The sequence below is a fragment of the Leptosomus discolor genome, chromosome 1 (assembly GCF_034619465.1).
Source record: "Leptosomus discolor isolate bLepDis1 chromosome 1, bLepDis1.hap2, whole genome shotgun sequence".
Lineage (NCBI taxonomy): Eukaryota > Metazoa > Chordata > Aves > Leptosomiformes > Leptosomidae > Leptosomus > Leptosomus discolor.
Genome location: NC_141391.1, coordinates 57738047 through 58011801, shown reverse-complemented (window position 1 = coordinate 58011801; position 273755 = coordinate 57738047). Strand labels below are relative to the sequence as shown.

Below are 273755 nucleotides of genomic sequence, written 5' to 3'. Positions count from 1 at the left end.
GGCTTATTACAGCTCTAAGTGGTGCACCGGTGTGCTAATGATTACACATTATATGTTATATATATATAACTGCGTGTGGTCCCTGCTACCCTGTTTTTTAGGCCCCGTGCTGAATTTTTTTTCACAGATACATGCATTTCAGTTCATAACAGCGGCACATTTAACTGCTTTTCCAGTTGTTTACACATAGAGTACTTTTTCCAATGGTCATCTTTTTTTTTTTTTTCTTTTTTTTTTTCTTTTTTTTTTTTTTTGAGGATGCCTCTGGATATGCTAAAGAAAACCCAAAGCAGGGAGCATAGCATGAAGACCTTTAGCTCTGCCAGTGTAATACCCTTCCTGAGACAGCAGAGTGGGGATGAGGAGAAGGGACCACATTCTGGAAAAGAGGGACTCATTTCCTCAGTGGATGCAAGGAGCAAAGCTGATAAGCTTGTGCTTCAGCTGATAGGGGGTGGTAGAAACTGGAGACAGCGGTTGAGATGACATGGTGCGAGGTGACTGGCGGGCATGGCAAATGCCCTGAAGGAGACAGAAATAAGCTGCGGGAGATCATGGGCAAGGGATGGTAATTTACACTTTGCTCTTTGTACCTAGCCCTGATTAGGTACCCACTAGCCCTCAACACAAATTTGTCCCAGTTTCCAGCTGGGAGGAATGGGAGACAGGTGAAGGTGAGGGTCTGATTTATGCCTTCCCAGCAGTATCTCTGTCTGCAGAGAGGCTCTTCCCCATGCCCTCCTCTGGTTCCTCACCCTGATTCCCCTAGCAGCCCCATATTTACTCAGAGAATGGCTGTGTCATAAAGAGGGTGTTGTGGTTTACCATCTCCGGCCCCACTGTTTATCAGGCACCAGTTTTCCCGGACAGCAGCATAGAAAGATTTCATTTAACTGAGAGCATGAAAACCACAACCTGGAGCAAAGCAGCTTCTGTTGTGTGACTTAATTTGAGAGCAAACGGTCTGGGATCAAAAAAGGTCATGGTGACAAAATGGAGTTAAAAGCTGACTTAGATCAACATGCTCAAGCAACTCAGAAACAAAGGGAGTAAGGAAATAATATGTGACTTTTTTTGGAGTGATACAGATCCAAAAAAAATGATAAACAGGTTGAAATTAATGTGCATTTGATATTTGATCCATCAGCAATACTGCTTCTTTTGATCCTACTGGTTTGATTTGGTTTCTGAAGTGGTATGTGTGTTTGAAATAGAAGGGATAGCCAAACTAATTTGACAGAAGTGGATAAAACCCTCTAGCGAAAAGGGGGGCTGCCTGAAAAAGCAGAAGCTCTTCGACAAAGAGGACAGATTTAAAATCAAATTTAAACTTGCTGAGCTTTAGGAACCACAAATAAAACTGACAGTAATGAGATCAGAGGAGAAAAAAACCCTTAAAAACATAGATGCCAATGGGAATGTGCATGTGCTGGGGTACATGGTCAGGTTCCCTCTGTCTTCCTGTCCTCTGAGAGCATTGCCTTGTCAAAAATTAAATGGATCAAATGTACTCGGAAGCTTTTTAGTGTACCAAGTACTGCTTCAGCTCATTTTGTGTGCGATTTGTGTGCGATTTGTGTGCAGCACGGGGTCTTCCTATTCCTTAGTGTGATGTTGTACACTTACGCTGACTCTCGAGAAAACAGTCTGCCAGTGTCTACTGCATGTAGCAAATGAAGCAGTATATTACCTAGGAGAAAATCCGTTTGGACTGCTTATTTTTGCTGGGTCACAGTCCAGAGTAGCCAACAAGACATTCACCAAGGGCAGGACACAATGTGCTCTGCCTGTTATGTTAATGCTTTCATGTTCCCATACTGAAAATATTTTTCTTTCATTACATTGCAGTAGCTCTACCTTGCCATTGCCCTTGTAAAGAAATCAAGCGTTTTCCACTGATAACAGAGATTCAGGTATGTACTGTTTTTCTGTTTTCCTCTTTGTTCAAGTGTCTTTTCTTAGCTGACTATTTATTTCAGTGTCTCATTTAAATGTTCATTCTAGCTTTTTAATTCATTTTAGCTGCAAGCCAGGTGGAGAAGGGCAGAATCACTTTTGAAAATTTAACATTAAAACTATGTAAAGTCTTTTTTCATGTCAGAAATGCATTTCAACTTTTAGAAAAGGAGAAATTCTTAAACACTTTTGACTTAAGATCAGTTTGTCAGGAAAGTGCAGATGCCTCATGCACACAGTCAATGTTTCTGATTTTAGTGGTAAGGCTTTCATGTGGATTTAAATGGCACTGTACTTTTTTTCAGTAAGAAAAGTTACAAAGTGGAAGAAAATGGGATAATGAAGCAATCTCTTTGTGCCAACTCTGAAAAAAATTAATTTCTTTTTCTTTCCTAGCATCTGTTATGTTTATCTTATGTGCTACGTGCGGGCAGGAATCAGAAAACCTTCCAACAGCAAATTCATAAATTTCAGAAGTCTCTGTGTGACAAGGTAGTGGCTTTTGATTGCAAATTGCTTGATAAATACCAACAAAATAAAAATGCCAGTGGATGCCAAACAGCTCATGAGGTTGGAGACACCCGTGCTTATTATACTGACTCCTCTTTGTTTGTCTACGGGATGGTGCACGATTGACAAAAATGACTTTCAGTGATGTCTGAGGATTAAGGGTTTATTTGGAAAGATGGCCTAGAGCATTTTTCATGTGGTATTCTGGGAAGTGTTAACTTTTCTATGTACATACGGGAAAAACCTGATTCGGTAAGAGAGAGTTAGGACATAACCTGGCATGCAAAAGCTACAGATTTGCTGCGTCCATTAAAGAATCTGATACAAATGTTAAAATTCAGATGGAGGAAGTGTTTGTGTTATTGCTGTATATACTGTTAATGCAAAATACTGTACTTTAGCATGAAATGCAAAACATAATAATGCATGAAATTCATTTCCCAGTCATAAATCCTGTCCTCCACCCTCCAGTCCCATCCAATACAGGGCATCTCTGGAAAATGTGCAGATTTATGAGAGGAATTTTCCTGCCTGTAAAGGAAACCTAGATGCACTACCTTAGGCATAGGCATCAGCTTATAGATGCCCGTGCGCAGGCTGGTCAGTGGCAAAGCACACTAGAGTCTTGTGGAGCTGCGGTCCTGTGCCAGCCATTGTCCTCGCTGGGCGCTTTCCGGTGACATGTCATATGCCCTGAGCTGTGAAAATATTGATTTTGGGATCACATGCCTGAACCAGTTTCAGTTTTCCTCCCATCCCAAACAGAAGCTAACCTCAAGCTGGGATCCTCGTCAAGCCAGTGTAATGCCCTGGAGGTTACTCCAAGCCTTTTTCCTGCCTGTGCTTTGCGGGGGGTTTTACCCACCTCCGGCACAGCTGTTTTCCAGCCCTGCCAGCACAAGCCCCAGCACCAGACACCTCCGCAGCCTGAGGTTTGCTTAAGCGTGACCCAAGGTGCAAGTCCGTCTTGCCTGCCTGGGGAATCTCTCTGTGGAGCCCCGTAATGGCTCTGTTTCAAGCCACTGCTTTTGAGGGTATGCTGGCCGAAGGTCACCAGCCTCAGGCAGGTGTTAGGCCCCAGCTCTATGCAGGGTGACCAGAGAAATGAAAGAAAGAAATTATGGGTTTTGAGGATTGAGTTTAAAGCATAGAAAGGAAAAGCCACAGTTAAAATAAAGGGAAATTGCAATCCTTCCCTGTGTTCAACAGAAGTTGTTTCTCTTCTTTTTCTAGCAAGCCTCACTCCTGGAGCGCTGACTAAGAAGCCGTCACTCACCCACTCCACCAGCCCAATATCGTCCTGGGCTCTTCCAGCCCTCCTACCTAACTGTACACATCAGCTGCCTGCTGTCATCCTGACGAGTCACAGCATGAGCAGCTCAGCAAGTGGGCATCCTCGTGTTTTGAGCCATCATCCCTCTGCCCCTCTCATGTCTCCAGTGGCTCCCATGGGCAAGCATCTTGTGCAAGCAGAAACTGCCCAGTTGCCCAGCGAACCTCCTGGGCGCTGGTGTGTTTCTTGGCTTTTGGCAGGGACCAACGGCATCCTTGGACACCCGCCTAGCAGCTGACAGGCTCTTTGCCCAACTGCATTTCAGTGATTAACCTGCTACCTCTGTCTCAGCTTAGGGGTTTCTACACCACACCAGAAAGACAGGAAAGTTAAAGATTTGCTTGAACAATCTAGAGCTGGAATGATGCCCCAAGGGTGGGCATCCGTCTGGATATTCAGCTAGATAGCTACCATGGGGTCAGAGCAATATGGACAGCTGTAAATAAAGGCCATTACAGCTCGTGTTGCAGACCTTGCTCTCCAAATGAGGCTTGGAGAAGCCAAGGGGCCGTGTTTTCCGAGGCAGGACTGTAAGAAGTCACTCTCCTGTTTGTGCTGCCCCTGAACTCAACCCCTCTTCTGCAAGACACTTCTCGGCATGCCGGTGTCTGTTGGCTTGTGAGGAGGGCCCCTGCCAAGTTTTTCAGGCGTGGAGTAGGTCATTCCCTTCTCATTTTTAAAGTGTCGTGGTTAATTTCTAATGAGAATTGCCTTTGAACTCGTGAACTTTAATCTTAGCAGAGGAAACCCTCCCTTGAGTACATCAAAGGCTGTAGCTGTGCTTAGGGGAACGATTCATGCCACACACTCACCATGCTGAGAAATTACCCCTAGTCCTTTATGTGGCACATGCATCATTGAATATATTAACATACATGAGTAAATAAAATTATGTCATTAGTCTAGGAATGAGCATCCCTGAGAGCAGAATTCTGCAGATTATGAAACAGACTGAAATACCAATCACTGATCTTTCACAAAGAAAATTTCTCACATCTTAGAACAAAGGAAACAAGCACACTCATATATATATATTTGTATATATTGAAAGAATGTGATACAAAGACTTTTTTATATCCCTGCCTTATATTATGTCTAAGAATAAGAAAGAGAGATCAGGCTCTTATCAAAACTGCTATTTCTTTGATACAGCAGAAAAATTATTAGCCAACAACCCCACCAACCACTTTTTCATCTTTTCTTAACAAAATTAAATGCATATACAGCTCAATAAGTAACAGCTCAATAAGTAAGCAGTACCACTACAAACCGATGAAGCCAATTTGTAAAATAGCAAAGAGAAAGAAAGATTTAGGGTAAGTAGAGGAGACTAGAGTAACCCAACCCTCCCTTTGCAGATTGAAATGTTCTTTCCCTCTCCTTACAGAAATCTACAGCTAGGGACCACAAATCATGTCTGATCACAGGGCTTCTCTTTAATCACAGAATTTCTTCTGCATTAGATATTCCTACATACTACTACCCACCTCTTATATATCCCTAGGATTTTTCATTACTGGAAGTGGTATGAGCATGTAATTATTACAGCAATTCATTAGCCTTATCAGGAATTATCTAGATTTACTAGCAAAACAGAAAGGTACTTCCTTTATAGTTTTGCCTTAAAAACTCCTGGGCTAAAAATGCCCATCGGGACATTAATTTCATTAGGATTTTGCTTTTCATACTTTTTTTTTGTCCCCCTTCTACACTATTTGTGTTCTTGCTTGTAAGAATGTGCTTTAACGTGTTTAATCCATTAGAGAAAATTTTCCAGATGAGCCAGTTGTGAATTGTAGGTTGCTATCTTTTGTCAGCTCCACTCAAACAGAGGTTACGATGAGGTATGACATTCTGCCTTGGTTTATTTGTGCAACAGATGGGATTTTTGTAGTGGGAAAATAAGGTACTTGAGTAAGCTACAATTTGTTTTCAATGGGTCTGCAGTAGCCTTGAACAGAGAGGTGTTTCTGAGGTTCTTTCCTTGTGGTTTTCCAGCATTCGATGCCGATTTAACTTTTTTCTTTTATGACAGCCATCATGCCTGGCTAGATAAGCTGTCTCAAGCCCATCTTGATACTCAGATGGGTAGTAAAGATAGTTTTCAGCATTTCTGTGGACATGCTCTGTACTGTTCCAGTGCAGTATTTTTCACTTTAGAGTTCCATCACCTTCAGTGACTTTACCTTTACTGTCCCAACATATTTGCAAGCTTGGAAGTACCCAGAGCTTTGATGATGGCTCTGTGTTATCATCCTCTCATGCATGTAATTTTGGAGTAATTTGTACTCATCAATGGAGCTTGCCAGATTCTTTATTAAAAGGATGAAGTTGCCAGGTTATATAAATTTGCTGTAGACCTACTCTGCTTAGAGTCTTCCTTTGCTGGTGGTTTGCACAATAATTTCTGCAGTGTGCATCCAGTGACTTATGGTCTTATTTGAACGATTTCTGCTCATGACCAACTCACTAAATTGTTCACATCCAAACCCAATTTCTAGTGGTTCTTTCTTCGTTATGAGCGTGATCTTTGTGGATTTTATTATTATTTTGGAAGCAGTGAAGAATCAACACCATAAGAAGCAAGTCAGAGAGGGATATACTTTGTTACTATACTAATATCAGAGTATTTTAATGTAAGCGTGAAACAGCTGTAAATGCTATTTCTCCAGGTCCCAGACCCTTTTCTGATGCCCATTTCAGGAAAGATCTCTAAATTGTGATAGTAAAGGTTCACCTTGCTTAATGTATTAGTATGCTCATGAATTTAGCTTGGACTTACTATATTGGATTTGTGTGGCAAGGTTTTGGTAATGGTAGGGCTACAGGGAGGACTTCTGTGAGAAGCTGTAGAAACTTCCCCTATGGCAAATAAAATTGGGTGGGAGTGTTGATCTGCTCGAGGGTAGGAAGGCTCTCCAGAGGGATCTGGACAGGCTGGATTGATGGGCTGAGGCCAATTGTAAGAGGTTTAACAAGGCCAAGTGCCTGGACCTGCACTGGGGTCACAACAACCCCATGCAGTGCTACAGGCTTGGGGATGAGTGGCTGGAAAGCTGCCTGGCAGAAAAGGACCTGGGGGTGCTGGTTGACAGCTGGCTGAACATGAGCCAGCAGTGTGCCCAGGTACTCAGCACTGGTGAGGCCATAGCTTGAGTACTGTGTGTGGTTTTGGGTCCCGCACTACAAGAAGGACATTGAGGTGCTGGAGTGTGTCCAGAGAAGGGCAACAAAGCTGGTGAAGGGTCTGGAGAACAGGTCTTGTGAGGAGCGGCTGAGGGAACTGGGGTTGTTTAGTCTGTAGAAGAGGAAGCTGAGAGGGGGAGATCTTGTTGCTCTCTACAACTACCTGAAAGGAGGTTGTAGTGAGGTGGGGATCGGTCTCTTCTCCCAGGGAACTAGCAATAGGATGAGAGGAAATGGCCTCAAGTTGTGCCAGGGGAGGTTTAGATTGGACATTAGGAAAAATTTCTTTAGTGAAAGAGTGGTCAAGCATTGGAACAGGCTGCCCAGGGAACTGGTGGAGTCACCATCCCTGGAGGTCTTCAAAAAATGTGTTGATGTAGCACTTGTAGCCATGGTTTAGTGGGCATGGTGGTGTTGGGTAGACAGTTGGACTTGATCTTAGACGTCTTTTCCAACCTTAATGATTCTATGATTCTATGATACAACCAATGCCAGCTGGCTCCAAGACGGACCAACCACTGGCCAAGGCTGAGCCAATCAGCAATGGTGATAATGTATTTAAGGAAGGGAAAAAGTTACTGCACAAGAGCATTTGCAGCCAGAGAGAGGAGTGAGAATATGTGAGAGAAACAACCCTGCAGACAGCAAGGTCAGTGAAGATGGAGGGGGAGGAGATGCTCCAGGCATCGGAGCAGAGATTCCCCTGCAACCTGTGGTGAAGACCATGGTGAGGCAGGCTGTCCACCTGCAGCCCATGGAGGTCCACAGTAGAGCAGATGACTGCCTGCATTACATGGAGGAATCCACATTGGAGCAGGTGGATGCCCGAAGGAGGCTGTGACCCCATGGGAAGCCTGTGCTGGAGCAGGCTCCTGGCAGGAGCTGTGGAGCTGTGGAGAGAGGAGCCTACGCTGGAGCAGGTTTGCTGGCAGGACTTGTGACCCTGTGGGGGACCCACATTAGAGCAGTCCATTCTTGAAGGACTACACCCCGTGGAAGAGACCCACGCTGGAGCAGTTCATGAAGAACTGTAGGCTGTGGGAAGGACTTACGTTGGAGAAGTTCATGGAGGACTGTCTCCCGTGGGAGGGACCCCATGCTGGAGCAGGGGAAGAGTGTGAGGAGTCCTCCCCCTGAGGAGGAAGGAGTGGCAGAAATAATGTGTGATGAACTGACCACAACCCCCATTCCCCATCCCCCTATGCCACTCGGGAGGAGGAGGCAGAGAAATCAGGAATAAAATTAAGCCCAGAAAGAAGGGAGGGGTGGGGGAAAGGTGTTTTAAGATTTGGTTTTATTTCTCATTACTCCACTCTGATTTGATTGGTAATAAATTAAACTAATTTCCCTGTCGAGTTTGTTTTACCCATGACAGTAATTGGTGAGTGATCTCTCCCTGCCCTTATCTCAACCCACAAGCCTGTCATTATATTTACTCTCCCTTGTCCAGTTGAGGAGGGGAGTAATAGAGTGGCTTTGGTGGGCACGAGGCATCCAGCCAGAGTCAACCCACCACACTTACTTTTTGCTGCTTCTTAAACTAATACATTACAGCTACATAATTGTTAGCTATCACTGTTTGCTGGGAGCAAGGGTGAGGTTAAAATGCATTTGTGCCTGGGAAGCAATCTTCAGATGGGAAACCCCAGAGAAATGCAAAGTTTTCCCCACCTTTGTAGGCTGAGACAACAGGAGGGCACACTGTGTAACCTCCCCATTTGGCTGGACCATGGCTAGAAACGTGACACTCACTTTGCACCTGAGTATGCTGAGACACCTTAACAGAAGTGGTTTTGTGTGATGACAGCTGTATATATGCTTAAGGGGCAGGGTTACATCTTTGAGCTGAAAGCAACTCTTTGTGAATACATAAATCACAGAAGGATTGTGTGTGAAGATTGTATCATATCCAGTGCAGGTGATACAATCTACACAGCATGTACATCTTTGAAATGAGTCATTATTTTGAGTAATGATCTGCGCTTATTATTTTCATGTGAACAGTTATGAGGAAGGCTTAGCAGGAAGGGCTTACTTCAAGCTTTCAACCCCTTCTCAAGATCTGCCAGTTTGTGAAGTTTAAAGAGCACTGACAAAGGCCATGTGAAATGGTAACAGGGATTGATGACACATGAATTAACAGAGTTATTGATCTGTGTGACAGCTGGTATAAGTAACAGTGTGGTCTAACCACAGTGATGCTGCTCTTCCTCTCCTCTCCCTTCATCATGACTTCTTTAGTGCCTCTGCAAGGGGCCCTTCATCCTGATCTCTATTGCAATGTTGATAACAGCCCCACAAACAAAGTAATCAGAACTTTCCATAAGTTCACTTAAATTTGCAAAGACTATGATGTAATATGACAACTGGTATTTGGCAATAAGCACAGTATGGGTAACCCTGTCCCACACTGTCACTGTAGAGCATTACCTGGCAAATGCAAGAGGTGGGATTCTTTCTAACTTAGATGTCCAAAATGCAGATGTCCACATCTGGGCTAGCCATTAGAGCTCCAGGCAATATAGTCAAAGGAGTCTGGAGAGCTACTCAGTTGATCAAATACAGGGTGAAATGGGACAAACTGCATCCCTGAAGTGTCTGTTTTGTTTTACTGACTGTAAAAAGAACCAAGATGGACAGATTCATATGTGGTCATCTATATTATAAATGTCACAGGATGGGATTTTTTACTATGTTTAATGACGCATCCTGTATTTACAAATGGAGACAGAAACAGTCTGAGAAGGTTTTGGCATTCACAAATACAGGCTGGCAGCAACGCAGTTCGTTTGTACAGCTGGAGATAAATGTTGCGCCCTCTTCTGGAAAAAATGTTTGGCACATTAATGTAATAAAATATTTAAAAAATATGTCTGTACAGTGAAGTCCTCTCCTCATTTTCCTACAGAAGGCTTGGCACAATGAACAACTCGTTAGATGCTGACTGTTCCTTCAGTTCTCATCACTTGCAAGTACTGCTACATACAGCTCCTGATTTCTGAATTTATCTGATGATGAAGTTAATAACCAGACTGTGATCTCTTGTGAAATATGACTTCCAAGTGAATATACCAAAGCTCAATGAAAACAAAGATTTTTTATTATTATTTTTTTTTTTTTTTTTTTTTTTTAAAGTCTATTGGTATCTGTTCACGTGGAAAATCCAGAGCAGGAAACAACCCAACAAGTCTGAATATGATCTCAACTATGGCAGTTTTACAGCAACATCACTTGATTAACACCTACACTCTTAAGATTTATGCAGCTCTGATTTCATAATCAGATCCTCTATCCAGTCACAGGAAAGCAAACAGCACTTATTATTGCACTTGTAAGAAGAAACGGCACTTTTCAGGGCTACATCACCCTGAAAAAGCTGAAATGTGGCAGACAGATAATGCAAGCAAAAGAAATAGTTGGACCTAGTGAGTCTGACCTCAGAAGAATGGTAATTTTAGCTATCAAAAAAGAGGGAGCTACCAGTTTGACCACTTATGTGGGAGGTTCATTGTCTGAAACTTGAAACAAGTATGAAAAGGGGCATGAGAAGAGTATGGACAACTTTTCAGGTGGGATCTGCACATTCCTGTCTCCGAGTGGTTTCATACAGTTCAGCTGAATGACACTTCTTCCAAACTTCTCATTTAAGCAGGATAAACCAAAATAGAGCGGGTAGTTAGTTACCAGACTACCCAGTCTGTGTGCTCTCAGCAGAAGTGTTTGCAGGGTATCTACTTTCCACTGATACTATGCAGTCACGTGTTGGAGATGTGTGATCACTCAGAAGCTTGCTGCATGCTGGCTAGGTATTAGCAAGCGAACAGCAAATAAACACTTATATCAACAGATGGATTTACTGTGTTAAAACTGCAAAGATCACAAACTGCTTTTTGTACTGCTGACAGACCAATAGTGTGTATTAAGCCTGGTCATGACATCTTTGGCAGAGTCTCAGTCAATGGTCTGAAAAGAGTGACTGGAATAATCAGTTCCCTCCAGTTATTTTGAGTGGCAGAAAGATGCGAAGCTGTGCTGGGGAGAAGAAGTGAGGTCTGCTTTGTGAAATCAGCTGTCCTTCAGGACAGTTCTCTTCTCCAATCCGGATAAGGCAGAATCAAGTCAGACACTGGCCTGACTGTTAGCTTTGCTTTGCTGAGCTGTTAGGTGTTAACTTTGCCAACTGTCCTTGAAAAGCGAGGAGCAATGGGGAAGCATATGGGTATGTAAAAATGTGGACCCACCACCTCTTTTGGGAGAAAGGACTAACGCTGGAGTGTATACAAAAATTTCGTGTTCAATCTTTTTGCCATTCCACAAAGAGCAGGCTGGGTCTGAAGCTGCTCTTACCCATGACTGCACAAAAATGGCTTGTTAGAAATGCTGTATTTTGCATCAGTAAAGGTCTGGGATCTTACAGTGCAGCTCCTGCTCAGTACTGGGCCTTGCAGCAACCACCAGCATTCCCTGTGTGGTGAGCAGAGTCATGTAGGGTTAGCAGAGCCCCAATGCCCACCACCATCCCCAGAACCGTCATCTGATCCCCTCAAATGGAGACTTTGCAGCTCTGGCCAAGCTCTGCGCCTAGGGAGCCTTGACTTCTCCCCACTCCCAGCCTTGCCTGTGCAAATTGGTGGTGGGTCCCACCTCCTGCAGACCTGAATGGCAGTTTGGCTTCCTGCACTCCAGCTGATCTTGGACCTGAACCCGTTTTGCTACCAGGACCTCGCAGTGACAGGGCACCTAGGCTTTCCAAGGATGGGAAAAATCTGTTCTTTAGGAACTGAATTTCCTGTGAGTTCCCAAACTCTGCACTGTGACAGGGGAACAGGTCTGTTCACACTTCAATACTTCCTAATAGCAACATGGGAGCATGGGGATGCAGAGGCTGCAACAGGAGTGGAAGGTGAAAAAAAGTGAAAAAGCAGAAGGAAGAAACTTCTGTGAGCCAGGAGACAGGGAAGTGTGTGGCACTTCAGAATATGCTGCCTGTGGGCAGGGAAAACAGAGGTATGAAAAGTAGGCGCAGGCTGAGTGGAAGGAAGAGAGAGGAAGAACCTCTCAGCACTTAGGAGTGTCTTGCCATGGAGCTAGGGAGGCACAGCAAAATTAGATACATGGTTGTTTTGTAAGAAAGACTTTATCTCCACAGAATAGAGCTATAAATATGCAGGAATCCGTGAGGAATCCATAATACATGAACCACATATCGCACTTCTGAGCCATGTGCCTGAGCCACCTACTCATTTTGAATGGATTTGTCTCTCTTAACTTAGCTGTCTAAAGTTTAGGATTTAGCCTAAGCCACTGACTCTAAGCTCTGTATTTAGTGGATGGGCACTTCCAGAGGGTGATCTAGCCCTTTGACTTCATACACCTTGCCCTCTGGGGATGCCTTTGCATTTTCACTTATTGCAAAAGGAGTTTAAGATGGTTACCTTAGATATCCCCTTTAGACTCTAAAATTAGTGAGGTGAGTCCCACCTTCTAAGAACTGCTCAACTCAAGAGGTAGTGCTGTTGAAATGAGTGACTGTCTTTGCGCCTCTGGAAGAGCAACTTTATGGACTGGTGATAAACTGCACATACTGCCCACACTTTGGCGCCTGTCTGTGGACAGACCCTGTGGTCACACTTGGGAAGGATTTCTCTCCTCTTAGATGATGCCTGCTCCAGCCATGGTTAGATGACCCTGGCCGTTAACCAAAAAAGCATAGATGCAACTAAAAAAATCTGCTTTCAGCATAACAAGTGGGTTGGCTTTTATGCATGTGGAAGGGTATGGCCTCAAATTATGCTGGAATCAAGGTATTGTACTGCGAATGGCTAGAACACAGCAAAAAGGTCACATCGGGAAAGGGGAAGGAATACACCTTTGTTCATTGTTTTCCCAGAAGCTGTCAGTATTCATACAATTCGCTGGCTGTGTGCACCCTGGCTGCCAGAGTACGCAGCTTTTGAAGTATCTTTCTTTACCCAGGCAGGCAGCAGGTGGGATCAGTGGGCAACGTGGTCATCCTCACAGCAGGAATCCCTCCGATCTGCCTTTCAGGGCTAAGGAGCAGGGATGCTACATTTCCTCCATGTCTGCTCCTTAGGGAAAAGGATGTCTCTGAGCAGTACCTTGGGAAATATGACATTCACATTTACTATGTTATTTATGATAGGGTGAAATTTCACACTGTGTTGCAAGTCATCTGGAATGTGTTTGCCTTGGCATGTCCTCTTACTGCCCTCAGTTGAATTACAGCCATCTCTTCTGATATCTATTCACGTAGATCTTGTTCATCAAGTCATTCACTACCTCTGTGAAGAAGCCATAGCAGGATGCTGCCGCTCCAGTCTCCGGTACTGGGTCCTTCTGGTGCTTGGTGGGCAGTGAGGGAGGGAGGCAAGCGAGCGCTTTACCACTCAGCACTTGCAGAACTGGGAGCTGATTAACATAGACCTCTAAGGTGCTCACTGGGAGTAGCTCTGGACCTTTCTTGCCACTTGTTACTCTACATTTTTTGGTGTGGAATGGGAGGAGTTGATGGGAGTTTTTTGAGACAAGAGTATTCTGTGCAAAGCGGAAATGTCTGGGTTTTTTTCTGTTCTTTGGCATTTGGTGGGGTTCTAGGGAAGCTCCAGTGTGAATGGTTTTGTCCTAAAATAATGCTTTTCCCAGGTAAGGTCTGCAGACTTTGCAGTGTGACTAGGCCTAAGCATTCATTGGTCAAACCATCATGATGCTCTTCAGTTAAGTTGTCCAATGGGTTTTTCATAAATTCGTTTGCACTTCACAGCATCTCTGTGGGGGAGGGAATGGCTTTTCACCTGCTTCATTTCCTGCCTGAAGTCCTTTGCTGTATTTTTGCTTTTCTGTCATCACTTTTGTTTTTCTTGCCTATTTATTTTTTTTCCCTTTCGCAGCCCTAAGTCTAGAATATGGATCACTCCTTCCCTCTGTACTGACTTGTTCAGCTTTACCCCACCTAGTTACTCTTTATTTTTCTCTTTCAGATGCCTCGGCTGTCTCTGTGTTGTGTTGAAGAGTTTCAAGTGTTACAGAGCAAATTATATGTCCCCCATGATAGTGTATCTTATATTTCAAGGAACATTATTTTCTGCTCTTGAGGATTCATGTGTCTCAGCTGCACCGTAGTTGTAAAATGACTGCAAGAGTTTCTGGATGCGGGGATTCATTCCCAATTTGATGAGAGAGAGGAACATAGGAACAAGCATGCTGGTAACAGCATAAAATGGCCATCGCCCCCCTTCTCACAAGGTCCCATAAAGCTGTCCGTCACTGTCACTTCTAAGGCAAGTTCCATTCACAGCAACAGTCGGTGGCACATTGCTTCCTGGGCAGGAGGTGTGCCTTCGCTCTTGCAGGGCAAAGCCCTGTGTATGTGGGAGATGTTCTGCTGCTTTTCCCCTGACATTATAGAAAGCTGAGCTGACATGGTATTGATTTGTTACCTCTGCTTATTTTCCTCTATATATTTGTCTGATCCTCTTGATGGCACTTTGTAAATGGTACTTTTATTATTGGGAATTGGCAAATGAGACAGCTTGACCTCCCAAGCATCAGTTTTCCAGATATTATTACATTTCATCCTTTCAGCAGAATTAAAAGTAAATCATAGTAAGTGACCTGGTCAGTGGTCCTTTTGAGCACACGAAAGCATTTGTTTTCATCATGCCATATAATTTTGTTTCTCACATCTGAGCCTTGCAGTATTTGAAACAAAATTCTGTATATTTTCTCAATGGCTTCTGTATTTATCTCTTTTTTGTGTGTGTGAGTAGATCTTTTAGTTGCTACAATATACAATATTTTCCCTTTCTAAAGCTTTTCCTAACTTTATCTAGGATATGACATCTTACAGACAATGCATAACAGGCTGAACTTGAAGATCTACAAGAACCCTGTGCTTGAACATCCCGGCACTAGTGCATGGAGCTGCTCCTGCCTCCTGCTCAGCCCTTCTAACGGGTGGTCTCCGAAGGCACCAGGGAGAACAAAGCAGAGTTGCAGAGCAATGCATGTGTTAAATGCCTGGAGTTCAAATCTTGAGCAGTTCACTGGGGCGCTCCTGTAAGGAACATTTAAACCTTTATATTTAAACTTTTTTCCCCAGGTGATGGAGGGGATCCCCACTAGTGGGACAATGTGTGTGGCCCTGCGCTATCTAAACGGCTTAGCCAAGGCAAGGGTCTTGGTGGCCCTGGCTTGGTAGTGCTTCAGCAGTTCTCAGTTGGGGCACTAACCGTGATGCTTTGGGTAACTGCTCTAGTACTGACTGCTGGTAAGATAAGGAAACTGTGCCGCTGTGAACTTCTCAAATTTACCAGACCTTTTCTTGGCTTGAATACAGGGCACTTTACCCACTGGAAACCTTTACTAAAATTAGGCTTTACAACTGCTTTGTATTCCATGCTTCTGAGATGCAAACTGTCTGGGAACATAACATACAGACTCTAATGCCAGTGCTTTCAGATTATGGAGATAAAATACCTGCACATACAGCTATGGAAGGCACACAGGTACCAAATGACCATTACAAATAGCACACACTGACCATCTGACAGTGTCACTGAAAGGTAACTAAGCCTCCCTTTCAAGAGCTGGTCATCCTGGCTCCAGGGTAAAGCACTGCTGAAGAAACTTGCACTGTTAAGGTGTGTCTCATCTAGCCCAGCTTGAGCAGACTAAAATTTCAGGGGGTAGTTTATGCCAACTGTCTAGACTTTGCCTATAGGCAAGACAGAGACAACAGAGTGGGAGTGACACCATATCAAAAAATAGTTGTCTGAGATAGGTGGGGTGAGTTGCCTCTTTCTCTTGACAGCAGGGAGAGCAGTAATTAGTTATTTAATTCTTATTGTCCTCTTTACATCCACTTTTTGGACATTACAGGATTTCCATCTTCACCTGTGACAACCTGATACCTCCAATCATACAGTATTTGAAAGAAGACAGTGTATTTTTCTTTATGTTTGCAGGCTAGTGATCCACCTGACTGGGAAGAGATAGGATTAGTTATTTGCACTTTCTGCACACTTAAATGGACAAGAAATCCCTGATCAGCTAATCTTCAGTGACCTTGAGGTCTGTCATATATCCTTGAGAACAGTTTTCTCCTAAGCCAGCCATACTCTGAATAGTGCTTTCTAATGAACCTAGTTACTAACCTGTTTATCTCCTTATTCCACTGCACTGAGCTACTGTTGTAGGCAGCTTTGGGTCTATAAGTGATAAAATCTTACTGGTTTTATGTAACTTCTTTCTATAAACAACGTCCTTGTAGAAGATTTATCTTACAACCTTTCCCGTTTTAACACCTCTTTGTGCCCCCATCACCTGTCGAAGAACATAATGTTTTCTGTAAATAATACTTACCTGTATTCAGGATATCTCATTTTACTGTATATTGTTCTCTGTTCTCACAGAGGTTTGGACTCTGCAGATACTCCGGACACAGTTCTTGCAAAACTGGTTATGTCTAATGTTTTGTAGCCGTTCCAAAGCACCTTTGGCAATATCTGCTCTCTCACCTATTTTAACAATTTCTCATTTATTAAGTTTGAATGTTCTATTGCTTGTATGAGCTTTGTATTTTTGGGCTGCCCTCAGAAAGTGCAAGGCATGTGGCAACACTCTCATTAGCAGCAGGAGTTAAGAGCAGAAGGGCGCAGAGTAAGCTGCATTGATGCAGAAAGCAAAGATGAGTAGTCTTAAGAAACACTGAAACTGGATTTAAGATCAGCTTGAAGAACAAAGGAGGTGCACCCTCATAAAATGATACAGTATCTCAGGATTCAGGTCCAGTTCAGAGTGCCTAAATCACCAAGGCGGCTTAATTTTGAATTTGTTCTGTCTGCTTTGAAGAGGGTAAAGATCTGCAGAAAATTTCCTTTGCAATACCTTTGTTACTAATACCTTTGGCAGGACGCCAGTAGCAATGGCTTTGCTATCAACTGGGAGAGTGTTGTTGTGAGCCACAGAGTCAGCTGGCCTGGCCACTGTGAACACCATGTTCATGCACAGGTTTGGTACCTTCTTTAAGGTGTAAGAATTAGGGCTGCCTCTGCATAGCTGAAGCCAGATAAAGGCACTCCTACGCATGAGGCAGTGCTCTTACACCAAATTTAAAGGCTTCCTCTTTTTTTCTTTTCCTAACCAAGCAGACAGAATGATCAACTTCCCAGCTTGCCACTCCAGCTTAGGCATGTCTTTATCCACTCAGTGCAGTAGGAGTCCAACGCTTCAGTTAAAGGTCTCGATTTCATGGGACATCTGAGCCTCTCAGCTGAAGGAGCAATTCACCTTTTGAGATAAGACACAGTCTGTCCAAACACTACTATACCAGAAAGTTCCTTACCTGGGATCATGTGAAACTGCAGCAATACTGCAGCTATGCCTGAGATGTCAACTGCCTCAGCATGTTTGGAGAGAATTACTTACTCCTCTGAGCACAGGGCTGGGAGCAAGAGTAGTCAGATCCTGGTTTCTGCCTGGGACAAGCCACTTCGCCTTTGTGGTTCATTTTACTGCGTAGCAAGGTACTACTTCAAAAGCATGCATGCTTCAGACTCTATTTTAGATAATTTTTATCATTAAAACCTCTGCTTGCTGATAAAATCTATGACCTTACTTAAATCTTATTTCTTTTAAGACCTCTTACAACAAGAAGCAACCCTTAAAGTATTTATTCCTCTCCTTCATAGAGCTCAAACACCTCTGCAGATAAGGAATGCATCTGGGAATTGATTTTGCATTGAGACTTGATTGATGTTCAGGGCAATACCATAATTCACTGAATGGCCTTTAGAGGGAAGCAGATCCAAAGAATCCATGGAGAGAGAGGCAAGCATTTTGCAAGAACAGACTGCCAGATCTTGGTAAACAAAATCTCAAGCTAAGACATTTGGCTTGTTCTCTTTGTCCCTGTGTAGTACTGGGTGAGATTTGAACGCTCCTCACGTTATCACAGTCTGAAAGCTCTCATAGAGCAAAGGGAGCTAGATCTAAGTTATCTTAATCTGCTAGTGTCAGGAGATCTCGATGCTTTGTCATCTGGGGAGTCTTCCTCTGGCCTTCAAAAACTCCCTTGAGAGTAGGATTTGGGGATGATAGAGAACCACACGAGCATCAAGGGCACTCATTAAGTCTGGAAAGAGGTACCTTCCTGTTCTACATTATAAGGCATGATTTGAAGTAAATCTGTGACCTGAAGCTTTCCGACTTCTGTCTGCTCTCCTGTAGGGGGATCAGGAAAAATGCTGTCTGAAAAATACCTAGATACAGACTTAGAGCCATAATCTTAAAGGGTGATTTTAAAATACTACATATTTGAAGGGTTGTGGTATGTGTGACGTAATTCTACCTGTTTGAAGCATTCTCTTTTTACACTAAAAAGTGTTTTAAAGACAGAAGATTACTTTAAAGATCTTTAAAGATTAGAAGCGGCAGCAAAATCTCTACGGGTAAAGAGGACTTTGCTATGTCCTCTTTATGTCTCAGCGGCATGTTGATGGGGCAGGAACTCCTCAGTAGACATTCAGCCAGGGCAGTGTGCCTATGTGCCACACTTCTGGCAGAGCAGAGCTGCTGTTTTATGGGGAGAAGGCAGATGTCCTATATATAGCCTGGAATGAGATAATGAGTTTGAAGCAGTCTTAGAGAAGGTCATGCAATCTTCAGTACATGCATACTTCTAGAGAAAGAAGGTCCAAGCAATGAGCTCTGGCGTTGGACTTCTGATTGCCAGTCGTACAACTTTATGGCTCAGTTAAACCAGGCCATCTGGCTCTCCCCCAAGACATATCTGCTCTGGAGTGTACCTTGAGCAATTGTGAACACCAGTCTGCCCTGTTTTATTTGGTGCCATAGGTGGAACCTTCACAGGCTCATGAAGGATTGTAAATGGCAGAAGCCTGAAAAAGGAAAAACAGGGCCAAACTTAAAAAAAAAAAGCAACTCCACATCAGAAACATCAAGGAATTAAAAATTCACACACCTAATGTCGATTGCTGGACTTTTTTGGAACAGTGAAATAAACTATTTGTAACTACCTGTAAGACAATGAAGAGATGCATAACAGCCAGTACAGATAAGTCATGTCAAACAAATCTAATTTCTTTCCTGATAGAGTAGAAGACCTTCTGAGTAGGAAGCTGTACTTAAATGTTATATACCTTGAGTTTTTTACACTCAATAAAAACAATATGAAGTTTGCTGAAATAACCATAAAACAGAGACCCCAAACACCTGCTGAATCATTGTGGCTTTCTGTCCATAATGCCCTCAGAAGGGATGTGCAGGGATCTGTGCCGAACGTGCTACATTTCAGTCCTTCGTTAGCATAGGTAGCAATTGGGAACTCTGTTATTGCCGGCCAAAAGACAATACGAGCTATTGAAGCTACATGCGTGTAAATTAAAGTATTCCTCATTTTTTTTTCCACATTATTTACAAGAATATTTTCAGACTTGCACCTAACTCCCTGGCAGCCCCTGCTTTCTCTGAGTGCAGGTGCCGCCCTAGATGACACAGGCCAAGACGCTCGCAGCTAAGGCTCCTCTGGAGTTCCCAGGCTTACAAAAGGAGGTACTAGCACCCTTTTAAATGAGATGTCATGGCTCCAGACTTACATAAACCCAGGTTAATTACCTCAGGTTTGGTGTATACCTTTTCACTGATATTGCTGAGGGAAGCTATAAGCAGATTAACGAGTGCTGGGTGTAAGTTTAAACTTGAATCATACATGTTAACATCCAAGGATTATGCAAGACAGCATTTCAAATGAAACATGTAAACAATGTTTGATCATGTTTTACATGTTGTGGAAACCTTACCAAGTTTGTATACTCTTATATGTCTTAGTCATAATTGGACTGAACATCCTAACAGAACGATTTTAGGTTTTTACTGATTAACTTTTGAATCTTTAGAAATAGGAGTTAAATTCATAGAAAAAAACCCAAAACTGGCAAACAAAAAGGTTCACATTCTTGACCATTTCAAGGACAAAAAGGATTATCCACTGTAAAACCTCTCCTCTTTCCAAGTAAATTCCAGTTGAACATGCCCACATAAAGAGCGAGAGGAACTGGAGAAAGAAGAAACACCTGTGCCTGGGTAATGTGACTCCTCTCCGTTTTGTCTGTAGATGAGAAATATCTGTTTTTCTGTGTGCACAGTGATTTGAGGATCCCAAAATCAAATTTTTAGACATTTATCCCAGAAGATCACATCAACATTTTTAATCCTGCCACCAAGACAGTTCTTGATGCATTTACATAAAGTTCTTCCCCTAATGGTTGTTTCTTGGTTGTTGGACCCCAGTTTCAGCTGTAACTGGCTATATAAGAGCTTTTGTCATATACATGTTAATGGACAGTGATAAATGAATTAGCACAAAAGCAAGAAGCAAACTCAAAGAAGTTATCTCTTTCTTCTTAGGTACAACACAGAAACTCAGATAACTCATTCCTGCTCAGATGGTTAGGACCAGACTGGTGTCTACACTGAAACCTACTTCCCGTGCTTGCACATTAATTTCTCCCAACACGTAAAAAAAGAAGAGCAGTGTGCAATATATGAACTGTACCAAAGGGGAAAATCCAAATTGTTTTATGGGATAAAGTCTTCAAATTATGCAATTAAGAGTACATTATTGATGACAACTACTATCTTATCTCTTCCTAGGTTGTATCAACTGACAATTTCCTGATCGTTTTGGTGGGACAGCATGAGGAATCTACACTACTGAGACTTTTTGCCTCCATGGTGGTTACTGAGAATCTGTATGATCAAGACGTCAGTCTCTATCCAAGTATATAAATGTTCCCTATACATATTCTTCTCAGCCTCAGATGTGTTTGAATAGAGTAAAACATTGGAACAGGCTGCCCAGGGGAGTGGTGGAGTCACCATCCCTGGAGGTGTTTAAGAGACAGGTAGATGTTGTACTTAGGGACATGGTTTAGTGGTGTTGATAGAGCTAGGACAAAGGCTGGACTTGATGATCTTGAAGGTCTGTTCCAACCAAAACTGTTCTATGATTGTATGATTCTAAAAGTTAGAGACATCTTTCTCCCAGGAGTTCTCTGTTGTCTTATGTACTCTCGTGAAGAAACTCTAATTATTTTAATCCAACTCCTCTCTTTAAAAGCACTATTCGTGTAAAAGACTGGCCTAAACATTCAAACTCTTTATGTGTTTAAATTATTTCTTCCTTGGAAAACAGATAAACCAATTTAAAATGTGACGTGTCTGAGGTGGTGAGTGGAGATATCATTTGAATCTTTCTTGTACTGACACCAGAAAAGTATTTTGATGCTATTTGCAACTCAGAAATCATTAAACAATTTGAGAGAGGGGCCATGGGGGTTCAGAGCTGAGATTCTATCTCTTTCATAATTAGTCCTTTTTTCACAAGCTTGTTCTCTAGCTCCAATGCCGATCAACAACCCAAACCCACCCTCTCATCATACAGACTGTGTTTTGCCCTAAGATATGCTCAGGCTTTGTGTGAAAATTCAGAGCTGGAGAGGACTGGATCCAGTTTCCCATGTCTAACGCTCTGCCGTTTGTGGATTGGTCACCTGCATGGCCCAGCAGAGGAAGGTGCCCTCCGCAGTCCTGCAGGTGCTGCAGAGCAGGTCACAGACACAGTTTCCTATCCAGCAGTTACGCTGCAGCAAATGATTCTGGCTCCTGTCTCATTTCTGGATGTGGTCTGACTGGATATTTTGATCCTTTTCTTCAAGACACCAGAGAACTATAAACTATAAAACATTTCAAAAGGAGGGCCGGAGCACTGTACCTTCTTGATTTTGCCAGAAATTATTCCAAGCTGGGACAGACAGCAGTGACTGGTGGAGTAACTCCCAGCACCCTGGCGGAACAGCCTGACCAAGAGTTTACAAACTCCCCCAATCCAAAGGACTTTTTCCTTTTGCTTTTTGTGAAGCAGCATGATCAAACAAGGCTCAATCTTCTCCTTCCACCTCCTTCTTCCTTCTCCTTTATGCCATAAACTTACTCGCTTCTTTTGAAGTTTACTCCCTAGATTATAAATGCTTTGGGACAGAGCTGTCCTTTGTTCTATGTTTGCACAGTGCCAATTACAAGATGTACCTCTAGGAGCCAATAATAATAATAATAATAAACATTTTTTTTCTGGTTTCGGTGGTTCCTGCTAAGTGCAAACAGAACACAATGCCTGTGTTTTGTTCCTTTGTGGAGCACTGCACGGGAGAGATGTAATCCCCAGAATATATGAATATAGCTGATCATCAGTTAAAATATCTCATGAAGCAGAACCAGATTCATATATGCCCTAAGCACCCTACGGAGCAATATTTTCTTTTTAGTCCTTGTCAGTTCTAAAATCTGTGGTTAATGGTAACAATGAAAGTGGCATAGCCTTTCCAATACAAATACACTGTTGACTTCAGTTTGATCCTTCAAGAGAAAGAATGCAACATTATTGCTGGAATTAAAATGTAGGTATGGAATTCAATAGTATACAAGTTACTGTAAAAGGGAAGTAATGTAAGCCAAACTTTAGCGCTACTGTTGTCCACATTGCCAAATCTCAACAAGGCTCCTACATTTCCATGAGGAAATGTGAAAGTTCTCTGCTTTGAGGATATTCCTCCAATGAACATACATCTGAAGCTTGCTCCATATTCTCTTTTCAGTGGAATTTGATGAGTGTGCACAGAGGTGATGCCCTGTCCTTTCTTGTATATGCATGTTGAACACAACATTAGTGAATAAATGTGACAAAGGCTGTTACTTTTCGGATGTGTCCTACTAAGAGACTTGGTAAGTGAGAAGCGTTTTCAGTTTTTGGGAGAGTTATCTCATGGAAACAAGTGCTCAGTAATGGAAAGGAGGGGAAAGCCTACCTCTGAGGGACCTTTCTGTACTGCTTCTATTAGGAATCCCATCATCAACCTGAGCTGAAATGCATTAATTGCTTTAATACTTGGGTATGAGTCATGCATACTCAAGCCATCCCCTTGCAGGTCTTCCTGCCTGAAGGACATGATCATCAGCTACACTTGGCATAGGGAGGATTGGAGTAGGACAGAGGTGGCCATGGCCGCACAGAAGGGAAGTGGCAGCACAGGCACAGGGAAGCAGGACCTGGGAGGACAGTGGGAGACTCATGTCAAAGCTGTAAAACTCAGTGTATCTAAATGCACTTCAGGTAAAGGAGAATCTGCCCCTGAACCCCTCCAGACTTGATTTCAGAGGCTGTGACAACTGAAGCCAGTAAGAACTGCATCCTCTATGCACAAGACCAGTTAATCTGCTTCCTTATCTGACATTAGGCACTCAAAGTGTAATATTTTGGGCTGAGATAGCAGCTATCAGGAAACAAACACTAACTAGATAAGAAAAGCTTCTTCACAACATTTTAAACTTCCTCAATCCATTTAAAAGCAGTGTTTCTTCCCTCCCACAACACTGCTACAACCAATGGTCTGTTTGTCATGCCCTACTTCTCCCCTCCCAGGACCTGGAGCCTTTGCCAGACTGACTGTCATCTCAAAGAGCAGGGTAAGGACACTGGTAAAAGAAGTAGCTTTTTAAAAGTATTTTATATGAAAATAATGATTAATATATGAGCTAAACATAAGGATAACTGGAATAATTATAAAGGTATCACTGTTATTGTTTCATCTGTATTTTGGGGCAACAAAAATTTAAAAGAGTTCAGATTGTTTATGCATTTTAGACCTAGTAAGGTAGATTACTTAAGGCAACATATTTGGGATAAAACAGTCATGTTGCCTTACCCCAGCTCATGTTGCCATGTGCTACACTCCCCCTCAAAAATTTTATTTTTGTTGTTGTAGAATGTGATTTCTAGAAATTTATCCTGACTTTTTCTTTTTAAAATATTTGAAAATACATTTTTGATAGAACTAAGCTCAGATGGCCTAATTCAGTCTAAGTCTGATGTAACTCCATCAAAATTTGTGGAGTTTCCCTGGCATCAAAACTGCAGTAATTTAGGAATGACTCAGGCTTTGAATTACTTGGATTTTGCCAGTAGGAACTTGGAACCAGCAATTCAAAAATTACTTTTAATCACATCCGGAGATCCCCATTTACTTTCAAAGATACAATCTGCATCGTCACATACTCTGGAACAGCACACTTGCATTCATGTTTAGAAGATTAATTATGCATCAATTACATGGGGGAATTTTAAATAAGATTTGCTGATCCTTTTGTTCCGTGGATTTGACTAAAACATTCAGTTTATTTTGGTATCACTCTTATAGCTGGCATGACTGATTTATCTGATGACTAATTTATTTGACTTCAGCCAGAGATATACTGCCAAAATTTCAACAAAGGGCTCCTTTGGAAAGGGTTTGTATTGTCTCAGTGCATTCTAACTATTAAACACTTTATGAAAATGTCCATTTATTCCTAAAAGCCGCCTGGCAACAATATAGCCTTAAACAACTAAGCTTAACCAGCCCTTCCTCTTGATTAGCCTTTTTGCCCACTGTAGCTACTTCTCCACCAGACTGGTATTAGTGAAACATCTTTCAAGAAGGATAGCGTTATTTCTGCACAAGGAAAGTGAGAGACAGCTTGACTTTGTGTGTGCATGTGTGCACAAAGAGCATGTTTTATGTAAAAGCTTGATCAAAAGAATAAATGGCAGACTTAACTTTTGAAATAGTTGGTGTTATCTCTTGCGTGAGTGAGTTCCCAGCTGTCAGTGAATGCGTATCAGAGACTTTTTGGTACTCATGCCCATCACTACACTATGGCTAGAGAAGAATGTGGATTCCATTGGGGCATCTAGGCTGCATGGAAAGTCGGGGTGGCAGGGCTTTGCACATCAAGGATAGTTTGAGTCCTGGTCAGCTAAAGGTCTATTTAATGAAGACTGAATAATGTGGGATGGAGATGGGCTCCTCAGTCCAAGGCGACATTTTAAGGGCTGCAGTGCTCTACCCCTGCAGCAGCTTTTGGTGAGAGTGTTGCTCCCTTTGGGCACAGATTGGGAGAGAGGAGAGACACGAAATATGGGAAAAGTAGCTGCAGGAGGAAAGAAAGAAATTGCTCTCTGTGTGCACTCTGGTTTGGCTTGAAAGTTGTGAGTATAAATTACATCCAGCTGATCTGAGGTAGGGTAGGATTCACCTGCAGGTATTTGCTGAGTCAAGGTGGGATTCAGTTCAATCCTGCCCGTTATGTCCGTACCTTCCCTAGTCATCCACCTGCTTTACTGTCAATTGGCATGTTTAGAATTCTCCTCTGACCTGGTGTAGGTGTCTCCTAGGGCTAAGATGGATCTTGTCCTAGAAGAGAACAGGTTCCCCTGTTCCTCTTGACTATAAGGTGATGACTAGCTCACACACAGCATTTTATGCCACAGATGTCTAAAGCGGTCTGGGATAAATCCTAAATCTATGCTTAAAATCTAGCGCAGCAATTTTAGCACTTAATCAGTACCCAAATTCAGGTGCCTGACGAAGCAGGACAACATCTCGTAGGTAGGAAGAAAGGAGAACTATAGGGCCCACACCATTAAAGATCACTAATGTGTGACTCTGTTCTGTACACAAGATTACGATCTCATGGCAAATCTCAGCTGTTACAGAGGACATGAAGCTTATTCAAAGCATTGCCTCTCCCTGCCAGCCTCGCTTGACTCCTCCCTGAGCTGTCCATTAACTGAATGGGTTTTGTTCAGATTGCAGTCTAAATGTTGTTTATATTTGATCAAGGAAGATAATACACAACTTGAGTACTCCAACCATTTTGGTCTATATTGCCTCCCCAACTCCTTCATTTTGGGCTGTTTCAGATATGTCAGGAGAATATTGCTTGGCAGTGAAAATAGCACAGAGAAGTAAAATAGGATAAATGTAAGTGCACTGCCTTTGCTCAGGGCTGCAGATCTCTCAGCAATATCTAGGCCGAATCATGGGCATCAAATGTGTTACAAAGAGATACATGCTTTACAAGCACAGAGCAAAATGTCCACTCCAAATTCAGACAAGTAGGAAATGTATATAAAAAAGCGCAAGCGGATTTAATACCAACCAATCGTTGCAGACCAGAAGTCCACTAAAAGACCTCCGTAGACCAAAGGCTACTAACAAGTGGACATTAGATACTTTATAAATTACACTTTCTGAATCACAGCTTTCTACCTAAGCAGGCTGCAAGGGGAAGTCTGAGAGAGGAGATGAGGGCTTCATGGGGCACATTTCCCTTCTGGCAGATGGAACTGACCACTAGGTATAGGCTGATTCAGGTAACCACAGAATAAAACAACAACAGAGTAACAAAATTAAGCTAAAGGTTAGAGGTAGGCTGTCCATAGACAGACAAAAAGGAACTGTTACTATTAGGGTAGAATGCTAAAACTGCTTTGTGGTAATCCAGGCTCATCATTTCCTGTAGTATTGCCACTGGACATAGGGAACTCATTATGCTCTTCCTCTTTGCAGGCACTTTTTACGTATTTGAAGGCTATTTTTGTGCTTACAGTTAGTCTACTCTTCTTTAGACTAAACAGTCTTAACTCTTCCAGTCTTTCCTCATAGGTCATGTTTCATAAACTTGAGGGATTCTAGTTGCTCTTATCTGTGTGCTCTTTCCAAATGCTCTACATCTTGCTTCCAGAGTAGTACCCAAACTGCATACAGCACTGCAGCAGAGGCTTCACTTGGGGCAAGCAGAAGCCATCTCACATCTTACAGACAAGTTCTTTTTTATCAAGACTTGGTTGTTGGGGATTTTTTTTTGCAACACAGTACAATCTATATGCCATGCATTGCCTGATCCCAGCTGAGAGGATCCTGGATATTGGATTGACCCCTGCTTGTCTATCTACACAGATCCAGTAGCTGACTAGAAACCTGTGGGAATTTTTTTCCATTGAGTTTCCAGTAAGTTATTTAGAAAGGAGAAGGTAGATATTTGGAGGCAAAGGAGGAGATATATTACAAAAACTTAACGTTACTTGAGCAACAGTACTGGGTCAGACATAGCACTGAACTAATTTATGATCCTGTCTCTGCTAGCGGCATGAAGGAGACAGTAAGGCTGCAAAAATGTTGAGAGAAAAGGGGAAAAAAAAGAAACAAATCCATTTAGAAAATATTGCTGTTGGCAGAATTGAGTGAAAGCAGATGTAACCCAGTGAACTTCAGACCTTGAAGTAATGTTATTTCTTTTGCTTACTGAGAAAAGTGAGCGGTGCCAGTGAAAAAATCTCTGGCTCTAAAAATCACTTTGTATGACTCATGCATAGTAGAAATGAGTCTTGTTTGGAAACAGACTTTTCCTCATCATGTCTTTTTCTTTTGAAGAGCTATTTAGGGTCTGTGTGCACCTAAAATGCATTTCTTTGCTTCCTAGTTCCTCTCTCTTGTTCAGCAGTGCTTTGCCTTCAGTATTATGAGCTACAACCATCTTGCTGCAAGACTGTGTGAGCAAGCGAGCACAACATGGAACTCTGTTGCTGGACACAGTTTTTTATTTGAAATGGTCCAAGTTGGTAAAATTGTAAAGAACCGGTGGTTGAAAGCACACAGATTCCTTGAATCAGAGCTTCCACTCATTCTTTTAATTAAAATGCTGGAAGTTTTTTTGAAATTATCTCATTTCTTCCAGTTGAGCGGTTAGCCTTCACTGAGATTGCAGAGAGCTTGGGCCTGGTCCCTCTTTTACTGAAAGCTGTGGCTAAATTGTCATCACCAGGTCAAGGCAGAGCCTTGCACCTCACAAGCTCACTTTGTGCTTTCCTAATGATCTGCTTCTGTCAAGCTGTCATGTATTTTAGGCGTTTGTGGCCTATGTGTTTTGTCAAGAGCTCTCTCCATGCCCTATGGCCCAGCGGTCATATACCAGAATCACTTTCCTTGGCTGCAAACTGTTCCCAGGAAAGAGGAGTGCAAGAGAAAGCCATTCCTGTCTTCCTGAGTCTCCTTTCACCTGGGCGCCTGAGTTTTGCACGCTTAGATCTTGCTGATTGAGTGCAAATACTATCATCTGGCCCAGAGAACTGGTCTGTCCTGGGCTTGTCCTTAGATCTCTGCAGTAATTGGAGCAATCTCCACACTGCAGCACAACTAGTGAGTGACCTTAAGAAGCACTCAAACATTTGCATATTATTGCAAACACAAAAATAAGAATAAAAATCTGTGGCATGTGGGGTGGTGTGGAGTATTCTTATCAACGGGCTCCACAAAAGTTCCTTCTTTTGTTTATAAGGAACTGCAGACCAGAGATGCCTGGATCTGCAGACAGGAAGGGTGAGGAGGGAAAACAGCCCCATTTGTTTTCTCCTTTGAGCAACAACATTTCTCTTAACCTTAACCAAAGAAGGTACTGAAGCCACTTGGCAAACAGACTTGTGTTAAGTACCTTGCCTGGAAATGTTTATGCTTTTTCCTGTTAACACACACAGCGCTCTGCTCCATGCATTCCCATGGATGCCATCCCCCTCCCAGCCCATTGCACCCCTATGCCGCGTGTCTGGGCAGGAATTTGCCCGCAGACAACAACTGCTGCCTGCAGGGAGGGTTGCTGACTCCAGCTGCTGGTCTCTCCTCCTGCCTCTCTCCCTAGCTGTGCCAAGCACAGCCTCTCAAGAGGGACTACCACCACCAGCCAGGGCAGGGGAGCTTCACCACATGGAAGAAAGTTAGCTGAGCGATGTGTTGGAGGTGTCTGCACCTGCAGTGAAGCCCAGGCCAAAGTATGGCTATGGCAGTGCAGGATGTCCTAGCCACAAAGGCCCAGCTGGCCATTTGCCCTCTGAGAGTGAGCCCTGTACCACAGTCTGGAAAGCGGCTGAGATGCACAGAACAGGAGAAGCACAACCCTTTTGCTCCCAGCTATATGCCTGCACTGAACCCCACCATCTCCAACCATGCTGTGTCTGATTTGCTTTAGGGGAAGGTGGCTCCACTGTATGTTGCTTCCTGCTCTGTCAGGGACACACATTTCTAGCCATAGATTATTCCTTTGCCTTTGACCATCCCACCTTCTACCTCAGCTGAGCTCCCTGCATCTCCCGGAAGGATGTACCCATCTCAAACACCTACACAGAGGCAGTGGTAATGTGATGGTCCCTCTGCAGCCTGTGCAGCCTGTCAGCCAGAAACACAAAAGGAGCCCTGTGGTGATCTCAGCTGGCCATGCCCTTGGGAGAAAAGGGCTGGGGGAGAAAAGCACAGAAGCTGAAGGCCGTGGGGTTGGCAGGATGTGCAGGATGGCCATGCCGTGTTCACAGTGCCACAGGCAGCGACCTCCCTAACAGAGCTTGGTGAGCAGTGCCAGCCCACGGTGCTTGCTCAGCCTCTGGGACCAGGGGGTGAGAAGGCCTGGCTGCTGTTAGCTGGCTCGGATGGCAGCGAGTCTTTCTGACTCAGCAGGAATTGACCTGAATCCCTGGCAGGGAGAACAACATATTTTCTGCCTTCCACTCATATCCTGTCCCTGGCTGCGGTGAGTGCCCTTGTTTTAAAAGTTGAGGTCCAGGGCTCTGACTAGGACACTGGGTGACTTCTCAGCTAGTGGGGCTTTTTGGTCAGGTCGCATCACCATTTCAACAAATCCCACCTCTGGGTATACCCAATGTGGACATTTTGTAGCCTAGCAAGATGGCACCCAGCTCATCAGGAAAGCTGAAGAAGCTTTGGCTTTTGCACTGAGAGGTTGTCTTTGCAGGGAGCTTCGATCTGAATGGGGGTGCACTCATAAGCATCGTAAACCCTGTTGGGTGCCAGCCCTGCAGCAAGCCAGGCAAACAGGTCTGCTTGAAGGGGACCTAAGCCTTGCTGCACACAGAGGCACAAGAGTCACTTACACTTAAAATGCTAAATTTCTGTGAAGAACTGAAGTAAACATGATATCGGAGGTTTTTGAAATAGCGCTTGATTAAAGCAAAACTACTTGCGGCATGAAGATGTTGAAAGGTGGTGTAAATTAAATTGCCTATCGGTTTTGCTGGAATATAATTGTATCATCTGTTTTGTAAGATGGAACATTTCCATTTAAAATATGCCATGGAAAAAACAGATGCCATTGACGATTATTTAGTTAATTAAATTACCTCTTTTCCCCACTTTGTGAGATAACTACTTCTGTTACTAACAAAAGGTGGCTGAGTCAGGGCCCAGTATGTGGTGTGATGCTTGCCTGGGGCAGAAGCTTGGGCTCGTGGTGGGCTTGCAGTGGAGAAGCTGTTTATACCTCTGGAGAGTCCTGTTCTTCTGGTCACTCAATTAAACACTGTACTGAGAGACGGTTAGTGAGCCACTTTCACTGTTTCTTAGTGGCTGGGGTTTGGTTTTTGCTTTTGCTGCTTACAGGATGAAATATCAATAGAAAGGCTTTTATGTGACATTCTGTGTTATTGTACAAATTCATTTGTGAAGAAGGAAAAGGCAGTCTCCAAATAACAGAAGATTTTGGCAGATTTCCATCTGCAGTGGAAATTTAGAACTTCTGAGCTCTCATTTCCTTTGGAAATAGGAATCAGTGTGCATTGCCCTGAATATGAGCCTGAGACACATCTTTGTGTCTGACTGATATCTGCAGAAGAGTAGCCTCACATCTCAGCTGGTTACAAAAATAATAGCAAGTATAAAAATCAGTAGAGTGGACTTGGTAGAAAAACAGTATATATAATTGTGAAAGCAAATTCATAAGAATCTTCAAGTATTCAGTTTTGCTTCTCATTTTGACTGTCAGGTTATGTAATTGGACTCTTTCAAATACCAGTAGTGTCTGTGTAATTGACTTTTGGGAAAATGTGGGGCTGAATGAGGGGAAATTTTGGAGTCTAACCTAAAATAATCTTATCAAATAAGATTAATGATGTATCCAGTTGATGGTGTACTGTATTAAAATGTACCACGTGGAAGTCTTGATTTATGGAAAACTGTTCAATAGTACAACATAAATCTTAGTGCAGGATGTGGAATTTAAAAATTCTATCTTTAAGCAGGTTAATCCTGACGACTTGTTTTACTAGAGCTTGGTTAATTACCTCTAGACTAACATATTTACTTCAGAAAAGTTAACACAGTAAAAAGGAAATGTAACTGTAAAATGATCACATCAGCAGACTGTTGGGCATGGTCTTTAGAAGTCTTCAATGTCTCTGATTTTTTAATGGTTTCAGATCCTTTTTTAGAAATGTAAAGGGCAAATGTCTGAATGACCAGTACAAGGTATTTGAGGCGAGAGATGAACGAAACATTCTCAGGAGACTTTGCATGTGCCTCAATTTCTATATGTACTTTGCTGAACTAAGATCATAAATGTTTAAGTTCTCTATTTTTTAATATTTGGGCAGGTAACAGTGTCTCCCAGCATCCCATAAAAGATCACTAGAGGGGCAGAACAAGAATCTGGCTTTCCAGCTTTCTCTCCAGGCCAGCACATTCACTCATCGCCTATCAGTCCTGCACCTGGCATGAAGCAGATATAAGGCCATCTTGTTCTATGGGTCCATCTTGTTCTTGAGTGACCTCAGCTAGCTAAATGCCAGTTTGTAGGGCCTATATGAACAGATTCTGGTAGATGTCTGCTCAGTGCTATTGGTTATTTGTGCCACGACATCAAACAACTCTTTTTAATGTCTCTTGTTCTGTTTCCTTTAACTCTGGTTGTCTGCCTTTCCGTTCATTTCTCTCCTACAGAAAGCACCCTTTGGAACAGACAGACTTTGCTGGTTTATTAACAGTGAAAGTAATGAAGGTTTGAATGTTTGGCTTTGTGACTTGAATTTTGTTTTGAATATGTGTGTGTTTTAAAAAAGAAAAATAATAAAATCCAGGAAGATTTTAGTGACACAAACCCATTATTAAATCCTGAATACCATCCAAAGGGAGGTGCTGCTTCTTCACTTCAACAGTGAAATGTCATCAGAAGTGCCCCTTTCCTTGCCAAGTACCCCACTGCCAGGCCTGTCCGTCTCATACATTCAGCCTGGGACCCTTCTCAGCTGCCCAGCTTCCAGGCCTCTGCCTTACCTCCTGCACCCCTGGCTGCTCATCCCCATGCTACGATTGTTTTGTCAGCAGGTCCATGAGCTGCTGCATGGCTGTGCTGGTCAAATGAGGCCACGGACTGAGAGGCATGGAGTGGGAAAAGAAAATACCCTTGCTTGTCGTATAAAGTCCTGCTTTAAGGCACAGCCATCTGAGCTGATGTTCTTTCTCCTGTGTTAGGAAATGCATCCCTGGAGAGGAAGGCCATGCAGGAGCCCTGGCCTTCAATCAGTGGAACGCCCAAGAGGGTACATCGATCAGTCTCTAAACGACCAGAGAGCCCCATGGCACCCACTCCAAGGAAGGCTTATAAGGATAATCAGACACTCTAGGGCTTGACGGGTGTGACATGGAAAGGAATCCCGTGTGCACAGCTCTATTAAAATGGCTGCACTCATCTGGCACCTTGCTTGACATTGCACAACTGTGTGTAAGTACCATGAAACATAGAATAACACCTGCATTGCGGGCTTTAATACCCCTATTGTCTGTGTAACAACTTGTTTTTTCTACCAACTTGACATTTAACTCACACTTGCCCAGCCAACTCCATATGGTATCCACAGAAGAGATTTTTATGTACATATATTTTTTCTCTACAATTTCTCATCTCACGACCATTGGCTGCACTCATTCCCCCATACCCATTTCCAAGCTATTTGCTGCTTAGCCTTTCTCCTCCCTCTTGCACCACTCCCTGAAAATGTTGTATGCACTAGAAGGCTAAAGATTTAAAATCTTAAATCTCAGCCGTGTGAATTCCAACATCGTCAGCTTTAATGATTTGTACTGCAGGCTCCTTCTCTCACCCATCTGTCTACCACAGCTGTTTTTTCCAGGTCTCCTCTCCCCTCCTGCTGCAGGGACTTGTAAAAATGAAACGGATTGTATCTCTGTAACTCTGAATGAAGCTCTGGCTCTAGCACAGCTGCTGAAATGGTTAGAATAGGTACATTGGCCTTAGGGTCCTCAGCGCATGCTACAGAGAAGTTCCTCTCACCCGCCTCAGTGCTCACAAGGCAGACCAGGGTACAAAACCTGCTTGAACAGAGGTATTTCAAGACATTGGCTGCATACCAATTACTGCTGAGTCCTATTCATTTTGCAGTACACTCTCTGCTGCTATGTAGGAGTAATCAAAGAAAGCTAAAAGCAAAGCATAGATAAGAATCTATCCTGGCGTGAGTATTAGAAGATGAAAGAGCTTTGTTATTAGTGTTCCAATAACAAGATTTACATTCCCAACCTTGCACCAGCTGCACAGGAACCACGCTAGCAAATAGCAGGACTTTGCACCTTCCAGATTTCTTCGCCAATTTTCTGCAAATGAAGACCACCTCTGGGGGACTGTCTGCCAGGCAAAAATCTGTAAGGATGACTGAAGAGAAGCACAAGCAGCTTTACTCTTGTCCAGGTCTTGACAAAAGTGAAAAAGATCTCAGCACCGAACCTCTGCTCTTGTACAGATGTGGGAAGACAGAAGGCTTATTGCATAAAAAGAGGATTGCAGAGATGCTGTCAAATTGCCAGGTATAAACAAGAGCTCAAAAGGAGGGTTTGTCTGCAATGCCTTATGTTTTCCTGGAATCCTGCAGATTTTAAAGCAGTGTCAGAATCCGCCCTTTGTAACCTGCCATCAGCTTCTCCTCCAAAACTGGCAGCTGTCTGTGAAAGCCTCCATCCTCAGTGTTTTCCAGCTGCCCCATGCAGTCTAGTCCTGTAGTTCTTGGACTCCCTTTGTGTATCCTTCTAGCTGCAGGTCCCCTAGCAGGCACACCTCTTTCCAGGCTTCCTCATAGCTCTGGACTATTCTTGTTCAAGTAATTGGCCAGAGCTAGACAGTCTTCATAGTAAATCTCAGTAAACAGTGATTCATTGTGGTTTAGAGTCACGCATTTTCAGAGCTTATAGATAAAAATCTTGGAAACCAAGAGCTCGAAGAGAAAACAAAATTTGGCAGCAGGATTCCTTGTGAACCACTTCAAAATCTCTAACCCATGTTTCAGCTCTGAGATCCAAAGATCCAGATTTCACAGAGTTGTCCTGCCTCTTGGGGTATTCCTGCCCTCTGAATGCTTCCTCTGGAACTTATCACCTCCATGGAAGCCCTGGGTTTTGCTCTGGATTTACTGCAAGGCTGTTGCTGGATCTCCCTTGGGGAAAACCACTTGTCTCCTTGGTAGTCAGCCCCCTCCTTCAGTTCATATCTATTCTGCGAGGGGCTGCTAGGTCAAACATGGCTCTCTGCTTCTTGAATGGCTCTGCTGTATATGAATCAATTCCTTCCCCTACTTGAAGCCACCCTAATAAGACCTGTCATGTCTCACACTAACTCCTACCTAAGCTGAAACTTTTAATTTACTTTCTCCTTTCACTTTTGCGGGAGAGGGTGGGCAATAATACACAATATGACAGATTCCAAAAACATTTGCTGTATATTGTCATGAGGTTTCATGACCTCTAGTGCACTCCCAGATTCCTTTAGGGACCAAACACATGTTTCAGGCTCTCTTGTTTGAGCAGAGAGCAGACCTAGTCATCTAATGTCAGCATGGAGGCCATAAGCTTGGAAAGGGGCTTGCTAAAATGGAGAAGCAAACTGTGAGAGTGGAGAACATTTTGTTATCAAGATTTAAGACCCTATTCTCTGCATACACAAAAGTCCCCATGCTGGAATCAGCATTTCGATCAGTCCAAGCAGTGACACTTCTGCCTGCTGAGAAATGGAGTGTACTTTGGAATTAAGCCATAAAACTCTGAGACGAATTCTGGCCTTGTCTTATGGTCACAATTCCCAAATTTGCACTATTGATCCTAGTGTATATTTCTTTTTATATTAATGCAACTTTCCCAATGCTGTTTTGGCTTTGGTTTTGTAAATCAGCAAACGCATATTGTACCCATTGGGCAGAAATACTTAACAGAGGGGTGGCTCAGTCTGTCGAGCACAAACCGACCATACCTTCCTTCAGTTAGCACTTTTCCTAGAAGGGTTTTCTTGCTACAGGGAATTTCTTAGACACAGTTATCCTCTGACCTCAATATCGGACCTCTGTGATTTGGCCCTTTGACTACCTGGCTCTGGGTACAGTTAAACCGCCCCTCTCCTCTGGCCACTCACCCAAGGGAAGCCGGGGGCGAGGTCCGCTGCCTTTCCAGGACGAGAAGCAGCTCGTTGCCCCGACCCGGCGGCTCGACAGCCGCCCCCCGGGCACGGCCGGCGCTTCCCCGGGGCCGCGCCTGCAGCACCATGGAGAGAGGAGCGCGCTCGCCTCCCGCGGGCGGGAGCGGGCAGGGGGCGGGCAGGGAGCGGGCGGGAGCGGGCAGGGAGCGGGCGGGAGCGGGCAGGGGGCGGGCAGGGAGCGGGCGGGAGCGGGCAGGGAGCGGGCAGGGGGCGGGCAGGGAGCGGGCAGGGAGCGGGCAGAGAGTGGACAGCGGACGGGCTGCGGGCAGGGCATGGGGTTCTGGCAGGCAGCAGGGAGCAGGAAGGCAGCAGGGAGCTGGAGAGCGTTCTCTGTCCCCAGCCCTCACTCAGCCTCACCCCCATGTAACCCCACTCGTGATGTGTACAGAGCAATGATGTTGGCCGTGGGGGGGGGATTTAGCACTAAGTTCCCTTCTCAATAGGCTCAGGAGAAGCCTGGCCCTGGTTGCCACGCAGATATCTGGCTGGCTCGTTGTGGACTGGCAGCAATCAAATGGATAGTCTGTTTTCCCTGGCAGTAAGTTTCTGTCTAGTGAGGGAAACTTTCATGTCAGTCCTTTCCTGCTCTAGGTTGAGCTCTCTGGGAAAGTTGCTAGTGTCACCCCAAAGCACAGCTGGAATTGCTCTCCACACCCCGATGAACACAAATGGTGTGTGACTATGCACAGCTGTTCTGGGTACAGTGCTGCAATAGTTGCTGCCTTGTTTCAGCTTCCTTCCATCCCTTAGCTGCATTGCAGCTCTCAGTCTGTCTGCCAATGCAACCCAGAATGCCTGGGCATTGCCCTTTCCCTATTGGCTACCATCAGGATAGCACTACTTGCCCCACCCGGCTCCATCAAACCAGGCACTAGCAAGACTAAAAGATGCCAGCAGAAGATCTGAGGCTCAAACAAATAAAGGTTCATGGAAGCACATTTCTTCTGCTTTCTGGTACACCTCCCTGCATGCATGGCATGGAAAACCAGAGAGCGCAGGTAAAACACGAAACAGCGCCGTAAGCTGGGCATGCCAAATGCTGAACTAATTGTTTGAAGAAGCCTAATAGCTGCCCTGACAGACCAGGGAAGTGTTGTAGGAAAGGGGTGTTGGGCACAATGCGGTTTGCTAGTTACACTTCTGTATTTTGTGCAACAGCTCTCTGTACCATCACCAAAAGCAAAATACCTAAATAAAGTGTCTAAGCAGTGCTAGACAACTAAAAGCTAGTTCTTGTCAGATCTGAATAATTCTCTGATTGTAAGAATTCAGGATGATGAGCACGAGAGGAATGAGAAGAGAGGTAACTACTGCCTGTGAAGCACTGGGGAGTCAGTAGGAGACAGGGAGGATGGAAACTCTGCTGTAAAAACTCAGTATCTTTCTAGAGTCCACAACAGCTCTGACTCCAGTGGAGTCAGGAGCTTTATTTCCTGGGCTCACCCTTTGAAGAGTCTTTGTGGGTCTTTCTTACTAATAAGGACTCAGAGGTTAATCAGGTTAGTGGTTTTTGTTAAACAATATTGTATCTCTGCGAGTTTTAATTTCTGGCCTTTATTGACTGTGTGAGTTTACGCCTGTGTGTAATGGTCCTTTGGTTTTGATGATAAAATTTCCATGAGTATATCTAGCGCACTGATAATCATAACCAAGTCAACTGAAGAGACAATGTTCCCAGATAAAATGTAGCTTGAAGCTTGCTGTATTTGTGTCAGATCTGATGAATGACTTTATTGCATACTTTTCCCAAAGCAGTTGATTTAATAAAAGATATTGCATCTTCCCACAAACATTGCCTTAAATGACTGCAGCTACAACACTATCGCTATCTGTACTGCACCAGGATCTTCCCTCTGAATGTTTCAGTCACTGCAGTAGAGCACATTGTGGCTGTACATGGGAATGTACATGTACATGTGGCAACAGCCCAGCTAGCTTGGACACTGTCAGCAGTGTGGCCGTGCTAACCCACACTTCCAGAAACAAGAACCGCTCAAGATCTGTAGGTGGGCTGGATAGCAGAAGCGGCGTTCTTATTGCCTTGGCGATGCTCCTATCAGCACAACTAGTCCTTTAGGTGACAGTCAGTTCTGGTAAATACCTACACACTGTCTATGACCACTGCTCAAAGAAATGCTTCTGGAGACTGTTTTTTGTTTACTGTGATTTAAATAGCAGAAAACACTTAAAACTTCATAGATCTTATGTAGAAGCCTCTCCTGCAAAATCCTCTGAAAAGAGCAATCAAAACTTTAATGATCAAATGGATCTTTGGAGTAGAAGTGACTTATATTATTTACTGCTAATACTTTCTGTGGGGTAACCTGAAGAATAGGTAGGAACAGAGTGAGGAGCTTGTGTAATCGAGTTATCTTTGGCTACAGGACAAATTGCAAAGAGATTCCATAAAATCATAAATGTGCATAAGAAAAAGCTATATTACCAGCCCACCCTGACGTCAGCATGCCAATAATGATGGTATATTGAAGCTCTGAGGAGAGAGATGGGAGTTCATTGCTTCTTTAATCTGCGCATTTTATTGTTTTACAATGTAGGAAGGAGTGAGAGTGCAAAGCTCTTTCCCTGTTTGAACTCTTGTTTTCCTTGGATTACCAGGAGTTTATGTTTAGCAGGTTTTCCAAACAAAATACCTCACTCTTTCCCAGTAGTGTTTATGCTACGTGTAACATTACCCTTTGCTGTTGCATGCACTGGCAGGTTAAAATTAGACTTCCTAAATGTCAGTACAGCAGCTTGCTACTCTCTTACTTTAACAAGAGCATGTTACTTTAATTTGTTGTGAATTTCTTGTCTATGGTACTCTAAACAGCAAATAAGCAAAATCTTACTCAGATGCTTAAGTATATGTTTAAAGGATAATGATGTGTATTTTGTTTATTCAAGTTTCAATCTGACAGTGATCAAAATAATAGCAACAATATGAAGTGGCAAATGGATTACAGATGATTATTCTGAAAGCAGTTTTTTTACTACTGCTAATAGCAATAATGGTAGTTTCTAGTTGCTGAAGTCCTTTACGTTGCTTTAAACAAATTTGATCATGTGTGCCTGAGAAGAGTTGTTTTTTTTTTTTCTTTAAATCTCAGCAGAAAGAATGCATAAATGGTTATTGGCAATGTACATGTGTGATTTTCTATGTCTTTTAAGCAATTTTTGATGAACGGCATTCTTTAAAAGAAGTAAAACTATTCTTATCCATTCACGTCCCTTACATGAGATTTGTGATGGTTTGCAACAGAGCATGAGAAAACGTGCACAAAAATTATGCTTAATTTTCTCAAAATCCTCTCTACGTGTAAGAGTCAAGCTTTATGACCCAGCACGCAGTCTGATGTGGCAGGGCATGAGAGGCAAGAAAAGGTATGGATCTGTAACATCCCTGTGTTTTCACGTTTCTACGTGTGTGTGAGGTGTGTGTGTGTGTATATGACTCTGTTTATGCAATGTGGTAACAACTGTGCAACAGTACATTTTATATCTCATTCAGCCCCTGGCTGTTAATATTGTAAAATTGTGCTTCTTTCTGGTCTCATAAAAGCTTCGGAAGAGTGGTTCTGTCTAGCCTTGATTCCTTTTCTGCTTCCCTAAATACCACTGTCTTGATCAGTTTTTTTCCACTCTAGCCTGACTCCATCTTGCTCATGTGCTGCCCACATCCAGGACAGAGCAGTTCCTCTGCCCCTGCCCTCGTGAGTGCTTACACACAGTTCCACTGAAAACATTATCTTGCCTATTGTCTTAAGTCATAACAGCAAACAGAAAACCAACCTCTTCATTTACTGCTTCGCACAGAGAACAAAGCAGGAAACACATTGCATAGCAAACTTTTAGTTAGTCCCTGTCTCTGAGAAAACCTGCTCCTGATACAAGGCAAGAAGACCCAGTTTGTTTTTACGCTTCGATAGATGGCTTCCAAACCCAATGTTTTCCATGAAAATGAACATTCCGAAACAGCACACCTTTGATCTTTAAAGTTAAAATATTAGCCTGTGATACAGCAAGTATATACACGCACTCTTAATTCCCAGCATATGAATATTTACATAGAATTCCTGGACACGGTTCTTTGCTATCTGATTTCCTTAGATATTAAAAAGAGCACCGATAGCTGTAACAGACCTTGCTGTCTTTCCTCCTCTCCCCATCCAGCAAGCAGGATGCTTATTTTTGCATGGAAATTAGAGCTGGAAGACAGTTTAGTCCATCTCTCTGCTAACAGAGGTTTGTTACTTATAGTGTATTTACTGGAACTCTGTCCAATATACTTATCGCGTATTACCAACCACAGAGTAGAGCTTACTGTCTTTTTTGGAATATGTCGTTCCTACAAAGTTGTTTCTGATATTCTGCCTATAACATCCTTTATTTATATTCATCACAATGCTTTAATCATAATCTCTTGCACAAGCCAAAATAATCTTTTTCTCCTCAGGCCCACATCTTGCAACACACATAGCTCTCCATATGTTCCAGTTAAATTACACTTACTTACCTTCTACTTTGAAGATAGTAAGGTGAGGTCTGCAGTGAAAAGCACCCAGTGCATTGCCAGCACAGTTCATCCAAAGACCCTGGAAAACCCAGGTTGCGGTGATAACAGATGATGCTCGGCTAGTGACTTTCCACTCATTCGAAGCAGTAGCAGCAATAGCAGCTCCCAGCCCACAGAAACAAAATATGAAAGCTATAATCTGTATTCCTAGCATGTTTCTCAGTAACCCAGGGACTTACTAATGCCACTGTGTGGAGAGAAAAGTACTTTAGTCATGTGAGTAAGCAAAAAGGCATAACATAAGCAAATTATACTTGAACAAGTTCAGTAACACTTGCTACAGAAAGTTAATGTGGCTGAAAGAAATTGTCATGCTTGAGTGATTTAAGAAAGGCCCTAGGCATTACAAATGTTTACAAAGAAAGTCGAGGCACAACTTTATGGGAGCTAATTAATAGTACTTACTTACTAATTTCTAATTGTAAAAATTAATTAAAATGTTTTCATATTTTTTTCAATTAAGGTGTTCCAGTTAATGCTTAATTTTTAGTTAATTGGAAACTTACAACCACTGCATCTAGCAAAATAAGTTCAGAGTCCAAACTGAACTTATTTACAGTGCTATTTAACAGATTACCATGACATTTTAGAATGATCACACAACACTTGAAAAATAATTTTTTAAAAGGCTGTGAAATTAATTCAGCCATAACTAGCCACCATATAAGGAGCTCTAAAACAGTAGTGTCTTGGAGACATTGTGTGTGGATGTATCTGTAGAATAGCAAAGAGAGAGCAACAACAGGAATAGCAAGTGGTCCCTCAGCAGTGATGCACCTGCAGTAGTCAGCAGAATGAACCTTGTGTAGTCCCCACTGAGACTTATTCTTTGCCCAGTGTAGAAAATTTACTGCTTCTTATGATATATCTGCTCTGCATGATGAACACAGTGCAGAAATCTGTCCCACTACTGACTGAGCTCCTGCAACCTCATGCCATGAAAAATGCTCAAAATGTCATCTTTAAAGCAGTAGGCACTGACAGCACCACACCGAAACAACTATCTAGTTCCAGTTCCTGAATATACTGTCAGTACTGATGTGGGACCTACACACGATTTTGCAGACATGTGTGGCCTTTGGTCTTTTAAGATGCCAGCTTCCATCTTTATTCATGCATCTCCTCATCCTCTGGTCCTTTTGGCCTCCTCTCTGAAGAAGGAACATGCGTCTCTTCTCTTCGGTGTTACTGTATGCCATTTGATGACACGAGATCACCTTGGATACTGAGCGTACACCATTGCTTTTGACAATAAGAGTAGTCTATTTTTTTTTTCTCTTTGGGTTCTTCTCGTGTTACTTCTCCCTGTAATGGCTAGGATAAACACCACACTGAAATTTGGCATTGGAGTTTTTCTGCAGACTTTTCAGAGCTCAAGGAGGGGTGACCAAGGATGATTAAATGTCATTGACATTCCATGTAAAGAGCAAGAGGAGTTCTACTAAGACTGTCCTGTTGAATCATCACCTGATACTTCCACTTTAACCAGCCTTTGGCTCAGTGCTGAGAAGCAGGACTCAAAAGTATGATTATACAGACCAGAGAATTACACCACAAGAAGGAACTTCTTTTCAGCGTAATTACTAGGCTCACATCCCACACATCAAGAGCAGATAGAAAGCTTTTTATTAACACAGCCAGCTTGAGAGACATGGAAAGTGGTTTTGCTACAGAGCGACTGTTACCAAAATATCAAATCAATAACTCTCTAAGACCAATTCGTAGGTATTAGAAAGCAAGGCATTCCTTTATTACAGCGCTGGGGGCACACGTGAATCATTTCGCAAAGGTGAGCTCACCTTTTTGGTCGCATGGTTACAGCCTTTATAGACCTTTCTCATTATACATTCATTATCTTTCCCCAAAAAGGCGGTGTTATTCTAATGATTTCCCAGAAATGTTTTACATAGGTTCCTTCCCACTTGCACATGCTCTATTAAGCAGAACTAAATGGATCAGTGGTCTTTCGAGGGTCTCTAGTGGTTGTCCGTAGTTTTCCTCACGATGTCCTCTAGTTGAATCCTCCTTCTTGAGCACAAGCCAGGGCCCCTTTTCTGATGCAACCACTTGTAACAATCAGTCGTGTAGATGTTTGCTAGGCGTCTCCTCGATGTCTCCTCGATGTCTCCTTAATGTCTGGTATGTATAGATAACTTTGAGGGAGCTCCTGATGTTCCTGGGTTCCTGCAGTTCATTCCTCTTTCATCAGCAAACAGGCTATGCAGAGTTTCATGACCCAAAGTTTCACATAGTTTCACGACCCCTAATTCAAATGTTAGCAAAACCAAAATTCATACAAAAGTAGAAAATTTCACTTCATCACGACACTATAATATAGCAGGTTGTTTTAATGAGGAGGACAATATTATAGACAGGAAGCAATTTTTCCTTGCTCTCATATAACACAGTAATACATTTTTCTTATGCCAAGGATTTTCATCTAATCCTTTGAACATCTTTTCACTAAATTTGAGACTATAGAGGAGAATACAGAAATGGGTCCATCTTTGAAGCACATTCCTGAGAACTAATATTATTTTTTGCTCTACCTTTGCCATACAAAATGGTGGGGGTGTTTGGGGCAGTGTTGGTTTGTCCGTTCATCAAAGGCTGTGTTAGTTCACAGAAGAGACTGAGAAGAGGTGTAATTAGATACCTTTTTGTTTTTTAAACCAGCCCAGTGACAGTGATGTTGGCTGAGTCCTCAGAGAGGCTCAAAGACATGTTTTACATCTGATGATAAATTCAGGCCTTGTTCTGGACTCTTCCTGAGTGTTCTCACTGATCCAGAAAAAAACTGAGAAGCTGCTCATTTTGCCTCAAAAAGCAAAGGTGAGTAGATGCAAACACTGTCCCATCCCTCTCTGCTCTGCTTTTTGCTATGCATAGCGCTGTGCCTTATCAACACAGCCCGTGAGGAGCTACTCAGGCTCAGCGGGACAGGGCTACCTGGTTGCTTCTTAGTGAGCTAGGCCAAAGGCAGTGGTGCCTCCTCAGTAAGACATTGTTCTTTCAAACCAGTGTCATGCTAGGAAGGGGCTCCACATTTCTGTTTCTAGATAAGCTGCAATACAAACTCCTAAGTAATTTCCCCTTTTCACTCTTAGATGATTGCAAAGGTCCTATCCAACACTCATTCACTCATGAGTGTCATCCTTGTGGGACACTGAAAGCCACTTATTTTAGTTGAAAGTGCCTGTAGGCACCACTTGAACTCTAGACTACACTTTGAGGGCTTAAGGAGGACCTAGTACTTTCTTGGCCTTTATCCCGATTCTGATCTAGTGCATGACTTTGTGGAATTCCTGGTTACAAGCACTTCACCCTGCATTGTTCCTAGGCAGTTAGTGTGTGAGTGATGAATAAATTAAACAGATACTTAAGTGATAAGAAAGAAGTAAGCAGTCCTGTTTACAACCCTCATTTCTTCTATAAACTGTCAGGAACTAAGTTAATCAGTCATTTAAGAAGTTCAAGGCAAAGTTGAAAGTTAACCTGTTAATGGCATTTTCCATTATATCAAAACTTCTTTTCTCTGTTACTGAACAGACAAAAGTTGGAAAAAAATCTAAGAGATTAAGGAGAGTTTATATACAGAGTTGGAAAAGGGAAAACATTGCTACAGGCCTTTGTTGAACCATTTTCCAAAAATTCCACAAATACACTTGCTGATCATGTGACATATCGGTGGCTCTGTTTAATTGCACACTGTACCAGCAATGGGTAATATTTCTTTTAGTACTGATACTCTCTTTTTAAATCAGTCAAATGCCAGTTTTTAAACACAGTTGACACCTTTGCAGCAGGGCAAGAATGTTTATACGGGTAAGCTGCAGCCTCCAATTTGCAATTTCTACTTCAGCCTACGTGAATTGTTGTAACCTACTAGCTGGAGGAGTTCCCAAGGCTGGTTTATTGTCTGATACAGATCTGACTGCTGACAATATATGTTTCCCTCATGAAGACATACACACTTAGCTAAACTGAATTAGTTGTGAGGAAAGGAGGACTAGTGAAAATGTGGGCCCTCTCTGGAAGGAAATGGGAGACCTGGTTACCTGGGATATGGAGAAGGCTGAGGAACTCTATAACTTTTTTCACAGAATCACAGAATGATAGGGGTAGGAAGGGACCTCAAAAGATCACCTAAGCCAACCCCCCTGCCAGAGCAAGTTCACCTGGAGCAAGTTGCACAGGACAGTGTCCAGGTGGGTTTTAAATGTCTCCAGGGACGGAGACTCCACAACCTCTCTGGGCAGCCTGTTCCAGTGCTCTGCCAATCTCAAAGTAAAGAAGTTCCTCCTATTGTTTAGATGGAACCTCCTATGTTCATGTTTGTGCACATTACCTCTTGTCCTGTCACTGGGCACCACTGAAAAATTACTGGCCCCATCATCCTGACACCCACCCTTTAAGTATTTATAAGCATTGATAAGATCCCACTCACTCTTCTCTCCTCTAGGCTAAAAAGTCCCAAGTCCCTCAGCCTCTCCTCATAAGAGAGAGGCCTCAGTCTTCACTGTCAAGTGCTCCAGCCACACCACCCAAGTCGCAGAAAGCAAAGCCAGAGACTGGCAGAATGAAGACCTGCCCACTATAGGAGATCAGGCTCAAGTTCACCTAAGGAACCTGAAGGTGCACAAGTCCACGGGACCTGATGAGATGCATCCGCAGGTCATGAGGGAACTGATGGATGAAGTGGCTAAGCCACTATCTGTCCTATTTAAGAAGTCATGGCAGTCCAGCAAAGTTCCCACTGACTGGAAAAGGGGGAACGTAATCCCCATTTTTAAAAAGGGAAAAAAAGGAAGACCCAGGGAAACATAGGCCAGTCAGTCTCACCTCTGTGCCTGGTAAGATCATGGAGCAGATCCTCCTGGAAACTATGCAAGGGCACATGAAAAATAAGGAGGTGATTTGTGACAGCTAACATGGCTTCACTAAGGGCAAATGGTGCCTGACAAATTTGGTGGCCTTCTACAATGGGGTTACAGCGTTGGAGGGTTGGGAAGAGCAACTGACTTCATCTGCCTGGACTTGTGCAAAGCATTCAACACTGTCTGGCACAACATCCTTGTCTCTAAACTGGAGAGACATGGACTTGACAGATGGGCCACTCAGTGGATCAGGAATTCGCTGTATGGTTGCACTCGAAGAGTCACAGTCAATGGATCAATGTCTGAGTCGAGACCAGGGATGAGTGGTGTTCCACAAGGGTGGTGTTGGGACTCGTGCTGTTTAACATTTTTGTTGGTGACATGGACAGTGGCATCAAGTGCACCCTCAGCAAGTTTGCCGACGACACCAAGCTGTGCAGTGTGGTTGACACGCTGGAGGGAAGGAAGGCCATCCAGAGGGACCTTAACAAGCTGGAGAGGTGGGCCCATGCAAGCCTCATGAAGTTCAACAAGGCCAAGTGCAAGGTCCTGCACCTGAGTCAGGGTGATCCCAAGCACAGACACAGGCTGGGCGATGAGTGGATTCAGAGCAGCCCTGCGGAGAAGGACTTAGGGGTGCTGGTAGATGAAAAACTGAGTATGAGCCAGCAATGACTCCATGCAGTTCAGAAGGCCAACCCTATCCTGAGCTGCATCAAAAGAAGTGTGGCCAGCAGGTCAAGGGAGGTGATTCTTTCCCTTTACTCTGCTCTGGTGACACCCCACCTGGAGTACTGTATTCAGCTCTGGGGTCCCCAGCATAAGAAAGACATGGACCTGCTCAAGCAAGTCCAGAAGAGGGCCATGAGGATGATCAGGGGTCTGAAGCACCTCCCTTATGAGGACAGGCTGAGAGAGTTGGGGTTGTTCAGCCTGGAGAAGAGGAGGCTCAGGGGAGACCTCATAGTGGTCTTCCAGTACTTAAAGGGGGCCTACAGGAAAGATGGGGAGGGACTCTTTATCAGGGAGGGTAGCCATAGGACGAGGAGTAACAGTTTCAAACTAAAAAAGTGGAGATTTAGATTAGATATTAGGAAGAAATTCTTTACTGTGAGGGTGGTGAGGCACTGGAATGGGTTGCCCAGAGAAGTTGTGGATGCCCCCTCCCTGGGAAGTGTTCAAGGCCAGGCTGGATGGGGCTTTGAGTAACCTGGTCTAGTGGAAGGTGTCCCTGCCCATGGCAGGGGGGTTGAAACTAGATGATCTTTAAGGTCCCTTCCAACCCAAACCATTCTGTGATTCTATGAAAATTATGGTAAAATTAAAAAAATAACTAAATGCAAATTAATCCTTGTGTTATCTAGATAAGAAAAAGGAGAGCTCTGCAGGGGAGTTAGTTAAGGTAACATGGAGGCATTGTGCCAGGTAAATAACTAGTAATGCCAAATATATCTCTCTGTAGAGTGTGTGGACAACGCATATTGATCCTAAGCTCTGTGGAGGAAGTTATGAGAGGCCTAAACAAGCAGGGAGAAGTTGGACAAGCAGTAAAACTAGAAGTTACAGAGACTGAATAAGTGATTCAAGCTGAAGAAGTAAAAACTATTGTGTAAAGCTGTGAAGAAATCAAAAAGCCTGGAGACATCATTACCCATCACAGGCAAGGGCTAAGCTGTACGGCAATGTGGCTGGTCCAATAACACAAATACAAAAAGGATTCCTGAAATATGGCAGTGAAGTATGAGATGATGTTGAAAGTAGGAAGGGTGCATTGCTATTGGCTGACAAACCTCTTCCAGACGCATGCACCCTTGCTGGGTAAACATGGTAGCAGGCAAAGGCTACCTAGAGAGTAATTTCAAAGAGCAATCAAATAACTGGAAATGGTAAAGAGGATGGAGAAGAAAATTTCACACTTTGCTATAGCACTAGGAAAACATCAGGTTACAGAGGTATGAAGCAGTTGCAGTTTGAGACTTGCTACTCACCTTGTTACTCATGAAATACTGGATGACATACACAGTTAGTGAAGGTAATCTCAGAGTCTTACGCTCTTTCCAAATTTGTTGCTTTTTATCGAGCACTGCAGTCACAATACAATAATATGATTATAATATTAGTGTGACATACTATAGTATAATCCTATTATTAATAGTACAGTTGTTTTATTGCTGTAGAACAGAAAGAGAAACTTCATATACTCATCACTGGGAGAATTGCTTTGAGAATATATGGACACAGCAGGTAACCCAGTTCGGGATTTACACAAACTTCATACAAGCTAGGTAATCATGTGTATTCATATAAGTATGTGTTTAATATCTATATAGATACAAGCTATGCTGTATTACATTTTTAAGCATTTTATATTAGTTGTTGAATGGGTAAACTACTTATTCAGGTACATTATTTACATGAGCACTTTTTGACTATTTGCCTAAGAATGGGTGGGACTTTGAACAACTGGCTCAAATCAGTGTTTGGTGGGAGAACAAAAATACACAGGATTAACCTTGTTTTTTTCATTATGCTCCTTAACTGGACATTAAGGCTAAGAGATGGATTTGAAAATGTTACTTTTGGATGATCTAGCATTAGACTCCTAAGTTTATGCTGCTGACACTAGCAAACATATTTGGATTAAAGGTGTTTGTTATCATTAAGCATGTCATTATTGTTGGCATACTCTGCCTAGACTTGCAGTAAGTGGCAGAAAGCCGAAAGGGTTGCATCTACATAAAACTACAAAATGCAAAACACTAAAACACAGTGAAGTTTAAAAGGTAGGACAAGTCATATGTTTGATCAGTGCTGAAAGCCAGGGTGAAATTCAAGGTCATTGTGCTTTGCTGAGAACTTCCGAACACATATTGATGAAGTGATGGGCTCGATGAAGACATCATGTTTCTTATAAAGCAAGCTCATCAAACCCAGCCACTATTAGAATCAGCCTGTGCTACAGTATGCTGGTAGCATTACTGGAAGCAGTAGTATTAGACACAAACAAGCACCAGCATGCCGTGAACAGAAGAGTTCAATGCTTTGAAAGATGGCAGATACAAAGTGAAATGATTGCAACACAGATGAAGAAGGAAGGAGTCTGGGAAAGAGGGTAGCCGCAGAAATAATGTAAGTGCTACAGATAAATATAAACACTGAAGAAAAACATCACAATCCTGAAAAAAAAAAACATTAGTCTGACATCCAAGTGAACCCAACCTTGAGAAAACCCATGTAAGGGCCCTGAGTGCATCCTCCCCTCCTGGAGGTTTGGCTGCTAGGGCTCAGGGCCAGCTTATAAACAGTGCAGGTGAGGGCAGCCCCCTTCCTGCTGGAGATGTGGAGAGAGGCTCCCAGCCAGTGTGGTGTTGCGGAAAAGCCACGACAGGCATCCCTCTCTGCCCTGTGGGATCTGCTTTTAAGCTGAGGCTCCAGAGTTGTGCCCTTGCCCTGGTGCTACAGCGCCCGCTGCCTGGCAGCCCAGCTTGTGCTGGGCCACGGATTGATGATCCGGAGCTGGACCCTGTCCCTGACCTGCTAACTTGACTTCCCAGCTTGACCTTGGACCTGCCTCATCACCATGGACCTGCCTGGTGATCACTGGGCTGTGTCTGACCCTGGTGGCTATCACCATGGACTGCTGCTCCCTGGGCTGCCCTGCTCCCTGGTGGTGGGACTGCCGGTGGCCGGTGAGGCACTGCCCTGCTGCCCACGTGGGGAGCCCCCACTGTGCCACAGCCAGACTGGGCCACACTGAGCTCTGCGCTGCATGCCATGGGGCCCGGCACCTGATGATCCTCCCTGGCTGAGATCTGCAGGCCTGCCCCAAGGCTCCCCACAATGTCCACTCTCCACATAGCCCCGAGCTCTCTGCAACCCCTGGCTTGGCCCTGGGTCCCGACCACCTTGGTTGCACCTGAACCCCTCTGCCCAGCTCTGAAGCCCCTCAGGGGCAGCCCCAACTCCTCCCATGCCCATAGAGCTCTTCAGGGGTGGCCTGATTCCCTTGCCCACCCTGGACCCTATAATGACTCAGCAGTAATATCAGCCCAGGCCTACTGGATGCTGGCGATGGATCTATCACCCACCCTGCTCCGAGCCAGGGAGCTGCACAGTCCCTGGAAATAGCTCCATGGGGACTCCTGACCCAGCCTGGGACACATCAGACATTGCCCAGGCCCCCTGCATGGCCAGGGCACCTCACACCTAACGTGTTGGACTCTGGGGTTGTGTGAGGTGTGAGGACACCCCTTGTTGGGGCCGGGGTAGCATGGCCAGAGCCCACCCTGTCCCACGGGAACTGCTCTGAAGCTGAGACTTTGGTTCTGGATCCTTAGCAGAGCCACAGACTATGCTGTGGTGCAGCCCAGCCTGTGCCTGGCCGTGGGCCCCACTGCTCCTGACCCAGACCCCCCCATCCATGGGCCAATGCCTGAGTCAGGCTTTAGCCTGTCCCCATCCCCAGGGAAGTGCCTGATGCCCAGGGCTGAGGCTTCACCAGTGCCCTCAGCTGCCCTGGTCCTTGTTGCGGGGTGGGATGGGCCCTAGCTGATGGGTCCTGCCCCAACACCCCCCAGGAAGCCATGCCCTTAGAAGCCATTATCCAAATGTCTGGGCATTAACAGCAGAAACCATGACAGAACTGAGGAATCACAAATCCTGTCTATGCACAGTTCACATTATCTGATTGTGTTAGTGGTTTTGAATGAGTATATTTAAAAGTACATGCAAACAACCTTTCCTGAGTACTGCGCCATGTTATTGACTATGGACACAGAGAGCAAAAAGCTTAACACAAAGAATATACCTAAAATAAAATTGTAAATTTTGAAGATAAGGTCCAACTGTGCCAAAGTAATCAAAATTGCACAAAATATTTTGACATAAAGTAACAATGTTATGAAAATTAATAATGAATATGAGCGACTGAATTACTTTCCTAATACTGTTTTGCTGATCAGAAAAGCTTTTTGTGCTTTCACAATATTCCATCTGATAATACAGCTCTTTAAAATTGCAAGACATAATCAGATTGCAAAACTCTCTCCAAATCTCTTTAGCCTATCTCATAAGGAGTGTGGCAAACTCATCCCTGCCTCTGTCAGCCTGCTGTGGCACCAGCCCTCTAGGATGCTATCACTTCATATCGGATTTAGGCAAGAAGGAAAAAAGTATCATTGCCTTCCTGCACCGGCTCACCTCCTCACCTCCTTCAGGAGGTTGCCTCCACCCAGACCACTTCCCATTCTGGTGTGGTGGGGAAGCAATCCCTTCTCTGAATTACTACATTCGTTGCGCATCTGCCAATGTGCAGCTCTAATGAGCAGCTATGCTGCTAATCATTCTTTCCCTAAAGCAAGTAGAAATGTATCTGCTCATAAGCACACATATGAACTCCTTTTGTCTTAAATAACTGAGATAGTGAACCTGACTTGCAAGTTCCTTTGAGCAACAGCAACCTCTCTTGCTTACATAAGCCTTTTAGTACCACCTTGTCTACTGACAAAGGCTAAGTGATTTCCCCTAACACTGATGCACAAACCACAGAACTATGCCTATATATCCAGGCATCGACTCCTGTGACCTGCTCGTATGATCCTGAAAGCAGAATTTGGTAGAGTTTAGCACTTTTATGTCATTGAGAAATCATCTTCAGTAGGGCTATTAACACATTTGCTTGTCACCACTGACATCCCACATGCCACATACACCTCGTCATCACTTTAACCAAGGTCTAATACCAGGATTTGGTTAGGTTCTTCTTGCAAATTCTTTGGATTGCTTCTGGGAGCAGCCCAAAGTGTTCCCTTTTTGCTCCAGCTGTGTTTGCCTCAGACCATTTCTTCTAGAGCAGGAAAAGACTCTTGTGGTTATATATTCCATTTTTCCTTCTTGAATCTTCATACTACTCCTTACCCTGACAGAAATCCCAAGCCTAGTGTTTCATACAACACATATGAAGTAGCTTTCAGATCCGGCTGGTGTCCAGTTTTCCCTTCAAAGGGAAGCTTGTTGCAACATTTAAGAAATCCGCCACCTCTTCAGTTTTCAGGTAGCAATGCATTTGACCAAGACATCATTGAGAGCAGCTGACACGGCCCAGAGCCCAAGCTAGTCAAACTGAAAAAAGCCAGTATTGTTCTGATAGCCTTTCTGAATGTCTCAGCCCACTGAGTCAATGCCATCAAGCTCACCAGGAGCAGTCAGGTGACTACACAGATCTGTCTCACACCTCCAAATGGACCAGGTGAAGAGCATACGCGATGACCTAAAGGTGCGGCACAGCTCTTTGTTTGCTAATGCGTTCCCAGCTTAACACCCAACTGGACTTAGACACAGCAGCTACAACCCTTTTCTTAAATCCAGCCTTGCTGCTAATCAAAAACATACTCAGGCAGCCCATCACCCAGGACTCACACACTTGAGGGAGAACTGCTAACCACATTAATGTCTTCCAAAATTGTCAGGAGCCTGTAAAGCATGATCACAGCCCTCCATGGGCTGAGCCAAACTTCACCTGTCTTGTAAAAAAGAGCAGATGAATGCAGTACTGAGAGTAGCGAGGAAGCTGTTCAGCGGGATCTGAGCCCTTCTCATCCCTCTGTTCATAGCAGGGCAAGCACTGAAGAGGAGGGGAATTGCAATGCTGCATCTTGCTCATCACTCACTAGCTGCCTCTCATATGGATTATTGACTCTTGGTATTGCAGCACCTTAAGGCAAGAAGGAACTCTTAAAATCATCACAGCATGGAACAGATTTCAACAATTTTGCCTTTTCACTGAGGCTAGTCTGACTAAACTCTATCCTTGGAGGAAGGCATTTGCTTCTGATTTAATGTATGAAGATGTTGACAGGAATGTATTACTGAGCAGTTTGCTCCAAGTGAAGTTTGTTCAATATCTTAAGTGCATCTTCATCATTCAGTCTCTTCTTTTACTTTATTAAACAGCCTTTTAATATTAACTCTTCTGGAAATGGACCAGATTGGACAAGATGATCTTTTGAAGTCACTTCCAACCTGGTGTGTTCTATGAAATATTGTTATACTGGAGTCAGTTTATAATTGACCCTCAATTACAGTTTTCATAAACTAAATACTCTAAGGTTTCAGAGTCTTGCGTTAAGTATTTCCAGACACTTTCCGGGTTTTTTTTTCTGCATCTTTTCCAATTTTCAGCATTCTTATCAAATTATGGGCACCAAAATGGAAAGTTATAATCTGGTATTTCCTGTTCCAGTGCCAACTCTATTTTTTATCTGAAATAATCTGATTAACTTTATTTCCCACAGTACTGCATTAGAAAGTCATATTCAGTTATGACTCTTGAGCACTTTCTAAAAGCATTATTTTCCAGAACTGAAAATTGAGTAATCTCCACGTGCTATTTTACAAATTACTCTGTTAAAAGAAAATAATATTTGATGCCACCTATGTCAAAGAAAGGCTTGCTCATTTACTGTCTTAAATGAAAGACAGGAATAAAATTTTTAAAAGTACAAAAAACATCTTGGTAAAACTAATAGTCCTTGGAAATTAAGAAACAAGGCAATCTTAGACAAATAGCCCTTGCACATGAACAGCTGGTTTGGCAGAGTAAAAGCAGTCCAGCTGGAAAACAAGTAGTTCAATGACATTTCAACATTAAAACATATTCCTCCTAAAGTTTTTAAACCCTGGAATCACGCCAGAGGTTGACAGATTTTTAGATTTACTGACCATCCTCTCCCATTTTGTGCTCTGCTTAATTCCACATAAGTAGCCAAACGTGTTGGATGCTGCTTGGAAAGCAAACCATTTTATGGTGTTACAGTTTATGATGGGAAATACATGACTGACCTACTCCAATTTTGTGGTGCCATCTACTTTGGCAACCAGAGCAAAATGCTTTTGGAAAACCAAGCTTTCTTGTAAACAGTGGCTTTTATGCTTCTGTATCTGTACTTGATCATGTCCCAGCCATGTCTGCATATTTGCCTGAGACATTCTCAGACAGACTGAAAAGCCAAACTCCAGAATACTTTAGGACAAGTATTAATGCAATTACTCCCGCAATTTCATGACAGAAGTGGTGATGTTTGAGGAAAAACTTTGCCATTTCTTATAGCAGTGTGGGGTCTGCAGGCTCAGATAATAAAGGAATTGAATTAGCAGTATGATGGTATTTATATGTGATTATACATTGGGCTAATGTTTGTAGTTTATCGCTATTATTTCATTTGGCTTGGGAAGGATGGGAGTAGGAATATCACTTGGAAGTTTTTACTGAAATAGTTGAGAACTGACAATTATGCTGCTCAGAAGCTGAGCTTTGGCAGGAATGAACATTTTGTATTCCCATGTGGAGCTGGCTTCTCAGGGGTCCAGAAGCAGAGTGCAAGTAAGAAGAGCTGCGTCTTCTCCCATCTGATCCTTGGCCCTGGGCTGAGGGAATTCTCCTTTTCCTCTCCCTCTTCTCCTTCCTGAAACAAGCCGATAACAGGGTAAGAAACAGAGCAGAGAGGGGAGGGAAAAGAAAAGGAGTGGAAGGAGGGAGAGGGGAGGTTAGGGTAGGGGAGGACTCTGCAATCAGTCACAGTCACAGGATAGTGTTGATCTATTCCTGAATACGGATGTGCATTGGTATGCTCAGTGGGACAACGTCTAGGGCTGAAGCCCATGCTTAACACATAGAGGGAATAACAGCTTGTCTTTATCTTTCAAAACATGGCCTGCATTTATTGTTCGTGGACATACTGAACCAAACCTTGATCCCACCCTGGGTGACGGAGCTAATCGGTGCTACAGTTTTGAGTCTGACAGAGCAGCATCATGGGGAAGAGCACTGAAAACTTTCATATTTTCTGAGTCAACATCACCGCCTCATCTCAATCATCTTTCATCTTGCAGGCATGAATTGTCCTTTTGTCTTTCTTCAATACTGAGTTATTTACTCACAGCCAAAAGATAATTCAATCTGGAAGCTTTTTCATTTTTGAGGAAGGACTTTAAAGAGTGTGTGAAAGAGACTGTGTACAGAGGTAATGCAAAAATAAGACTGTTGACATGGCTTTAGTGAGCACTTTTAGGACAAAAAATACTTTTTCATTTGGTCTGGCAACTACAATCTTCCTTAAAGTTCTGTACGTCCTTGGCACTGCCAAACCTGTTAGCTATCATTCACTTTTTGGAATTGTCCAAATTCCAAAAAACAAATTGTTCTCAGAGGTTTGAAAGGGACTAAGTGGAAACACCTTCTACAGGTATTTTACAGCCCTCTGAGTGATGCCATGCCAAGGCCTCTATCATGTTTCACATGCATTCCAAATGTTCCAGTGTTTCTCCCTGTGCCTTTCACCAGATTTGCAGTGGGCTGAGAAAATAAAGGAACTTGGTTTAGACAGCTGCAATCAGATGTCGGTACAATCTCTTGTTCCCTGTCAAAAGCATGTACAGTTCAGTAGTGATGAAAAATATGCTCTTTGCAAAGAAAATATTGTTTGATTTACCATTCTTTCCTGGTATTCATTATTGTTCCAATGCAATACAATTCGTTATGCTAATTCTTACAAGAAAATGCATTTATTGACAGGTATATATCCATTATCTGATTCCTGATTGATGATACATAATCTTCTTAAATCACTGGTCTGTTTGGGATTTGGTGGAAGCAAGACTTGCATGTTTACTGAGAAGGCCAATCGCAAGAGAAGAATGACAATCATCATTGAATTGCCACCTCCTCAGCTCTGGAAACTTACAAAATCTCATTCAGAGAAGAGAGACAAAACACATTTTAAAGTGTATAATTCTACCCACCGTGCTCAGCTGCGTTACACACATACTTTACAGATCTCTATCCAAAGTCCAGCTCCAAGAGCAGAGCCTCATTTGGCCATAGCTCCATTGAGGTCGGAAGAACTGCCCTTGGTGTTAACACCTTCCACAAAGCTGCCATTACTCACCTGTTTTGTTTTCCTTTCATATTTTCTACCCACCTCAGGTGGTTGAATGCTAACACTGCTTCTTGAACATAGGTAGGCAGATAATGTTTTGCAAGTCATGCTTACAAGATATATCCTTTATCTCCTTTAAATGAAAGCATGGAATTTGCATCTTTGCCATTGAGTACTTTCCTCTGATAAAACTAAGATAAGGATGTGACTACACATACAAACAATAAAACAGAAATTAAGAGTTAAATACTCATTTGAGGGGATATATCCTGCTCTAGAAAAAAAAATAAATGAAGGCAGTCCATATCACTAATGTGATAAGATTGCAAAAAATAAGGAAGGAAAATTTCGCTAAACAAGAAAGCATCTAGGTCAAAGTGCCTTAAAAGATGACCTGCTTGGGTAACCCTAGTAAAGACCACCTAATTCAATTTTGCAGAGGAACACAAACTTTGGCAATTTTATCTAAAAGGTAAATAGCTCTGATAATTTGGAATCACTGTGGTGGAATGTAACTTTTGGCTACCCAAAAAGGACATGATGCTTTGGCAACAAATTCCTTTGTGGTTTCTGTCTGTTCTTGATTTTGCTCCCTACCTCTGTTCTTTGTTGATCCTGTTGTGCCAGCTCTCCCTGTTTCTTGACCAGTCCTTTACTACATGTCCATTCTGTAGTGTAAAACCTTGGCAGACATAGATGTATGTGATCTCAAAACGTTAGCTACGTTAGAGAGTAGCGTAAGAGAAAGGGACCTGGGGGTCCTGGTGGACAGCAGGATGACCATGAGCCAGCAATGTGACCTCATGGCCAAGAAGGCCAATGGCATCCTGGGGTGTATTAGAAGGGATGTGGTTAGAAGGTCAAGAGAGGTTCTCCTCCCCCTCTACTCTGCCCTGGTGAGACCTCATCTGGAATATCGTGTCCAGTTCTGGGCCCCTCTGTTCAAGAAGGACAGGGAACTGCTTGAAAGAGTCCAGTGCAGAGCCACAAAGATGATTCAGGGGGTGGAACATCTCCCTTATGATGAAAGGCTGAGGGAGCTGGGTCTCTTTAGCTCACTGTCACTGACAAGTGACCTCATTAATGTTTATAAATACGTAAAGGGTGAGTGTCAGGAGGATGGAGCCAGGCTCTTCTCAGTGATGGCCGATGATAGAACAAGGGGCAATGGGTGCAAGCTGAAGCATTGGAGGTTCCATATTTACATAAGAAAAGACTTTTTCATGGTGAGGGTGACAGAGCACTGAAACAGGCTGCCCAGAGAGGTTGTAGAATCTCCTCCTCTGGAAACATTTAAAACCTGCCTGGACATGTTCCTGCGTGATCTATTCTAGGTGGTCCTGCTCTGGCAGGGAGCTTGGACTAGATGATCTTTTGAGGTCCCTTCCAACCCCTAACATTCTGTGATTCTGTGATTTCCTGTTACATTAGTAGCAGTAGAGCGTATTATTTCTGTCTGTGAGAAGGGACAGGTTTGTCTTGATTTTCGCTGGGATAGAGTTAATTTTCTTCCTAGTGGCTGGTACAGTGCTGTGTTCTGGATATAGTATGAGAATAATGTTGATAACACAATGATGTTTTAGTTGTTGCTAAGCAACACTTATTCTAAGCCAAGGACTTTTCAGTTTCCCATGCTCTGCCAGTGAGGAGATGCACAGCCAAGACAGCTGACCCAAACTAGCCAAAGGGATATGCCATGCCATAGGATGTCATGCTCAGTATATAAACTGGGGGGAGTTGCCTGGGAGGGGCTGATCGCTGCTTGGGCATCACAGAATCACAGAACGGTAGAAGTTGGAAGGAACCTCTGGGAGATCATCTAGTCCAAGGCCCCTGCTAAAGCAGGTTCACCCAGAGCAGGTTGCACAGGACCGTGTCCAGGTGGGTTTTGATTATCTCCAGAGAAGGAGACTCCACAGCCTCTCTGGGCAGCCTGTTCCAGTGCTCTGTCACCCTCAACAGAAAGACATTTTTCCTTGTGTTCAAGCAGAACTTCCTGTGCTCCAGTTTATTCCCATGCCTCTTGTCCTGTCACTGGGCACCACTGAAAAGAGTCTGGCCCCATCCTCTTGACAGCTGTCCTTTAAATATTTATAAGCATTGATAAGGTCCCCTCTCAGCCTTCTCTTCTCCAGGCTAAAGAGCCCCCAGGTCTCTCAGCCTTTCCTCCTAAGAGAGATGCTCCAGTCCCCTCATCATCTTAGTAGCTCTCCACTGGACTGTCTCCAGTAGTTCCCTGTCTCTCATGAACTGGGGAGCCCAGAACTGGACACAGTACTCCAGATGTGGCCTCACCAGGGCAGAGTAGAGGGGGAGAAGAACCTCCCTCGACCTGCTGATCACACTCTTCTTACTGGACCCCAGGATGCCATTGGCCTTCTTGGCCACAAGGGCACATTGCTGGCTCATGGTCAACTTGTCATCTACCAGAATACCCAGGTCCTTCTCTGCAGAGCTGCTCTCCAGCAGGTCAACTTCCAACCTGTACCAGTTCATGGGGTTATTCCTCCCCAGATGCAGGACCCTACACTTGCCCTTATTGAACCTCATTATTGAACCGGTTTCTCTCCGCCCAGCTCTCCAGCCTGTCCAGATCTCACTGAATGGCAGCCAGCCTTCTGGTGTGTCAGCTGCTCCTCCCAGTTTTATGTCATGAGCAAACTTGCTCAGGGTGCGCTCTGTCCCTTCATCCAGGTTGTTGACAAATATGTTGAACAAGACTGGACTCAGTACTGACCGCTGGAGAACACCACTAGCTGCAGGTCTCCAACTGGACTCAGCTCTACTGATCACAACCCTCTGAGCTCTGTCATTCAACCAGTTCTCAATCCACTTCACTGTCCACTCATCTATCCCACACTTCCTAAGTTTACCTATGAGGATGTCATGGGAGACAGTGTCAAAAGCCTTGCTGAAGTTGAGGTAGACAACATCCACTGCTCTCCCCTCATCTACCCAGCCAGTCATACCATCATAGAAGGCTATCAGATTGGTCAGGCATGATTTCCCCTTGGTGAATCCATGTTGACTCCTCCTGACAATCTTTTCCTCCACACGATTAGAGATGACATCCAGAATGAACTGTTTCATCACCTTTCCAGGAACAGAGATGAGGCTGACTGGTCTGTAATTTCCTGGGTCCCCCTCCTTGCCCTTTTTGAAGACTGGAGTGACACTGGCTTTCCTCCAGTCCTCAGGCACCTCTCCTGTCCTCCATGACCTGTCAAAGATGATGGAGAGCAGCTTAGCAATATCTGCCAGCTCCCTCAGCACTCATGAGTGCATCCCATCTGGGCCCATGGATCTGTGGGCATCCAGTTTGCCTAAACAATCTTTAACCCGATCCTCCTTGACCAAGGGGCAGTCTTCCTCTCTGCATACTTCCTCTCCTACCTCCAAGGTCTGGGATTCCCGAGGGCTAGTCTTAGCAGTAAAGGCTGAGGCAAAGAAGGTGTTCAGTAACTCTGCTTTCTCTGTATCCTCCTTCACCAGGGTACCCACCTCATTCAGCAGCGGACCAACATTTTCCCTAGTCTTTCTTTTGCTACTGATATACTTAAAGAAGCCCTTCTTGTTATCCTTGACATCCCTTGGCAGCTCTAATTCCAAGTGGGCCTTAGCCTTCCTCATTGCATCCCTGTATACTCTGACAACGTTCCTATATTCCTCCCAAGTCGCCAATCCCTTTCCCACATTCTGTAAACTCTCTTCTTCCAGTTGAGTTTTTCCAGAAGCTCCTTGCTCATCCAAGCAGGCCTTCTGCCTCCTTTGCTTGATTTCTTCCTTACAGGGATTCACCAATCTTGGGCTTGGAGGAAGTGGGGCTTGAATATTAACAAGCTCTCTTGGACCCCCCTACCTTCTAAAGCCCGAGCCCATGGGATTTCTCCAAGTAGGTCTTTGAAGATGCCAAAGTTAGCTCTCCTGAAGTCCAGGGTTGTAATCCTATCCTACTTATTGCCCTGCTTCTTTCATGCAGGATCCTGAACTCCACCATCTCACGGCTACTGTAGCCAAGGCTGCCCTTAGCCTTCACATCCCCAAACAGCCCTTCTTTGTTAGTACAAGGGCCAGCAGTGCACCTTTCCTCATTGGCTCCTCCACCACCTGTGTCAAAAAGTTATTATCAATGCTCTGCAGGAACCTACTGGTCTGTGCACGCCTGTGTTGTTTTTCCAGCAAATATCAGGGTGGCTGAAGTTCCCCACGAGAACCAGGGCCTGTGAATGCAAGGCTACTCCAGCTCTCTGTAGGTGGCCTCAGGGACTTTCGCTTCCTGACCCAGTGGCCTATAGTAAACATCCACAACAATGTCACCCATATTAGTTTGCCACTTGATTCTTACCCATAAGCTCTTGACTCATTCTTCATCCCCACCTAGGCAGAGCTCATTACATTCCAGATGCTCTCTCACATAAAAAGCAACTCCCCCACCTTGCCTTGCTGGCCTCTCTTTCCTAAAAAAGTACACAGCTATCCATGACAGCATTCCTGTCACGCAAGCCATCCCACCACATCTCTGTAACTGCAATGAGATCATGGCCCTGTGACTGCTCACAGATCACTAGTTCTGCCTGTTTATTCCCTGGGCTGCATGTGTTGGTGTAAAGGCATTTCAGAGAGGTAATTGAGCATGCAGGTGTCCCTGGAGGGGTGCAAGATGATCCACCATAGCCATACACACCTTTGAGGTGGTTGGGCTTCTGGTTCTCATCTTGGGAGGCAGCTAAGGAACATTTGTCACAGATCTGGTTGGCCTGGCTTACTCCTCAGTTGAACGCAATGGCATGAACATTGCGATTCTGGACCCCACCCCCAAGTCCTTCAGTTTAAAGCCCGCCTCACCAAGTTAGCCAGACTGCTGCCAAAGATTCCGTTGCCTCTTCTAGACAGGTGGATTCCATCTCTCCTTAGCAGGTTATATTCCTCAAAGAATGTCCCATTGTCATAAAAGCCAAAAACCTCGTGAAGGCACCAGCCACATAACCAGAAGTTGATGTGCATTATTCATCTGTTTCTGGCTGCCCCGCTTCCTCCAACTGGTAAAATGGAGGAAAAGATAACTTGGGCACCAATATTTCTCACTTGCACCCTCAGGGCTTTATAGTCTTCATTCTACCCAGGTTCTGACTTGCAGCATCATCCATGCCTACATGAAAGAGTACCAGTGGGTAGCAGTCTGTGCTCTTGACAGGTTATGGCACCCTCTCAGCAAGGTCTTGGATCTTAGCTCCCAGAAGGCAGCAAACCTGTCATGACTCCCTGTCAGGTTGGCAGATGGACACTGCAGTGCCTTTTAACAGTCACCCACTATGAGCACTTGTTTCTTTTTACAGTATCCACTGTATGCTACTGGTACAGTTTCTCTATGCAGACTTTGCTTATGGGTGTCTATAGCCATTAAAGCTTCATATCTGTTTTTTTGTTGTGATGCTGGAGGGTGGGGACTGAAGAAGAGTCCTGCTTTTGTGGGTCACCAGGATCCAAGGTGCCTCATTCTCAGTGGTGTCTGACAGAAGAACATGGTTGTGAAACCACCTATCTCTGCCTCGGACAGGGAGGGCTCACTCACCAGTTCTGCTCATGACCAAAAGACAGACTCAACTTGGGGATAACAACATACATTTAATACAAAACAACCACCACCATCAAAGAAAATGAGATATATAACCAGGTCTTCAATACAACACACCTTCCCCCCCACCCCTCCGGTCTTGTCGGGCTCAGCTCTGCTCCCTCTTCCCCCCCAGCAGCGCAGGGGGCAGGGAATGGGGGTTACAGTCCGTCCGGCACAAGGTGTCTCCGCGGCTCCTTCCCCCTCAGGGAGAGGGGCCCTCGCAGCCCTCCCCTGCCCCACCGCGGGGTCCCTCTCCCGGCAGACAGCCCTCCACCCACTGCCCCAACGGGAGTCCTTCCCGCGGGGCCGCAGCTCCCCAGAACCCCCCAGCGCGGGTCCCTCCCGGGGCTGCCGCCCTCCCACCGACGGGCGGCTCCAGCGCAGGCTGCCTCGGAGTCGCGGCTGCTCCGGGCCCGGTCCCTGCTCCTCCGGCCCGGGGCCCTCCGCAGGCTGCAGGCCAACCTCTGGGCCACCGCTGGGCTCCAGGGGCTGCAGGGGCTCAGCCGCCACCCCAGCGTGGGCCGCGGGGGAACCTCTGCTCCGGCACAGCTCCCCCTCTCCTTCCTCAGGGACCTGGCCATCGACATGGTTATCTCTCTCCCATCCCACTTCTCTCACCAACACAAACAGAACAAGGATACGCAATTAGTGACTTCTTTCACTCTTAAATAGTTAACCGCAGAGGCACCATTGGCCTGGCCTTGCCCAGGGGCGGGTCGGAAATTGGAGCCAGGGGAGCTTCTTGAAGCCTCTTACAGGAGCCACCTCTGTAGCCCCCTCCCCCACTACTGAAGCCGTGCCAAAACCCCATGTCCTGGGTTACAGTGTAAAATGTGCCAAAAGAAAAAATATATTCTATTACCATCTTCAGGAGCTGTTGAGACCAGGTGGGGCGGTGCTCCCTGCCTCCCCCCTCTGGACTATCTCCTGTCAATGGGCACAACAATGCCTTATCGCCTGACCCATCGGTAACTCGCTCCTGGGCTATCTCCTGTTAATGGCCCATCAAGGAACTGCCTCACGACTCCCCATCCCATTGTGAGATACTCCGCCCGGGGAGGGGGGGGGAAGGAGCCAAGCAGTCCATGCCAAATAAAAACGGAGATTTTGAACACCCTAGCCGCTTTTCTTCCACTGGATTCCCAGAGGAGCTTTTCCCCCCACTGGAGTTCCAGAGGACAAGAGCTACCTGCCGAACACTGGACCTTCGGAGGAAGACCAGACTCTTTTACCTGATCGCTGCTTCCACAGAACTACACTCATCACTTCAGGAGGACTGCAGCCAGCATCTTATCGGACTGCTACTGCCACCCTAACAGGGTGTCAGGTTGTATTCCTGACTCTTGTCAGTGTAAACTAGTGGGTTGTTTGTTTTTTCCCTGCCTTGTGTTATATACATATATATATTAGTAAAGAACTGTTATTCCTATTCCCCATATCTTTGCCTGAAGGCCCGTTAATTTCAAAATTATAATAGTTTGGAGGGAAGGGGGTTACACTCTCCATTTCAAGGGAGGCTCCTGCCTTCCTCCACAGACACCTGTCTTTTCAAACCAAGACAGATTTTGGCGCCCAACGTGGGGCTCGAGGGCATCGAGAGATAAAGGAATAACGGTTTTTGTGCATTGGATATAGATTCCTTGTTAAGTGGCATCATGTGGGCTAGTTTATCCCGGTTCGTGTGGCATGTGGTGGTGGCTGTATTTCTCCCATTTGCAGGCCCTTATCTAAACATGGGTCCTATAACTAAGGCTACCGTGACTGTTATCCAGTTTGTTTTATGGATTAATAAGGTGAGGAATTCATGGCTTATTAACTTCCTCTGGAAGGCGGGCACATGGATTCGGAGCTATCAAACACTAAATGTATGCTTTTGGGGTTACTTTAATAATGGTACCTACTGTGAGGAAATGACACCGGGAGAAACTTTCTCCCAACCCCTAACCCAGCTCTTTGGGTCTACTCCACCAGTTTTCGAAGGATTCAGAGCTTTCCTAAGTGCTAATGATATCATACAGTGGCTGGTGTTGCTGATAATCCTGTTTTATTCAGTATTCAGAGATCAGGGGAGATTGGCTTGGATAACTACCCTGACTAGGAATGCTGCTCCAGAATCTGACCCTGCCTCACAGCTCACATCAGAAATGAACCACTCGGATTGGGTGAAGGAGATACGTGAGATGGGCCAGATGCTGAAGGAGTGCATTCTCTCAGCTGCTGGGAATCCCTCCTCCTGCCTTGAAGAGGGAGAGTCTAATGGTGCAGCAGTAGAACCCACAGACGTTACAACCGTCCAGGTTCCAGCTGAAACGCAAGGGCAGTCAGAGCCAGCAGCAGTCGCCCCTGTGGAAACGAGGAAATCTAAGATGAAATCAGACCACTCAGTTAAGAAAGGAGGGCCCTCAGAACCTGCAGGCGAGCCAGTGGTTGAGATAATCACAGAGTCCCTGACGTACGACAGTCTCCGTAATCTGCACAAAGACATCGTACGGCGGGGGCGTGAGGCTTTTACAACCTGGTTACTTCGGGTCTGGGATCTTATGGGTACGGGTGTGCAACTGGATGGCAGTGAGGCAAGGAATTTGGGACCCTTGACTCAGGACTCAGGTGTCAATCTGGTATTTGTAAGGGAGCCAGGGACCCTTTCCCTCTGGGAGCGGCTTTTAATGAGTGTGAGAGAGAGGTTTGTCCACAGAGAGAGAATGCAGGAGCACCATCATAGAATGCGCTGGAAGACCCTTGAGGAAGGGATCCAGCAGCTGAGAGAAGTGGCAGTATTGGAGGTACTCTTTGGGAGGGATGGACAGCATGGTAATGACCCTGACAAAGTCAGGTGCACAGGGCAAATGTTGTGGAATCTGGCAAATCTAGGGCCATCCGAATACTCCACCTTCATTGCAATGATTAATGCAGATAACGACCGAGAGACAGTGGGTTCTGTCACGAGCAAGCTTAGAAATTTTGAAAGCATGATCAATGGCCCAATGCAGGCTAACGTTTCTGCTGTGATTAAGAGCCTACAAGAGGAGATGAGGGAAATAAAGCAGGAGGTGAGGAGGAGCAGTTCCCATTTGGCACCGGTACAAGTCACAGGCCCCAAAGTCGGAGCCCAACGTCCCCCAGCTAGAGGGAGAGGGTACACCCCACGAGCTGAGCTATGGTACTTCCTGCGCGACCATGGGGAAGACATGGGAAGGTGGGATGGGAAACCCACTTCTGTCCTGGCAGCACGGGTGCGTCAACTCAAGGAGGGAAACACTAACCGGGGGAGTAACACTAAAGTGAAGGTAGCCTCAACCTCCCAGGACCGAGCTGCCAGATATTACAGAAGGGAGGATGATCTGACAGATCCCCTTGAAGGAACCTCTAGTATGTATGTCCAGGAAGGGAATGGTAACCAGTGCTAGAGGGGCCCTGCCTCTAGCCAGGGAGAGGCACGGGAAAACCGGATATTTTGGACGGTGTGGATCCGATGGCCTGGCACGTCAGAGCCACAAAAATACAAAGCGTTAGTTGATACTGGTGCGCAGTGTACCCTAATGCCATCGGGACATGTGGGGGCAGAACCTGTTTCCATTGCCGGGGTAACGGGGGGATCGCAGCAATTGACTCTGTTGGAAGCCGAGGTGAGCCTTACTGGGAAGGAGTGGCAGAAACATCCGATTGTGACTGGCCCAGAGGCCCCGTGTATTCTGGGCATAGACTTCCTCCGGAACGGCTATTACAAGGACCCAAAAGGTCTCAGGTGGGCATTTGGGATAGCTGCTGTGGAGGCAGAGAGCATTAGGCAATTGAACACCTTGCCCGGACTATCAGAAAACCCATCTGCAGTAGGACTCTTGAAGGTGGAAGAGCAACAAGTGCCAATTGCCACCTCGACAGTGCACCGCCGGCAGTATCGGACGAATCGAGATGCCGTGATCCCCATCCACAAAATGATCCGCAAGCTGGAGAGTCAAGGGGTGGTCAGCAAGACCCACTCACCCTTCAACAGCCCCATTTGGCCTGTGCGCAAGTCTGACGGAGAATGGAGATTGACTGTGGACTATCGTGGCTTGAATGAAGTGACTCCACCGTTGAGCGCTGCCGTGCCGGACATGCTGGAACTCCAGTACGAGCTGGAGTCCAAGGCAGCAAAGTGGTATGCCACTATTGACATTGCCAATGCTTTTTTCTCCATTCCTCTGGCAGCAGAATGTAGGCCTCAGTTTGCCTTCACCTGGAGGGGCGTACAGTACACCTGGAACCGACTGCCCCAGGGGTGGAAGCACAGTCCCACCATCTGCCATGGACTGATCCAGGCTGCACTGGAAAAGGGTGAAGCTCCGGAACATCTGCAGTACATCGATGACATCATTGTGTGGGGGAACACAGCAAAGGAAGTATTTGGGAAAGGAGAGAAGATCATCCAGATTCTCCTGGAAGCTGGTTTTGCCATCAAGAAGAGCAAAGTCAAGGGACCTGCCCGAGAGATCCAGTTCCTGGGGGTAAAGTGGCAAGACGGACGGCGTCAGATCCCCACCGAGGTCATCAATAAGATCACTGCGATGTCTCCACCAACCAGCAAGAAGGAAACACAGGCTTTCCTAGGCGCCATAGGTTTTTGGAGAATGCACATTCCTGAGTACAGCCAGATCGTGAGCCCTCTGTACCTGGTTACCCGCAAGAAGAACGATTTCCACTGGGGCCCTGAACAGCAACAAGCTTTTGCCCAAATCAAGCGGGAGATCGCTCATGCGCTAGCCCTTGGCCCAGTCAGGACGGGACCAGAGGTGAGGAACGTGCTCTACTCTGCGGCCGGGAACAATGGTTTGTCCTGGAGCCTTTGGCAGAAGGTGCCTGGAGAGACTCGTGGCCGACCACTGGGATTCTGGAGTCGAAGTTATAGAGGGTCTGAGGCCAACTACACTCCCACAGAGAAGGAAATCCTAGCAGCCTATGAAGGAGTCCAAGCTGCCTCGGAAGTGATTGGCACCGAAGCACAACTCCTCCTGGCACCCCGACTACCGGTGCTGGGGTGGATGTTTAAAGGAAAGGTTCCCTCCACCCACCACGCCACTGACGCCACATGGAGCAAATGGATTGCCCTCATCACACAGCGCGCCCATATTGGAAACCCAAATCGCCCTGGGATTTTGGAGATAATTACGAACTGGCCGGAAGGTGAAGACTTTGGCCTCACTGACGAAGAGGAGCAGGAACAAGTGATGCGGGCTGAAGAAGCTCCACCGTACAACCAACTACCAGCAGAGGAAACACGATATGCTCTTTTCACTGACGGTTCCTGTCGCATCGTAGGGATGAACCGGAAGTGGAAAGCAGCCGTATGGAGCCCCACACGACAGGTCGCACAAGCTACTGAAGGAGAAGGTGGATCAAGTCAACTTGCTGAACTCAAAGCCGTTCAACTGGCCCTGGACATTGCTGAAAGAGAGAAGTGGCCAAAGCTCTACCTTTATACTGATTCATGGATGGTAGCCAATGCTCTGTGGGGCTGGCTGGAAAGGTGGAAAAAGGCCAACTGGCAGCGTAGGGGAAAACCAATTTGGGCTGCTGATGAGTGGAAAGATATTGCCACTCGGGTAAAGAAGCTACCTGTGAGGGTCCGTCATGTAGATGCTCATGTCCCCAGGAGTCGGGCTAACGAAGAACATCATAACAATGAACAGGTAGATCAGGCTGCAAAAATAGAGGTGTCCCAGATAGACTTAGATTGGCAACATAAAGGAGAGTTGTTCTTAGCTCGATGGGCCCATGATGCCTCAGGCCATCAAGGCAGAGAGGCCACTTATAAATGGGCACGGGACCGAGGGGTGGATCTAACCATGAACAGTATCTCCCAGGTTATCCAAGACTGTGAGACCTGCGCTGCAATCAAGCAGGCCAAGCGGGTGAAGCCTCTGTGGTACGGTGGACGATGGTCGAAGTACAGGTATGGGGAAGCCTGGCAAATTGACTACATCACTCTTCCCCAAACCCGTCAAGGCAAGCGCTACGTGCTGACCATGGTGGAAGCAACCACTGGGTGGCTGGAGACCTACCCTGTGCCTCATGCTACTGCCCGGAACACCATCTTGGGCCTGGAAAAGCAAGTTCTTTGGAGACATGGCACCCCTGAGAGAATCGAGTCAGACAACGGGACACATTTCAAGAACAGCCTCATAAGCACTTGGGCCAGAGAACATGGAATCGAATGGATATATCATATCCCTTATCATGCACCAGCTGCCGGGAAAGTTGAACGGTGCAACGGGCTACTTAAGACTACCCTAAAAGCACTTGGAGGGGGGACTTTCAAAAATTGGGAACTGAACTTAGCAAAGGCCACCTGGATGGTCAATACCCGAGGGTCCATCAATCGAGCTGGTCCCGCCCAGTCTGGACCCTTGCACACAGTGGACGGAGATAAAGTCCCTGTGGTACACACGAGAGGTATGTTAGGAAAGACTGTTTGGATTAATCCCACATCAGGCAAAGGCACACCCCTCCGTGGGGTTGTTTTTGCTCAAGGACCTGGTTACACTTGGTGGGTAATGCAGAAAAATGGGGAAACCCGTTGTGTACCACAAGGAGACCTAATTTTAAGTGAGAACTCTGTGTAAGGTTTCATTGTGTATATATGTATATATGTATCTGTAAGGGGGCATTGGGTTGGGTATGGTGTAGATGGTAATAGAATAAGGGGTGGATTATGTCCTGGGTTACAGTGTAAAATGTGCCAAAAGAAAAAATATATTCTATTACCATCTTCAGGAGCTGTTGAGACCAGGTGGGGCGGTGCTCCCTGCCTCCCCCCTCTGGACTATCTCCTGTCAATGGGCACAACAATGCCTTATCGCCTGACCCATCGGTAACTCGCTCCTGGGCTATCTCCTGTTAATGGCCCATCAAGGAACTGCCTCACGACTCCCCATCCCATTGTGAGATACTCCGCCCGGGGAGGGGGGGGGAAGGAGCCAAGCAGTCCATGCCAAATAAAAACGGAGATTTTGAACACCCTAGCCGCTTTTCTTCCACTGGATTCCCAGAGGAGCTTTTCCCCCCACTGGAGTTCCAGAGGACAAGAGCTACCTGCCGAACACTGGACCTTCGGAGGAAGACCAGACTCTTTTACCTGATCGCTGCTTCCACAGAACTACACTCATCACTTCAGGAGGACTGCAGCCAGCATCTTATCGGACTGCTACTGCCACCCTAACAGGGTGTCAGGTTGTATTCCTGACTCTTGTCAGTGTAAACTAGTGGGTTGTTTGTTTTTTCCCTGCCTTGTGTTATATACATATATATATTAGTAAAGAACTGTTATTCCTATTCCCCATATCTTTGCCTGAAGGCCCGTTAATTTCAAAATTATAATAGTTTGGAGGGAAGGGGGTTACACTCTCCATTTCAAGGGAGGCTCCTGCCTTCCTCCACAGACACCTGTCTTTTCAAACCAAGACACCCCACCAGACATCAAACCACCACACCTGTGCAGGTACTTACTTTTTCACCAGGGGAAGGGTCTGGGCACTCACTGCAACCTACCAGCTGTACTGAAGTCTCCGTCCTTCCTGGTTCCGTACGAGTAGAAATGTCAGACATCCCAGAGGCTTTCTCTGTAGGAACACTGGCTATAGCTCTGAGGTGAGTGCCCACCATTTTGGCTGAGACCTGGAGCACTTCCCCAGGCTGCGGGCCTACAAGCAGGGTGCAGGGACCTCCCTGCGCACCCTCTCGCGCAAGTAACTGTAGCACAAACTGCACCGCCCTGGTCGCTGCCCTTTAAATCTCCTGCAGTTGCTCCTGTCAACACCCAGGCTGCGTCAGCCTCTCTCGGGAGAGCTGCCGGCCCCTGGCAGGACTCTCTCTGCTATTCCCCAGGTGTCCCTGGCCCCGGGGACCCCCTGTCGACCTCCATCTAGCGCCCAGCCACAGCACTCACCATTACTGCTGCCACGTGCCATGCCCCATCGGTCAGCGGGTGGTGAGCAATTGGCATTGTGTGAGCATCGGGCATTACTTGCCTTTCTTGGGTTTTTGTTTCTCTCTTTTTTTGTTATCTTCTTTTTCATTACAATTACTATTATTATTATAGTATATTATATTTTGATTATTAAAGTGTTCTTACCTTGACCCACGAGGTTTATGTTTTTTTCCAGTTCTCCTCCCCATCCCACTGTGGGTGGGGAGGGAGAGAGCAAGTGGCTGCACGGTGCTTAGTTGCTGGCTGGGGTTAAACCACACGAGGTTCTTCTCCAAGTAGTAATTTAGACACCAGGAACTGATGTAATTTTAAACTTGATTTTGAAATGCGTACTTTATGGAAGATCTGGTTCTGGGGTAAAACTTTAAATTACGTGGTCACAAGATGATTCAATTGAAGATAATGGGAGAAATTAAGGTAGTTTTGCAACTAAGCTCCCTGATTTTGAAAGCAGAAGTCGTGCTAATTCGTTGGACTTATCAGTAAAATCAGCTGCATTAAGTTTAGGGACTTAAATGTAGAGGAAGTCAGTAACCTGCAACTATACCAAAGGGAAAAAACAGCTTCAAACCTACTGGATAAATAGAAAAAAGTGAGTACTAGAGACCATTTTAGTCTGCTAAACCAATGCAGTGGGATAACATTAGGAATGCCAAAAATCAAACTGACTCAAGGCTCACAGAGAACTTCAAAGTAAATGACAAAAGTTGTTGAGATGTACAGAGAATGAGACTGGTAGCACCAGAAGGCTGTAGAGCTAAGGCATATGTGAGACTAAGTAGAAAGTACCAAAGGCTGGTCTAAAATGCTGTCTCTCTCCTGGTTTTAAGGATCCTATTAAGGGCTACAGGAAGTGCCCCACTGAGGCCTGGATCAGTTCTGTGCTTAGTACATACATTATATATAGGGATGCAGATGACTGGCTCATGGCTTCCTTAGCAAAGACGGGGGAGAGGAATAAATGGAAAAAGGCAACAATCAATTCTGAAGAATAAGATAGTAATTAAAGCAGTCAGCAAAGAAGTGGAAGTCCCATTCCTTGACTTGTCTAAATCCAAACCTCTGGCTCCTAGCTAAATCCTACAGTCTATATGACCAGTGGATTACAGAGCAGGTAGGATGGAGACACACTTCAGCATCTGCCCTAGGTAGCCACACAGCTGCCAATGCCAGATTCATGATTTCAGAAAAGACATCAGACCTGACCCTGGGCCCAAGCAAGTAAGGAACATAGTTGAATAGGGATACACCTAACATCATCTCCTTTCAGTTCTTGTATATTTTATGTTATCCAGTGTAACAGGATAAAAAACTGAAATAGTTTTGGTGTGAGCAACCATCTAAACACAGGCTGATGAATAAAGTCTAGGCTTGTGTTATCTTTATCCCTCAAAATCAGTAAAGCAGAAAAGCTTCCATTTGGTTTGTTCTCCCCTCATAATTGGTATCAGCACTTAGTGGGACACAAGCTCCTTCTGCAGTCTGCAAAACTTTTTGAGATTCTTCAGGGCAACATTAAAGCAAAAATGACACAACATCTTTATAATTTCCACATGAGCGAGGAAATCAATACCTCCTGCCACACAGTGCAAAAGCAATCTGTGCAGGGTTCACTTTCTGGATGCAGATTTAGGCTCTTTCTCCTGTGACAATGCTTCAGTGCCTCTGCATCCTTCAGTTTCCAAAAGGTGCCTGCAGTGTGACCGTGCTGCTGGAAGTGTTTCTTTCTATCAAAGTCTTGAGGGAGTCATTGTCACAAGGCCAGTTTTACAAATTAAAAATTACTGCATCTCTAATGATGGGATCATCTGCAAAATCTTTTAATCTAATTTCCAAATGTTTCAAAGTAACAGAAGCCCCATTCTTTGCTGCAAAAAAAAAGGAACAGCAGGTCTACCAGCTCTCCCGTTTCTTGAATAGTTTGAATAGGAGCAGAACTTTTACCTTCCTCAGGAGACAGTCTTAAATCACCTCAGGGTTCAGATGGAGCAAACCCAACACGTTTGCTAATATGTTTGACCTGACCTGTATTTGGAAACTCAGGCTTGGGGTTCCTGTAGATGAAGTCTACTTTAAAATCTCTTTCTCATGCTTTCCATGCAGTTTCAAATGGATGGAGTGCTTTAAATGGATAGGCAGTAGTACTACCCTGTACTTAATATTCAAACCAAACAATGCCTTTAAAAAGCCCAGTTCTTCAAAACTCTGTTACAGTGATTTTGTTGAAAAATCTCTAATGGACTCAATTCAGGCGTGCTACAAATGTGCCACAGATTGGGCCTGTGGAGGATAACGCAATAGCACTTGCATCTCACAAAGCATCCTGTAGTCACTCATGAGGGTATGTATGAAGATCCTAATCCTGCAAGACCAAATTGTTGGGGGTTTTTTTGCAGTTGTTTTGCAGTGATATCCAGTGGGTTGCCTTAATGTGCAAGTATCGTCGATCATCACTGCTCATGTTTGCAAAGCCCACAGACTTAGTCATGCAGATACTTCATCTAAATTAATGTAGAGCCCAGGCACCTACATACCCCGGCCAGTCTCAAATCCAGGGACCACTGTCCTATTACAGCACTCCTGGAATGCCTTCAAGGACAAGGTGCTGTACAACCAAATGCAACAGGAAGAGTTAAACTTATTATCAACATGTTAATGTCACAAACAACAGCAGATAAAACAGAAAACAAAATTCTCCAGTTCATGAAGCAGAGTTGAGCAATGACCTCATGCTGCTCACCAGCTTGTTGGTGTGTGTTAGCTGCTGCCGTGAGGCTGATGTCACTTTTAATGCAACAATTACATTACATTCTTAGGTCTTCTGTCTGCCTGGACAGGGTCCACTTTCCCTTATTTCTTCAGCCAGTAGCAAGTGGGTCAGCATAGACACCACAGTACGCACCAGAACTGTCCAAAGCTGGTACACAGAAACATGAGAGAGAAAAGTCAAACATTCCCCATACTTCATGGTCTTTGCTGTCTCTTCCCACCCACCTCTAACCTGTATCTCAGAGGCCTCAAAGCTTGGCTCTGCCCTCACCTTCTCCAAAAACTGCATTGGTAACAGACTTCAGAGAGACAAGATGGCACAAGACGAGACAGCCACTCACTAGCTGTCTTACTCCTACCTAGTTTCTGGCTAGAATGGAAGAAGGAAACACCATTCAGTGTACTCTGTGTCACCTAGATAGCCTGAAATTGTGTCCCCAGCACTGCTTAGTTTACTAGTACAGAAGCAGTGTTGCTCTGTCAAAGGCACCCTCAGCAGAACAGCAATAGCAAACAAGGCTTTCAGTGTTGGCTGGGCATCCTGCCACTCCTCTGCAGAGATGCAGACACCCCCACAGTCTAGCCCCCTTGCCCTGGGGGCGGGAAAAATACTTTCCAGGACTCTTAGAAACGCAAGCAGCCTGCCAGAGCTGTCGATGTGGAAAGGCACCATCTCTGATAGAAAACAAACTTTACTCTCCATATCTGAGGAAGAAATCTTCCTGGGTTTGTCCTGGAAGAATACCAGAGCCTGGTTTTGGCAGGGGGCTGTACCTGCAACAGACCGTGAGCTCCTTCTGCAACGAGGGTGAAAAACAGGCACGGGCCTCGAGATGCTGCAGGGCGCTTACATAACTTGTTTTATCTTTGGGGCTTTCTCATTAGATACTTGCATGTTATTCTGACCACACTAGCTGGCTGAGTGGCCTGGGCTGAGTTGGCTGCAGCTAAAAGCTATAGGCAAGAAGCACATTTAATTCAGGACTCTTCTGTGAAAGGTATAGCCAGGAAAGTTTCATTTGACATTGCGGAGTCTTTCAGACCCCTGGCAGTCAAGGCCCACTATCCAAGGACAAATTTCTTGGTTTTCTATGGTGATCTGAGAGTGACAATCCCCATGTTATGCTGCCTTCAGAGGCCCGCAGTGAGCATGGGGTTGCCATTCTTTGGGTGCCAGTTGTAAGGATCTACATTTACCCATAGCCTTTATGAGCAGCATGAAAATGATCTATCCTGGATATCAGCAATGGTAACTGGCTTTTGTTCGGTTGCAAACACGTTCTTCAGATGGGCCTTACTGCCTGAAGTATCCCTTTCTCATGGCTTCACCTATGTCTCCCAAAAGTATGTGCCCTCTGCCCTCCTGTAGTCTGAGCTCTTCTGAATCTGGAGCACCCAAAAAGAGGTGAGCATCCAGGCAACCTTCCAAAAGCCACAGATGGAGGAAAGCACATGGCTCACTGTGGAATTGGGGCAGTGGAGCAGAAAGGTCATGCCCCATGCCAGCATTTGGGCAGGCTGTGCCTGAGGGAATGGGTTCAAGTCAGTGACCCCAGCAGGGCTGCCAGCTACACCCCAGCGATATCCTTGGGGGATAATATGGAAAGCTGTCAGCCTGAAGGGCTGTTTTTTGGTTTTTACCTCCCATTTTGCTATTAGACCCTGATGGATAAGGGCACAAGGCACTGTGTGACATGGTCAGCGGGTGTTATGTGGAGCACAAGGGGAGTGTGTGGGAGATGTAGGGATCGTGGTACAGGTATGATGCTCCACCTTTGGGCCCTGTCACCGTGAGAGCTTCTCACGGATGAGTGATTTAAGATGCTTAAAGGATGACCGTCGAAGCTATTAGCGAATAATTTTAATATGAATTTGTAAAAGTGCGACTTAACGAAGTTCAATGGCGAAGTTCATTCTATTACTTACTACTTGGAAGAGACTTACAAAAGGAAAATTGAGTTAGAACCAATTTAGAATGATATACACGGAGACGCAAAAGAGTAGGGGAGACTCCGCCCCCACTGAGAATTGTCACAAAAGCTGATTTAGAATCCTTCCGTCTATGCCAATTTGTCACAAAAGAGTGTTTCAGTATCCTGCTTGCTGTGCCAATTTGTAATGAAATGAGTGATTATGGATCCCACATAGCTTTGAGATAGCAGCAATTAAGATTTATTAACACTACTACGGTAAATCACAAGATTAGGTTAAATGATTTTTAACAATACTTAATCACCAGCCAATTATCAGAGTGATTTAATAAAGTTTGTTATAATCAACACAGCGACTTAGTTCAAGATTCAAAAATGGTAAGGTTCACTGGAGACTTTGATTTTCCTAAATCAAATCGCACGCGCACAACACACACACACACAGAACTTAACCTATGATCAAGATTTTTCTTTCTTTACAAGCTGTAATAAATTACTGGTACTAAATGATCTTTGAAACCTCATGAAATCCAATTGTAGTGATTTACTTGCTGTTCTCCTTCATCAGCATTTGTCAGCAGATGATCTTTGAACCCTTCTTCATCGGCATCTATCAGTGGACAATCTTGGAAATCCTCATGAAATTTAGTCTTTGAAATCCTTGTGAAATCTATTCTTCAAAGTCCTCATGAAATCTATCCTGAGAGGCGTCCCAACTCTGGGGGACATACTGGGCCACAGCCTGCTGCAGTCCTGGAGACCTCAAAGGGTCTCACTTACGATTGCTGTTTATAGGATCAGAAGATGATTGACTTTGGTCTTTTTTTTTTTTTTTTTTTTTTCATTTTGGCCACAATTCTTGTCAGGTATTTCTGGTTCCTTCCAGAGCTGACTACAATACAGGCAGCAGAAGTTTTAGATACAGTTCCCAGGAAACAAGAGTTTCAGGTATGGTTAGGGAGTGCCTAATCATTCCAACTCACTACTTTTGTAGCCAAGGCAAGAACCCAATCTTGGCTGGTCCTGACATCACGGCATGGCCCGGGGAGCAGGACTGTACCACCACAGAGCTCTGCAGCATACACAGTGCTCTCCTAGGGAAAACTGCCTAATTGAGTAGCTCTTCCTTGTTTAAAATGGTTGTTGGAGATCTTATTGGTGCTGCTCATCTTCTATACTATGGTTAAAGCACTTGTGCGTGAAGTGTGCATTCAATGTTCAAGGTGGCATAGCTAGGGAGAAACTATTCTTTTAAAGCACACCCCCATGGATGTACCTGTAACCATTAAAATTGGGCAGTTGGTAACAAAGTTCTACATGAGGGCATTACAGGGATAAGTGGCTTCTTATTTCTTTGTAATTTTCAAAAAGATACATTAGTGTTTAAATAGTTAAGATTTTTTTTTGGTCTGCTGTGATCTTTCATATGTCAGATCTGTTTCTGGGCAGGAGAGGAGACCAACTGGATGGAGACAGTTGTGTGTAGCTGTTTAGGGACGTGGCTCTGTCTATGATTGTATAAGTGTATGCTTTTGATCCTGATTGCATCCTCTGACTAATATAGAAAAGCATCTATGTAATCACAAAAATCGGCTTATAATAAAAATGAAAAGGTTAATTATTCCAGTGCCTATGCAGATGTTATTGATAATGCCTTTTATGTGAAACAACATGAACAAAGCAGACCTCTGACTTTCAAAGAGACAAAAGAAAGGAAAACCCCCAATACTGTGCCAGATTTTAAAAAGAGAAACCCTAAGGGAAAGAAAAATAGAAAGTTTGAGAGTGCAGAGTAAAAAAAGCAAGTATTAAAAACTATGAAAAAAATCTTGTCACTACCACATTTGTTAGAAAAATTCTATTCTGAGTACCCTTTGTAAAATGTCAAAGCTTTATATCCCAGCAACAAATAAGAAACATAAATGAAATCAGAAGGGTTGAATTACATTATATATTGCTTCAATTAAGTCTTAAGTTACTTGCATCCTCAGCCTATAAGTGCACTGATTCCAGGAGATAAAAATGCTCTTTTACAGGATCAGGAGAGTTGAAACCTTTAAACCAGATACTGCCTAAATCCAGTAATAAATATAACACCCTTGGTTTGAAAAGCCACCATCCTGTTCGACATTTTACCTTCTGTTTTCTCCATGGTTGCCCAGAGTCTGTCTATTTTGCTCATGGTCCTACTTAGGGCAGCAAGTAGCAGAAGGTTTCATGCAAGGAGAGGCATGAGCCTGGCAAGAGCTAGTGTCCCCTGGAGCTGGGGGGCAGGACCACTGTGTTATAGACCCAGCAGGGTAAGTCAGGGATATCTGCCATGCACCGTCCAATTTTAATTCAGAAAAAACCCGTATGCTGCATGTACCACGAGTTTTAGAAACGCTGGTTTGGAGTCAGTTTATAAAGAACACATGACCCTGCAGCCCTAGAGGAGCTGAGAAACGATGCCTCCTAGTCACAGAAAGGGGATGTTGATAAAAAGCCAACTAGGGATAAATTTAAATGTGGGCCCAGATAAATGAAATGCGGTGAGAGATTGCTTCAGGCCTAATACAGTCTAAATTAAAAATTTTGTGTCTAACAAATTCTGAACTTTGCTTTTTAGAAGGGATAGGTAGAGGAGCACCTGACTACCTGAGTCGTCATGAAAAGAAAGCCAGGGAAGGGGATACACAGAGATTAATGTATGCCAAATAGGAAAAAAAAAAAAAAAATTTCTGAACGTTCCTCAGATCATAGTTTTCTTGAAATACGTTGCAAAATGTTCAGTAGTCTTTTATGGAAAAAAGGTAATTATGGCAAGACAATTTGTTCTGGATTCACGGAACTTTGTCACAAAAATCCAAATTGAAAATAACAGTAAAAGCAAAGTAAAATACTGTTTTTATGTTAAATAAAATGTTTTGAGTCTTCTATTTGAAATTACTTGTTAAGTCTGGCATTTCTTTTAAGATTAAAAATGTAAAATGTTCGGATTGACAGGCTTAATAAAAAGCTTTCTTCAACCTGAAATTAAGCTTTTATGTGAAATTACCATCAAATAATTAAAAAAAAAAGTATCATTCACATAGGTTCATCCATCCATCTAGCCACCAAAAGAGCATCATTTTCCCGCTTCCCTTACTGCTTTGACTTTCTATCTTCTGTCATTTTTTATTATTTAATTGTGCTGCCATTCATCCAAGCAAGCCAGGGCTGAACTGTACTAGTTGCTGCATGATTAGGTAGCAAAACCTTTAAATTAACTGTTTCACTAAAGAAGCTTTTTAGATTAAAGACATAAATAAAAGGGTTTAATCGAATATTTATCCAGTGCAGTTAACCAAAAAAAAAAAAAAATGGTTGCCATGGCAGCTAAAATTTCCCTGTATGAGTGTTGGGAGCTGTGATAGTTCACTGGTCAAGCTACAAACTTGGGAGCCTCTGCTACTACAGATTTCTTCTTTGGCTGCAGGTATGTTGCATAGATCTCTGCTTTCTTCTTTACTTGTTCAGCTGCCACCAAATTTAGGTCTGGAGGGTTTTTAAGTTGCAATCTGCTAAAGAACACGTACTTTTTTGCCCTCTGTATTGGTCCTTTTTTGTCATTTGTACAAATCATGTCCACTCTAAACATGCTTTGGAAATGTTTTTAGCATCATGTCCCATCAGGGAGATAAGGATGTACTTAGCCTAGGCATTTTGCTTCATGTTCTGTAGTAGTTCTCAGACTGAAGTAAAACTCTAAACTTGTTTATCTGGCTGCTGTAAGGCGGCATTAGCAGAAATGCAGGCTTGTTTCAGTTAGGCGTTTATGGAATTAACCCACCACTGAGTTGATGTGTGATTTTTTTCCTTGTGGCAAAGACAATGAGAACTATATTTCCATGTTTCTTTTGTATCGTTGCCACACCTTTAGAGAAAAGTAAGTTGTCTGAAATGTTACATAGTTCACATAGAAGTGACAACGTGTGGCACTTTGCATCTGATCTGGACTCCCAGCAGCTTAAATCTTTCTAAATATTTAATAGCTGCAGGGATGCTTAGTGATGCATTTCGTATTTGGACTTAGCTGAGGGGTTGTACAAAGAATGGGAACAGGCTTTGGAGCTTACTGGGAGCTCACCAGGATGCTAGTTTTGTTTTCATTTCCAAAAGTCCTATTTATTCCTATTTACCTGTTTGGGTGCTCTCACTTTAATTTATGTGCAGATATGTTCAACAAAACAGCGGGGTGTACTGAGTCACTCTTGCTGGATAGAAACTCTGCAGGAAGAAGTGGAGAGCACTTACCCAGTTCACCTACTCACAAATGTTCCAGTGCAGAAATTACTACTACCATGGTTGTCTTATTCTGGGCGGGCCTTCTTCCTTCAAAGAATGACCTTCCTATGAGGAAATATCATTCTTACAAGATCACTAAAGGAAAATATTTTTAAAAATTTGGCAGGTTAAACGACTCATTCAAAGGGTCATTATTTAATGTATAGAACAAAAGCTGGCAAGATTATTCTTATTCTTTTTCTGTAATAATGTATCTCCTGGAAATCCTGCTCCCAAAGTAGAAGCACTGTACCGGTACTGGACAATTAAAGAACGAAAAGGATAGCCAATCCCCAAAGGAGCTCAGCATCAAAGTACGAAGACAGTGATTTATCCAATCCTCTTGAAAACTCTGTGTTACATAGGTTACCTGGTAGGAAAATGACTGTTAGAGATCACTAAGGTTTTTTACTCTCCATTTTCCTCTGTGGAGAAGAGCAGGAAGGAAGAGCCATCAGCACAGGTGCTATTTGGAGGGGGAATCAAAAAGATCCCATCTACGTTGTTAGCAGCATGGCAGGTTTGTGGAAAAATAATTCAGTCAGAGCCTCCTGTTGGGAAAGTGTAATAATGGTGCTGCCTGCACCTAGGAGGTGGGAAGCTTTTGTGTTTCCTTTTAGTTACTGCCAGAGAGAGGGGTGGTGCTTTTGTGCAATCCTCTGATGGCTGGTCACCTCCTCTGAAGATGGAGAAGAATGGAGCACACATGGTGGCACTGACTGTCTGTGTCAGGAGGGATGATGGTATAATGGTTTGCTGCTGTGAAGTGTATTTTGAAGGGTATGAAATGTATTTAGTTACAGAAACAACCACAGCTATGACTGCTGATACAACCTAAAGCTACCCCATGCACAGAGCTATAAGCCTGATATTATTTGTGTATAAATATACGCACAAATTTATCCCACCTATTCCTACCTGCCCCTGATCACAACTGAGGGGGTTTGTAAAAGAGTTTCCTCTCTGTCAGTTTAGTTTTCAGTTTCAGTTGTTGTCAGGACCTGATACATACACTTGGCTTGTTGGCCATATCCCCAAGGTAACACGCAGTACTATAAAAACCTATCTGTGGTCTGTTCCCTGCTTTGTCTTCCATGTACTATTGTTAAATGCAAGATGTCAGTTCTTGGCCTCCAAGTGCACTGTTGCTTGTTCTCAGAGAACTAAATAAATGCCTAAATGACCAAGGTAAACATCTTCCCACCACAGAGGATGTAGAATGTCCCTCTGTAAGAGCAAGCCTCCCTGTGTAGGAGACAAAATTTTCCAATTTGGTTTGTCTGAGGCTTACAGCATGGGAGCACTAAGAAAGACCTCACTGCCTTCTGCTCTGACAGCAATATGTATTGCTTCAACCTTTTTTTCTCTAACCTAAACACAGCTGTGGGCATATTAGCCTGAAGCTGCACTAAATCAAAACAGATTGAGAGCAAGAATAAACAACACTTGACATGTGTTAGTCATGGTACTTAATGTGTTGCTAGAAGATACCCAGATGCAACAGTGATTAAAATATTGTAAGAATCTACGCACAGAAAATCATTGGGTACGTAAATATCCTTGGTGCCTGTGAGTCAATATTTATAGGCATTTGAATCATAGAATCGTAGACTCATTTAGGTTGGAAAAGACTCTGAAGATCATTGAGTCCAACTGTAAACCTAACACTGCCAAGTCCACCACTAAACCATGTCACTAAGCACCACATCTACAGGTCTTTTAAATACCTACAGGGATGGTGACTCCACCACTTCCCTGGGCAGCCTGTTCCAGTGTTTGACAATCCTTTTGGTGAAGAAATTTTTCCTAATGTCCAATCTAAAGGTCCTGTAGCACAACTCGAGGCCATTTCCTCTTGTCCTATTGCTTATTACTTGGGAGAAGAGGCTGACACACACCTCGCTACAACCTCCTTTCAGGTAGTTGTAGAGAGCAAGAAGGTCTCCCCTCAGCCTTCTTTTCTCCAGGCTAAACAATTTGTAGTATCTGGGCTTTTAAAGTAAACCAAATAAATAAAGAATTTAGCACAAATATAGTGCAATAATTACATTACAAATCTTACAGCATAAAATTCTGACTCACAAAATGCATGTGATTCAGAAAAGCTTCCTATATTCTTGGTATGTAGTCCACCCTTGCTTGCAATAGCCTGGACAGGTAAGTGTCAGGCTGCCAAGAAAGAATTAAGGAAGAAGAGCCTTGTCTAGTTGCGCATGGTTAGGTGAGGAGGGTATGTAGCCCAAGGATATGTGGACCAAAAAAAATTGCCTTTTGGGAGCTCTGTGTTGGCAGGTAACTGGTGATCTGCTGAGAGCTGTGCCCAGAAGTGTCAGAGAACCTTCTGTTTCTTCTCAAACTGTGGGTGCCCCAGAAAAGATGGAAATTCTGTATGACCCAGCCAAAAAGTCAGGCTGGGCACCTACACGTGCTAGACCCTGGTGAAGCAGCCGAGAGCTAAGGAAGGCCAAGCGATAATAGTGTTGACAGACTGCATTAGCCAAGGCTGAGAGTAACTGTGTTTGCAGTCCTTTGACATTTTTTGTGTTCTGATTTGACTGTCTACACTTGATCTAAGTGCCTCATATCCAGGTCAGATGTGACACGTTTTGAAGACATCTCCGCTGGCCTTAGCTTATTTCTGTTAGGACAAATTTGCCTTTTCCCTTTTCCATCTGTCACTTCCAGAAAAGTATTAAAAACTGAGTAAACCATCCTATCCTTTCTCAGCAGAAAAATGAAGAATAATTGTAAAATTTTTATTTTTTTTTTAATTTTTAAAATTATTTTTATGTTTTTATTTTCCTGCTCTTAGCATCTTGCTAAAACGTGTTCTGTTATCTAAAGCTAATGGTCTATGCACGCACAGTTGTATTTGACTTTGCATTGTGAGATTCTTATTAAAGGCAGAAATCAAGTTCTCAGTGTGCAGTGTGTGTGTTTCATTTGCTGTTAAAACTTTTGTGAGTGCTTCATTTTGTGACCTGTAAATTTTATTTGACCTAGCAGTATTCTAGGTTTTTTCAATCTTCATCCAGGATGCTGGATGACATTAAGCTTTTGCTTAGTCCATTGATGGCAGCAAATACTATCAAGCTGTCTCAGAAAAAGTGAAAAAACAGATATATTTCTTAGGTTCATTGTTATTTGAAGAAAGTGTATAGAGTGAAGATCTCTGCTGGCACAATCTGCAGTTTCTATTTTGAGGTCAGAAGTACTGTCTTATAACAAGAGAAATTATTTTAGTTATGTCCAACACCCCATCATAGTTGGTAACCCCCAGTAGGGCAAAAGACACATTCTGCCACTCAATTTAAGCAAACTTTCCTGTGGCTTTGTGTTACAGAAGGAAAAAACTCAGATCTATATAGTGACTTGCAAATTTGTCTGTGTTGTCTTCTGTCCTCTTGCTATTGCCAAAAATAACTTTCTTAAACTTAAGTTTGGCAATGCCAAATGAAATACAGTCAGGATCCAGATGATCTTCATGGTGATATTTCTTTCTGAAAAGTGACTTATGTGCCTTTTCTTCTGGACCTTGTTGATTACTTTTGTTATTACTAGAGAGAAAGGAATTCTGTGAAGAAAGGCAGTTTTGTCTGACCATCTGTACAATGTCTATTTTTCTGATTTTAGCATGGAAGCAGAGTAGCCTCAAGAACAATCAGAAGTGTCTGGGCCATAATGGTGGACCTGCTGATTGGTTTGCTGTGTGGCTTGTAAATGCCTGAGTGCTCACCACCTGCTTTTTCCTTCCTTCTTTACTCCTTAGGCAAAGGAGAACTTCCATGCTGCCACTTTTGCTGTCTCTCCCCCTTGCCTATTTAGGTTGACACCAAATGAAAGAGATCGTGCAATGGGAACCATGTTCATGTAAATAAATGTGGAAAATGCAAGAGGATGCTGTAATCAAGAAAAGCCTTGAAAGAAGCAGAGGTTTTACTAACTCGAGTGGAAGAATGTTGTTTGTTGGTACTTTGTTACATGTCGTATTAGTCACTTTTGAAAACAGAGATTTCTTACCAAAGCCACTTGAATTCTGTGTTTTTAAGTTATATGTCCTAAATGTTGCTTTAGAAAATCAAGACAAAACTCATGCTCAAGATCCTCATCCATACAGCAAGAGAACAGTATCACTGGAATCGTGTGACTGACGCATGAACCGAAGTCAAGATCTCCCATTCACCTCCAGTCTCTGAGAAGAGGTTTTAAAAAATAATTTTACTCTTTGTTGTGTGGAAGTCATGGCAACACCCTGGAAATTTTGCCTAGTCAAATGAGTCCATGGACACTAGCATTCACAGAAAATGTGGATGTCAGGAGGTCAGCTAATCCACTTCCTATGCTTGGACTAGGTTACCTACGTTGAGCAAACATCACAACAGAGATTAATTTTACCTGGTTTTTTAAATGCCAGGGATGGGAAGTCTTTATTTCCCTAGGCCATCAGTCACAGTCTGCACAATACTTAAAGAAGTTTGTTTTCTGTTTGCTGACTCACCCTTGCCCTGAGCCTTGTTCAATTTAATCTTTCTGGTACTGTAATTCACTGTTGCTTGGAGATTATCCTGAGCTGTGTGGGCTAGTATTAAGCTAGAAAAGCAGATCAGGACAGTAAGAAGGCAAATAAAATGCAAGATTTTCTGCAATGTATCAGTTGATAGAGAATGTAAAGAAGGGCTTTGCTCTTCAGAAGCTGTATTATCAATATTAGAAATGTGGGTTAAAAGATGGAAGACTTGAAACTGTAATGAATATAAGCAGGAAGTTTAATGTCTGTTACCTGGTGAGACTAGAGCAGTGAAATAAGCTCTTAGCTGCTTAGGAATGGAGAAGAGAGGGCTATGTAGCTCAGGACAGCGATATTGTAAATACACATGAATCGGTGTTTCAACTAACAGCACAGGGAGCGGCTGATGAAGGCCTGCTGCAAGCTCATCCAAATCATCCTGCAGAAGTCTGTAAGTATTTGTGCACAAAGTACAGAGATGAAATTGGTAGGGGCCACTGAACAGAAGGAAGATGTGCCAATTTTAACTTTTAGTACAACCTTTTCTGTTACTTTTCCACTGCATCCAGTATTTAATTTAATAGAAAGTAACTGGTTTGAATCTTATCTTAGCAGATAATCAATAGAAACTATTTGTTATGGATAAATTATTTTAACGTAGTTTTATGTAAAGCAAATAAGTGGACATCCAAACATCAAAAGAATTAAACTATGAAAGTTTAGAGAAATATTCTGTGTGCATGTATGTGTGCCTGTGACTTTTAGATAGAAAAGCGTGAATGGGAATTAAAAGTTCTTTAGGAAGAATCATATTGGGCAAAATAACCTTAGTGTGGTAGTCAAAGATGGAGAGGACTCTGCCTTAAAACACAGACTGATTCAGTAGTGAAGATGGTAAGGGCGAGATTCAGTTGTCTAAACACAGGTGCCTACTGTCATTTATAAGGCACCAGAGACATCAGCATGGGACAGGCAGGTACAACACAATTAATGGAAGACCTGAAACCTTTTGGAGTGGTAACTTGTGGCTCAGTGGAATACCCTACGATCTCTAAAACCGGAGAAGGCACCTATGCTTAGGAACCTGAACTGCACCATAATTTAAGGAGAATTAATAAGTTAATTAGTGTTAATAATTCAGTTGGTATAAATAAGAAAATATGGCATGTAGAAAATTGATATGGGGATGTAGAAAAAGTTATAGGGAAAACAGACATGGCTAGTGGGCTAACAAGAAGAAATACGAAGAGCATCTGAGGAAGGCTGTTGGTATTACATACTGATGACCAGATCCAAATAGCAAAATTACGTACAGCTTGGTTCTGCAGCATTGACATTTCTGTTTTGCAGCTGAACAAGGACAGGCTGATATGTCTGTATTGCAGAAGGATGAGAAACTATTCTCCAGCGGATACGTCAGCAAGATGATGAGTCAGGCCACCGGATAGTGACAAGCTGGGCTGCCAGCCAGCTGGACAGCCTGCTTTCTTGCCCATGGCACGGCGGGAAACAAGGCTGCCGGTTTGTTTTGTCAGGCAGGCATACAGTGTGCCTTTCTGCCTGCCTTCAAGCAAAAACATTGAGCTCAAACAATGTATTGTTGCAAAGCCTTCGCATTCTGCTATCATAGCTTCTCTTTGGGAAACTACTCCCTCTGATGTATTTCAGACAGCTTTGAATCTGTCCCTAGTACTGCCTCAGAGATGCCACATGGTGCTCAGCAAATCTTTTATCTAGACTTTTCAGACACACTCATGCACATATCATCTTGGTTTTCTAGGTACCTGTTTTGAGGCCCTGGGGTATGATATGGAGAAACTGTTCAGCCCTGAAATCAATGGCCGCTTGCCTGAAAGGGAAAGGTTATAGAGCTACATCCTCTGAAAGACTAAGCTTTAGGCTCCTATTGCATAATAGGGATCAGAGGCTATAATTCACCTTAAGATCAACATGCTTTTATTCACCATCTGGAAATCAGTTGAAATTGCCCAATTATCTTCTAAGGGTTTTGAGGAAAGCAGATGCTTGTGAACTCCTCGTACTTCAGTGATAAGTTCCACAGAAAATGCACATGAAGAAACTTGTCAATCTGACTGTATTCAGAATGAGAAGAGAGCAGAGCAAAGAAGGCTTAAGGCCACACATCACACAGATGCTTATTTAGTAACTATTGTCTTTCTTGTGCACTGAATAAATAGGCAAACTTGCGTGTTTGCATGTTTATGACATCCTCTGCAATCATCGAATTGACTGCCCTAGCACAACGTATATGCATAACGGGTTTAATTCAGATGCCACTGCCTTAATTTGGCAATTACCCTATTTGAGTAGTTGGCTAACGGCTGATTTACTGAGTTGCACTTTGATTACTTTGTTATATATCTTGCTCTTTCCAGTGAATATACTGTTGCGATAGCAAAATATTTGATGGATAAATTGGCAGTTGCTTTTCTTTTCCCCTAAAATAGAAAGATTATTAATTTCATTACTGTGCTATCTTCCCTTCCCCTTCCTGTCCATGTGCGGTCTCAGATTTTCCTGAGCATCTCTGTTGGTAATTGCTTCACACTTCTTTATTACTGCATCAGTTTCTAAAGGTTACTTGTAGACTTGTCAGATATACTTACGGATTAATTTGTCATTCAGGATATTCTTTTTTTTGGTTGAATTTTATTTTCCCCTTCCCTTTTAGTTTTCACTTCTCCAAAACTTAGTAGAGTGTTGTGTTTTGGAACTAGAAGTAGACACTAGTATTTATTTTAAAATTAAGTAGCGTCAATATTTGTCACTGATAATGCTGGCAAAGGAAAAATGTACTTCCTAAGGTTTGTTCTTTGTCCTTTTCCTACCATTATAATAATATTGGAAAAAGTTACTTTAATATTTACTTTAAGGCTTTTAACTATATTCTTAAAGTAAATTACTTGTTCATGACCAGTATTCCACTTCCTTGCCCAAATTAAGAAACATTTGGACAATCTTTCATTGCACATCTACTTCACAAATGTAATGCTTCATGTATAAAAGTCAGGTTTAAGATTTACATCTTCCCTCACCCAAACTTTATTAACATTTTGGGACTTGCATTGGGCTGTCATACCTTTTAATTTTAATAATGAGTATCTAGTTAGACAAATTTGCTTCACAGAAGTCTAAACCTGACAGATTCTGCTGATGGGCAGAGCTTTTCTTCATATGTTTTGGGAGATTATTTAAACTAATTATTCACGTTCTGGAATGCATAAGCGCTGTTTTATCAAAGACTGTCCAAACCACTGCACCTTCTCTGTAAGTTTATTTCCTTGTTTTAATCTGGAAGGATCTACAGACGGCTGTTGACAAGTGTACTACTTACTGCTTGCAAAATTCTGTGGCACATCATTTATGCTCAAGCAACGCATGCTGTTGCCAGCCCTGTCACTGTTTGCTGACAGCAAGCTTAAGCTCGATTTGTCTGACTTACAGTTGTTATGACATTTTGCAAGCACGAATTGATGCTGTTTCTTTTATAATACAGCGTAGCCCAGACCCTATCACTCTTTCATCTCAACAACATGTCAACTCCAATGGCTATAATGAAAGTCAGATGTTAATTGTTTCACTGGCAATGCAGTTTAGTGGGAAGAGATGGGGCTGGCTGCTACTGGCAGCATGAGATGAATACACAGAACGTAAGGATGGTGCCTGTCTTGCAGCTGGCTCAGCAGGAGTAGGAAGAAGTCTAGGAGAGCTGGGTTGTGATTAGTTGTATGAAGTCCAGTTGGAGGTCAGTAAGTAGTGGTGTACATCAGGAGTCAACACTGGGTCCAAAACTGTCTGGCATCTTCATAAATGACCTGGGTGACGGGGCAGAGGGCAGCCTCAGCAAGTCTGCTGCTGATAAAGAACTGGGAGGAGAGGCTGATACACCAGAGCGTTGTGCTGCCATCCAGACAGAGCTCAACAGGCTGGAAAAACGGGGCATTGGGAACCTCATGAAGTTCAAAAAAGGGAAGTGCAAAGTCCTGCATCTGGGGAGGAACAACCCCAGGCACCAGTACAGGCTGGCAGCTGCCCAGCTGGAAAGCAGCTTGGCAGAAAAGGACCTAAGGGTCCTGGTGGACACAAAGTAGAACGTCAGGCAGCAATGTGCCCTTATGGCAAAGGTGGCTAACGATACCCCTGGCTGCATTAGGGGGAGTGTTGCCAGCAGGGAGAGGGAGGTGATTCTTCCACTCTACTCAGCACTGCAAGGCCACATGTGGAGTATTGTGTCCAGTTCTGGGCTCCCCAGTACAAGAGACACATGGACATACTGGAGAGAGCCCAGTGAAGGGCCACAAAAATGATGAAGGGACTGGAGTACCTGTCTATGAGGAAAGGCTGAGAGAGCTGGAACTGTTCAGCCTGGAAAAGAGAAGGCTCAAGAGGATCTCATCAGTGTGTACAGGGGGTGCGAAGAGAACAGAGCCAGGCTCTGCTCGGTGGTGATCAGTGACAGGACCAGAGGCAAAACTGAAATACAGGAGGTTCCCTCTGAACGTCAGGAAACGCTTTTCCATTGTGAGGGTGATTCAGCACTGGCACAGGTTGCCCAGAGAAGTTGTGAAGACCTTGGAGATCTTCAAAAACTGTCTGGACATGGTCCTGACAACTGTCTCTAGGCTGTCCTGCTTTAGCAGGGGGGTTGGACCAGCTGACTTTCAAAGGTCTCTTCCAACCTCAACCATTTTGTGGTTCTGAGACTGCAGAGAAATAACAGCATGGCATGGACCCATTCCATCAATTATTTTTTCATGAAGATTAATAGCTCTTTGGTTACTTCAGACACATGTCCCACATTCCTATTTTCTTAGGTCTCTTGCAGTTTCCTCTGCTCCTTTCAGTCACACTCCCTGCAGCAGGCCACGGTGATAATACTGAAGAGGAGTGCAGTGACCACTTACTGAATTTTCGAGAATTGCTTCACGGATTTCTGCAATGCACCATCTCCTGGAATTAAATACCTACCTTACTTTGTACCACCAAACTGTCCTAAACACTGTTAAACCACCAGGAGTCTCCCCCCCCCCCCCGAAGTATCTGCAGTATCTGGGAACGAGAGGTGACAGCGAGCGTTTCTGGTGGTGTTTAGTCCCATTAAGCCGGACTCGCCCCTGGCTCACGATGTGTTTTTCTGTCCGAAGAGGCGCGTGGACGCTTGGCTTGGCGCTGCGCTCACCGAGGGGATGCTTTCCATCAGTAAGAGCCACGCACAGGCGAGAAACCAGATGCAAAAGAGCACAGCACCCCCGGCCCCGGCGCCCGCTTCCCCCTGGTCGGAGGCTCGGCCCGCGCGGAGGTCCCCAGCAGTCCCCTGTGCCCCTCGGAGCGGGGCGGCCCTGCTCCCCTCCCGCGGGGAAATTGTCAGCACTGCGGGGGGGGGGGCGGCCCCTCGGCCCTCCCGAGGGAGGCGCGGTAGCGCCGCGGACAGGCTGAGGGGCGTCTCCCGCCCCAGCGCGGCCTCCGGGGCTGACCGGCGCCTCAGCCTCTGCGCTGGGGCGGGCGCCGCGGGGGAGCCGGGCCGACAGGAGGCGTCCTGCGGCGGGAGGGAGGGACGAGGCAGGGGGTGGCGGCCCTCCCGGAAACAGCGCGGGCCGGCGGTAAAGCGGCGGCGGCTGCCGCGGTGGGAGGTTGTCTCTGGTCCTGCGCCCTCGCCGCCGCCGGGCGGGCGGGTTGGCGCGGTGCGGCGCGGCATGGAAGCGGTGCCCCGCGAGGAAAAGCCCAACCCGCTGCAGGATGCCAACCTCTGCTCCCGGCTCTTCTTCTGGTGAGCGCCCGGGCTAGGGCGGCGGGGGGGGGGGGGGAGGGCAGCGCCGCCGCCGTGAGGTGCGGCCCCGGGGCGCTCGCCGGCGGGGAAGGCGCCGCCACACCGGGGCTTAGCGGTGCTCGGCTGGCCTGGCCTGGCCGCTCGGCTGCGGATCCTAGCCGGCGGCGGGAGGATGCTGAGCCCCGGCTAAGGGCCGCCCGGCTTGCACTTCAGCGCGGTTCTCGGGAGGGTCCGGGCGCTCCGGCGGGGGGCGGCGCGGGGGCGCTGCCCGCGCTCCTCCGTCGGCTGCCGGCAGTAACTCTGGTGCCGCGGCCCGGCTCCGACCTGCCGCCTGTCCCCGCGGGCCCGGCGTGTCAGCGCTGCCGGCTGGGGCAGCCCTCGCACGCAGGTGGCTGCGGGGAGCGTGGCGCGGCAAGGCGGGGCGGGGTCTCCTGGGGTGAAGCCGGCAGCCCGGGCCGGGCGGTAATCCCCGGCCGCCGTCTGCGTACAGCTCAGCCGGGGGCCTGCCCGCCTCGGGCAGGGCGGTCTCAACCGGGCGGGCGGTGCCGAGCACGGCCCCGTCGTCTCCTTCGAGCACATGTTTGATTTCCTCGGTTGCTGCGGGGAGGGGAGGGGAGGGGAGGGGAGGGGGAGGGGGGGGGGGGGGAGCTCCCCTGCCTCCTCGCCCGGGTCCCCAGGCCTGGGTGCGGGCGCAGGGCTGCTCCCTGGCATTGTTCTGCTTTCCCGCTGGCATAACGGATCGCGGCCAGGTATTGCTCATCTCGGCAGGGCTTGCTGATCTCGCTGTGGGCGTGGGGCTTTCCCCCTCCGTGGGTGAGGTGGTTTCTGAGCTGCATAGCTGCGGGGGAGTTTCCCGGTGTGAGGGAGGGCTGGGCAGCAGCCTGGCTGCTCTCATCCACGCTTCAGCTGCAGTCGGCTGCTTTTACTCTAGGGGGGCTTGCGGCGTCACCGAGCGAAGCCAGGGGGTGTTACGGTGTCGCCACGAACTTCTGTGGGACGGGGTGACTACTAGTCCAAAGTTACTGCTTGTTCTCTCATTGGTGGGGACCTTGGCGTGGGAATGTATAGTTACTCGAAGCAGTGAGGACTTACAGATCGTTTAGTTGCTTTGAAATATAATAGGAAAAGACGTGTGAAGTGAAATGGGAGAGCACCAAGTTTGTCTGCCTTAGCAGATCCCCTTTGGAAGAGTAGTTATGGAGGCAGCGCTTATTCTGTTTCATCTACTGTAGCCTGAGCCGGGGTGCACATGCTGTGTTATGTGGTGGAGGAGGGGGAAGGAAGAGAAGGCACGTGGGGCTCTCTTTTTGGAAGCCTCTGAAACACACAAAACTCTTTGATCCCATAAGCAACTCTGAGGAGATGCAGAAATCCCTTTTGGAAGGTAGGGTGATTTTAAAAACCATAAATTTTAGCTAAACAAATTTTCAAGGCTGTGTCCTCAGGTACTCTGTGCAAAAAGAAAGGAAAAAAAAAAAAAAAAGGAGGCTGTATGCTTGTGCAGAGCTCCCTGTGTTCAGCATTTTGACTTGTAGTATATTGTTTGACACCAGGCGTGCCCGTGTTGGAAACAGCTTTGCTAGGAAATCCAGACAGAATGGGACAAACCTCGGTTGGCCACATAACATTCCAGGGCTGCTTCTGGTCTGTTCCCTTTCCCTTGCTGGCATCTTCTGGTGTCACTGGTAGTTCTGCCAAAAACAACCCAGCTAGACTTGAAAAAGGAAGGGTGCAGTCCTCGTAGCTAGTTTTCTGACTGCTTCTGTCATCCTTTTGTTTTAGGCCTTTTGTATTTATATCCATGTATTGCAGCAAAGTGTTCAACAGCATCAATGAAGTACCTTAAATTTCCCAAGTTTTAGGCAAGCACCTGGAAGATTCTGTTTACCCCAAACGTGTTTGTAGGTTCTCACTGTGCAAAGGGAAGAGTAGTGGAAGACTGTGCTTGTGGGATGACAGCCCTGCTGAAAGTCCAGAGATCGATTGGAATGTCATGCTTTGAAGTCAGATGGTAGTGCACAACTGTAGGGCTTGTGCTTTGAAAAAGGGTTTAGTGGGGTATGGAAAGCTTTAGAAGTTGCCCAGGGTACTGTTTTTCAGGCTTTCATAGCAGTATAATTTCCAGCAGTGGAAATACCCTTTTAAAGTCTTCTCTTACCTGTGCTGCATGCGATCGTGAAAAATACCAGTATATCCTTGTTATTGACGAGTCAGAAAGCATTAATATTTTCTTAGTGAAAATTTCAACTGAAATGATGTCTGCAGTGGCTTAAATTGAGTAAGCAGGGACTGTCACTTTTCTCCTAGTTAATACTGTTTTACATAAAATCAAAGTGGTGTTACAACACCCTTCATTAGCTATAAAGCTAACTTTAAGGGTAGCTTTGAGAATTGTTCCTTTCTACAAAGCGTATAGCTTCTGACAGACAGCTGTGTGAGTACTCCTTTGGCACTGCTTCAGTTCAACTGCTGTTTCACACAGGATGTTCTGAGATGTTTTCAGCTGGAGAACTGAAAACCAGTGCTTGAGGAGGGTCATCCTGGGAGCAGTGGCGACCACCACCATGCGGTTGCTTGAGTGTGCCTGCTCCTCTCTCCAAATCCCAGGTGTTTGCTGCTTGTTGTCAGTGAGGTTAGAAAGCAGGGCATTGCAGGTAGCTGGGAAAGGGTCCTTCTTATTTTTATTTTATTTCTATTTTGCTCCAAAAGTGCAATTTGCCGTTGGAAGGCAGCACTCCCTCATTTGTTGCCAGTGGTGTGGAAGAAAAGCTAAAATTATTGCTTGTCAGAAACAGGATCAAACTCACAGGAGAAAAGAAGTGATGTTTTCATTGAATTATAAAACTAAGGTAATGAGTGTGTAGGCTGAAGACACATTCTTCTCCCATTGTTCAAAGCTTGCCTTCTTGCTTTTGGGTTGTGACTTTGACAAGTATGAGCTTGACGAACATTAAACACTCTAGTAGTACATTCATGGGAAAGAGGAGCATCTGGGTTGTGTGTGAATATTGTTATTTTTATAATGCATCCCTTACGTAATGTTACTCTGGATGTTACAAGAATAAAAACCTGCTTATGACAGAAGTATGAAGATCAGGGCAGTTGCAAAATATTCTTGTTTTCCATATTTCTCACTGAATTATCTATATTAACATAAGATTATCAAAGCCCAAATTGTTGTTCTGGGTGTTTCAGATATTACTGTAACTACTGACCTTCAGAGTCACAAGTTCCCATGCTCACCAAGCTTCTTTAAGCTCTGGCTGGTAGTTCAGTTACAGTTAGCAGCGCTCAGGTGTATTTCTAATGTACTTCACCTATGTTTTGTTGTTGTGATTTCTTTTTTTTTGGTCTTGGTTTGTTTTTTTTTTTTTTTTGTGTTGCTGGCTCAGCTTCCTGGTGAGAATGAGGTATTTGAAGGATGGGTAGCAGGATTTGCTTTCTTTTTTAGGTCTGTCAAAGAAAGAGAGAATTCAGTCTAATGTTTTTCATGTTTACACAGCTATTCCGCTGTAGAAAGTATTTGAGTTTAAAAAGCCTTATACTCCATACTTTATGCAGTTGAGAATAGCACTTTTCACATCTTTTTTTTCTGCTGTGGGAGGTGGGGATTATTAAATTAATAACCGCACACAGTAAGAATATTTCTGTTTTCTGTTAACCCATCTTTGAGCTTGTATGTTCATTAAGTGGCAGGTGTATTTTTATTTGCTTATAGCACTTGCTCCCTTGATTTAGCAAAGATGTTCTAGCTATACAGCAGTTGAATTTTTATGCACTCTGTTGTTCAGGCATTGAATCCCCTTCAGTGCAAAGTTACAAAACATGGGCTATGATTAAATTTTTAAAAGACTGGATAACTTTTGGCCCATTGAGAACATGAGAAGAAGGGCAAGCTGGAACACCCTGAAAAGGGTATCCAGTGTTTTTGTTCAGAGAAGTAAAAGAAATTAAAGTCCTTCTAGATTTAATGTATTTATCGTTTATTTTTAATAATGATAGTAATTACTTACCTGTCACAGACTAGGTGAGACCATGACAAGTTCTCAGCTCCTTTGGAGGACTGGACACTGTCATCCTAAGGCTGGGTGCCTTTTTACATCGTTACTTGACATGTGACAATTGCCATTACAATAACAGCATTAAAACGTGAACTGAAAACCTGCTTCAAGGCATCCACACAGTTATGATTCCAAGGAATAAACGATTGGTTTATCATTACCTGTTGGTGTTTGACAACATTGTTTTTGGCTTACTAAGCATGTGCTTTAGGGAAAATGACAAAACCAGTAAGTCTTCTTCATGGCTCTGACTTGGTGTGCAGTGGGAGAAGAGTAAAAAAAAAAACTTTACCTTTAGATTTAAGTGTGAACTGAAAGGGGTAAGCGATAAGCGCAGATATGCAAGTCCCAAGATTTTCAGTGACGACTGCGCAGTATGTAGCTGTTTGTTTGACCAAATGCAGTCATGTCACACACCTCTCTTGTAGCAGTGTAACTACATGCTTTCCTTCTCTTCTTCCTCCTCTCTCACCCAATAGCTTAGCATTGGAAGGGCCACTGACTGATTTGGTTTGGCTCTTGAGTAAGCCTAAAAGTATCACCTGCATTTTAGTCCTGTAACTTCACTCTCTTCAAAGGCATATCTTGCCTTGCATTGAAAGAAGTTGGGGGAAGAATTCGTTGCCATTCTTGGAAGTCCAGCAGTGCCACCATTAAAACTGATCCATGTTCCTCACTGTGTCAGAGAATAGATTTGCATGTGAGGATTTCACAGTTACTTCAGGTAACGAATGAAAATATCAAGCCGCATCAGGCTTTGTGATTTGCCTGGGATCTTGCCTGTTACCTACTGAATTCCCACTGGCAATGCCTGAAGTTGCCAATGCCACTTTATAAAGATCTCTGAGGTATCTAATTTTAGTTAATTTACTGACTTACTGGTGCAGGATGATTGTGGTACTGTAAGACACTCTAAAGAACTATGTAAGCATCTTCAGAACAAATAAACAGAAAACACATTTTCAATATCCAAAGAATGAAATTGCACTTGCTTCTTTTATTCTCCTCATTGAAAGAAGGCTGAGGATCATACATAAAAAGTTTTTTTTAAAGATAATGCCTTGTTTGTTAATCTATCAGATATTTAATATCCAGTAGTCAAATTTGAATCATTCAGTCTCTTGGACTGCTGCATTAATTTGTAAGTTTTGCCTGTTTTATTACAAGATAGCTGTATTATGCAGAAGAAAATACTGTTTGGAAAGCGTTGTTTATGAGCTAGTGAAGTTAAAATGTGTGGGTAAAGAGTGCTAAATAGATTATATTGACTATGGCAAGTGTGTATAAACTATCATAATGTTAGCATTTGCTATCTACAGTAAACATCTGTGCTTAGATACGCCATTAGATGAACTGTTTGAGTGTAATGAAGCACTGAGGCTATTTGCCTTTGGAATGCCCTACGAAAATCATACTGTATCATTTATGAGAGAAAATGTCCCTCATAAATCCTGCAAAACTTCAAAATTAGGTATGTGTTGTGCTGCTGTTTTTTTCTTTTTTTTTTTTTTGTTTGTTTTTTTTCTAAAAATGATTTTTTCCTTCCACTTCTAGAAGATTCTTCAAGGCCTTAAGTAGAGTTGAGGAGGGAGATAGCACAGTTAGATTTTGGGAGTGGAAGGTTAAAAAGACCAGTCATCTTTTTTTTTTTTTTTTTTTTTTTCCCTATCCCTGGCACCCAACCACTTGTAATACAAGTGTGAATTCACAGGTAATATGAATTCTTCCTATTCCCATTACTTGTGAGAAAGGAAGTTAATACAGAAATTGCTACCATTAGATTTCAGCATTTGCATTTGCTTTTGGAAATTGAAATCAGAGACTATTATGCTCACCTAGACTTTCTAGGTTTGAGCCTTTTTCTTTGTATTGTTGGTTACTTTCTTCTATTAAATGTTTATGTAAGCTATAACACAGTTTAGATGCATTTTTTCAAATGATGAAGAAACTGCTCCCTCCAAATAAGTTGTTTCAGTAGTAACTAGCCTGAGATTAGAAACTTGTTTGGATGACCCATTCTTTTCTGTGAAATTGAAAAGTGTTTTTTTTTTCCTCACACCTTCGCTGTATGTAATTACTTAGGCTTTACTTCAAGAAATAGCTTGTATTAAAATTTATTGGTATAAGGCATAATCTTCAGACCTTTGCATCAAAACTTTAGTATTTTGGATGTTCTTCTTGGAATGTGGGTGCTGGGTTTGGAATCAATATTTTAGTGATAGTCTTTGGAATGCCACAGGTACAGGTGATGCTGTCCCTCCATTCACTGCTTCCAGGCCTTGCAGAAAATGCTAGCTGCAGTATGCTTCCCCCCACCCTGCCGTTCCTCACCCTGTTTGTACTTCTTCTTGCCATCTGGAATATCAGGAAGTATGTTAGAGTAATTAGATATTTCATATCTGGCTGATGCGTTGTAGATGAACAGCATGAAAATATCCCGGAATAAGTGCAATCAAATACCAATTGGGTTACGATCAGCATCAGAAACTGGATGTTCAGCAGCTTAGCTGTGTATGCTGGGCTGTGAAAAAGCAACAGCTTGGAAGATGAGATGAAGCTGAGTATCAAAGGTTAATACAGTCTGGCATTGGAACTGGAAGCCTGAAGGGTGTTTCTGAGTTAATATGGCTTTGAAGTAATTTCATTGTATTCCTATTTTTTTTCCTGCTGTAAGCAATGAGAAAATCTACTGTTTAAGCCGCAGTAAGCCGGGGAGGGAAGTTGCAACCAAAACACCGGTTGAAAAGGATCTGAAGAAATACCAGAAATTATTCTGTTTACTTTATTAATTGTAGATGGCTGCCTTGGTAAGGGGAAATGGGAAAAGGCAGCTTACTGAAGAGAATGGGTGAGCATGTGAAATAGAGATGGGTTTTAAAAAAAATAAAAATCACAATAACTACAAACTGTCGCAGTAATATTTATGAATTCTTGCAAAGTAACAGTGGAGACTGTCGGTGTGTATGCGGTCTGTACATCCCATCCCATCCATGCTCCTCTGGACTGAGAGCAAGCATATAGCAGTGTTGGATTTGCACTGCTGGTGTATAACTTCAAGTCATGAAGGTGGGTAATGGCTAGTACAATGAAGCAGGTAGACAGATGAGGTAAGCCATGCAGGATAAGCAACGTGGATTTATAATCAAAAGGTCCAGTGAGGAAACCCCATTAATTTTACAAAAAAACCCAGCTGCAAAGTAGGTGATTAAAGAGAAAGAAATACGTGTTACTTTGCAGCTTAGCAGTTGAAGTAGTGCTTCCAAGCTGCTCAGGGAGATGAAATCCTAGTTTTATGGAAGAATTTGAGTAAACAAAGACTCTCCTGTGCAACTGTTGAAAAATAACTGGACATTGAGTGTAAACAGATGATGCTTGCAATGTAATGCACAAATAGGCTTAAGAGGAGTGGGGGAAATGCAGTTTGTAAACCACCTCCTTAAGGAATTAGTTGATGAGAGTACAGGATGTGGCTTTGACTGGGTGCTGTAAAATTACTGAGAAGTTAAACTTCTGCCTATAATTACAAATAAAGAAAAAAAAGAATTAGAAAAGTAGTCTGTGTAGTTTGATTTTTCTGACTTGGCCAGTGATAAAGGAAGGCCTTTGGTGAAACTGGTGAAACTAAAATTTCTCGCTTGTGCAGAGGAAATTACCATAATGTGTTAGTGACTGACTGTGCTGTAACTGTTGAGGGACTGGTCAGGGCAACTGAAGCCTGTGGGTGCGCCCAGGGTACTGACAGACACATCCTTTGATTTTTGGGATGTTTTTTATTTGTGTCAGCTTCGTAGTGTAATTGCAAATGCTTCTTGGCTGATGTTTTGTGACAGACTTTCTCAGTTCGTGAAGAATTTGCAGTATGTGCATGGGTTTCTGGAGGGCTCTGCAAGCCTGCTCTGCAGTGTGAGAATGGTACTTTTTTTGAGCATTGTCAAGCAGGACACGATATAAATCCAAAGGTACAGCAGGTCCCATCCCTGGGTTACTGAACCAGTTGAGCTGGACACTGCTATTAGTTTAGTATACCTGTCCGTAAGGTATTTCTTCCTTGACTGAAAGGCAACTCTTTTAGGATGCTAGCAAAGCTGATTTGAAAGCTTTCTCATTTAGGAAATTTTATTTCATGTGTGAAAGAGTAGCATGACTATTCTGACGGCATAATGACCCTGCCTTTTGAATAGCAGGGCCTGATTCTCTTACATGCTGTCTCTGTGAAGAAGGGGATGACTTGAGACCTCCCCTTGAAGTCTCACTTCTGTTATAAGGATAAGAAAATACTGCCTTCCTTAGCTTTTTCTGCACACCTTTCCAAAATCCTGGTGAAGCTGCTCTAATTACAGCTAGTAAAAATTGCACTTTCCTGAACAACTAAGTAAACTGTGGCTGGTTGACTGTGTTGTAATGTTACAGGGTGTGTAATGTCAGGGCCCAGGAGTAGCGAAATGCGGGAAGTAAGTGTTTATATTGTGGTCTTTGTGTATCTGCTGCTTCAGAAATGAATCACTTTCTTTTTTTATTAGTGCCCAAGGTACTGCTGTAGAGGTGGAAGCTTTTTGGGGTCAGAGCAGTGAGTTACTGTTTTGTAGTTGGCTATCTCTCAGGTTTGCACCAGGTTAAAGAGTGATTTTTTTAATTTTTTTTTTTGATCTTTATTCCTAGTGGCAACAGTATTCTAGCAGTAGCAGAGACTAATTCTGGGCTTCTTTCCAGACTGATGTCTTTGATCAGCTTATCACCTTGATAGGACAGAAGGTACTCGGGATTCTTCCAGATACTCACATTTTTATGTGTAGCTCATGCTAGCAAAAAATTGGGCTAAGCTCTTTGAAAGGCATCATGTAAGCCCTGTGTGTTGAAATAGTGACTAAAATGAGGTGATGTGTAAGAACCAAATAATTATCCAAAATTCTTAGCAAACAGGAAGGTATCTGGGGAAAGAGAAGACAATGACTAAGGGGTCCTATTTTTATTTAAGTCGAAGAGCTTCTTCAGAAGGAAATACAGAAATGTGGGGTTGAGGTGTGAGTCTTTCCTCCCCACCACATTGCTTCTCTCTTTCTTCAGGCAATAGATTGGTAGTGAGTCCATTTTATGTCCATCCTTAGGATAAAAGGAGTAGTTTGCATCACTGTCGGTATATTCCCTCCATTTCTCTAGGTCATCTTTAATTTTGTTTATTATTTTAGCATTTTTATTACAGAATAATGGAGCTTGCATGGTTTCTGTGTTCATAACAAGCTCTGCTTTTCTGTGGGCTTTTTTTTTATCCCCCCTTGAAGAGATCAGTGTTAGCTGATCTCTGTTTTGACAAAAGACATACAACTCGTAACTAGTAGTCTTCCTTTATGGCTAAGTTGAGGTTTCAGGGATGTTCTTTATGTAGGCTGTTGCCTTGTTTGCCAGCTTACTTTAGTAGTCCTCTTACAGCACTGTTTAACTTAACTGAGCCTTCAGGCAAGAGAAGGGCTTGGTTAGTTTGCTTGTTAGGAGTGTGTGACTTGAGTAACAGCAGGCTGTGTTAAATAGGTTGGTCTCAATTCTGCGCAGAGAATTCCACGGCGCATAATCTGCATGTGGCATCCTGGTGGAAATATTTACTTTAATGACTGAGTATGAACATCTGTTAAGTCTTCTGTCTGAAAGTAGACCTTCCAGCATGAAGTTCAGGATGCATCAGTGAGATGGTGAAACTTGAACTGTTCTTGCTCTACTGAGAATTTGCAGTGGACAAATAGAAGACCTCATTCTTGGGCTAAAAGCTTTTCAAGGACTAAGTGTAATGTGAAATTTGAAAAGAAAAATTTTTAACCTTCTTCTAAAGATCTTCAAGTATAGTCTACAGTAATGCAACATACTGTTAAGAGCTTTTGTACTCTTAAGACCTCCATAGTAGTAGCTCTTGAAGATCAGCATTTTGGGGGAGGGTAGTCAGAAAGCTCAACAATGGGTGGTTTTAAAATTTTTGTTTCTTTTTATGCATTTTTTTTTCATAACCCTACAGAAACATGTGGACTTGTGCTGAGTCCTTGCCATGTTGTCCATTATAATAAATGACTCACAAAATGAATTGCCACAGTTTTCTGTATACTCTGGGTTGGTTTTCCTTGCCTTCAATATAGAGTATGTAGTGCAACATATTTCTGTTTTCAAAATTATGGTTTTAACTGACAGAAAAATGTGAGAAGCCCTGAATTTGCGCTTGATCTCACTGAAACTAATAGTCTGAAAATCTTGAGATTTTTGGAAGTTTTTAGCCTGCACTGTTATCTCCGTCTGCTACTTAATTTGGAAATTCACTTTCATGGCACATACAGTGCTTGATTGGTGTGGAGATGGAGGGGACAGAAGGGATTTGCTACAAACCATAAGAACTCAGTGGGGGTGGTTGTATTATTAGTAAGGTTTTTTTGAGCGTTTAAGGCCAAACAATAAGCTAGATGGTTCTAGTGATCCTGTAGACTTGAGACCGTTGTCTTTCATCTGGTTACTTTGAAAGTGGACTACACTGTGCCATTGATCAATACTTCCTGCTGCTGTGGCTTGTAGTGCTGAATCAAACTCATGTGATAGAGCAGTCACCCTTAACAGAAGCATTCATAGAATCACAGAATGGTTTGGGTTGGAAGGGACCTTGAAGATCATCTAGTTCCAACCCCCCTGCCATGGGCAAGGACAACTTCCACTAGACCAGATTGCTTAAAGCCCCATCCAGCCTGGTCTTGAACACTTCCCAGGGAGGGGGCAGCCACAGCTTCTCTGGGCAACCCATTCCAGTGCCTCGCCACCCTCACAGTAAAGAATTTCTTCCTAATATCTAATCTAAATCTCCACTTTTTCGGTTTGAAACTGTTACCCCTCGTCCTATCGCTACCCTCCCTGATAAAGAGTCCCTCCCCATCTTTCCTGTAGGCCCCCTTTAAGTACTGGAAGACCACTATGAGGTCTCCCCCGAGCCTCCTCTTCTCCAGGCTGAACAACCCCAACTCTCTCAGCCTGTCCTCATAAGGGAGGTGCTTCAGACCCCTGATCATCCTCATGGCCCTCTTCTGGACTTGCTTGAGCAGGTCCATGTCTTTCTTATGCTGGGGGCCCCAGAGCTGGATGCAGTACTCCAGGTAGGGTGTCACCAGAGCAGAGTAAAGGGAGAGAATCACCTCCCTTGACCTGCTAGCCATGTTTCTTTTGATGCAGCCCAAGATAGGGTTGGCCTTCTGAACTGCAAGCACTTATTGCTGGCTCGTGTCCAGTTTTTCATCCACCAGTATCCCCAAGTCCTTCTCAGCAGGGCTGCCCTCAATCCACTCATCCCCTAGCCTGTATTGATACTGGGGGTTGCCCAAATCCAGGTGCAGGACCTTGCACTTGGCCTTGTTGAACTTCATGAGGTTTGCATGGGCCCACCCCTCCAGCCTGTCAAGGTCCCTCTGGATGGCCTCCCTTCCCTCCAGTGCGTCGGCTGCACCATGCAGCTTGGCGTCATCAGCAAACTTGCTGAGGGTACACTCAATCCCACTGTCCGTGTTGCTGAGAAATGTGTTAAAACAGTGCTGGTCTCAATACTGACCCCTGAGGAGCGCCACTCGTCACTGGTCTGTGCTCAGACATCGAGCCATTGACCACAACTCTGAGTGCTGCCATCTAGCCAATTCCTGATCCATCCATCTGTCAAATCCATGTCTCTCCATTTTAGAGACAAGAATGTCGTGCAGGACAGTGTTGGATGCTTTGCACAAGTCAAGGTAGATGATGTCAGTTGCTTTTCCCTTATCCACCAACGCTGTAACCCCACTGTAGAAGGCCACCAAATTTGTCAGGCACGATTTTCCCTTAGTGATGCCATGTTGGCTGTCCCCAATCACCTCCTTATTCTCCGTGTGCCCTTGCATAGTTTCCAGGAGAATCTGCTCCATGATCTTGCTGGGTGCAGAGGTGAGACTGACTGGCCTATGATTCCCCGGGTCTTCCTTTATTCCCTTTTTAAAAATGGGGGTTATGTTTCCTCTTTTCCAGTCAGTGGGAACTTCACCAGACTGACACGACTTCTCAAATATGATGAATAGTGGCTTAGCCATTTCATCTGCCAGTTCCCTTAGGACCCACAGATGAGTCTTATCAGGTCCCATGGGTTTGTGCACCTTCAGGTTCCTTAGATGGTCTCGAACCTGCGCCTCTTCTACAGTGGGTATTTCTTTGTTCTGCCAGCCCCTGCCGTTGTTCTTTTCTGTGGCCTGGTTGTGGTTTTCACTGTGTTTTGAAAAGTCTAAGAAAAAGGAATGGTGCTTGTGGTGGTTTGGTGTCTGCTAGGGTTTTGGTAGTGGGGGAGGGACCTACAGAGATGGCTCCTGTAAGAGACTTTGAGAAGCTCCCCCGGCTCAATTTCAGACCCGCCTCTGGCCAAGACCAGACCAATGGTGCCTCTGTTAAAAACTATTTGAGTGAAAGAAGCCCTTGATTGTGTCTCCCTTGTTCTGTCTGTTTGTGTTGGTGAGCAAAGCGGGGTGGGAGAGAGACAACTGTGCGGACACCCAGGTCCGTGAGGAAGGAGAGGGGAAGCTGTGCCGGAGCAGAGGTTCCCCTGCGGCGCACGGTGGGGTGGCGGCTGAGCCCCTGCAGCCCCTGGAGCCCAGCGGTGGCCCAGAGGTTGGCCTGCAGCCTGCGGAGGGCCCCGGGCCGGAGGAGCAGGGACCGGGCCCGGAGCAGCCGCGACTCCGAGGCAGCCCGCGCTGGAGCCGCCCGTCGGTGGGAAGGCGGCAGCCCCGGGAGGGACCCGCGCTGGGGGGTTCTGGGGAGCTGCGGCCCTGCGGGAAGGACTCCCGTTGGGGCAGTGGGTGGAGGGCTGTCTGCCGGGAGAGGGACCCCGTGGTGGGGCAGGGGAGGGCTGCGAGGGCCCCTCTCCGTGAGGAGGAAGGAGCAGCGGAGACACCTTGTGCCGGACGGACTGTGACCCCCATTCCCTGCCCCCTGCGCTGCTGGGGGGGGAGAGGGAGCAGAGCTGAGCCCGGGAAGACCAGAGGGGTGGGGGGAAGGTGCATTGTTTCTAAGACCTGGTTGTATCTCTCCTTATCCTTGATGGTGGTGGTTGTTCATTAAATGTATGTTATTCTCCACAAGTTGAGCCTGTCTTTTGCCCATGACCATAACTGGTGGGTGAGCCCTCCCTGTCCTTTGTCTCGAACCTCAAGCCCTTTTGGTTGCATTTTCTTCTCCGCATCCCCTGACAGGGTAGCGGTGAGCGAGTGGCTGCGTGGTGCTTTTGGAGCCAGCTGGGTAGGCTCAAACCATGACAGTGTTCTACAGAGTAACATTAAGACCATTGTTTTATTTTTTTGAAGTGTAAATTTAAGTATATTTTTGAATTGTCTTTTATTTTCCTCTGTGCATTCTGCTATATGCCAATAACAGACAGCACTATTCAGCACTGGTGAGGCGACAGCTGGAGTCTTGAGTCCAGTTCTGGGCTACCCACTACAAGAGAGACAAGGACATACTGGAGAGAGTCCAACAAAGGGCCACAAAGATGGTGCAGGGACTGCAGCACCTGTCCTATGAGGAAAGGCTGAGAGAGCTGGGATTGTTCAGCCTGGAGAAGAGAAGTCTCAGGGGGATCTCATCAATGTACATAAATACCTGAAGGGAGGGTGCAAGGTGGATGGAGCCAGGCTCTGCTCAGTGGTGCCTGGTGACAGGACCAGAGGCAATGGGCACAAAACTGAAATACAGGAGGTTCCCTCTGAACATCGGGAAACACTTCACTGTGAGGGTGACCGGGCACTGGCACATGTTGCCCAGGCAGGTTGTGGAGTCTCCCTCCTTGGAGATCTTCTGAAGCCATCTGGATATGGTTCTGGGCAACCAGCTCTGGGTTGTCCTGCTCGATAAGGGGTTTCGACCACATGACCTGCAGAGGCCCCTTCTAACCAGCCTCAGCCATACTGTGATTCTGTAATAAATATCCTATTTATGCTCCTTGTTAAATGTCAAAACAGTTTTTGTTTTCAGCACCTAGGCAGCAGGTCAGTAATGGAATCTCGTAACCTTTTCCATATACATGACAAGGATCGATCCCTGTGTTTTCCTGAAAGGGCTGCCTCATCCTGATTCTCATGCTAAAGGAGTTTGAGAAGATAACTTGTTCTCTATCCTTTTCTGTCAGAAAGGAGACCTGTGACTTGTTTATGGAGTACACTGTAGGCTAGTACTGATGTTGCAAGAGGAGGAATACTTGGTACTGGCCACATGAGTCAACCGAAGTCTACAGATCTTTACCATAGCTAACTGTCGTGGAGCGAATAGAGCCTCCAGTCTTGTCCAGCAGGCAGAAATTGTTTGAATGGCTTTGAGGTTATTTGCCTTGTGTCTGCTTTTTACGTATGGTCGACAGCAAGAACTGAGGCCGAAGAAGAAATGTTTCAATGGAGCAGATTCATTGTGTCAAACCTGGCAGAAGCTCTTCTGCTGGCCGGAGCAACTGATCTTTGATACATTTTGTCAGGAGCTGTAGGGAAATTGTGGCAGTGATTTGGGCCCTGGTGCTATTTGACCATACAGTCCAAGGAACAGACTTGTCTGACAAGTACTTTCTGCTTCTAGTTCTACCTTTAACGTACATTGAGGACTTAACAGCTCACATATACAGATCTTCAGTACTCACTCCAAGAGTTTAAAAAGGGCTGTTAGGCATCAAAGATGCTGCTCTAAGGATAAAGACTTAATCTGTGAATGAGTCACACAAACACTGTGCTAACATGCTAAGTAGTGATGGAAAAACACTATTAATCCCATTTGTTACATGCAGTTGTGCCATGGAGCCTGTAAAAAAGGTTTTTACAACTGTTCTGTCTTTGAAGAAACTCTGAGCCCCTGTTCTTGGGTTCAGTCTGTCCCTCCACCCTCTCTAAAACTGATCAACACACTTCTTATAAGCTAGTGTATACAAAATTTAATTGCAACATGCCCGAGCAAGAAATACAAAGCTAGCTGATGAGTCTTCATAACCACTGTTGTGGTTGTGAATAAATAAATGCCCTCATTGTAAACTATCCCAGTTTTGAATCCTCATGTGTAAGCCTTCCAGAAAATAATATACTTCACCTAGTGCACCAGGTGGTCTTTTAAAAAGTGTTTTGGTGAAGTCGGGGAATAATGAAGCAGCTGGGAACTTTCACAGACAATTCACAACAAACAAACACCTTGCTGTGAGTGCAAGAGTATTTTTTCCAACATGTCCATCCCTGACCTCTTGATTCTGATTGTGTTGCCCAACTGAGGAAGCACTTGTAGGAAACAAGCCTGAGAGCCAAAATCCATGTTTCTTCTGGAAGCCAAATATCATGGATTCAGTAGAGAGGCAAACTAAGGGGCAAACTGCAAATTACTTAACTCCCCTGTCCCACTAAGCCATGCCTGTTTCAAGTTGTCTTTTTCTTGCTTCATCTCATGTCAACTTGGTCACTTTTGTGCTTTCTGCCATGCATCTGTCTGCTCTGTGGAGTACAACTGAATCTGGACCTCCTTGACCTGCTTTTGAGGCTTGAGGGAGGATCTAGGTGCATAAAAGCTAGTTTTACTGTTCCATGTCAGTATTATTTCATCTAACAAAATACTACATTTTTCAACAAACTGACAGTAGCGCTATTAGAATTTGTTTTCACAATGCTCTCATAAAATACTGAGCTTTAAAAAGTCTGTCCACTAAGGAAACTGAGCTGTTAGACAATATTTTCTGGTTTTGAACCTACACACTGTGACAATGTGCTTTTTGTTTTTATTTCCAAACACTGGTAAGATCAGTTCTTATTAATAATCCATTATTTACCCATTTTTACATTGGAGTGGTTGTCTTTAACTTACTGACCTTTAATATGTCAAGAGGGCCATTGAACAGCAGTTTTTTCCTTATGTAAATGAATATCCACTTTAGTTACAAAAAGTGTCTTCTAGTATGTATTACACTTCTATGTACAACTGTCAATATTTTAATAGTTGGATTAAGTTCTGTTTTTTCCTAAATATTTAAAAGAATACTAATTTTCCTTAGTTCCTAGGAAACACTGTAAGAAAACAGTTGCCTTGAGGCCAAGAAGAGTTGTGATGGCTGTCTGGATGCCTGGTAGTAAGGTTCTATGGGGCATAAACAGCTTTAGGAAACAGGAAATGCTTTCCCGTTTGTAAAATGGGGGTGACTTAATTCTTAGGTAAGAGAAAAGTGCAGTAAAATGTGTGGAGATTGAGTGCCGCAGGAGAAGAGGAGGGAAGAAAGGGGTAAAAGGAGTAAAGAAATTACTCTTTTGGTCTGCTGATCAGTTTGTTAATAATTTGTATTTAAATAGGTGGTTGAATCCCTTATTTATTATTGGCCATAAACGGAAGCTTGAAGAAGATGATATGTATAAAGTGCTGCCAGAAGATTCCTCTGAGAAGCTTGGAGAGGAATTGCAATGGTAAGGAGGAAAATAATTGTTCTCTTTCACTGTATTTCTGCTGGTGAAGATGAGAGCCTTACTCCTATTCTAAAATTAAAAGAGGTTGTTGTAAAGTTTAGCAAGGTCTAGTGTTAAAAATGTGGAAGAACTGAGAGTAATATGTAGAACTTGTTTACCATGAAAGCATTTTAATTTTTTGAAGTTATACATAATGAGAAAGCATTAGAGTATTTCCATTATGTCATTTATAATTAATTTGACACTTTGCAGAATGCTTGGAAAAGAAGACTTTTCATCAACTATTACTGCAGTAATCCTTAATAAATGTTGTTACTGCAGCAATCCTTAATAAATCAGTCTGAGTCTTCTGGCCTGTGGTAGAACAGCTATGGGAACTTTCAAGTTTCTCTTTATAAAAGTGAGGAAAAAGTTTTAGGTTTTTTTCTTTGTTGTTTTTGGTTTTGAGCACAAACTGAATTAAGTGACAGCTGTCTCTCTATATGTGTATATAAATATATGTATGTTGAAAATAGACAACTCTGGTAAAGTGGATAAAATGCCTTGGACATCTAAAAGCTTGCATCTAGGAGGTTTTTTATCTTCTTATAAATACTCCTTCGTGGACTGTGTACCAATTCATGTTGTTATGGTCCCAGGAGGATCTGTCTTTTTCTTTAACAGGGAAGTATCTTCCAAGAATAACAGCTTATGTAAATTGTTTTGAACCTTGCAATAGAGAAGGTTTTTGTCTTCAAATAATCTTCTGTTAAATATAGAGGAAGAGGTGTCCCCTAGTGAAAGGTGGCCTCTGTATTCAGGAGGTGTGGCCTTGCTATTTCTTGCCTTTATGCTGAAGGTGCAGCAAGTCAACTTTCTTTCCTAATAGTTTGATTGAGATGAGAGACTCCTCAAGAAGTAAAAAGAATCCAGAAAGGATTATGTGCAGCTCTTATGTCATCCTGCTCTGGATGTGTCTTGAAGCAGTTCAGGGAGTTTGCTGTGGAGGAGGATGGACTGTTTCCAATGATTCTTACAGTAAAAGCATGCACTTTCCATGAGTCAGGAAATGGTAGAAATTACAGCATGCAAAAAAAAAAAAGTGGTATTTAATGCTTTCATGTACTTGGCCAAGAAGCAGAGAATATCATTCATAAATAGCCACTTAAGGAAGTAGCCTTTTCTCTTGGGCCAACAAACCCCACAGAAACTACACAGTTTCAAATCTGATTCTGAAGCATTTAGACAATAATTATAATACTTCTAACAACAAAAAAAAAAAAGGTAAACCGAAAAAGTTTTCTTATCCATACTGTATTCTTCAAAGTTTTGTACTTTGTTGCAAAATAATTTGGCTTTCATGCCTTAGACTCATTTCACCCCTCAAACTAGCAGGGTCAGAAGGTCTGGCAGAAAACGTTTAGCCTCCAGAAGCAAGGGGGTGTATCCTGTCTGACAACAGCGTGCTTTAAGAAGTCTGCTTAAATTCTGATACTTTCTTGTTAAAATCATGCTTGTTATTACTGCCTTTGATTTTAATGTGGGCAGATTGTGTCCTACTTGTGGGCAGACATGTGGTAATGCAAAGGTCTTTATCGCTCTGCTGCTGTAATCCTTGCCTTCAGAGAGACGTGTGGAATGTTAAGTGACAAAACTGCTGCAGACGGTTCCCTCTACTCTTGTGCCATGTCGGCTCATCCTCATCAAAGCACGTGGTGGAAAAAGGAAGAAAGGGCGAGATATGAGAAAGAGTTGTGCATCACAACCTTTCTAGGGAAGTGCAGAGCTTACAGGAACGAAGACACTCCATGCTGCCTCAGTTTAGTCAATAGTCAGGAGATCATATGATAATAGGCTATTAACTAAGGTGAGTGGCTGGCTGAATGGAGAGGAGAAGAAAGAAAGAATGGATTCCTCATTGGCAAATAGGTCAAAACTGATATCAGTCAACAGTGGTGAATTGTTTGTGGTTCTACAAAAGCAAATAGGCCTGTAATACTAAGTACTACATGTTTATGTGAATGAGAAAATATGACTGTTAACTTTTTGTTTTGTTTTGTTGTATGAAAGTGATCGTGGCTATCTGGCTGTAAGCCTGAAAGTATTTTATTCCAGGTAATTGCCTTGTGATTTTACTTCTATCCTCCAGCATGTTTGCGTTTTGTTTGTCAGGTACTGGGATAAAGAGGTGCAAAAAGCAAAAAAGAGAGGAAAAACGCCACGTTTAACAAAAGCCATTATTCTTTGTTACTGGAAATCATATTTAGTTTTTGGAATTTTCACGATGATTGAGGTAAGTGGTGTAAAATGTCATAGAACACACTTCCTAGCTAACAGCAGTGTAAACTTGGCCTCTTAGATGGTGTGATCCATACTGGTGACTTCATGCTGGGCTGTTCATGCTGCCTGTAATGTTCATGTGCACTCTCAGAAAAGTACAACAGAGCTATAGCCCCATAGAGACTGAAAAATTGAGTAGTTACTGTGGGATTATGGGTGTGGGACAGAGCTGATTTCAGTGTGGTATTTTTGAAACATTACAAGCCATTGACTTGCTTTGTAAGGCTTAGCTGTATTTTATGTATCTGAGGTGCCCAATAGAAAAAAAAATTTTGCTATATGTAAATGCCTGTAAAGAACATCTTTAAAAATGGAAGTCTAATATGTATTCTTGCAATTTTTATAACACCAAAGTTTTTACTGGTAATTTGGAGCATTCTTTTTAAAGATGCAGCTACATTTTAGTGTGGAACATATTTCTTTTGGATTATGTGTTGATAAAAATTGGCTTGACATTTTAGAACAGACTAGACAAAATAATATGGGATGTGACTTGCGGCAGTACTTGACTCTTGTTTGCCCAGTTACAAACTTGGGTAACATGGTATGATATGAAATTGTTAATACTTTTTTCCCTTCTTTTTCTTTCAGGAAACCCTCAAAATAATTCAGCCAATATTTTTGGGAAAAATAATTAGTTATTTTGAAAACTATGATTCCTCAGATGAGATAGCTTTGAATTTTGCATATTGCTACACAGCTGCTCTGTCTGTGTGCACACTTATTCTAGCTATAATGCACCACTTATACTTCTATCATGTACAGCGGGCTGGCATGAAGCTGAGGGTAGCTATGTGTCATATGATTTATCGGAAGGTAAGCAAACCTGTTTCCAGGTATATTTGGCATTTGACAGCTATTTCATTAGAGGAGTTTAAAAATAGTTATTTGTTATGTTCATGCTTGCAGTTCCATTGAAGTTACTTATTTGTAGAAATGTAATGCATGCTAATATGTATCAGACCTTAGTATGTGTGTGCTTTTGCACTCTCTTTGGTAATATGGTGTCTGAATGACGGCTTCAGTCCTCCTAGTGAAGGTGGTGAATTACATAGACAGAAACCCTAGGAGGAGCTGCTGATTTTCACCTGCTCATGCAGTCAGAGAGGAGCCCCTCCATTGCTGGTGGAAGGGTTGTGTGCTGGGGCCATAAGAGGCCGTCAGCATACAGCAGGAGAGGGGCAGAGCTCCCAGGGAATGTTGGCAGTTACTCAGCCCTGCAGTTTCATCCCAGAGGAGGGCATTATGCTTGGCTGTCACCATCTGCTTCAGCACTCTCAGTTGCCTGGGAATTGCATCACTGTTCAGTTCCTTCCCCACATGCCGCCCCCCCCCCCCCCCGTGGGATTTATTTATATTTTATTCCGGCAGTGCTGTAGAACTACTGAGTTGCCTCCTTTGTGGGTCAGAGAGGCTGCACCCTTCTCTTGAGGCACCCATCAGGTTAGCTCAGGGAGAGGTAGCAGTACAGCTGTACTGCTGCCCTCCGAGCTGGTGGGGATGCTAAGTGTGCGTCTTCATGGGCAAGTCCCTTCAGTATCCCTCCTACTTGGGAGGAGGAAGGAGAGGAGTGGGCACAGGAGACATAGTTCAGAATCAAGCTATATCCTGAAAGTAGGGTAGAGCTGTTTTTCAGTATCAATTACTGGTTGTACTGTGGGAGCACTGGAGTCCTTCATTAAAGCCAATGAAGTGTGGGAAGGGATGTACATTCGGTAAGCTGTGGTTTCTTTGCTGTCTGTGTGTCCTGATAAAGAAATAGCTGTCTTTGACTACAGATGGAGCCAAGACCACTGTCAGAGGAAAGTGGAACAAGATAAGTTACAGATATTACCAACAGGAAGGAGTTGAGTGACATCCAGGATGAAATGCTGGGGGTTGGACTAGATGACCTTTAAAGGTCCCTTCCAACCCAAACTATTCTATGATTCTATGAAATGCTGGCCTTAGTGTGCTCTGGGGAGCAAGCAACCCAATTGTAAGTGTCTGCTTCCCTCTTCTTAAGCTGTTGGCAAGACCCAAACCGTTGAGCCTGTCTCCACTTCCAAACAGGAAGTACCTGCTGGGGATGCTAGAAGGGAAAATGCCCTATCTTTTTAGCTTTAGTGCTGCTAGAATAGTGATCTGCCAGTTTTTACCTCAGCAATGAAGTTTAATTGAAGGATCAGGACTGTAAAGTTTCTTTAGTATGTAAAGAAATCCACTTTAACCATTGAACATAGGTACCGTGCACTTAAGGCAAACACTTGTACTACTGGTATAGGTCATGTGAAGGTTTTGGGCAAAGCAGTAAAGTGAGGAGAGTAAAAATGTCCACATTGTAAGTGGTGATTGGTTTTCATGCACATATTTATTCTCCTCCCTCTTCTGATACCTTGGAAATTATCCTCTGGGAACTCTGCTCTAACATGGCACACTGCTTTCTTGTACATAAACATCTCTCTAAGGTATTAATTTACTAAACTGATTATCATAACACAGTTTGAAATTCATGAAATATGTATATAGTGATGTTGTTTGTTGCTGTGTTGATATTAGCTTAGAAGCTTGGGAAAGAAATGTTCATAATGTGCACCCTTATTTATAGAGATGTGATTAAATGGAAGATTAATCTCCCTGCATCTCCTAAATGTTTACTCCTGAGGGTGACGGCTAAGGTCACAGTAGAGCATTGATAAACCTTTGTCATAATTTGCCTTCATTATCTGAGGCTTATAGATAGGTCATACTTTCTCTTTATCCTCATATAGGCTTTTGGCAGAATCTGAATGCTAATTTAACAGCACTTTCGTGGTGCTCATTAATTGCTGTAGTAAATAAAAACTTGGATTTACAAGGATGAATGGGCTCGATGAGAGAGCATCCTTAATAGAGAACTTCAAATGCTCGTAATTCTTGAGTTTTAGACCCTTTTTCATTTCCTGGAAAGTCAAGATCTCATTTGCAAACCCCCTGTATTCAAACTCCAAGATGTTTCGTGATCAATAAGAAGTATTAGTGATGCATGCAGGAAGCTTGTAACAAAACCCAAAATGGAATCTGTCTCATGACTCACAGTCTCATGTTTTAAAGCCAAAGGCTACTTATGGGAGGCTGATTATTTTTTTTGAAGACTTAACTTTTAGAAGTTCTTTGAGGTTGAGAATAAACACTAAAGCCGTTTAAGCTGTGAAGTAGTTGGTTGAGATAGAAATAAGCCAAAAAGGTGTCAGGAGTTATTTGACTGAACAGCTATGTTATTCCTTTCTATGGTCAGTTCTCCCTTTTTAATGTGCTTTTGAATTAACTATTTGGGGCAGGGAGCGATTTAAAACACTAAGATGGAAGGCAAAGAATGGTTGAAGAATTGAAATTGGGCCTGCGCATTTACATCTAGGGGAAAAAAAAACTTTAAGACATCAAGTGTACAAACTGCTCTCATTAGTTCATATCACTAAAATTTACTTTCCTTGCTGGTAACTACATCTGTACGGAAAATTTATAGTCCAAAAATTTAGCAGGTGTTTGTGCTGAAAACAGGCAGGTAATTGGCAAATGTAAAATATAATGTAAATTCAAACTGCTGTTGCTCTTTAAAAAGGTGTGTGGCTCTAGGTAATCTTCAGTAGTATTTCTTACCTTTGGAGTGAATTTATAAATGTTATTATCAAAGCAGGGTTTAAAACCACAGTGTACTGACTTTGGCTCAGAGTTAATTTTCTTCATAGCATCTAGTATCGTACTGTGTTTTGGATGTCATAGAAAGGGAAAGGACCCAAACAGGACTTTTTGGTAGAAACCGGTTATATGAGTAAAAGTGCTGCTTTTGTCCAGTGTTTCCATTTCCTTCTGTATACTTTGCAGTCCGGACAGGTCTATTCAGCCAGGAAAATGTAAGGTTTATTTCACTTTAAAAAAAACACCCCAAAACAATCAAAAACCAGTGCTACTTCAAAAGTAGTTTTGAAGCAGGAAGGGAAAAAAACCCCAAAATTGCATTGCCACTGCAATAGGAAGGGCTGTCTCTTCCCTGAGAAGACAAATCAGTAATAGACGAGCACCTTCCTTTTGGTTCAGATGCTTGCTGAGACTCAGTTTGTGCTGAGACTGTCTTGGTCAAAATGAACTGGGCTAGTACATTTTGAAACTGTTGCTGCCTGTGTCTGAAACAGCTAGGAAGAGGTCAGAAAGGTGACTCAGGTGGTGGGTCCGAGACAGACCCAGGCCATGGGCCACTAGCAAGACGCTAGCGCAATGTTCTCCTGGGTGGCTCTGGTGGACCTCAAATAGCAGATATGCCTGTGTCACGGAGGCATAAGTAGCAGTAGGTGCTGTAAACACACCCTGGTGGGCAACTTCTTCAACCACGTATCACTTGAACTGATATTATTATGGTCTACGGATATCTAACAGCTTTTCTAGGAGCTTACCAACCTTGGTCTGTGATGTGGAATAAACGTGATAGAAACGTGGATGTGCTGTGGGTGCATTACCTCCAGGCAGCTTCATGGGGGATTTCAGATGTATGATAGAGAAATGGCTTAAGGCAGGGAACAAAGCCATGATTTTCTCAAATAATTAGAGCTCATCTCTCATATACCCAGGATCTTAGATTTATTATTGGAATATCAGAGGAATTTCTTAGTGGACTTTCTCTCTGCTGTTTCTGGTTTCAGCGAAGTTAGAGTTGAGATTCTTTCTGTGACTAACATGTTTGTAACCCAACACTGAGGTGCAAGAAATGTAAGGCACTTCGTTTGAAATGATGCCTTGAATGGTACTTTGATGTCTGATGTTCTTGCACGTGATCTAAAATACTGGAACAATATTTTTGAAACAATTAGTGCTCTTCAGGATAGATTATTGATCAAAAAGCAATCCTAATAGTAACTGTTTGGAGAGGGAGAAGTAGATTTGCACAGCCTAAAAATGTGAAGTGTTTTTGAGGAGTGAACTATTCCTGTTATAGGAAAATGTGTAGCATGTTTTGTATGTTTTGTATATTTTTTTTGCTTGTGCTGCAAAGCTGTGTTTTCTTTTGTAGCAGGAGGAAGCAGGGTCTGTTATCTGCATCTTTGGGCTATTTCAGTTTGGATCTTTGCAGTAATGTTCAGACTGCATATTTCCAGATCTGATTTTGGGGGGTATTTTATAATTGCATATTATTTTCTACTGATAAACTTATTTATTAACCTATAAAGATATTTGGTATTTACTCTTGTTGCTTTTCATAGCATGGGCTAAACTTAATATAATGCAGAAATCTTATGGAAATACAAATTTGTAAAAGGGTATTCACTCTGATTTGCGAAGACAGAAAGCACAGTTTGCAGTGTTAGCAAAAACCGATTGTGTAAAGTGTTAGCAAAAACCGATTGTGTAAAGTGAATAACTTAGGTTTTTTGTCCTCTGTCAGGAATCTAATTAAAAATGGAATTCTTTCAATTGGTCAAACATTGTCCAGATTTTAATTTGGTCTTCAGGTGGAGTTTTCTGTTCCTGTTTTGAACAGATGTTCATAATGTGAGGGAGAGCAATGCAAATGAAAAGTTACAGGCTCTTTTGTTTAGTGCTAATAACTCGCTATGTTGGTATTTTCTCATTTTTAATCACTTCAGACATGAAGATAGTTATGGCACTTTTGTTCTTGCAGTCCTTCCCTAGACTTTTTTTTTTTTTTTAATACTCCTCTTCAGGCCTTTCTTCAGAATGTTTGACCTAACCCACATATTATCTAAGGTTCTTGAACTATGCCCAGATATTCTCAGGGAAAAGCTGAGATGTGCCTCAATTTGTGTATTGAGTCTTCTGTGTATAGGTGTACTGTGCTCTATAAGCTGTGACAAATTGAGACTGTTCTGACTTTTTTAGGCACTTCGTCTCAGTAATGTAGCTATGGCAAAAACTACCACTGGTCAAATAGTAAATCTTCTGTCCAATGATGTGAACAAATTTGATCAGGTAAGAAGTATTACAGATCTTTCCCAGGGGCTGAAGAAATTGTGGGGTTTCAGTTAAGAAGTTTCTGTTTACAACTGATGATTAAATGTTTCTTATGAACATTTCTTCTAGTTGTTTCTCGAGCATCATAGGAAGAGAAATATTCTCTTAAAATATGGGAGGAAAACATACTTTTCTTCCTCCTTAAATATTTTCCTGCTGTTTTCCTAAGCTTAGAGAAATGTTGGTGCATGAAGATAAAAACATCAATGTGGTAATTTGCTTACTTTCCGGAGGTTAGGCACCTCTGTGTACATTTAGATCTCTGAGTCTGGTGCAGAATTCTCACTGGATGCCTCAGTACCTGCCACAGGCAAAGGCACTTCCTCAACTTTGTGTTACTAGAGTTTAATTTTTTAGCTAAGAGTAAAGCTAATTTTTGTTTCCGAACTATTTGCCTAGGTAACGATTTTCTTGCACTTCTTGTGGGCTGGACCAATTCAAGCTGTAGCAGTAACAGTACTTCTCTGGATGGAGATAGGCCCATCATGTCTCGCGGGAATGGCAGTTCTGATTATTCTTCTTCCTGTCCAGACCTGCATTGGGAGGCTTTTTTCTTCCCTGAGGTAAGGTCGCACCTGTTGGGTTGTAGGTGTTTTCTGTCCTGGGTTTTAAAATGTGCATACTGGATGGAGGTGGAGTACTGCTCTGAGATCAGCTTCTGTCTGGTGAGGTTTTTGGCAGTCTTTTATGTTTGCCAATGTTTTTCATTGCTCATGTGAGACTTCTAAATTTAGGGACTTGAAGTGGTCTGTCTTCCAGACATGCTGAAAATACCTGCTACTTGTTAGCTGTCCAGTATATTAAAAGAGTTGGGCTACTTCTGTAGCTACCTTGCTGTAGATCTTGGCATAGGATTGTGCAACTCATTGAGCTTTGCCTTCCTGCATTGATGCTTAGGGAGTGGTTACTACAGAGGCAATACTGTCAGTCCTGCTGTAAGTTTGACTTACTGGGATGATAAAGGAGAAAGCTCTGAAAGTTTCTTTTTCAAAGATCTTGTGCTCTCTCCTCCAAGACAAAGATGGAGACAATAAAAAGGAGAATGAACTGAGAGAGAAAGGAAGAAAAAAGTTTTTATGATGGTTTTGATGCCAGCTATGAGGTTTCTAATTGTAAGGTTCTAGAAGGCTGTGGAGACATAAAATCAGTTTGCAGTAGTTTTCCATTATCAGACAAATTTAATTTGTTTTTCTGTGACTTCCTCATAAAAAAAAAGGCTTGCCTCAAGTGGCAATGTTGAATTATCTTCAATGTCCTTATTCCCAACTTTATTTTTCTTGCGTAATTAATCATGCTGTCCTTAGATCATGAGTTTTTAAATGGTCTTTGCATCTAAATGGGAATATTTTTGTGTTCCTTCACTGTGTATGCATATGCTTAGTAGTGTTATGCATCTTTGTTGCATGTGTGTTCAGGGTAAATGTGTTCCTTCTAGCTCTTTGGATAAATGAATCGGTTTTTAGTGTGTTACTGTTGTTTTCGAGTTGTATTTTAAGACAAGTGTCCCAGAGATTCTGAGACTAGCATTGTCATTGCATGGCTAGGTATGAAGAGAGAGCCTACTGTTAGAAGATGAGACCAACTTGTAGACTTCCTTCTATTCGTAACCACTGGGATAGTCTTCAGTAGTTATGCTCATGTGCTGTTTCTCAAATAATGAGCCACTCAGTGTTCTCTGTCAAATTCTTAGGGGTTTTTATGATAAAACCTATTTGTAGAACACTTCCAATATATTCTTACATGTGCATTTTCTCTGCATGTGTAATATGCATGTGTAAGTATCAAGCTACTTCACTGTTGAGTTGTTTGAGTTTTAAGTTTTTGAGGTTTTGAGCTTTGAGTCAATAGTTAAAATAATTAGCACTTAACTAGTGCCTTATCCATCGTGGTAAGCATTATTATCCCATTTTACAGATGGGAAACTGAGGCAAAAAGCGATTGAGGGAATTGTCCAGGGTCAGACAACAAAGTGACAAAAAGCTCTTCTTGAAGGTGTGTATTTTAAAAGTTCATCAGTGGCAACATAATATTGTTTGGGTTTTTCCCCTGTTACTTAACAGCCACTTGTTTGGATGCAGTGCAAGGGAAAGAATTTGTTTACTAGCAAAACTTTTGCTTGTTTACGTGTGCACAGATCTTTGTATTTGTGGATAGAAATGTGTAGTGAACAGCGGGAGTTAATGGAAAAACTGAAATGGATTCCAGCTCCATAACGATGCGTGTGTTCACGCAGCAATTGCTGGGAATATCCATGGATTTAAGGAAATCAGCCTATGAAGAAATAATTTAAGGATTAAAGCTTTTGCTAAAATCCAGGCACACTCAATGTGGCAGCTAATTTGTGCTATTATTCAGCATTGTACTTGTGACCCAGTCTTGTAAACACATACGTGCTCACCAGTGCTCACCAGTTTATGATGCAGGCGTCAGCTTCAGTGCTGTAGGAGTTTGCAGAAATGGTCTCAGTATCCTAGGGAATGGTATACATTGTATTGTGCAGTATTGCTTTTGCCTAGAAGTTTTGCAAAATACACATGACCTAATATATTATTTGAGAAACAGTTCAATTATTGGACTGAAGACAATTTTATGTATATTTATTCACAGGAGCTCAACCCTTTCACTACTTAGCCATGCAACTGTAATATTCTCATTTAAAGGCTTTTTTTTTAAAGAGAAAAACTATGTGGAACTATTGTGTCAGACATGATTAAAACCCACCAAATATGCCTCATGAAAGCAAAAAGGGATTCTGCAGCTTGCTTAATTTAGAATGGCTATTAGTGTCATAGAGGGGACTTCTCAGACTTGAAGAACTTTCAGGTCCTTTCCTTTCCTATTGTGCTCTTAAGCATGCTATGTGAGCATGTGTTTCTCACTCATCCTGATCTGGGTGTACTCTAAACTTCTTATTTTCAAAACTGGGGACACGTCTTCCTCTGCTGTAAATTGCTGTCAGTGCACTGGAAGTCTGTGTACTTTAAACTGTTATATAATATCTCTGAGCCTGTGGCTGCTGGTATGTACAAAATACGCTTTTTGCAGGGTAGAGGAGTGTAACTTCAAAAAAATTCAAAGAAAAATACACACACCCCCCCCCCACCCCCAACCTCTTGAGCATTTGAAAGCCATTTGAAAGCGGATGGTTGCTGTGGTAACATTTCAGCCGGAAAACGAAAAATAGTTTATAAGAACTGTAGCCTTTTTGATTCACACCGTTTGAGAATGAAACCCCCATTAGCTTTATTATTTTGAATCACCTTCAGCCTTCTGTTACCTGGAGACCAAGCCTGGAAGTTCTAAAAGGTGACTGTTTCAAAAGATTGCGGGTGAGAATTGTTTGCTGCTGCAGAGACATGAACAACAAGTGCTAAATTTTGCCTTTTGCAGTGGTGGTGTGTGTATGGGGAGGAAAGGATGAGCTCTCGCATTCTTTGAGGAATTCCTTTTTCTTTTACTGTTTCTTTTTGAGGACTTAGCAAAGATAATCTTGTTCCATGTCAGTACAAGAAGAGTTGATTGCATTAGGGCCAAGTTCCTCTATTTCTTTTGTCAATTTTGTTATATAAATATTTCTTAATACCCTGCTTCTGCGATCCCAAAACTTACGGAACATGGCTATTTCTTCCAGAGCATCAGAGAAATCTTACAGGGGGCAAGTCAAGCTAACAAAATCCTTCCACCCCTTCTAAAGAGCCTTTTTTTTTTTTTTTTTTGGTATATACAAAAATAAGTAGCAAGAAAAGGTATGTTTTATGAAAATAAGGCCTACCATATTTCACTATATATGAAGTATGTTTAGCTACATGAATGATTTCAGAATTATAATAGGCTTTATTAGCATGGTTTATGCATTTGTTACATGGCTTCTAACTTTCAATGCTTTTTTCCTAATTAAAACTGTGACTTTATTATTTAACTAACTATATTTTCCAGTTTGTTCATCAGTGCAAACATAATGTGGGACTAAAGTAGAAAAATTTACTTTAGTATTAATTACAATTAATGCTTGAATAGTATCTATTTATTAAACAAAACCATATTTAGTTTAGCTCTCCTAAATTATAGCTCTTGTACTGTTAGTAAGTGATCTTTGCTTCAACTAGAGTTAATCTTACAAAGGCACAAATGGAGGCCAGTTTCTTTAACAACATCAAAAGAGCCTTATGAGAAGGGTTGTTATTTTGGCGTTTCAAAACAATTTTTAAAAGATATTTTCTGGTTTTTGGTTTGGTTTTTTTTTTTAAATTTAAATAACTTTAAATTTTTTGTATTAATTTTTTTATTAAAAATAATTTAATGCTTGTAAATTTTTTTTATTTGAGGTTTTTTTGGTACACAAATACGTTGTTTAAGGAATACCATGTGTTTGCACAAGCTGACACATGAAACTGAATGTTGAATTGACTCACAGAAATCACAGAATGTCAGGGGTTGCAAGGGACCTTGAAAGATCATCTAGTCCAACCCCCCTGCCAGAGCAGGACCACCTAGAGCAGGTCACACAGGAACACATCCAGGTGGGTTTTGAATGTCTCCAGAGAAGGAGACTCCACAACCTCTCTGGGCAGCCTGTTCCAGTGCTCACAGTTCCCTGAGAATAGGGAATACTGGCAATACAGACGTACCACTTCTGTCCGCTCTGCATCAGCTTTAAGGTACTGTTTTAGGGAGAACATTTAATGCAATTACAATTCTATGAATCCTCCTTACAAGTAAAAGCAAGAACAACATTGATATGAATATGTTCTGCGATCATAAAGAGTCTGTCTTCTTTTGAGAATCTGAAAATTTTTACTTTATGCTATTTACAGGAGCAAGACAGCGGCCTTAACAGACGTCAGGATTAGAACCATGAATGAAGTCATAAGTGGTATGAAGATAATAAAGATGTATGCTTGGGAAAAATCATTTGCGGAACTTGTGAATGGTTTAAGAAGGTAATCCTGGAAAGATACAGCTTGGTATATTATCTATATCTGTTTCCATTTTTTTACGTGTCAGTAAGTGCATTATTTTGTTCTTTAAAGTGCGGTTTACTTGAACTTCTTTGGCTTTTTTTTAAAACTTTCTGTAGCAAGAGTGAAGGAATGAAAATATATCCTAAGGGAACAGAAAAAGAAAAAACCTTTGATATTTATAAATTCTGGGGTTTTTTTAAATGCTTCCTTTTATGGTCGTGTTTAAAAACAGCATCTAAGAAACTGTAGTAGTTGTAATTGGACAATTTCATCCTCAAAGTTCTGTAAGCTAGTAGCAAGGAACCAATAAACAGACATTTGCCTTCTGAGAAATACATGGAATCTGACTTTGTCCTAAATGATAGCATCCTCAGGTAGTATTCTGATTCCTTTTCTGCATTTTGAAGCATTACTCAAGCCGTCCGGGAAGGGTGGAGGGGAGAAAGACAGCAGCTCAGTTGTTCAAGTGGCAACTCCTAAGACATTTCATTTCAGAGGTCTGTCAGCACCTGATTAAAACTTATTAATAAATTCAATTTTCAATCAATATTTGTGCATTTACTTGACAGTATAAGAGCATCCTGTGCTAAAGGATATCTGTAGGATTTCAGGTGCATATTTCTTGTCATTTAATTTTCATGTTATGTCCCTCTCAAGCATATGAATAGGAGGTTGTTTTTCTGCTGTAGATTCTCTGATTATTTTTTAAATTTGTTTTATTTGGAATTCCTTTTTTTTTTTTTTTTTTGAATTTTTTTCCTTTACAGTCATGTGCAGGCTTGCAAACTTGATAACATTCCCTGAGACATTTCTTCCCACATGTGTAATTCTTTCCTCCTTCAGATTATAGGATCCTGGGCTGATTGAGTGTTCTTGATCGAAAGTTTTGCTGCGTTGCATGCAGCCAGAGAGGACAGTCTTAATATTGAAAGCTTCCTCAATGGGAATATTCACATTACTAAACTTTAGATTTTCAAGTTTACCTCATTAGGATTGGAGGCTTCCTTTTTACTGATGGAGAGAAATAAGCTCTTCTAAAACACCTCTTGAGCCCTCTTTCTTTTGTTTAACTGCACTGTGGAAACCTGTAGTTAAAAGTCTTAAATTCAGCCAGGTGATTTATTGCCTACTATTTCCACAGTGGCCCTTGACAGTTGTCAGGACGACATCTGAACTCCTTCATTGCTCTTTTTTCCTGTGGCTGTCTGCGTTAGTTTCCTTTTATATAACTCCGTGCCTTAAGACAATGTATTATATTATGTACAGCTTGTAGGGAAAACAATTGGGTAGGCTGTAATTTATCTGATATTTATGGAGAGTAGCACAAAGAACTTGCTGATTATCCACAGATAGCGAGAGGATTATTAAGGATTATTAGAGGGTGGGAAAAGAGTTTCATCCAGGATTGTAGAAGTAATTGAATTAGACCCAATTCAAATAGTTTATGTACAGATGTTCTTTCGCTTTAGTCTGGAGGAGATCAGAGATTGTGAGCCCTTAAGCTGAAAAAATAAGTCTTTGAAACTCTTTGAAACTCTGTCAATTCAGCCAATTTGGCAAGTATAGTGGGAAAGTTGCTTAACTAGTTTTCCAGTAGTGCATCCTTCATCTTTATTTCTATTGAGTGAGGACTTAATTTACTTCAAATTGTATAATCATAACTTCAGTTTCTAATCTTAGTATATTGTTCCAAGGGGAAGGTAATCAAAATGATCAAGATTTCCCCTAAGAATTGCCAGAATATGTGGGAAGAGAAATTAAGAATTTTTTCAGGATTTTAAATTCTATATTATTTCAAGCAGATAAAATTAGAATATATGGGGAAGGAGTAAGTTGTTATGGCTCTCTTGATAAAGAAGAACTATTATTTTAATAAGTTAAGCCTGATAGCATCCACATTGTAGATAGTGCAGTAACATTTTGAGGATTGGACTTAATGAGTCATTTAGAAGTGGAAACTGAAATTTAACAGAAGTGAAAATTGAGCACATAAGCATCAGTGGCTTTTCAGTTGCTGGAGGGAAGACCAATGTGTCTATGCAGTACTCCAGTCACTATTTAGCTTGGGTAACGGCTGGCAGAACTATTGGCCTCAGATCGGTGTTTTCTGAATTATGAACCAGAATTCCTAGAGCAAAAGAAGCCAGGAACAGGGTCCAAATCGGGAAGGATTTAGGCCGAGATCAAAGGAAATGCTGCAAATCCTGTGATCCAGCTTGAGGAGCAGCAGCTGAATAATGACAGATACTTGGGCCATGGGTAAACTCTTGATCTTTTGGAAGTTGCCCTGTTTTTTCCGCTGCAGAATATGTGTTGATCTTATCAGGAGTTTTGTGACTGAAGTCTATTAGATTTTGATATTGGAAGGGTAAGGAGTTTGTGGGTGCTTGGCCTTTATACAGAAGTTTTTTCCTCTTTTGCTCTTGTGTGCAACCCAGAAAGATTTGAAGCAGATTAGAATCTGAATTAAAATACTAGTTTGACCCAAGTAGAAAAAAAAAAAAGACTATTTTGGTTTTCTGTCTCTGAAAAATAATTATTATCTATACCTACTAAGATATTAAATTATAATAATTTTCCCCACTCGGTTTCTAAGCCTTTTAAACTCTCTTTTGTTATTTACCATATAACATACTTTTTTTACAGTTCTTTATATACGAGTTGGGGTGGTGCAGGGGGAGGAGAAAGGATATAAAAGTAACATCCTGAGGGTGGGTTTCCCTCATCCTATTGTTGAGGGCAACTGGAATAAGAGAGATTGATGTGATTGTTTATATTTTGCATTTTTAGGAAGGAGATTGCCATGGTTATGAAAAGCTCCTACCTTCGAGGACTGAACTTAGCCTCTTTCTTTGTGGCAAGCAAAATAACAGTGTTCATGACTTTCATGGCATATGTACTGCTTGGCAATGTTATCTCTGCAAGTCGGGTGTTTGTTGCAGTGTCCCTGTATGGTGCAGTAAGACTGACAGTAACTCTCTTCTTCCCTTCGGCTGTGGAGAGAGTATCGGAGGCAGTGGTTAGCATACAACGCATCAAGGTATGGTTATTGATTTGAATGGTATGTGGATTTCTTCTCTTATTCTAACGTTGTTTTTAATGTCACTGACAAAAGCAGTCTTACTTCGGTTTTGCAGTTTGGGATTTTTAATGAAATAACCTATTTTGAAAACTGAATATGTTGCTGTATGTGCATGTGCAAAAACATGGCATGCACTCTAGGGCAGGCTGAAATGTAGCAGAAAAGTGGACATGCAAAGAGGTGTTGTGGACATTTTTGAAGTAAGAGGAACGTGTGTGCAGATATGTTGGGACTGGGAGGACAAAGCAGGCAGATGGGAATTGTAGGATTCATGTTCCATGTACACTGCACTACCCTGTCAGCTATGGAGTACAGGTCTGAGCCCTAGCTGGTGTCTTGTGGCTGCTTTCAATACTGGAGTGCAGGCTCAAAATCAGTAATGATGAACATCAGTAATGCTGCTGATTTTGGCAGATGGACTTTATTTTGTTTGGTTTGTTGTGCTTAGTGTGTGTTGTGAATAAAATAATCATGCTTGCTGTATGTACCAGTACTTTAGTGTAAACTGCAAGAGTGAAAGACTTAAATGCAAAATGCATTTTGAATTTAAAACTTTAAAAATCCCAAATTTTCAGGTTATTGGAATACAGAATTAAAGCATGCCAGCCATTTTAGAACTTAATTTTGCAAAAGCCCCTGTTAACCTAGTCTAGAATAGGGAAAACAAACACGTTGGATGTAATCATATGGCTTTGCATAGTGCACAATGCCATTTGTTGATGAAAGTAGCTAAAAATCTCCTATTTTATTTTCTTCTCCATGTGCTTGAACATAATAAATCATTTTTTTAATAGATAAATTTTCTAACTGTGCAAAGCCTGCACAAAAAACTATTTATGAAACAAGTAGTCTTTGCACTTTAAAGAAGCATTTTGTAAAAGCTAGTAAAGATCAATATGTGAAAATCATGACCACAGCAATATCATAGGCATTAACACTTATTATTACTGCTTAAACTAAGCTGTGGGAGGGGAGAGAAGTGCTGGGTTACTGGATGTTGCACACTGTCTTTTCTGTATTCTCCTATACGCTGCGTTTTGCTGCAGGGCAGTGCTATTTCAAGGGATCTTTCAAGCTGTGCAAGTTAAGAGACATGAATGGCTGAAAAAGATGCCTAGGAACCAGAGAATGGCGCATGAACAGAGGCAGTGATGATCTGTTCCTTTTTTTTTTTTTTTTTTTTTTCCCTCTGGTCTCTGTTTCCAGCTGTCCTAGTGCTGGATAATTTTGCTTTTGACAGCTACCTCCAACTCCCTTGCACTTAGGATTCCTTAAGGATGGTTTTTGGAAACCAGTTCCAGAATCGATGTTCATTGGGCAAAGAATTGTCCCAATGAATTTGTAGCATCCTTGATGCCATCACCACTTTTTAGCTTCCATTTCCCAAACTGTTTCAGGATTGGACATTTTGCCACTGAATGACAGGATGCTGCCTGACCAAAGATGTGTCACTGAAATGTAAATACGTGGAAAAGAATTAGGAGAAGAGAGTAGAAAATACAGAAAAAAATTATTAAGACGATGGCTAGGTATATTTGGGCAAAACTGAAAATTTATCTTTTTTTAAGAAGGTGCTTTCTCTTAGGTTTTGTAGAACAAGTGAGATTTCTGCACTGATCTTAAAGTATGCTCAGATGGAGAGAAGGCGACAGGAGATACTCTGCTTCAGGTGACAATAAAGAATGATAGTCAGATGGGTAGTAGTAGCCTTTCCTCCATATTCATTTATACATACATTAGAACTGTGTGGCAAAAAGAATAGTGGTCTCCTTATTGTGTTTTTCACCTACATTCTACCTACACATCTGAGAGCTGGTCTGCATCTCTTCTGGAAGCTCATTCACTCTTTTGTGATGGAACAATAGGCTCAAGGTTCCCTCCTGAAACAAAGTGAGAGCAGTTGTTTTTCAGAGGGTTTTGGCAGACATGCAGAAAAGACAGTACGTTTCAGCTGGGTACAAAAGATAGAGGTTTCTCTTTCAAGGACACAGTCATATCTCCAGTTAATGTTTGCTTCTCAACCGCCTGTGTGGATGGTAGCAACTTTATTTTTCTCTGCATGGAAGATTATTAAATACAAAAGGAAAGGAAGAACTTAAGGAGGTTGTAAGGCTGAAGTTATTTACTGCATTTGAAAGTTTTATTTCTAGTGTTGATTGCCCCCCCCCCCCCCCCCCCCGTTTAAAATTCATGGTGTTAACTGTATAACTTTTTTCTTCATTTGTACTAGTTTTATTTGAAATCTTGCATATGTGATACTGTAACATTTTTGACTTAAATGACTAGCTAGGATTTATATCTGGGATGAATGCTACTGCTAGAAGAGAAATTCCTGGTAAACACAGAATCAATGTGAGACTGATTCCTTGCTTATAACTGCTGTGGTATTTCAGCCATCATCTAAATCCAAATCACACTTCTGAGGTCTTTTCTCAAGCCATACACTCCAGTAATGATAGTCCGTGTCTGGAGTTTCTTTCCCTGCCTACCACTCTCTTATCCAGAGTTCTTTTTTACACATGTACCCATCTGGGCCTGCCTATCTGTAACAGCACTCAGCAATATTCATCTGGCCGGAGAGCTCAGGCATGCGTGGCTTTTCACTTTTGCCTTTTGGTAGAGATACATGTATATGTGCATTGAGTTTGCAGCCTGCTGCATTAAAATGCTTGACTTCTCACTGCTCTCTGAAGTGATACCTGCCAGCTGGAGCCTGGGCAGTACCTAGCAGTACTCTTCCTGACCTCCCATGGCTCCTGGCATCCTCCTGCTTCCTCTTAGTTACTGACTTCTGGAAGTCTTCAGCAGCTATCTCACGTCTGCAGACTGTTAACTCCAGTACTTGTTAATTAGTCTTGGCTTCTAAGATCAAGACCTTCCTTTTCTCAAAATGTTTTCCGCTAGAGCCCATTTAAAGTCTTCATGCTCATTGGTTCAAAGCATGATAGAATTTTTCTGGTTTTGTCTTAAAATTGTAGTAACTGTTATCCTTGAAAGTTTTCTCTAGAACTTGCCCCTTTTCTTTCTGAATGTGTTTGAGATACTTATAATCTAGCATCAGGCAAGGTGTGCTAGAAGTGTGGTTGGGGTACAAAAGTGCATGTTTATGCAACTTGAAGGAAAGGTTCTTTGACCTGGATATAATGTAGAAGTACAGTGGTGAAAGTGCAACAAACCAGTTATGCAGGTGTAATCAATTTCTTTGTTAATGCCCTGGACTTTAAAAGGAGGAGAGGTTCAGATAGTGTTCTGCAGCCTTTTTGTCATGTGAAGAATCCTTAACAGGGACAGTGATCAGCTTCTTACTGTGTCCTCATCGTTCTTCTGAGCAAAACAACATAAGCCTTTACCTTCAAAGCAGTGGAACGGTAAGGTTTTGCAGAGAGGGTTTCACCTCTTCCTCATGGGAAGATGCAGTCAAACAACTGTAAGATTTGTCAGTGTTTCAGAGAAAAGACAGGGTCCATTTGCTTCAGGAATTCCATTTTATTGAGCGGGTTAAGAGTCCTGTAGTACTTTTGTGCTATGAAATCTGCACTTTTTTTTTTTTTTTTTTTTTTTTTTGCGGGGGGGACGGGGGACACACAGTTAGTTAGAGGTACACTGTTGAAGGAGTTGCGCATTGCTTTGGAAATTTAATTCCTTAATCAGTTTGTGGTTGTGTGTGTCATTCCCCCCGCCCCAAATAATATTCTGTATGCTGCTTCCAAAAACATGTGCTTGGGTTCTTTTCCCATTATCAGTCTCACATTAGGCAATATCCTGTGCTTTTCTTTTATTGCAGAACTTCCTGATACTTGATGAGGTCTCACACTTCAAGCAACAACTGCATGGTAATAATGAGAATGTCATTCTTCATGTTCAGGATTTGACTTGCTATTGGGATAAGGTAAATTTACTTCTACTAAATGTACGGTATAGTGGTGCTGCAGGCATTTTAGGTCTAAAAAGCAGTGTGTCTATGGATAGTGTTCTGATGTTTTGCATTCCATCCTTTGTGCATGAGAATCCTTTTAGTATGTTAAGCTAACTCTGTAGAATAGTACTGAAAATACTATGAAGTGCATCTTAAAAGTAGCTTTTTCTGAATATTATACTAAATGAAAATCAGCGTTTCTATGTGAAAATATCTCTTGTTATTAAACAGCACTGTATTGTAGCTGTGATACTTAAATTGGAATTAAGGACAGACAGCACAGTAAGGTGGGCCTTAGCAAGTGGGGTTTTTTCTGTGAACTGAATGCTGATCAGTCCATTAGTCTAGAATCAGTACAATATTATACCTCTCATAATAGATTTGAAAGCTTTAGAGAGTAGTCTGCATGTATTATTTGTTACTGTGTATTTTGAGAGCATTCAGCTACAAATTGTTCTCTGCTTAAGATGCACCAAAACCACCGAAATGACTAGAAAAAGGGACAATACCAGGTGAAAAAAAAAAAAATTATTATGTATCCATTACTGTAAGAAACACAAAAATTGACTGTTGTTTCTGTTTTAAAACTGCAATTGCTATGGTAAGCAGCAATTTGTGATGAATTGTTGGAGCTGTTACGACCTGCCAGTATACATGCACAAGGGAAGTTTCAGTCTCTGCAAAAAATGCTGGAAGCTTTAAAAATTATTTTTACATATAAAAGTAATGCAAATAAGACATGCCACATATTTCCCTTTATATACCTTCTTCCTCTACATGTGCTGTTTCCCAAGGAAGATAAAGTGTGAAAACATATGCGAGGATATACCTACTAGTACTACTCAGCTACAAAAGGAAATTGCTGTGTTATTGTGCTTTACTTTCTCAGAGTTGTCTCTGTGACATAAACCTTTCTGAGACATTGAACAAATTTTTAAAAATTAAACGATATGAAAAGCTTCATGGTGAATACGTTCTAATGCAAAATGGAATGTATTTCTTAGTCTTTGTTTTCTTCCCAAACCAACATTGGTACCACTGTTAACAATTTATAGGAAATGGTTGCATAATATGCCCATAAAACACTTTCTTTTTTTTCCACGAGTTGTTTATGTTGCATAAAGCAAGGCAGCATGACTGGAATTACTGGTTTCTTTTTGATTTAAAATGAAAAACCAAAACAAAACCAACAAACCATCCACAAAACTGTTAATGTAATTTTCATTTTGATATTTAATTGCAGTGTGCATGGGAGAAGAATAGTTCTCCCAGAAGTATTAAGAGCTGCTCAGAAAATGTCTCTTGCATGCTCTTACAAAGTAGTTTTAGAGTTGCTCACTGAAAAAAGGAATAATAAAAATATACTATCCTTTGTCAAGTAACTGACTTAGCTTACTACTCTGACTAGGCTTCTCAAGAGTCTTTGGATCTCTGTACAGACACTGTACAGCTGGATGATAATTTTTTAAATTATTTTTAAAGATTGTGAGCCAAGAGAGGTACTAAAAAATCTGCAACAACCCACAAATCCAAAATCACTGGAAGTAAAAAAGGGATTATTAGCTAGGCTTTTAGGAAAACAGCCTAACATGGTGTATTACAGTTTATCAAAAGATAAACAAAACCAATTAATTCATGGTCACACTCTTGTTTTACTAAGGCAACTATTATCTCGAGTCCCACAGGCTAGTCTGATACCAGCATGGAACTAGGGATTCTTCAGTGTGGGTTTTTACTGACATGCCTTGAGTTTACAGAACAGTCTGCTCAAATGAGCAACTTTAGGTTTAAAATTTAAGCATTTGAACAGAGGCCAAATTTATCCCTTGTAATTTTAGTTACTTAAATGAGGAGCCTTAGTAGTATAGTACTTTGTGCAATATACAATCTCTGTATCCCTTAGATGGGATGAATTGCTGCTTTGTCTTGACTATAGGACATGTGAAGTCTGTCCAGGCTTGCTGAAGGAGTTGCTGTCCCTGAAGGGATCCTTCTTGTGTCCTTTTGTCCTCTCACTCCTATGTCTCTGTTCCTTCCCTTGTGCTGGTGTTAGTGCTTGTATGTACCACCCAGTGGTGAGCTGATTCAGAGGGATGAAGAAATAGAAAATGAATCACTTTTAATGTGATTTGTTTTCTGGTGGCTGAGTCCCATGAACAACCTCTCTGCAAGGTTAGGCAAGCACAAATGAGAGAAGGAGGAAAGTGAAAGACGCAGATAGTTGACAGGGCACAGGGGAGCTGGGACATTAGCGCTAATGAGCTGTCAGATGAATTTAGCTGTAGTATTAGTGCTCTAATTTAAGTGTGTCAATTTAGTGCCTAAAAATAGGTGTCATGAACTCAGGACAAATTGTCTTTAATTATAAGGAATGCTGTTTTGCAAAAATACCGTGCCCCTTAGGTGTTTGTGGCCATGCTGTTTGCTTGCGTTACTACTTTTGTACAGGGTCTATGGTATCTTACAATACAGCCTTAATAGATGATATTTGGGTAGTAGTTTAAAGACTTTTGAAATTTTCTGTCATTTTTTTAGGTTCTTATGATACATTTTTTAAAACCTGAGTGTGGCAGGAAGTATCTTTGCACTTTTGTGAATATAGAGGCACAACCTCAAGAGATCTGAAGAAGGGCCTGCGTGTCTGAAACCTTATTTACTTTTTCCATATAGACTAATTGATGTAGTAACACATATTTTCTCTTCCTACAAACTTTGCTTTTTTAAAAAAAAAAGGCTTGGCTGCCATAAGTTGGTAGAGTTCTCCTGACCTTAGAACTAGCTGAACTGTTTACTGTGGACTGAGAAATCAAATTCATGGTAAAATGCCGATGGGGCTGGAGGCGAGGCGGGGGGGGGGGGGGGGGTGGGGGGGGGGGGTGTAGAGAGAAGTAAAAAAGCCCCGTTGATGCCACCTTGTGGAAATTAATAATAGCAACAAAAGTTGTTTTGCAGAGTCGCACAACCCACACGTTTGGGTTCTCACAGTGTGACTCAGATTTTGTGTGAACCCTTCGGTGCTTCTGTGAGGTGGGAGCTGTGATGGGGGATGTGCAGGCTGAGGGGCCCACACTCACCGCGGGCACCCCGGTCCTGCTGGCAGGGACGACGGGTCAGCTGCGACTCAGATCCCTGCATGTGTAACACTGCAAAGTGGCTGGATGATAATTGCAGATATGCAGACTTCATTAAAACTTGCTGGCAGTGCTAGGCTTTCTTTTATATAGATTTCTATGTCTACAATAAAAACCCAGACGATTTTAGCAGCAGAAGGGAGACGCATCCAGCAGGGAAGAGGAATAAAGCTTTCCCTCTTAAAAAATGACTAGGCTAGGGGAGTAGCTGTAGATTCAATGTCCTCAGTTCTTACAGGAAAAAAAAAAAAAAAGGGAAGCCACAAACTGTGCTTTCAGATACTTGCAAACAAACCCCTGTGAAGTCAGTGAAAACTATGAAAACATACCTACAGAGAGCTTGGGCCCTTGCTGTTTAATTGCATAACCCTGGGAAGTAAATATCTGAACTGAGGAACTTCTATGATGCATCTCACTGAACCTTAAAGGATCCTTTCAGTTGGGGAGGTGGGAGCTGTGATGGGGGATGTGCCCCTTTGAGCTCTGGATATGGTCCTGCCTAACTGAGTATTCCTCCTGGCATGAGTGGACATGCGCGTGCTAGCCCAGCTCTCCCAGTCGTCATAGGTGTGGATTGATACTGTACCTGTATCTCTCCCAAGTAATTTGAAACAAGTTGCAAGCTTCCCATCTTTGCAGCCCCAGAACTTGGTCACGCAGAATCTTTCGTGAAGGGTTAGGTGGTGGCCTCTTTAGCCTCTTGGGCTTCAAAGGGTGGCTGGAGATTTTAAGCAGTCCACAAGCTGTTAAAAGGTACGCTAGATATTCTTCACTTTGCTCTTCTTGAAGCTTAAGGCCGGGTTTTCGATTGGTCCTTTAATAGGAATACTTTTTCTTTTTAAATGCGTGTATTTTCCTGTTTGCATTTTAGTGTCAGTCATGCTTAGTGCGGTCTAAGATGCATGTAAAGGCAGATCCTATTACAAGGGTGTTTTGCTTTAATGAGAGTGAGCTGCACCAGGCCCTTAGGAATTGCAGTTTAACGTAGCTGTTAAAGGCACGAGCATCCTTTCTTTTCACAAGAAATAGACATTTTTACAACCTTGATAGGAGATGTGCAAAATATATTGGGAAATAAGCTTTTATCAGTAGTGTAACATAAAGAATAGGCATCCTAAAGAGGAATATTAAACAAACAATCCTAGGGTAGGTTTTTTTTTCACACAAATAGCCCACGAGGTTGTCTGTGAAAAGCCTCTGAGAATCCACGATATACAAGATGAAGCTGTGTAAAATCAAACAGCGTTTTTCTATTTTCACTTTGGATAGAGCCTGGATTAGAGCAAACACAGACCTGGCTTTCCTGGAGCTCCGAGAGTGCTTCAGACCTCCCTTTTTCCAGTATTTGTCCAGCTACTTGGAGTCGCCAGGCGTGCTGTGCTGGGGCTGTGAATGCTGATGTGATGGCCAGCAGAGAGCTCCTGTTTCTGAGCCTGCCACCCCAGTCTTGTGCTGAGCTGCAGTGAGGATGCATGGGCTTTGAGGAAGTGCTGCTTCTGCTGGCTTTTGGGTTCCTTATTCCTTGGACACTGTTTTATCTATGTTACTTGTTTGTGCTGAAGAATCTGGGTCTTTCAAAAATGTTTGTGAATTACCGAAGAGGCAAACTATGCCTGAAAATCTGGTGGGTATATGGGTTGCTACTTTATAGTGATTTATGTGTATTGCTTTCTGTTTCTGAAGAGTTGTTTAGATGGTGTGTATTTCGTTACTGAGGAAGCCTAACTTTTTCTCAAATCCATAGAGTTCAGAAAGCCCAGCACTTCAACAACTTTCATTTACTGTCAGACGAGGGGAATTACTGGCTGTGATTGGTCCTGTAGGGGCTGGAAAAGTAAGTCTTTATGTTTACTCCGTTCTATGGGTATTTTATGAGTCTGTTAAACATGACTAGAAACTTGAAAATGTATAGTTCCTTTCTGTGTATAATAACATACTTCACATCCAGATACTGGTATTCAAGAAAGGCAGGTGTTCTCCTGGGGGTGGGAAGGAAATGGTTCAGAGTAAAACACTGCTCTGTACATTGCTTCTGGACTGCATGTAAAGGGTACTAGTGCTCTTCCACTGCTAGCAGTGGTTTGAGTGATGGGGTGAAATAGGCCATTGTACCAGTAAACACTGCTCAATCTCTGTGATGTCTTTAATGCAATCAAAATTTTCAATTTTTATTTTATCTTTTTAATCTTTTCCAGTCTTCGCTCTTAAGTGCTGTTCTTGGTGAGCTGCCTAAAGACAAAGGTTTGATAAATGTTACTGGAAGAATTGCCTATGTTTCTCAGCAGCCTTGGGTGTTTTCTGGTACAGTAAGAAGTAATATACTGTTTGACAAGGAATACGAGAAAGAAAAATATGAAAATGTTTTAAAAGTCTGTGCTCTTAAAAAGGTATGGTTTTCTCTTTGTGTGTTATATTTTCACAATCCTTACTTTTACCTTAGTGTTCTTTCAGACTTGAGGTGTGTGCTGCAACCAATAATATATAGAGTTGATCATTAGTAGCATCTGAAATGAAAGCTATTGCTTAACAGAAATAAATTTTGGACATCCGTGTTCAAGCACGTTCTTGTAATTCCTAAAACGTTCACTAGAGGGAGATGTAGCTTGAGTGAAGCACAGACAAATTTGGAAAAAGCTGTTCCCAATTATTTAATTTCATAATAATGTTTAGCCCTTTTCACTGGTATTACGGTAAGTGTATGTGTAAATGCAATAAAAGGTGGAAAACAAATGATCAAGCTAGCACTATTTGTGACTTCCATTTTGTAAATATCCTGTATGTTTTTTTTAAAATAAATGTTTATATCATGGATTATGCATTGCTAATGGCTTAGTGCTATATATTGGAGAACTTGCTGGGCCCAAGTAGCTTTATGGAAAAATATTTTTGAAAGGTCTGTGCGCAAAGGAGTTTGTGACATGAGATATAGAAGAGGATTAAGCCAGATTTGTCAAGAAACAGACATTTTGCTTGGCAGCTAAAAAGGTTTTATGCAGCATGTTATGATATTTGTGTCAGCAGTGACACAGGTGAAAAGCAGATGGGTTACTGTGATGAAATTTTTTTTGCGAGGTTTTCACACATGGTAGATAGAGTTTTAATATCTCCTGATATTTAGTCATATGCTGTTGTCTAAATGTAAGGGTTTAGTGACTTTAAAAGACAGCAAACTGCATTGAAAAAAACCCACACACTTCGTATTTGATGGTAGATTTGCTTTCATAGTTTTCTTTCAAATTTATGTATCTTATAAAAGCTGTGAATAAACTTTCAGAATATGTTTTATAGCTTAATGTAAAACTTCTGTATTTTCTGAATAGGAAATAAAATCATATGACATGGAACACTATATAATTTTGTTCTCTTACTTGTTGTCCCAAACCCCATAAATTAACCAAATATGTGTGATGAAAGTTGTGATTATTTCTCTTGGATCCATTGGCGTAACAATAAAAGTAATACACTTCTTAGGGACATTGGCAAATGGAAGATAATTTACTGATAATAACTCGTTCAGTTTTATTTATTATGACAGCTCATTTGTTCTGGTAAAAAAATTAATTTACTATTATACTTCGTAATTTTTAGTTTGATTTTTCTGAATCACCAGCAAGTATTGCTTGTAACAGTAGGAACAGTAGTGCACTTACCTCTGACAAAGCTGTAGAAAAAGTGAGCTTTAAGATCTCACCTATTTTTTCCTGATTTCTTAATTATCTTTTGCTGAAGGTACAAAGTCATAAAGTTTGAATCCTTGTATTTTAATATGAGATGATAAATTAATACTTCTCAAATAAGAAAATATTATGTTGAAGCAGCTTTGTCAGTGTTTGAAGTCAAAATGATTTAAAAAATAAGAAAATCTTGCTATATGTTCTTTCACATTCATAGGACTTGGAATTATTAGCAGATGGTGACCTAACAGTAATAGGAGATCGTGGAGCTACGCTGAGTGGGGGACAGAAGGCCCGTGTAAATCTGGCCAGGCTAGTGGTTTTTTTTCTGTTTCTAAAATTTACAAATTATCAGACTTCAGTGACTAAAGTAAACAAATGTGAGACCTTGTCATACTGACTTTTCTTTAAACCTTTTAGAGCTGTGTATCAAGATGCAGACATCTATCTTTTGGATGATCCACTGAGTGCAGTAGATGCTGAAGTTGGAAGACATTTATTTGAAAAGTATGTTACTGCTTTATTTTTGTTTAAAATACAGTTGTTATCTTCTGATTCCATATAGAAAAACTTAAGAAAGCATTTTTGGGGAGATGGATCTCTTCACAAAACTTAATGCATTCACTTTCTGCGTTTATTTTTCTCTATATTATGTATTTGGAAGACATACAGGGTTTTTTTTCCTATGTGTATCTTTCATTTTGGTCTTTATTTTTAAAAGCCCTGTAAAAGTCTGTTTTGAACATGATATAATTAGAATTATTCTTAAGGGAATATATGGCATTTTCTTGAGGAAAATGTCAGATTTTGTATATGAGTATTGGGGTTTATGAAAGTTGGGGTTTATGAATATCAGTACTGAGTGAAGAATAATATGAGTCGAGATTTTAAATCACTTCTTAGTTTGCTGCAGCTTTACTTGCGTAGTAATAAGCACTTGAATTAAGTGGCTAAGGAAAATGATAGAACTCTCCTATATTCTTGAGTGGTCTTTCATATTGGTTCTTGAATGGTTGAAATTTCTCTCTAAAAGGTGAAAACAGGGAACTGTGGCCTGCAGAGTAGACTGTGAAGAGCAGAAATAGAAGAAAAGAGAATGCATAAGCTTACCATGAAAGAGAAAGGGATTGGACCTTCCTCCATTCCTGAAGAAATAGAAGCGTGTTTATTAAAAGTCAGGTTCACTTCTCAATAAATTTCCTCTTCTCCGTGTCTCTCTTTTTTTCAAACTGCCTAATCTATGGCACATAGTGAGTATGAGAATAATTCAGTTATTCCCAGCCAGTGTTTTGCCCTTGCTTCTTTGTAGCTTGTGGCTCTTGCTGTCAAAAAGCAGAATCTAGAGTTTATTAGAAGTAGAAGGAAAAACTTCCATTGACTGAATTCAGTGGGCTTTGGTTGAAGCCTTAAATGAGAGCATTTCCTTGAGCATACTTACATGCTTTGAATTCCACGCTCCAAATAAATGAATTAAATTGGTTTTACTGTTCTTTCCTCCTCTAGACCCCTAGACAATCAAAAAAACTTGTCTTGCAGAAATGGTTGTAGAATTTGCATTGACTAGCATTGCATGTGTGTTCTTTTTCTCCATGCAGGGAAGCTTTTAGTATCTAAATTTGAAAATTGTGCATCCTATTAATGTCTGCAATTTCAAATCTGGAGATTCCTCTGAAACCTCATCAACATTTTCTTTTATTTTATTGTTGGTTTCCATCAGCTAGTATGGAGTAAGAGTTTTATGATGCATAGGCTTTATGTTCATTATTCTGTGCAGGATCATTTTCACCTGCCACGACTGATAGGTGGAGTTCATTACTTCTGTAGTTCACATACTCTGACGAATTCCTTTAATGCCTGTTGAAGCTATCTAGGCTTTAGCTGCTGCTTTTCTGTTTCTGCACAAGATCGCTCTACAACTCCAGCATCTGACTCTATCAGTGCCCGAGTTCTGAAAGTGCACGCACCTGAGCTGTTAACCTGTCTCTCCCTTAAGGTCTTTTCACAAAGAGGGAAACAAGAAAGTACAGTAGTGCCTTACAAAGGAGGCTGGGTGGCCACTTCAATTTATTCTATGTTTTATGTGAGCTGTGACATTGAGAACATCTACATCCTACTGCAAAACTGGAAGTCTGGATTTTTGTATGTGCAAAGCCATAAAGGAGCTAGAAACCATTGCTATGTGAGTGTGGTGTTTGTTTGGCTGATAAACATGCGGAGGTGTGGAGGACTAAGGAGAGTATCTCAGAGAATCTGAAACTCAGAAAACTAGCTTCCTTTACGTTTGTTTACTCTTCCTCCCTAGCTTTAGATCAGTTTGAGCAAAACAGATAAAAGTAGAATGAAAGCATTTTGTGGAGAAAATGGACTGGGTGGAGTAGTAGTAGCAAGGAAAACTGAGCAGTGCCTCCCTGTTCGAGATCTTAAGGGAGGGCTCTTTTACAAACAGAAGTTGTCTTCTGAGGCCTTCGTGGCAGCTGTAAAAGGTGCTGGGGGTAGTGCGGAGCGTGTTATGTTCAGTAGCTTGCTTTGAAAAACAAGGCAGGGCATGTTCTTTAATGCTTCCTGAATAGTGCTAGAAATGTGGAGAAGAGAGCGCACTTGGGCAAGAATGACTTCTTAGAACATGGTGCTGAGGAATGTCTGAGACACCACTTCATACAAGCTGCCCCCAGGAGTCCAAACCGCGAGGCATAAAACAATGGATGAGATGGAAGAAACAGGGGATTATTTAATGAGAATCTGAAGTGGATATTGTTCAGTTCATTCGCCTTCTTTTTTTTTTTTTCCTTGTAATTTTATATTAATGTTTAATTTTTTTTAGAAGTGACTGGTCTATGTGTTTACATCAAAGATAGATATGTTCCTAGTAATTCCCTGAAGCTACAGTCTGTGGATGGCTTGTTCATTACATTTGCTGCTTCTTCCTCTTCTGTTCAGCTACTGCAGTAAACAGTTTAAAATATACAAACGCTTCAAATGAGAAAGAATGTGAGTAGCACAGCTCCAGTGGGAAAACAGTCCACAACATTATTAATAAAGGATTGTGTCTCTTAAGAATTTCTCCATAATACAGACAAGTTGTTCCGTGGATGATGGAGCAGATAAAGCCAGTTTTCCAATTAATTCCTCTCTCCTGGTCAGATTCCTTGGGGTCTAGTAAGGTATAAACTGGAAATTCCCTGTTTTTGTGTTATTTGTAGCCTCTTTTTGCAAGAGTTCTCCTGATAGTTAACAGTAGGCACGCTTCAGTCTTTTTCCAAATTGGGGGGGCGCCAGTATAGTTCTATGGTTTTGTATATATTTGTGTATGTATATGAACGTATGCATATAATTTATATATGTATAGGTTTATATATAAAAATATTTTTTCATTAGCTTCTAAGGAACGTGGTATTTTGAGATCTCGAGTTTTTAAATGAGGGACAGCCGTACAGATACAGTAGCACATTTTCTGATGAAGTTTGAAATAGTCTGTGATGTTCGAAGAAAATAATTCAGTCGTGCTTGGATCTCAAGAAATTTCCTGCTCTCTCAGGGCATATTTGTAAACATATTTCTATAGACTGTGTGGTTTCAGATCATCTTTGGATAGAAATTAAATTGTGTCTCATCAGTGATACTGACTCAAAAATGGTGTTTTTAAGACAGATGCATATTCCATCAGTCTAATGAGAGATGCTCTTCTCTAGGTATTGTTCTTCCTGTGTATCTTTCCCAGTGACAGGAGCTGTGTGCCAGTCACAGTTGATGAGCAGCCTGATTTCTCTCTGTTCCTCCTCTCTGCTTGTGAGATTAGACAGAGTTGCAGGACAGTTTGGGAGTCTTGTAAAATCAGACCTAAAGTTGTGATGATACTTGGAAGCATGCACAGGTGTATCATTCCTACTATCAAATAGAATTCTGTAAATATTTTTTTTGCCTTTTGTTTTTGTTTGGGTGTTTTTTGTTTTGTTTTGAAAGTGTAGTCATTTGTCTTTTTTCTCTCAGTTTTGCTTCTGGAACTAGTTAAAAACTGCAGGAGAAATCACTGCATTTATCACAGCACAGGAATGAAGTTTCGCGTCTATTCAGACGGAGCACGTTGGTACTAGGACATGTAACTGGGCAATGGGTCATGGGATAACCATATGTTGAGTCTGACTGGAGAGTCACCTGTCAAGTTGACCGGTGTCCTGAAAGGTGAAGCCTCTCCGTTGCCATCTGAAGTAACTGAACATTCCTCTGCAAGAGAGGGAAGGGAGCAGGCATGGTTTTGTAGCAAAGGTGTCCTTTGTAATTGCAGAGACAGGTGAGGAAGCATTGAATTGATGGCAAAGGAGAGTGGGAAGTTCAGTCACGGGAAGTGCATGGATTAAGACATCCTGAATTCCTCAGTGCATTCTTACCTAAGGGCCAGAACTGCTTGAGGTGAGGAGCAAAATGAAATAGGGAATATACAGATCTGAATATTTACTTCGTCTATTTAAAGTAATTTGATTTTTGGAACCCTTAGGAGCCCATGAATGCTTCCAGTTTCGTATCTCTCAAAGTGGGTTGTGCTTGTAGATCTCCTGTAACGTTGGAACTTGAAGGAAAAAGTGCTGTTATGGTCATGTAGGTAATTAAAAGCAAGTGGAGCTCATCAGTCTTGTAAAACTAGCAGATAAAAGCTAATAGACTCAGTCAGTGTGTCAGAGGAACCAAGCAAAGATAACCCTGGCAGGTACTTGCCAGTGCTGTGTTTAAAGGCATATACATGTTACATGCTTTGTCCACTGATGACAAGTGTACAGGGGAGTTGGTGTGTAAATTTTAAGAATTTCACCCTGCTCCCTTTCAGGAAGCATCTCTCTAAATCAAGGATACCTCTAAGGCTTCCCACTTTGTGTTTCACACCTGGTCCATACTCATCATGCCTCTGATACCACCACTGCAGTGGTTATAGCCCTAATGAGTAGTATTGGGCAAACTTGAATGCCCTGTACCTCTTTTTTTGTATTACAGGTATTGCTCTTAAAACTATTTAGTTACACGTTTACATTTAGATGATACAATTGAAATTGCTTTTTTGTGTTTATTGTAGGGAATGTGTTTATTGTTAGGTGTGAATATGTTTTTAGTAACGTTGCTTGGGGTTTTGGGGTTTGGGGTTTTTTTTGTTGGTTTTTCTTTTGTTCCCAGAAAGTAAAAAGCATAAGTGTGGTCACTGTTCATTGTGTGTTTTCAAAAAACTGTAAAACTTTACAGTTTTTATCTCACAGAAATGTGTGTAGTGGTTTGTGGTTTTTTTTTTTTTTTTTTTTTTTGGGGGGGGGGGGGGGGGCGTGGTTTGGGTTTTTGTTTTTAAATCACACCATATAAAAGCAAAAAAAACCCACCTGTACAACCTCAGTGTAGTTGTGTGCTTTAGTGGTCTGTGGGTGCAGGTACAAAACGGTATTATGAATACTAAACCAACATTGAGCTTAAGAGGGAGGTATGCAAATTCATGTAGGAAAAGTTTGGGAAGAGCTACTTAAACACTAAGATCTCTGGCTCAAAAATTCCCAAATATATGGACTCTGGAAGCTGGAAATGCATACTGAAGGAAACATCACTATATGTTTGCTTATATACTTTCTCAGTCTCCACTGCTGGCTGGTGTCCTGGACAGGGCAATGGATTTTGTGGACCAGTTGTCCTTACAGGTTACCCCAGTGGAGGCTGGGACTTGTCATGAGATGGAGATACTTAGTTAGCAAGATAAGCATAGAAATAGAAAGAGCATGGTAGAAGTAGGTCTGTCTTTTGTCTCTGGAAATCATATAGCACCTTTTTTTTTGTTTTTGTTCTGAAATTGTGTAAACTTCAAAATGTGCAAAAAAACTCTGGGGTTGTTCTTCCTAAACCACTTAAATTTAAAGGGAAAGGAGAGGAAAGCAAATATAGTAAGTAAATTAATATAACAAAGGCTTTCTGCCTGTGAGCGCTTCTGCATGTGCTTTAATTGCATTTCAGTAGTTATTTCTATTGAAACATATATAAGTGTTAAGTAGAGTAAAGTTAAACTTGCATGTGAACTTCCAAAAAGGAGAGGCAAAAAGAATGGTAAGGAAGAAAGTGGAATCATTAAAAAGAGACACTTTGCAGAGGTGAAAGAAAGCTGGTTCTTGGAGATAAAAACTTAAAAAAGATTAAAGAACAACTTGTCTCAAAGAAAAGAAAACCTGATAGGGAAGGAATTAAAAATGAGGATTTGTATGCACAAAAGCACCAAGGCACTGCCTTTGCATAGAGGAGCACTGTAGGCCCCCTTCTGAGTAAGTGTCTTCTCTTGCATGCTCTGCAGTATGAAAGCTCAAGCTAATTTTTATTTTAATTGTATAGAAGTTTGCTATCAAAATGCAATGTTTTTTTTAAACGGATGATAGTGTACTGTTGCTTAGGTTTGTTAACTTAAAATACTGGTTTGTTTGTTTGTTTGTTTGTTCATTTTTGTCAAATTGAGAGAGTGTAATTTCTGGAGAGGTCTATCCCAAGTCTGGTATTCCTGATGATGAATGAAGGTCATTGATGCTACGTTTTCAGGTGACAGACAGCAAGGCAATGCTTCAGGCAGTTCTGGAGGTGGCCAGGGATTTGGAAAGTCTTGGTTACAGGGTGTGAATTAATAGATGCATGCAGCAGGGATAAGTGCAAAGTGTTGACTCTGTGGATGTGCAATGAGCGGGGATCAGTAGTGCAACAGTGGAAAAGGAGGTGCAGGTTGCAGTAGATCACAAATCCAGTGTGAGTCAGCAACGTCATGCTCTTGTTAAGGAAACTGCGTCCTAGGATTTAGGACCAGTGCTATATCTGGCAATACAGGTAAAGTAATCCTCCTATTATATTTTGTAACTGTAAGGTCTCAACTGGAATAATGGCTCAATTTTGTGCACTTCCAAAAAAATGTAGACCAGCTTCAGACTCCAGTGTTAGCCCATCAAGAACATTTGGGTTTCAAAGGGGGTGCTGTGTGTGTGGTGAGGAGAAAGAGAAAAAACTATTTCTCACTTAAAAGAAAAGGGGAAAAAAAAAAGGATTTGGGGCATTTTATTTTTTGGTGTCTGAAGGAAGGAAGAGAGGCATGAAAAAGAGAGACGTAATGTATAAAGGGACTGTGCACACAGGTATAAACTGGTCTACTGTCCTCTAGGAAGCAGTGGATTTAAATTGTACCAGAAGATGTACATGTGGACTTTAGAGGAAAAAAAAGAATAGCAATGGTAAAGATAGCTTACCCATGCAGTACATTTTCCAGGATGATGAAATTTCTGTTGTTGAGCTTAAAACAAACAAACATACAGAACAAACTATCCAGCATCTGTCAGGAAAGGTTTAAGTTTAAATTGATTCTTACTTGAGGAAGAGGATGCAACTTTCATAGTCCCATCATCCCTGTTTTCATTGTACTGAAGAGGCTGAAGACCCTTGGGGTCTTCTCTGTCCACATCTCTTCTGGCTCTGTGTGTGTGTGTCTGTCTGTGTGAGCTTGTACTTAATAAATGTTGCGGTGGCATCTGCATTTTGTGCAGTAATTCATCCTCTGGCATGCATTAAATGTGCCCGCATTCTAACTAGCAGAGTATGACTCGAGAGAGAGAAATGGAGAAGGAGAAGGAAGGTGAACTTTGGGGTTTTAAACAAGTAAAATGGTAGCGGCAGTTCTGGGCATACTGCAGCAGGCATCTGAACACTTGGACCAGGTATGTCCCCTGTTGAGGCAGGCTTTCCCTGGATTCTCTGCATTGTCAGTGAGAAAGGGAGACACCGTCAGATAGTGGTTCACCTAGAACTGGGTTTTTCACTTAAGAGTTGATGGTTGCTTTTCTTCAGCTACACAGAAGAGTATTTCTAAAGTAGATGCACAATGAAACTAGGCCTCAGTGAACCGGTTAAAAACATAAACGCTTACGGACTTTTTTTTTTCTTTTTCAGTTGTAAGACAATACCAAGTTTTCACTAATAAGAATTCAACAAGCTCTGAGAGTTTTGTGCCAGCCCTTTTATCATATTCAGTTTTGCTGAGCCTCTCTTTGAACTCTGATTTCAGTCTTCTGTGCCAGCCAAGGCACCGTACAAACTTAATGTTCACTGTAAACTGCAGAATGAATGTTGTCAAACGGGAGAAAGAATATTTTAAAAAAAAAAAAAGGTTTCGAACATAAAGCTCAAGTAGTTTGATGTTTTGAAACTGACGTTAAGTATATACTTAGTATTTTACCAGATTTGCAACTTCTGTGCTTCATTATGATGCAGTATTTTAAATGGCAAAATTTTCTACTGAGCTGTCTGAGCAGTGAGTTGTTTAACTCTGTAATAGATCTAAGTATATGCTCTTTGTTGCGATTTTTCCTCTCTGTGCTCACACAGAGAATTGTGTTCCAATGACACAATTCCAGTGAATTGTGACAACAATTTTTCTACTCACCTGTTATCAACAAACTATTCAGCTAGTTTCTTTCTACCCAGATAGACATCAAATCGAGAGCTGTTGTTTTTTTAGAAATTCTCAAATGAGTGACCTGATGTATCAGTGGAAATTTATATTTCCACAGAGGTCATTTTTGCCTTCTCTTCTGAGATCGAGGTCACGCAGGATGCTGTGCTGACAGCTCTGACAGTTCTAATTGGTTTGCTCTGATGCCGCGATAACCCACTTTTTTTTTCCTTTTTTTTTTTTTTTTTTTTTTTTCCCCCTCCAAATGCAGATTGAAACTGCAGTGGGCTCACCGTGACTGAGGATCAAGATTTAAAGATTTTCAGCCATAGAATTTTCTAGTGGCTAGTTTGTGGCAGTAAGCTGTTAGACATATATCTGGCACACAGAAAATTCAGCGATCGAAGTGGTATGTAGGCTGTGGGACTATGTAAGGGAAAACTAGATCTCTTCACAGTGAATACCTGATATGTTCTCTTTTGGCAGTTTTCCTGCTAGGCAAGTAAATATCCTGTAGCCTTTCTGATCTTTGTCCAGATGTCTGGATAGGTTTTAATGGAGATTATGTTTTGTTGTGTGTCTTCAGCTGGTGCTCTAGTTGCCATGTGGCTTGTTTCAGTGACTGCTCAGAGGGTGGACAGTAACACCACCAGAATAATAATCACACTAAAAGCTTGGTGTATAAATATTTGCAACTGCTCAAATAGTTACGCTGCTGCAAATACCTTGATTAATTGTTGTCTTGGCCACCTAAGAATGACATCATGGGTCTATAGTTGCTTCTTGAATGCTACATGCAAGCATGTAACTTTTTCATACTGCACAGTTTATTTGGAACACTATGATATACTTTCTGCATGTAATTATGCTCACTAGTACTAGTATTAACCGTTTTAGTTTAGTTACCCCAAAGTACTTTACTTCCTACAGTCTTTGTAGGAATGATAAAATAGATGTTAAAAGGAGTGATAAAATAGATGTTAAAAGCTGTATAGGGAGTTAATTGCATGTGCAACATGAATGCATTATGAAATCAGTAAGCAGTATGATAGCATTGCTGTTAAGCTTGTGTTTGTTTTCTGCCTTGCTCCCCTTATTGCTTATCTGTGTTTCTGCATTGAATTTGTACTATTGGATTGCTGTGGTTTTGCTTGTGTTTTTTTTGGAAAAGAGGGAGAGAGAATTTGTGTATGTGTGTGTGGTGTTTGTTTTTCTTTTGTGGCAAATGCCATCCTCCTGTGTCACGTTAGCAAATGAGAGTTAGCATGTTAGCGAAAATGATTGCAACAGGAGTGGATCTGTGGAGAAAAACACATGGTGCCAGTGTTCCCATGCAGTTCAGAAGGTTTTGCTTTGGATAGGCTGCAGCCTGGCCCTTCAGGATTCATTCCTTATCAGCTGAATACTGGTTATGAGTGCTACCAAAGTATGCATTCCTGCTTCCTTTTGTCTGGAAGTCTAGTTGATGGGCCCCAATACCACTCAGCAGTATAAGCAACAGCATATTGAGTTGAGGCAACTGGGAGACAATCTTCAAAAAGGCATTCCTGATCCAAATGGAAAATGCTAATATATAGACCTTCACTGGACTTCAGTTCTAGACAATATCAGTTTTCCTCGTTTTCTTAAGATACTGAGTAGTTGAGAAAGGGCTGTCCTCTTGCAGGGTTTGTCTCTCTGCTGTGTTGCTGTGGGGATAAAGGCAATGAAAGTGTTGGTAGTGTTGGATACTCAGTTGTGTCTGTGCTGTCCCTGTTGTACATGAAGAGTGTGCTTGTCAACCACTGTTGCACCGCTATGTTTTTGGTTGTTGTTTTTTTTTTTTTTGCTCTGGCTGCCTTTCAAGCCTCTGCTGAAAAGATATCAGACATCTTTTCTGCTAAAGCTGTCTGGGATTGGGACTGCACTTGCTGGCAGGTTCTGGTGTGCTCAGTCCCTTCTTCACTTCTCTCTCTCCAAATCCCAAACTTCTGGGGAAGCCTCGCCTCTAGGGTAAGCAGGTAAGGTGCTGGAGGGGAAGATAAGCCCTGATTCCATGGGAGAAGTTTAGAGATGGTTGAAGGATCTCACTCCTCTACCTCAATACATACTTGGATCAGTAATACTATGTATTTCTCCACAACTCTTACTGTTACAGCTGCTCTGAAAGATCATCTCAAAGAAGTTACTTTTATTGGCTTATTTTTACATAATTGTCCATGATATGTTGCCCTGCTTTCTCTTTCCATTAGTTCAATTTTTGTTAAATACCCTCTTTGCAATTCAACTTATGACATGTACATTTGTTAGGAGGATGTTTAAGACAATTTTAATAAAATGTCCTTAAGATATTTCCTCCTTTTCCACCCCAGACCAGAAATATGAGATTTCCTTTCCCTGTGTAGAAAACTTAGAAAGTTAAATAAGGAACATGTTTGTTAAGTGTAATTTTTTTTTTATAAATCTAGTATTTTTTTTTCTTATTTTCGACACTGTATAATTGAATGGAAGGCATTTTCCAGAAATAGTCAAAATGTTTTGGGACACTTCATTTTATAATTAATTTTGCCATCTGTTTGCAGATGTATTTGTCAGGCCTTACATCAGAAGATCTCCGTTTTGGTCACTCACCAGTTGCAATATCTCCGTGCTGCAAATCAGATCCTAATTTTAAAAGACGTAAGTGATTTCAGTGTCTGTACTTTTGTATTTCACATACTTTCTAATTATGCTTTTTAATCTAAGAATGAATAAAAAACCAGTTAAAGATTTTCATTTTTGGTTTGTGAATACATTTTCTATCTACTAATGACCATATATGTTTCTAAAGATTTATAATTCTTAATGAAATAAGTTGATTTTTTTTCTTAGAATACCTTCCCTGAAAAATCTGTTTCTGAATTTTGTCATGCGTGTACGAAATCTTACATACTGATTTTTGTCTTAAATGTGTATAATATACTGTGAGAGAATTACTTATTTTGAGACTATGTTAATCCTTTGCTTTTATTCTTGCTTCTTACACTTTTGTGTGAATTAGGAACTATGTTGATTTTGCAACCAGTCCCTTTTTTAAATTAACAATGAGAAATGGTCAGAGATACCTTTGAGAATGAGCAGGCCTTCAGCGAAACTGGTTCCTTCCAAACTTTGTTGTACCAGATATTCATGAATAGAGAGGAAATGCAAGAACTTCAGCTGAGTTTTTGTTTTGTTTTGTTTTTTTTAAGGTTGGGTAGCGAAGTACTTCGAATTAGTTTTGATGTATCACAGTTGCGCAAAAGGACACTGGCTGTCTTTTTCCTCCCCTTCAGATCTCTCTAAACGTTACAGTAGCTTTCTAGGAAAGAGTTTGTGTTAGAGCTGTAAGAAGTGTGGAAATGGTTTGTGTTCCTCCTTGTAGAGCTCTGTGAGGACCAGAAAATTAAGCTGCTGTTTACCCCTAGCCTGGAGTAATACAGAAAGATTGATGATTATTTATGTAGTTCAACAGCTTGTCCTAAAGCTGCATGGCTGTCTCCTGAAGCTGCTCCGAGGAGGTAATTCTCACCTGGCTGTAACTGGGACTATTGTCATCCCACTTGTATGCTCCTTGTCCTGGTTAGCTACTGGGAAGGGACTGGTTAGAGGGTGAAGAGCTTGTTTCTGCTCTTCTAAATGAGAAACTGATAGCTAGAGACTTCAACTCAGTTACTGCAGGGGGATGTTGCTCAGCAACTGCAGAATCCCAGAGGCAGTAAGAATAGAAAGGAAAAATGGTCCTTTACAGAAAGTGTATAATGAAGATAATCAAAGTTTATGTTAATTGTAGGGCAAAATGGTGGGGAAAGGTACCTATTCAGAGTTCCTGAGATCTGGCATCAACTTTGCTTCCCTTTTGGAAAAAAATGAGGAGGTAGAACAGCCATCGGTTCCAGGAACCCCCAACCTGAAGTCTTCCAGGAGCCGAACCTTCTCGGAGTCCTCTGTCTGGTCCCAGGAGTCTTCTGTCCACTCACAGAAAGATGGAGCAGTGGAACAACTACCTGTGAGTGCTCAAAGGATAGACGTGTCTCAATTCTTGTCTGTCTGGTTTTTAACTTAAAACTTCGATAAGGGCTTTCCCTGCTGCATTTGGATTTCGGGGACTGTTGGATCGCGTTAGCAGTTGGGTTGCAGTAGCTCGCCTGCGGTGGGTCTGCCCAGCGCTGTGCTTGGCTGGCAGTCCTGTCACCTGGGCTGCAGAAGGCAGGCATCTCGCAGCTCTGTGCTCTTCTGCTCAAACCCAGGAGAGTGAGTTTGTTCCGGTTCAGCATCAGCTCTGCTGGATGCAGGAAGCATTCCTATAGCTGTCAGAAGACACCTCACTGTGCTTCCTTCATCCTGTCCTCTGACAGACGTGCTTTAAAGTGCCAATACTACTGTATCGGGTGGGTTCTGTGTGTTTGTGCAGTGCTGGACTCAAATTAGCCCTTTCCCTGAAATCCTGAGTTCTGGGAATTGCATGCAGAAGCAATGGCTTTATACAAAGTCTACATTTGCATGGCTGGCATTAACATTCCCACATAGTCTTGAGCTGGCCCTGAGGGGGTAACCTTGGGACACCACTGCATTGCTCTCCCCAGCCCTTCTGTTGGTGAAAACAGAACGCTTTGTATGGTGCCAGCTTGACTTCCAGGTGCCTTGTTATCTCTTGGTCTGCATAGTGCAAAAGTAGCTCTAAGGTTCCTGCACCAGAGGTGGCTTTCTGCTAGTGCGTTTGCATTCACATAAAACAGCACAGGAGCCCCAAAATCCTGCTAGACTTCTGCTAGCTCTGCATCCCGGGAACACGTGGAACAATTGGAACCAGCAATCCCTGCATTTCCCTGACGATTGTCACCTTTATGCTATGGGTATATACTATTTCTTTTTCTTTTCTATAATGAAAACCAGTGAGATTTAAAAAAAAAAACAAACCAAAAACCAACAACAAAAAAACAAACCAAACAAACACCACCCCCCCCCCCCCCCAACTACTACGAACTTTTTCGTACCTTTTTGGAGGAATGGTTTTATGCCCAAAAGCAGTAAACTTAATTGATATTATTAATGTTGCAGTGGTGACACCACGATTAAATCCACAAAGGTGTGCCAGCCAAACTTTTTAGCAGCATTGGAGCTGTTGGGGTGGGGCAGGGGCCTGGAGAAACAAAAAACCAAGATAGACTTCTCTTCTTTTATGGGTGGGTAGGTGGGATTTCTCCTTTCACATCTGAGTCAGGTCTGTTCATTCCCTGCTCTTGTAGAGCCATGTCTGCTGACAAGAAGATCAAGTGTTATGTGTCCACTGAACTGGCACTAGTTTTTCTATCCCATATACTGTAAAAAAAAAATAAATTAAAAAATCAGATTTTTGTTCATTTGAATAGTTTTTTTCTTTATGCCTCTCTCATTTTTTCCTTTTCTGTCTTTCATTGTCCCCCATCCATTGTTTGCTTAGTATGATTTCTTACTTGTCATTTTACTTGTTTGTCATTTTACTTGTTTTCCCTATTAACAGTTGCTTTGTTGGTGCTTACAAGGAGGTGATTAGAACTTTGTAGGTAATTTGTTACACTGGGCATATCGTGGATTGATTTTGGTGCATACTTGCAGAAGAATATTTACTTCAAATACTTTTCTGAAAAAGGAAAGTTTACACATGCTTCTATTCTGAAAACAGAGTCTTTCCCAAGTCAATGTCTCAGTTTCCAGAGCTGTTATATCTGAAGGCAGTATATAAGAAAAGAAAAACCTGGTTTAGTGGTCAGTTAGAGTAAATATTTCTGGCTCTAAGTGAAGTCATGTTACATTCTATGATGCAATGCAAAATAAAATCCTCACAGTGTCATTTTGCAGAGTAGATTTTTCAGTAGTACTGCACTGAGACTAATTTTTTTTGTCAAAGCTTATAGTTCCAATATTTAAAGTTTTTTATATGCGTAATCACTTTATCTCCTTATTTGTTTGCTAATTCTGAACCATGACTTTCAAGTGGCATAGTCTGAATCTGTAACTGCAAGGTTGATGGTTTTTATTCTTTTTTTTTTTTTTTTTTTTTTTCCAGGCTGAAAATGCACTGGCTGCAGTGCCAGAGGAGAGTCGCTCTGAGGGAAAAATAAACTTTAAGGTTTACAGAAAATATTTCACTGCAGGAGCAAACTACTTTGTGATTTTTATACTTCTAGTATTCAATATTTTGGCACAGGTAAGTTGTTGGAAGCAGCAAATAATACTGAATGTGTTTGGGTTTGCATTCTTTTTTTCTTTTTAACATAGTGTATGCTTCTTACTGTGATGTTTCATCTAAAATGTTTGGGAGCATGGTCTTTAATAGTTTTGTAGTATACTCGATCACATTTTATATATCAGCATGGGGCTTTGGTGTAGCATTGAGAGGTCCTGCACTGGTCCTTTTTTCAACAGTTTTAATACTTTAGTAAAATAATTATTTTACTGGCAGCATGGCATAGAGATTATAAGCCAGTCTAATTTTTGGAGATAGCAAACAAAATCGTAAGGTGTATAAAGTAGTGTTTAACAAACCTGAACAGTCACTATGTTTCCAGTTGAGGAGGGTAAAGAGATTTACTGGGTATTGAAGGACAGAGTCTGACAGAAGTGTTAAAAGAAAAGCTCATCTGCTGGTAACTGCAGGTTATGAGAAGGGCTAGAAGGAGGGTCACTGTTTAGCAGAATAAGAAAGTGAGGAAGAGGATAGGCAATTACTGTGTACAGGGCGCACTGTAGCAGGTATGTAAAAGAATTCTTAAGCAAGGAAAGTGATTTTGAAACTTCCTGAAAGAAATGTTGAGCTGACGAAGCTGCGTGAAGATAGCTTATTGCCTTTTTCTCTGTTTCGTGCTGAGAAAGCTTAAATTCATTTCATGGAAATGATTGGTCTTGGCAGTAAAAGATAGTCTGTATATTTAGACATGTTACTTCCTTTTTGCTTGTCCTTGAATTGAGTCTGTTGGAAAGGTAGCTGAGCAAGATCAAATCTCTGCAATAGACCGCCCAGTACTTTAAATTCACGTGAACAGAGGTGTATTTTGAGATAAATAACCCTGTAACAAGTTTATAGTCACCTCTCGGCACAGAAGGAAGGTGGCAGCCGGAGTTTTTCCCTCCCTCTCTTCTCTCATCCTCCTTCAACCCTGTTTCTGGTAATTATCTCCCGTAAACACAAATTTCTGGACTGGTAACATCAGAAAGTTTGTTAATCAAAAAGCATTTTGGAATATCTCTAGTAGCAAATTTAGGAACTGAAAAAATGAGTGCTTTAATGTGCAATTAACATACATTAAGAAGAGCTACTGTATTTTGTTTGCTTAAGTGTATTGCTTTCCTTTTAGTTTGCTATCATGTAAGGTAATTTAAGGTAACTTCTTTCTTTGTAGAGGGTTCTAATGCACCTTCCAATGTGCTTTGCAAATTGCTGCTGGTCTTGAAAGACTGGATGGCATACTTTCATGAATATGTGATGTTTTCCCAGAGAGCATGAAAGAACAGCGAGGAAATGTAATTTTCTAATTTTTTTAAATTTTGTAAGATGATTCTTTTATTTGCCTCTTTTACTCAAGGTGGCATATGTGCTCCAGGACTGGTGGCTTTCTTACTGGTAAGTTGATGATAATGACTGGTCAGTCATCTCTCCCTTTTCAGTGAAGTGCTGTTTGTCTAATAGAAATCAGTGGTGTATAGGTGGTGGTGGGGGAAACCTGTTCTAGGAAGCTTCAGAATATGCTTGGTCTTTCTCTGATCTCCACTCATTTTGTGTGAGGAAAAAAAATTAAACTTTGTGCTGGAGTGTAGCCTGTGATTGCTTCTACTCATGGTGTGATGCATGACACCATCAGGATGTGGGATCTTTTGAACTAAAGATTTCAGCAGAGTTGAACCTAGAAACAGTTAAATGTACTCATGAATATTTGCAGAATGTGATTTGATGATCGCTGTCTTCTGTATGCATTTCCACAGGGCAAATCATCAAGAAAAGTTGAATGTCACAACAAGTGGGAATAATGGAGCAAATGAGAATGAACATCTAGACCTTAACTTTTATTTGGGAATTTATGCAGGTAATTACACATGCACGTGTGTGTATGTCTAAAGAACTATTTATTATCTGACCTACTATGATCAACAATTTTGATAGGTGTGAAGCAACGGCAATGTGCGAAAATGTGATTTCTAGCGGTAGCTGAGTAATGTCTTTACAGATTAGAAGCCCGAGTCTTGCTTCCTACCTAAATTAATTGGAATAAATAAAATCTAAAAAAATCTAACAGAAGAAATTGGTTGAATGCAGAGTCTTAATTTGCTTTGCTTGGATTTTGGAAAGTAAACTAGGAATTGAGTATTCAAGAAGTCAGTCACCATAAGCTTGTGATTATTGTCTATAATAGGTCATTGAGCTAAATCTTCAGTCATTATATGGATGGGCAAGAGGGATTAGAAATGGATACTCATTCTGCACTGTTCTAAAACTTGGCATGGCTACGTTCCTTCTGAAGTACCATAGCAAAAGAACCAGTTTTAAAAAAGCATCCTAGATGGGTATGCAAAGCAGGATGTTAAAAAATGTTTCAATATATTTCAATAGGTAGCCGTATGCTTCTGAATATCCCAAAAGGACATTGATCCTTGTATTCAGGTATCCAAACATCTTGAAATACTGCTCTGAAATGTAGTAAAAATTGGCATAGAAAAATCATATGTTGAAATATGCTTTCAGACTCTGCTGTTTAGCACTTCTAGTGATGTACAGTTTTGTATGGCTTGGTAATTTCTTGATGGAGATGTACATGATAGGTCTGAGAAAACAGGTGGAATACCAGAAGGATATGCATTGAATGTATCCAGAAACACCCCCCATGGGTGCGAGGGTAGGTGGAGAATTTTTTGTTTGTGTTTTCTTCAGGAATCCATGTGATGTAGGTGCTTGACAGAAAACATTGTGCTTGGCCTGGGAAGCAACAGTTAGGAGTGAAATAAACTTGGCTCATATTTGCTCTGTGTAATGTCTTATTTCATGAGCTGTTCCGGTGGACTGCACAGTATGATTATGTGTGTCAAACTTGTCTTTCTCTGACCGTATAACCTAAACCACGTTACAGAAAATTTTATCCTTTAAGGCAAATTTTGTTCTAGATAGCAAAACAGCAGAAGTTACGTTTATATTGAAATGTTCAGATGGCTTAGTGAGATATTTGCAGTAGTTGAACAGACAGCATTGACTTCCCTACACAAAATTTTAAGTGAAGCTGAGAAAATTACAAAGATAGTGCATTTCATATGAAGAACATAATCTAGCTTACCTTTTTCTATAACCTCTGAAACTGCATAAAATAATGTTAACTTTTTTTATTTCTGATTCTCAATATTTGGAAAAAAAAAAAAAGCCATGGTAGTTCCTAGTCCAAGTTGCTTCCATAAGACAAAGATTTAGAAGAGTAAAACTTCTGTTAATGGGAAACCCCATGGGCCAGAACTGAGGTACCTATTTCACACCTTTTCTATAGAGTGAGCATGCAAAGAGTCCTTGTCTCTTTCATACTGGGGTGGTAAGCTCGTAAATGGGGAAAGGAAAAACCTTTGGGGCGAGACAGACTGGATGAAGGACTTCAGAGTAAGTCTTGTTCCTCCCCCTTCTCCCCAGCCATGAGCTCTTTTCACGCGATTTGTTTGGTGAGGGTCATGCCAGGAGCTTCCAGTGGCTTCCAAGCCTGAGTGAAGTTGTACAGAAACGTGGTGTTCCCAGGACATACTCTTTTTCCTCCCGTCACTCTCACAGACTGCTGTTAGACATGGGCTCTGCCACAACCTCCTGCTTAGTACCTCTTTTGTTCCCTTTTTGCGTGACCCAGCTTTCCCATTTGGGTACGTGCAGTTACTCTTGGAAAAGTTGTTTTCTTTTACCTGGCCTGGAATATAGCAGTCAGGACAAGGCAAACAAGCTGTCATCCCAGCCACCTGCTTTTTCCTTAAAAACAGCACCACACAGAACATGGGTGATAAACTGTGAGGAGACAAATGAAATAATGATACTTTTTCTTGCATCCTAGGAGCATACAGCATTAAGCAGAATGGAACAACTGATAGATGTAACCACGTCATATAACTTAAAACCTCATTCTTTTACGCTGTTACTGTAGCTTTACCTGAATTGGATCCAGTTTTAGCCTGTGTTTAGAATAGGCAATGTTTTATGCTGGTAGGTAGGGTCTAACTTAAGGGTGTCCTCAAGGCCTGAGCATCTGGGCTTGTGGTGGCTATGCTTAGTTTCTGGAGCAGGTCACCCAGAGCCTGGAAGCACTGCCAACTGTAAGGTTATCACCCTCACTGTTCACCATCATTGACTGGGAATTTGGGCAGCCACATTGGAAATTACACACAGCAAACAGAGCAGCAGCAATCTCATCATTCCTAGTTTCCATCTTTTGCCCTGTAGCTTCCCTGTTTTGTAGGTGGAGATGTGCCCAGAAGAGACAGTCTGCAGACCAATTCCCTAGAATTCCCCTATTTCACAATGCATAAGGGATGCATCTTATACTATGTTAAAGAAATACACATAAGTTAAATGATTTGATGTGGTTTACAAGGGAAGGAATGGCATAAGTGGTTTGGGCTGATTGAGAATAACTCAAGGTTGTCTCTAAATAGCCATGTATATATTACTTGGTTAATACCTGCTGGCAAATGTTGAATCTTCACAGTGACCTCTGCAAGCCGCAATTATACACGGCACTGTGAAATGAATTTCTTAGCAGAGCTGTTATGCAGAAGGTTTTAATACAGATTTTTTTTTTCGTGAGTTAACAGACATTTCCTACATTTCTATAAAGTATCAATTCTTTCAAACTGGAAAAGAGAAATTGTTTGAATCAATGTGCTAGTGACTGAAGCTAGCAACAAATATAAGATATCTGTGTTCTGCGCTCAGAGTCCCTAGGCTTAATTCTTGCTATACACAAAAGTCAACAATATTTGGGTTTAGTTCAGGGTTTTTTTTAGATTATTTTCCTTGTGAAAGATCCGTATCTGTATGCATGCTCTGTCCGTGTTTTTTTTAATTTCAGGTTTAACAGTGGCTACAATACTGTTTGGCATAATAAGAAGTCTTCTGGTGTTTCAAGTTCTTGTTAATTCTGGTCAGACTTTGCACAACAAAATGTTTCAATCCATTTTGAAAGCTCCTGTCTTGTTTTTTGACAGAAATCCTATAGGTAAGTTTAATAGAAAAAAAAAGCCCCTTAACATTTCATGTACCTCATTGATTATGTTAACTATACTATTTCTGGGCAGTTATGATTTTATAGTATTTTTGCACATTTGTGTGGGTTTTTTGCTTCTTTTACTTGACATATTTAACAGTGTGGTCTTTTTAAAGTCAGAATGTTGACTGCTTATTGATGGTTGATCTTTCTTTCTTCAAATGCAGTCTACAGAAAAATGAATTACCTGTGGCTTTGGTGTTGTACGTTGACCTGCTAGTTGCATTGCAGTTCTGATTCAGTTGCGCAGGGGTGTCTTCCATATGCTGAATGTATATGATGCATTTTGTGGGGATGCCTTTCTTGTGCTTTACTTCGAAAGCTTAATCCAAACAATTAACAATTATTTGCCCTTCTAAAAAATAATTTTAAGCATGTGTGGTAATTCACAGTTTTGAGAAACTGTATAGCTTATTATGCTTCCAGAATGCAAAAAAGCATAAAGCATGCAATTTAAAACTGTAATCCAGATCCTTAGGTTCTTCAAAAGGAGCAAGAGAGAAGGTGGAGCAGAGTGAAGAGAGTGGGAAGGCGGGATGGTACTGATTTACTAGCTAGTCTTACATGAAAAACAGAAATCTGATGGTCTTCACTCTCTTAAAAAAAAGGAACATAGGCTTGTTCTCATAGTTCCAGAAGCTGTTTAATGATTGTAAGGGCATATAGGGATGGCTTTATTGTTTCAGAGAAATTAGTAATATTTTCAGGAAAAAAATAGTCATGTAGAGAAAAGGTTCATGTTCATAATAGCCTGAATTAAACATGTACAATTTCCCCTTTGAAAAAAAAAAAATCTACAGCTGCAGAAGTTTAAGGCTGTGTTATATGGTCTACTTGTACTCTGTGAGTCTGTGGTAGTGTAAATTCAAGGCCAAAGGATTAGAAGTGAAGTCGTAATATGCTCAGGAGACAGGTTAGTGGAGAGCTAGTGAGAACACATATATCAGAAGAAATTGTAGTACTGATGGGGTTTGTTGTAAGATAGGCAGGGATTTTCCTGGTTTCCTCTTTTCTCTCTCTGTATTTTTTTTGCTTGGTTGGTTGTTTTTTTGGGTTTTGGTTGGTTTTTTTGTGTGTGTGCAGCATATGCAGTAACTGTATTTTTTGAGGGAATACATAATCATCTTGTAAGAATGCCCATAAACCTGACTCATCATAACAAACTAAGAACTACAGAATAAATATAAGGGACAATGTAGAGTAATAAATAACAGTTTGCTTTGTAACATACTGTGAAGCTCAAATTAGCAGTGCTTTATGAAAGTGACATTCATAAAATCTGTCTATCGCTGGTATTCACACACTGTCGTGACTTACACACGTGTGTTTCTGTTTATCAGCAGATATTTTATAATAGAAGATTAACTTTGGTGTGCGTGGTTTTCTTTCCTTTCATATTTCTTTTGGTCATGGTAGCATGCAAAGGTACTGCTGTTCTGATCTATACATCTTTTGAAAAAGGAAAAAAAGAAAAGGGAAAAGATGACATGTGAGACGATGCTCTTGTTCAGAACTGCAGCGTGTAGCTGTTCTGAAATTCTGTTTTTAACATCTGTGTTTCATTGTCTGATTTATATGGGTTTTTACTGTGTATTTATCTTTTAGAACTTCAAGTGCTAGGGTTTTTTTTTTGCATTGGAGTGAGGTTTGTTTAAGTAGAAGCCTTTTTTTTTTTTTCCCTTCCTTCTTTTAATATGCCTTACTAGGAAAGGCATAGTAAAAAAAAATCAAAATTATTAAAGGCTCCTTTTTCCAGGGTTGTGATTTATAGTCAAGCCAAACTATTAGTTATCATATCCCATATTAGCAAAGCTAATATTGCAGTGTCAGATCTGTCATTTAAGCATCCAGCATGTCCTCACTATTTGTTTGACATCTCTAAGTCCTTATCAGAAGCATTTACTGAACTGACTTTTGCTGTTTTATTTATCAAAAAATAATCAGCAATTAAAAAATGCCACGATCAGTATTTTGAACACATGGTGATCTATGTTCCAAATTTGAGGAAGGAAACTTAAATAAATAGACATCCCAAGCTCTCAGTAGTTCATACTGGGGAAACAGACTAATGAGCAGCATCAGGGAGTCGACACTAGGAAATGGAAATACGTGGTGAATCATGACATGTCTGTCAGCTCCCAACAGTGTAGATCCAATCAGTCGTGGTGAATAAATGAGATGACTTATTTCTAAAAAAAATTATGCTTTGTGAATCAGTTTAGCATGAGCCCAAGATCTCTCTTTGCAGATTGCATTAGCAATATATAGGGAGGGGGAGGTTGTAAAGGGAATAGTAACGAGCATCTTACCCAGACGATATAAGAATTTGAATGTATTTTTGGAACCTGGATTACAGAGCAGAAACAGAAGAGGAATATGAGGACCCCTCTCCTGTCTCCCTTCCCACCCAAAAATATTTGTATGTACACAGATTTCATCTTTCTGTAATTTGGCATAGATCTAAGGATAGTTAGACATCAGTGTTTTAAGTATGTTTTTCTTTGGAAGAACCATATTAATAAACAACTGTGTCTGTCTTTCTTTCTTTCTTAAGCACTTAACCTAACCCTATTGAGCTGATAATCCTGAGTGACTAAAGCTTATTGTGTTATCCAGCATTCAGAAAAAATCATCAGATATTTATGACTGAAATTCAGATTTATCAGCAGATATCTATACAGCGTCACCTAAACAGCTATAGTGAAAGCTTGATGGGAAGAGATTAAGTGGTTATATTTTGGGCTTTATCACATCTGGCTTGTCTGCATTTGTTGACAGAACTTGTTTATTTTTTGGCGTGTAGAATTTGTCTCTCTTGAAACTTCCTTTGCTCTTCTATCTATATCCCAGTAAGGGGACTGCATGCATCTTAAGGTATCTGTAAGGAGGAAAACGTGGACGTTTTCTACTTCACGGTGAATGCTTTATATATTCCTCTTCATGTGTCACTTGCAGGAATAAAAGGGTTGATTTCTGTGCACATCTAGCACAAGAGGGCAGCATGATCTGTTTTATCCCAGTCTAGTATTACAGCAGCCTGTTAAAAGGATAACAAAATTTATCTGCTATGTTTTTAGAAATGATATTTGAGGAGTGAATTTTCAACCTCTTCACTCAGCAATACTAATGTTGTTCTGTTCACTTGTCCTCATTAGCTGAAAGTATAATGTTTTGTCTTAATCTTTTACACAGTAAGCTTTTCAGCTTCATGTAATGCTGAGTTCAGGAACTTCGTTGGCTTTGTAATCAGTGGCCAAAAGTCAGATAACGCTATAGAGTCTGATGCTTTGGTCCCATCAAGGAGACCATCTTCAGCCATTATTCCTTTTAATTTCTTTTTCAAGGTGTCTGTAATATTTCAGAACAAATTTGATAGAAAGCTAAGTAAAAGAGGCCAGGACTTTAGCAGCAATGACTTGAATTGGGAGTTCCCTGCTTTGAAATTAGTTTCTTATTGATAGTTTAGGAGATACTGTTTTTGACAAGCTTCAGGATTTGATTTGAGATCACTTGCTTAGCTTGTAAATGAATTGTTCTTTTCTGGGATTTGGGAACAGATTTCTTTAGAGAAGAGATGCTAATGTGTAACTGCATCACTTTCAGTAGTGGTAGTTTTAGTGGAGATTTTGTGTAATTTTGAGTTGTATTGAGTTGAGGAAAGTGAAACTTGCTGCTGCTGTACTGACAGGTGCTGTAAGAATGAATGAATGAACGATATGCATGAATTTGTTCAGATAAAATAGGAATCTCTTCCTCCTCCAGAGATCTGTCTGAAACACAAATTGAACCAGAACCACTACAGAAATACATATGAAAATAGGGATTTTTTTTTTTTCTTCTCAAATTGTATCGCTCCAAACTCTTGGTTCTGACAGTTTGTAGAAAGAAGAGAAATATTTTGGCAGACATGACAACATTTCTGACCTTCCTAGAAACAAAAAGCACTAAATTATGTGATGGTTGTTCTCTACCTCTTAAATTAGCAGAATTTTTTTTCCCCACAAATGTTTTGTGGAAGCATTAAGTAAACATTGATTACTTTGGGTCTTACCTAGGTATTGAGATTTGACCAAGTTATAAAGAGAAATATTCTCCTGTTTTGGCAGCCAGAAATGACACGCTGAATTGATAGCTAATAGCAGCGTATAAAAGCAAACTCCAAATATTAAAAGATAAAAATGTGAAAGAAAGCTGCTGTTGTAATGAAGAGTTGGGTTTTCTTTAAGGTATAGGGATTTTAATTTTGGTGTCCATAAATCAAGTGTGGAAACACCTATAATTTGACAAAGTTTCTTTATACAATTAAAAGCGTGTTTGCCGATGCATGAGTGCCTGCCTGCATTTTATCTGACAGAAGCGTCAAATGTTAAAGTGTTTAAAAGGTATAATATTTGCAACAAATATATTTCAGCAGTCTGAAAATTACAATGCTGATAATGGGGTTGTTAAATTATACTCTATCAGTTGGATAGTGAAACTACTTTAGTTAGTGTACATTAATGTATGCTTGTTCACACAAGTGATTCTGCTGAACAAGTAGCATGTTTAAACAAGAAATACTGGTCTTAAACCCTGTGATTTACAGTAGGTGGTGTTTTGGCATATCATGCAGTTAACAAGGCAAAGCTTCGTGTTAAAATATTTCGTTTGTAGTCTCATTCATCACTGATATAAATATTCAGTAGCGATGCCAGAAAATCTATTGTATTCCTATTTGACTCAATGACTCAATTGCTTTCTTTTTTTCAGAAACAAGATCTATGCTATCTTTCTGATGCAGTTTTCAGATATTTCCTTGTGGTCAAGATGAATTCTGTGGGATCGTGAAAAACTATACCAGCTCTTTTGACAGCTTTCATGTTCTCTTAAGCTAATACAAAAAAATACATTGTCCTTAAAGCAGCAAAGGCTTTGTTTTTTACTCTCTGTGCCAAGCTCTAAAGCACGTTCACGTGTGCGCAGGTTTGTTAGTTTATGTTGGAAAGAAGTCCCTATAGGACAGCCTTTTGTTGTAAAATAAAAACACAGATTCTCTCTTCTGTGTTGGTAATCACTTGCATTTGTTGTTATTAAGGTGGCAACACAATAGGTTCCATCAATCATCAAGATCCTTAACAACCGCACAATGTTGTAAATATTATGTTTGGGTGTTTGAGTGGAACAGCTCGTCACTGAAGTAGGTGTGGTAATTAAAACCTGTTAGGTTGCTACATGTGTATAAAAAAAAAAAAAAACTTTAATGTTTTTTCGTATAACAATGGCTATACATACTTTAAACCTTATCAGGGTGTGATTATTAAATGGTATTTTGTGGGAGTTTCTCATTTACTGTTAGTATTATCATGGCTTTTGTTAAGAGTTTAAATAGTCTTATGCTTCTATGTGTTTTATCACCATTATGATTCTGTCAGGAACCTTACAAAGTTGATTGCTATAGGAGTAGTCTTTAAAGTTAGTAAATAGTACTCTGGAGTTATGTTTACGTTGATTATCTATTAGCATAATTCAATTCAACTCTATCCTATTTTTCTTTGCAACAATAATTGAATGAAACTTGGCCGTAAACTGATGAGACAAGCCCATTACATTTTCAGTTCACCGAGTCAGTGCTCACCCTATTTAATCTTAATACGGGAGATAAAATTAAAAGGTTTATGGAAAGGCTGTTTGTAGGAGGGAATGGGACATTATTTGATAGGGAAATAGCGTGAAGCTTGTACTGACAACCACTTCCAAGTACAGTCTCCTGCTTTCCTGGCACAAGATTTCACATCCCTTCACAGAGATTTTCTATCTTCTGCACATTAAGATCCCCTGGTGGGGAAAACGGCCTGCTGCGAAACTCATTTCTGACCATATGCTGACCTGCCCAGATACTGCAAAGTGTAGTTTTTTCATTTACTAAAGCAACTGCACAGAGAGCTGCTCTCACCCCACCTCAGCCGAGCAAAAAGGAGGAGGCATGGAGGAGTCATCAAGACAGAGAAACCTAATTATAAGTATTCTCTTTAGAAGACGGCACAGAAGCTGTCCAGAGGCATATCTTTCCTGCAAGTGTAGCAGGAAAGTAAGAATGGACTTATGTTTTAGTCCTGCGTAGATGGCGGACTATTTTGATGAGATTTGTGGCAAGGAGGAAGGAAGTGTTGGTTGGAGACACTTGAAAACAGAGGGAGAGGCTGCAATAATACCAATGGAAAAACTGCAAGGGGCTTAAAAAGAGGGCCTAGCTGGGGTGATGCAGCTGCAAATAAGCTTTTGGAGATAATCTGAAGGACGGAGGGGTTTTTTGCTTTGATAATAACTATTTAAAAAATATTCTTTTTTTGCTATTTTTAATCTGCTTAAAAATTGTTGGATGCTGCTGTGACTGTTTTGGATAGTGAGGATCGGAGGTGCCACATGGATAGGACCTCGCTGTTCATGGATGCCTGTTCTATGTGGGAAATAAGAGGAAAAACTTATGAAAACCCAGCTTTCATTCCACTTTGGGAAAAGGCAGAAGCATTTAAAAAAATTATTTTGGGGAAGAGCAGGGCAGGGGTAATGAACAGCCAGGCGGTGAGAGCACGTATGTGGAACGTGGGGAAAGCAGTCCAGATCTTCTCCCTCTCTGGTTTAATACGGGCCTTGAACACGTGGCTCCCCTATCCCAAGTGAAAACCCTACACGTCAGGGTCTTGGCTCTTCTGGGCTCTTTCCTATGTCATAACCTTTTATTGCTGTCCCTAATGGGCACACACACATACAGACCACTGTGGTGGTTGCAGAAAAAACCAGCCCGTTTTAGTCTTGTGGGTTTTTTTTGTTTGGCTGGTTTTTTTGGTTTGCTTTTTTTTTTAAATAGCTGTAAATTAAAATAAAATGAATACTATCATGGTGCAAACTCATTTCATTAGCACTGTTCTGCTTTATACGGCACAGAAATCTTTCTCCCAAATGATCGTAGGTAATCTGCACAGCAGCATCTGGATGAATTAATTAGTTTGTTGTTGTTGTTGGATTTTGTTTGTTGGTTTGTGTTTCTTTTTTTTTTTTTTTTTCCCCAGATTGCCAGCATCTTGCAGATTATGCAACAAGTGAAGATTAGTTTGTGCCCGTGGTGATCTTGAAGAGTGTTTGGAAACAAAAGGCACTTCTTGATCCAAAATTAAAATTTTAGTGTAGAAAAGAATGGATGTTGTATGTGAGTGTGCCTGTTCTGGCAATCCAGGATAAAAAAATACAAAGGATAGAAATCAACAGTTAAGAAAGTGGAGGTATTGAATCAGGCTTGACTTCAGTGTGTTGTTCAATTTAAAACAAAGAAACTTGCCAGAGTTGATTACTAAGATGTTTGCTAATAGTACAAGACAACATTACTTACTTGCTTCCACCCTGTCTTCCTCAGGTGTTCTTTTTTCCGTCAGAATCAGTAGGTACTTTGTTACAGGCTTTTTGTTATGTATTTGGGTGAGTACATATGCAGGACCTCCCTTAGATTTTGATTTCTGATGTCATTTTATGCAAGATAATGTTATATTTGGAGGAGGCAACATTATGACAAGCTGTATGTGTTGACAGCTACCAGTCTTAAGAGAGCTTTATAAAGTGTTTTAAAATAACATAAAGCATATGAAGAACATTTTTGTTTGTTGTTGTTCGTTTTGTTTGTTACTGGACAATAGTCCTGTAATTAGAATAGTAGTATGTAATGGACATTAATTATTGCTTGTGGCCATACCAGCCTTGAAGTAGGTAGCTTGAAACTGGAAACTGCAGATTCATGGAGGTTTGTTTTAATGTTCATTTAAATTTGGGCTCTTGAACATTTTCCTGGGTGATTATTATTTGCATATTTCGTTTCCGTAGCTTTTGATTTCGGCTTGAGCAGAATATGTAGTTGTGGTGGTCCCTAATGAGAGGTTGTGGAGTGAGGAGATTTCTGAAGTGTCTGGAGAAGCTGAGGCTGCTTTAGCTGTTAGTCATCTAATGCTGGGTAGTAAATTATGTTCACAGAGGCAGGGTGTGAAACAAGCTGGCTGGTATAGGGGAGAAAGGTGTCAAAGTCTTAATTTTCAACTGTTTGGTTCAGAGTAGAAATGCATTGTATACTAAGGAGGCGTTTTGGTTTTCATGTTGAACTTTTCACTGCTATGGAAGACTCATGAATGACTACTGACCTTTGCCAGTTAAAAAAAAAGAATATAGAGGTCACTAATACTCCTTAAACTTGAGGTTTTATCATATGCTATTTCTGCAACAATTATGACATTTGTAAACTCAAAGGGAGTTTAAAGTTAAACTCCTCTTAAGTTCATGGGTTTTCTGTCCACTGGCATGGTACTTGTCAGTTTTCACCCACTGTGTACCTGAATTTATCCTCTGCTTTCTGTGTCTGGGAATGCTACTCTTCCATCCATCCCCTTTACACTGTCTTCTGCATATGTCCTGCCCTCTCCCAAGCATAAATCTTCACTAGCCTGTGTTAGTTTTGGGGCACAAAGTGCAGAATAATCTGAAGGTGCATGGAAAACCTGGAAAATCTGAAGGTGAAGATTTGGAACATCTACATTATTGCTGGCAGTTATAAAGTATGATAGATGGAGAATAGATGTCCTAATTCTTCCTCGGTTTTCTTTTTATCACATGTGATGAGATTTCTGTGTGTGTGGTAAACCTGTTTTTTCTCAATGAAGTTATTGTTTGGTTAATATGCAAATGATGCAATGCAGAGTATTGCTAATTCGTGCGTAGGCAAGAAAAAATCCTCTGCTTTGTGGTAAGCTTCCCTTCATCGGCAATACATGTTCTTTTGTCCCTGCATGTGTTCATTTCTCAGCATAATTTCATGTTCATCAGTCTGAATGTTCACAACCCGAAATAGATACAGTTTTCAGACAAAGTTCCTACATCTGCTTTTAAGATGTCCTAAGTAATTTCTCATACAGGAATACTGTTCCTGCCCCGTCCTTTCTATGATGTGCCCAGAGGACAGTAAGCGATGAGATGTCAGGGGCATTTGCTCAGTGTTGTTGGTTTTTTTTTGCCCCCTCTCTCCTTTTTAATATGATCATTTAAAGCTGTAAATAAACTTTATACTATCTCATTCACCTCTTCTTCCCGTGCACTTACTTTATGTTTATAATCTGTCATACTGGTCTTTAGAGAGAAGGTGGTGAGTGTCTATCCTCACTTAGAGAGATTAGGTTTGGAATGTTAAAGGTTTTATATGCATTGATCTTCTCATTACATGGGATAATGAACAGTTTCAGACTACTGTTGCTGTCTATCACTTGTGTTTGCTTTCTCTTCCCTCTCACTGAAATAGGGGAATATTTCCTTAATACTGTGCAACTTAATGAAGAACCTTCTTTTTTTGGTTATGACCTGTAAACATGAGTAAACCTGTGCATTGCCTAATGAGATAGGAGCCCAATTTTCTTCCAGTTTACAGAAGGAGAAACTAAAAGCAAACTGAAGTGCTGGGGTTCCTATGCCTGTTCAGAACAGATTCGCTGTATGGTGCTGACTTGGTTAAGTTATTGTTAAGTATAGAGTACAAACTGCATCTTTGTTATGGTAAGATTATCCCTTCAGTAATAGAGGTTAAGGGTTCAGTGAGTAAAATATATAATTTTCTGGAGTCAAATGATAGAACTTCTTTAAATCCGTGATTATTTCATTATTATTATTTTATTCACCAATGTTAGGCTTTTGATCTAAATTTCGCTGGAGAAGAGCTGTCTTTCCTACCGACTACAGTGTGGGAGTTCAGGGTACCTAGCTGACTGTGTGCTTAACGATGGGTATCTTAAAATCTTCAGTATTTAGAATTTACCATTAAATTTAAGAGACAGGAATGAACCATAATTTTAATATGTATTTGTATATATATACGCACACAAATATATTTTTTTATATATATATATATATATATAAAATCTCATATGCTTTGCGTGATGTTAGTACAATACTTTTCCTTTCTCCCTTCCTTCATTCCCTGGTCTGCTCTTACAAGAACAATTCTCTCTCCTCCCAGTCTCAACAGCTGGGCCAAAAGTAAACAATTACTGTTAGCCTTCCAGAATATTTCTGGTATTTCCTGACTAAAAATTGGTAAAATGGTTTAAGGAAGAGTTGGTAGTAGTTACCTTTAGTCAGCTAATATTCTCTTACCATTGGAGAAAAAAAAAATTAATTTGTGCTCATTTAGGACAAAAGATATCTGCAGAAACCTCTGCAAATTGAAAGCACCAGAATTGTGAAATACAGATGGTTTTAGCTTTAGAAGTGTCATTTTTTTTCTACTGAACTAACAATATAGAGGGAACACTGTTTCGCCAATATTTTCAACGGAAAACTAGTTATACTAGACTTGTTCTAATATTAAGAAATCTTATCTAAGGAGCACTTTGAAAATAAAACCAAATTTGAGAGAAAAAAATGCCTTGAGGATTTTATAAAGCTGACAAGTTTTAGTATTCCAAATATGTAGTGACAATGATCTTTTTTGATGATTAAGCTATGAGTATGGTTTAATATTGAATTCAAAGCCATTCACTAAATGCTGCTTATATTTAAACCCCCAAAAATCACCCACAGAAAAAATGGAAAAAACAATCCCAACATTTTTTTTTTTTTAAATTGAGATAAGAAAAAATAAACTCTGCTGCACCTCAATTTAGTACCCAGTGTTGCTCAGCTACTACTGAGCGCTTAAGGAACAGTGTTTAGAAGTGATTGTTCAGAAATAAGTGTTTCTCAAAGATTATGGGGGTTTATATGATGATTTTGTTCACCTGCTGAGTGTTGGAGAGTAGACGTGTCCAATCTGACACTTTCCAGAAGTGTTTGTTCACTTAAAAAATAGAAACATTCCTGTGGAATTACAGGATTTCATTAATTGTTTTCCCATCTCAGCCGTGCAATAAAGCGTTATTAGGTACTTTTAATACACACAAACATTTTGTGAAATGGAATATCCCAAGCTTCTGAAATGATCTGAGATGTTTTCAGCTGAAAATGTAGTGCTGTGAGCACCACTTAATTTGTTAATACTTTTGTGTTTGTACTTCTCATGAGATGCAAGACGTTCAAATGCTTATTGATTCTCTTTATGAATTGTAAAGTAGGCATGGAGGTGTTTTGAATAGAAAACTTACGTATTTTTCAATTAAACGGGCAGAGGGAGAACAAGTTAGTATTATAGTTCTTGGAAAAACAGAAGAATGTATTCATTCTTAGGCTCCATGAGGAGGAGATGCAAGAATATTATCTCAACTAGCGACCTCCAGCACTAAAATAGAATAGAATTTGCAAACTTCTTTGCATTGTGTTTGAATTACTACAAAGTCAATGTGATTGCTTTCGGCACGGAAGAAAAAGACTTAAAAGGCCCTGCACACCCCTTAGATTTGGTGTACAGCAGTGATTTGTGCTTGTCTTTCATCTCATCTTTAAAGGGATGATAGTTCTTCATAAAGGAGCTTGACCAGCAGGATAGACAAAGTATGCTGCTGTTGTAAGAGGAAGCGTGATGGGTGTAACGCTTGTTCCTTAGACAAAATTTGCCTCTTGCTGTATGCCTTTCTGCTGTAATACCAAAGCAATTCAGAGAGGAAACAGAGCAAGGAAGGCAGTTATTTTAATTAGTGAATTCTAGACTGTCCTCAAAGGCTCTGATACTTCGATCTAATTCAGTCTTCTGATTTTTCTGTTGATTCTTCCAAATGTTTCAGACTTACTGAGACAAAAGCCTCTTTCTTCACAATTGTCAAATTTCATTGAATCTCAAGTCTTGGTGATAGAGCTTAATTGTCAGCAAAATAAGTCTTGGTTTCTGTAAATTGTTTGATCCTCAATTGGTTTAGAAGTGACAATATACTTTCTTTTACAGGGTTTAGATATTGTTTCCATGTGGCATATGGAGCAAAGTTGGACCAACTAAAGAAATTATTTCAATTGTTTTCTGTCAGGAAGGCTTAGACAAAGAGCTTAGTCTCAGATCCTTTAAAGTTCAAGCATCTGCCACTAGGGGCAAAAATTATTTTCCTGTAGGCATTCATCTTTTATTGTAGATTTACTGTGCTGCTTCACTTGGTTGATAATCTAATTTAAACTTCAGAGATGAGTCATACCTCCTCAATGGGATTCGCAGCTAGTTTAAATTCTCTGATGTCAGAACTTTTCAGTTTTCCAGGATCTCTTTTCTGAACATAATGGTCCTTTGGGTTTCTGAATGCACTGAGGAGGACAGAATGTGACCCGTGCAAGCGGTAACACTTTAGTGGTACTGGTTTACAACATGTTGTTAGTATTTATTTGTGTTTCTAGTTCAGGTAATTTGTGATGTCTTGACTTAATTTAGGTGCTAATCATGCCAAGTAGTCCATTCTGGACAGACTGCTGTAGGTATGAGGTGGTACCCTGCTGAAGTGAGGAACCTTCTGGAAGGTGATATAAACCTCACTACGTGGATCATATGCTGCACTAGAGACTTTTGTTTCATAGGACCAGCACTTTCTGTACCAGCTGTGATACGACAGTTTTCCAGAAAAACACTGGATTATGAAAGGGCACAAAACCTTGATGTCGAGAGAATTTCAGTTTCCTTTCTTTGGAAGAACAAAGCAAACTAACAAAACACCGGGTGTCCAGAAGATCCTAAAAGGTTTTAAAGTGATCCAAACACTTAATCTTGTTCGTGACCTCTTCCTGAAAGCATCACCACTGTATAGCTGACCACTAAGAACTTTAGGAATTTAATGTTCATATTTGGAATGTGAATTGCTATTTAAGGACTTCCTCTCCAGAGTCAGTCAAGGACAAAACAGACATTCAGAAAATTAAGAGGCATTGTAAATACCATTCAGCTGTGGTGAAAAGTTTATTGGATACTTTTCATATGATTCTAAAGTTAAGCTACATTTTGAAAACCATCAGAGCCAACATTTGTTCTCTAAATATTACCATTAAATATCTACAATGCTAAGTTGTTACTAATTAATACTTTGTAATATTAATAGTGGTTGAGTTATTGACACAATTTTGCTTTCCATGGGTTTTTTTGCTTGAAGTTATACTTCTGTTTCATATGTTTTAATGATATATCCACGAATTGATCCAGAATCAAATTCTTTGCTCATGCTGTTTTGTGAAAAGGGAATGGAAAACACAAGATATTTCTCTGTCATTTAATTTCATTATTACACATACATTTTTCCATTTTAATCCTACCTTATCAGAGATTTGGTTAATGGCTTTTTTAATGCAGAATAATGGCAAAGCACTTGTTTTAAAACAGCCTTTCCCAGAACATCTAGGATCAGATTATGATGTGATTGTTTGCAAAATTTGTAGTGTTTATTCCAAAATATAACTTGTGCATGAGAGGATTTTATAATGTTTTATATATTGGATATGGATACCTGAAAGATAGGTATTTTTGTCATAGTCTTTGAATTGCTCCTGTAGTTGTCCAGTTCCTTGCAGTCCTGGAACTTCTTTCATCCTAATGTGTCTGATGTAGTTTCGGCAGAGAATCTGCTGGTTTAAAAAAACCCCAATGAAACAACAAAACCAAAAAAAAAAACCCCACCACACCAAAAAAAAACCAAACAAAAAAAACAAACACACCCCCCCACACCCCCCCAAACAAATTGTGGTGAAAATGGATGTCAGAGAACAAACTTAATGCATAAATAAGTGAACTGTTAAGACCCAAAGACTGACATGCTGGAGTGGTACAGAGACGGGCTACCAAGCTAGTAAAGGATTTGGAGCATGTCTCATAGGAGGAATGGCTGAGGGATCTGGGGCTGTTTAGCCTGGAGAAGAGAAGGCTGAGGGGAGGCCTTATCGTGCTCTGCAGCTACCTGAAAGGAGGTTGTAGCAAGGTGGGGGTTGGTCAGTAACAAGTGATAGAACAAGGGGAAATGGCCTTAAGCTGCACCAGGGGAGGTTCAGGCTGGATATTAGGAAGAATTTCTTTACTGAAAGGGTTGTCAGGCATTGGAACAGCCTGCCCAGGTAGGTGGTGGAGTCACCATCCTTGGAGGTCTTTAAGAGACGGGTAGATGTTGTACTTGGGGACATGATTTAGTGGTGTTGATAGAGCTAGGACAAAGGTTGGACTCGATGATCTTGAAGGTCTCTTCCAAACAAAACTGCTCTATGATTCTATGAAGAAAGAAAATTTTTACTGAGAATTCCTCTATCTGAAATCTTACTTGGTTCTTGTGAAATCTTATGACCCTGTGCGAAAGAAATTGAGCAAACTAATTAGAGTATACTCTAAAGACTAACTGGAGACAAAACCGGCTGTTGCCCCTGCGGTTCTGTAGATAGTGGAGTGAAATATGCTCCTGCAAGAGCAGCTTGAAACAAGAAGTAACTAAAATCCTCTGACTTGTTCTCTAAAGGCACCACTCTCAATAGATACTAAGTCTTGCCTCATCTGTCTAAGTATAACCTTGTGAATAGTATGTATCAAAAGTTCATGGTTATGCAGTATGTCCTGGATGCACTTTGCTGTCTCCCTTCAGGTAACAGTGGCCTTTTAGCTTCCACAGTTTTGATTTGGGAACTATTTCAGAACCTGATCTCTCACTTGCTGTAGGGATTTCCCATGTTTTTCAGTGTAAAACACCATTCCTGTTGCCTTTACGGCTCATGTGTAGTTGTTGTAGTTCCCCTATCTGGTGCTTTTTGTCACTTTAAATTTCCAAAACGTTAATTCAGGCACTCTTCTAGTTTAAGTGTTGCAGCCACCTTCTGTTCACCTTCTGTTCTCACTTGCTTTGTCCCAAACTCTTCCACGCTTCCTAGCTTATGCCTCGCCATGTCTTGGTTGTGTGTGGGATGATGTTCTCTCCTCTTTCCAAGCATACTTATTTGTATCCAGAACTTGCGCCATTCTGTGGTGAAAGAAAATGGAAGAACCAATGTTGAAGGAAGAGGGAGGAGAGCAAACATGGAACAGATATGCAGTGAATGAAGCAGAGAGTGAAGGAGAGGGTATGTGCAACAACCCAGTCTGCACAGGGCAAAAATTCAAGTCTATATATGAAAAGCTCTCTTGATATCCAAGCATCCCAAGTTCAGTGACTTCTGTGACTGTTACTACCAGCTAGTCTTTTCACAGTTCTGTCTTGCAGCTTCTCCCCAGGGCCAGATGGAGAGGCAGCTTTTTCTTAATCTTATGGCCCAAGTGTACTTTGAAAGAGTCTACCAGGAGTGTGGCTTCATTTGAGCATTAGTCCTCTTGCCATGCAAAGGTTTTACTATTTCTGCACCTGGTACCTGGAGCTGTTGGCACATTCCTGTGTTTTTTCCTCCATCATCGTTTTGCCTGCTTATCTTTCATGCTTACATCTTTGTAACTTCCTGCTCTCTGTGCAGTAAAGTTCATCCACAAGCTGGCTCTTCTTCATCTTAAAATCATCTCTCAAGATACACTGGTATCATTGTAACCGCAGTATAACTATACACTGGCAGTAGTTAAACGTATGGGTGGAGAAACTCATTACTTCCTTGACCCCTTTGTTTTCCTGTACTTAAAAAAAAAAAAAAAAAGGCGTAAAGGTACACATCTTGTCCTGCAACTTTCTGTTCCAGCTTACTGCTGAATCTTCCCTTTGCTCACTGTTCCTTTTATAGTCAATTGTGTTGGTTTCTCTTAACTGACACAACAAACTCTTCAGGGCAGGGCATGCTGCTGGCTACATGATGGTCCAGTGTGCATCCTAGTGAGGCTCTGCCTTCCAATTCAGATATATTAATCCTCTTTTTGGGTGTTTTGTCATGCAAATAACAAATGGCAGCAATCTCAGGAGTCCCTTGTTGCGGGTGGCAGTCTTCTATTTTTGCCTGTTTATTTATTTAGGAGTTCATAGTACTGGACAGCTGTAAATCAGAGCTTCACAGTGAAGTCTGCCTTTGAATTTAACAAAGACAAAATAGATTGTAAATTGTATTCACTTTTGCTTGAATGGCTGTTCAGTGAAGCTATTTCTTTTTCTCCTTGATGCATGTGAGCTTTTTTCTGCTTATAGAAGAGTGAAGAAATGTTGCTATTAACGTATTTATCATTCTGAGTTTCTTTCTTATTATTTAAAAGCCATGAAAAATTAGAAAGTTACGGGACTGTTAGATTTTTCTTTAATCTTAAGTGACATATATGTAAGCATATGTTTTAAAAATAATTTAACATCTAGTATTCAGCTGTCAAAAAATCTAGGGGGATGAATTTAAGGTATAAGTCTGCATGAACATTAAAGGTTCTTTGGATTTGATTTATACACTACTTGTGTTTTAGTATGGTCAGCAGCTACTTAATCCTCATTTGCAGCTACTTCTAGTATGATTTTCTTTTTTGTTTTTGAGGTGAAGCTTTCTAGTAGTTGCCCAGTAGAGGGGGTACAGTAAGGTCATATGCAGTACAATACAACTTTCTACAATGCTTAGCATTTAATAATTTTGTTATTAAAATGTATATCTTTTAATGTAATGAATATAATATACAGTAAAGAGGTCATATTTTGTTTTTTTCTCATTTGAATGTATATTATACCCCAAATTTTCATTTCAGTGTTCTTAATTATAGCTTAGACTGTAAAGAAGTTTACATTATAGTGATATTTTTTTCCCCAGAAGCTGGTGGCCCAAAGAAATGCATTGTCAGACTATATCTAGATTCCTTTGGACAGTACTCCTTGCTTGAAGAAAATGCTTGGGATGTGATTGCCTTCAGCTTTTCTGAGACAAAAGATTTGTAGTTGTTTCTCAGGCGAGATTTGCAAGTGGAATTTGGTGCCAATCATAAAACTGAAAAGGAGGTGAAGTCATCTCTCCTTATACCCTACAGCCTGCTCCGCAGGAAAGGATCCATTCTGTGCCCTAAATTAGGCCAAAAAAAAAAAGAAAAAAGTGGATTTGAATCCAGCTGTAGTCCCTCCCATGCTGATTGCTGTAGCCTTCAGGCACACACTCATTTGCCTTCTTCCGGTGCCATACTTATTTACTGATTCATCCGAAGGGCGAGCAGCTTCAAGAGCAGAGACTGAAGGAGGCCTACCGCAGAATTGCCTCTAGTAGAGCAATTAACATGCTCGCTGGAGAGGTGGGCAACCCACATTCAGTGCATGCTCCGTGACTGGTAAAAATAAGATGTTCCCTTGCATCTCTGCCCAACCTTCACCTCTCATGTAGGTGTCCTGACCCCTGGGCTTGAATGTACCTTAATAAACAGGATGATGGGTTTCCTAATATCTTCTTCCTTTGTGGTTTTGTGAATGGTACTTAAGTTGTGAATCTAGTTGTTTCCAAATTTTCTGTGGCTTTGCTCTAACATGTTTAAAATGTCCTAAATTGAAGTGAAATTTTTGATTTCGTGGAGGATGTGTCTTTTTTAACACACAGCAAATTTTCCAAGCAAATACTTTGATTATTTACACAGCAAACTGAAAGAGACACAGATCTAATTTTCTGATAGTCATGCCAGAATTTCTCTTGAGTTCAGTAGTAATGACATTTCACGTAAGACAGGGGGAAAAAACCCACTGAAAATTATCCAGTGTCATCCATTGTGAATTCTGGATAGCCAAACCCATGTTGTTGCAGTGGCTTTTTTTGTAGTGTGAGTAGTTAAAAAGAAAAAAGTATTTCAGGAATCATTACATGGGTACATAATGAATGAACTTTAGAGAGAATCTCTCCTTGCCAAACAATTCACATTTTCCAGAAGAGGAGAGAAAGAAAAAGAAACTGAAGCTACAGAAAAATGAATAATCGAACCAAAGGAACATGCCAAGCAGAAGATGAGGGTTTATAAAGTCAGATGAAGACATGAAATGCCTCTGCTGTTTGAGCTGTCTAAAGGCTTTATCCTCAGAATGCATGAGCTAGGTAGAGGCCAGAAGTCCTGGCCTTCACAGCAACAGTCCGTATAAAATTCCCTTCCATGGTTTCAAAAAAGGAAGAAAATGCGTGCACCACATCAAAATCATTATCTTCAGTGTGTGGGAGGGGATCTGAATATATATGATTGGTAAAATACAGGATAATACTTGTTTTCTGAGTAACTGTATCAACCAGGTAGCAGTTTCAGCCAAAAATTTCAGGAGGCAAAACTTTATATTCAGTAGTGTCCTACTTCATTATTGTCATCTTAGACTGGAATGATGATTCAGCCTTTCTAACTTCAACACCTAAAAAAAAAAAAAAAAAAAAGGAAAACGAAAACGGGGGGAAGAAAAACACATAACAGGAAACAAATTAAGATTCTTATTTGGTGAATTGTCTTTAGGAGATGGAATGGTAAGAAAATCAACAAATATGAGCAGAGTTGCAAGAGTTACGTGAGATTCCACCCCCTCCAATAGTTTCTGAAGTACAGTATTTAAAGCGTATTATGAATCTAGTCTTTATAGTGTAAATAGCACAGGAAAACTCCTTTTTGTTGTTGGAATAGCCTTACCAGAAAGGTGATATGTATTTCCATTTTTGTTTTAATCCTTTTATTGATATATATTTCTATATATATCTGAAAGTAGCTCTAAAGGCTGTTTTTCTTCTCTTCTGTAAAAATTCCATCAACAGAATACTCTTCAGATACTTCATTCTGATTTGTAGTGTTCAATTTAATTCATTGTAAGTCCCCCCTCCAGCAAAACAACACTTGGGACATACTTTAAATCCAGATTGGATTTACAGCGGAAAGGAGAACTAAACTGCTCTTTCAGAAGTGGGTTTGTGGTTAAATAGTTTAGAAAAGAATTAAATTCATAATCTTGCTAGTAAAAAGCCCATATAGGACTGTATTTTGTATATTGTATTCCAGGTTTCTATTACGGTGATGCTTTGTACTGTGGTGAGAAGCTGAAGTAGGTAATTTTACATCTGGAATAGAAAAAGAAGGTGGTGTAAATCAACAGAAAGTTCTGTAGATAGTATACAACTTGACGTCTTCTTAAAGGCTGGTTGATAAGAAGTTGCAAGTGGTTACCATTTTAATTTTTTTTTTTTTTTTTTTTCCTTCAGGAGGGGGAAGGAGGCCAGTGTCAGCTCTTCCTGTGCACTCTCCTCTGTATAAATACTTCTTTTTTTAAAAAAATTTTTTTTTTTAGTTTTTTTGTTCAGCTGGACTGTGTGCCTTAAAAATACCTTGTTGCTTGTGTTGTAGTATACAGCAGAAATTAAGTTGTGCTGTATTTTGGCAGTGCGTTAGAGTTCGTGGCTTGGGTTTAGTTTTTTATTTGTCTCATTATGTTTAAATGTAGATTTTATTCATTAAACTCAGGATAACTTAAAATAGCTCCAATAAATAAAAGCAGAAGCAGAAAGGATATCCAGAGCTTAATTTCTGGAATTGTTAGAACTTTGTTGTAGCAATCTTGATCACAGGATTACGTATGAAAGGTTTAATATTACTCCAGGGATGGGGGTGGAGGTGGGGGTGTGGCAGCAGGCAAGTGTCTGCTTTCATTGTCATTCTAATTATGAAGCAGAAATGAAGCTTTGTACTCAGGTTATGGGATAAAACTTAGTTACATAGGCAGAAGTTTGTTCTTTTGAATGATTCCAATATTTTATTTCACAATAAATTACAAAAGAAAAAATCTGTGAATGTTAATTATTGGGGTGGGGGTATAATTGCAGGGATCAATAATTTTGAAGTTGCTAATGAATATATTATCCCAGATCTATCATGCTTTTGTAAAAGAGGTCATTTCGTTAGCAAGTAGAGTACAACATCAAAGTTAAATTCTGTTTTGCAAATTCTGTTACAGCTGAAATCATAGCCAACTTGGTTAAGTGATAATGATATATAATATGAAAGTGCATTACAATGCAGAAGGTATTTCAAGTTTTCTCATAAAAGCAATTTGAGAAGGAAGGGAAGTTAGACTTCTTTTCCAATCAAGGTATTTTACTTTGTGTGCCTCTGTTTTTAATGAAGTCTTTATATATCCTTTTTGGATTGTATCGTTAAGATAGACTTTGGCTGATGATAATGTTAATGTTAATACATATGCTTTTCTGAGCAAACCCAAGGAAAAAGACAGATCGACTGTACCACATAATTTAGCAACGGGATAAGTCAGCTTGCATGGAGCATTGACCTATTTTGATTTTCTACAAGCCAGGTAATTCTAATCAGTATGTCATTAAAATACTGTGTGTTTCTAGTGGACTGGAAAGCTCAAGAAGCAACTGTACAGTTAGGATCAATGTATTTGTACTAGGTAACATAGACGTCTCCATCAGCAGTAAAAATAGAAGTTCATTTCCAAAGAAGCCTGTTTTCCGTTCTTATCTTCATCACAGTTGTCCTTCTCTCTTTAAATCCTACACTTAAAAATAAGATCAAATACAGTTTTCACATTTTCTTCTCATTCCCTAAATGTTTTCATGTTTGACAGCATTCGTGTAAAAAGTCCTTTTCAAGTAGTAAATTAATTTGGATAGAAGGCATCCCACCTGAATTCATTACATGCTGGCAGATTAGATAAATGGATGTTATGATCTCAGCATATTTTGGCCCAGCACCACTGTGCCCATTTGCAAATGTCTAAGAAAGTGATAATATTCCTGTCAGTTTTGGGCTGCTAAAGAAAAAAAAAAGGGTTAGAATTTCTTATTTATATTTATAGGATGCCTGTGGGGAAGACAGTAAAGCTGTATATGGCAGTTTGTGTGGACATGTGGTGCTAAACATATATTAAAAAAAGATAACAGACCTATCGATGTTCCTTTGTAGAAATATGGAAGAAAAGCCAGAGTAGATCAGTAATTGACAGCTATGCAGGAGATGCATTTCCAGATTTCTTTCTGAAGAAATATTTCACAAACTTACAATTCCTTTCAAAGCCAGTAATCCGTCTTTAATTATTTTGTTGATTTCATAGTTGTATTTTACAAGGTTGATGTAATGTCTGCTTCCTGCCAACATTTGATATGGACAATCCACTTTGTCACTGCTTTGATGAAATGAAAAGCTGCTGCTTGTTGCAGTACTTTTTTTTTTTTTTTTTTTTTTGGGGGGGAGGTGTGTGGGAGGGTGGTGTGTGTGAACTGAGCGTGGGTAAAGACTTACTGGTCACTGAATGCCATAGCTTAACAGCAAGATATGTGGGGAGCTGTCAGTTTATACCACTGACAGAGTAGGAAACATGTTCAATGTAGTTAAATTGATGGGCTTTTAAACATGCCCAGTTCTGTGCAGCTGTTTTTTTTTTTACTCCTACCTTTGAGTATGCTTTTATTACCACATACACGCTTCTGAGCATTATTTTACTACCGTACATACATTTAAAATTACTTTGGTTTTATAAGCTGTAATTTGGACTGTCAAAGTACATAATTTCTCTCTTTAGGGTAAGTTAACACCTCTGCAGATACATCAACTGAGGCATGGTGGGTTGCAGCTCATCTCCCCAGGACTGAGGGTGGAGATGACACCCTGCCGTGGTGGCCAGCCTGGTACCGGCGCGCTGCCTCCCTCATGCAGTGCCCCAGTGCGTGGTGTCAGCAGTGTGGTGCACGGGAGGATTCTCCTCCTCGCTGAGTCAAGCAGGTGGTGGTGACGTGTGCGCTTTCGACCATCTGACATGGGTCGCTCTAAATTAAAAGTTCTCTGAGACCATAAGAGCATTTCTGCGGCATGAGTGCCTGCAAGCAAGTGTGCATTCCCAGCTGGGATTGCTTACATTTAGTTATGCACGTATGACTAAGGACCGTCTTGAATCCGTTCCTAGCGGTACAAGTTGCTTTCAGGCGGGTTTCTGTGAGTTTGCAGCAGAGGAGCAGGAGCTAATAGTGTTTCATTTGTTACTTTTTTCTTCGTGGAGGCTGGGCAGGGCGAGTGTTCCTGGCTTCACTGTTGCAGAGTAGATAAAAAGATTTTTAATATTTTTTTCCCCTGGTAAATGCAGTGTACTTGTATGTGAAAATTGATATTTAGGCCAATTGCCAGGGAGGCGTTTAGGTTACTATGAAAGCAATACTTATTAATAACATTTGAGTATTGAACTAAAGTGTGATGCAATTAAAATTCCCTGGATTGAGGATTAGCCTGATCTGAGGGGAAAAAAATTCCAAGAGTGTGCACCCGTGTGTGTGTGCGCACACACAAGTTGCAAAAGCTTTCTGTCCCTAGAAGGACCTTCTCTTAAACCCTTTTTCTTTTCCAGAGAGGCAAAGCAGTGGACTAGAGAAGTGGCAGCAAAGTATTTCTGCAATGTGTGATGAAGCAAGTGGGCATAAAGGCTTTGTAAACACTTTGCAATGTATATGAAATCGATTTGCCTACTCTGTTCTGTTATACCAAAGTATTTCAGTGAATGCACTGGCCAACAAAGTATACTAGAAATGCCAAATACATTTAGAAATAATGTACTGCTGCTGTTAGGGTCCTTGATTCTTGGAATTTAGGTTGCACAACACTGAATGCTATTGGTGGCATTTGGCTGTTCCAGTGGAGGATCCTAGTTTCTTTTTTTAAAAGAAAAAAATTCCTTTTCTGGTGTTTACATCCTAAGTGTTGATTCAGTTTGGATTATATTTCTTTCATCGTGAAGTATGTATAAACATTTTAAATAGGTGTGGCACACTGTCAAGTGTTTCCATTATTTGGATGATAGGTTTGAACATCTATTCCAAAGTATCAGTAGGCACCTGCAGAAGCAAAGTGGGTATGTAGCACCTGAACACATTCTGATTCATGCAATTAAAGCAGTTTACAGAGTGAGGAAGAAAAGAATATCACATACTGAGGTTTGATGTCTTTTTCATGGAGAACAAAAGAGGTTTGATTCTTTCACGTCAAGTTTAGCCTAACTATTGTGTGGTGGAGGAGGTTTAATGAATCATTGTTTAACTTTGATACTGCCAAGTATTTGACCATTAAATAGTCTGAAATGTGTACATAGCACTTTGGTGACAGACCCTTATTTAACTGTGATTAATTGGCATTGAATAGTTATTTAATTACTTCGGAAGAAATCTAGCAACAGTGTGTGTTCTGATTAAGTTATTTGATGTAAAAACAAACATAGGACTGTTGCAGAGATCAAGTTCCCTTCTGCAGCTTGCTACTGACGCTGCACACCACTACATGGAAGCCAGAGAATGCATAAAACAGCAGATACTGTTCATAAGTTTGGATGCTGTTGTAACATTGGCATGTAGTTCTTGGTTTCTTAAAAGGCTTTTCTGTTAGTGATTCCATGAAATTTCCTTTGCCTTGCAAGTTTTACACTTAGTGTTTTCTTTTTGCTTTTGAAGCCCAGACTGAAACTCACTGGGGTAAGTAAAGGGTGCAAGTATTAAGTGAGCTTGAAAATTTTTGTAAATAGAAAGTACTGGACTAGATCTGAGAATTAATTGTCTCACGGTGTGTATCTATATCACAGAAATGCTCACTTAAGGAATTTGGGTTTTTTGGAAGTACGAACTATTGAGGAAAAGTGATGTTGATAGTTTGTAAGTTTGGGAGAGAAAGATATTGGAAGTTTTGGACAGAAAAATAATATTTTTTGGAGTGACTTATGCAGGTCCTGCCCTTCTTGAATAGCAGGTGCAAGTTTCTTTAATCTGAAGAACCATCACCAAAAGTTAGGTTTGCAAATGCTAGTAGAAACTGTGGTCATAATTGTAAGCATTTTGAGTCCTGACTCAAAATGGCTACTTTAACTTTCATGTCTGGAATGTTTTCTCTTGCATGCTTTATAATGCATAAGTAAGGCACTGATTGACTGTGCTTCCAGTAAGTGGAAACAGTTGTTTCTTCATACCTTGCGAAATAGACCTCATTTACTTCTAGGCATCCTTATAAATGTAGCAGTTGTTCTGGATGCAATATCGTGATGGCTATGGGGCATTTTGTGGATATTTCGAAAGCATAGCACTTCTGCTTGGAGGTGCATTGCTCTCTCTGGTATATGTTGAGGGAACTTGCTTGCTTTAGCAGGTTATTGTAGCTTGCTTCTGCATAGGACGTACCGAATAAATGCCAGTTCAGTTATATCCATACAAACAGGATCTGAAATACATCTCCAGGCCTGTGAGTTTTTTTAGACGGTCACTGGTGAAGTATCATTGAAAACCAGCAACAACAAAATAGGGCTGAGACTTGTGGCTTTGTCGCTTGCCTTTGGCAGTAGAAAAGCATTAATGGTCACTGGATTAGCATTACAAGAGGGAGATGTGGACCTCATAGCAAGAAGCAAGGTATTTTCCTAGGCTTAATGACATGAGGTGTTGTTTTCTAGAATTGCTATGTTAAAACACTAAATAGACCATACATTACTTTTTTCAATAATTTGAAAATTAAAAAAAAAAAAAAAAGTTCTGCTACCAGAGATTTGCCTGAGTGTTTGGGAAGCATCTGCTTCATGTTCCCACTCTTTAAATTGCTTTAATTGTGTCAGGTGGATTTAGAAGGTTCCAGTTTTCAAGGTTTGTCTTTTTGATATACCATTTCTTTTACTCACTTGTATTTTAGTCCATGTCATTTTACAGAATTACTGTATTCACATTTTAAAGAGGTTTAGGCAGAATAAAAGATATATTCATATTTTATTGATAACGTCAGCTTAATTTCCACTTCTCTAGTGGCAGCTCGCAGCTCTGTCAAAACACAGTCTGTAGAAATGCTGTTAAACTGAACAATTTCATGAGGCAGTTGCCAAAAATACAGTCTTGGCAAATAATTAGCAGCTTGATTACCAATGGGAACTGGAATAGTTGGTGGTTAGTGGGTATGTGGAAGAGATAGTAAGACCAGAGGACTACCAAGGCCGGCTTGAACTAAGTTTTCCTTCACGACCGTGTTCCGTAAAGAACTTCACTGGAAGAGTTGTTACTGTGGAGGAGAACATTGACACAGTCTCTCTTGGTGTGCAGGATGAAGGCAAGTACTCTGCATCTCTCATTTACATAACTATGCCAGCTTTTTACCCCTGAAAGTGCCGGGACAGATCTGTATCATGGTTGCAGCATAAAGCTCTTCTTGTTGCAACACTGAAACTTTCTCAGGAACTGGTTGGAGGTTGTCACAGCCTCCTGCTGATCTCTTCTCTCTGGTATCCTGTGATAAGACACATGGGAGTGGCTCCAAGCTGCACCAGGGGAAGTTTAGACTGGACATTAGGAAGCATTTATTTTCCAAGAGGGTGGTCAAACACTGAGACAGGCTTCCTAGAGAGGTGGTCGATGCCTCAAGCCTGTCCGTGTTTAAGAGGCATTTAGACAATGCCCTTAACAGTATACTTTGTTTAGCCCTGAAGTGGTCAGGCAGTTGGACTAGATGATCGTTGTAGGTCCCTTCCAACTGAACTTTCTCTTTTCCCCTCTCTCTTTCTTTTCCCCTCTCTCTTTCTTTTCCCCTCTCTCTTTCTTTTCCCCTCTCTCTTTCTTTTCCCCTCTCTCTTTCTTTTCCCCTCTCTCTTTCTTTTCCCCTCTCATTCTATTCTAACAACTGATGAAAAAACACAGACCAAAATCCAGACTCAAAATCTGCAAAATTCCTCCTTGGGCAACTTTAATGGGTGATTGTTCAATAGATATCTCAGGGGAAGGAAATGAGAGCTGAACTGTGAGGTACTGCTGGAACTGAACCAATCCAAGAGTTAAATCACTTTTGACAGCGTGCATTTTGTAATGGCTTCTCTTCTCTAGCTCTTAGGGCCTTGTCTATACTGTACAAATTGAGAGTAAGCACAGCACTTGTCCAGGAACAAGTTTAGATGTGGTCTTCCGCTTGTGGGATGAGGGAGATTGCGAAGGCTTTGTTTGATTCCTGGAGGTGCCAGCATTGACCTGACCTGCGCTTTGGCCATGGAAAGCAGCCAGCCTGAGTGGCCTTGCTGCCTCACAGCAACGTCGCATGGGATGGCCTTTGCACAATAGGTTCTTATATCAGTCTGAAACTACTAAAATACAACTTATTTGAGGTTAAGAGGCAAAGGGCAATTCTAAGGCTAAATTAAGGTGGTGTTTGGGAATAATAGCTGTGGAAATAATCTTTTTCCCTTGCATACAGCTTGTCATTGTGGTTCTTGCAGCGTTTCATGGAGGGGCTTGGCACTGTCACTTCTCCTTGCGCTGCTCTTCACTCTGTAAAATAAAGTGAAGTCATTCAGAAGGCAAGTGACAAAGTTGGGAACAGATTGCTAATACTCTGAGCCCAATCCATTATGCCATCTTATTTCCCTCATTTGCCTGTCCTAGACAGGCTGCTAAGGAAAGCCCTGGGAGAAGGAATGATTTAACCTCTTTGAATGATTTTCTTTTTGCCAGTGAAGTCTTGGTTGATTTCAAAATAACCTGGAATGTGATATTGAGGGATATTAGAAGTCTTAGCTACAGCATGCATGCGGTATGTGCTAGGTCACCCTCCCATGGTCAGTCTCCATGTAAGGAAATTACAGGGAAAGGAAACTTCTTTTAAAAATTGCCTTGCAGTTCCTTCTGATGTGTCTACTGCAACATGAAATAAGTGAAAGGGAGCATCCCTAGCTGCTGTTCCAAATAGAAACAGATGAAAGAGATTTTGCTGAGTCTTGTGCTGCTATATACCCTTCCTCTCTGTGTGCAAAGCTTAAAAATAGGATGATTTCTACTGTTGTCTGCCTTAAGTAACTGTCTTTGGTAGCAAAGTGCTGCAGAACAAGCTGGTTTGCCACCAGTCTCTCTCCTTGGAGTTGTGTCCCAGGCCTGAGGAGAGGATTTTTGCATATTGCTTGGTGTGGAACAGAAATTCCCTTAAAAAAAGAAATCAATGTTATGCAACAAAATTAGTAATTCCAAGGCAGCTATGAACAGAAAACTAGAATGATGGTTGCTACAGAAGTTACTTCAGTATCTCTTATCTCTGAATTACGTCTCAAACATACTCCATGGAGACTTTAAACCGAACTACTTTCAGTTTAATGAGCTCCTTTGAAAAAGGAAAAAAAAAAGGTCTTTTGTTGCCAATGCAGTGAATGTGTTTGTACCAGTTAGAAATAATAATTGAATCAAGATACACGTAGATAAAAAAGCAATGTGAATGCATGTACAGGCACTACACACTGTAGAAAAGGCCAGATTCCCATCCTTAGCTTAGTTTCTTCTCTGGCAAGCAGAGATATCGATTAACAGAAAGATACTAATCCACTTATGGGCGGCAGCATTGTGACTTTAATTATTAAAGAACTCTTTCTATAACTGATATTTTCACTCAGGTAGAACTTGGGAAAATAGAGAACTGTAAATGCTTCACTGACAGCAGATTAAAAATTGTTTTGTTAGCTTTAATAAAGATCAGTATTGTCAAGGTTTTGAATAAGTATAAATGCACGACTGCATGAAAGCAAATCTATCTCAAGTTTTATTTCAGAAATGCCTGCAATTTGAATCCATGTATAATGGTGGAGGGGTGGGAACAGAAATACTAAAAAGGATCATTTAGATCAACTATGATCTATCTGCAACATGCATGCACTAGCGAATTTCAGTCAAGGATAGGAGCAGATTCTGGCTGATGTTACTTGATGAAACTTGTATTAAGTTGTCTGAACTGTAAACCTTTACCTGCATATGTTGAGCATACAAAGCATGTGTGTCTCACCTGTTAAATACTATTGAACTATTATCTTCAAATCCCATTTTGTTTTTTTCCTAGCAGTTTAAGTAAAGGTTTTATATTCCTCTGAAAGGCATTTGCAAAAAAGTATTCTTCAAAATATATTGCAGTGGATGGAAAAGATTCCCTTCATGGTGGTTTCAAAACGTGTCTTTTTATTTTTAGATTCCAACTGTTTCCTTTTAACTGTTACTAAAATGGTAAAACATGGTGTGTTTAAGATACTTTGATCTTTTTAGGGATTATATTTACTTTATTTTTCTTCTTCTTCTCCAACCCTGTTTCTGTAGGAAGAATCTTAAATCGTTTCTCCAAAGATATTGGCCATCTGGATGACTTGCTTCCATTGACATTTTTGGACTTCGTGCAGGTAATTCAGTTGCTACTGTCAAAGAATTCAGCACTGCATTCTGAATTTAGATTCCTGTATGCTTTGGTGAAGATCAGCTATTTGTCACAGATGTAGCCGAGTTGAATGAAAGTACTTGTTTGTGAAAGAAAGGTGCGGTTGAAATTTAATGTGTCAGTAAAAAGCTAACATGAGTAATAACTGGCAGGTGGGAGTGGCTATACACAGCTTGCTATTATGTCAAGATTTCAGTTCATAGTAGCTACATGCTTGGTAAATTGCTGCTGATTTGCCTTCAAGCAATCTGGCAAGCTTATTGCTGTTATAAGAAATATGTCCATAGTAAAGAAACAATCAACTCGCATGAAAAGATAGCACAGATTAACCTAATTACGTGTCTACTTCCACAAAGAATCAAATGCTTACCACACCATTTTGGATTAAGGTAGGTGTGGCTATTTACAAAGAAAAGATTAGTAGTAATAGAGTGAATATAATAGCCTTAATAGGAACAAGAGAAATAAGTTGCTGCAGACAAGAAAGATGGACAAAGCACTGAGATTTTGATGATGATGAAAGGATAAAGGCATATATATGACATCAAGGTATTTTTTCTGTTGCAGTTGCTATTAATCCTCCTTGTAAAAAATTGGAGAAGGATAAAGCTGCAAGAAAAATTATCATACTGTATGAAAATAACTTGAATAACAGAGTACACAGAATCATGGAGGCTAGAGAAAGAAATGACTTAGTGGATGAGGCCTGTCATGCTTAGGTCAGAAATGCTTCTTAAGGTGCTATTGCTAACTTAGCTTTGTCTCTTGGAGATAACTTATTCAGGACCTAAACGTTTTTTTGACTTCTTTAAAAATAAACCAAAGACATTTTGGGTTGAGCAGTTTAATCGTGTCATTAATGCTGAACTCTTGAAATAGGGGAGAAAAAAATGTTCCAAGGAGTTAGCAAAAACACTTCTTAAAGTCTTTTTCCTAGTTTAATGAAGTTGTTAGAGATTATGTGTTTGTTTTTCAAAGCATCGCAGTGCCACATGCCATTTTGGGAAAGAAAGGAGAGTGATGTATTTTACCTGTCAATTAAAGCAATTGCGGTTTTATGTGAGTAATGTTGCTTATAGTGCATATTAAGATGTTGAATTCATGGGCTTTTAAGGCCCTGACAAATTATTTCCTGGAAGTGCAATATAAACATCTTTCTATAATATAATACTTATTTTCTACTGTTTGTACAGATTCCAAATTTTCTTCAGTCTCATTAGCTGTCCTATTAGACACAATATATATTACTTTATTTCAGCTCTCTTGGGACAGTACATGTGTGCCTTTCTTTTTGGCTGGAAGCTCAGGCTGTCCTACGATCCTCATCCTCTTCTTTTAGCATAGGATTTACATCCACAAATCAAAACCATCTTTTACATAGTGCTCCTTCGCCATTAGACCAAGCAGTGCGGAGTTTGTATTTTCGTAGGTTTGTCCCCTTTACAGCCGACTGCACTGTGTATGTTCATGTTACATATACTGTCATGGCCAGAGCGTCCTCTGTGTCCTGTGGTCTTGAGATAAAACCATTATCCCTTTTCCTTAGTTCCGTGCATTTACAGTTATGTGAGAGTTTTGTTGCAGCCCACTTGCACGGTGTTTTTACAGCAAGAAGCTGAGTGGGTGTTTTGCATGCCCCAGCATGTGGTTTAAAGGCATGTGGGGTTGTCTGAGGATGCAAAACTTGCTGGGAAAATGTTAGAGAAGTCTGTGTAAGCAGAGGGAGACAAAATTGGTGTGGTCTTGCCCATACTTCCTTTTGGGTGCAGACCCTGAAGCAAACTGCCTTGAGAATTACACCTTCTTTTTTTTTTTTCTGGGGAAACCAACTGGTTTGCTCCAAAAGAAAGCTAAGGAAGGAGCTAACCTGTATGCACGGCACAGACAGAGGACAGAATAATCTACTAGCGAATTAGAAAAACTAGTCACCAGTGTGTAGGTACTTTAGGCAGTATGTGCTTACCAAGACTTAACTGGTCTGGGATGAAAGAATGAAGGCTGTTGCTGTAGACGTGATTGCTTTCTTATTTCAAGCTCCTACTGGAAACTGCATTTTGTGAATGTATCCCCTCATGTTGATTACTTTGTGCATTTCTTTTATATTGGCTATTGAATAATTTGTTAAATTCTGAAGTTTAAGTGAAAAGTTTTCCTTTTCAAAAAAAAATAAGGTAGGCGTTACATGTCCAGCGTGCTGTTAAAAAGATGCTATGTTTCAAAGCTTGCCTGTTCTATTTCGCATCAGGAAAGAAAACTTAGGAACTTTACTGATGATTAATAATAATGTACTGCTGTCCATAAGACAAAAGCACTTCCTTCTTTGCAGGTTTTCTAAACTTAGTATTATTGATCAGCAAACTTGTTGGTTAGTGGATGCCTTTTGAAATTCAATAGTAAAGGTATGATATTTATTTCTGAAGAAGCACAGATTTTTTACAAAGGATAACTGTTATCAATTATGATAGAGACCTTTTGTCACTTGTTTTGTTTGCAGGTGTCTTTTATAAGACTTTCTATAATCCCTTCAGGAAGAAATATTTTCTCCTTTCTAAAAACAGTATTAGCTAAATATAAAAGCTCTGATCCCAGCCATTGTTGTTGATTCTTTGAGAGACATTTCCCAACATTCATTGTTTAAATGGTTGTCAGGAGGAATCAAGTGAAACTTAATAAACAATGCAGTAACTGGTTCATCTTACTTTGTGTGTAGAAGCTTTTCTTGAGCGGATTTGCGTTGGAAGCAGTGGTCCTTTTTCTGAGTTATTGCTAGGACCATTGTGAAGCATTCCACCCTTTTACTATATTGGCAAGTGAGTGTATAATTTCTGCACAAATAAATACAATGTGATTGGACACCCAAAAACTACAATATGAGCCCATTTAAATACACATAAATAAATAAATAAAATCTAGGAGTTTGAAGAATTTCATAATTACACTGAGTACAGATTTTAGGGCAATGCTAGAAATTGATAGTGTTCTTTTCAGAGTGCCTAATAAGATTTATACACTGCACTACAGTCATAATGAGCATGATTAGTCTAGACAGCTATACTGGGTGAAGATTAATTCCTTGAACTAAAAGAGTTGGATTTTTTACATCTTCCGTTGAGTCAATGAAGGAGAAATGGTCAGTTCTCTTCCGGACAGTGGATAGTTACTGTACACTTATTTGATAAAGCGAAAATAAAAGGTAAGTGGCAAGCACAAAAATGCATCATAGACCTGATGAAAACCTGGCTAGATTTTGCAAAACTCTTGCTTTGGGATAGCTCCCAAAGTAGCAAGTCTCACTGCATTTAAAGTCTTCTGCCATCCTTTCTTTCTTGGTTTGAAGGGGACCAAAATCTAGTGCATCTGTCTTGGGAGAGATTGGGGGCAGGAGGGGCAGTCCTCGCTAGGACAAGGCAGTAATTTTTTTTTCTTCTTAACATAACAATTTTAACAGCATATGAAACACGTCATGTTAGTGCAGTTGACTATCTTTTTGTAGAAATTACTGCTGTATCCACAAGATTTATACGTGTAAAATAAGTCTCTTTTATGAGAAAACATTTTTCTGTTCACTACAGGGCTATTGATCAGAACTCTGTGGGTATATGTGAAGTATAGAAACTGAAAAGAAACCAAAGATTAAGTTAAGCATTTCAACTGAGATATCTTTAATTGTATGTTTACAGTCCAGTTCAAATAAGAAATAAACTTTACAGTCCACAGTCTAAACCTGGGCCTTATCTTCTGTAATGGATTCTGGCTGGCCATAGGGTTCCATACCAGCTCTCCTAAAATATAAAACAAAAAGCAATGCTGTGTCCACTATGACACTTGTTATTTCTACTAAATATGGCACTAAATCTAAATCAGGTAGTAATTAATGTTTGTAGATTGATTCAGATAGTCAAAACGCTGAATGAACTTGTTTGGTGAAGATGGTGTATTTTTTCATGAGCTTGCATATTTTTAATTACTTGCCTCTGTTAGTACTGTTAGCCTCCTTAGATTCAGTTCTGCATCTCACTTTCTTTTTCCTGTCCTGAGTTACTTCTTTTTGACAGGTGTTTTCCAACTAAGTTGTTATCTCCTCAGGTAAAGGACTACTTGTGGGAAGGCCATTACAGCAGTTTAAAACTTTGTGAGAGGATTTAAACATCTGCTTCGTTTAGATGTGCATGCTTTATTTATGTATTTGTTAGTTTAATCAGAGGGCAGGCCTGACAGCAGCCTCAAATTGCTACCCAAACACAAATAATTGCAGAAATGCTTTCTTTAGTTGGTATGAACTTGCTCATCCTATAAATGAGTCCAAAGGGACTTAAGGAAGTCAGGTGCCATTTAAGATGACTGGGATTTTGCTACTGAATTTTCTTAGGCCTGTCTGAAAATACTAGCTCATTTACTCAGTGTTATTGTTGTTCCTCCTCCTACCTTAAGCTCTGCGGGAGTACAAGGTTCTGTTGATGTGGACTTCACTGGTAGCTGTGGGGCTTGTAGTTTAAAATGTCATGGTTAAAATGCATAGCAATGTCTAGCTCAATGGAGCACTAATAAAACACACTCTACTAATTTGAGAAAAGGTCAGACAAGGAATAGAATAAAAGAATTTAACAAGGAAGTATTAGCAATTAAGAATCCAGCATATTTAATACTATTTTATGCACATTAGCCAGGATATTCCTAAGTGGCCAGTATTTTGGATGCTGTATTTTTGAGAGCTCATCAAAGGCTTGTTTTTAGTACCTGAATCTCACCTTCACTTGAGATAGATCTGCAGAGGGTTAACGTCTTTAAACTGTTGTCTTAGGTGATGCAGGTACGTACCCAAGTTGATAAACTACTGGTTGAAAATTTTATCTATAAACTGATTGAATACATAGAATGGTGAAATAGATTTCAGGCTTCATTTTGGTTTTGTTAATTACTGTGATAAATTTTAAAGGGGTGGTTTTCTCTGTAGTTTCTTGCCCTTTTACTTCAGTGATCTTATTACCTGTTAACAGAGTTGATTTTCTGCTTTAGGTTCTAGTGAATTTGAGTAACTTAATGTGATGGCCCCTTCATTTTGATTTCTTACCCTATATTGAATTGAGGGGGGGGAAGAAAATCATGATCTGTTTTGTTTCTGCAGAACACTGTGAACATGTGAACTATCTGCAGCTGCCCTTGGAAAAGGGCAGTGATTTATTGAGGAAAACTGAATTGCAAAACCGTTTTCCTCCCCAAAATCAACAGCTTGACTGAGTTTAAATAACTGACTTTTCATATCCTTTCATCACACACAAAGACCTAATCCTGAGACTACTTGAGCCACCAATGTAGGCTGTGGCTGAGACCACCAGTGAATGTGCCATTCCCTTCTCACCACACACAAAACACATTGACTGCAGTTTTATGAAGTGAAAATACTGAAGAAAAGGAAAATGTGAAGGAGGTGTCCACAGTCATTTCTTAAAAAAAAAAAAAGAAAAGGAAAAAAAAGAAAGAAAGAATGAAAGAAAAAGCTGCTGCATCTGGATATTAGGAACAAAAAGTGCCTCAGACTGGAATAATAGCTTGGGTCACTTGCTTTCGTATGTGCACAAGAGTGGAACTGCTGTTCCTTGTTTCAGTGCCGCTGACCCCTGCATTTTAGTGTGTGAAGGTGTCAGGGAGAGTGTGTAGAAGGAATTCCAGGATCTTTTAGTTTAACAATGATGTTGTTATTTTATGATTTCTGTGAGAGGTGGGGTTCTGGGGTGTTCGTTGTGATGTTTTTTCCAGTTTAGCCAGGTTTTGTATGTATACATGTGTGGGTTTTAAGAGATATTTTTATTCGTTAAAGAATAGTTCTTTCTGTGTGTTTGCATGTGTGTGTTTAAAATATAATCATAAATATGTTGTGAGAAAATAACCAGTGGTGGGATCTATGTTAAATATCAGCATATTCTCTTGAGCCTGGTACATAGAGCAGACCTGTACCTTGGGGACACCTTTTGATTTCCCTTCTGCTGAATCCTGGTAGTTTTGCTTGATGGTTAGATCACAAGATTCTGCAGCTGTGCTGAGGTTTAAATGAAAAATAAATAAATTTAAAAAACCCCAGTTGCCTGGTGGCACTTGACTACTGAAATCTCACAGAAGTTTTTCTCTGTGGAGCTGATGTTCTGACTGTACATTCCCAAGATGCATACTACAGTGCATCTTGCTAGTGCATTGTGAAAGACCAATTAAAATGTAAAGAAAAATAATAGAATTATATATTTTTTCATTGATTGCCATTGAGCTCTAATTTCAGAAAAAGTTAAAATTATCATTATGCTAAAAATCTAATTTTTGGTATAGTAATTTGGTATTCATATATGCTTTCCATTTTGCTAATTTCTTTAAAATAAATAGGATTATATGCTGTGTTGTCAAAAAAAAAAATTATCCATCTTGTCTGCCTTATCATCATCATCCTGTCTCCCACTCCCATCGTGTGTGTGTGTGTGTGTGTCTGTGTGCCTGCCCACCCCCCACAAAAAAGATGGGTGGGAGGTTGGGGAGGAAGAGGAGGCTGGGGTTGCACTTTGTGTCTACAAAAACAATGTGCAGGAGCTGTGAGTTTTGCACAGACACTTGTCTAAATAATGCAGTTCTTTATTGACCTTTCATTCCTCTGTTCTTGAATGCCTTGATTGTTAAGTCCCAGTAGCCAATTAGTCTTGTTGATGGTGACCAGCAGTGGAGATAATCTATGCCAAAGCTATTGCTGGTCTTTACTCTGTATCTGTCATCACATTCCTTTGAATGTAAGGATGAGTGTCTTGCATCATTCAGACTGCATATTTACTCAGATTGATGGTATGTGTATAGGATAAAACGTGCGAATTCTGGAGTCACTGCTAATAGGTGGATTCCTGTTTATACACGGACTTTACTTTTCTGGGGAAGGCTAAAGGTCTGTTCTCACTATAACAGTCATGTGTAATCCAGCCCAATCCTTTCCGTCACCCCATTTTTTTTCCTATTTATGTTAGTGTGTAGAGTTTTAAGAAGAATAGTTATGCATGTCATTCTCCATGTATTAGTGTCAAGGCAACAGATATCATTGCAGTAACAAAACTAATTTGTGTGGGAACATAATGTAACTTTTAAAATATTTTAGTGTTTTAATTGCTTAGTATTAATAGGATTTGAAGACGTAACCCCTTATCTAACATGGGAAAGAAGATAAAATAACACTGAAAAATGTGCTTTCATTACCTTTTTGTCATCTTGCTTCCTTGAGTTTCTTTTACCACTTTTCTTCTTTTCTTAACTCTTTTCCTTTCAGTTTTTATACTTCTTCATTTATATGGTAAATGTAGGTAATACTTTTGTTACTGGGCTGTTATTTCCATTTTCTCAATGAAATGGGGAATATTGGTGTTTTGAATATAGTACTCAGAAAAATAAAGCTGGCTTTCACTTAGTGGAATTCTGTCTTCTGTATTTCTTTTTGTAGAGCATATAAGCATCGTGAGATGCAGTCTTCCTCTTCATTTCTCTGACATTCTAAGCAGATTGTGGCTTAGTGGTAGGAAGACAAAAATGTAGTTGTTCTTGCGGTATTTTGGTGTGCTGGCCTGAAACCTGTAAATACAAAATTTCCATCAGGTTTAAATCAGCTCTTTTCCAAACTGGCTTCTCTGTTTTCTTTATCAGATTACTCTCAATACCTTTTCAGCTACTAGAAGGCAGGATAGTTGTATGGAAGTCCAGTGGTGTGCCCCGTTCTGTGTGGTTTGGAAATTTCCCCTCTTTTGGTTAAGGTGGAATTTGTAAAAGTTTCAGAGAGGGATTCTGTTCGTCTGGGGCTCTTTATATCTATTGGAAGGTATTTTCTTGTTTGCTTTTCTTACAGTGAAAAAGGGCAAAGAAATATTCTGATGTAAGTGAACTTAGGTTCTGCAGTTTTCTCCTTTTCTTTTTGGTCAATCTCTCTATACGCTAGTTCTGCTTTTGGTGCCAGAGTCGTAATTTTTATTACTATTATTTATAGGTATTTACCTGACTCTTTAAGCATTGTTGCAACCTTTCACATCTGTAGCTCAAACTTAGAATTATTTTTAAGACTTCTGAAGATCATTAACATTTCTAACACTTCACAGTAGCTAGAAATCTTTTAATTCTGCTGTCAGTCATAGAGTGTAACAATCCTGTTCCAAATGGTGATAAGTACGAATCTTCTAGATTGCCTTAAACTACTGATACACTACAGATAGGACAATGTGTGCCTACAAACAAATTAAGATTTCACTGTTCGACAAAAGGACTGGAGATTTCACTTTTGATTCAAGAAGAAGGGAGAAACTTGGAGGTAATTTAAATTACTAAGCCATATAGCTGGCGTGTGTGTGTGTGTTAAATCATTATGCATATTTATGCCCCAAAGAAACATGTGGGACAAGGAGTTATCTTTAGCAAAAAAAGACTGCATCTCAGAAATGTGCTGCCAGGGTTATGTGTGCGTCTCATGCAGAACGTAAGAACTTTTTTCTTGCTGAAGCTGGTACTGTGGCTGCCTGGTGAATCTGCAGCTGATTTGAAAACTCCAGACAAGTTTGTTCTTTAAAAGTTAGAGGCTGCAGTGTGGGCAGTTACATACAGCAAAAGATGAGAGTTCAACTGGGAACTTGAATGTCACATGTCTTTGGGAAGCTTATACCTCTTTCTGTTACATCTACGTTACAGGATAGTTTTGTATCATTTAAAAAAGATCAATTCATTTGGATTGAACTCTTGAAATAGTAAAAATTTGTATGTTAAGAAAGGCTCTTTCAAAGGCTCAAAAATAGCTGTTCCTGGACTTTGGAAGAAGCTGAGTGATTGCATTTTCTTCCACAATAATGTCCCTAAATCTTTTTTCCTTCTGTTTTTCTTAGTGGGTTTTGAAATCAGTCTAATGTTTAAATAAGCAGAGCTCTCTTACTGTGAAAGTCACTCATATGCTAAAATAATGGGTTTAGATCTTCCCTTCTAAAACTGAAAACATGCTGGCTTTGGTACCCAGTTCGGTTGTCCATCCTTCTGTTAAACATAACTTAATACTGAGAAAAATAATTTTTCATTTTTCTCACTGATAGAAAGTCTGGATTTTGGGGCCAGACCTGGTATCAGTTACGTACTTTGGTAAGTGTGTCTTTGTTGATGGTTTGTGATAAATAAACTTCTGAAAAGTTTTTCTGATGGACTTGGAGTACATTTGTAACAAATTATGAATGAGCATGTGCTTACCATAGTAAATAATGTTTGTGGCTTAGTGGTAGGATGTTTCTTTGTACTTCTTTAGATGCCACTGGGTTCTGTACCTGCAGAGAATGGCTGAACTGGGTGAAACCTGATGGCAGTGGTGAGAGGCTGGTGCTGATTAGTTAAAATATGATTGCTGAAAGTGTCAGGCTGCTCTTAAATTTCCTGGAGCTGAATGATCACTGAACAAAATGGAGTACTGGAAAATTATGAGTTAAGAGTTTATTTTGAATGGGAAGGTAATATTTTATAGCCCTATCAGAGTGGCAGAGCTCTGGGGAAGTTAGGAAAAAACCCAGTGACAGGCTAAAAAAAAGGCATTTTTTGCATATCTACTATGAAAGAGTGCGTCCAGAAAAGAACAGAAGGTAGTTTTATTTCTTAGGATAGCTGATGCCGTAGTCCTTAATATTTTTCATAGTTTTCATTTAACTGGGGCAGAGGGACTGCTGTGGAACTTACAGAAGTAAATTAGTACTTCATTCTGCCTAAAAATAAATATATGAATAGTGTATTTTAAATAGCAAGAACAACCAGTAAAATGCTTAAAAGCTTGTAATTTCTGTAAGGCCGAGGAGCTGTGTTACTGAGGAACTGATACTCTTTTTAATAGAACAGCCCACAGTTCAAATGTAGCACAAAGCTTTTTAAGTTGCTGAAAGACCCAGAATTGACTTCTGGCAAAACAATTAGACTTGGCTGAGCAGAAAAGGTCATGCAGTTGAAAATGTGGTATTCTTGGGGAGGGCACAGGGCTGTTCTGGCATTATGGCCATGAGGGACAAAAGGCCTGAGGCAGGAAAGTCCATATGGCTTAAAGACAGTTTGCAAAACTGCAACATATGGGGCAGCAGCGTCTGTGGTAAGCAAAATTTTGCCAGACATTTGGAAGAACCAGGAAAAAACATGCACAGTATGGATGAAAATGTTATGACAACATCGTCATTAACTCAGAGGAATTCCTTATGGGAACAGTGGACAGTATCTTAGCAAATAAGTTAATGGACTAGACCATAAGGACACTAAATAATCCCATGCAGGGTCACAATAGTGGTCCATCTAGGCCAGTCGTCTTTCTCCAGCAGTGGCAATAGGAGATGCTATTTGAGGAGGGCATGAGAACCTGGCTGCTTTCTGTGGTCCGTTCCCTGTTTAGTACCCCAAAAGGCCTATCCTTTCCCATCCTTTTACTATCCCTTTTTAGCGTCATTTTATATCAGCTTGTAGGGTCTGCCTCCTGTAATCTTAATAGCTTGAAAGCAGTGAGATATTTGTTGGGTTTTTTGTTTGTTTGTTTGTTTTTTTTAATTTTGTTCTATGTATATGTGCCCCTTCCATGGAAAGAAAGCAGTAATTATCAATGAAAGAAAAAGTTCTTTTAAAAAAGAAGTTTGTAAGTTGGGTAAGACTGAGGACAAATATTGGTGAATCAGCCTCTGCTGATAAAGTGCTAAACATAAGAGCGAAGAATGAAGTAAGAAATAAACCATTTGTAGTGGAGAGAAAAGTACCCATCATTAAGTCAAATGTTTTGATTTCGTCAGGGTTTGTGCTCAGTGGGGCTGTCTTGGGCTTATATAGCTGGGCAAAAATTTTGGAAATGGCTTCTAAGAGATAGGAGGGGAGCAGAAATTGTCAAGCCATTCTTTATTTTCCTTTAAAAATATCAGTTATTTGGCAGCAGGGACTGGTAGAGGAGATGTAAAAATGCATTGCTTTGGGAATCTTGAAACAAGTGGAACAGCCAGCAAGGTGACTGCACTTGGCGATGGTGGAGGGTATTGGAGTCACAAACCCCCTAAATTAATATAATGGAAAGGGATGCTTTCCGCTACTTGAGAAGAAAAGTAACTCTGGGAGGGTTGGGTGGTGACAAACCTTTTTTTGTATTGTTTCAGGCAGGTTCTGGCAAGAGCTGTTGAGAAGGCAAAGCATGTGTGGGTGCATGTTCTACACTCTCTGATTACTGCTCTTTCCTCAAGCTACCATGTAAAATTATGCTTCACGTCTGAGGTGTTCCACAGGAAGATACAAAGAGCGCTATAGTTTGTGTGAATAGTTTTTGTGTGCCTGTTTTCTCCTTGGGAAAAGAACAGTGTGAGAATATAGCAAGGGACTGTGGACATTTACAGAAGACAATAAACTTAGCACTGCCGAACAATGAAACGTATTTACTTTTTATCTGATTTTTATAGGGAGATCAGACTAAAGTTATAACTAGCTTCCTACAGCTTCAAGAAGAGGACCTCTCACTTTTATATAGGTCCTCATTGCAAAGTTGTGCCTTGCGCCCAAATCACTGAGAAAAATTTTGTGCTGAAGTGCCTAGTGGGCACAAGGTGTGATAGAAGAAAAGCATTTGAGAAAATCAAATTAAAGGTCACCCTCAAGTTTTTACTGCTTATGAATAGAAAAATACGTTGTCCACAGACATTTACAAGAATGGGCGTTGGCACTGCCTTTTTTGTGTGACAGTACCGGTTTCCATGTACAGTGGGTATGAACAGGCGCTGCATTTAGAGATGCATAAGTTGATGCCATAACTTTGGATCTGACAGAAGCTTGTTTTTTCATGGAAAATCTGTGTTAGCTGGAAGTAACTTATTACTGCAGCTAAAGGGCTGTGGCAACTAACTTCTTGAGTGACTTAAGATAATTTATTATAAAAAAGAAAATAAACCTCCATATGGTATAGAAAAGTAATGCGGAGTTTTAATGGACAAATATTTTGAGCGTCTGGCAGAATTGCGATGTCCAGAGCTTGATTATGCATCTGTTTCTAAAGCATCAGACTCTGGAAGCCTCAGAAAACATATGGACTTTGATTTTTGACAACTGCTATTGGGATTGAGACCTGCATAAGATAGTTAAACCTCTTGACCCAGGGTGCCCAGAAAGCAGATTTCTAGCTCTTCTTGTAGGTAGGAGATTGATGATAGGTTGCTAAATACAACAGAATGGTGGCAGTGTCAATGTATTAAAGAAAACACCCTTTTTATAATAAAGACACTTGTTAAAGAACAAGTGGACACAGTGCACCATGATCTCAAACAAATACTAAGGCTTCTCACTTAATGGCAAAATGCATGCCATGTCAAATGAATGAGCATGTTGACAGCACAGAAAACATTTGCCCTGAGGAGCTAAGTATATGCTTGTTTGCGTGGAAAAACAATGATCCAGAAAGACTGTCTCATAGACACAAAAATAGAGAGAAGGTATTAACATTAAGGATGTGATTGGGAATTTTGAACACATTTCTGTGGTATGTCTGACAGATGCATTCAGCCTATTTGCAGTGACATGTGAATTTAGTTAGGTAACCTCTTGTCAGCTAGTTGCAAATAGCAGGATTTGGAGGGGGAGAGGGTGTCTTGCAGAAGATAAGACGAGCCTGCTGTTCTTGAAGCTTTTAGAGCTGGCAGTATTTAGTTCTTACTACTTTCTTTCACTCAGTTTATCTGGAATTACAATTTTCATTTCTTTCCCAGCTGTGCCTTTTTTCCCCCTTTCAGTACATTGATTGTCTTGTCTTTATATGCCCAGTTCTCTCCTGCATGCACGTTTTCCTAAAGCTGAATTAACACTGACTGAGAGCTGCCATTCCTAGCAAAGATTGCTGTCACTGGTTGCTCCAGAAAACGATGACGTCTGAGATGTCTTTTAAATATTGGAGTTACGTGCAATAATTTTTCTCCTGTACTCATAAGTCTTCATTGCTTTTTCTTTCAAGACAAATCTGTTCCTGACAGTTTGATGCAAGCAGTAGTATAAACAACGCTATGTACCTTTTTTTTAACCAGTTCCGAAAGAAAACTTACAAATTTTATTAAGAAGTTAGTTTAAAGTCAAGACTACATACCTCAAATCAGCCGCTTTACGTGAGCAAAATGAAGTAGAGCTGTTTATGCACTAGGTGTATGGTACAAAGCTGAAGGGTTTCTATTTGGATGTTTCCTGGGGGGTTTGTAATACAGGAGAAAAAATGCAAAAATGTGTACGACGTGGTTCAGTGTGCTACTGTGGATGCAGAGTGGCTGTGTTCTCTGGCCGAGTGAAGTGTTAATTGCTCTGACGTGCTCATTGCAATGTCGTCTCCCCAAGGAAGGTTATCCACTGGTGTGCCAGCGTAACCAGCTGCCTGCACAGTTGTGCTTTAATAGAGCTGCAGGACAGCCAGTCTAAACAGTCCAGTTGGAAAAAGTGTGTTTAAAAAAAAAAAAAACCAAAACCAAACGTTCAAGGAAAAAGAAAATGTTAGAACTGGATTGGGGATTGATTGTGTGTGCGGTTACTTGGCAGAGTCAACGAGGAAATAATTTTAGTCAGGGGGAGGGGAGGAGGAGGAAGGGCGATGCCAAGCAAGTACAAACAGAGTGGGGTTTTGTGGTTTCTTGACCTGGCTTTACTTCAGACAGCACAGCCTGACTGAGAGTGCGCTAAGTTAATGCAGTTAAGGTTCTGAACTTGAAATCCAGGATCTGCACCGTTGCTATTATTAAATTAGTATGGCTTCATGGTAGTGTCCATGGGCTAATATAATCCTTGAGAGTGCATATTGGGGTCCACGAGTAGGAGTTGGGGGTGGGAGCAGGGTAGGTGTGTTTGACTTCTGCTTAAATATTGGTAAAACCAGTCCTGGAACAATGCAGTTCTTGGATGGGATCGGGTTCAGTCATCAAAATTGTTTGAGTGGCCAGGGATCAGGTTAGGAAAGCCAGAGCCCCAGCAGAATTAAATCTGGTCAGGGACATCAAGGGAACAAGAAAAGCTTCTGTACCTGAGTCACTAATAAAAGGAAGACAAGGGAAAATGTGATCCCTCTCCAGAAGGAAACGGTAGACCTGATTACCCAGGATATGGAGAAGGCTTAGGTAGTCAACAAGTTATTTGCCTCCGTCTTCACTGGCCAGTGCTCCAGCCACACAGTCCAAGTCGCAGAAAGCAAAGGCAAGGACTGGGAGAATGAAGAACCACACACTGTAGGAGAAGATCAGGTTTAATATCATTTAAGGAACCTAAAGATGCACAAGTCCATGGCACCTGATGAGATGCATCTGCAGGTCGTGAGGGAACTGACGGATGAAGTGGCTAAGCCACTATCCATCCTATTTGAGAAGTCATGGCAGTCCGGCGAAGTTCCTCCTGACTGGGAAAAAGGAAAACAAACCCCCCATTTTTAAGAAGGGAAAAAAGGAAGACCCAGGGAACTATAGGCCAGTCAGTCTCACCTCTGTGCCTGGCAAAATCATGGAGTGGATCCTCCTGGAAACTATGCTAGGGCATGTGGAAAATAAGGAGGTGATTGACAGCCAACATGGCATCACTGAGGGCAAATTATGCCTGATAAATTTGGTGGCCTTCTACGACCAGGTTGTTGTGTTGGTAGATAAGGGAAGAGCAACTGACTTCATCTGCCTGAACTTGTGCAAAGCGTTCAACACTGTCCCGCACAACATCCTTATCTCTAGATTGGAGAGACATGGATTTTACAGGTGGACCACTCAGTAGATAAGAAATTGGCTGGATGGTTGCACTCAAAGAGTCATGGTCAATGACTCAATGTCTGAGTGGGGACCAGTGACGAGTGGTGTTCCTCAGGGGTCAATATTGGGACCGGTGCTGTTGTAACATCTTTGTCGGTGACATGGACAGTGGGATTGAGCGCACCCTCAGCAAGTTTGCCGGTGACACCAAGCTGTGTGTGGTGCAGTCAACATATTGGAGGGAAGGGAGGCCATCCAGAGGGACCCCGACAGGCTGGAGAGGTGGGCCCATGCAAACCTCACGAGGTTCAACAAGGCCAAGTGCAAAGTCGTGCACCTGGGTTGGGCCAACCCCCAGTATCCACATAGGCTAGGAGATGAGTGGATTGAGAGCAGCCCTGCGAGGAAGGGCTTGTGGGTGCTGGTGGATGAAAAACTGAGTATGAGCCAGCAATGTGCCCCTGCAGCCCAGAAAGCCAATTGCCTCCTGGGCTGCATCGAAAGAAGCATGGCCAGCAGGTCAAGGGAGGTGATTCTCACCCTCTACTCCACTCGGTGACTCCCCACCTGGAGTGCTGTGTCCAGCCATGGGGCCCCCGGAATAAGAAAGACATGGACCTGCTCGAGTGGGTCCAGAGGAGGGCCACGAAGATGATCAGGATCTGGAGCACCTCCTTTATGAGGACAGGCTGAGAGAGTTGGGGTTGTTCAGCCTGGAGAAGAGAAGGCTCGGGGGAGACCTTATAGTGGCCTTCCAGTACTTAAAGGGGGCCTACAGGAAAGATGGGGAGGGACTCTTATATCAGGGACTGTAGTGATAGGACAAGGGGTGATGGTTTCAAACTGAAAGAGGGGAGATTTAGATTAGATATTAGGAAGAAATTCTTTACTGTAAGGTGGTGAGGCACTGGAGCAGGTTGCCCAGAGAAGCTGTGGCTGCCCCCTCCCTGGCAGTGTTCAAGGCCAGGCTGGATGGGGCTTTGAGCAAGGTGATCTAGTGGAAGGTGTCTCTGCCCATGGCAGGGGGGTTGGAACTAGATGATCTTTAAGGTCCCTTCCAATTCAAACCATTCTGTGAGTCTATGAAAATTTAGGTATCTGCATATTGGGCTTTAGATGCTTTACTTTGCTATAGTCAGAGGGCATCTAGTCAACACAGTGGACTCTAGAGAAATATTCAACCATAGGGTTACTAGGTGTCCATATAGAGGTTAGATGAATCATTTTCTGAACTTCTAAACTAGGACAGAAGTTTCACTATGTAGGTCGCATGTAGACTCCAGCATTCCACGTTCCGAGTCTCAAATCCCATCCCTTGGGCTCCACTCATTCATTAGAGATCCTACCAGGTCACCAGCTGCAAGTCCAGAATGGTGTGATTCCTATGGTAGTAGGTCCTATGTCATAGCTCTCAAACCCACGTGGGTGGCTTGGCATCACAAGTCACACTAGAAACTTAGACAGACACACAACTGCATGGTACCCCTTATGTGTATATTTTATAAGAGATGCTGAAATATGATATAAGATCCATTTAAAAACAAAAAACCCTGCAAAACCTCTTTTTGAATTATGGAAGAAGATTGAAGACCTCGAAGATCTGACCCTGTTGAGCTCATTAAACAGAAGACAGAGGTGTTTTATAGGTAGCTTCACAAGGACATAAAGGACTTTAAGCACCCATGGGAGCAAAGTGTGAACAGACTTGAGGGGTTAAAATCGGGTTCTACATGAAGGCCAGGTGCTTTTTTCAAAGACATACTTAAGCCAAACAAGAAATACTGAGCTCAGGGTATAACTTGATATGGAAGGGCAGTGATCTGTAGGGTGGAAGGGTAGACATGAGACATGTTGAACTCTAAATTTTGCAGTTTTGTCCTGTCAGCTTTATTAAATGACTTCGAATAGTGTACAATTTGTCGTAAGATTTCTGACACTATATAAATGGTACAGTTTTTGCAACAAAGCAAAAGGCTTATAGCTTGTGATATATGTGGCTCATAGCTTGTAATTCCCATGTGTTTCCAGATTTGCATGGTTTTTTTCTTGTTTCTTTACCTCGCATTAAATGCTTTTCTGTTGTGTGATTGTGGTACAGAAATACCTTGTTCTTCCTAGATCAAGACCTAGATCACTCTCAGCACCTGTAAGAATTACAAATACATAGGTCATCAGAAGATGAAGGGAAAGCACGTTTCACAAGTGAATGTGCTGATTAGAGCATTCGCTTCCCCAGAGGGTTATAGGATGGTATGTTTGTTCCAGTAAGACAGGAGATTTATTGAGGGAAAATAAGCCACAGTGAATGGAGTGACTGACCAAAGCATAAGGGAAATCTCTTCGGACTCTTGCAAGTGAGAGGATGACTCCAACAGAAACAGCGCCTGCTTTTCTGTACTCAAGGGATAGAGTATGTGCCGTCTGTGAGTCAGAGATTCTTTTTCCTCCAGGGAAACTGAAGCAAATTTAAAGGTAGATATTGGACAATATGGCTCCATTTGGAAGCAAATTAGATTTCTTCATCCAGGTCTTTTCAGTCTCAGTAGACTGTGCATCTGTTGCCTTTTGTGTAAGGTGGCCTTGTTTCCAATGCTGTGCAGATAGCTATAAAATGTAATTAATCAGCTTCTATTATTTTTTTTAATCTGGCTATTGTTTTCTACACACGCATTACAGAAGATTTTTAAATGCTAAAATTAAGAAATACAGTAAAAGATGCTGGTTTTATAGGCCATATTTCTTTCAGATAGGGAAATCTTGCCCGCTTAGCCTTTGATGCAATTTTCAGTTGTAAGCTGACTCTGCTAGACAAGGTCTAGATACCCAGTCCTGAGCGTTTCTTGCATCTGCAAACTTAATACCTAGCTCGTTGCTTGTCTCCAGAGAGGAGAGCAGTCTGACTACTGGTGTTATCATTATCATTACCTACTGATTATCTCGGGTCTCCAGCTTGCACACAGTGAATCTACTAGAAGTTGGGGCGGTCTCTAGCTGAAGAGGTTAGTTGTCTCTTGTGAAACTGGGGAGCTAAAACCTCTGCCTTACCTCACACAGTAACTACATGATTACACTCTGCAAATGGTTGTGTCTGGCTTTCAGACTACTTCATTAAGAGTTAATTTATATGCAAGTTTGGTTTTCCAAAAAAACAACACACATGACTGATCCACCCTATCATAAATTTTTATAATGATAAGGTGGTGCAGGCTCATCTAAAATTCCTTCCAAAGGCGGTGTCAGATTTTTACTTTAGTCATCCTAACCATCTTTTCCTTCCCTGTATTTTTGCCGTAGCAAGGCTTTGTTTACATGAGCTGGATCCTAATAGTTCTACTCCCACTCCCACCCCCACCGGCAGTTTGCAACATATTGTAGATTATCATCACTAAAACTTCAGTTTGGCTTTTCTTTTTTTTTATTATTTTTATTAAGAAGCATTTATTTTCCTCGGAATTCTTTTCCTTGAAGCAGCTTCGCTTGATTTTTGCGGCTGACAGTGTGAGGAAACGGAAGTATTTCAGAAACTGCTTTTTTGTGACTGTCTAGGAGGTGATGGAGGGAGAAGGGGAAGATGGCAGGCATATAAAGCAGATTTGGGAGTGAGTTGTCAGAAGGAAGGAATGGACTTTGATCTCTGCTGATGAGGATGGTGGTGAGGTAGCCTTTAGAAATTAGCTAGCGTGTAGATGACTGACAGACTTGGCAGAAACAATGAGCGGTACAGGGGAAAACAGTGATTTAGACAGGAGAAAATTTGGAAGAGGTCAGGAATCTTTATTTCCTTTCTCCTCATCCCATGATAAAAAGGAAATACGCTTACAGGGTTTTAAAGAATGCCAGAGAAATAGAAGGTAGAGAAGGGCTGATGGCAGCGCTGGTGAGAAGTCAGGGTGCTTTGTTTTGCTTTGTGCTGATATAACAATGTGCTTAATTGATCCAAGTAAAATACCGTGCACTCTCGCTGCCACCTTACCTCCTCCTGATGAAATCTAGGTAAAATGTTTGCCATCTACCATATGTATCTAGAAGGTCAAACAACATGATGCCATCAACAGCTTAACCCACACACAAGCAATGTAGTGGTAATGCAGCTTCTTTCAGAGCTCCTACCCCATACCTACCCTATAGCGATTTTCCTTAATAGACTTATGAGACCCTATAATGTGCTTTCAGGATCTGTGAGATGCAACGCTGTTACACTGATAAATCTTCCATGATGAGCTAAGATCTTGCCTAGGGCCGAAGACTAAATTGTGCTGACTCATGCAGTGATAATGTGTAAGGTGTGTGGGTTTGCTGTTCGGTCAGGTGAAATTAGGGTTAAGTCAGAGAGGCCTCAAGAAAGAAAACAGATGTAGGGGAAAAGGTTGTGCTCAGTTTTGGCTTTAGAGCATGTGTGTGTGGGCTACCAGAAGCACAACAGGAAATGCAGTGTTTCATAGGCACTTCCACAGAGAGTGTTTGAAAACCCAAGTAGCTCTCTGCTATCCAACCTTAGCTTAACTTTTCCAACTAGATGCACAGATAAAGGGACACAAGCCTTTTCACTGTAAGACATGCATTCTCAGGACCCAATGATCACTAATGCATTTTTGGCATCCAAAAATCAAGCAGCCGTAAAATTCAGCTAGAATCTACTTGTGCATTGCATGTGGTGGTGGAGAAGGTAGCTCCTCTACAGTCCATAAAAAGGAGACCTTTTAGAAAATATTGATGTTTCTAAGGAATTTATTAATGAAAATAGTACAGGAATATAGTGTTACTAGATTTTTCAGTTGTCTGGTTTTTGTACAAGGTGGGTTTCTTTTTCTATGGGTTTTTCCCCCCCCTTTTTGAGGAGCAAATGGGCACACCCTGATTTCAGTATGCTGGGAGTCCTGCCATACATACATACGTACGTACATACATACACACACAACTAGTGTTCTGAAAGAAATTTTGTGTGCCGATAATGGTTTTCATAGTGTATTCAGACTGAAAGCTTGATGTGAAGGCTGTGAAGTGGTCTGCTGGAAATGGGAGATTAAATTCAGAAAGTTGGGCCACGATCCACTGTCCTAAGCAACAAAGCTTCATTCCACATTGTGTCTAGTTTTGTAACAGTAAAGTCAGGTTTAGCCTAGCTATTCCATCTCGTACTCTGAAGTAAGCCTGGTCAAACTAGCCTCTTAGGGCACTTCTTGCAGTCTTTAACATTTTCTTCTTATTTGTAATGTTTCCCAATGCAATCCTTTGCGAAGAGAAAGCTCACTTTGTCTGATGCTGGGGTTTTTTTCTAAATGGGACAAAATTGTTTTTAGGAAAGTTACAAGCCTGTGTTCAAAGTCGCTTTTCCAACTCTCAAGTCTTTCAGCTGAAAGTCAGTCTTTCAACAGTTTCTTTTTACCTGGAGTGAAAAAACATATACCTGATTCACCAGGTATCTTGGGTTCATTAAAGATTAGTGGTCTACTTCATTAATCATCTGTTACTTTGTTACAGCACTCACAGACTAGTCCACAAAGACAGACATTCATGTTCAGTCAACCAGTTTTGTAAAGATGTTTCGTAAAGAACAAATAGTGCAGAAGAAAACCATAAACTGCACAGTTAGTCAAATTAGGTATTACTGTAAATTCTTCAAGTTGCTTAAAAATAGATGTCGCTCATATGTTACACAATGCATGTGCTGTTAAATTTGGTAGTTATGTTTAATATTTAAGTGTTTCAATAGCATTAAATAGTTTTATACTTGTTCTAAATTGAATTCTTCTGGAAAGGAGTTTTTTATTTTGTTTCTATTGTGTTGCAGACTCTCCTACAGATTTTTGGTGTGGTGGCTGTGGCTGTGGCAGTGATTCCTTGGATACTCATCCCCTTAGTTCCACTATTTATTATTTTCATTTTTCTTCGACGGTATTTCTTAGACACTTCAAGAGATATTAAACGTCTGGAATCCACAAGTATGTAGTTTGGCGGGACTTAATGTTAGTTTGAACCCTGCTTATTATTATGTGAAACGCTACTATTTTATGGACAATCCATCAACGGTTTTTTTTTCTTTTACTGTGCAAATAAATTCCTTATTGCCTTGGTTGTCAACTAGTGAATGGCATGCTTAACTCCTGTTTTGCGTAATGATAAACCTTAGGTATGTCAGTTTAATTGTCTGTAAGTAAAACTAGTTAAGAACATGCTAAGTTGCTGGTCTTTGGGACCTTGCATGCACGTACTAATGGTGTTTCTGACCTAACCTGACTCTTGTGCCTGACTTTAGCTTGACTATGGTATGAAATATTAAGCATTATGAATAACAAACATGGGTACCTCATGTCATTAATAAAGCTCAAAGAATTTCTTCAGTGACAGCTATTGTTAAAATGTAAGACATTTTTGTATAAATTAATCTGCCTGGCTGACCGATTCTAATTGAGTAAGAGGACTTTGGTGAAAGATATTTCATGTTTATTCTAAAGGGATGCAGTACAGTAACTTGTATGGTTAAATATAAAGTAGTAGGATTAAAGATTAGTGTGGTACAAAAAGAATTAAATGTTGTTAAATGTTGTCCTTCAGCTATTGCTAAGTTACTCTCATTTCCCTTTGTAGCTCGAAGTCCAGTGTTCTCCCACTTGTCGTCATCCCTCCAGGGACTTTGGACTATTCGAGCTTTGAAAGCAGAGGAGAGATTTCAAAAATTATTTGATGCACACCAAGACCTCCACTCAGGTTTGTAATGAATTGATGTGAAAAATCAAATACTTTGCTCTGTAGGAGGAAAATATCTTATGCCCTTAGCGACATGTATATAATGTACATTAAAATCAGTAGGAGCTGTGCACTTGTCTCTTTAGGGTAAATTTCTCTATTAGAACAAAAATGTTATTATCTGTCTAAATTTTGAGAGCTTACTTTGGGCTGTAATGTAATTTGAGATACCCACGCATATGTTTTAACAATGTCTAAGATAAACATTTTAAAGTATGCCCGATAACAATATGTAAAGAATAATTTTTTACATTTTCTTGGATTCCATCTTTAAAAAGAGAGGGAGAGAGAGCAGGAGACAAGCTGTATTACAAAGCATTTAATATTAAGTAGTGTGCTGGGAGTGGGCAGAGATGATTAATATAAATCGTCTTGGAAAAGTTTCATAAATCTCACATCTTTTTTACTTTAAGCAGCTTTCAGGGCTCAGATCTAATACATGGTATTAACATGACCAGAAGGTGTAAATATTAGTATTCTGCAAGCATAAGTAATATAATTTAGGTTTGCACTGTGATTCTTTACCTTCTGTCAATTAAATGTTCTCTGTTACAATGTTTTTCAAGATGCATCAGAATGCAAGTTTCCAATTTTGTGTTTGTTAGGTAAGATCTTGAGTTTCCTCTGTCATAAGACGTACAAGTATATTCTATAGCTTTTTTTGTAATTTATAGACATCTAAGGTTTCAGACCAGACCAGCTGATCTTCTCTGAAGTACAGTTTATCCCAGCTGTAGAATCTTGCACATTGACCTCCATGTTGCGCCTAGTAACTTGTGACTGGAGAAATACATCTTCCAGGGAGGTGCCTCCAGCTTTGAATTCCCGTTTCTTAATATTTTCAAGTCACTAGTTATCTGACCAAATCAATTTTACAGTAGCTGATAGCGAGGGAACACAAAGCAATTGTTTAAGCTTTGTATTAAAGACATCTTTAGTCTATAAATTGTAGTTTATTTTGTATTTTAAGGTCAGCTCTGAAGAACATAAACATGTGATTTTCCAGTTGATCTTATGCATCTCTCTAACAAAACTGTCAGTAACACCCTCCTGGGCTGTTCGGGAACTTGCTTTTGAGATCAAACTTCAGTGCTTATAATCACAGTTTTTTGTGTACGAACATGCTTCATCTTGATGTCTTTCCCACCAGGGTATTTGGGGTATACCAGCTTGCTTAGTGTGCATGTGGGTTTTGGTCCTCAGAGGGAATAGGAGCCAGCAGTGTGTCTGGGCAGCAAAGGACAACATCTGGGCTGTATTAACAGGAGCACAGCCAGTGGAAGGAGGGAAGTGATTATCACTCTCAGCATTTGTTAGCCCACGTCTGGAATACTGCACTCAGTTTTGGACCCCCAGATACAGGAAACACTCTAAGAAACTGGAGTGAGTTCGATGGAGGGGCCACTAAGATGGTCAGTGGACTAACAGGAGAGATCTCAGTGTGGAGAGGCTGAGGAAACTGGGCTTGTTCAACTCGCAGAAGAGAAGGCTCACAGAGGATTTAATAGCTGCCTTCAAGTACCTGCAAGGATATTACCAAAAAGATAGTTAGGCTTTTCATGGTGTACATGGTGGGAAGAGCAAGAAAATGGGTATAAGTTGCAAAAACAGAGGTTTAATCTGGATCCAAGGAAAAGCTTTTTCACCATGAGGACACTCAAGCAGAGGAACAGGTTGCCCAGAGACTTTGTGCAGGCTCCATCCATGTCAGTTTTCAAGACTCAAACTGCATAAAACATGGAGCAATGTGGTCTGACCTCAGAGCTGACCCTGAACTAGAGACCTCCTGAGGTTGCTTCCACCCTGAATGATTCTTTGATACTATATGTGTGCAAGAATGATAGCAGAGGATACTTTCCTTACTAGCTCACAAAGTTGGAGTCCTGGATTCTTAAGTCTCCTGAAGAGTTTTAGATTCTTTCCTGCATCACAGAAGGCTCTCCCAGCCAGCAATGGTTTTGTTTAGCACTTTGGGCTGGAGTGGTATCTTCCTCTCTATTTAGGCCTGAGCCTGAGAAACAGGACGCTCACTTTGAACCCTCTTTCAGGGATGCCTATGAATTTGATATTAAATAATCTTTAGCTAAAAAACATCTAAAAGGCATGCTGAGGTTTGACCAAACCTAGGTTTCCTTCCTGCCAGTGCAACATCTCTCTAAGCAAGCTCACAAGTCATCAGAAGTTACTCCGTGATGAGTCTTTGTTGGTCCCCGTGGTTGTCATATTCCTTCCTGCATGCAAAGTGACTCTGGTTACATAGGGAGGTTGCAGGATGACCCATCTCAAGCTGGCAGTTCAGTGCACCTGCCTAGTCAATGGGATTGATGGAGCAAAACCTTGAAGCTGAAAAATATACAACCCAAGTGTCCCATTTCCTGGTCGTACAAGTGCACTGTTGCACCAAAAATGATGTTTCGTGTCACCAGGAAGCTGCCGTAGGCTGTTTCCAGGGACACTCAGCTCCTGGGTTTCAGAGAGGAACCTAAGTTATTGTGGTGAATTCAATTTCTGGAACTCGGTTTGTGACTTGATGCGATGCTCTCTTCTGCATATGTTGTTCCGTGTGCCTAGATGTATGTCTGTCCATTAGACCATATCAAATATCTTGTTTAATGAAACCAGCTGTGTGGTCAAGCATATGCAGTTAAATCGATGTCAGTGGGACGAAGAGGTTACCAGCTCTGGACCTTACCTGACTGTTTCTTGTCATCTGCGCTCTTCCCCTCTGCTACCCTCCAGAAGTTACATGAAGTTCTGTTGGCTGAATTGTTGATTTGATCACTCTGTAATCTGGCAATCCAAAATGATCTGGCTTAAAAACTGACTTAACCTTTTTTATGAAAGGGAAAATATTTTTAATTTGACTTTCCCAGCACTGGGCTAAGGAACATTGGAACAGTTGAAACAGCACTAATCTTTAGCATGGAGTAATGACAAACAATGCGGAAAGGTTTGGAATGGTAACCTTATGCTGTGACTTGGTAGCAGCTGGAACAATTCAGCTGACTGCAGCCTAAGCAGTAAATAGTGCCATACTTTGTTATGGCTACTTGACGTCCGGTTTTGGCCCTGAATTCAAACACTTTGCCTTCTGTATTGCAATGTCTTCCTGCTGTCTACTGTAGCATATCTATCTGGGATGGAATTTAGCACCAAGTTGTGGACACCTGGATGTGAGTGCCCAGTGGAGATGTCCACCTGTGAGCTTCCCTGAAAGTAGAAATGTGCATGTAGTCAATTGAATAGCTCTGTAGTTCCAGAGCCTGTATTGAGTAGCTCTTATGGGAGCTTAACCAGCTGCAGCTGCCTTCTGAGGACTTGGCTCTGACAGTTGTGTTGTGATATGTTCTAGTTAAAAGCCTGAAGACTGTAACCCAGCTACAGCAAAGGTAGTTGTACTTCTGCTTCTCTTCCCAAGTCCACTAGAGTTTAAAAAAGGCTTCGTCCATTTTACCATGCTTCAGGCCTTGACTGTTTTTCTTTTTCTTCCTATTACTGTATGTTATAGTAGCTGTGGTTGCTATTAGTGTGAAACCTAGGTTAGACCATTTTGGGAAAACTAGATCATCATCAGTCTACAAATGTTTACTTGAAGATGACTATTTTTTTAAAAACAACTTAGAATATTAACATGAATTAATTTAACAATAATTATACAGCTTAGTTTTCTAATAATACACTATTCTTATGTCTTTATAAAATACACTTTAGAGGCCTGGTTTCTATTTTTGACGACCTCGAGGTGGTTTGCCGTGCGTCTGGATGCCATCTGTGCCATTTTTGTCATAGTAGTTGCTTTTGGTTCCCTGCTTCTCGCCAAGAGTAAGTACAAATGTTAGAAAAAGTTCACCGAGTAATTACCATGTATAGTAATGTCTAATTCTTTTTCATAGATTGCTGTTTCTAATTGTTTAAGGACTGTAATTAAGTTAAATGTTTCTTTCTAGATCATGATCTCTTCCTCGGTCTAGGGCATTGGGGCTGTATCTGCTTCTCCTGCAAATACTGGAGGCAGTTCAGACATCTTCTGGGCTTGGGCATGCATCTGCTATCATCCCCAAATGAGCAAACAAACTTGCAGATCTGTAGTCTCCACTTTTGAGATTCTGGCTTTCAGAGAAATAACAATTCTTTTTCTTTTTCCCCACCTTTGCCTTTCTTTTTTGGGCCTACAGGGCTTTGCTTTTCATACTGAAACACCCACAGAGCTGCTTCTTAACAAGTTTTTTCCTTTCTACACATGGCACAGTAGGCCAGAAGGCAAGCTAAAATTCCTAGGGATGCTCTTCTAATATCTTGCATCAGCAGAAAGAAAATCACCTCATTATAATACATTTTATGTTCACTGTCACTCATGAACTGTCATTAGTGTATGCATCATCCAGGATGTAATTGGGTTAGATGTACTAGAATGAGATAGTCATCTAAAATATGAAGGAAGAAGTAATTACCTTGGACATGAAAATTAGTGCTAATTTGCTGGTTTTGTTTCTTTTCTTTTTCCTTTGGATAAGTTCTGTATATGCATGTGTGTTTTAAAATTTGAACACTCTGTGCTGCTCAACACTGAAAATTTTGAGCTAGGTTTAATGTTACTAGAATGCAAAAAGGCAAGTCAAAACAGTGATCCTGAATCTTTCCTTGCCTCTGGATAAGGAGTAGCTCTCTTGAAGTCAGTAGAGCTATGTTAGGATAAAGTTCAAGTAAGTCAGAGGGCAATCACGCTTAATATTGGGGCAGACAGAATTAATTTATTTTGTGAGAGTGGATCCACTGAACACAATAAATGCTTATATAAATGGGAAGAAACATTCTGCCCTGTTGTTTTATCTGATCACTTAGAGAAGTACAAAGTTGATGTAAGTGTTCGTGACTTATTTTGAAGTCGGTTTAGGCTCATTTTTTGCTTAGGTTTAGGGGCTGATCTAATTCCCTTAGAAAAAAGTGAAAAGTTACTAATGCACCGCCAGATATGGACAATCCCAACAAGCTACTTAAGTACGGTCTTGAGACTGAACCCCAGTTTTTAGATAAAATGCCAGGCCAGGGAAAATTTGAATTATCTTTTCAAATATACAGACAGTTTCCAAAACATACCAAAAAAATTGCAGCAAGTAGCTGTTCTTCTGCCTGGAGCTACTCATTGCACAGATGGCAAGTACAGTGTAACCAAAGTTCTGGCTGTGATGTTTCCATCATGTAAGTAACCTCATGAAAGTGAAGTTAACTAGGATTTTGTGTAATTACCAGTGTACCTATTTGATTCTCTTTTTTTTTCTTTGTTCTGCAGCTTTGGATGCAGGGCAGGTTGGTTTGGCACTATCCTATGCAATCACCCTCATGGGAACATTCCAGTGGGGTGTTAGACAAAGTGCTGAAGTTGAAAACCTGGTAACGTCTATTTCTTCCTTTTCACTTCTTGGTTCCTTTTCGTGGTTGTGATATGAGGCCTTAAGGATGGATTTCTTCTTAGTTAACATAGGACATGTATACCTTAGCAAGCGATTGAGGCACCACTTACAGTCCATAAAGAAAAATAGCCTCTTCTAGGGTATAATTTGTCTGACTGATTTTGTATGTCTGTTGAGATGAGTTGTACCCAGTGACTGTCCGTCTCCATTCATAGTAAGGGAGGCTTTATAATCTCCCTTTCTAGCAGAAAGTCTAGTTACAGGGTAGACAATTGTATTGCAACCTGCTAAAATCAAAAGAAATTAATCCCTGTCTATAACTAGGATTTTTTAACTTTTTTTTTTTTTTAGATTTGAGATTTAAAATTTTTTATTATTTATTGCATTTTAAAATTTTATTTATGTCCCTCATAGCATTTTTAAGGTCCTGTTAATTCATTATAAAGGCTTATATCTTCTTAATTTGTTGTACGTTAAGAAATATTTGGAAGTATTTGTTTATATTCGGCTGAGAGGATTGTGTGTTTTCCAAAATACATAAAGTGACTTCCACCAATTTACAGTATTTACTAGTATGTTTTAGTTTGCCTGTTTACTTTGTTAAGTTAATATATAAGAAAAAAAGACTTTAAAAAGAGCATAATGAGCATAAATCTGAGGGGTTTTGTGTTGTGTTGACAACTGGAGGTTACTTGTAGTTATGATTTTCTGACCATAGTCTAGGAAATACATGTAGTCCTTTTGTAGAAGTTACAAAGCCATGTTTAATAACAGATAAAATTAATAATAGCGTTAGATTTGTATTTTTTGTCTAGCGCATTGTTTCTTCAGAGCATTTTTCAGACATGAATAAACTAGTAGTGATGGACTTCAGGGAGAAATGGGAAGAAAGCTTTCAGGTTTTTTCCTACCAGTTGGGAAGTTTTGGAAGCGTTAGTCTGTGGGATTCTCTTACATAGTGAGTTACTTTCTTGGAGGCTGTGATTCAGAAATACTTAGGAGGAGAAAGGCTCGCCATTCACTAAGCTGGCTTTGATGTGGAATGCTGATCATGTTATGGAGCTATGATTAGCATGAACTTCTTTGACAGGTGGACATCCACCAAAAATCCCTTGTTATTAAAGGCTTGACTACATTTGGGGGAGGCAAGAACATTTCCTCTCTATTTTACGCTGTCATTCCTTCCTTGTGTGCTTTTCCTTGGAGCTTGTTTTGTAATGTGGAAAGGGTAGGTGTCAGTGAGGTCAGAGAGCTTGCTGCCTGGTGACCTCTGCCCTTAAAGCCACTCCAGGCAAGATAAGCCTACTGGATATCTTTATGATGTTTTTTTTTCAGATTCCGTCTGTGAGTGGATACCATTAAATACAATTAATTGTATTGAGGACAATGGTGGGTGAGGATGCACACCAGAGTCTAAACAGAATTTTTATTTGCCCAAGGGGAAAAAAGTGTCTAGATAGTTCAATTTCTGTTTTTCTTCCTTCCCATAAGATTAGAGGCACCAGCAAATATTGCAGTTTCTTTCGTATCTGGCATAAAGTACATAGGAAAACAAGGGTTTTTTATTGCATGTAAGTCACTAATAATATGGTGACAGCTATATTGGATTGTGGAGTTGCTTGATTTAAAAGATTTGCTGGAGGTGAGCACAATGGTAATGAGGACAAAAAAAAAGGGATGATGAAGCCAGTAACTTGATGCTAGTATCTGTTGTGTGTCTGCCTGTAGCTCATATGGCAGTTTTATTTCTAGCTTTGTCTTCCCAACATACAATGAAATGGTGGCATCTGAGCCAAGACTGACAGATAACTCTTATAGCTTAAATTTCTTGATTTCAGTCTTAGATTTGTAATTAATCCCACTGATTAGAAATGAATGCTTATTTATGGATTTATGTGCCATGATAAATTCAGGTCTGTAGTAGGACATGAGATGCATTCTTTCCACTTTTTCGGTTGTGTAAAGTAAACGTAGGATGGTACCAAATACTCTTATCTGTGTTTTAAAAGAAAAACTGGAATCATTTGCATTGAATCTTTCTAGTATATATGTGCATGCAGTATTTGGAATATATGCAATAAGCTGAAATGTATGTATATGTCATCTTTACTCCCCTTAGATGATATCAGTAGAAAGAGTAATGGAATACACAGAACTTGAAAAAGAAGCTCCTTGGGAAACCAACAAGCATCCACCACCTGAATGGCCAAGCCAAGGAATGATAGCATTTGAAAATGTTAACTTCACTTACAGTCTAGATGGACCTTTAGTGTTAAGACATTTGTCTGTTTTAATTAAACCGAAAGAAAAGGTATGTATATGGCTGTCTTTGGCCATTCACAGGAATTAAGCAAAGATGATGAGTTGACAAGAAGCTTTGTGATAAAAATACATTATGAAATATGTGGATGTTAGGAAATTTGCGAGTGATCTTTTAAAGAATAAGCCTTAGTCATATTTAATAACAAAAGTTGGAGCATATTTATTTCCTGGAAGTGTAGCATAAATGTGTCTGGGAACAGGACATTTCTGTTTGTCAAAACAAAGGGTTAAACATATTCAATAATTTTCTAGTGAAATTTGGGTTTTGTCAGAAAGTGGCAGACATTCAAAATACCAATTAAGCCCAAAATGTTCAGATCCAAAGCAAATGGAGCTGCATTAGGAAGTTGGGGATTCAATAGAGGGAACATAAATGGAACGAAGGATGTTAACAGGCAGGGTGAGCAGAAACAATTGAAAATAAGGAATGTACACGCTCTGCACAGAGCCCCGAATGTAAAAGAGAAGAAAGAAATACAAATCAGTTGCATAACTTTAGAATTGGGGATTTTATTTCAGCTCCTTTCAGCTACCAATCCAATTAACTGTTGCCATTAATTAGATTGTTAGCCAAAAGAAACATAGAAATAAAACTCTTCCTCCTTTGCAAATTTGACTCTTCCTCTTCAATTTTGACACTATCCCAATTGAAAGAGTGCTGCAGGGAAGGTCTCCCCCACAGACAGAATTAAATTAGAGCCCTGCAGTGTTAATTCATGCTTTGCTACATTTCAAATGCACACATACTTTTTTTGATTAGGATACCTTCCCTAGGAGGCTGGTTCAGCTCTCTACAATCATTGCCCTGGCCTCATTTGTAACGTGCTTTTCCATTCAGTCCCAAACCTGTTTCGTTCCTCAAGTGGACCTTTTTAATAACATTCATGTTACAAGGATTCAACCCAGCTTTGCTGCATGGAGATGATCTCATGGAATTAGGTATGGGTGAGTTAAAAGTGGTGTTTAAGAAGAAGAGCAAAAGGCATGTTTATCTGCTCTCTACTTTTCTTGCCTGTGGGTCATCTCTCTAGCTGTTATATATCACTCCAGTGTAATAGCAGACAAGAGGATTTACATTTCTTAGTGAGAGACAGAAATAAAATAAAAAACGGAAGCAAGAGGTATTACCAATGGATGACTCAGTCTTTGGTGGGGGCAGGAGGGGGAGGGATGACTGAGGGTATTTATTTTTGCTGAGTGGTTATGCTGTGGTTTTGTCATCCTGAAGTGAATTTGCCCAGCTTGAAACTATTGCCAAGAACTTCGTGTTTGTTTTCTATGATGTTTTGCACAACACTGCAGTAGACTGCCACTGTGTAAAAATAAATCTCCCAAGCATTTGTGCTCCTTATATTGGTTTTAATTATGGAGAAGTGTCTCTTCAGAACCAGGTTTTCAGATCCGTTAGGGATACTGCCCATGTGGCTGTCAGTGAGAGCTCTTACGCCTTTTCAGACCTCTGGCTCATACAGATGTCTGGTGGCTGCAGTGCCACTGGCAGGATGAATGAGTTTAAACTCTTGCCATACTTGTCATTTGCCTTGGTAGCCACCCCAGTGCCCGGTTTGGGAAGCTGTAGATATAGTAAGAATGGAGGAGATTACTAGCAGGTCACTCATGGGTTAGGGTCTTTTGATCTGCTTGTCTCAGTGTTCTGTATTTCCCTCCAGTCAAAGCAGGCTAGGAAGGACCCTCTGTTTTAACCATCTTTGCTAATGCAGTGTGGTCTGCCAGAGACAGACCAGGGAGTGCTCACATAAGGAGCTCTGCCAGCAGCTGGCTGTGATTAACCTCTTCAGCTACTATAACTGCAGCAGGAGAAGGTTAGCATGTGCAGCCTTGGGTTTTAAACACCACTCTCTTTGTTTTAGGGTGATTATGAATGCTTACTGACTAATATATTGTTAAATGCACCTTGTCCTGACAGATCCTAAATCTGAGGGTATGGCTACATGAAAAAGTTAGGAAGGCGAGCGTCTAGATTTACGGCATGGCAGCTGTTCACGTAAATACTCTCACAGCGTAGCACGAAAGGGAGGTTGCCTGAGGGATAACAAAGGCACAGGCAGTTTCAGTGGAGTAGCTGACATGCTGTAAATCTCACTCTCATTTTTTGTGCAGCTCTACTTTGAAGTATGAGTGACGCTTCAGTAATGATGAGCCCAGCGTAGCAGGTGTACTCCTGTGCATGCACATGACTTACATCGGGCAACAAAATCCCGGCCATGTGATTTCTGTTAGGTGGCTGGGACTTCCATCTGCAGACTGTCGCTGTATCTGCACTAGCTATGAACATGGGCCTCTGAAGAAGACAATGTATTAAAAAAATAAATAAATGTGTATACTGAGAGCTGTTTCAAATTCATGTCAATTTTCAGCAGCCTGTAGTGAATTGGACCAAAAATACAAATAGATTCCTCTAAATACTGAAGAGCATAGTTCTTTCATTTGATGCCAAACTGAAAGTGGGATTTTGACAATATGCAGAGCAGCTGCATTTTTATTTTAAGTATCAGTGTATTTTTTATGTTTTTTCTTTATATCCTTAATACAATACTTTGTATCACTGACATTTACAGAGAAACAATTGAACCTTTGTTTTCACAACTCTGAGTGTCTGTGTTCTCCATTCAGCATTTTCTTTCTGAGCTCTAGTGTAACTGTTAAGAACTGTTTTTCCTTTGTTTCACTTACATAATTTAGAATACTGGAAATGTTATCATTTGTTATAACAGATTTGCTTAAATTAGGCTGTATCTTTAATAATAAGCACTGTATAAATGTTAATTAGTTTATATACAATACTACAGTAATGAATTGTTGAATGAAATTGTTGAATCGGAAAATAGAAGTAGAAAATACCTTTTAGATTATGGAGCGTAAGTCATTCCTTGCAGTATACTTTTTTCAGTGTTTTGTGTATTTTTGATCAAATGTGGGCGCTGCTGCTTTGTCTGAACTTAGTGTCTCTTAACTGTTAAAAAGTTTCTCCTTGGTCTTTGATGTTATGTTTCATGTGCTTAATTTAATTCCAGCAGTCATTACTGCATACATCTGAGTCTCAGGCAGTGGGTAATTGCCCTCTGGTGTCTGTACGTATACTCCTGAAGGTTTTCATGTTTCTTCCTCCCTTCTGCACCCCAATCACTTTGCCAGGTTATATTGTACATGGTTAATCCACATAAATCCTTCCTCATCGAATCAGTATCTCCTACACATATTAATTTTATGTTGCACTTCTCTGAACTCTTTCCAGCGTGTTGATTTCTTTCTGGAAATGTAGTGATTAGAACTGAGTGCAGGAAATAACAAATCCTGCCAGATCAGATCTGTGTAGAGGGTTACACCCATCACCTTCTGTCATAGGATTGATTACTATACATTGTTTTCTCTAATAATCCTTTACCCGAAGACAACATTTAAAAAAGAAGAAAGTTTGCTGTTCGAGTAGTATTTAATCACCACTAATTATATGTCTTCTCTTATTTATTAATGGGCCTGCTTTCTCCCAAGTGTTGGTTTCATGTGAAAAATTTGTAGGTCTTAACCCCTTGTCATTAAAGTTGTCTTAACCCCTTGTCATAGCAATCCCATATTTTGAGTTGTCTCTACTTTGTTTTTTTTCTGAAAGCATTATTTTTTCGCATTGCATACAGCTTCTGATTTTTCTTTGGGAACATAAAAAAGCCTGAATGACTATGACTTTATTATTCACTGTTTCTTCTGTTTGGAAAGGAATTGCAGCTTGCTCACATGGCCTTGTAGCTTCAATACTTGTGTCCTCTCTGCTGAAGCTGTCTCAAGCAGTTTATAATCCTGCCAGTTTTGGCTTTAGAGTTTGACTACTTTAAATTACTTCACCTTAACCATGCTAACAAAAATCAATCTCAGTTATTTAAATTGGGAATACTGCTCATACAGTGTTCTCAAAGTGCTTTATGGGAGTCCTTTTTTGGATTGAGAACTAGATGCATGCCTGAAATGATTTGCCTAACATCACCCAGCAAACCAGGTTTAGTATAAAAATTAGCAGCCTTGAATCATGTTACTCTACACGCCAAGCCAATTTATCTTGTTTACGCAACAAAACACCACACATTAAGGCAAAATCTTTCACCTTTGAATATGATCCAAGAAATTGTTGGGTATCCAAATGTCACCTGAATCCAAACTGATTTGGGGGAAGTTTTTTTCCTCTCAAAAAAATGTTAATTATAAGGAAGTGTTATTTGGTGCTTGTTCTGCTATAAATCCTGTGATGTTGTAAAACTGCTGCTTGACATACTAATCTATCCTGAAAAGCTCATGGTTTAATTGTACAACCTTGATTTGCTCTGTAGGTTGGAATAGTGGGAAGAACCGGAGCTGGAAAAAGCTCTCTGATAGCAGCTCTCTTTCGCTTGGCGGAACCCGAAGGAAGGATTTGGATTGATAAGTACTTGACGTCAGAGCTAGGACTGCATGACTTGCGGAAGAAAATTTCAATTATACCTCAGGTAAGAGAGTGACTTGGTCTGCTATAAACATTTTCAATATAATGCCATAGTATTTAAAGTGCTTTGCCAGTGTATGTTCTTCCTGTATCCCTGTATGCAACAGACAGAGAAACTTGAGCGAGGCGTTATTCTTACTTGAGTAAGGTCTTGATTATCTTAAGAGAAGCAGAATCAGCTTTGGGGACTGGAGCATTTTCTTCCTAGTTTTGTCCCCTGTCTGTTCCTCTGGAATGCTTGTGAGTAGGTGTTAGCAGTATGCTGTCCTCCTATAGTCTGGGAAAGAGCAGAGAAAATCTGACAGGAATATACCAGTCTTTAGCAGTTCTCTGAAGTCACTTGATCCTTTGGCAGGAATTCCTGCCTGATGCATTGCCTGAAGCTTCCTTAGTGTAAGCGACTTTGAGGGACTACTTTCACTTCTCTAGTCACCCGTGTACAAACTAACTGAGGCTAGATCTAGAAAGAGCAAATGTGCCAAGTAGAAGTGAGCTGCCAGCCTTTCAGTTATTTGGAGATGGTTGGACAGAAGGGGCCAGGGGAATGGACAAAAAAGTGGGTCATTATGACACATAAACAAAAACTTGATGAGTTTTAGAAGCTGAATGCAGGAAAGGCTGCAATATATGAAAAAAAACTAAGTTGGTGTTGGGAATAGCCTCATGTGTGGTACTGGAGCAGAAAAAAGGGTGTTCCAGGAAGTGCAGTAGGTCACAATCTTCTCTTCTGTGGTCTTGCTTTCCAATGAGACATTGAATCAGAGAAGCGTTATGTACAACCTCAGAACCTCCTGAAGGCAGAGCTTGTGCAGGTTACCATGTTCCATGAGAGCTCTGGTCTCTTCTATGATCATTTGCACTCCACTGGAGGGAAAAGCTCATGCTGCAAATGAAAAGGGAGGAAGAGGGAAAAGCTCATACTGCAAATGCAAAGTCATGTTTTTGGAAAATAATTCATCTGGGATGTTCTAGCAGGTAGATAGAACAGTAGGCTGAAAACCAGAGGAACTTGTTTGCCATGTGTAGCATTAATTCTCAGATCTCTCTGTTTTATTACAGAAGCTGTGTTTAGAGTCCTCGCACCATCTTTGTGTCTGAATGTTTGCTAGCCTATTGGCAGGATAGCATTTGGAGTGTATTACTTTCTTTAAATTGAGAATGTGATAAAAATGGTAATGAACAGTGGTTCTAAGTCTCTCTTTATTACCTGCTTTTTTTTCCCTTTCCCACGAATAGGAGTCAGAGAAAAGAGCAGGTATGCTATTATTAAAAAAAAAAAAAAAAAAAAAGGTACTCCCCCAGCAATTGGATTGCTGCCTAATGCAGGATGTCTTTTGTTTCTGCATGCTGAAGGCTTTGTTATTGCACAGTGGAGGTACTCACTGGAACTAGTCATCTTTTGTATGTGAAGAGGAATTTACGTGGATTTAAGTTCTGGTTTTTTTGTTTGTGGGCAGCGTTCTTTTCTCCTGAAAGCAGATGATCATCAGTTCATTCAAGGTCTACAGCTTTTTGAAAGCATTGCCTGCAGCTATTGTGCGTGATTTCTACATTTGGAAGGATTCAACCCAGTTGAATAAAACAGACTACTGAGACAGGAAAACTGCTGGTCAAATACAGTTTCTACATGTTGAGTGATGCAGATGCTCAAAGTTCACTGCATTTAATTATACATGTGTTTTTTTCATACGTTGATCTATTGACATGGTTGTAAAAACTATTTAAATCCAGTTGAATTCTGTGACTTTTATCAAGCTTGTATGATAGAGTTTTCATCATGGTCCCAAAGGGGTTTAAGTGTGGAAAGGCTAGCAGGTAGCATTTCTTTTCCACACAAGGGAAGACTTGTTTCCACTAAAAATATGGAAAACCATGAAGTGATGGTAGTAAGAAGAGGAGGGTTTGGAATAAGGTTGATACTATAGTAAACTGAGCAATAGGCATCTACTGCATTTATATTAGTGTCAATAATAGAAATAGTAATGTAACATCAGGTAGTTATTTTGCAGCAAATATCTTCGTAATTATGTGGGAAGCTAAGGAATCAGAGGGAGAGATGCTTATTACGATTATAACATAAAACATGCTAAACAGAACCATTCCTAGAGAGTGATGAGGCAAGACTGAAGTTTTCTTATATGTAAGTTTAAATACCTACCTGGAGAAATAAAAATGTGCTTAGGCTTCTAATTGCTTGCTTGGATGGAGCTGTGTGAAGGTTGTGTTTGTAAATCTTTTCTATGCAAATGTTGTCTGTCTCCCTGACTGCAAGCATTTTTACAACAATTATTTACAGGTTTGTCTTATTACTTTCCTCTCATAAACCAGACTAATTTAAATAATAATCTGTGTCAGAAATGGTAATTAAAAAATATTCTTATCTTCTGTTGCAGTACATGTCTGTTGTTAGGACTTTTATAATAGTTATGAACACTTTATAAATTCAGCCTCTTATTTTGCCAACTTATAAAAATGGATTGAAAAGGAAAATAAACGTAACAATACCTTCAAAACACAACAAATGATGTATTAAAATACGTATTGTTAAACAAATTACTTTCTAGGTGTTTTTGAAGAAAACTGTTCTTTAACCTTTTAATTTTTTTTTAAATCCTTTTGTTCGTTCAACAGGTCTTTAGTGACATGTTGCTAATGCAACAGATACTCTCAAATAATTGGCATGTTTTGTCAAGAAGTGCACACATTCCTTTACATTGCTTGTGGCATGTTCTGTCTATGTTAATCTTTTTATACCACTCAGAGTAGTTTAGAAATTAAGACAAAGTAAAAGGGTTGAGGTCTAAGTTTTGTTCTGATTTGCTGCAGCCCTTTGGAGCTGGGTATCACTAGGGTTAGGTGGAGCATGAGTCATGACAGAGGTTAGTCTCTCTCGGAGTAAGCTGAAGCTATCCCATGTAGGTTAGCCTTCATTTCCTAGGGGAGAGAAAAAGAAAACATTTTGCATAAGATTTCTCCAATATAAAGAAGACCGACAACATTATGTATGGTCTCCATTTATGCTTAGCACTATTGGAGCTTTTAACTTATTGTCTTTATGTGTGATATTAAGAGGAGTTTAACCCTAAAGTCATGTCAGTGCATGACTTTCAGGTCTGGCAACTCACATTAATGAGTACTGATCTGTTGCTTAAGGAGTTCTGGACCAAAAGTCATCTTCCTGCTTCTCAAACACTGCATTTTCCAGTGTGAATTGATTTGTGCCAGTTTGATTTTTGGTCTGACCGGGAACTGAAGTAGAACAAAACTTGCTTTGACCACAGGTAAACCCACATTGGTTCCTCAATGGGAGAAGGTACAGATTTGACTCCCTGGTGTATTTTGAGGTAGAGCTTTGCCCAGCAGTGCTCCAGTTCTAAGAAAGTTTGGTTTGATACTGTGGCAATATAGATTAACTCCTATGTGTATATGTTTAAACGTTGTGTTGAAATGGTGGAAGCTATTCCTCTTAGGCTCTGGTGGTAAAATTGAAGGGCTTTTATGGTACGAAATTTAAAAAAAAAAAAACCAAACCCACAACCAAATAGAGAAGGAAAACCAGAAAGGCACTGTGAGCTCTTTGATTCCTCTCTGGTTTATGTACTTCAAAAACGAATTTTCAAAACTGCCCAAACATAATTTAGGAGTGTGAGCTCATTGACAGTGGTAGTTGCTGGTTTTCATTAACAATACCAGGAGGATAGCAATGATTTCACCTAAGTATATATATAGCTTGTGGCATCAAAACAGTGGCATGTAAATGCCTGTTTGACTACCGACATAACTGTGTACTGCAATTTCCAAACCAGACCTGTCCTGTTTGGTAAATTATCTTCTTTCAGACTGGTTGAACACTTGCCTCCCCCCGCCCCCCCCGCCGCTCTTCAGTTGTAAAGGACTTCTTTGCATTTCATAAAAGATAGCTTGATAGCTTGTTGTTGGATATTTCTTTGCTAAGTTAGTTCTGATTATTATTAAATTACCTATTTCAGTATAAAACCTGTGTTTATAATGGAATGCTAATTTTACTTGGTTTTAGGAGCCTGTTTTATTCACTGGAACTATGAGGAAAAACTTAGATCCTTTCAATGAATACACTGATGAAGAGCTGTGGAATGCCTTAGAAGAGGTGATGTATGAAATCTAATAATGTACATCTGATATTTACAAGCCAAATAACATTACAGTGCTTGTGCACATTAGGTTTTAGATGTTTTCATCAGGTTTGATAAGGGAATAGCTATTGATGGAAAAAGGTAGGCCATTGTGTGCGCATTTGTGTATGTGTGTGTGCACGCGTGTGTGTAGACATGTGTATTGTTATATAAGTCTTTTATAAAAAAATTATCCTTTGGGATGATGCTTTGATTACGTTTTGATTCATATCTTAGTTTTAATGAACATTAATAGATTCTTAACAATGTGCTTTAATGTTTTTAGAATTCTAATAACCGACACACTGTGTAATCCAACTTGGCACTTACTCATTTTGTGTCAGAATAGAAAAGGTAAACCTTGCATACTTATTGTTGTGTCATCAAACACACAATAGCTGATTTAAAAGAGTTACTCATCCTACAATATGTTGACATGTCAACAGGTGCAACTGAAGGAGGTTGTGGAAGATCTACCTAATAAAATGGAGATGCAGCTGGCAGAATCTGGGTCTAATTTTAGTGTTGGTCAGAGACAGCTGGTGTGTCTTGCCAGAGCGGTTCTAAAAAAAAATCGGATCCTTATCATAGATGAAGCAACAGCAAATGTGGACCCAAGGTAAAACCAAAATCTGTCATGTTAAGATGAGCTGCTTTTTCTTCTAATATGATCATCTGTACTGTAGAGATTCATTTAAATGCTTTGTATTTCTTGTAGGTTATATTGCTACTTTATGTTTTTAATGATAGCATCATGGTGGTATATTCAAAACTGGGCAGTTGAGCTTTGGCTACAGAGCAGATGATACAAACTAAAAGCTCAAAATATCCCTAATTTCAGTGCATTCCATAGAGTAGCTAAATTAATATTCAAAGTTTATTTGTCTTGCAGCCATAGACAAGAAAACAAGAACTTCCTTGGAAATGCACATCAGTAACATCAGAATAGCAGTGAAACAAGTTGAGTTCTGTTGATTTCTGGAAGAGATGTCTCTTGGAAATAAAGAAATAAAAATTCATTAATTGATCAACCCCCCAAAACTAGAAAGATAAAAAATGGCTATAAGCAAAACCGGATACTTCTGGTTATGAGATGCTATCCCTTCAGACGCTCAGATGCCTGCCTGTGTAGTAAGTTACAGATAAAATAGGGGCAGAGGAGGAAGGTAAGCTGCCCTAAACACCACAGGAATTGCAAAACAGATTTGGAGATGTTTAAAGCTACAGGAAGGACTCGTTTATCGTTCATTATTTTGTCTTGTGTAACTCAGGCCGTCAGAACTTTCCTGAATTCGTTCCTGTTTGAACTAGAGTGTACTTCTAGAAGATTGTCCAACCTCAATAGAAAAAAAATTCAATGACAACCCTTGTTAAATTGTTCCAATAGCTAAGTACCCCCACTGTTAATTTTTGAAACATTTGAAATGCTGGTGGAAATATTTTGGAAACAATACTGCAAACGTACTGCATCAATTAATCTGAGCTGAATATATAGTTCCAACAAACTATGGCTTGAGGGAGAACTCAAAGTCCAAAGAGGACAATAACACAGCAAGTCCCTCAAACAGATGCATTAAGGATTTTGTATGTCATCTGGGCGTGACTCATTTTTATAACATCTTCTTGGGGGAGAAGTGGTGCCACTAGGGTAGCTTTGCAGTTCAGCTGACATTGTATTTCTAAAACCTTTAGAGAAGTGTATTCCCTTCCCAGAGGTTCTCTCTTTCCTTTTTTCTTTTTTTTTTTTTTTCCTCTTTTTTGACTGTTAGTTTATTTTTGGCTGATGAGCTCTGATAGATTAACTGTGATTAATCATAGCTGTGGAAATTTAATACCATCTTACTCATCCTCCCTACTTTGGCATCTCACATGTGTGTGCTCTCAACTCGCACTATCCATTTAATTGATCTTGATTAATGTGTGCTGCAATATATATTATAATAAGGTAAATGTTTGTTTGTATCAACTCGAGGCATAACAATACAAATAATAACTTGGAACTTCTTTGAATTCAGTTTGCATTACAGTCATTATTACCTTTTCCTTGATGTGTTGCTGTAACTAGAGCCAAGTATTTTTCAGCTGTGCAATCTGATAGGACGCTCATCAGGAAATGCTGATGTGGGTTGCTTAACTGAGCAGTTAGGGAGGCATTTTTGGCATGTAAGGAAAACCTCCTCCTCTTCTGATGCACAACCCCCATACCTGGCACCTTTGTCTCTAGCCTGGCGGCAAGCACACATCGTATCAAGCACCTGGGATAGGAAACCATGGGGAGCTGCCGCTGGCTTTGGAGATACTATTTCTTTTTTTTGGTTTTTGGGTTGGTTTTTTTTCTGGCTCTTGATCTCTTTGCCTCAACTGCTGCTGCAACAGTGTCCCTTCTCCAGTTCAACCTGGAAGCAAATGGGAGAAGGCAGGGTTTGGGGGTGGGAGGAGGAGAAGGGTGAGGTGGCATGAGGTAGTGAATGTGACAGTAGGGTGAGAGGTGTGCAGTGTACCTTCCCCAGGGCTGAGGGACTCCTTGCCGTGTTTCTCCAGCTCATCTAGGTCATTTTTGTCTGCTGCTAGGTGAAGCTGAGCAAAGGAGTGAAGGGAAACAATCTGGACTTCACCCTTTTCCCTCCTCCTTACATCTTCCTGCTCCCATGGGTACCCTTATTTTCCCCCTTGCTCTGTGTAGCTACTAGCTGCTCTGCATGCTGCAGGGGTGTCAGTGCTGTCGTGAGGGAGAGGAGGAGCTTGCCATAAAGAAGGTTTCCCTAAGTCAGACTATTTGCATGTTTTACGTGATGACTGACACGTTTAATTTGATCTTATCTTTTTGGTCCTGAAGTTGGCATTCTCACCCTGAAGAATGGGGTAATTTTAAAGCAGTCAAACCATTCTGGAAAGTTGTATGATATCTCAAGCAGAAGAGCTTAAAATCTTTCTGTAGTCACTTTGGTGATACATTGAAACAAAATCCTTATTAACTGAGACTTTTTTTAAAATACTGAGTAAATTGAACTTAACTTAGCTTTCTGTGCACTGACTACAGTATTATGCATTAACTTGTACTTTTACTGCTCATAGAGGATGAAACTTTTTGGGACCAGTCCACTGCTATGTTTTTCCATTGGTTGTTCATTGAATCTGGCAAAAACAGACATTGTACATAGTCAGTTCATTAGCCAGCTAAATCCTTGTAAGGTTTAACCTTTCATTACATCTAACTGCTATCTATAACTGTTTCTCTTTTGGAGAAATTATCTAAAGCCACTCAGGAGTTGTGTAGTGCGAGATACGCTTACAGGACAATCCCAGGAGGACATTAGACTGAAGATAATGACTTATCCAGTATTCCTTTCAGCAGCTTGGTTGCTTCTCATTCAGGTCATATTTATTCTTGTTCTTTAGACAGTTTTGTTTTTACATAGTCAACTAATTCAGGTTACACCAGATCTTGGGTTGCTGTGAAACTTGGTGTTAGATCCTTAACCTGTAGTGCCAGTGGGACGTTTATCCCACCATTTTGTGCTTTCTTATTGTACTGTTCCTTGTGATGGGAAATATCATGGTTCCCATTTTCATATAATCAGATTAGAGTTGAGCTGTTGTCATCCAGCAGCTCCGGTTTTGGTATTCAGGTTGCATCTTTGGTTTCTAATGTGCCTGAAAGATGATGGGGTTTGATCCACTGAGGTCAGTGATGGAATCACTTGGCGCTTGCCTGGCCACTTTCTCAGTGTGGGTAGGTGCCACAAAGGGTCCATTTATGCCCTGAAAACAGGGCAGAAATGTTGCTTCTTGTGTCACTTTTCTAGAGGGTAGATGGCTCTAATTGACATGTGATGCAGAGTCTCTACACTCTGTCAGTATGTAATTCTGTACAGAGGTCCTTTTCTTAGTCTTTTAGATTTTCTTGCATTTTCCACCTTCTTCTCAAGATTCTCCTGGAGGTTACTGATGGTGCTTCTGCCTGCCACCCCAAAAACTGTACTCCAAGAACTACCATGAACCTTAGAGAGGATCTGGTCAAGTCCCTGTCAGGCAACATGTCTGCATAAGATTGCATACTGTGATATTTGAAGATGGAGCTATTAGGTCTGTTTCTGATTACTTTCTAGTCTCATTTTAGAACATTTGTCACACCCAGCAGTTTCTTATTAGAGATAAGCTTATATTCAAGAAATACCTGTTTAAGATAATAGTTTGATAGTATCTATCTAAGAATGAGAAATGGTTTCTATTGTAAATGTAGGAAGAGGTGGTGCTGTAAGGAATGCACGTAATAAAGGAAGATACAATAAACGAATACAGAGGACAGGGATGCTGAAGGATGAGTCATTCTCCTCAGATAACAGTAGGAACAATCTGAGAGTTACAAATCATTTTGAGCCCTTTAAAAAGTTGTTTTCAAAATTCCTGAGCAAGCTATGATTTTCTGTGCTCCATAGTAGCTCTGCAGGAAAACTCACTTGAGCTTGACTATAAGGAATGAAAAAGGCTTTCTTTTCATAATTCTGGGGAGTATTGAACCTTTTGTTTCTGTTTCACTATTCTAACCATTGCAGAGAACACAACCCCCTGTCTGTCTAAGCCTCTTCCTACTGAGTGTTTTCATGTATGGCCCTGATTTTTTTCTTTCGAAAGTAAGAGTGGTCAGGTCATTGAGGCATTGCTGAGAAGACAGCAAGAAAAGATAAATGTATTAACACTGGGGTGAAAGTTCTGGTATTGCTGTGATATGGGGCATTTTTGATGAACGATTGTCTTTTCTTAAGGAGACTGTTAACACACAGGATAAAGAGCCTGGCACTGTCCTGACTTCTCCTCCTGTTTCTTTCCCTGATTGCGTACTGGCCTCGGTCCAAAAGGAGGAGTTGGGGATCACCTGTTTCCCACCATGTTCTTCAGCTTCTTTTAGGAAGTAGGAGCAGAAGGACCAAGCCTTCTGCGGCCCAGAACCTGGTTCTCTTCAGCTCTTGACAGAGCTTGAATGTTTCTGTCCCCAGGTGAAGATGACAGTCAGCATGCATGGGAACTCTTACTTAACTGTTTATGTCTTCCTTCTCTCTGATGATTTGTCCTGTCATCAGCAGGGATCTGTCTATTCCTTTGTCATGATGATTGCTTAAACTTAGTTTGTAACAGAAGTTATGCTCAGTCCTTCAGAGCTTGACCTTCTGCTTTTACTGTGGAAGCTTAATGGTTACTCCATTCCTCCTAAGTCATCCTATTCTTCCAAAGTTGTCTTTGTCCACTTTTTATTGGTAGTGCTGCTGACATGATGATATCCAGAAAAATACTTCTTGCTTAATTTATGAAGTGATACCAAATATTTATTAAGTGCAGACAGATTCAATGCAGAGTAATACTTATGTCCAAAACCCAATAATTTGTCAGAGGAATACGTGAGTTGCATGAATCTTTGTTGTATTTTAATTGATTTTGCAGTTACTTTTAACAATTTGAAGAATTAAGGTTTTGCAAGCAACTGGTTGAAGCCAACATGGCTGCCTAAATATACCAGTTTATCCAGATATCTCCTTTGTCTTGTTTTAACCCTACTACAGCATTTATTATTCTCCAGTAATTATATGTAAATGTACAATTTCATCTTTTTGTAGAAATTTGGGAAATGAGACCCGTGACTTCAAGTGCCTGCCTTCTGGGCTGGGGCTTCCTTGGTTCAATTAACCCCAGTACATTTTGAATTCTTTGTGTCTTGCTTCTATCTTGAATGAGAATTTTAGTTTCTGTACCTTTTCCTCCATTGTTGCCACTCATTGGTTTTTTTGAAGGCTGATGGGCAATATGTGAGTATTCACATGGCCTGGGCTTTGTGCCCAGGTTGGGAGCCAAGGCTTCCTGTGCAATGTGGGCTGTCAGGTGCCTCTAGATGGCATCACCTGATGGCTGCCTAATTCAGGTGCTCTTATTACCTTCCAGCCATGCCTTTCTGCTATCATTGACTAAAGAGAGGACTATATAGATTTGCACATTTAAGCCTGACTGATATGCTTTAAGTTAGGTGGTGTCAATGCTTCTCTTGTACAATTACTTGAATAATCTCCAGTTTTATGAGTGTTGCACCTTTTTTACCTCAATGCTTGTTTATACAGCTAAAGAACATTTTAGTGGTTTACATATCTTTTGATATAATTTTATTTCCTTTTTATGGTTCTCAGCTTTATTTGTGACAGTTATCACTTTAACCCTGTACTTCAGTGTCCGTCTTCTAGCTTAGTTTTCATTCTTTACGAGTCCTATGTTTCCTCCCGATACCCTTTTCTTAGACAGTTAATACATATAGTAGGTTGAGGCTCTTAACTTGAAAGTTTTTATCCCTTTCCTTGGGTTGTGCATTCCAGTTAACACTTCTGATTTACAGAATACGCCAAGTTTTCTTTTTTCTGTATTCAAGTTCTTGAGCTACTCCAGTCCTAGTTTAGTTTACCAACCACCTCCTTTATTTAATCCCCTTTTGCAGTTGAAATCAAGAACCTTAGTTATAGGCTGTCATGTGTTTGTTCTTCAGTTGGTTTGCAATGAAGGACATTTACTTTCACCAACTTTTCTTTGCTGCTTGCACAAACTAAAGCTTGAAAGAAAAAAAAAAAGAATTGCCTTTTTTTGGGGTGTAGAAATCTGTAGGAATATCTGACACTACAGAATTTTCCTCTTTCTGTAATCAAAGCCTGGGAAATTAGTCTCCTGAAATACAACCTACTGCTCTACTTGCAAGGAGAAACTCTTTCCTCCTCAAGTATTAGAGGACAGATTTTGGAGTATGCGTCATGATATGCCTCCAAGTCATCTAATATGACCAGAGGAAGAAGCACTGTAATGACTTCATAAGCATATTTCCTGCTGTACAGTCCTGTTTGCTGAAGTCATAAAACCTGCCTGCCATTCAGTTATCCATGCAAACATCTTATTTTTGTCTGCATTGTTCTTGCTGTGTTTCAGAACAGATGAGTTCATTCAGAAGACGATCCGTGAAAAGTTTGCTCACTGCACAGTGCTGACCATTGCACACCGCTTGAACACCATTATTGACAGTGACAGGATTATGGTAAGACAGTTAAAATTATTCTTTTTTTTTTTTTTTTTTTCCCCTGAAGAAGAATGATGTTTTTGACTCTTCTTAGTTTTGATCCAAAAGGGGGGAGAGGTTTAAGTTGTACTTTAGACTTGTCCTAGTTAACCTAGTTATCCTAGTTACTGTGATTGTCAACTCATAGAAGTAATGACCTGAAAAGACTTCTTACATTGTCTGGCCCTGTGGTTTCCAACCTGCGAGGCATGAACCCATTGTAGGTGAGGTGCAGCAGCAGACCTGAGCAAATAAACTCTGCCAGCAGTAGGAGCCTGTAAAGACACACCCAAGAGGCTCTGGACAGAGTCAGCTGGATTCGGTCAGGTTTATTAATTCAGTCTCGGTGGGCTGAGGGAGGCAGTGACAATAGTTAGTGGTGTGGGATGTGTGAGGAGGAAGTGGTGGAGGTTCTGGGGCAGGAGACATGGAGGTAAGGAGCAGCAGCTGCCCTGGGGCAAGGGTGGTGGTGGGAGAAGTGGAACTAGACTGGTGAGGTTATGAACATGGCCAGCTTTCTAAAGCAAGAGTCAGAACAGAAAAGATGAAGCACTACCAATCCATCAGCCTCTGCCATCTTTGTTCCCAACAGAGCAGTGATACACTCTGCCACTGTGAAATACTCTCTCTGCCATCTGCTCCACAGTGCATTGCACATGCATAGAAATTAGGAAATAATTGCTGATTATTTTCATAAAGGTAATGGTCTTCCTGAGGCTTTCAGGAAATCAGGCTGGTTGAAGTGCAGCCTGAAGTTTTGCAGTTTTCTGCAGTAGGAACAAGAGTCCTTTGCAAATATTTTCTTCACATCCAGTTAATAAAGTAACTGACATAGAGGTTAAACAGTGTTCATGAGTGGAACTCAGATTTAACTGGGCTTCAAGCAGAAATTACCTGTCAGTGGTAACGTTAAAAAAAAAAACTTTCTTCAACTTTTGTTTTGTGAAAATGAAGCATGTTAATTCCTCCCATTTTTTTTTTTTTGTTACTGAATGCTCAAAACATTGTAAAATCTGTGAGTGAGTTACAATGGTTGCCTGAAGTACACAAAGTAAAACAATGGATCTACTGAGGTGAGTGGTGTTCTGAGGAGTAGAATAGATTGTGAACTGAGTGATTATAGTTTACTTACAAAGAGAGAAACCAGCAGAACTGCCATAAGTAGTCATATAATTGCAAGCATTTATCGTATAATAAATAAATATTTTCTCCACTGGTGAATACCTCCCCACAGGTCTAATGGATATGTTGGTGTTTTCTACAACTAAAGTGAACAAAAGATTTGTGAAGAAACAACTGTGACCTAATTAATAGCTGTGTGTGTTTGTTAGCTGTCCAAAGGGATTTCTGTGGGTTTTGGTTCATTAACATGTTATGCACAGAATGCTTTCCATGAAGATGTTTTCTTGGTTTTACCTCTAATATCATGCAGTTGTAATGAAAAATAGAGGGGTTTTTTTGTTTTTTTTTTTGCCGAATATCTTTGGAACAAAGCATAGAAACTGCCCTTCTCCCCAAACTGCTCAGTATTATTACCAACTATATAGCTATTCTGCTGCGTTTTTAGAGATAACATTATTCTTAACCTTATGTTGTTTCAGTTTAGTCACTTTTAAGATTTCTAGTTTCCTGAAAGTCCATTTATGTTCATACATTGTCTAACGTAGTCTTGTTTTAATGTCTTTGACCTCTTTAGAGTGTTAAGGAACAGATTTGCAAGACTATGTGCCTTTGAGTCCACAGTCATTAGTAACTCTTTAATATTTTTCATCTTTTTACATTGCTCCATTTGGATCTTCTTACAGATTTCTGTAATTTTCGGGGGAGGGAGGAGCGTGAGAAGCATAAGAGAAAAAAAAGAGAAAACTGACATGTGACCCCTTAAGAAACATGTTTTCTTGACATCCTTATTCAGTTATTGATTCTGTTTCCAGACAAATCAGAAATATGATCACATATTTAGAATGATCAGGGTTATGGCAGGTGTGCTTTTGTTACACTTTTAATTACTTGGTTTACTCAGGCATGTAACTCCTAGTGGAAATATAGCAGAATTTTGGAAGAATAAGAAAAGTGAGTGTTAAAAATGCAAGGAAAACGAATATCCCTCTAGAAGACTAACTGTTAATGAGTGCTATTAGCAATAAAAACAGCATTCATGGAAAATTAATCGTTTACTTAAATATCACAAAAATTGAGAAGACTCAGCTAAAGAACGCTTTCAGTGTATTTTAAAATTCGGTTAGTCAATAATGTGTTTTAGTAATTCACAAATTTAACTGGATGCAGATTCTTTCTTAAGAGTGAAAATGCACAAACTGAAGTTCATTGTTCTTCCATTTCCATTCCAAACCGTGGGTTTGTTTCTCCTTTAACTGAGACGTCTAGGTGCAACAATGCCTTCATTTATAAGCCATCTCAGGTGCCTGTTGTTTGCTATCGTGGTAAGTTCATTAGAAAATGAGGGAAGAACAACAAAAATGGAACTTGGCAGTTGGAATATTAATAATTGTCTTTTGATAAATAATGCGTAAAGTTATTTTTCGAACAAATTTTGAGCAAACTTGTTCAAACTTGTTCAACTCTCTTAACTCGATCACAAAAGTCCAAGCCCGTTCCTGAACAAGTATACATAACCTGAACGTAAACTAGGGTTCCCCTCTCTTCCCATTGAATCAGATTGAAAGGAACCTCAGGAGGTCTCTAGTCTAACCTCCTGCTCAAATCAGGGTCAGCACTAATTTCAGATCACGTTGCTTGGGGCCTTTTCCAACTGGGTCTTGGAAACCTTGAAAGATTGAGATTTCCACAGTCTCTCTGGGCAGCCTACCCCAATGCTTAATTACCTGCCATGAAATCTTTTTTTCCGTGCATGCAGTTGAAGCGTTCTTTCAGTTTATGGAAATGTTTCTTGTTTTCCCATTGCGTATCTCACTAAAGAGCCTACTTCTGTCTTCTCAGTAACTTCCTTGTAGGTGTGGAAAGATTGCTGTTCAGTTCCCCAAAGCTATCTGTTCTCCAGGGTGAACAAGCTCTGCTCCATCAGCTTTTCCTCGTAGGTCAAGTGCTCCAGTCCACTGACCACCTTGGTGACCCTATTTTGAACTTGCTCCAATTTACCCTCGTCTTTCTTGTACTGTGGGGTCAAAAATGGTCACCGTATTCCAGATGCGATCTGATGAATGCTCAATAAAGCAATTCCCTTGATCAGCCCTCCTGTTGGTACCCCTGGCATACTGCTTGACTCCTCTTTAGCTTACTGAACAACAGGACCCCACCTCCTTTTCAGCACAGCTGATGCCCGGACAGTTACTCCCTAGGTGGTACTGATGCAGGGGGTCAGTCCTTTCCAGCCAGATTCAGGACTTTGCATCTGTCATTGTTGAGTGTCTTGAAGTTCATGCTGACCTATTCCTTTAGTCTGTCTAGATTGAAATAGCTTTCAATGACAACCCTGTCTTGAGTATGTTGGCTGCAATCTCTGGTTTGGTGTTGTCCATAAGTTTTTGATTTAAATCAATTCAATTGCTGGTTAAAGCAGGGCTTTCCAAAAAGAAAATATTCACCTTTAAGGTTAATCCAAACATTAAAAAAAAAAAAAAAAAAAAAAAAAAGAATAGAAAATAATTTTCAGAAAGTCATGAGAAAATGTCGAGTTGGATGAGTATGGAAATAGGAACTGAACGTGAACTGTTGCATGTCTGCTCACACCCATCGTAATAACCAGTTCTATTTTAGAAGAGGAGAAAAGCCTACTGGAAGAGGAAAAAAAGGAAGAACAGAATACATTTTATACAACTGTAGACAAATCTGGCCTGAAGAGTTGTTTTAATTCTCGTTTGTTCCATTCCCAAACCATACCTCTGGTTTCATAATCCAGGTCACACCTTAAGAATATTTCCATTATATCTATCTTAGTGATAAACACATTTTATCAGAACTTCAAACGCTTAAAGTCATTGAGGGAAGAGCTGTATTGTGTAACGTGATACTCTCTAACCCAGTCACCTCAATGAGTAATACTACATTGCACTTGCATAGGACCTTTCATCTGGAGATTGTAACGCTCTTTACAAACATTAATTAATTAAACTTCAAACACCTGGGTGAGATAGGGAAGTATCCATACAATCTTTGGAACCAAAGTTGGAAAGACTTGCTAAGTCAGACCATCAAATAATACTACCGTAAAATTATAATCCAGTGGTTTTCAAACTCTTTTTTGTTTGGTTGGTTGGTTTTTGTTTTCCTCCTTCTGTGCTGCTCCAGAGTCTCATAGGACATTTTCTTATTTCTTTTTCTTCATTAGTTTGAGAACCTAAGTAGTAACTCCTCCTGTCAGGTGCTAGCAGTACTCGCTTTAGCTCTTTGGCACAGGCAGCCACCCTGCTCCCTGGCAGAAGGGGCAAATGGGATAGATATTGCAGTTGCCTCTTCTGTGATGGCAAATCCTGGCAGAAGCTCAGCTCAGGCTTGGTCCGCTGGCCCCTCATTCTAGGCAGCTTGCCCACCACCACAACAGCTGCTTCACTGTCCTGTCCTCACCTTAGAGGGCAAGGGCCTTTAACGTAAATTCCATCTGCAGCTCACCAAACCCAGCCAGGAGCAGCCTGGGGCAGCCAAGAGGCACCACTCCCAGGACTTCTGGTGGGATCTTGTAAAATCCCCATCACCTACTCCTCCCCCTCCTCTCTGCTTCCTTCTCCAGGTTGAGAAATACTTTTTAGAAACTGTTCTTACAGAGAGGAAAACAGAAGCGTATGGAATTGAGGCTCACCCAAGGACATAGTGGATCAGTAGCAAATTAAGTATATGCATTTGGCAAGAGCCTGATGCAGTTGTTTGCTGTATATACTATGCCGTGGTCTCTCTACAGGAAAGCCACAGAGTAGTCAAAACTTGTGCATTTCCCAATGACAAGGATGTTTCTCCACAGAGACTTCTCATATCAGTGCAATACTTCTTTGAAATGGAAGCTCTTTATGCAAGCAGAGCTTGATCTAGTAATTAAAAACTGTCATTCAAATAGGAAGTTTTTGATGAAGAGAATCATGGGAAGAGATTTGATTTATTTATGGGAAAACCTGTTGTGGTTACATTCTGAAATGACTAATATTCAGGGTAACAATACAATGTACTTCATAGCCAGACTTGAATTGTTTATTTGGTCAATAGAAAATGACTTCCCACGTCTTTCCGGTGAGCCTCCCTTGTTCAGTTGTTCTCATTTTTCTGACATTACATTTACCGTGGTGGAACATCTGGGCCTCATAAATCAGGCACCGTGTTTCGTGTACTGTAGACATCTAACCTCAGTCCACCAAGAGTAGGTGTAAACATCTTGAAAGCAAAGGGGAAACTCTGTAGAGGGATCCAGGCAGTTTGCATGGTGAAAGGGAAGTCACCTACCGCTAGACAGAAAATGCTGTGCAGTAGACAAGGTCTGAGCATTTGTCCTTCTCTGGAGTTCTGGTATCTGATCCAGTATTGCACATTTAGTATCCTTCATCCATAGAGACCTAAGCAAACATGATAGTGATGGCAGTGCTGCCTTTCCTTAACATGGGGATGACAGCATTCTTCAGGAAGTGCAGGAATCTGTGCTCTGCATTGTCCTCTGTCTGAGGAGGTCTGGATGCAATGCTCCCCATTCCCAGGGAGATGCTGTACCCACCAGTGTACACAGGGCAGTCAGGTTAAGGCTAGTCTCCACCCTTCCTTTTCGAGCATTGTGCTGCCAGGAATACAAGAGTCATGGAGCTAAAGGGAGAATAAGCATGAGGGAGTCTGAATCTGCAGCACAGTGAGAAGCAGAGCTCTTGAAGGAGTGGGGGAGCCCCAGCTGCCCTACTGATACCTTCACGTGAGCTTTAGCTCCAGTGGCTGAGCTTCAGATGGAGATGTGGAGAACATAGGAAGGTAGTGGTGGTACACTTAAGTTAGTAATAGTGAGCTAAAGCCATAAATACTGTGGTCTGTTGGCTCTTCTTTTGGTGTCTTTTTTTGCCACCTATTTAAATAGCACTGCTGGAAAACAAGTGTGTTTTACCATGATGATTAGGCGTTCTGTTTAGGGGGGATTATGTAAGTCGCATGATACAGAAATGTGCAATCCTGGTTGCAGAACAGTTCTTTGTGAAAACTGTGTGTGTTGCTGTTAGTGTTGACTTTCTCAACCTTAAATACATACATGTAGGACTGTTTCTTTGGTGGAGAGCTATCTGCTGTCAGATACAGGCCCTCAAGTGCATAGGATATCTAAGAGAGGTCAGTTGGCAAGACAATAAATTTTCCTGCAGCCTGGAATGGTAAAAAATGAAACTTTGTGAAAAGTAGAAGTAATTAGGGCTACATTCAGAGCTGTTGTTCAGTCCCTTAAAATTCTAAAGTAGAAGAACTGCAAGAGTATAAAATGGGTATGTTTTGTTCTGTAACACAGAGCTGAAAAGGTTTTTGACCTAATATTACCCTGGTATCTGGAGTGTGGTGAAATATTATTGAAAATCATACTTGTGCTATTGAAGTCTATTCCATCAAAAGAATATAAAGGGAGCTTAATGGATTATAGTAGCTTGAATGAAAGCCAAATTTTTGAAAATAGGGATCAGGTCTTCAAAGATACTTAGGCACCTAGTTCTTCATAGATACCTTAAAGTATGTTGTGGAGCTGAATCGAGTAATCCACAGTAAAGTTGCTACATTCATATTTATGCACCTGCTGTTGTTACTCAGAAGAAACAAACACTAATAAAGCTCATTTTTTGACTAAGCCTCTGTCGTGAAAATATGGACTAGGGAATATTAGAACTAAATTTATTAATTTTTATTCACCCTAAGAAGAATCCCAGTTGTGCTGTGGAACCAAAGTCTCTTGGGTAAAGAAATGTGAAGACAAGAATGTGAAGGATAGTCACAGAAGGGGACATGCATGGAGCAGAAGATAGAAATTAATGCTCATAGATGAGATGCCTTACAGAGAGGAGGTGAAAGAATACTTGATCTCAGCATACCTGAATATCAATATCGGTATGTACACAGCAAAAACTTTGTGTACATGTGCTCTGTAAGGTGACTGGTGAATTGACTGGATGGCCTTATTTTCAGGATCCAAACAATCAAATGTGAAAACTTAGGAAGGATCTCAACACTTAACTATAAGGGCTGATGAAATATCTCAGGGAGACTCTTGGGATTTTTAAAGCAGTCTCATGCAATGTTGTGTGTGATTAATGCCAACCTACCTAGTTTGGCTCTTGGCTGTGTTGGAGCCTATCTGGCCAACTGATGGAGAGCAAGGGGCCTGGGAACCATTAGGTTTCTCCTTCCATTTGGTAACAGAAGAGTTAGTTGCAGACACTTGCAGACTTGCAGAGTTTCTGGAAGAGCTGAGCATTTAGCAAGTGATTTTTCAGAAATGGTCAGTTTTGTTTTGAATCTGGACAAAAGCAATTTCCACCATTCCCAAATCTTCTGAAACTGGTTGGATGTTTAGCAAATCGCAAGGGGAAACGAGGTCCTTCCATGTTCTTTCTTGGAATTCAATAAGAGAGTTCAACAACTATCACCAGTGAGCACATGTTTTCAGAGCTGAGTAATTTATGCATCTTTACCATTAAGAGAAGATATTATGTTGATGTTTAGGCCAGGTTTTACATAAAATACTGAGCTATGTGCCATGGTCATGTATCAGAGCAAGTGTTGTCAGCTGAAATAAAGTGTCTACGACAGTTGTAAATATCACACCTGGCCCAGCTGTGTCTAAAATGAGTCAAAATCCCAATGAGCTTGAAAAGATACTAGGATTGTTGATTCTCATTGCCAGTTTTAAGCCACACCTCTCCAAAACATTGGCATCTTAGAGTTCTTAAAAGCTGCTCCCATTTCAAGAGGGCTGCCCAACAAGATTTTTCTTTTACCTAAATAAAACAATGAATTATTGAGTAAGTACTTCTGCTGGGAGGATTCAAATGTAGAGCTGGATTTGGATTACTGCAGGAAGTGAAGCCAATGTTTGATGAACCCTGATCTCTCGTTCTGTCAGGCGTTTGTGTGTGAATGTATTTCCATCAGTATAAGGACAGGACAGTCGGATCATGATTCTTTAAAGACAGTATGGAATGCAGACCATACTAGAAATACTAACACGTCTTTAGGGAATGATTTTTTTGCTTTCTCAGAAATACTGTGTTACTCTTTAAAAGCAAATTAGCACAGGACATGCTGGTGGCTGATGCTTTGAGCAGAGAGTTTCTGATAAGGTAAAACTGTGTGCATGGCAGCTGAGCCACAAGTTCATTGTCATCAGAAACTGATAAAACCGAGAGACATATCCAGTCATCTGCAACAATATTCCTTAGCCTCTTGAAAGTATAATATCCTTGTGGCTTATCTAACTTTCTAAGACCCTTATTATAAAGAGTTGATACACTTAAGCTGAAGTATATCTTCTATCACTTTAGGGCCATATTTGAGCCATTCTGCAATCCCGATTGCAAAATGGCTTTACAGTGATGGAAACAGTCATTACTGATTGACCAAGGGAGAGTTTTGTAAGCATGTGCAGCTGTTGGTAAGAACTGGCATGAGGTCCCTTCATACTCTCTAAGGGAAAGGTTGATCTTGCACTGATATTTCACATGTGTTGAGATGAGAAAACTGAACAATACAAGAATTATCTGCAGTGACTGGTTAACAGTTTTTCCTCCGACAAGATACAGAAGAAGTTAATATCAAATTATTATCAGTAGAATAAGATTCATTACTACATACATAATTGATAATTTTTCCCACAACATTCCAGCCAGCGTACAGTGGTGTGCCATCAGATGGAGAAAAAGAAGGTGGATTTTTAAGCCTCTGCAAGAGAAGTACAGATAACTCATATGTGGAACAATTTATCAGGCAGCATTGCATGCTCAATTTTCCCTAAGTAATAGCTTTGGAATAATTTCAGTTTAAAGAAATCAAGTATTTCTGGTTACAGAACAAAATGTCCTGAAGTTGCCTTTTCTGTGAAGCAGGGGAAGCTGGTCAGGGGATACATGTCAAATCCCAGTGACCAGTGCCAGATTTGGCATTGATACAGCAAAGTTAAGCTCTGCTGAGGTGAAATATTGGGAAAGTCTGAAAATACTTCAGATTATAAGAAGGTGAATGCCCAAGTGCACTCTGCTTTGTTTGTACACATGATATATGAAACTTACGTTATTTTGACACCAAATTTGTCTGGAGTTACTGGTAGAGTAATTTGTATAGGATCCCTGAAGGAGCTTGGGGAATGCTTAGGTTAAACCTGAAGTCTAAAATAAATTAAAAAAAAAAAAAACAAACCAAACCCAAAAGACAGACAAACAAAGCTCCACTACCAAAAATTAAATGAAAAGGCGAGGGGGAACCAACCCCTTAAAATGAAAAGAAAAAAACTTTAAAATGGTTCCTGAGTTACATTTGCAGCATTCTCAATGTTCTTCAATGTTCACAAACCAGTTTAGATAGGTTGATATTTATAAATGATACTTCAGAGAAGTATGTACATGTTTCTGATCTGGTTTGACAAACCATGATGAGATGGAAGAGACAGAGCTTGCTTGCATCTGAACTTAATGCCAACTGGAGCACAGGCTGTTGACTCTTTCCCACAAAGCTATGTATTGTCTTGGGTAAATATATTTCTTATAATGTGATGTAACCAGAAGCATCTCCTGAATATTCTCCTCTTCCCAGGACTTTATTGAAGATCATCTTGATGTATTCTCTCTGAGGAAAACATTGTTCAAAGTTGTACTCCTAGCAGAGTTTTGAACTTTAGTAATAATTTTGTTGTTTGGTGATGTCTTCTCCAAGTCTAAATTAAATCAGATGTATTCCCTAGGAGATAATTTGCTTGAATTATTTTCCTTTTGAATAGGAAATAAAAACATTTATGATCAACTCTTAAATGTCCCATCTTCCCTCTGGCTTTATGGTGAAGATGAACGTGAATAGGAATACTAGTCATTCCTCAATAATAATTGAAATGAAGTCCCATTCCCCCCTCCTCTGTTGCTGAATACTTCCAACCTTGGACTGTTTTTTTTCTCAGAATGTTTTATAACTATTGTTCTCTTGGTTTGTCTGCTTTTGTTGCTGAAAGTTAGAAAATGCAGGATTTAGAACTTTCTTTTTAGTGTCTATGGGTAGCCATAAGTACATGGTATTTGTTACAGTGTTTTTAAGGGTCCATATTCTTTCTGTAGCCGACGACACTTCTTTTACTTATATTAGTCCACAAAGAAGATTTTAAATTCACTTACAAAATGAATGTTTGCGTTTCCAAAGTCCTGTGCAACAGGACAATATAAATTAGTTGCAGGAATCATCAGGAAGAAAAGGTGCTGTCCTGGTTCTGCTTCCTAGGTCCCTGCTAGAAACTGGGCTATCTTGATGCACTATCATCATCATTCACTTTCTCGTTTCTCTCTTTTCTTTGTGAAACGGATCTTTGATTTCTTTTTTGACATTTTATGTTTTCCTTTTTGTCTTCCTTCCTCTGCTTTTTTGTTATGGTTAATACACTAAGCTATGAGGCTATGAAGTGGAAATACTGCAAAGTTTGGGGGTTTGGAGGATGGTGGGGGCGGGCCTAGGCAAAGCGGAGGTAGATACCCTGGCAGGGTACAGATGAGCCAAAATGAACAACTACTTTGTAGTTGCCAAATCTTATACAAATTTAGTTCAGCAACATTTTTGTGGCATAGGCAAATAGTCCTTCTGTGCTAGCTAGAGTTAACATAAACAGTGCATTTAAATGGCTAATACTCCATTTTCATGTTTGCCTTTGCAGGTCAGTCAAATTCAAATACTTTTCTGTTTCTTTGTCCTTCCCTGACGTGTTTTTAATCTCACTCTTTCTATGTTATTCTGTGCCTCTATATCAAAGTGCTGTTCAAAACAATGTTGCCTTCTACCCGACATGGCGCTTATGCTTCTGAAAAAAAATCACAACTGGGATGAGCAGTCACTGCCCCAGACTATTCAACCAGGACGAAACATTAGGTGGAGTGGAATTAGGTGACATGAGAGAATTTTGCTCAAGAAGAATATAACATTTGAGCCCCGTTTGAATTTGAGATGTGTGAATAGTGCTGCTTGAGTAGGGCTAATTTGGTTAGCTGTAAGTAAAGAGCAGTTTCACCTTGTGCAAGCACGTGAGCAATTCCATTGAATAAGAATTTTCCTGTGTGCTTGCTTTTGTGTGATCACCAGCAGCCAATTTTGTAAGTTTTGTACTGTTGGAGTTACTCTTCCACTTGAGAAAATCCTGTTGAAGTCATGAGGATGTGACTACAAAGGCAAGAACAGTGCAGGCGAAGTAAAAGAAGCTGCTAGTGCAAGCCAGTGGAGAATCTGGCCCTGGTTTATGTATTACTACTTTGGGTTTATATAGCTTTTTTGTATTTGTTTTTATTTTACTCTCAGCTGTCTAAGTATTTCACAGGCAATTAACTCCCACAGAATGATTATGAGTCAGTCAGACTGAGGAGCTGAAAAGTTGAATGATTTGTCCAAAATCCCGCCCCCCGCCTCACTATCTGCATTAAAGTCTATAATGAAATCTCAGTCTGATTCAGAGTCCCATGCTTCTGTGTGTGTCCTCCATAATCACCCTGCCGATCTGATTTCACCAGCTACAAGCTTCTCTGGCTTTTCTGTGTCAAGTTCCACTAGTACAACTGCCTTGGAACGCATCTGGGTTCAATTCGGTCTTATTGTGCAGTGATAAGTGTTGCATGCAAGTTGATCAGAAAACATGTGGCTGGTAAACACCAGATTCCACCTTTCCTGAATGATTAGCTGGCTTTTTGAAGTCCTAATGATTTTAATTTGGCTTGGAGTCAGTGAGTAAGAGTATGCAAAGCCTTAGCCAAAGTACCTATTTATTTATTTAAATTTTATCAGCACGTTTTTCTTCAAAGAAGAGTACCTATCTCTTTGTCTAAGCGCTTTTTAATAAATGTATGAATATATAAATGTATAACTAGCAAGTAGATCAGCTTAAATTTTCTTCATTGTCTCATAGATGACAACAGTTAGTAGAAACAGTGTTGTTCCTTGGTGAATAGGGTTTATTGAGTATTCCTGACTTGTAGGAATGATATTGTCTATTCAGTTTCATTATTTTTCATTTCAGATTTTGAAAAAAAGTAGCAGGGTTTGTTTTCCCTATGTTTATTCTGTCTGTTTTCATAACACAAGTTTGTTTTTATTCCTCAATAAAAGATATTAATAGATTAATGATTTGTTTAAAATGTGAATGGAATTTTTCTAAACACAAATCACTCACTCTATCTGTTCATCTTCTGGACTTGGCTGCTTAAAACTTGTCAAGGAAGAGTAAATTTTTCCTTTTTCCCTCCCAGGTTCTTTGGAGGAGAAAGACTGTCCGTGTTTGTGGTTGTTTCAGATAGTTGCAAAATTAATGTTAAAATTTGAATACCACAGTAATACAAAGTTAAAAAAACCCTCTACTTTTCTATTGTAGTTCTTTTCTTGAGAGAGGCACATTTAATGAAGATGCTTTTTGTTTTCTCTCTTAAGGAGTGGTTGCATAATCTAGTGCTATGCTGAAAAAAACCTACATATTCAAGGTACTAGAGATGTCCTGTGCTGTGGCACCCCAATTTGTTATGTTGAACTGTATATCATAAATTAATTTATTGCATTTTTCAGGAAGCTGTCCTTGACTGTGACATATTGTTGTATATAATAAAGATTACGATTGAAATTATATTTGTAATTAAACCTTAAATACTCAGATTAAATGGGATAGGAGTAAGTACACTGAAAAATCAACACGTGCACAAGTATACCTTTGCAGGTGAAGTACTGCATCTGTTGTTTATTAAATGATTATATATTGTGCTATGCAATATTACTGATATTTTAAAATTTCTCCGTGAGCATTTTCTTCAGCTATATACCAAACAGTATTGGAAATCTTTTGCAAAGGAAATTCATAGTATAAACTGGGTGCTCTAAGTTACAAGCTTTTGAAAATAGCAAATAACATCCTGTAGATTTCTGTGCATATAATTTATAAAATTAGATGTAATTATGCTGCTGTTGTTAGCTGGGTCATTTTCCATTCAAATGCTGGAAGCGGAATGGGGGCCTTTCCCCTGGTGCTGGGTCCCTGGTGTCAAACAAGTTGACAGCGATCCCGGCAGGGTGTAATCTTCACACCAGTGCAGGCAAAGGGATCAGCTCAGCTGTCCTGCTTCACTGTGGGTTTTGTCATTAACAGGGGTCCAGGCCACTTGGAGATCTGCTGAGCTCTTGGCCATCAGGATGTTTTGCTTTAAGGAGTTGCACAGGCAAAGTGCATGTTTGAAGATTTCCTCACAGGACTTCAAATTTGTCTCCAAGATTATTGGAGTTTCTTCTTTCAAACAGAAGTTTGCAAACTATTTTTATTTTGGAAGTTGTCCTCATAATACCTTTTATTAATTTATTTCCTGAAATCAACAGCTCCAGTTCTTTAGATCTTTTTTTTTTTTTTTTTCTTACAAGTATGTACACCACAATTATGGCTTGGGTTATGAGTCCTTGAAGTCCCTCTGTTGTGGCCGTATCTTTTTCAATAGTATACCATGTGTATTCAGTTTTTTATTTATACAAGAACAAAAGTATTTTCTGAATTACTTTTTCTCACATAAATTCTTTCTCTTTGCTTTTTCTTTTAATTTCACTGCTCCTACATATGGACTAATGTACTGAACTTGTAGACCGATACCCAAATCTCTTGAGTCAATACCATTAATTTATAAGCCAGTTAAGTATTTGAGTGCATTGCATTTGTCAATATTGACTTTTCCCTGCCATTGTGTCTCTCATTCTCTTAGGCTAGTTAGGTGTATCTGAATCTCCTCTGGGCTAGACTTACCTGCCCATTTTTGTGTCATTTGCAGGTTTGTCACTTTTCTGATAACTCCTTTTTCTGATGACTAACACATACGTAGCTACTACATATGCCAGAATGATGTGGTTCCCACCAGTTCCTACCTGTTCAGCTTTCCACAAAGAAAAATGCGCTGTTTATTACTAATCTCTCTTTTCTGTCCAGGTTCTTGAAAATTTTTTGTGCCTTGTAGCACAGCTGTTTAGTTCCACCACATACCTTTCTGGAGATCCATATAAACCATTTCTCCTTTAGTTTTCTTCTGTTGCATTACGAAATGTATCAGATTTGTGAGGTTTACTTTTGCTAAAACTGTAGAGGAAAAATTCTGCCTGTGATCTGTGTGTCTTCTACTTGTGTTTTAATGATTGTTTAAACTGAATTGCTGTCTTATCTCAAAATCTGTATGTTAGTCTAAAAGTTCCCTGCATGAATCCCGTAAGACTTTTCAAAATTTAGGTGCAATATTTGCTACCGTGCAGTCCTTAAATAGAGTCACTAGTATGAGAATATTTTCTTAGATGTTCAATCAACTTATTCTTAATTTGTTTTCTGATGTTTTCTGGTATTCTGTATGTGTCCTCTGTGGTTTACTGACTTAATGCCTTTTTAATTTCTCTGTTGTTTTTTCCTTCTTCCTTCCTCTCTTTTGAGTACCTGTGTCCCTGGTGGCATCTCATCTTTCTTTATGTACAAAGAATAGGTTCAGAGTAGGTATCTTTCTAATACCTAGTTGGCAAAAACTGATGCAAGAAATTGTTTATCTTTTCAGCAACACCCTCATTTTCTTTAATTATATCTTCACCTCCTGTAATCCGAAAGAACTACTTATTCTGCCTTAACTGTCTTGGTGGTTATTGCGTGTTTTTTACCCACAGCTGTTTACTTCAGAGCCCATTTTAGTCCTCTTTATTTCTTTCTTACACAATGAATCTTATAATCTGCTTTGTTGGCTTCACAGACATTGTATTTCCATATTCTGCATAACTTTGCATTGGATTCCTATAGGTGGAATGGCTGTAGGGCAATCTAAAATTGTACAACAGGTCTATAAACTGAAAAAGTGCTATGCTAGTTTGAAGAGGACATATTTCATTTTCAGGATACAGAATTCTTCTTAGCACTTAAAGTGCATATATTCCCCACCTTGCTTTAGTCTCTTCACATTTGGGTTTTAATTTCTTGTGTTAATATGTTGGTTTCTGATGATTTAACAGGTTTTAGATGCAGGAAGACTGAAAGAATATGGTGAACCTTACATTTTGCTGCAAGAACAAGATGGCTTGTTTTACAAAATGGTGCAACAAGTGGGCAAGACTGAAGCGGCTTCTCTGATTGAAACAGCAAAACGGGTAATTTTAGAAGAAGGGATAATTAAGTTTGTCTCTGCAGTTTGTTTCTCTCAAGTTGGCATATTCAGTGTTACAGTAAGCTTTCTACTAGAGAATCTGTCAGTTTTGTAAGGCAAAGCCATAATTTTCAGTGCTTTTTTTTAGTGAGATATGCGCAGACTTCTAAATGATAAGCGTATTTATATACCCTGAGTTGAAAGAATGTTTGGATTTCTTGCATCCTTCTATATGTACACAAAACAGTAAGTGTAAACAATATATGACATACTCACCTGTACTGAGCATTGACCTTGGAAAAACTTGCTGTAAAAACATGTTAGGGCTGCAGAGTCCAGCATTTATCTGGTATTTCTGTATTTTTAAAAGAGACTGTCAAATTTTCGTTTGAGGTTCAGTACCTGTGCATTATATTATGGTCTCTGAGGATGTGTTCATGTTCTTATTTTTATGCTTTCTCTTACTTTATTCTTACACCCTTGCTCTGTTCTGCCCATAGGATGAGCAGGGCTCAATTAAGAAACAGCTGTTGAATGTTTTGTTGCCTCCTTGTTCCCTACAAGGCTCTGTGCTTGATTTGCTGCTTACTATTCAAATCCTACTCTGAGTACAGAAGTATTAGTGTAATTGTGAGCATTCCTCTGGCAATCAAAGTGTTTAAGAAACATCAATGGATTAATTTTCATAATATGCCTCTGAAGTGATGCTATATCATCTCTACTTTTCAGATGGAAAGCTGAAGCATAAAAGATAAGAAGATAAAAACATGACCTGTGATTGAGGAACTCACTTTGACTAGCTTTTGGCTTGATTTCTTTTTTCTTGATAATTTACCATACAGGATGTCCAGAGCAAGGTTTTATTTCTCTCAGTGCCAATGAAGTTTCAGCACTGCTTCAGTTGAGACTGACAGTGTTCAGTTTGGCAGCAAATTGCTTCGTAGTCATGTAACTTTACTTTCAGCATACAAGTAAGGCACTGATATTAGGCATGTAGTGACCTAAGAGAGCCTTTTCAAGACAAGAGGCAAAGGTCTTATCTCTAGCCTTTATGCTTTCTTCTCCTCAAGTTGCTGCATGTGTGGAGCAGAGCTAGAGGAACACAAATTCCAGACTATTTCCAAGGGAAACAGGAGACCAGTAGATGGGAAGCAACACATAAAGACAGGAAACAAAATGGCAGGTGCCTAGCTATTTCCTAGTAAAAATAAACACATTTCCAGCAAATTGGGAAAAAAATATGAAAGATTGTGCTGTCATGGAGGCTGCGTGCTCATATTGGAGGCTATTTTAATGGAGTTCTTGAAAATTAGGGGAGAGAGTTCTGTGTTCATATTCTTAGATTTTTTTATGGAGCTGCTGAAACCTTTTTTTTTTTTCTTTTAGAGGGTTTTTCAAGTGAAGCTTTGTAGCTAAGAGTGTACACTATAAATTCATGTGTGGCACTAATTGAGAACTGAGGAAACAGCTTTGTCCTTAACTAGACTATGTAATGAGTCCTGCTGTCCTTCTCCATTGCTGCAATGTAGCTTCTTATGCTTTATTTTTAGAAAGGAATGGGCTAGCTGTGTTTTTTATCATATGTGTATGACAATTGGGAGGTTATATAAATGATGTTTTAAAGGATAGCTTCAAATTCATGTGACCAGTGTTCATAAAGGGAAGGCCAGCTTCCTAAGGCTTGATCCTTGGAATGGCAAGAGGTGAGGCTGTCATCTTTAGAGATTTAGCCATGTCATGCTGTCTCTCCTTCCTTCCCTGCAGCCCTCCCCAGTTGCACAATTGCATTCAAAGATAATTCAAAATATATAAAAAATAATTGCCTGATGTTACTTGCCCATATAGTCATCTGCAGTTACCACATCAATGTTATGTGATTTTGTACAGGAAGGGAAGAGATCCAGGAACCAGTCTCTGCTGAAATGTGGTTTGATGAAAAAGTTTGCTAACTCCCAGGCTAGAAGGCAGATACAAGCTTTAGCATCTGCCAAGAATGCAAAGCATGGTGCTTATCCACACTCAGCCCAAAAATATGGGAACTGAGAGACTGTATCTCCAGTCAGCAGCTACCCCAAAGCACAGTTACAGTTACAAACCTTCTGTTTGAAGGACTTGGACATTAGTTTAAGGTTTTTGTTATTGCTGTCCCTTGTGCTTCATGCATACTTTCAGAGAAGTTGCTTAGTCAGAAAAGCTGATTCCAATGGCTTTTCTTTGTACACTAGTAAGTCTGTTACATGTATTGCTGTTGGTCTCGTACATTCCTGCTGTGGTTACTAAGAACTGTTTTTATGAAGAACAGCTTTTTTTCTGTTGTTGAAAAACAGCATGCTGCACATAAAAAGAATTGGTAATATGACATATATACATACTTTTCAAAAGGCGTTACAGTGGGTTGCTAAGTAACATGGTTTGGAACGTGGCCATGCTTTGGCAATGATTATTTGATTTTTGCATTTTGGACATGAATCTTGCGCCGAATAGGCTTGTACCAAGATCTTTTTTCAGTAAGGTGAGACTTTAAAATGCATTTTCTGAAACAGTATGGATTCTGCATATATCCTTTAAGTGCAAATAAAGAGGGACTACACAGCTTAAATTGGAAGACTAACTTGGACATCTTTGAAGAAACCTAATTCTTAAAAATACCTCATGGGCGTCTTAGCTGAGCATTGCAAGGTCGAGCTATTGCTGGAACCTTAGCTCAAACTTCCAAATTGATTGAACATTGTATGTCTCTCTTGTCACTCAGTATCCCTATTTTTTGTGCAAGTGTCAAAGAAAACAACGCAGGCACAGCTCAAATTGGAGACTGCTGAGTATATATTAACTACCCTGTGAGCCTGACTGCAATAGAGTTGGGCTTGGCATTGTGAGACCGTGTTTTTAATCTTTGCTCAGTTTACAAGAAGCTATTAGGAGAAAATCCTATGGGAAAGTGAGAAATAGTCATCAAACAGTTAAAAAGGAAAAAAAGTGCTCAGTTATTCAGATAAACAGAGGTTGGTGTGTTGTCTGTGCTCTTGGCAGCATTGAGAGAGGCTTTTCTACAAGCTTTGGTGGCATCGGGATAGGGCTTGGTTTTCTGTCAATTAGCTTTTGAGTACTTTCAGGGAAAAATAAGGGTTATTTTATTTTAAAGCTATGACAGATGTGTAAATATTAAAATACTGGGTGTTATCTCACCTCAGTGATTACTTTTAAAAGGTTGCAGCTCTGTTGGCAGTGGAAGAAACTTGTATAAAGATTTGGGCATTTAATATCTTGAGGGATTGGGCTCAGGGGAAGAATTGCAATGAGACAGTTGAAAAGCAGCTGCCATTTCGTTACTTCTCTAGTAATGTGCCAAGGTTTTCCATTAACTTTCCAATAAAAAAAAAATCACATTCAAAAGCTGCATTAAAAATATGCCAAAGTTTTATGTTTTAAACCAGGAATGGGATGGGAATACACAACTGCAGCTGCCATCTCTGCAGCATGTGTGCAGGCAGGCACCTGATTAACTTTCCTCTGTTGCATCCGATCATGGCTGGTTATTGAGGAATGCCTCTTAACAGGACTTCCAATTCTATTGTTGATTCAAATCAGACCTTAATATTCTTTGAAACTTGTAAAGATGCATATATCCTGTGTTAGTGTGCATACACAAAAGACGACAGTGGTACTTACAGGAATGCTTTTATAAAATGACTATTTCTTTTTTATCCTGCGTGTCTTATACATGTATTCATATATATGAGAAGGACATTATTATCAAACAAACAGAACTTTGTTGACAACACTCTCAAATATAAATTGGAGAAATGTTTCATAAGCTGTAGTCAAAGCAGTCTGACTATAAGACCTAACTCATGACACGTGTCAGCTTCAGGAAGATAGTGTATTTTCTGTTTTTTAAAGGCTCAAACAAAACTTTTCACATTCTTCTTTGAAAAAATTGCATTTGAAGTCCTTTTTCACTGAAACACATTTTTAGATAAGAGCACACAAGTCTTGACATTATTTCATTTTGTTATGCGCATCTGTCAAGGAACAGAGATATGATACAGCTACTAAAAACTGATGATTGTGGAACAGTGAAACTTGACAGCATTTCATTTCCTTTATGTTCTGATTATACATTTATCAGGAAACCTGTATCTCTTCTAGTTGAGCTAGAAATTGGTAGAATTCAGGAACTCAAAGGCTTGGCAAAGAACTGTCCTATTATTTGGTATCATCTTACATTTTAGAGAAGTTGCTTGGTTGAGTCATTGTTAAAGCTTTTGCTTCTTCTTTCATTATTGTGGTTCACTATCCAGAGATCACATTTCTATAGGCCCTATAACTGCTCTGCAGCACAAATTAAACGCTGGGATATTTCATACATATACCTTGAAGTTTCAATGGTTGTCAATCATAGTTTGTAAAATATAGGGATTACAACCTGATATTAACATCCAAATCCATTGTGTTCATTTTATGTGTGAAAATGAGAAACCCTTGTGCAGACGCGAGATTTCACAGCTTCTTTGTCATCCTGTTTTTAATTTATCTCCATGTTTTGAGCTAGTAAAATGATTTTACTTATCTGTTTAATGTAAAGTGATGAAACCTATCTATTTATCTGAATTACCAGAATTTGAGAGGATCTACAGGTTGTGCGAGATTTTTCTCACACTTTATTATAATGTAAGATCATATAGTAATTTTACTAATTTTTCAGTGACACGCAGTTACTGAATGCCACTAACCTGAAGTTCCTGTTGAGATTCCTTAAGGACATGTATTTATCTCTGCTGTGTTTATCTCCAGAAATTTTACTTGAAACTAGAAGGTGTTTGATGCATGATTACTCACAGAATCTGATATTTTTCCTAGGTGTACTTCAGTAAGAATTACCCAGAAGTTGTTCAGAATGGTCAACTTGCCACAGACTCCTCCTTGGATCCTTCCTCAGGATTATGCATAACTGAAACTGCACTGTGATTCCTAAAACCTTAACTGTTTTCCATAGATTGGAAACCTGAGATCATCCAGACTCAGTGACAATGTTTGCAAGTGTCAATGAGAGAGGAAAGGGAGAGGGCGTATCTTTGCACTGGACATCCTTCCTGTTTAATACTGAGAAGAAAACTTCTACTGCCCCTCTTTCTTTAATTTCAGTGCAATATGTTTTCCTTTCCATCTAATTATGTTTGTATTGCTACAGAAATTAGGCAGACTCAGTTTCTATGTGAAAGTTATGTGGTAGAGATCTCTTTTATTTAAACAGGTGCAGGACACCTAACAGGTCTAGGGTGCATATTTGGAGCTTATTAAAAAAATTGGAATGTGTCCTTTTTCCTCTTTTGGAAATGTTTTGGAGAGCAAGCAAAACCAAATTATTTTCAGTGTCACTTTAGCAAGACAGCTATGTCTAAACAGCAGATTTGGTAGTGTACAACGTAGTTGTCTGGTGCAGCTGTCTTTCTGCCTGTCAAAGTGGCTATGCAGGTTGGTAGAAAAAAGAATTGAACAAGCCAAAAGTATTTTTTCTTTTTGATAGCAAAAAGTACTATATACTTATTTTTTTTATAAATAATTCAAATAATGCTGTTTCAAGATGAATGTAAATATTAGTTGTATTTTGCTAAAATCCAAATGCTGAAAAATCAATCTCAATCTTCTATACTTTAGAAGAAAATTGCCACATTTGCACTGAAGAAATATTTAAATAATTTAACATACATTCCTCTTTTTATCCAGGTTATCAAAGAAAAAAAGCTATTAAAATAACTTGAGGAGATGTTTGAATGACATGTCATTATACCTAAATACTGTAGTACAAAGTTATCTTCAACACAACACATTGAAATGTATACATTATTTGCATTTATTGTGCCTTAATATTTGTGCCTTCAAGCCAAAGCTGTAACTGCAGGGTACACAACAAATTCATTAAATGTATGTTAAAAATATGTAACCTTAGTATATTTAAAGTTTTGCATTAGGGGTTCTGTTGAACTCTAGCTGTTTGAAGTTACTATCCTACCAGAATAGGTAGGAAAGTACAACCTGTAGCTTTGAATGGCTGTTGCTGATAGTGAGGGGAATGCAGTGAGAGGGGGGTTCGGTATTCATAAGTTATGTCCTGATTCAGCAAAGCACTTTAACACAAAGGCACTATTCCCATGTTTGAGAAAAAAAAAAAAAAAAAATCAAGCAAGTGCTGTGCTGCTTCAGATTTTTTCATGTTTAGTGAAATACCTACTCTTTGAGGTCCAGTTAAAAATAAATCTATTCATCTTACTGTTTAAAGGGCACAAAAGAGACTAAAAGGCAACAGATCTCTTCAGGACATGGAAAATATTGTGCTTTTTAAAAATTACTGAAGATGCTTGGTATTGCCTTTGTAAGACAAACATTATTTACCCAATGTTCACCCAGTGGTCTAAAAGTAAGGCAAACACAAGTGTTTCTTGTTTCAAGCAGTTCTACCAGCAAATAACTGATTCAAATACAAAATTACTCTCTCCTTTTTGAGAAGTAAACTGAGGCCAAAGCCTGTGCCTGAGCATGAGGACTCTTCTAGAAGGACTTTGTCCTGCTTAGGACTCAGCCCAGTGGTGAGAGGCAGAATCCTCGTTCCCCTTTGACAATGTCTTCCCTGCGGTGAGGCTCGCTATCCTGCTGTGAGATACCAGGAGAAGGGGCAGGACCTCTTACTACTTGCAGTGCCACCAGCCAGTTTCCCCTGGTGGCTGGGAGAGAAAAACAAACATCAGGTGTCTGGTAACATCCTAGTTTTCTTTTGGCAGGTTCTGACACTTCTGTGATGTGTAGCACCTTAGACTGTAACAGATCCCACTGAGATCAGTGGAACTGGACTTCATGCAGTGATGCGCAGCATGAGGCTTGTGCTACATCTGGTGCTAAATAGCAGATGGTCAGGGACAGCTACCTGTCCCCAAAGCCACATGGCACAGATTGGCTCGTGTAAGGAATTCTTATGGCTAATCCTTCTTCGAGCACACCAGCCACATCCACTGTGGCCATCGCTTGGCCCTTGGGTCTTCTCCAAGCTCATGCTGTCCGCTTGTGGAGCTAGCACACAATTATCATCTAGTGTGTTTTATTGTGGCTGCCTTTCCAATTCAAATTGTCTGAAGTAAGGATAGGGCTATTCTACAGCTCGGTAGACCAGTGTTTGTATTGCACAGGTATGTGAAGATGTAGAGAAGTGTTTGAGCGCATGAAGTCACATGGGACAGTGCTGGGGGATTGCGTAGCACAAAGAAAGTTGAACCTTGCATGGTTTTGCCTATAACTGCGTTTTTGGAAGGGATCCATGGCGTGAACCATGTCCAAACTCTGCTCAAGCTTTGTCATGGAGAGGCCTGGCTGGCGTGGTCCAGAACAGAGCTAGGGTGCCTGGACCAATAAGATAGTGTAGACACTTAATGGAGTTTGGTGCTTGAGCTCATTTGTTTACTTTCTTTATTGAGCAGTGCAGACATACCCAGGATCTGACTGTGTTTCACAATAGTGAATTCTTTTTATTTCTAAATACTTAGTTCTTACAAGAGAGTAAGTGTGGTGTATAATACACTGAGAGTTTTAAATAGTTCAAGAGAACAATACATTCTGCTGGCCATATACCTTGAGGGTTTGGTTTGGTTTTTTTTGTCAGAATCAAGGAGATATGCATGCGTAAACCAAGGGTATAATTACAGTTTTAGTTCATTTCAGCTCTGAAATGAATCTATGGTAAGTTATATTTCAGAGCAGAGCTCCAAAACGCTGGCTGCTTCAGACTTACTGGTATGAGACCCTGACAGATCTAGCTATCAATCTGTAAGCTAGAATTAATTTGATACTGTAGCTTTTTGCTTGCACTCAAAAATGTTAGGTATCTCTGAAAATACAGATTCTGCTTCTTCACATGTTTTGGCAGGACATTACTAGCTGTAGGTATCAAATATCAATATAAGAAAAAAATTTTTTTTACAAAAGCACACTTGAAACTCATCGATTGCTGAGTAGAACAACCAATAGCGAGTCATTTGTGTCTGTCATTGGCATTATATCATCTTTTTAGTAACAAAAAATTTTAATCAGGAAATTGTTTTTTAGATTATTTTGTTGGTTTTGTTGTTGATAGTTGGGCTTTTTCAGGTGACTACTGGCTAAGATTGCCTGACCTGTTTAATTTCAGTTGAGCAAAAAAGTGCTATGTATCTGAATGGCAAAACTCAGATCAGGGATGAGAAAGGCCTTCCTTTGGTGAAAGTCTTCGTCTGTTAAATGGACAAATTATCTTTCTGGCACAGTGTTTTGTGTTTCCTTTTAAAGAAAAGTTAAAATAGTTCTGAACTTCCACTTTGAAAATTTTGATGCTTTATTTGGAAATAGCAAAGCTGGTTACTGTACATTCCTTCCTGGGGATCTTGGAAGAAGAACTCAGTCTTCTGAGTTATTCAAGCCTTTAAAATATTTCTTCACCATGAGATGCCTTAAAATATTCCAGAGTCTTATTTCTACTAAATATAATTTTATACAGTAATACTGAAAACCATCAGTTACAGACCTGTTGTTTATTTCTGTAGAAGACTAGGAACAGCCTCTACTTCTGGTCTCAAGAATTGTTCTTCAGACATTGATTTTGGTATATCTTTACTCCATCCCTCCTCAAAAGAACACTGGAAGAGTCAAAACCAATACGGTTCTTGATAGGCGTAGTCTTTCGCGATACCATTCATACTGCCCTTTAGAAGAGGGAGGACCTTCTTCTGACCAACGTCAGTAATGCCAGTTGCTTAAGTGATGTTGACAGTTTCTTTTAACCTTCCCAATACGTGTTTAACATAAGATTGCAAAAAGAATCAGAAGGGGACAAAAAATCCAAATGTTATAGAAACTTCCCTGAAAATGCTTTTTGTGTTAATCTGACCCTTCAAAATATCTCACTTTAAAGTTTGCCTCTCTTGCAGGGGGTGGGGGGGGAGTTGAAATCACTTGTGATGGTGATGAGCATCTGACACTAGCAGAAGAATGTGGCTTTCTGTATATGTTTTACATTGTGTAACAGCGCACTGCTTTTTCACCATTTTAACTCCGGTTTTGTTTTGTTTTTTGCATTTGTATAATAATTTGATTTTGGTATTGCTATGGAATGATTTCTTTTGTTGAAGTTCACTTGACAACTCCTGTCATACAATAAAAGGTATTTCTCAAAAGCGTGTGGAAGTCTGTCATCATTACAAATGTGTGGTTGAAGGCAGAAATGCCAGGCTGAGCTAAGTGAGGTCGTGCTTGAAATCTCCGAAATCTCCAAATATGTCTTGGTGGCATCGCCAACTCCAAGAGCTTAAAACTCATCCGTTTGGAGGTATAACACAGAATAATACATTCCAGCTTGTTTTTACTAGTTGTCTGCAGTCTGAGATCTCTCAGATCACATTATCAAGCTTTTTGCTTCAATGACAAAGGCTAAAAAGTAATCCAAATAGACTTTCAAAGCTTGTGATGGAAGAACCACTGCAGCTGCACAAGTGCAGATTGGGTACGATCTCTGCCTCAAGCAGCTACCAGGCTCAACGGGCTGGACAGCCAAAAGCTGGAAGGTTAATGGACACAGAAACGAAATAGCTTAGCAGCACAACTCCAAAATCTGATGTCATCTCTCAATCCTGTACTTCTGTCTGCTGAGTTTGTTGCTTAGTTTAACAAGACACTAAAACTGGTCATTTCTGAAAGCTGCTCAAAGCTTCTTCCTGTGTCTAGCAACTGTCTCAAGCACTGAAATCTCTTTGGATGCAAGTTTTTAGTACAAGATTAATTGTGCATTTGTCAATAATACCCCAGTGCAGCGAGTTTCAGGACCTGATGCAACGTGGATTGTTATCTGTCCTTTTATAACGTGATCCTAGACTATGTATTAAAAAATTCTGATGTTTCTACCAAAAGTCTACCTCACAACCACCATGCAGCTGTCTTAATTGCCCATAAGTTAATTTGTGTGTCACAGCACAAGTCACTTGCGGTATGTGTAGTATCCTCCTGAAGCATGCACTTGCTGGATTTGTGTGCTCCCGTGTTAATCCAATAATTCTCTCCTAGAAATGGGTGAGGTAGATTTGTTTGCTTGCCTGAAAGAGAGCTGCTGATAAATAGCAAAGCCAAAGATGTGTTTTATGAATTTGCTCACAAAACAAGCATGAATTTCGTAAACTCAGTGTATAAAGCTGGTTCCTGGATTTGGAGCAGTATTAATGTATAAAAAATCGGGGCCGTACTCTGACCTCTGAAATTGGGTTTCCACTGTCTGCATCTTGGCACCACTTAACTCCCAAAATTGCCTGGAATCAATAGCCTTATCCATTTTGAGATACAAAATTCCCTGTGGATCTTAGCCACGGATCCAGCAGATGCTCAAAAGTACAATAACTTTGACAAGAAACTGGAGGTAGTCCCACTGCCATTCAGGAGCCAGGGCACATCCCAGTCTTAAGTTACTGGAGGAGGTCAGTGCAGGGTGCTAGGATCATACCTGAGTTCCTCAAACATGTCTGTTAAAAGCTGCGCCAGAGCTCTTGTCCCTCTCCTGCATGGGATACCTCTAGAGCATGCATTTGGGAAGCAGGAGGCAGGGGTTACAAACTTCCCTTAGCCTCAGCCGCTGTCTTCTGCATTGCCAAAGCATAATATTGAGGATGGTTTTGATTGGAATATTTACCATAAGGGAATGACATGGGGGATTGTTTCCTCCAGGACAAAGGAAATCCCATGTTCAGGTCCCAGTTCCAGGGAGTATTTATGTGTTCTATTCAACACTTGTCAGAAGAAACACCGGGAGGAGCTGAGGTTTCTACTCCAGGGCTCTTGCGTCAGCATAGCTGGGGTCTCACTGGGTGGCAGGATCTGTTTGCTTGTGTTCGCTCCTGCTCTCTCACCCCAGCTGGGCAGTGGTGGCTGAGACGGCAGTCCCCACAGCGCGCAGGCCTGCCTGCTGTTTGCGGTCGGTGCTCTAGCTGTTGGGGAGCTCTGCAAAAGCAAACATGCTTCTCCTGCCTCCCTAAAGATGCTGTTGCCCTCGGCGCTGTCACTACTGTGTGGACCTCTGCTTTGGATGGGCTGCTCTCTGTACTGGTCATTCCTACTGCAGCTGCTCCTCACGCAACATATGGGCAGTAAGTCTCCCTATAGACCAAAGTTTTACTTAGAATCAATAAAGCTACTAACAGAAGAGCTCTGAAATACTAGCTGGAGCCTCTGCATTGAATATACCCAGAGAATAAGCTCCCAGTTCATGCAGTTTAAATTACTGTGTTGCAGCCAAGGGGACGCGTATCACCTGGTCACTCTAATGACTGAATCTGGTGCCTGAAGTACGGCTGGTGGATTGTCTCAGGCACATGAGACTTACAAAGGAGCTATGGCGCTTTTTTTGGTTTTTTTCCTCTCTTTTTAGTTTTGGAGACTTGCTATGGAAAATTAAAGTGGGGCGGGACAGTGAAAAAGAGTTCCCTTTATTCCAGTAAGCTTTATACCTCACAGTTCAAGCACAGATAGCAAACAAAGGAAGGAGTTAGTTATCCTGAGAGTAGCCTGAAGAAAGCAAATCTTGCTAGTGTTCATGCCAGTTGACATTCTTCATGGAGCTCTGTATTTTCAGGAAAGGGCCATAATTACCTTATGGCATTAAATTGAGTTGGGTGGGAAATGCAGCCTCAGATTTATTAGTCAAAGTTTCATTGTCAACAAGAGCTTGCTCTTGAATATTACAGGCCCAGATTTTCTTTTTAACATAAATGCCAGGCATGAATAAGGCAAGCAAGCACTGTCAAACTGTCTTTTCAAAACATTGCCAGGATACCAAAAAAGGGGACTTCTTCCCCCTCCCTGCCCAGCTGAGAGGTTTTTTGTTCATACTGTACTGGCAAGAAGATGGCATTGTACTGAGAGTATGGACTGCTCTGTGTTTTGATTGATTTAACATGTATGCACTTTTGCGGAGTAGTGATTTCCGTGAGTGGAGTTATGCAAGTAATTCACCGTGAGTCATTCATGCAGTGAATTAAGTGACTCTTCCCACAACCAGGTTGTCTCCTGACAATCATTCTTTCTTTTTTTTTTTAATAACTCAACAAATCCTTTTGCAATTAAGCATTCTGTGTAGATCACACATTTATGTATGTGGGTTTTTTGAGTCATGTTCATAATAGATCAGAGAAACTACATAGTATTGTCTCTGTATCAGTTGGTGTAAATGTCCATACCTGCGAATTTAAAATTTTGTTTTCATCTGGTTTTGGGCATGTACACATGTGTTCATTTCTGTGAGTATCCATGTCAGTAAAGCTAGATTTACTTAAATGACATATCACATCATGCATACACATCAACACAGAAGGGAAGAGAATCTGCATTTTTCAAGTAGTTTTATGGAAAAGTCTCTGCTGTCATTTCTAGCAGCGAACAATAGAGACCATCATGGCCTTGGGAGAATAGGAAGGTGTTTCTGCACGTGCCAAGACAACATTGAGAGCAATGAGTTGCCTGCAGTCTTCTGAGACAGAGCAGGACTGGAAGGAGTCTCCCTGCACTGGTTTTACTTGCCTAGATTCTTTGTGTGTTTCTGCACTTTTAAGAAGTTGCAACAGATTCTGTGCAGAACGAGTTTTTGTTGCTGAAAGCAGAAAGTGAAAGGCCAAGTGCTGCTGGCCAAGAGCAGATGTTTATCCTGTGCCAGGCATGGCTGAAGCCTGTTCCCCCCAGGTGTTGTCTGTAGGAGTGTGCTGGCTGACTGTGCCTCTGTCCGTTTTGAGTAACTGGGCTTATTTTGGAGGAGGAGGAGCCTTCCTAAAAGGAGAAATTTCTAGGGACATCTTCCTAGAGTGTGAAGGAAGAATCAGTGAGGTTTCTCTCAAAAGTCTCTGTCTCACAGACAGAAAGTTTCACTTTTCTCCTCTTTTCAGGGCGCATGCTGGAGCAACGGCCCACAAAGCTCCTGGGTGCTCTGTGAGGGAGGTGTAACAGCCCACAGTGCTTATGAGGACCTCCTAATGGGTTGGTTAATTGGCTAATGGGGATGCTTTCGCTGCAGCCTAATGAATGTGAGTGCAACGATTACCTAACAGAGATGTGTAGATCTCTGGGAGATGACTTTGCTGGGCTGCCAAAAGGAACGGGCAACAAACCAGTCGGAGCTGCTGATGCTGTTCTCACAGATTTACCAGAAAGGCTGCTTTTCCTTCCAGCTTTTTTTTTTGCCCCCCCCCCCCCCCCTTTTTTTTTTTTTCTCAAGAAGCAACTAGCAGTTCATCCTTTCCCTGCAAATGATATGGAGGCAAACTTCTATCAGTTATTGGTGTGTGTAATGTGCCTTTTCGTGACTTCTCCTTGATGGATGACAGCTGCCAAGCTCGCATGATATTTAAGCCCTGGTACTGTCACTGTGGCTACTGTTCTTGGTAGCTGTTCAGGGCTTTCATTTGCCCATCCTGAGGGGACTGTAATAAAGACTGGCCCCTGCTGTTAAATTGTTTGCATAATTCCTTTTTTTTTTTTTGACTAGGAAAGTTGATCTTGCACTGGGAGAAATATCAGCCGTGCTAGAGTTTTAACACCTAATCGTGTCATAACTGAGTGAATCAAACTAAGTGTGTCCCTCTTCTCTAATCCATTGCCTTGAGGTTGAGGAAAGAGCTTGATTTCCCATTTTGATTTATCTGGATGGCCCGTAATCCCAAATTTTAGCAAGGAGTTGATTTATTGTCTAACAATCAGGGAGGGAACATTAGTTCCCTGTCTGCCATCCAGTGTGCCCGCTTGGAAAGAAAGAAACCTCCTCTGCTGTAGGTAGGATCAAAACCAAAGGGTATAAACAACTGAAGTCCATGTGTTCAGACAGCTTGTCTGAAAAACTCAACTCTTCTGCCACTTAACCCTGTAATCGCTTGGAAACCCTAGAAATACCTGACTTTTTACCTTGGAGCTTACCCAGGTACCCAGAGCCACACTTTGTGGTGTGTCCAGAGCTGCCAAGTCTGGGCAGCCTGGTGCTTCACGCACACCCAAGCCTCCCTGGCATGGAGAAAATGAGTATTTTACTTGTTTAGGAGCTTGGCAGGCCCCAATAGCTGCACCTGGCCCCTCCCCACACAACAGCGTGGCAGCTCCAGATCCAAAAAATGGGACACGTATGGGCACCTGCAGACAAAGTGGGAGAGAGACAAAGGAGGACCCTGCCTGCTGCCTCCCAGGAAAGCCTCCTCAGGGGCAAGGATGCCCAGGGGGCCTGGAGGAAAGACCCTCTCCACCCTTCACAGTGTCACCTTGCTGGAAGCCTTTCCTAGAGTCGTGGCGCCGAGGAGAGAGGAGAGTGTTGGATGTCATAACCCACAGTCAGCGTGCAAACCTCCTCAGATAACAAATGTCAGTGGAGTGAGGAGGGAACCTCGGGGCTCCTGACTCCCTGGTGAGGGGCCTCAGAGGAAGGTTTTGGCATAAGGCATGTGCTCCCTCCTCGCTCTTCCCAGCCCCCACTGGCCTCCTGAGTCTGAAATTCCTCTCTGCAGAGCGGTGGAGTTTCAAAGCAGGGGTGGAGGAGGATCCTCCACCCAAGGTAGCCTCCAGCTTGGTTGTTGGGCGCTCTCATGGGATGTGGGAGACATGGGTTTGGACCCCTCAGGCTGAGGCGGGAGAGGAACCCAGGCCTCCCACTTCCTCAGCATATACTTTGAATACCAAGGCATTATATAATAAAAGCTATCACCACCTTTTCTTCTTCCTGCTTTGTTTTTAAAAGACTGATCTGTGTGGAGTCTTTTGAAAGAAAGGGCGTAGGTACCAATCTCCAGGAGAAGATTTCAGACAATGGATCCCAAGCAGACAGGATTGCCTCACTCCAGCCTCAAGGGGCTTTTAGTGCAAGAGAGAACTGCAGATACACCCTTGTTCTCCACTTTTCCTATTGCTTGAATGTAAGCAGCTGTGTGCTCCCTTCAAGAAGATCCCACTGTATGCTGCCAGCTGGGTTCAACTCTGAAGTACCAAACTTTCGCCATTAACCACGTAGGGCAACTGAGTGCAGCTCGTAAACTGCTGGAGGCCAAATCACCTGAAAGTCAGGGATTTCAGTGCCCAAACCTCTCCTGAATCTAACTTTAATTCTCTAGTTAGATCAGGTTGTCAAATCCACATGAAATGGCCTGCCTCTGAAAAAATACTGGGGATAAAGGCTAGATCAAGCAGAATGTGCTTCTATAATGGCATAAGCAGGTAAGACAGTTTTTGTTGCTTTGAAAACTTTAGAAGACTTCAGACTAGAAATAAACCTCCACAACTAGTCTTAATCATTGCGCTCTGTGAAGACTCACTCGAAATTGTCTGGGCAATCAATTCTGATGTAGCTCTTTGGGTGGAAAAGCCCAGACAATCCCAGGTGTCTCTTTGATGCAGAATCACACAAAGATTCAAGTTTCCATTGCTCTGATCAAGCGAAACGTCCCCTGCCCTAACTGAGGGGGAAGAAGTGTCTGCTTCCCAAAGCACAAGTGTGTTGCACATGGTGCCTATTAATCAATGGAGTCAAGTCTGGACCAGCATCAACTCTTATAACTTGTATTCAGTGGTGAGATTATACAAATAAAGCTTATGCAAATGCAATTTTGCAATCTTGAAAATTTTGTGTGTAACCTGTTTTTAAAACATTACATCTGTGGAAATCTATTATTTCCCCCTCATTTCCTAGGCAGAAACTTCAGAGTGGAGGTGGCCAGCTCAGCAGTAGGGTCTTCATGAAAGCTTAAAGTCTTTGGCTTGTTATAAGCAGCAGGTACTGCAAATCAAATGAAGAAAAGATGTCACTGTCCTTGCCACATTTTTGTCAAAAGAAGTCCCCAGAGGATGGCAAAGACCACTGGAGCCCCTTCGTTCACATCTTCATTATCATAAATTGCCAGTGGAGCCATCGTCAGCATCTGATTAGGTTCGTTTTCAGCCATGCTGGTTCCCTTCTCTCTTCCCTGTAAGCATTTTTCAGTGTTGATCAATACTACATGAGGGACACCAGCTCTGGTAGAGGGATGGAGGCTTTCTCCACTCTTGGAGACAGTCAAGAAAGCTGAAAGGCATTAAATAGAAACCTTTCCCAGTATGTCCTGAAAGGCTATTGTACCTTCAAGGAAGTCCAGTAGAAATGGCTGGTTACCCTGGACCTGGACTGACTGCCCAGATATGATGCTTCATGGACCCTTGGGTAGTTTTTGCCAGGTGCTGTGATGAGGTGCTGCTCTGATACCATCAGAAGATGCTCACTGCAGTGAAATAAAAGAAAGACAGTATTATAGAGGATCATTTCAATACCTGACACTCTTACACTTGGCTAATTGTATTTGTTCATTAAGATAAGGATCAGCATTCAGCTTCTCCTACATTTAGGTCAGCCTTCCAGTACATTTGCACTTGCAAAGGAGAGCTGCTTTAATGAGGGATAATGAAACTTGCTACGCATTGCATCATGACTTCTGTATTAATATCATTTACACATGATAAAATGCAAATAGTATTGACTGCCAATGCACAATCATGCTTAATCCTGTAAGCCCACACACACACACATGTGCTAAAACTAATCTCGCTAACAGTAAACAAAATATACATCTGTACCTCTGTCCTCCTGAGAACATTCATTTTGCCTAAACTACAAGGGGCATCAGCTCGACATACATAGCAAAGCAAATAGGTTGCCACTGGCTCAAAATGGCTCTGACTCCTGTAGGTGCCTTCATTGCAGCTCACAGAAACATCACAGTGCCATGAGCCCTTACTATAAACAACCCTGTGTTAAGCAGGCCCATGCTCTGTATTATAGGCATTTGGAGGGCATTTCTAATGCACAACTCCAGTTCACTCTCCCAATGCACTTTAGGTGTCCAAGGCCCACTTGTCCATCTTCTGTAGGCACTCTGAATTTTGAAATGGGCATCTCAGTTAAATGGGAGCCAATAGAGATGCTCAAACTCCTCTTCGTTTGGGATTTGTGCTGGTAGAAGAGTACCAGCATGCTCTTTTTTTTTACATCTGGGTTTTCGAGCTGGAACGAAGTACAAAAGGCAAGATATTAAGCTGAAGTGGGATCAGTTAATGACTAGCCATCTTCAGTGAATAAATGTTCCCTAGAGGTTAAATGGGCCCACATGCGTTTTAAGAAATGCAGATTAAGCATGAAGTGAATGTTAAATGTATTTAATTGTAATTCTGTTGTGGGAAGTTCAGCTCACAATGTCAGAATAACTGAACCACTTTCAGGTGTCTGAATACCACATGGGTGTTCATATTTCAGGAAGAAAATCTTCTTCAGATTGCACTGCTATTTGAAGAGTGCTCTCTCTCTGAACTGTATGAATTTAGGGACTTTCTGCATCTCTGGTTCCCTGAGAGATGTGATACTTTTTTTTTTTAATCCAGTTTTCTCACTCTTTGAATGTAGACAAACTCACATTAGTTCAGGACTGATGAAGAATTCTCTTTGGAAATTTCTCCCAGCCTTATGAAATGCAGGGTTGCAGCAACCATTTCCTATTTCTCAGTGCTATCGGCAAAACGCTGCCTTGGGTTTTAATGACCCAGAAAAATGCACCAGGCAGCAGTGTCTGGAGAAACCATAGAGTTGTGTAGGACATGATCCTTGAGGAGGCGTCTCACTGGTGAGGAAACCCTGAGGAGCAGCTGAACAAGCTCAGTGTCTTTCAAAGGTGTTTTTCTCCTTTGGTTACATAGGCTCTTATTTCAAGAGGACTGCTTCATGAAGTTAGTAAAATTTAGCTTCACAATGTCTACCAGCCAACTCTTACCATGGACAATCAAATACTTAGCAAACGAGGTTTACTCTCCAGAGGAGGGAAGTGTCTCAGTCACTAGTTAAGCCTGATGTTCACAAAGTTGATCAGAGAGTGCTCAGCATTGAATACAGATGTGCCCTTTAGACACTGCTTTGCCCATATCAAGTTTGGGAATATATTCCTGTGCCTACCTGTAATCACTTTATATTCCCACAGCAGCCATAAAGTTTGAGTCAAGGACCTGAAGATTTGTGGCCTCCTCATAGCAGCTGAATACAGACTCCTCCCAGCTGGACAGCATACTCAATTTGAGGATTATGCATGTTAGATTCTTGCTCTGATATCTGCACTTGGGCAAAGCCTGGCTCCCTTTGCTCTGGTGAAGTCAAACGTGGGTGAATCAGCCTCTCTCAGACCATGCAGCCTGATTCACATGCTAGGAATCCAGCCTCTCCTTATTGCAGAATAACCGATGTAAGCTCCAGCAGTGGAGTCGCCTTTAGTATCAGCTCTCCAAGCATTTTCGTACGCAAACCACAGGGGTGAAATCATGGCCCTTTCGAGCCCTGACTGGCAGGAGTGTGCCCTGGATTACTCCAGCCGGCAGGGTTTGTAAGAATAAGGCTGTGGATGTAGGGGGTGAGCCTGTGCTCCTAAAGAAAGGGTGTGGAGGTTTTGTCTATACCAGTAAGTTAGAGGGTTTGAGCTCTGTGCTGCAACCAGGCATGCTTTGAAGTGGGTGCACCCCCTGGCATGGCTTTGGCCCATGATAGCTAACACCCTCCTAGGCAGCATAGGGTGTAACACAGATCAGACTGTGCTCTTCAGGGGCTGTACAGATGAGGCCAAGTGTTTTGGAGAGGAGAGAGTGTTATCCATGCATCTGCAAGTCATAGAATCATAGAATATATTGGGTTGGAAGGGACCTCTAAAGGTTATCTAGTCCAACCCCCCTACAATAAGCAGGGACATCTCTAATAGGCTGAGAGAGTTGGGGTTGTTCAGCCTGGAGAAGAGAAGGCTCTGGAGGGACCTTACAGTGACCTTCCAATACCTGAAGGGGGCCTATAAGAAGGCAAGGGAAGAACTCTTCACTGGAGTTTGTAGTGATTGGACAAGCGGTAACGGTTTTAAGCTAAAAAAGGCTGCATTGGACACTAGGAAAAAGTTCTTTAATATGAGAGTAGTGGATCACTGGAACAGGTTGCCCAGAGTGGTAGAGGCAGCCCCATCTCTGGCGACATTCAAGGTCAGGCTTGATGGGGCTCTGAGCAACCTGATGCAAGACATAAAAAGAATTTGCCATCCTGGTGCTAGTAACTTCTTTCACAGCTGGTAGTGTGTGTGCAAACACACTATACTGTGAGGTATGGATATGTGATACATACATGCACATATATATGTAGACACATACATGTATATACATGCAAACACGCATGCATGCACTGCACTTTCATGCAATACCTAATTTTAGTGCTATAATTAGCTATACTGCAGACTAAGAACCGTGGCCTGTTGTTCTGCTTCTTTTTTTGAAGAAGGTAGGCCAGCTCACACTGATTTTAACCGGTCTGCCTTTCTGAGCATCAGTGGGCTTCCATGCCCTCAGCACAACACTTCCATGAACTGGTTTTTCTCCCTCAGAGATGACGGGACTGGGGTGAATAATCACAGTGCTACAGCCCCTCTGCATTTTGTTTCTGACAAGAGCAGGGTTGCTAAAGCCTAGCTCCGGCTTCCTTCCCATCATCATACCATCATGTCCCAGGCACCCGATTTTGTTACCTGCCTTTTGTGTACTTCTCTGGACTCCTTTCCAGCAAAGACTCACTTACAGACAAAGAACACTAACATGCTATTTGCCGAAATTCTCGTGGATGAGAAAATTAACACCACCACCCCCCCCCTTTTTTGTTGTTGCCATGGTCACAGGAAAGGAATTAAAGCATCAAAGCCTTCCATTTCCTGATGATGGATTAAGGAAATTATTAATTTGTCTTATAAAAAGGCAGGTTGTGTCTCTGCAATTAATGTTAGAGAGCCCTTCATGAGGGGAATTTCAGCCTTCTGGGCGGAGAAAGCTAAAGCATCTGCTCATTCACCAGCTTAGATAGATGGGGCTGCTATGGGGGTCTGTGCTGTACCTCCTGCCTTCATTAGTCACTTCAGATAGGATTTGGCTGCCTAGGCAGTGGTTTCTTTGGGGCACAGGATTAAAAATTCAAGCTCCCCTATAAATTAAGCCCTCTCCTTTATCCATTTTTTTATGCTCCACCCATGATGTCTCAGGATTTTTCCATTGCAGAGTGAGGAAGAGAAAACTTAGGGGAAAAAACTACTTACATGTAATTGTCTTTGATATGTTCCTACTCATCCCTTACCCTGCTTTTCTGGCTCCCTGGTGCCCTGCATCCCCCTACTGATGAGGTGAGTCTTTATGCAGGAGCTCTTTCCACAGGCTGGCTTCATAGTGGGATGCCTTCCCCTGGGGGGGCTGGGGACTTGGCCATGGCCGCCACACCTGCCCCAGCGTTGGGCATAAAGGCTCAGTCCCATAAAGATGTTCTGATGGATCTGGGCCTCTTTTCCTAGCTCCATCTCACAATATTTCTTGTTGAGCTGTCCCAACTGGAGCCCTGCAGGGAGAAGCTGAAATTTCCCTCACATTTGGGGCTGCCCATATGTACAGGACACAACTGGGAGGAAACCATACTACCCTGTCTGTTTCTCTTACAGAAAATTCCTTCTTTTGCTTCACCTTTTCTTCACTATTTCCATTTTTTTCTAAACAATTGCAGAAAATACAGTTTTGAATCCCAGCATTTTCCTTTCAAATTAGGAGAGGGAAAAAAAAAGCAGCATCAAAACACCGTAAGTGTTGAGACTCATCAAAACTTGCTTGGCTCCACATAGAGTCCTGTTGTCCCAGGCTTCATTTCAGCAGACTCCCTGAGCAGGAAGGTGCTGCTCTGACGTTCCACCACCAGCAGCAGAGTCATCTGATGACAGAACCCAGCACGCCACACAGACTTTTAAATTCATCCTTTCATATTTCTTCTTGGAGCATTCACATAATTTGGCCCTTTTATTTACTAGAGCCCTTTTTCTTCTTCCTGAAAGGGAATGTCTGAATGTTTCCCATTGAAACCCGTGGAAGTAAATTGTTCCAAGATAATACCTCGTGAGCTAGTGCCAGCTGGGGTAAAGGGAGGCCGAGCAGTGCTTGTGACATGGAGCGGTGTCTCATGCTAACCCTGTGGCTCGTCCCTTTGATATGGTGTCTCTCATGTGCTGTGCTTTGCCTACTTTGCCGCGGGAAATGCAGGAGCTTGTTTGCCACTTTTCCCTGTGCCGGAAAGGCACAAAGGAGGAAAGGAACTTTTCTCTGAGTGGTAAGCAACCTTTTTCTTTTGATCTGCTTTATGGGAGTCCCTTTCCTCTCCGAATGAAGAAAATGCCAGGACTACTTCTTGGAAAAGCTGAATGCAATTTGGAAACTCAACAGGAGTTTGCATACCCGCCATATTTCTATGAGTAATACAGTGCTGCTTTCCCAGTGACCACATCCAGACCACACTCAGCTCTCATATCTTTCTTGAAGACACTGCCGCAGTCAGGAAGGCTCCTTTAATTGATTGAAAGATATGAAACCCTTGTTCCTGGGCTTGATGCGTCTGTAATTAAGAGCTTTAAAATCAATGTTGTAACTCCATGAAGGATGTTTCTTTAGCATAAAGCATGCCAAATGACCTACTACTCTCAGATGCTGAGCTATAGTCCTTAAATTTTCAGTTTCTGGGTACAAAAAGCATATTTACCTCTATATTTGTGCTACGGTCATGAGTCCCAGTCATACTAGTGTTACAATAACACTTTTGCATGCAAACACACATGAAACCTACAAAGTCAAAAAGGTAAAATTTTCCACCATGTGTGCCCTGGGTATATTTATACATTAATTAAGCCTACCCAGAAATGTTGTGGGTTTTTTTCCTTTGGTCAGCAACGTAAACACAATGTGCAGGGTTTAAGATAGGCCCTGAAAATTTACCTTCTCCACAGATAGCCTTTGAGGACCCAGAAACACTGATGCCATCTTCTCCATCATGCCTTTTCTCTCCAGCTGTGTTGAGTAATTGAGTTGGTAGCTCAAGTGACACCTCAACCCCTCTGCAGTCCTTGATACCGAGCTCTTTTTGGCCAGCCTGCAGCAAGTATGAATTGTGCTACCCTGTCAGTCTTTATTTTCTCCATATTCAATAGCAGAAGCTTATAATGCTTGCCGTAATCTCTCCTTATGCTGTTGTGAGTGTCCAAATGCTGGTGGCCATGTGCAGATATATCTTGGTGTTCAACATCAGGAGCGTGGCGAGAGAAAGGTTTATCTACCAAAGAACAGGGGAGAAGGAGAAGCAGGCAAAACGCAAAAACCCTTTAACCAGGCCACAGTTTACCTCCTATCAAGAGAAGGAATTAAATTTACATGTAAATACCTTTAAACTGAAATGTCCACCTTCTAATCCAGAGAAAGCTGAAAGAAAAAATTTATAAATCTCATCTGTCTTCCTATTTCTTTCCTCCAAGTCTACAGAGACCCAACACGTCCCCAGAGGAAGTCTGCAAATGTCTTCTGCTCCGTGGCAGTCCAGCTGTGAGCACCATGTGCTTTCTGGGGAATATGGGGGATCCTTTACACCATGTAGACTTGTCCTTCTGGCTCTTTTGATTTATTTCATGGACTCCCATGCGAAGATTTCCAGGTCATGACAACGTGCTTCACAAAACAGGGGAAACTGGGACTGGAGACTTAGTCATGGACTCCACTCGTCTTTGACTCCATAGCTGCTGCATACAGGTATGCACATATAGACTTGTTAATCCATTTCCAGAGGGACATACATCATATTTTGTAAGCCTGTGGAAAACCAGAAGGTGTTGCTAAACTTATGCTGTGGAAAACTCATTAAGAGATGGGTTTCTTCCTCAAGTGGTATGAAAGGAAGGACTCAAGATAGAAATTCTGACAAGACAGCCTTATTTCCAGGTAGCCAAAAGAGGTAAACAGTCCTGGGAGCTGAAGTTGTACACACTCTTTGCTTTGGAGATTGATGACTAGCTCACTTGGAAAGGTGAGGATTTATTCCGTCCAGAGACACAGTTGAGATAAACTCCTCTGGAGCTTTCCAGTGCCTTTTCTTCTGCAACATCCCAGTCCTTTCCAGGCAGGTAGTCAACTAGTGCCAGTGTTGCAGCTTATTCTCCTTCTCCTATGCAAGGCGCTCAGCTCATTTTCTATCTGCTGATATGCTAGAACAAGATCCTGCCCCCTCCATCAAGGTAACTCTGGTCTCATATAATGCACCTACCAGGAAAGCACCTGAAACGTGTGCTGCCAATCCTTTATTCCACAGAAACAAAGGCCTTCCCATTAATCAAACAAACAACATCCCTCCCTGTGCACCACTAGACAAAACACTGAAAGTTTAGCCAGAGTCGCTGCCACAAATTGCGAGAGACATCACTGTCTCAGTTACCAGTTATGTGGAGCCTGCTGATGGAAATGATGTACAACACTTTTGTTCATTTTTTGACAGAAAGTATTTTCTCTTACAGAATGTGTACACACATATAAATAGCTCCATATTACCTGATAAAGGTACCACAGTTGTCACACCTGGGATTATCACACGGGGCTGGCTAATAGGACACCTGGCTGCACGAAGCTTGAGCAACAGCTGGGGACAAGTGAGCAGCACTGGTGTGTCCAAAGTGGCCCTAATGCATAGACATAGGGACACAAATGGCTCTGGTGTTCTGGTGGAAGGAAGGAAGGAAGGGCAGAAGGAAGGAAGGGCGGAAGGAAGGGCGGAAGGGTGGAAGGGCGGAAGGGTGGAAGGGCGGAAGGAAGGAAGGGTGGAAGGAAGGACGGAAGGGCGGAAGGAAGGAAGGGCGGAAGGAAGGGCGGAAGGAAGGGCGGAAGGAAGGAAGGGCGGAAGGAAGGAAGGGCGGAAGGGCGGAAGGAAGGAAGGGCGGAAGGGCGGAAGGAAGGAAGGGCGGAAGGAAGGAAGGGCGGAAGGAAGGAAGGGCGGAAGGAAGGGCGGAAGGAAGGGCGGAAGGAAGGGCGGAAGGAAGGAAGGGCGGAAGGAAGGGCGGAAGGAAGGGCGGAAGGAAGGGCGGAAGGAAGGAAGGGCGGAAGGAAGGGCGGAAGGAAGGAAGGGCGGAAGGAAGGAAGGAAGGAAGGAAGGGCGGAAGGAAGGGCGGAAGGAAGGGCGGAAGGAAGGGCGGAAGGAAGGGCGGAAGGAAGGGCGGAAGGAAGGGCGGAAGGAAGGGCGGAAGGAAGGAAGGAAGGAAGGAAGGAAGGAAGGAAGGAAGGAAGGAAGGAAGGAAGGAAGGAAGGAAGGAAGGAAGGAAGGAAGGAAGGAAGGAAGGAAGGAAGGAAGGAAGGAAAGTTTAGCTGCAAAACAGCTGGTATACTGAGAAAGGATGATTTTTTTAATTTTGTAGAGACAACCAATGGAAATTTTTTTTTAAAGCCCACAGAAAATACCAAAAAGGAGTTGTAACCTGATTAAACAGATTAAATATATTGGAGGGGGAAAAATGCAATTTCCTGCACAATTTACTACCAAGAAGTCAGCTGACAAAATAATGGCAAAAACTATAAAATTCTGCAGGAAGACTTATCACATATGGGATACCACTACTGAGGCATGCAGGGCTTTCAGCAGTGAAACTTACATGAGGGCAAAGCTGGTTCCACTCCTGTGCCATGGCAGCATGAAGGGCATTGTCAGGAAGACGCTGGTTTTGTGATGGCTTGAGCGGGAGGTGGGGTTGCTCCTGGAGGTACCTGGGCAAGCACCGTGATAGAGGCAGAGCTCACGTTTCATCGTGCCACTGGTGCCGCTGTGCCTGTAGAAATGCAACAGGGCTGGTTGGAGGGTTTCGGCCCTGTGCTAAGAAGGAAGGCGTAAAACAATTGCAGCACCGAGCAGTGCATGGAGGAGTCCTAAACAGATGGAAGCACGTCACTGTTCAAGGGGAGTTCCCCCTTGCCTGCATGTAGATTTAAAGGTGAGTGTTTGAGAAGATGTAATAGGAAAGGGCACCTCCAGAGAGGCTGCTGCTTAGGGAAGGGTAAAGAAAAATCATTCATGAAGAATGGGAACCTAAATAAAAATATGCATGCTGCGGACACAGATAGTGCTGCAGACTGGGACAGCCAGTTTAGAAATATTCATCTTGCGCAAGATGGATAGAAATATAATCTGGTTAACACCCTGGGTAGTGGGGAAGAGACTGAAGATGAAGGTGGATACAGGATCATCACACAGTAGCTGTCATCCTGCTTTGGCAGTATTAAAAAATCCCTCGGTGGCATTGCACTAATGCAGACACTGGTGTTGCTGAAGATTTAAAACTCCAGAAAGATGGAAAAAGCCAGGACAGGGGCTGGGTATCTGTATAGCACCAAGATAGGCATATCCAGCACTGCAAGAGCAGAAAAAGCCAGTGAAATTTAGCTAGACTGAAGCTGGAGTAGCACGGCCCTACCTTTGCCCAGCAAGCAAATATATGGCCCAGTTCAGGCCAAGTGCATCCCTATACTGGGATGCTTCTTGGAGGAGTTTTGCCACCCCAGGCACCTTCAGTGAGTCAAGGCCTTGTGCCTGCATCTCCATGGATCTCAGCCAAACGCCTCAAGTTAGGTGGAATGACTAGGGATCCAGCTATGCGAAATATTCAAGGAGAGGATCGCGGGATCCCCGGGAATGTGAGTCACCATTTCAAATTTGGCACTCTGGGTCCCACCACAAAAGCATGCTTCAGCACATAGCAGAGAAGCTTTCATGTCTTGGGTTGTGGCAGAGGGTTGCAAAAGACTGTCACGGATATTATCTCAATAGCAATTTCTGGCCACACCAAAGTGGTTGGGTTTTTTAAAATGGTTATGGTAATAATTTAGCAGGTTACTAATTAGTCTATTAATTTTGAAATGGTTCAGAACAAGGTTGAAAAATGATGATTCATATGTATTGTTTATCAAGAAAGATTTCAGAGAGGACAACTACTTATTACAAGTATATCAGATTATGAAATCAACAGAAGAAAAAATAAAAAACCACAGAAAATAATAAAAAAACTGAGGAACACTATTCATCTACCAGGATAAGAAAAAACAGACCACATTATATGTTCAAGAAATTAATACGAATGATATGAAAATAAAATAAATCCTTAGCATTCGCTAGATGTTGTAAGAAGAAATAAACTTACGCCTCTCATCTTTTGCTCTTACCATCAATTACATCTCTTTTGTTTCCTGATGCATGATTATACATAACTGCCTTTTAAAAAAGGGTCATCTCCCTTGTTTGTCAGTCTCTAATCCTAGTCCTATGTTCAGGCGTAATGCCATTTCTTGGTCAGATTTCTCACTGGTTAGAATCCCCCCTCAGAGATGAATTCACAGACAAACTCCAGCAATTAGGGCAATGGGAAGAATGCCACTTTGGTCCCTCTGAAGTGTAGTAGTGTTGATGCTGGAAAGCTGAGTGTGGGGCTCTTTTATACCTCCTGTTGTGCTTTTATGACAATAAGGACTAATTTTTGTGATCACTGAAAAATATACTATTATTTAGTATAAATATTGTTCTTTATTATGGTTTAATACTAAATGCACTATGTATAAAACATATAATAGAAAATAATACTAAATATTATTTTTTGTGAACAGCCTTTCTAACGCAGAAGAAAGCCGCGAAAACATAGCTTATCAGGCACAGTAAATGCAGCTTCTTTACAGCTTCAGAAAATTTTCAGAACAAGGGGACAGTTCATTCCTGGTTTCCAAAGGGCTTCCACACAAGCAGCAAGATGATCTTTTAGAAGGAGTAATTGGGAAAGTACCTGCCTGAAGTTTTGTGGGTCATCCAGTTGCTGGCTGCCATTAGAGCCTCTCCAAGAGGAGCTGAGCAGCACTTTTGCAGTCTGCAACAAGATTATGTGTACTTTGGCCCTTCTCTGTCACTGGGAAATGTGCTCAGCAGCCACTGACCCCATGGTGCTTACCTAGGTCCTTCCTCGAGGTACCTGTAAGGGTGCCTTTTAACCACCGCTAGGCTCTGGCTTCACTATGCTAAATGTTACTGACTGCACCTCTCGTTCATATTGCTCCCGTTGCTGGACAAGGCGTGCTTTGCCTGCCGTGCAGAGCTGCAAGGGTGGACACCCTCCCCTGCTGGAGAACCTGACTCCCATTCTAGGTTTCCCTGCCTGGTATGCACACTCTAATTTACATTCCTCCCGAGTTAGTAAGCTCGAGCTTAGCCTTGAATCCTTCTTGAAAATCCTGGGCTGATTCATTTTCCCCCTGAAGAAGCTCCTCATAAACTCTGGCTCACCCCGCATACATACATTTCATTTTAATTAAAAAATACCTTGCTGGCATGACAAGCCATACAAGTTTTGCTAAAATATTAAATAATAATAAAAAAAAGTCCTTAGAACCCTCAGGTCTCTGTCACAGAGAGATACAATACATCAAACATCTGTCCAGAACAGAACTGAGGATAGTCATAGCATTTGGAGGTTTAACTTCTTTCCATTTATCATCATGACACGTTTCGGATTTGGAGGTAAGTTCCTTTGCAGCATGATCACAGATCACCTTTTTCTTTTCTCCCATAGTTGTGCAAATGTTTTCCTCAAAATTTCTTTAATGGAAGGTCTTTTTAATTTTTCTTTTTTAAAGAAAATCTCCTCACATTTCCACCTGTTTTGGGCACAGAAATAGGATGCGTTTCTCCATTTCAATTCCTCCCCTATCACATTAGTTGCTCAGTGATTTCTTTTCAGTTCTGCACTGTGCTTTGCCTCTTCCAATTTCCACTCCTAGTTTACAGTCATTGATTCTTTACATGCTGAGGATCTACTCCAGGCTGGCACATTTCACCGTGAAGCTATCCATTAGTCTCAAAGCGCTATTTAAAACTCTCCAGCAAGTCCATCTTTGGGGCTTTAATACATCTGTGACAGTGACCTGTATACAGTTTTGCTGTCAGGTTAGGCCTGGGGATGGAGCTACGCCTTTACCCTGCATACTCCAGAGACCCAAGCTCCCTGTCCCAGTTCTGGGGCAGAAGATATAATTCACAGAATCTTGTGTGAAGTACTGAGAGCTGTGTAGTCAAGTCCATAGAAACGGAGAGCAATGAGGTGGAGCATAGGTACCACTGCTGGTATGTGGTCAGGCAACTCCAGCTGCTGGGGTTCTTAGCCAGCATCTTTTTGGGGTATTGAAAGAGAGCAAGTGAGAGCAAGCAGTCAGGGAAAGGCATACCGTAACGTAAACCAGCACAGGGACACAGCTGAAAGGGTGCTACAGAGATGTGTGTTGAAATGATTAGCCCTGATGTTATAATCGCTCTCTGAAGATGTTACCAGAGCATCTTGGCATTGTTCTGTGCAACCACAACAGCTGCAGCCTGCAGCCCACAGCCTGAAGGTTCAGATACCCAGCAGAGGCATAAAGGACCTGAGTGGGAATTCCTAGTCAGCTATTTGTGCTGCCAAGAGAGTACCTTAATCACAAAGTGCTGGGTGCACCTTGGAGGGGAGCATCTTATCATCTTCTTGGTTAAGGCAACTTGCTGTGCAGAGAAGCTGTCAAATTATGTGAGACCAGGGAGACAGTGGGCAAATGCTAAAGGGAGTATATCCTGTGCCACTGTGCAAGTCATTGGTTTTGTCAGGTGTTGGAGTCCTGGTTTTGTGGTGATCCTCTGCTGACCTCAGGGCTGAAACTAGGAGCAGCACAGCTAGGACAGTGCAATGCTGTGCTTGAGCTACTCAGTTGCCCCTCTCAGCCCAGCTCAAGTGCTGTGCCTTGCTGACAGAGCTCTAATACTCAACTCCACCACTATCTTATCTGCTGCTCACATAAGGAGCTCAAACCTTTGAAAGTCCCAGAGGTGTCCCCAGGGAATTTATTTTGGTACCAGGGTACATGTTGATATAATTCCTTATCATCCAAACTAATGTTTTAATCTGGTTTGGAAGGTCTCTTGCAGTGACAGTCTTCTGGAGTGCATTTCTTGGCCATATAAATTCCTTTGCTGTTCATCCATGCACTTTATTTCAAGAGTGAACCACCCGCATGGTAGAGGCGTTCCACTTCCAAGACATTTTGCTGAGCTTTCCAGAAGTGTGGTCTAGTAGATTTAATATTTATTGTTATTTGTACAGCATTTAATACTTATTTATTGCCTGTATAGCAATAAACATGGTGGAGGCATGCAGTAGCTCAGCAAAACAAGGTCCAGTCAGACAGCATTAACAGACTGTGTAGAAGAAGAGGAGGAGGAAAGGAAGCACAGCAATGTCACCAAGCCATAATATTTCTCATGTGTCTTTGTAGCAAAAAAACCCAAACAGAAACAGCGGCTGCTGGTAGTCTTGTGCACTGTCTGAAATCATGGCCACCACTATGTATATGGTGGAGAAAGAGGTAAGAAATCGCATTCTGGAGAATTACTCATTAATTGTTCTTAAGGGAAGTTTGCCTCTTAACTGTCACTATTGAGTTAGGAAAATGATATGGGCTGTGTGTGACTGACTATTGGTGTGATCATGACCTTCTTCTCTTCTCTTTTCTGTCCCAAGACCTCAGTTCAGCATTCCATGGTCCCTCAGCCCCCTCCAATGCCCTCAGCCGTAAGTGTTCATCCCGAGCCTTTGGGTACCTACAGAGGAGGTGGGAGGGCAGGTCCCTGCAAGGTCAATGCCTTACAGCAGAGCAGGTAGCTACCAATGAGCAGGCCAGAGGCACGAGCCCATGAGGATGTGCTCAGCCCGTGTCACTGAGGAGAGCCTCCGTACCAGTCTGCCCAGACATGGTATTGCTATTTGAGGCCGTGGCCCCTGGCTCCTCCTCAGAGGACTCTGCAACCACATGGACATAATGCAAAATAAATTTTTAGGCAGTTTCTGTGCATGACTAGTCTCCTTGTGTTGGAACGTAACCTCTTTTTTATTCTAGCTAATGTACCATGACTGTCAATGTTCATGCCATCCGCATAAAAACTAGCCCATTTTTAAATCCTCTTTTTCTAGCCTCAGTGGTATCTGTGGCTTAAGGTCGCACACATTAATTATACATTATGTAATAAAGTATTTCCTTTAACAGCTCCTTAATTTAGACAGCGGAAGATGTCTACTAGGTAGCATTTGATTTACCCTGCCCACGTTTCCTATTATTCATTTCTTCTCAAAACTGGCATCCCAGTTTTTCAGTCAGGCATTTGTCCTGAGTACAAAATGTGTGCTTCTAAGTTATAGTTTCAATATTATTTCCTAAATAGTTTTAAAACCAACTACCCATAACTTGCTTCTGAGTTCCTTTGGCTCCTGGTGTTCCTCCTCTCTGTTCCTCTCCTCTCTGCCACAGACCTTTTCCTCCACCTGCCTCAGGGTTTCCCATGCTCAACACCATGCAGAAAGTCTTGCATTTTTTTCTTCTGAGACTGCTCCAATTTCCTCACAAGTGACAATGCTCTGGAGACACAAAGTCTTGCCCGTTTTTGGAGAAACTGACAGTAAAACTGGGGGTCTCTTAGGAAGCAAGCACACCTTTGTCAAAGATTTGGAGTGTTACTGAGCAATAGTTTTGCCTCTCTTTCCAATCTTTGGGGTTTAGGTAATGATGGAAAGTTTCACAGCTTCTGTTTCATTGCATGATTAGACAAAGCTTTTCAAAAAGACAGTGGGAAACAGGTTCATTACTGTTTTCTAGAGAAGGTGCAGGGATTTTCCACTTTACATTCCTGTTATGAGAAGGAAAACATTACACTGTCATCAATGAATTGGTAAGTAATGAGAGACACTGACAAATTTTTTAGGCCCAAAAGAGTTTTGGTGTTGTACTCATGGTAACATCCTCCACTGCACTGAATGGGCTTGGCTGGCAGAAAGACAGTGTAGCAGACCCAGGCGTTTAGCTACCTATATAAATCCTTGCAAAAATACATTCTGATGTTGTTTTCTTCTATGGTGTGATTTTCATTCTTTTGCCTTTAAATGTCTTCAGGTCCAATTAAATCAATTTTGATGAGATGTAGGATAGCCATAAAATTGTGCTAACTCTGCAGATATTTAAACCATGAGGTTCCCATCCAGATGGGATTTTTAAAAATGAATTTTTCTGCAACTGTCAGTGCAGGATTTTTTTCCTGGGTTTTCTTAGTGTTGAGAAGTTTGAGTGTGTGATTCTGTGTGTGTGTGTACATGCGCATCTGTGGTCTCTGCTAGTTCAAAACCACAGTATTGAAGATGCCTATATATTCTTAAAGATCAAAGTTCACAAAGAGTTTTCTGGGGGGAAAAAAAGAGCTTATTTTGTCTTTATCTGTCTTTCAGAATTTCTTGTTACGTATATGTACAGTTTTAATAGCTTCACTCCCACCTGTAAATAAATACATAAACAATCAAGTGCTGGGCTTTAGCGTGCTGCGAGGCATGTGCTGAAGCTGGATTTGTGCAGCTGAGGCTCCACGCACTGAGCTGAACGTAATTGCCTCTAGTTCCTGTGCACAACATCTAATTTGTGGACTTAAAAGTCCATAAGTGCTCATTGCCATGATGGATCATAACAGCTTTTGAGGCAGTTTTCTGCACCAACACGGTCAAAGATATTCATTTAAAATTACTCTGCATACATGCATTTTTCTCCAACTGTGACAGACCATCAGTACTGACCACTGTAATGAAGGAGATCCATTATGGACTGTCTGGTGTTCCCAGAGGAGAAATTTCGTAGGACAAATAAAAGGAATTATGTGTGTACAGACACATATTTTTCCTATTATGCTCGTACTCTTGAGCTGAAATAAGACAAAAACAAGGCAGTCTGGTACCTCTTGTAGGCTAAAAGGTTACAGTGTGGGAGCTTCAATGTAAACCGGTGCTGTCATCTCCATCAACCCCATTTCACGCTGCATGAGGCAGAGGCACAGAGGGTTTAAGCAAGCCTGCTCTTATTCACCTCTGCGTCTAGGTATTGCAGATATTAGAAACTTCCATCAGGGGTCTCTGGCTAGCAGACGATCTTTACACATCGTGTGAGTGATAGTGTGAATTCAGAGAAGTCGGAGGAAGGTGTTTGGGCTTTTTCACTCTTTTTCTGTAAGAGACAGATCTACCACACAGGGACATGGGCCCTTGACCACAACACGCTGCACAGGGAGCCCCTGCATGAACATCCTGACTGCACCATAGTGCCGAGTCCCCTGAATTGATCCCACCTGTGTGTGCAGAGCATAAAAACACCACCTAGAAACAAAATAAAACAAATCACAAACCAGTGGCTGGATCTACACTTTTGGCCAAGCTGCTGAAAGTCATGGCTGCTGGATGCTGTAAAAATCACAGGACAGGGTCTGGAAGAGGCGCATGAAAAGTGGCAGGCAGTTGCCTTCCCTGTGTTTTGTTTTATGACAAGTGTGTCCATCGGATTAGGAGAGTGGCTGCAGGCGTGTTTGGGGGCCGGGGTGGGGGGGTGTGTGGGGGGGGTGTTTGGAGACCAAATAAGCACATGGAAAACCACAGGCTGCTGCTGGTGAGTGCTCCCCCTTTGCAAGGGGCTTTGCTGAGAGGATCTCAATTGCCTCTTGCCTAGACAAGCTTTGTTAAGTCAGATGAGGAATGGATACACCTGGAAAGCACAAATCTAATAACTTTTTTTTTTTTTTTTTGAGAGTCTGAAATGCAGCAGCAGGAGAGGTGAGGTAAGGGCTCCTGAGGAGGCACAAAATACAAGTGACAAGAAACAAAGCCCTGCTCCAACGAGGATCTGCCTTCTGCTGTGCACAGGCACAAAAATCCTGAAGAGAGGGAGTAACTCGAGGGGACTGTTTAGCAATGTGTTGCTTTCTGCCAGTAAAACAGGCCTTCTCCTAGGCTGACAAAAGCTGCTTACAGCCCTCTCCTTGTCTGCGTGGGGATCCATTCTGTAGAACATGAAATGAGGGAGAGGGAGGACCCTATTTTCCATTCACAGTTATTATTTCAGCTTTTAAGATGTACCCAGGGTACGTGTACAAAGTATACTCAATGTATATAGCACGTGTTTAATGTATAATCATTGTGACACCCATGACAGAAAATAGGTACATACAGCACATTTGTAGCATATGTTGCATAGCTCAACATTTCTCTCTCAGATACATACGGTATATTATCAATACATTTATAGTATGTATGTATGCTTACGTACTTGCATATCTATATTTTCCTACAGAATAAAGACCATTTTTTACAATTCTCTATCATGGGTGTATTATGTAGTATGTACAGGTCAGAGGATTGTTTCAATAATTTTAGTTTTTTGGATTAAATTTTAAAAATGCAAATTGCCTAGAGCCTCAGAAGCCTGAGTCTCGTTTTCAGAAGTGATTTAGGAAGAGAATCCCCCTCATGCAAATTAATTTTGTACTGGCTTTTCTGAACATAACCTAATTTTTTACACACACACACATATATATATATTAAATGTAAGTATTTAAATATTTCAAAATGCTTATTTATGGTCTCTTTCTGTCTGAATGTAATGATTTGAATTTTTCAGACACACGGGTAATAGCTCCAGTGGGATCCTAGATGCCTGTCCCACTGCTAGAAGAATGAAAAAAAGACAGGTTTGGCAACTGTGGTACAAAACTGCTCAAATTCATCTTAAGTCTTAAGCATTGGATGCCTATGATTTTGTGAAAGTGTTTGTGATGGGAGAATAAAGCTGTTCAAGGGCTGTGTATTGTCAGACAGGCTTGCAGTGCGTGCAGGCTTCCAGTGCGGCTGTGTTTCCACGAAATACTTTCTGTGTGGTATAATTTTTTTCAACCATGCTTTGGGTCATAAGACATCAGTTAATGCATCCTTTCCCAAACAAGTGCCAGCAAAACCTTTATACTCTGCCCCAACATGGGCTATTCTGTATATGCTACCTTTTATTAAAGAAATAGTTTGGAACAATCGCAGAGAGTTTTTAATAACCTTATTGGCACCCCAGCCTTCTGCCTCTAAAGCCAGATGACTTGGGGCTCTGTAAACACCGGCAACATTTTCTTCATGTCGGTAGCCTTATTGACTTCAACTCTGTACAGTACCTGTAGCAAAACCAAGAGTGCAACTCAACCACATGAATAGGGCTTTTTTTTTTTCACTTTAAAACCTTTCACCATACATCATACTGTCATGGTTTTATTTTATAAGAAAGCTCAGGAATTTCCAGGATGAAATGCAAGCATCTCGCAGGAAAGCTAAAATTCCCCCCTCACTCAGTGGAAACCTCTCCACCCTCCATTTATGGCACAGAAAATCTTCAAGCTGGTCCCAAGGAAGCCTTGTGTTGAGCCTTGGCTATTGCAGTCCTGGAGAAGCTGGAAGGCCTAACGCAAGGATTTAGCCCAACGGCCAAAGCTTTCTGTATAGGATTCCCAGTCTGCTGCAGCCAGAAGCTGGATGTTGGCTGGTGGTATCAGACATGGTGGCAGTGGGGGTGGTAGTGGTTGCCCCTTGGTGTAGCTGAGGACATAAAGTACTGTAGACCTTTAATTACCTGCAGAATCAGGGATTTGGTAGGAAAGGAGAGAATTTTTACATGACAGGTCAAATTAAAATAGGAAAAAAAAAATCGCAGCTGCTGTTAACTGTTTCATGCTCGGGAACAGAGAAAGCAAAGCCAACAGAGAAGGGTAGGAGATGTGACAGAAAATGCAGGTGACTATGTCTGGAAGGCATAAAAACGTCATTTAGTATGCAGCTTTGCAATTTATCACATACCGATCACCCTGCATGTGTTGTGGATGAGTGTGTGCAAACAGATGGGAGGATGCTGAGGGCATGTGGATACATGCGGACATGCGTGCATGCAGCGGGGTCATAGGGAACTCACTGTGGTACCTTGAGTACCACCACCACC

At 41.2% G+C, this 273755-nt stretch overlaps 1 protein-coding gene across 2 annotated transcripts; it reads left to right on the top strand.

The window, feature by feature from the left end:
• Nucleotides 1-87406: 87406 nt before the first annotated feature.
• Nucleotides 87407-244045, top strand: ABCC4 (ATP binding cassette subfamily C member 4 (PEL blood group)). Of its 2 annotated transcripts, XM_086482028.1 has the most exons (32): nucleotides 87407-87480; nucleotides 103871-103981; nucleotides 106133-106253; nucleotides 106892-107116; nucleotides 112151-112240; nucleotides 112682-112845; nucleotides 117097-117222; nucleotides 120034-120283; nucleotides 124110-124214; nucleotides 129117-129206; nucleotides 129568-129759; nucleotides 131264-131358; nucleotides 131467-131553; nucleotides 142045-142141; nucleotides 143274-143489; nucleotides 145530-145670; nucleotides 147046-147083; nucleotides 147443-147543; nucleotides 150544-150690; nucleotides 178636-178715; nucleotides 199277-199427; nucleotides 200074-200193; nucleotides 203944-204054; nucleotides 205523-205623; nucleotides 207763-207954; nucleotides 211001-211057; nucleotides 212306-212461; nucleotides 216494-216583; nucleotides 217055-217227; nucleotides 223563-223668; nucleotides 238843-238977; nucleotides 243834-244045. In XM_086482028.1, exons 1-32 carry the CDS (start codon nucleotides 87407-87409, stop codon nucleotides 243939-243941), a joined length of 4050 nt encoding a protein of 1349 aa, XP_086338154.1. In that variant the 3' UTR covers nucleotides 243942-244045. The 2 variants fall into 2 exon arrangements, with proteins under 2 accessions (XP_086338154.1, XP_086338155.1); XM_086482029.1 differs by lacking the exon at nucleotides 211001-211057.
• The last annotated feature ends 29710 nt before the right edge of the window (nucleotides 244046-273755 follow it).

Coding starts and splice junctions, on each gene's coding strand:
- ABCC4 (XM_086482028.1), top strand. CDS start 87,407: ATGGAAGCGGTGCCCCGCGAGGAAAAGCCCAACCCGCTGCAGGATGCC. Junction 216,584..217,054: donor TGTGGAATGCCTTAGAAGAG/GTGATGTATGAA, acceptor ACATGTCAACAG/GTGCAACTGAAGGAGGTTGT. Junction 217,228..223,562: donor ACAGCAAATGTGGACCCAAG/GTAAAACCAAAA, acceptor GCTGTGTTTCAG/AACAGATGAGTTCATTCAGA.